Consider the following 255,569-nt stretch of genomic DNA (forward strand, 5'->3'; position numbering starts at 1 on the left):
ATGGATTTCCCTTGCAAGCTTCTACAGTCAGGCATATGGGATCCTGCCAACTCTTGATATTCCTATTCTAAATAAATCTAAATTTATTCTAAATTTTAAATCTGTCTGAATCTGTAGTTACTTCATAAGGAAAATTCTAAGAGGTGGAATTACATAATGAAAAGAACGTTTCCGTGGCTTTTAATAAATATACTTTTTGCTGTTAACCTGAGGTGATGAATAAACAAAGTTCATGTAGTGGTTTTATTGCCCTTTACCAAGTAAAAAAATACACATTACAGAAGTAGCAGCAATTTTAATTACAAGCAAAGGTCGACTTTACCCCTCAAAATGACTTCTTGTTTTGGTATCAGCAAATAATTTAAACTTCAAATAGTTATACTGAATACTTAAATTCACTGGTTAAAATTATGGCTTCAACAGTTGATATATGTGAACCAAACAAGGCAAAAATATAAATTAAGAAAAAGTAAAATATATAACAAATTACCAAAAAAAATTTTCTGTAAACCTGCTCATTTTTCTGTCTTGGGGCTGCCCATTTCTATTACCTGAAAAACAAGTGCAGAGCAAAGATTCATTCACGGTGTTAACCACAGGAGTTCGGTTACCTACTGGTGCCCTGCTTTTAAGAGTGCAAGATGAACCCAGCAGCACATTCGGAGATTTGAAAGGATCACAGCTGTTTACAATGGTAAATCATTTTATTGACCGTATATTCACACCAAACACAAAAAGAATGCTAGTTCTCCTCCTAATGGCCTAGGACAGGAGGAGTTTCCGGTTCGTTTCTTGCTGGGCTGCATGTACTCACAAGGGAAACATTTTCGTTCTTAAGATTCAAGGAAAGGCGGTTTAAAACAAAGGCTTAAATAAAGTAGCACCAGAAAGACTAGGTACCATCATCACATCCTTCACCCACTTGGGAGTTCTGCTGTGTGAAACTATTGCACTTGTTGTAAAAAGTAAATGATAGTAAATTACCAAATTCAATAATTTAAAACAGTCTGATGAATTCTGAACTAAGCAATTTCAAAATGCTTTTGAGTTTCTCTGCCAGGGAAACCCGGGCTAGGACAACTGTGTCTAGCCATTTATTTAAAAAGCAAGGGTAGAGGACCAAGTTTTATTTCTAAACTGTAATTGCACTATGAGAAGAGAGGCTTTTTTACATAGTGGTATGAATTTGGTCCACATCAGATACATTGTTATTACAAAAATAAACAAGTTTGTTTTTGTAAAAAATAACATTGCATTCATTTGTTCAAATTGCACAGTACAAACAAGCTATGTAAATTAATACTGATATAAGATAACTGGAAGTACATACAGTGGGTACATGTTTAGTCTGAAGCAATTAAGGAGTATGCAGATAGGTTTTCATAATGTATGAAAACTAAAATTTAAGTCATATCTAGAAATACATAAAATATTTTAAAAGTTACAATGAAGAATGCATTCTTCACATAGTAATTTTTAGTAGCCGTGATAATACAGGATTCAGCAGTCTATTTACATAAAGGTCCATTTTTATTCAATTTACAAAAGCAATAAATAAGAAACTACATTAATTTGCACAAAACCTGTGTCATTTCATGATCAGTGTGACCATTTCTGTTACTGTATGACCAAGCCAATAAACCTGCTTTTTTCTATGAAGACTGCTCCTATTTGGAAAGAAGAGCAAGCCCGGTTTCTATTCCAAGAGTGAGTATAGCCATGCAGAATCCAACATAAAACCTTACAAATTATAATATAAGCCCTAAAAATATGAACAGTGCCTTTGAGTATATTTACATAAGAGTATTCACAAAAAGATACAGTTCTCTGATAAAAAATAGTTTAGTGGTATCTAACAGCATAATTGGTAAGACTCCCAGACTTCTGCCCACACTGATCCAGCAGGCATCAAGCTTGCTAAATAACGCAGGCAGGCTGACTCACAGGTAAACAGCTTCCATCAAGTCAGGACTGGGATTTAATGGGCTAAAAAAGCCAAGGAGCATGTCTCCATCACAACAGCCACATGTTGTGCCAGGGCAGGCATCTGCTCAGGAGGCCCAATTAGGGAGTCCAGTGCTCTCGATCCAAAGGGCCATACCAGTAGCTCAAGTACCTGATGAGCTACAGCAAGCACCTTAGCATTTATTTTTAAAAAGCAATCTGGACACACGCTGAACCAGAAAACATGTAAGAAGCTAGAAGTAGTGAAAAAGTAGGCTCATCTAGGGCAAAACAATCCCTATGGTTTAGGAGCTACCATTCTTTAAGAATAAAACCAAAATATTCTCATGTACAACTGTACAATACTCTTTATTTCCACTGCAGCTTAAAAAAATTTTTTATGAAAAATGATTTGATCTCACATTTTTATGGAGTCGATTTCTTAGAGGGAAAGAGTTAAAATTTAATAATACCTTACCAGAGTCTCTGAGTTCTCTCCCTGGTTAAATCGTCCAACTAGGTCACAGTGTCCTCAGTTGTACGCTGCCGCTAATTAATACTGCCCGTGGTGATGGCATGCCACTGTTGTTAGGACACAGAACAGTCGTAAGTCCCATCCTGAAAAGATTCCTCCTCCTCTGCTAGGGCTGTGTCGTCCTCTTTCCGGCTGACCAGACTGCTCCCTCCAACCTCGCCCTGGGGGATGCTTCCATGGCCCGAGGAACCCCGGCTCTCCTCTGCCCGGGCACTGGTGTGTTCAGGAGTCTTACCCACAGTTATTGGCTGGAAGGCTTCAGGCTGGACCTGCTCCTCTGTTAGATCACTGAGCTTCTGTACTTGTGGCTTAATGATGTTTAAAAATGGCTTATATCCAGGACTAAATAGAGAGGAAAGGAAATTAGCTTTTTATTGCCCCATTCAAAATGTTCCACACTGTTCTGGATTAACTGCTACTAAACACGGACATAGTGAGGTCTCCATGCTAGATGATGTGGGGAGGAGAGGGGGCACAGAATCAGAAGGAAAGGCTTCCTAGGATCCTGGCCAGGACAGCGGTTCCACTCCTGGTGTGCAGTGTAGGTCTTACATTTCTGAGCTCTAGGAGCAAGGACTGACATTCTTTGTCCAATGGTATTAGAATTAAAAAACCTTCACAGAGTAAATCTTTCCTGAGTGAATTTGGCAACTGAGGAAAAAACTAGATCCAAGTAAGGGAAAACCCAAATCCACACATGATTGGTGACAAAGGGCTAGAACCCAAGGCTCTTCACTTCTATCTAAGTAACTCTTACTTTGGGCTTGCTGGTAACTGCTATGGACTGTTAAATTCACACATGCCTAAAGTCTTTAATCTTTTCAAGCAGATATTTTCAGGTTATTATTACCAGCAATTCCACAGAACTACAGACCTCAAGTTCCAGTCTAATTCTAAGATCATCTGTACTGTATTCATTTGCCTATATGGCCAGACATAGGATGAGGACTAAAGACAGAAGAAGGGAACATGCGAAAGCATTTTTATTTCTACCAACCTAAAAAATCTCCAGAAAAGTGAACCAGAACTAAACCTTCCTGAGAAAGGATAGGACTCGGCTGAGGATGGCCTAGGTACCAAGGTCACAAGCTGAAGGAGCTGTGCGCTTACCAATCTGTAGAGGCCCATCGGTCTACAGCATGCAGCCCCGTCCTTATGTTCCGTAACATCTCTCCATCTACCTCTGAAGACTGGGTGATCACTAAAATCTGGTTGATTATTGAGGATTCTCTAAGAATCAGGCCTATGACAATGCACCAGTCCAGACATCCCGCCTCCATGAAGATGTGTAGCAAGTATCTGTATGTAAGTAGAAACAGAACAAGCGACGCTAAGAAGGCGCTAGTGCTGCAGAGAAGGCCAGTCGTTATCAGGAAAGTAGTCCCGGTTCCCTATTTGCCAAAATATCCTGAGGAGGCATCCTGTACTTCCAGGATGCTGAGGAACTCACCGAAGCTGGACCTGGGACTTGTGAGGCCCCTTACTCGCCAACTCCATGGAGATGTGCTCCAGCTCTGACGGAGTCAGACTGAGCGTGGAGAAGTTTTCATCCACCATCGTCCAGTCTCCATCCACCACGGAGCTACTTTCTGTCAAGTCAGTGGCTGAGCCAATACTGCACTCGTCACCTGATGAAGATGTGCCACAAGTTACCTACTAGCTTCATGTAGAAAATATGCTTCATTTTAACTATTAGCCGCTTCTCACATGTTGATTTCAGCTCAGAATTTTGAAACCCTAACATTATATCAACTGATAAAATTCCCATGTTACATTCACAGTTGTAACTATTTAAAAAAAAATCATTAGAGAGAGAATCAGACATTATGTGCCTTTGGATGGAAAAACACACTACCTATGTAGTAGTTTTGCCTGCCTTCAAAAAAATCTAGCTAGAATTTGATGAGGTCTTTTTTTTTTTTTTTAAGATTTTATTTATTCAAGAGAGAGAGGCAGAGACACAGGCAGAGGGAGAAGCAGGCTCCCTGTAGGAAGCCTGATGCAGGACTCCATTCCAGGACCCCAGGGATCACGACCCAAGCCAAAGGCAGACGCCCAACCGCAGAGCCACCCAGGTGCCCCTGATCTGGTCTTTAAATTCAATTACTAATTTACAACAAATACAGAAGTGTTAAACCATGAAGATGCAATCACCAAAATCCACATTTTGAGAAAATCATGGAGGCAAGTCTCATCCATGACTAAACTGCAAGGGGGACAAAAAAAAAAAAAAGAAAAAGATGGGGTAGGGGACATCTGGGTTGGCCCAGCTGGTTAAGCATCTCACTCAGTTTTGGCTCATGTTGTGATCCTGAGGTCATGAGATCAAGCCCTGTGTTGGGCCCTACACTCAGCACAAAGTCTGCTTGAGACTTTCTTTTCTCTTCCTCTTGCTCCTTCCTCCCCTCCACGTGCTAAAATAAATAAATCTTAAAAAAAAAAAAAAAAGGGAGGGGACCAATCATTTTTTTGAAGATGACAATGTGTGAACTTTATCTGGATCTTGGTCCTAACCATAAAAAAATTTATGACACTATGAAACAATTGGAATTTGAATACTTACTGGATATTTGATAAGTCAAGGAATTACTGTTAAATTTTTAGAGTGATATAAATGGAGTTACAGAGTTTTTTTTTTTAAGAGCCCTTTTAAAGATACATACTGAAATGTTCACAGATAAAACATATCATGTCTTGGATTTGGTTTAATAATATAGGAAAGGATCACATAAATTTGGTCATGAGTTGGTAAATAAGTAGCTAAATGAGTAGATGAGTAGCTAAAGCTACTTACAAGTAAATGAGTAGCTAAAGCTAGGTAACAGATACATGGGGGGGTAGGAGCTAGGGTTCCATGCTTCTATTATCTCTAATTTTTAAGTATATTGGAAATGATTTCTTTAAATAGAGTTTTCTTTAAAAAAAAAAAAAGGCAGTGACATTACCTTGTATCTCTTAGGATGGCTACTATAAAAACAAAACAAAACAAAACAAAACAAAACAAAACAAAACAAAAAACCCAGCTTGTAAATGTTGGCAGTATGTCAAGAAACTGGAACCCTTTGTCAATGTTGGTAGATTGATAGTTCCTCAAAAAATTAAAGAATAACCCTATGATCTGGCATTTCCACTTTTGGGTATATACCCAAAAGAATTGAGAGCAGCATCCTGAAAAGCTATCTGAACTCCCATGTTTGCTGCAGCATTATTCACAGTAAACAAAGGTAGAAGCAACCAAATGTTCATCAATGGGGGACAGATGGATAAACAAAATGTGATATATATACACACACAATGGAATACCATTCGGCTTTAAACAGGAGGTAAATTCCCACACATGCTGCAACAGGCATGAACTCTGAGAACATGAGTTTTGTGAAATAAGCTTGAGTCACAGGAAGACAAATACTGTATGATTCCACTTATATGAGGTTCTCCAGTAGTCCAATTCACAGAGACAGGAAACAGAACAGTGGCTGCGAGGACTGGGGAGGTTGGGTGGGGGAGCTCTTATTTCATGGGTACAGAATTTTAGCTCAGCAAGACAGAGTTCTGGAGGTGGGCTGCACAGCAATGTGAATGTACTGGACCCTATTGAACTTGACACTTAAAAATGGTTAGAATGGTCCATATTATGTATATCTTCCACAATTTAAACAAAACTGATGGCAGCTGTAAGCTTCTCCATGTAGCAGCAGCTCCAGAAACAGCGATGAGAGACTGAAAATCCAACCCCGAGCAAGAGCTCAGCCAGGAAGGAAACTACAGACAAGTAGACTAACTGCTTCTTCCACTCCTGTAACTGCCGAAGCCTCAGCACCATGAACCACCATAAAGCTCTTCACCAGTGACTCCACTAATACTGTGAGAGCAGAGACTGGCTCTCAGTTTTTGGTAGAGGGCCAGAAAGTAATCTAGGCTTTGAAGACTAAGAGGCAAAAGGAAGAATATTATGTAGGAACTTACAAGAGGACAGGAAAATCCTATAAATTAATAAAACAAGAAACAGAAGAAATTAAGTACCATTTTTTTTATGATCCATGTGTACTTATGAGAAGAATGGTATTCTTTCCAGAGAGATAAGTTTGCTTACTTTAAGTTGTTAGTGTTTCTGTATCATCAAAATCAAGTGTGAAGTTTCATCTATCATCACTGGTCTGTAGTGAGATTTTACCTATTTCATTCATGTAAATACAGCGAAGTCTAGTTAAGGCCAGTGTGGCCTTGTTCTAGAAACTATCCACCTCTCTAGCAGATTCTAATGACTAATCCTCAAGGACATTATCTTGAAAGACTGAAGCTCTATTTCTGAAGTGCTAGAGCACAAGAACCTCCAAAGGAACTAAGGAAAAGCTAGGATTTAAAATGACATTTACCTTTATTAGATAAAGGTGACAGGAAGGCGTCTTGCATCTGTGGTCCATGCGATGAGGCCGTGTCAATCTCATGATGGGTGGGGCCGATGTTGCCAAGCCAGCTCTGACTTCGTTGTACATTAGAGACACCCGTGTCTATCTCAAGGCTTAAAAAAGGGTCTGCTGATTGGGACTTTAACAGCTGCTCTCCTACTGCAAAGGCAGGCCCCAAAACAAGAAAGTGGGAATTCAAAAGATGCACGCACCACTGTTCCCAACTCAGTCATTTCAGCTTCTTTCCCCACTACCCGTGGACACTGAAAGTTCAAAGCCAATGAAACCGCATCATCCCCCCACGAACCAGGCAATCGGGGCTGGAACCAAGGGGATGCCTGTGTAATACCATCTGACAGTCAACACACATCATCAGGTCTCTTATGAGCACTAAACAATTTATTCTGTTCATCTTTTAAGTGCTTTTCCTTGGTTCTTATGAGATGAAGTTTCCAAATGCTACAATAAATTAGGTGTTTGTTTGGATTTTCATAATAGTCATGAGAACAGTCTTCTTTCAAAGATCTGGACTAAAAATTAATTTTTCTTTCATCAAAATAGTTTCACTTTGTCTTCTCCTAGATTAGAAGATGGCCCAAACTCTCAAAGATGCATTCTTACCACTTCTCTGGAATGTCCTATCAGATAAATCACAACTTAGCTTACTCTGAATTCTATGACTAATCAATTTCAAAACTTCCCACAAGAGCAGTGTGGTAGCTCCTCTATTCAGCCAACTTTCACCTTGTTGATAATCTGAGATTGAATGAGACAAGCCCACATTACCTGTTCGGTATCTTCCATTCTTGAAAGGAGAGCTGAGAGAGGAGGCTGGGATGATGGGCAGAGGCCACAGGAAATCTTTGTGGAGTCTCTTCAGAGCCAGCACAAAGTTGTCCACCCGTGCGGCCCGCGTGCGCTCCTTGCACAGCCAACTAATTAGCTCAAAGCCCAGCTGGGCAGCAAAGCAGCCGAGGTCCTTCAGCCGGACTTCTTCCAGGAGACGCCGAGCATGTCTCCAGAGCATCATATCAATATACATGTTCTCAGCACAGTCACTGTCTTTGCTCCACCTGTAAGGAGGAGCACAAGAAAGCTACAGAAAGTGTTCCTGGATGACTTCACACAGTTGTACACAGCAGCCCTGATAATGCTGAGGAGGAGGTAAGAGGCCCAAGATGGAGTCTGGACTGAATGAAGACAGAGCACCTGGACTTTCCTCAAGATACCATGAGCTGCTGAACAATACCTAGAACACAGCAGGCTCTTAGAACATACTCATAGAACGGAAATATGGAAGAGGAAAAGAGAGGAGATGGACAAAGCCAAACCAGTAGAAGGGTGGTGACTGGCTGAAGGTAAAAAAGGGAGCAAATAATGCTGTTATCTGAAGAGCCCAGTGAAAAGAGGTGAGGAGATCAAATGAAAGAAACTCAAAAGAGAGACATAAAGTGAAATGAAGTCTGTCCATGGGAGTGGGAGATAAGGACACAGAAACATACAACTGATGCTTAAAAAGTTTTTAACTTGGCTGTACATAGTCTACCATCCCTTACCCATATGGGCTGCTGTGGCCTGACTGGTTTGGGAACTGGGTGATGTGGTGCCTTCAGTGAGTGCCGGATGACTGTCTGGATTCAAATCTTGGCTCTGCCACTCACTACTTGTGAGCTTACTTTCTGGGCTTCTATTTCTTCACCCACAGCACGTGGGTAACAACAGTGTCTACCCTTACAGGTTGGTAAGGATGAAAAGACATACACGTGTAAATGCTTAGAGACATGCCTGGCACATACTGAGCATTTAATATGTATCAGCCAGTAATTACATTCTTCGAGGGTAAGGCTGAGAAGCTGCTGCTTGCCTGGCAATCATAACATCTCGTGGTTGCATTTAACTTGTATACAGCCCATGACTGTGTGTGGAGATGTTGAGAGTAAGGGTGGTATAAACAGCTATGATAAGAAATAGTAGTCAAATATCACGATAGGAAATGTTCGGTAAGTTCTCACTATGTATCAAGCACTGTCCTAACAACGAACACAATATAAAAGAAAGGATTAGGGGAGAGAAAAGACAAGAGAGAACATGTAACAAAACAGAGAAAGGACCACAGGGACCTCACAAACCAGAGGAAATTCTATTTTATAATGTTTAGTATGGGCTCATAGTAACTGCCCAGGAGACAATAACCCATCTGTGGGTGATGTAGGCTTCTGTCTTCAAGACACACACTTCCTCTTGGCTCTCCCACTGTTTAAAGACTTCTCCAGTCAAGAGAGTCACAGGAGAGTCAAGTACATGGGGACTAAATTTTATGTTTTTGTCATGAGGTAGAGCTGGAAAGAAAGGTAAAACTATGGACTATAAGAAGGCTTTTGGATTATGTGCAGATTTAATTATCTTCCTTTTTATTCTGGTCCTCTACTATCAGGGTAACTTGAAATTAGCTACCTTCAGAATGGGTACACAAGACCTACTCTAGGACAAGGGACAGAAACTCTTCAAAGAGTAACAAAGCGAACTTTGGAGGACAGAAGAAGGGAAGCATTTTGTGTGATCTCCAAGCTTTTTGGAAATGGAAAAATGAATTGCCTTTGATCAAATGACTGTTCATAAGATCCAATTTAACAAACTGCCCTGAAATGCAAGTGTCACAGAATGCCCTAAAAGCAGGAATGGCTCATTATTCTTTTACCTTTTTCCAGAAGGACCAGATGGCATACTCAGTGTTTTCTGTAAGCTGAATTTACTAGCAGGAACATTTTCAGCTGACTGGGATAAACTGATGCTTCGATTCCTGAAGAACTCAAATCCACCACTTGAACTGGGTTCCTAAGATTACACATGATGTGTGGTACAGTTAGAGAAGATACCATGCAGGTGGATGGCCTAGAGAGGCTGTGCAATTCTGCAACCAACCTGAGCTGTAGGCGTGGATGGAGGGGTCTCTGATTCTCCAGAGCCAATGGCTTTAAGGAATCGAATCATGTGTCGACACAGGTCCCATTTGCCTTGTTCCAGGGCTGTGTTGAACAGAAGGGTGGCATGTTGCCTACTAACTGCTGGGACTTCCATATTCTACAGAAACAACCAAAGACAAGCATTCCTTTTATACGGTGATTTGGGAAGCATGAGCAATTCTTTATCTCTATGATTTCTATACCAGAGAAGGAATGCAGCTACACCTCTATAGGGGAATGTTTAATAGAAGAATAAAAGGATCAATAAAAAGTATTTACACACACAAAGTATCATGCAAGGAAAAGTAAGGAAAACACTCTGCTGGTGTACTATAAATTAGGATTTTCTGAACTCCTGCTACACTTCAGATACCTTGATTAAACCTGACCCATATTCTCTTTCCTGGTTCCCAGCAACTCTGCAAAGTGGTTATGCCATTCCTATTTTACAGATGAGGAAACAGAGTTCAGTCACTTGCGGAAGACCAGCAGAAAAGCAAGAACACAAATCTAGTTTTGCCGGGCTCCAAAAGGCTCAGGTCTGCCTCCTGTGTGTTTTTTGTGGCTGTGATGAAAGTATTCCTGGCTCTGGGCAACAGGAGGTAGAACTGCTACACAAAGAGTCCTAATTCTTTCACAGACTTAACCACATCGCTGGCCTTGGCCTTCAGGTGAAAGGCACCTGGTAGTATAAGTTAAACTGTAATTATGATCTGTTGATGCACAGCAATGCTGGAATTGATACAGAGACAGTGTCCAGTCTCACTGCTGGGCAGATCACTCAAAGTCTAAAGAGTGACCTAAAACAAAAAACAGCAGCATGTATTTTGTTTCTATTTTTATCATTCTGTGGCTTTTTTAGACTAGCCAAGGAATTACAGACTTTCAGGGCCACTCCACTCCGCCTTGGCTTGACTACTTCCTCTGGTTTCCATCAGCTGTCTTGAAGCTTATAAGCTGACAAGAAGTATGATTTGGCAGAGTTTAAACCCAGTCTATGGCTATCTTCTTATATCAATGAAAACAACTTTGCAGTCATTTGAAAGAACTGCCAAGTGCAGCCTATCACATCTGTATCAGACTGATAAGAACAACAACTATCAAGCCCTTTTGTCAAATACATAATGACACAAATTTTCAGGAGTCTCAAAGAACCGCGTGCAGTGAGAGAGATCACTGTGGCAGGCCTGAGTTTTGTCAGCTTGCAATGGGGACCCCACCATCAGGAGTTCTGCTAGTATGACCCAGGCTTTACCCAGAGCCCCTTGGCACTTGTGCATTAGGAGGAGACAAATCTATCACTGTGAGAGACTCGGACAGAGAGTTCAAATTAGCTATTAGCTCAAACCTACTAATATTCAAAATAATTCTGTATTACTGCATGTCCTATGCAATATGTTCATTTTATTGTATATATTATACTACACAGAATAGAAACCCAGACTGTACGGATCCTTTGAACACAATCACAGTGCCAACACAAGACAGAGTCCCCGCCTCTCAGTTTAAGCTCACTAATTCCTGCACCTTCCTAAGAAGAGAACTGTTACCTGTAAGATAATAAGGTAAGAGGCAGCTGTGTCCAAATCCTGAGCCATCAAGCATTCCTCAAACAAGTCCTTGGGGTTTCCAACAGCTGCAAAAAGGTAATTCCACAGGGCATATTCAGTCTTCCGTGCACAGTGAACAACCGTCTGCAGGAAGAGGGGGAACTCGGTGATAAATTTCGCCACAGTGGGAAGCAGAGGGTCGGGAATGGGTTCCCGTGAGGTAGCTTCTTCTTCCAGCACTTCGTGGAGCATGAGCTCCAGCACATGAGGGAAGTAAGGGAGAGTGGCACAGGACTGGGCTAAGAGCAAGGCCTGCTCCCCAAGGTTCCTGACCAGCAGCTGACGTAGAATGTGGTGGAGGTAGATCTGAGAGGTTCTCTCCACAACACAGTAAGGGAACAGCACCTCCAGCTGCTCCCGAGCACTGTTCCGAGCGTACAGAGAATCATAGAGTAAAGTGTCATTGACAGCACCAAGGACTAATGCGTCTTCAAACAGAACAGCCAGGGGGTAAATATTGATGTGGAAAGGCAGCATGATCCGCTGGGACAAGAAGGAGTGGGGTTTGCGGTGATCCCTTGGGAAGAGAGGCAGCCAGACTTTCATGCCTGCCCCTCCACAGCTCAGCCAGAGAGCCTCCAGAAGGTGACGCTTTTGTTTATTTGCTCGACACGTCGTCCAGACATTTTCAACAGACTGGGCCAGTACAACGGGAGGACAAAACGGCAGCTGGAAAAGCAAAGACAAGGAGTTGTTTTTCCTATTAAATCTGTATATTCTGAAGTTCCTCTGCATTAATCTCTTAAGTCTTTCAAAATGATAGCACAACTTCTTTTGAGAAAGTTAGGGGACTCTATAATTAGAGTTAAGAATAGTACTCTGCCTTTCAAAGTATGTGTATTTACATCTAAAAACAAGACAAAACAAAAAAAACCCACAAACTTCACCAACCTATCCTACTTTCCCATTAGAATTAGCAAATAATAATGCCCAAGCAATAACACCTGAAGTATGGAACACTGTGTGATTGTTTCAGGATGTTCTTACCCTTCACAGTCTTATACCTAGAGGCTTAAAGACTAATATATACTTTTCCAGTTTCCAAGTCACAAGATAATACTCTCCTCTTAAATTCTTTTATTCCTTTATCTTTAATGGTCTACACGACTTGAATTTTACTCACCAGTTTCCTTTGGTTAGGGTTACTGTCCTTCTCCCGGATCTGAGGGCCCGATCTGTCCCTCTGCATCATGATGAGCTGTCCTGCAAGGTTGAGCATTATGCTCTCTGCATCACGAGCCTGAAAGAAAAATTGGATTTAAGCAAATATATATGTTTTCAGCATTTCCTCCCAAATCCATATGGTTTACAGGTGAGACCACCAACAATGTTTACTGTGTACCACGTACAGCCATTCTGTCAGGTGATGTGGAGAACAAGCTGCTTTCTGGATAGGGTAGAACGTGCTTTACCACAATGCAATGAATGAGCAGTACAAGTGAACAAACAATTGAGGGCAGAGCTGAATTATCCTGATAAAACTAGGAGAACTTCAGAAGTCATAAAGATGAGAGATCCCTTCAGTGACCTGCTGGCATAGCTACAGAAGCTTAAAGGGTGAGGTAGGCCTCCAAGGATTAGGACATATAGGAGGAAGGAAAAGGGTGGCTTCTCCAGTTGAAGACCATCAGTGTAAATGATACTGAGAGGAACATTTCTTCTGGGAAAGTGTGAACAATCGGACTAGATTAAGACTATCATGAGAAAAATGCTGGATGGTAACAGACCTTCAAGGAGAGACTGGAAAGCCAGGTTTAAAAAAGGGGGGGGGGGCAGGAAATAAGCCACTACTTATGGTTCCTGAATAAGGAAGTCATTAAAAATTCTGAGTTATTCAGAATGGCTTACTCAGGAGAGGCAGACATCACAGGTGTTGACTTCAGGCATGAGTGAAATAATCTGTCTTCATTATGGAAAATTACACCCAAATCCTAAAGTAGAGAGCCTAACATGACTCCCCATTAAACCCTCTCAACCTGGCCCAACATGGCAGAGCACTGTTTTAAAGTGAATCTCAGATAGGAAGTCTTTTGTCACTTGTAAAGAAGAAGAGCATCTGGATTTACAAAAACAAAAACACAACTGACAGGTGCCTGAGTCGAGAGAGGCATGAAGAGAAGTGAACTGAAGGTGATTTTGGAGTACTGCCTGTACCCAGGCTGGGTGCTAGAGAAGGTGAGGTTACCACTGACAAGTTACAGGAGAAGTTAAGGAAAACTAAGCAGTTCTATTTCACTGCTCGCTGTATTTGAAAGTCTTAAGACTTTCACGTAAAAACATTGTGAGAGAGGACTAAAGACGAACATGCCAGAATCAAAGTGAGGTTGGGAAGCTGAAGAAAACAGACGTGCTTTCTGAAGCAACGTCTGCAGAGCCGAAGGCGAGCTTCTGAAGGCACAAAGGGCATCAGCAGAGCAGACTGTCATATAAACTGAGGAGGAAAGAATGATTACTCAGAAGCTGCGGGAAGGTGTTGCAGTGTGAGGCTTGCTGGCAGGCTGAATTTATTAAGCTGTCATCATTATTCAGGGTTCAGTCAGGAAAACAGCAGCCATCCTACACATTCTGTTTGCAAATCAGTTACACAAAATGCTCTTCTGGACTGCCCTGCAGAAACCATTAGAACTGTATATAAGAAATGGCAAGAGGGTCCCAAAGATTCATGGATCTTACCATTCATTTTTGTGTTAGACCATATCCAGGGAGGTAATAAGGGTAATAAAATTTAAAAAGAGAAAGAAAAAGATAAAAATCACAAAATCTCCAAGCAACTGTCATAAAGCCCAAGAACTTTACTTGGATAGAAGTCTTTGGCTCCCCAGTTAGCACATAAGGACATGAAAAGTAAAGATCTACCTCCCCACAGCACATGAGAAACAACATAGAACTTCGAGGTAAAGATGAAGAATGGGAATAATACACTGTGTGGTAACTAAGAACTGGATGGCACAGGACAGAGAAAACATGAACATGCAAACTGAGAGTCAGAACAGAGTGCCTGGGGTCTGGTGCAGAGACACTCCACAAACCCTTCCAGTGACTTTCAGAGCAGCTCAGTCAAGTCACTGCAGCAAGGACTTGGGGTACAATAACCACTGGCAGGTGTGAAAATGGGGAATTTCACTACATTTGATGCGATCTCTCATTACACAAACAAACCCACTTCTCTTTCCTTCAGTTGCATCCATGCATTCAACACTTTCCATCAGGACTACAGCATGGAGAACAGGGGAGTTCCACAGCACCTTCCAGCATTTTTTTTTTTTTAAGATTTTAATTATTTATTAGAGACAGGGGTGGGGGCAGAGAGAGAGAGAGAGAGAGAGAGGCAGAGACACAGGCAGAGGGAGAAGCAGGCTCCATGCAGGGAGCCTGACGTGGGACTCAATCCCAGGTCTCCAGGATCATGCCCTGGGCTGAAGGCAGCGCTAAACTGCTAAGCCACCGGGGCTGCCCCCCCCTTCCAGCATTTTTAATGAGCTTTTCAAAAACTTAAAAGCAGGGACTACCTATATCCCCAAAATGCTAAATTTGAAAGAATCAAACATACCTTCTCTAACAAAATCCCTAGTAGATGATTTTTTTTTTAGATGATTCTTATTACAAGTTGCAGAGACAAGGCACCCAGTCTCATAAGGGAGGCCATCTTACTGTTAAACAGTTTCCATTCTTAAGGTTTTTAAAAAAACCTTTATGAAATCAAGACTTGCCTTGCTGTAGCAATCATGGATGGTCTTCCCTCAGTGCAAGACGCCATCCATTTATTTATTACATAAATTATGGTTTGTTTCCCTCTCTGATTTCATCTTATTTTTCCCTCCCTTCCCCTATGTTCCTCTGTTTTGTTTCTTAAATTCCACATATGAGTGAAATCATATGGTATTTGTCTTTCTCTGACTTATTTCGCTCAACATAATATTCTCTAGTTCCATCCACATTGTTGCAAATGGTAAAATTTCGATGGTTGAGTAATACTCAATTGTTTATGTGTATGTATGCATATATGTACACATACATACACATATATGTGTATACACACACACACACACACACACACACACACACACACCTCTTCTCTATCCATTCATCAGTTGATGAGCATCTGAGCTCTTTCCCTATTTTACCTAGTGTGGATATTGCTGCTATGAACACTGGGGTGCACTTGCCCCTTCGAATCTGTATGTTTGTATCCTTTGGATAAATACCTAGTAATGCAATTGCTGGGTCACAGGGTAGGTCTATTTTTAACTTTTTGAGGAACCGCCATACTGTTTTCCAGAGTGGCTGCACCAGTTTGCATTCCCACCAACATCTGTTGTTTCCTGTGTTGTTAATTTTAGCCATTTTGACGGGTGGGTTGTATCTCATTGTGATATTGATCCATATTTCCCTGATGTCGAATGATGCACAGCATCTTTTCATGTGTCAGCCATATAGATGTCTTCTTTGGAGAAGTGTTTATTCATATCTTTTGCCCATTTCTTAACTGCATTATTTGTTTTTTGGGTATTGAAGTTCTTTAGAGATTTTAGATACTCTTTATCCAATATGTCATTTGCAAATACCTTTTTTGTTCCATTGGCTACCTTTTAGCTTTGTTGTTTCCTTTGCTGTGCGGAAGATTTATCATCTTGATGAAGTCCCAATAGTTCATTTTTGCTTTTGTTTCCTGTGCCTTTAGAGATGTGTCTAGCAAAAAGTTGCTACAGTCAAGGTCTAAGAGGTTGCTGCCTGCTTTCCCCTCTAGGATTTTGATGGATTCCTGTCTCACACTCAGGGCTTTCATTCATTTTGAATTCATTTTCATGTATGGTTTAAGAAAGTAGTCTAGTTTCATTATTCTATATGTGGCTGTACTATTTTCCCAACATCATTTGTTAAAGAGACTGTCTTTTCCACTTTTTAAAAATTTTTTTGAAAGATTTTATTTATTTATTCATGAGAGACACACAGAGAGAGAGCAGGAATACAGGCAGAGGGAGAAGCAGGCTCCCTCTGGGGAGCCTGATGCAGAACTCGATCCCAGACCCCGGGAGCTAAAGGCAGATGGTCAACCACTAAGCCACCCAGGTGTCCCGAGACTGTCTTTTTTCCATTGGATATTCTGTCCTGTTTTCTTGAAGATTAGTTGACCACACAGTTTTGGGTTCATTTCTGGGTTCTCTATTCTGTTCCACTGATCTCTGTGTCTTTGTGCCAGCACCGCATTGTCTTAATGATTACAGCTTTGTAATAGGGCTTGAGGTCCATAATTGTGATGCCTCCCACTTTGTTTTTCTTTTTCAACATTACTTTGGCTACTCGGAGTCTTTTCTGGTTCCATACAAATTTTAGGATTGTTTATTCCAGCTCTGTGAAAAATGCTGGTGTTATTTTGATAAGAATTGCAATGAATGTGTAGATTGTTTTAGGTAGTATAGGCATTTTAACAATATTTTTTCTTCCAATCCAAGAGAATTGAATGTTTTTCCATTTGTGTCCTCTTCAGTTTCTTTCATAAGCGTTCTATAGTTTTTAGCATACATATCTTTTACCTCTTCAATTAGGTTTATTCCTAGGTATCTTATGATTTTTGGTGCTATTGTAAATGGGATCGATTTCCTTGATTTCTCTTTCTGCTGCTTCACTATCGGTGTACAGAAATGCAACAGATTTCTCTACACTGATTTTTATATCCTGTGACTCTGCTGAATTCCTGTATAAATTCTAGCAATTTTTTGGTGGACTCTTAGGTTTCCTACATTGAGTGTTACAGAAGTCCTAGCCTCAGCAATTAGACAACAAAAAGAAATAAAAGGCATCCAAATCGGCAAGGAAGAAGTCAAACCACCACTCTTCACAGTCAACTTCTTAATCTGCTCTTTACCACATTTGCTCTCTCCTTTTTGTGAAAAGCTTTTACTTTTTAAATCCCAGTATAGTTAACATGTAGTATTATATTAGTTTCAGGTGGTGTACAATACAGTGATTCAACACTTCCATACAACACTTGGTACTCATCTTAAGTGCATTCCTTCATCCCCATCACATATTTCCCCCACCCCCACACCCACTCACCTCCCCACTGGTGACCATCAGTTTGTTCTCTACAGTTAGAGTCTGTTTCTTGATTTGTCTTTTTCCTTTACCCATTTGTTTGGTTTCTTAAATTCTACATATGAATGAAATCATATGGTATTTGTCTTTCTCTGGCTTATTTCACTTAGGATTATACTCTCTAGATCCATCCATGTCATTGCAAATGAAAGTATTTCATTCTTTTTATTTTTAAAGATTTTTTTGATCTGAGTGAGCGCAAATGAACATGACGTGGGGAGGGGCAGGCAGAGAAGGGAAAGCAGACACTCACTGAGCAGGGAGCCTGACATGGGACTCGATCCCAGAACCCTGGGATCAGGACCTAAGCCAAAGACAGATGCTTAACTGTCCGAGCCACCCAGGCGCCCCATTTGTAATATTCCACATGTATATATACCACATATTTATCCATTCATCTATCAATGGATACTTGGGCTGTTTCCCTAATTTGGCTATTGTAAACAATGCTGCAATAAATATAGGGGTGGGTGTAGGTGTCCCGCTGAATTAGTGTTTTCGTATTTTGGGGGGTAAGTACCCAGTACTGTGATTACTGATCAGTGGATGGTTCTATCTTTAACTTTTTGAAGAACCTCCATCCTGTCTTCCACAGTGGCATGCTCACCAACAGTACAAGAGGGTTCCTTTTTCTCCATATTTTGCCAAAACTTGCTGTTTGTGTTTTAGCCATTCAGGTGTGAGGTGGTATCTCACTGTAGTTTTGATATGCATTTCCCTGATGATGAGTGATGTTGAGCATTTTTCACATGTCTACTTGAAAGGACCTCTTAAAATGCGGTACCCAGTACTACTGGTGCCACTGACTGCCTACTGTATCTGGGATATACAGGAGACAATTTATTTTCCCTAATATGAACACTTCAAACATGAAAGAGAAAACTTCAAAGTAGAGAGAATAGTACAATAAGCCTTCATATCCCCATCAATCAAATTCACAATTATTCAAGGTTTTGCCACATTTGCTCCATCTTTCCCTTTTTTCATTTATTTTGCTGAAGTATTTTATTATTTTTTTTAAAGATTTATTTTTAAGAGTCACCTGCCCCACTGACTAAGCCAGCCAGGTGTCCCTACCAAAGTATTTTAAAGGAAGATACTGTGCCGTTTTACCTCTATACTATGCAACCCTAAAGTCCGTGGATATTTGGTTACATAATCACAATGCCAGTACCATATCTAATAAGATCTACAGTTATTCCTTAATGTTACCTCTCAGTGCGTATCCAGTATCTCTAATTGCTTTAAAAGTGTCTTTTTATAGCCAGTTTGAATCAGGATACAAATGAACTTAAACACTGCATTTAGTTGTTATGGCTCTAAAGAATTATTTATAAGTCTCCCCTTATTTTTCTTGCAAACCCCCACATTACTGACTTGTAGCTGTCCTACAGAATGTTGTATACTCTGCTTCCTTGTGGTGTTACACTAAACCTCTACCCCTGTATTTCCTATGAATGAAACTTGACTCTAGAAGCTTGATTTAATTCAGGTTCAGTATTTTTGGCGGTAATTCCTCATGTGAACTTTAGGATGGATCATCCCAGGAAGCATGCTCCACTTGGTTCTCCCACTTGCAGTGATGCTAAGGTTGATTAACTAGGCTTAGATAAGGCCACCTGATGCCCTCATTGTGACACTCCCCACCAACCTTTCATCTGATGACTTCATCCAATCATCACTGTCTGAATCAGTTACTGCCTTAGGTGGCTCCAAAAAGGTGACTCTGTTTGGGGTGACTGGGTGATGGTCACTGAGGGGGGCACTTGGCGGGATGAGCACTGGGTGTTATGCTATATGTTGGCAAATTGAACTCCAATTAAAAAAAAAAAAGTGACTGTAATTCTTACCTTCCTCCTCATCTTTTAGCTACAATTCTTTTCTGTAACACAACTTTCTCTTTTCATCTAGGATTCTCTGGCTACATGAAATATAGTTTGAGGGGAAATGGAATCTAGATTTTGAAGATGAATGAATGCCTTAATAGGAAGTAAATATTGGGAAGACAGAGTTAACAAATGTATATAGTTTTCCTTTGAAAATAGGTTGCACAATGAGACAAAATTTGGAAATCATTCATGAATAGGAGCAGCCTTGGAATAGGAAGTTACACAACTTCGTGGGTTTAACCAGAAACTACAGCATTATTTTCTCTTTCTTTATGGTAACTAATCATGGAATTCTCTATATTTTATATTCATTCCACTTCTTTCCTTCTTTTTCACTGCCAAGTTTGGTCACTAATACCCTTCCTTTAGATCATGATAGTGGCCTCTCAGCTACCCTCTCTACATCCCGTTTTGCCCTACTCTGGCTCATTTTCCTCCTTATAGTTAGACTAAACATTACAAAGCTTAGTTCTAGTAATACCCAGCTCAAAATGTAGACTTTAAAATTAAGTCCAGTCACTCTGAAGTTTTTTCGGTTCCCTGAGAGTGTCGTTTTTCTCTCTTACTGATGGGACTCTGCACTCCTGTTCCTGTTGACCTGATATTTCCACTTATTACTTAGGTAACCACCTCCCATCCGTCAGGCCTTCAGGCTGTAACTTAAATGGTACAAAAATCTCTGACTGTTTAGACTATTCCAGGCTTTCGTTCTACACTCTTACAGTGACCTTTACGACTTTCTGGTACACACATCAAAATTACAATTAACTATGCATGTAATTATTTCTTTAATGTCTAAAATCAAGTTTGTTTAGTCTGCCATCATACCCAGTATCTTCATGCAAAGCACATTTTAGACACTTGATATTTATTTGCTGAACAAATAGTTCCTGGTATCAACTTAAAATGCTAAGATGAAGTTGAAGATGATTAACTGAGATAAAGCTCTGAAGAGCTCTGGTAACAAAACAGTACCTGCTGTGGCATTTTCAGGGTGATTCCATTCTCTGTGCTCACTGAAGTCAGAGTGACAGACACGACCAGGAAAGGGTGAGGAATGTAGCGTGACATGGACACTTCTTGAAGAACCTGAATACCAGCAGTAGTATTTGGACTGAAAAAAAAAAAAAAAAAGAGAGAGAGAAGGATACCCACACATCTCAACATCAATGCTAACAAGTTTTTTGTTTTCCTATCTTTTCCACTATCAAGCTTCTAATGGTGTTGGATTTCATGCTTTTGGAGGATCCAAAAGCCTTCTACCTATCATTTCCTCCCCCTCAAGTATTCTTCACTTCAGGTAGTAGACTGCTAAGGTTGAGATATCTAAAGAATACATATAGAAATAAGGAAGAAAGAAAGGGAATACAATGTAGAAGGAAAGGGAAAAAAAAACTTGGAAAACTAGGAAAGGAAACTAGTAAGGAAAAAAATAGAAATAGTTCGGTTGCTTGAGGAAGGACATGGGTTCCATCAGAGGCTAGTAAAATTTCTTAATTTCTATCTTTACAGTATTCCTTAATCACTAAGCTATTTCAGCAAATACATACTTTATGGCTATCACAAGAGCAAAATAGAACTCAAGAGGTGTGGTCTAAACACTGTAAACCAACCAGATGCCAAGAAGAGTACAGGCAACAACACAGCAGTAACAAGAACTGCCACCCCTCCCACCAGACTGCAGCCATCTCTCACCCAGTGGGAATTACTGAGTCTGCTGAGGACATGCTGCCCAAGACCTTCAGCCAGTGAAACACCTTCAAAACTCCCCCAGTGTCCACATCAGCATAGTTAGTAACCGCTTATTTTCAAGATTGTGAAAAAAAAAACCTGGTTATCCCATCCCAAACCAGATTTTTTTTTCCAAACAAACCCAGTAAGAGCAGCTAAAGACATTATTGTAGGCTATTTATTTAGGTGGCTAAAAAATAACTACATGAACATCACTAAATATAAAATGTCTTATTTTTTCACTTCTAAAACAAAGGAAACTGAACACAAAACCAGAATGACTTTTAAGAAAATAAAAACAACAGAGGAAGGATATACACAGAAGCAAAGTGACTTGTTGCATGACACGCACTTACCCATCAGATTTTCTTTCAATACTGTAGAGGCATATCGAACAGTCTGCTCTAAATACGATTACCATGTCCCGGAAGACACTAAGCAGTAATGTTTCTGCTTGAGCTTTGGTGATGTGAGCAAATGCGTTGTCCAGATTTGATGTTCGCAAGTAGACTCTGAGCTGAAGAACACAGAAACAAAAGAAACTGTAAAAACAAGACGCCTATACCACAGACTAAATACTTTAGACAAGCTGCTTTTTATCTATTGGCTTCAAGTAAGAGAAGTTTAAAGACTATTCTGAGCATTAATAATAAATGAATACTGTTTGTAATTTCACAGGGTAGGCTTATTCTACAAATAACCAAAAGACAAAGTGATTAAAATTGGGAATGTACTATTATGAGGTTCTCCTTCTAAAGGCTTGCATATCTAGACCTGAGACAAGTAGACCAGCACTTTCTAAAAACATCAACCTGCAAATCAATAAATTAATAAATCTCTAAGGACAGCCCTCCTTAACAATCTTTATTACTTACAAACTTTACAGAGAATATCTAACAGCTAAAATTCTTAGAAAAAGTTGTCTCAGAAGTTCTGACTATCCCTTTAAAAACATTTTTTAAAGTAGTAACCTGCTACAAAGTGTCATTTAGATAAAAATGCCAAATTCTTAATTAAAAAATAAAATACTAAAAAAATAAAATGCTTTATTCATTTTCCAAAAATTGTATTAAACCAATGTTTAGTATCTTTAAAATATAAAAATCTGTTATTTCTGAGAGAAAAAATTCCTTACCTCTTCTTGACGGTCACTTATGTTATAACATGCCAGGACAATAAAATCATCCCACCAGGCTAAACCACCTGTCACAATCATATTTTGCTCCTTAAAAGAGAATTAAAAAAAAAAAAAAAAGGATTTACTTTTACTTATGCTGCCAGGAATTACAATAAGTAACATCCTTATAAAATATTCCTAAGCTGACAATGAGAGCTCAAAATTATTTCTGCTCTATTCTCTATTCCCTCAATTAAGTATTACTCTGGGGCCTTTATTAAAAATGACTCATATCCTATTTTGGAAAAACAAACATTTCTGTAATTAACTGGGTACCCTGTAGCACAATTAGTCCCCTATTCAGCAGACTTGGGTTTAAAATCTGGCTTTATCACTTATCAGCTTCTTGACCCTGAATCCTAATTTCTCTTCTATAAAATGGTAACAACAGTGCCCTCTCTCAGTTAGGAAGATCAGTGAGGTAGAAAATGGTAAAGGCCCCTTAAAGCACACAGCAGGCACCTACTACACGTTAACATCCTTGTCTTTTCCTATTTGATTCTTGCAAAATCCAATTGTATGTGTTGGATTTTGGAAATGATCTCAAATACAGAGGAAATTTATTCTGCTCACATCTGATGGACTCAACATGGAATAGAAGAATAAATCCTCAAGTTAAAAACCAACAAACCATCTCAATACAAAACCCTTTATCAAGTACTTCATCAGAACGGACCCTTAGATATCATCTAACATCATTTTTTAGTATTTGATATTTTTTAATAACCAAATAGTGGCTTCCATTAGAGTTATTTCATATGGTAGTTCTCTTATACTCGGAGAAATCAGTTTTTAATTTCAAAAAGACTAACCTGGGTAATGTTTCCAAAAAGTTTCCATTTTTTGGTGAGTAAAGAGTAATGTGCAAAACCAAACTTGCCAACCACAGCAATATTCTGTCCAAGCTTATCAATAGCTGAAAACTAATTTAAAAAAAAGATTAAGAACTCTTCCTTGCAAACCTATATCCTTATATTAAGTATAAAGAGCTTAGCATTGTTGTGTCAGGCAAACAGACTATAATAAATGCTTGCTAAGTGAATTAAATATAAATTGCTATATTTAAAAATATAAGTATTCATATACAAGTTACATTTCACCAAATTATAGATGTTAATATGCTAACGATATACAACAGATCAAGTATTAAAATTTTACTATTATTGATGCACCCACCGAAAAAGGCTCAATTCCCAGAATGCCTCTTGCAGCAAACGCTATCCAATAAAAGTTAACATCAACAAAATAACAAATAACTCACCCGTATAGGCCAATTGCTCTCTAGATAGGTGTTGGAAATCTACAGAAAATAATACATCAATTTGGTAAGACTTCTGAAAAGTATTTAAACTTAAAGCACTTAAAGCTTTAACGTTACGAGATTCATTTTCCTGTACAATGTTTGAAGTGTTCCCAAATACCGGGTATTACTAGCAGAGTACTTGGAATTTACCGTTTAAATACCAGGCCATATTTCACATCTCCTGTCTTCAGCATTTCATTATGAATTTCTAGACATCAGGCTTTTCCTACACTGCTTTTTCTCTACATTCGCTGTTTTTGTCTATTTTAAATACTAAACACGCAATAACTGCAGACTGACAAAAGATTTTTAGAGAACCAGCCATGAGGGCAACCAGGAATTGTGGACATGAAAAGTTTGAGTTTCCTGACTGGCACCATTACAAAACTACCCTAACTAAGAAAATTACAGGGACGCCTGGGGTGGCTCAGTGGTTGAGCATCTGCCTTAAGCCCAGGACGTGATCCTGGAGTCCTGGGATCGAGTCCCACATCTGGCTCCCTGCATGGAGCCCGCTTCTCCCTCTATTTATGTCTCTGCCTCTCCCTCTCTCTGTCTCTCATGAGTAAATAAAATCTTTAAAAAAAGAAAACTAGAGCCTCGCAAGAGTTTTGTTTTTGTTTTTTAATGGAGATATTTTTATTACTTTTATGTCTTCTGATTAAAATAGCAAAATACTATTATATATGTAAACAATATAAAAATGGACAAAGGACTAAATGAAATTCTGTTCTATCACTGCTCCAGGGATAACCACTGGTGAGTCTTAACTCTCTCTACACATCCATACGCATGTGTATCTAAGCTAAGCTATTTTACTGGGGTAGTCAACCTATTCATGTGTAAGGCCTCTGAAGATATGAACTCTTTAACTGCAATTTAAGTAGGAAATGTACCTTCCCATGATTTCTCTCTCAGAGCTCTGGACATGGGGACATGGGGTCTTTGTATTACTCTAACAAGAAGTTGAAGCCTGAAAGATTCTTCCATAAGATATCAAAGTAGATTATATAAATCCTAGCTTTGCTGACACTGACCTCTCCACTAGCCTACAGATTAAGCAGTTTTCATGAGCACGTGGGACTATGGTGTAAAACAGAACAACAGAGAGAAAAAGGGAAAGACCCTTCTGTTCCTGCAATAAAAGAACCTCAATTTATTCAGATTCATTTTCACTGCACTTCAAGTATGACTTTTTTTTTTTTTTAAAAAAGAAAGCCAAATTTAAAAGCCAGTATGATACAATTCAATCTAATAAGATTCTCTGTGTAATGTGAAAACAACAAAAATCAAGTAAAAATAATGTGCAGAAAACATCAGTATTAACCTTGATTAAATGTATTCACAAAAGTATCTGTTAGATTTACTTATTATCTAGTAAGTCAACCTGAAATCTAAATAAATAAACAGCTTTTAGTTCTGTTGTTAGAAGTTCTCAACCCCCAACCCCCCTCCAAAAAAAGAAGTTCTCAACCCCAGTGCTAGTTTGTGGAAGCCAACCTTGCAGAATTAAAGGTTATGGTGTCATGACATATGCTTGAAAAAGGATGAACACATATCTTAACAGACATGCTGCACTGCCCAGGCCAGGCAATAAAGTTCCCTATGGTGGCTGACGTCAGTTCAAGAAGCATGGTAATCTGAGGTAACCATTAGGCGCTGAGATAAGAGTTCAAAGTAGTTTTGTGCAAGCCTGGAAGTGAATTCTGTTCTTGGATGAAGAAAATCAAAATAGTCACTTGAAGAAGGATGTCCCTAGAGTATAAATGAGCCAGCCACCCAGAACACTAAAAAGAACTCCCACTTCCCCCAAACTCTGGTGTTTCCTAAGTATTTGTGGGTGAAGTGTGAGGTAGGATCTCACTGCCAACGTGGATTCCAACTTGAAGGGTTTCCAACCATGGGCATCAAGGTAAAATTTTATCTTATGATCTACACTCTAATGAATATCCGTACGAGAAAAGAATTTTATTCTTTTAACCTCTAAGAATGTAAGAGGTGCTACAAACTACAAATGGTTTATTTTCAAAGCTCATAGTTTAAATCTACAATGAAGCTTTACTTCTGATTCAGCTGTACGTCTGAAGATGCTGTGAAATGAAAAATGAAACTTTTCCCTAGTAGATTACATTTACAGATCCTTGTGTCACCTGAACTTTGTGCCCTACCCCTAATACTGAGAACAGGAAATGGCAGGAGTAAGGAAAGCACAAACTAATGAATCATGAAGAATTCATGCCAGGAATTCGTCCTCAGGGCACAAGAGTCATGCCATGCCACCACTGGGACACTAAGTGCTAAAGTATAAAATCTCTAATTCTTAACATCTTAGGATATCTCAGTCTCTCAAAAACAAAACAAAACCCTAAATCTACCTTTTTCCCCCCTTAAAGTCATTTTGCTAAAACCCTGTCTCCTGCCTAGACTGCTTTTGTCTGTACGTGGTGAGACTGTAAGAGCCATCCTCTTAGCACATCTGATCCGTGCCAAATACCACACCTGCTCCATTTGATACACCTCCTTGGAAGGAGAGCAAATCATTTATAAATGAAATAGCCTTTAAAATCCTCTCTGCTGATATCCCTAGCATATTTTGTGAAGCTTATTTTTTCCAAATAGCCAGGTTAACTATAAAACCAACATTTCAGGACAGTGGATGATAATGATTCATGTACCTTTCAGAAATAAATGTTTATATCATACAAAGTACTGGGTGTTAAAATAAATAGCAGTCCAAGAAGGAATATACCCTAAAACAATGAGGGCGGTGGTGTTTTAATTCACATTTGTGCTCCATCTGTGAACAAACTACTCTAAAAATTTTTTAGAGCTAGTAAAACTAAACATAAACACATACACACACGAGAAAAGCATCATCCCTACCAGCAGCTACCAACCCTGCTGCTGACAAGTATATATGTGTATTAAATTAAAGGGAAAAAAAAACATATTTAACATAGAATCTTCTGATCGGGAAACTAACAAGTGTAAGGTAGAAGGTCTAAACAAATGAAAAATCCAGTTGTCTAGATGAGGAACAGACAGAGAAAAATTAGTTGGAACTCATTTGATGAACTCTAAACTGTATAAGAATACAAAATCATGTAAACAAAGTCACTTGATGGGGTTGTGGGCATTTATCCCAGACAAGAGCCTATGTTGAAGGAGGAATTAAACAGGCACCCATGTTTCTTCAGGGAATCATTACTAATGGCTAAAAAGCCCAGAAGGTAAAGCATTAGCATTATATGGACACTGTAAACCACCAAACCAAAACACTCTCATGATGATGCCTTGATGCATTTGGCTGGAGTGCCAGCAAACAAAGTATAGGCAAATTGTAATTAAACGCTGCCTATTTAATAGACACATTCTATGTCTTAGCTCAAGGTCAATAGTACATTATATGATTTAACATTTAATACCTAGAGTTCTTGCAACAGGTTAGATTGTTACTTTACATTATGGTAAGGATAAGTCTGACACTACGTAAGCAGGACATTGCTCTGCCATGTGACCTTGGGCAAGTCACCTAACTGCTCTGAGCCTCAGTTTCCTCATGTAACAAATCCAGTTGGACTACATGATCTCTACAGTCCTTCCAGCTCTAAAAATTCTATGAGTCTATTATAACTTAATTGTTTTGGGAATACAACTCTGACATTATTTTTCTTAGTTTTAAGAAAAGTAAAAAAGGTAAAGCTAGAGTCAAACAAGTTCATCTTCCCGGATAGTTTCAATATCTAAAGAATAAAATCACAAAGGAATACTGCTAGTATCTCCTACTTTGCATAAAGTGGTAAAATCAGCGTGATACACTACTAATATGGGATACTTCAGAGATGGCTAAGAATCACAGAATCACTGAATTTTTGAGCTGGAAGGAAATTAGATTGTTATTGCCTGATGGATTTTTGAGTTCCAGACCTACCTTCTTTGATCCTCTGCTCTACTTGGCTCTCTGGCAACACAGACCTGGCTAGGCAGAACTGGCATTGATGCTAGGTCAGTGTAGAATGAATAGTTCAAAGTATGGGGAAATGAAAATAGCAGAGGAATGGCTATAGGAGAGAAGGGAGCAGTGGAAAATTTTAGTCAAGGAGGCAGCCGATGCAGATTTATTTCATAACTGTTAACTATTTATCAAATGGTATGCACACTGTTTGATTTTATGAATTTATTAATGTCAGTTAGATACATTTTCTTTGAGTGTATACCACATGTCAGTGCAGGAGACACTCCTCCTTCAACGTTTCACATACTGACCGTTCGTGTCTCATCTCCACTTAAAGTCAACTGAAAATAACATGGGAGCTGAACAAGCTAGTAAAGTAACAGCACAGAATGAAGAAGGGGGTCAAGAATTGTGGATACAGAACCTGACGAAAAGAAACAAACACAAGAATAGGCTCTGATGTACCTAAGACACTTCGGTATCAGCAGGGGAAGGAAGACACTCAGGACTTATACAATTGTGTATGAAAATTTCTTTCAAGAAGCCTCAATTTACTGATTTACCCAAATTAATTTTATTTGGTATAAAAATTCAGAATTGATTTCCATGTTAAATGTCAATTTATCAGAATTTTTAAAAGAAACTGGTAATTTAAAAGTTATACCAGAACGAGTAAGTAATTTGGAATAAGATTTATGTAATAATAAAATTATTAATAATAAGGTTCTAGAGTGTGTCTGCAAGTCTGCAATTTGAGTTTAAAATAGGCAGTTAACCTCAAAACGTACCCACTGGGACGACAAGGTCAGCTGCACAGGGTCCTCATCGGCACTGTCACTTTCCATGAATCACTACACTTTTGCCAATGCAAATCCACAGAGCTAAATTTATACCCAAAAGGTTGGGGGCTGGGGAGGGCTGGAAATAGTACAAAGTTGTGCTCATTCCAGAGGGTAAAGCATAAACTTTCATGTTTTGGACTAGTGGGCTTAAAGCAAGTAGGCACACGTGCTACATCAGTGGCAAGAAAGGAAGAAAACAAGACAGAAAAGCGAAGAGAGGTGACAGTCAAAAAGGTTAAAAAGTTTCTCTGTTTTCTAAAGCAACAGAAGAAATATTTAAAACTCTGCTCCAGATGCTATTTTACCAAGGACTAAAGTCAACAATCAATAGTCACTGAAGACTTACCTGTACCACATGCCAATGCCGATGTCCAAGCAAAGTGCTTAAACCCTGAGACTCTAAACCGCTGTCTGCGAAGGGGCTCTTGCCCCCACCAGCCTTATGCTCAGAGTGTGCTGATGAACTCCTGGCACTCTGGGTTTGCGAGGCCTCTCCACAGTTCAAGTACAATCGATCCTCCCCCTGAAGCAGCACTTGCTCCTGGTTACTCTAGATGAAGGAGAAAGGAAGCACAGGGCAAAGAAGGAAAGTAAATAAAAACAACTCAGTATCAGGTAACAGAAAATAAGTAATACCTTGATTTAGTTTTATTACAGGAAATGCACCATGCATCTCAACGTTGATTTTACTCACTACTTATCATCTACAGTTTACAAACGAGTTTCACTTAAAATACCTCATGAGTGGTGGCAAGAAGGAGGGGAGGATTAACAGTGGGGATAACAGATGCTGAAGGATCTTTTAAACCCTGAGGAGGAGGAGAAGGAAGAGAAGGAAGAGGAGCAGCCCAAGTCTGTGGTCCAGGTTCAGAACAATTCAACACTCACTTGGGTAAATGCTTGGCTACTGCCAAGGACTGTGCCAGGCTCTGAGAATATTTAGACAAATAAGACAATTTCTACTTTTAGTGCTTATGCCCTGGTTTTCAGTTAGAAGACCAGTTCTCTCACATATAGGTATATTATTCACTGAGTATTCCATCAGACAGAAAGCACCTCAGCCTCTTACCTTTCCATGTTAGTTCAAATGCTGTCAAATGCCATAAAAATCTGCCTTTAAATTATGATTTGGGATAGGGAAGGGGAAGAAGAATTACCCTCTTCTTATCTTTCAGGGGATTCTTATTCTTCAGCTACCGTCATGAAATCTTGATTCAGGGTACTGTCAAATTCCTTCTCAGTTTATTGTAATTACAAGTTTTAATTAGAAACTGGTTGTACCAAATACTTAAAAACCCACTGGTGGCAGATGTGAAGGCATACACTTCTAATATGTAACCCATACTATTTTTATACGTTAACAATATGTAATATTATTAATATGTTGTTTCAATTTCATAAAACATGAGGAGTTTATACTATAATTTGGGGCAGTGTTTCCCAAGGCATATTTTCTTCAAAGTGTTCCTTAAAAATTCATAGTTAAGTAAGCGTGGGAACATTGTTTTTCATATACCAACTCCTGGATTTTCACAACACACATGAGCATATGACAGACACTGCAGTCCTGCAATAAAGAAATTTCTACGGCCCTAACTTCCTTGTTTCACTAACAGGACAACAGAACTTGTCCTTATCCTGTGCAACTACTTACTACTGATTCTGCTAAGTATTGCCTTGTGGAGCACATTTTAGGAAATTCTATTCAAATAAAGACTAAATTAAGTTATTCAAGTAAATCTATAAACACTGCTTTCCCTCTAATGGCTTGTGATCCTATTTTAAAAAAAAAAAAAAGCTGCTCAGAAGTAAAATTTTGGTTTAAATTATTAAAAAGAAAAACAATCACAAAAAATATACAAAAGAAGATATTCCATCAATTTGAGAAGAATCTGATAGTCTACTACAAAAGCCACTAAAAATAAACAGCTGTAATTTAAAACACTTACCATACAAGGGTTTACAGTGAGTACACTCTTGATAAACTGAAACAGCAGAATGCCGGGCTGTTTAACTACATTCTTGAAGTCAGACTCAATTCCAGAGTTGTGAGCACCAAATCCACTGACTACCCAGAGGTGATAGCCTTCTGCTCCCCAGCTCTTGGAGAGAAGGGTAAGGGGAAGAAAAATCAGGGCAATCAAGTTTGTTAATCTTTCCTAGCTTCAAATATTCAAATCCTGAAACAACCAACAGCAGCATCACCAATGATTTCAAAAGGCTGGACCAATTCTGAGAAGCTGTACAGACAAGAATCCTAGCCATACCTGCTCACCTTAGCCCTCCCTCCAGTGGAAACCACCATTACCGCTCTCCACCTGGAAGAGTGGACTCATTACATACCAATGTTAACCCCAAATCCTAAGAAACCCTGTTCTCTGTAACTTCTCCGTTAATTTAATTGAACTGCCTCTCAAATACAAAGAAATTCCTTGCAGAGGAAGACCCATGTGACCTGGCTGAAACATGACAAAGCAGCACCCAGAACAGATGCAGTCTGAGCAAAGAACACTCGAATGCAAACTATGAGACTAAGGTTTTCGTTCCAGCCTAGCTGCCATTCTGCAGTAGAATCTTGGCTAAGTTATTTGGTTTTCTCCGGGTATAAGTTTCTTCCACTATAAAATGAGAAGGCTCAAATAAGCTCTCCAGGACCAATTTTAATATTGTATAACTACATTCCATGATAGTTTCGTTTTCTTGTGTTTGTCTCTACGATTAGTGATTCCTAATCTACAAAGTCAAGAAAATAGGAGAGGGAAAATAAATTGTTGCTAAATTTCTAAAGCTTCATAGAAGTTTTGCTCTCCTATCATAAAAGTTGAACAGTGAACTAAAATGCTTAGATTCTTATTTGTTATTAATATATCAACTTAGTGAGGCTAAAAACACTGGTTGTTGCATGCCACTCAAAAGCACTGATGGGCAGTTATATAAATCATCTGTTCAAAAAGTTATTTTAAAATATGAAGGTGGAAAGAGACAGCAAATGGGGTCCTTGGTAGTGAAAGATTGGGAACCATTCCTCAAGGCAACCACAGTGGTTTTCATTCTTCAAGAAACTCAAGATCAGAAAATGTCTTCCTCTATGAGGCAAGGGAGAAAGGCAGTGAACAAGTCTCACAGCCACTAATTTCATAGATGATACACAGAAGGGCTACAGTAAGAAAATGTCTTTATGTAAACACAGGGGTTACACCTCACTGCTTTCTACAGAAACTCTTAAAAATATGTAATCAGGGGATCCCTGGGTGGCGCAGCGGTTTGGCGCCTGCCTTTGGCCCAGGGCGCGATCCTGGAGACCCGGGATCTAATCCCACATCAGGCTCCCGGTGCATGGAGCCTGCTTCTCCCTCTGCCTGTGTCTCTGCCTCTCTCTCTCTTTCTCTCTGTATGACTATCATAAATTTAAAAAAAAAAAAAAATATGTAATCAATAAAAATATTGTTACTACAGTGACTTTAATTCTCTTGACAGGTATCTATGGGAAGTTTTATTTTTTTTTAATTTTTTTTTATTATTATTTATTTATGATAGTCACAGAGAGAGAGAGAGAGAGGCAGAGACACAGGCAGAGGGAGAAGCAGGCTCCATGCACCGGGAGCCCGATGTGGGATTCGATCCCGGGTCTCCAGGATCGCGCCCTGGGCCAAAGGCAGGCGCCGAACCGCTGCACCACCCAGGGATCCCTATGGGAAGTTTTAAAAATATGATCAAATAATGTCCAAATCCTCCAGGAAAAACACCCAAAGAGCATTTCACTTTATGTTAAAAGAAATGAGGCCATGAGAAATGGGTGCTAGTGAGTCACATAAGGAATTGAGGTATGCTTTGGAAGAACAAAGGCCTGATTTGAATAGTTCCTATGTTCCCAAAGATGGCAGGGACTTGCAATATACATAGAAGCAAAATCAAAAACAAGTACTGGAAATTGGGCAGCTTGATTTTAAAAAATACTTTCATCAAAGCAAGAACTGTGTAAGAAGAGTCTGCTGAGATTAAAATAGTTTTGTAATTTTATCAGAGCCAAGAAGAGGAAAAAAGGGAAGAAGAAAAATCCAAGTTCGTCACACTATAGAAATATACATGTTATAAATATATTTATGTAACTATAAATGATGTATCATATATGTACTACGTACACACACACACACCTTTTTTTTTTTTTTTTCCAGTAGGGTCCACGGCCAGCGTGGAGCCCAGTGCTGGGCTTGAACATAGGACCCTGAGATCAAGAGCCAAGCTGAGATCAAGAACTGGACCCGTAACTGACTGAGCCACCCAGGCACCCCACAATATACCAGTATTTTACAGAAAGTATTTACCATAGAGTTGATCTTAAGGGGATCCTTTTTGGTACCATCAGACCTATAACTGAAACAGAACAGAAACTTGGTTAAAAACAGTCTTCTATTATGCAGAATATTTGGCTTCAGTTTTTTAAAAACTCAAATTGATTTTGAAATACATAATAATGCATGAAATATGAGAATGTTGGTTGATGTACCTAGGCACATCACCTAGACAGTCTTTCAGGTGCTGAGTAACTTCTTGATAGGGTCATACAGTTTGGGAAGAGGTATTCATTTTGTCATGACTAAGGTTCAAAGTAGCAAATGGAGTGGGCAGAGATATAAATCCACTGAGTTAACCTACATCAACCCAATAAGATAATGCCATTTTCCACTTCCTACTAGCTACTTACGTACATGACTTCTGCTTTATTAGATCATAAGCTACCTGAAGGCAAAACCCCATGTGATTTAGCCTTGAATCTAACATGCTCTCATATATACAAGAGGGGTTCAACAAATAAATGCACTGTTGCCAAATAAACAATGCGTTTTAAAAGGATGCATGTTTAGAGAATCAGTATATCCTGAACAAATTAGTTCTGAACCTTACAAATTGTTTTAAGGTTAAGCATCAAGTAAAGCAGAAGGCTAGCTTTTGTACGACACAAAATTTCTGTGTATGTGTATTTTCTTAGAGATAATGGGAGTTATTTTTGTCTCCAAGTTGTCTTTATTCACTCACGCAAAATCTCCTCCAAGCGTACAAATCAGCTGGGCTCCAAACACACTCCATAAAGAAAGGCCTCCATTTTCCCAGGTCACTATTACAACACTATTGTCAGGAGACCACTTGACCAATTTAACAGCTCCTGTTTTATTCCAAATATCTGTTAAGAAATTGTGAGAAGAGTTAAAAATAAATGATTCCTTCAGAAACAGTATTTTTTAGTCTGTATTTTTTCAAGTTGAAATAAAATAGAAACACCTGTCTGCTTCAAATAATGAGATGAATCCTACTCATTTCAGGTCATGTACAATGATAAGGCCACTACCCTTGACTGAAGCAGAACAAACTCAGCTGCCAAGAAATTTTTAAAAAGTGAGAGCCATTTTGGGCCACTATCAGCCCGAATAACTACAACTGTGCAGTTTTAGAAGTCTTTGGCTCTGGGCAATTCAGTTTCTATAAAATAGGGATAATGAGTTGAATGATTCAACACTGAATGTCAAAGTAGTCTGCAAAGTATAAGGTGTTTTAGAATATAAAATACTATTGTACCACTATCTTCATGCTCCATTGGCAATATTAGAGGGATCCAAGTTAAAGTAAATTGAAGTTTAATCTTCTATTAAGATTATGTAGGTCAACTCCAGCTTGAGTACTCCAGGTGTTCATATCTTCTATTAACTAATAATTATTCTTTCAATACCATAGATAATTTCACCATGTAGTAAAACACAAGTTTCCCAACTACAGAGTTAAGTGAAATATGCTAGTGTTTCCTGTCAATAATTCAAAACCAGGTATAGTATCATTTTCTTTAAAATTCTTTTCATTTGTAGTATTAATACATTTTGCCATAAAATACAGAATATCTGCTACAAAGGGAAGTATTATATAAATTTTAGTCTACAGAAGACAGGCTTGGTTAACAGAGAGAACTCCTTTCTGCCTAGTTTGAATCCTCACATTAGTAATCCCCACCATTATGAATAACCATGTTATTCGTGCAGATGAAAAATAAATGGGAATATAACTGTGGGAAAATTTTAAAACAAACTAAGAAGAAACACACAAAACCAAACCGAAGTTTACAAAATGAAAGCAATTGCAGGTACAAGAGAAAAAATACAAGTATTCACTATAATAAAAGGATGTTAACTGAAAAGGAGAGGTTATAAACAGTGTACTTATTACTTCATATTACATACACACACACACACACACACATGCACATAATATGCATATTTACTTTCCAAGCATTATACATTTATTAAAATCTAGTTGCAGAGATCTGTAATAAAATACTGATGGTGGTAAACCTAATCTTCATATGGTAAGATTACTGGAAATTTACCTAGGTGATAACAGCCTACAATAAACACAGATTATGATAATCTGCATATTGAGAAAAATATTAACAAGTAACCCAAAGATATTTTGTTACAGAGCTGAACTTCCAAGAAAGAAAAAGCTCCAGAAGACAAGAGAATAGAGAGACTGGTTAATATTTGGGTTGAGGGTAAAGGGCTGGAAGCAGGGAGAGGAGACAGGTTGGAAATACAGGGATAGAAAGATGGGATGAGACTCAGCAATGATGAGGGAGATGGGGTTTTACATCCTTCCCAAAGACAAAGAAGGGGTCTGAGACCAGTGGAAGTCTGGGAGTCAGACAGGAAGCTATGGATCATGTAAGGACTCACGAGACACCGCGGGCCAGTGAAACTCAGCCAGTGCAGCCTGAGGGATACAAGGAAGCTCACCTCTGCTCCAGGTGTAGGAGGACAATACAAGCCTCCCCAGGGGTAAGCAGGTTTATAGCCTAAAGTGATGTAATTGAAGCTGGCAAAATTCTCTCACAACAAAGACCACAAGAGTGAGAGTCAGTAAGTAACCAAAGCAAGAAATGGCATTCCAAGAGCCTGAGAAAGGACAGAACAATCTGAAGAATTCCACACAGTGCTGTCCAACAGAAGCAGTAAGGACCACTTCCTGCACTGACGGAAACATTCCCATCTTCTGGGTCTAACAGGCAGCCCCGAGCTACCGAGCTACACATGGCTACTAAACATTTAAATGTGACCATGCAACTAAAGAAATACGGTGTTAATTCTTTTTAATTTCAATTAGTTTAATCAAAATAGCCACATGTGGTTGATAGCTACTAGGCAGGATAACGTAAGTATGGATAAAAAATAAACATTTAAAAGGGCCAGAGATCACAATCAAAATACATATCACTCTGTTCTTGCAGGCCACCAATCTGACTTTAGAGAAAAATATATGCAAGCCTTCAAAGGCTATGATCCAATAAGGGTTCATAAGAATGATAAAGACTTAAGGAGCTAATTTCTCTATCTGGCAGTACAGCAATTCAACATCTTAAATCACTCACTACACTGAAACAACTAAAATGTTGAATCCTAGGGCACTAGGGTGGCTCAGTTGGTTAAGCACTCAACTCTTGACTTTGGCTCAGGTCATGATCTAAGGGTCGTTAGACTGAGCCCCGCGTCTGGTTCCGTGCTGGCCATGGAGCCTGCTTGGAATTCTCTCTCTGTACCTCTGCCCTTCCCCGTTTGCATGCACGTGTGCACACTCTTTCTCTCTCTAAAAATAAAATGCTGAATAAATACCTTAAAACAACTAAAAATGCTGGGAGGTAAGTGAGTGTACAAAGTGCTTCTGCCCTGAATTTTTCTGCCAAACCCTAGGGACCCTGACTTCTACTTCTGATGACGCCAGGAGGGACAGGAGATTAAGCTCAGAACTTGGCCATGGCAGGGTATCTAAGAGAAGACATCCAGATAATGGTGAAGCTACAGATGGCTACCTTCATGGTATAAGAGTAAGAATTAAACTCTACCATGTGGAAGGTAAAGAAATAGCAAAGGATACTTTCATGTTTTGTCCATGAATGGAAAACAAAGAATCTCCCCTAAGAATCTGTAACCACAAGTTAGTCCTCACTGATCTTTAACTTGAGCAATTTGTATGATTCAAAGAAAATGCAAACTGAATATACTGCAAAGGGTTCCAGATTGATGTAGTACTCCCACATAACTTGCCATAAACACACAAATCCTCTCTGGAAGGACTCAAATTCAATTTGGATTACAAAGCATTCAAACAAATAAGTCTGAAGGAAATTAATCAGTTCTCAGTCAAAAATCCTAATATAGGGGCAGCCCCGGTGGCTCAGCGGTTTAGCGCCACCTTCAGCCCAGAGTGTGATCCTGGAGACCCCAGACTGAGTCCCATGTCCGGCTCTGTGCATGGAGCCTGCTTCTCCCTCTGCCTGTGTCTCTGCCTCTCTGTGTGTTTCTCATGAATAAATAAATAAAATCTTTTAAAAAATCCTAATATATATAAACAAGTTAATGAGAACCCAGAGAACTAAGACAGCAATAACAGTCTCAGAAAGGTTTCAGATACTGAGATTAACAAAGAATATAAATACCATTTTCTGAAGATTTATTTCATGAAGATTTATTCATGAGACACAGAGAGAGAGGCAGAGACACAGACAGAGGGAGAAGCATGCTCCCCACAGGGAGTCCGATGCAGGACTCAATCCTGGGACTCTGAGATCACAACCTGAGCCAAAGGCAGACACACTCAACCACTGAGCCACCCAAGCGTCCCCCAAAAAACATTTTTTACTACCTAAAGAAATAAAAGAATATTGAAACTAGGAGCAGGATGCATACAGATTAGAAGAGAGCTAAGTAAACCCTCTGGAAATAAAAAATACAGTAATTAAAATGGACAGATTAAGTAGATTATTAAACATAAATGAAGAGAGAATTAGTTTATCAGAAGATAGAGAAAAACTTTCTAGAATATAGTCCAGAGAAATTTTAAGAATGAAAAATGTTAAAAGGCAGGTTATGAAACATATAAAAAAGTGCTATGTAAGTCTGATTAGATTTCCAGAAAAAGAGGGACACCTGGGTGGCTCAATGGTTGAGCATCTGCATTTGGCTCAGGTCATGATCCCAGGGGTCCTGAGATCAAGTCCCACATCAGGTTCCCTGTGGTGAGCAAAGACTTGCTTCTCTCTGTGTTTCTCATGAATAAATACATAAATAAAATCTTTAAAAAAAATGATTTCCAGAAAAAGATTAAACAAGAGGCAATATTTGAGAGGTAACAGTTGAGTCCTTTGCACAACAGTTGTGTGACAATATGAATCCTCAGATGCAGCACACCTGAATCTCAATCAAGATTTAATAAAAAATCAAAATTCTTCACCTTTCAAATTACAGTGAAATCATCCCAAAGACAAAGAAAAAAATCTTAGAAGTAGCTAAAGAGAAAAAACCCCATTCTCTTGAAAAGGAAATACAACTCAATCAGAGATTCCCAAGAGTACCAGTGAAACTGAAAAGTACTTGAACAACTTCAAAGTACAAAGTAACTGCTCATCCAAAACCGTATAAAAAGCTAAATCAGAAATAAATTATAAGGGCCAAATAAATACATTTTCAGACCCCACCTTCCAAGAATTGAGTTTATCATAAAAAACTTCACTAAAGAAAATTCCGAAGGAGGTATGACAGACAGAAAATGGTCTCAAGTGGAAGGTGGAAGGTGCTAAAAGATATGATATGGGCAAAAACACTGGAATACACGTGTGGGTAACACGAAGTTAGTTACATATTGAAGGTTTCCTGAGATTCTGACATGGGATACCTTAGCTTCCTCCTTGAGACTAATGAGATTTTTATTTATTGGATTAGATTTAGACAAGTGCCTCATTTTTTTTCTGACCCAAACATCAGAGAAGTTTGTGTATTATACAGCAATTATTCTTGCTATGGGGACATATCTAAATTTGGGAGAGGCAGAGTGAACAAAGTTTGAAAAAGGCTCCCAATTACTAATACACACATAGAACACGGTACAGTATCAAATTTATGAGACCTGTAGTAATGAGATTACACTGCCTGTTCAATACAATCCTGCAAAGGTCACTGGCTTAAAAACATGTTGATTCATTTATCACATTTGTTAATAACTAGGTGCCTCTCACTAAACTGAACTAGCCTGGTGTAAAGAGATACATCCTACGCTCCTACCCTGAAAAAGCCACCTGTAAGCTAGTTAAGTTCAATAAAGCATTATCAGTGATAAGAAAGATGTTATATGCAGAATATAATAAGGCGCAGGAGGGAACTGTATTCTATTTCATAAAAAGAGATTTCATTTAAGCTGCATCTTGAAAGACCAATAGATACAGACCCTCCATATAGACATATGGGACATTTCAGGTAAAGAAAACAATAGGAGACAATGGCTGACTCTCAGGGATCTGCAGGTGGTTTGGTAAAGGGCAAGCCTGCAGTTCCTGTCTATGTGCAGCGTATCCCAGGGCACTGCAGAGAACTCACAGGGGGTTCCATGAGATCTTCAAGAGAAATACAACAGTATTCTCTTATATATTCACAGATATATAGTTATCTGTTGGACACAATGTAAACTGTTAGCTCTAGGTAGTTCACAGTTGCAGCATTATTAGGCTGTGCTACATTTATTTTGATGATGTTACATCTTTGCAAAGACCACTCTTTAGGAGTTGTTGCAGAAAAACTGTCATGTGAACATCAATGTGGAACAGGAAATGTGGGTGACTGTACCCAATCCAACTCCAAGGTTTGAAAAGTTGTACAGTGTCCAATAGGCACAGACATCCTAGTAGTAAAAAATACTCTTTAAGAATAAAATTAAAAGGATCCCTGGGTGGCGCAGCAGTTTAGTGCCTGCCTTTGGCCCAGGGCGCGATCCTGGAGACCCAGGATTGAATCCCACCATCACGCTCCCAGTGCATGGAGCCTGCTTCTCCCTCTGCCTATGTCTCTGCCTCTCTCTCTCTCTCTCTCTCTGTGTGACTATCATAAATAAATGAATGAATGAATGAATGAATGAATGAAAGAATAAAAAAAAAGAATAAAATTAAAATATTATTTTTCTTTCCATTTATGGGCATTACTTTTTGAAAATGCTACTAGGATTTAGACCTAACTACTTAATAAATGGAACTTTTGGTATTTCTTAACATAGGGTATTATGGTAAAATTATGGAGACATTACGGGCTGAGCAAACCAAGAAATAACGCCAGCAAGAGATCTTATGTGCCCCATATGTAGAAGACACAGTTGATTGGTTGATACATCTACTTCCATCCTTGTTCTCCCTTGCTCACTTCTACCATAAAGGTTTGGAAAATCCAAAGGTAGTGAATGGGACAGAATTATGGCCAATCAGATGTAAGCAGAAGACAGCTGGACCAGGTAGGCTGTGGGAATGCTTCTGAGAAACCTTTTGCTTTCCTGATCAAAAAACCAAATATGCTGTTTCTTCTTCCACATATGCTTTTCTTCTTGACTCACATGCAGAAGTAATATTTGCAACTCAGAGACTACCTGAGACCTTGAAGCAAAGGCCAAATGAAGGCCAGCAGTAACTCACCTTTGGATTTCTTGCTAGTAAAGAAAACAAGTCCTATTTAAGCCACTATAACATGGGTTTTCTGTTGGTTTCAGTCAAAAGCATTTCTTATAACAAGGACTTTCGACTTAATCCTATAGGGTCCACTCAAGATTCACTAAGGGGTTCAGAGAGACACTGTTTTGTTTACTGCTCTGTATTCCCCATTTAGAATAGAGTCTGTCCTATAGCAGGTATTTGATAAGTATTTGCTGAATGGATAAGCTGAATTGGAAGGCAAAATAACAAAGGCAATGAAGTCAGCTAAGAAACCAGAGCAAAGTCCAAAGACTATAAAAGCTAAAACTATGCAAAGACACAGAGGACTAAACCAAACAATAACAATAAAGGGAGCATCCTCAGGAGCCCCTCTAGGTACACAGAAATCCCTGGGCCACACAAAGTACCACTATATGTTTTAACAGTATTTGACTTATAGCATGCATCATTGAAAATCCACAGTTGCTACACATATCATTACCTGTACATTAAAAAATTACAAATAAGAAGGAAAAAAATAACTCACCAGGATATTGTTTTGCTGTTAGCTCTAGTTTATGAGACAGCAGCATAGCTCCAGTGGTGTTATCTATTGTATAAACCTGTACAGTACCACTGTGAAAAACACACAAGCTTTTAATGAAAAGAGACAAATACAAATACAGAAAGCATCATTATGGAATGGTTATGTTCTGCTGGTAAAAGCGTAAACTAAACCCAAACCATTTTGTAAGTAATTTGCAGTCTCATAAATCTGAACAAATACATATTTGTAATCCAGTAAAATTTTCCACTAAATATATCCCAGAGATATCCTTGTCTTTGTATCAAGACGCATGCACAATGTTCAGTATAGTATTGTGCATAAATTCAAAAAAATTGAAGCAACACGAATGTCCAGCAAGAGAAAGTAAGCATAAACTGTAGTATAATCACATAGTAGTCTAGCATATAGCACTAACTTGACTTTAGTCACATGCACTAAAATAGACAGCCAATATGCATATACATAGTATAATTCTGTTTCTATTCAGTCAAAACATAGTAGATACATTTGTAGTAAAAATGCAACAAAGAGCTAATGGGGACATCATCTCTGGTGGAGAATCGGGGATATTTAAGAAGTGGAAGCAGGGAGAGGCATCTGCCCTGGTAATGTGCTATCTCTCATGCCGGATAGTATTTTATACAGATTTTCATCTTACTATTTTTTATGTCCTATATAATTTTTATATCTACACACATGATACATGCTATTTTGTGTATACTGTATATATAATGATTTCACTTAAGAAATCTTTACAAAGACCAAATTTATGAATGGCCAGAAACCAAAACTAAAACTTTGTAATATTACTTCTAAGCTACATTTCAAAATTGACCTATAGTGATCATAAAAAAAAAAAAAAAGTTTTGCTTATGGAATTCTTTTCAGATTGAAAATTTAACACAAATGTTATTTTTAAACTACTGTTTAAACCTACGGCTGCTTTTGCACACATGAGGATGATACGGGTTCATCACCGCCAGAATGTTCTGGCAGTTATATGCACTCCTTTGTGGGGGGAAGCCAGACAGTTTTCCCACAGCAGTTCTGACCCACATGCAACCAGGTCCGCTCTTCTGAAGGATCAGGGCTTAGGCTCAATAAAACACCCAAACTAACAGGCCATGTGAAGTTATCGCACAGCTCACTAATGCTGCGTTTTTAAATATTTTTCTTCTCTTTCATTCTGGATAATTTATATCTCCCTATGTTTCCAAATCCTTATTCTTTTCTTCTGCAATGTTTGATTTGGATCTTTAATCTCCCTTATTTAATACAAAAGAGACCCTCTCCAGCTCTCTGGAACTCCCTATCCACCTGTCATCCTTCATGTCTCATCCTGAGACCCAGCTGCTTAGGTCTCCCCAGATTTTCACTTCCCTGTAACTCAACTCAGGCAATCTGCCAGGCTCTGTCTCCCCGGCCTTGTGCTACAGCCTGGAAACTCTCAAAGTAATTAAAGCTGAGGCATCTGCAAAGTTTTATTTCTCATCTTTCAAGGGACCAGTGTCCTCTGCTGCCTAATGTTCTAGGTCTTGAACTCATATTGTCATACTGTTTCATATTTTTGTCCATTTTCCTCCCACATGGGAGTGAGAACATTGATGTTAATTCCATCTCAGTCAGAAGTCAAATGCCTGAGAATAGGTATCTTTCCAGACTACCTGCCCAATTAGACACTTTGCTGAAAGACAGCCCTAAGTAGCTAAGTAGCTAGCAGGTATTTACTTGTTTTTGCTTTGCACCTGACAACTGTCAAGTGGTAACTCTGGGTTGCTGAGCTCTAAACAAGTCAGTGAGGAGAATCCAAATATTTTTAATACAAGAAACTGGTGTTAAGTCAATACTTAAAAAAGATTGACAACTAACCTTTCATGTATTCTCTACTGCCTAAATTGTTAAAATTATTTTTATTTCCATTTCTCATTAACCGATTACAGGAAAAAATGTTTCTTCATGCATAAGACACTACTCACTAACCTCAAAGCAAAAACATATCTCTGTAAGAGATACAGTTATAATCACAAGTGACCAAATTTAATATCACTCGTATCAGGACAACTTAACATTAGTGCTATATGGTGCCATTGCAAGTACATTACATATGATAAAAAATGTTTAACCAGCATTTGGTCAAACCTTTAAACATAAAGGTAAGAATTAGGTTGTAGAATTGATCCCCTTGCAAACTGGCATCCTAGAAGAAAGTTACCTTCCTACTCAAAGGATACCAGCTATAGTTTAGTGTTCAGAGCAATTAATTCTGTTAAGGGCTGGAAGATCAGAGCTAGAAGCCTTTAGTCTGTTAGGTCACATAGCTACAATCACAAAACTTCCACCCCAACTCATGGTCAAAAAAAAAAAAAAAAAAAAAGGCTGGCACCCTCCCAACTGATGAGAAGTAAGAAGACAGAGGCCGGAGGCCAAGATTCTACCTTCAATGTCCTGGGGAAGGGCCTCTCATGGGTTCTACTACTTGGCCTTGGTAGGCCTGCGGGTACTACCCTGACTGCAGGCAGCATGGTACTGTGCACCTGCCACTGCTCCTGTCCGATGTTCCTGTGTGAACTTCCTCATCATCTAACTGGACTAGCTCAACAAGAACACACTTCAAGGTTCCAATCATGACAGGTTTAGAGGAACTAACTAAAAGCCATTATGAAGGGCAGCCCAGGTGGCTCAGCGGTTTAACGCCGCCTTCAGCCCGAGGCGTGATCCTGGAGACCCAAGATCGAATCCCATGTCAGGCTCCCTGCATGGAGCCTGTTTCTCTCTCTGCCTGCCTCTCTCTCTTTCTCTTTCTCTTTCTCTCTCTCTCTCTCTCTCTCTCATAAAATCTTTAAAAGAAAAAAAAAAGGAGAAAAGAAAAACTTTAAAAAAAAAGCCATTATGAAGAAACAACAAGACATATTTAGAAAGCAGGACATTTTATAAATAACCAACCTGGACTCTTAAAAAGTTAATGTCATAGAAATAAGAAAAAGGTGTATGGGTTGTTACAGGCAAAAGAGGATGACAGGGAAACAATAACCGAATACAAATCATTGATTTTGACGGACTCTGGTTCAAACAAGCAAACAAGGAGCTATAAAAGAAATTTTGGTGACAACAGGGTTATTAATTTGAATATAGATTGAGAATTAGATCTTATTTGGGGGTCTATCATTAATTCTGTCGTATGACAAAGATATTGAATTATTATCTAAGAAAACATCCTCTTTTTGAAAACCAGTAAACAATGTAAATAGCCATTAATAGCAAAACAGATAAACTATGATACATTCATACACCAGAACACCATAAATCAATCAAAAAATAATTTTTGCTACTGGCAAACAGCATGGGTGAATTTCACAATGCTGACTGAAAGAAGCTAGACCCAAAACATATTTAGAATATGAAGTTCATAAACATGAACTTCTATAAAGTTCAAAATCAGGTAAAAGTAAATTATGCTCTTTAGGAGCACATGCATATGTGGTAAAACCATAAAGATAAGTAAATGATCATCACAAAGACAGAACAGTGGTTACCTGTAAGTGTGCTGAGGAGGTAAGAGTTGTGATTTAGGAAGTAGTGGGGCTGAAACTTTTATCAGCTCACAACATTCTAGTTCTTGACCCAGTTATGAACTGAGGTGTTTGTATTATATTTGTAAAACTGAGTATTTGGACCCATATACTTTCCTTTAAGTATGGAGGGGTTTTTTCATTTTTTAAAATTTAAATTCAATTAGTCAAACATAATACATCCTTATAGTTTCAGATGTAGTGTTCAACAATTTATCAGTTACATATAACACCCAGTGCTCATCATATCAAATGCCCTCCTTAATGCTATCACCCAGTTACCCTACCCTCCCCCCCATGCCCTCCAGTGACCCTCAGTTTGTTCCCTATAGTTAAGAATCTCTTATCAATCTCTTTCCTTTCCTCCATGTTCATCTGTTTTGTTTCTTAAATTCCACTAATGAGAGAGATCATATGGTATTTGTTGGGACACCTGGGTAACTGTCAGTTAAGTATCTGACTTCAGCTCAAGTCATGGTCCCAGGATCCTGGGATCCAGGCCCTGTTGGGCTCCCTGCTCAGCAGTGAGTCTGCTTCTCCCTCTCCCCTGGCCACCACTTGTGCTCTTTCTCAAATAAATGAATAAAATCTTAAAAAAAAAAAAAAAAAAGATATCACATGGTATTTGTCTTTCTGACTGACTTAATTTTGCTTAGCATAATACCATCTAGTTCCATCCACATCATTTCATTCTTTTCAAGATTTCATTCTTTTCAATGACTAGTATTCCATTCTACACACATACACACACACACTCCAATATATATAAATAGTCCATTACACACATCTTTATCTGTTTATCAGTGGATGGATATTTGGGTTCTTTCCATGTTTTGGCTATGAACATTAAGTGCAGGTCAAGTTAGCATTTTTGTATCCTTTGGATAAATATCTAGTAGTACAACTGCTGGGTCACAGGGTAGTTCTATTTTTAACTTTTTGAGGAACCTCCATACTATTTTCCAGAGTTGCTGCACCAGTTTGCATTCCCACCAACACTATAGAAGGGTTCCCCCTTTCTCCACATCTTAGCCAAAATCTATTGTTTCCTGAGTTGTTAATTTTAGACATTCTGACTGGTGTAAGGTGGTATCTCATTGTGGTTTCGATTTGTATTTCCCTGATGATGAGTTATGCTGAGCATTTTCATGTGACTGTTGTCATCTGTATGTCTTCTTTGGAGAAAAGCCTGCTCATGTGTTCTGCCCATTTCTTAACTGGATTTTTTTTTTTTTAAGATTTTATTTATTCATGAGAAAGAGAGAGAGGCAGAGACATAGGCAGGGGGAGAAACAAGCTCCCCAAAAGAGCCTGATGCAGGACTTGATCCCAGACCCCAGGATCACGCCCTGAGCCGAAAGCAGATGCTCAACCACTAAGCCACCCTAGTGCCCTACCTTAACCGGATTTTTTGTGTTCAGTTTGACTCAGTTCTTTATAGATTTTGGATACTAGCCAAAAGAAAGGATTATTTTTTAAAAAAAGAAAAATATCTTCCCTGATCCTCTTTTAAATAATAAAGAACCTAAATTTTGGCTGATTTAATCTTTTTAATTTATAACTTAAATTACAAGTTCCAATCACTAAAGAAAAGCTCACCTTTACAAATTAAAACACTTAATATCCTAAATCTGCCCTTTATATGTTTTGCTTCAACCCAATAAAATGCTTTCAGATTTTATTTTTAAAGATTGTATTTATTCCTGAGAGACACAAAGAGAGAGACAGAGACATAAGCAGAGGAAGAAGCAGGCTCCCTGATGGGAGCACAAAGCAGGACTCAATCTTGGGACTCCAGGACCATGCCCTGTGCCAAAGGCAGACGCTCAACCACTGAGCCACTCAGGTGTCCCGCTTTTAGATTTTATATTAAGGCTGACTCCTATATTGTGATAGGCATGACAAAGTTTACAAGTATGTTTAAGACCATTTATTGTTTAAAAAAATATATTGGGAAAAGAAAACACAAAAAAAAACCCATTATTTCTGACAATGACTCTTAAAGAAGTCTCTATCAATTACCTTGCACAACCAAATGCCATGAGTCGATACTTGTTATTTACTGCTACACAAGTTCCATCAACAACATCTTGTGGCCAAACTCCATGAAGCTGCTATAATAAAGAAAAATAATGAAGGTTTTAAAAGTGCTGTCTAAATACACTGTCTAAATACACTGTAATCAGTATAATTCTCCTTCAATAAACATACAGTTTTGTATGGCTTTCTTTGGTTTCATCTGGCTAAGAAAATATTCTATCGGGACTACCATCTGAATATCAATTTCATTAATTAGTTCAATAAATATTCTCAAATGAGCTCAGTCTAGAGCTAATTTATCTACTTGTAAAACACTAAAAAATGGACATTCAATCTGCAAACCTAACTAAATGAAGATGACTTTCCTATTAGGATATAAACATCTTGACAGCAGGAACTGAATCTAACTTGCTCACTAATATTATTCCCATCACCCCCCACATTGTGTTTGACTGCTCAATTGTAGAAAACAGCAAATTTTATTTCATCTATCCTTTAAAAGTGGTTTGTGATTGTCAAGTGCTTACTATTCTCTATTATTCCTTTATTTTACAGTAAGATATAACCTACTAAGATTCACAGGATAGTGCCTGGCAGCCTAACATCTCAGGTCTACTATTCACATGCTAAAATAATGATCTGACCTCTCCAAGCTTTAGTTTTGTTTTCATAAGTTCTTACCTCTTAAGAGTGTTTTGTAGAGTAAATGAGAACATACATACATGTAAACTACTTAATACAATGACTAACATTCAAAAAGTTAAGCATTCAATAAATGAATACATTATTATTAAGCTTCTATGCTATTCGGCTCCATTGTTTGTTTTTACCTTTCAAATCAAGGATGTCTTAGATTATAAATTCTAAGGCAAAGGTCATTATGATTATTAGTTTAATAAGCACAACACACAACACAGCACACTATACAATACAGCATTTTATTTTTGGATGATCCTAATAGTAAACACTCTAGAAGATCCAATATAAATAACAGCTCTGTTTAAGATATAATACTATAGATTTTATTTAATTCCCATTTAAATGAGCTATATAATCAATTATCTAAACATGGCATATCTGCTTCCCTTTTTTTGGTATTTTTCAATTATAATAAAAAATCACTATTTTAGATGACCAAAAAAGGTAAAGATAGCACTGAGCATTATTTCTTTGGACCACTGCTTAGACTGAAATTAATTAACTGATTTCTGTTACAAGTATTTTCCAGGTGCCCACTATTCACCCAGCACTGTTCTAGGTGTGGAGGATGTGGCAGGTGTTCAAAAACACCAAAATTCTAGCCTTATATTTGTTAGGAGGTTGTTAAAGTTAAAAAACAAAACAAAACTGTATAGTATATTGGAGATTGGTGAATACTGTAGAAAAAAAATAATAAAACAATTATAGAAAACAGATAGTATGGGAGGATAGAAAAGTCAGTAAGTTTTCCCCAAATGCAAATGCATTTTGAGGAACGAACACAAGGAGATATACCAAGTACAAAGGCCCCAATGGAGTAGCATTTTTGGCATGTTCAAGTACATCAAAGAAGCCTATGCAGATGGAGTGGACTGGAATGAGGAAAGAAGTAGTAGATGAGGTACAGATGTAAAAGGAGGTCAAATTTACAGGGCTTTGAAAGCCACTATAAAACCTTTTTGGCTTTTTCCCTAATTTATACATAGTCACTGGAGGATCTTTAATTTTTTAGAATTTTTCCATTATGAATTGTAACACATTAAAGAACAATACATAATTACAAGATTGTACATCTCAATAATATCACAAAGTAAACACTGGAATTAGCTAGCACGTAGGCCAAGAATTATCAGTATCTAACCGTGTCTCTCCTGACCAATATACCCTTACCTACCACAGAAGTAACCAACATCTACACTTAAATGGTAATCACTTCCTTCTTTTCCTTTAGACCAATACTACTTAAGAACATGCATCCATATAAATTCTAATTTAGAACAGCCTATGTTATTTTTAATTTTACATAAAATAAAATCATAGCACATATCCTTTTGTGTCTAGCTGCTTTCACTCAGCACATCTGTGAGACCAAGGCAAGTCACCACATATAGCCTTGCTGTGCATGCAAGCCTCTGCCTCCCTTGCCTGGGGATTCTTTGCAGTATTGTTAGCTCTCCAAAGCCTTCAGGTACATTAAAAAACGTTTTTCTCCAGCTTTTCTAGTTGTCTTCAGCAGGTTTTGTCCTAATTATCTAGTCCTACTGAAGGGCTTTGAGCAGGGGAGTGGTATAATCTGACATATTTTAATATATCTGTTAAATGCCTCAAAAATGCCAAAAAGAATTTTTACAAAGCACTTAAGTAGTGCCTAATATAAATATGTCATTAAGGGATCCCTGGGTGGCGCAGCAGTTTAGCGCCTGCCTTTGGCCCAGGGCGCGATCCTGGAGACCCGGGATCGAATCCCACTTCAGGCTCCCGGTGCATGGAGCCTGCTTCTCCCTCTGCCTGTGTCTCTGCCTCTCACTCTCTCACTGTGTGCCTATCATAAATAAATAAATAAAAATTAAAAAAAATATATGTCATTAAGTGTATCTCCCAATTGCCAGTAATATACATATGTATTCTTTACTTCTAATTTGTATTTTCTAACTTATTTAATAATGTCCATTTGCTTTTCATTTTTTTCTAAATTCTTAATTTACTGGAAAGTTTCTTTAACCAAAGCCTAATAAAAATGATAAAAGCTGATACTTAGAAATGAGTCACTTTTTCAGCTCTAGGATTTTTGTTTTCAACAAAAACATTTAAATCCCAAGCATAATTACAAATTACTATGTAAAAAAATTTTTATTTTATTTTTTTTTACTATGTAAAAAATTAAATTCTTCAAAAACTCATTTGTATTCTTATATATTGACATATTACCACAAATGCATTATTTAGTACTTTACTATGTGAATAATGGAAAACAGTTTTAGGAATACTAAAGCTGACTCTATACATAGAAAACAATATGCCCGGGCAGCCTGGGTGGCTCAGCGGTTTAGCGCCGCCTTCAGCCCAGGGCCTGATCCTGGCGACCCGGGATCGAGTCCCATGTCGGGCTCCCTGCATGGAGCCTGCTTCTCCCTCTGCCTGTGTCTCTGCCACCACCGCCCCCGCCCCGTGTCTCTCGTGAATAAATAAATAAAATCTTTAAAGAAAAAAAAAGAAAGAAAACAATATGCCCTTAAAAAATCTTGGGGTACCTAGGTGTCAGCCTTTGGCTCAGGTCATGATCTCGAGGTCCTGGGATTCAGCCCTGCATCAGGCTCCCTGTTCAGTGGGGAGTCTGCTTCTACCTCTCTCTCTGCTGCTCCCCCTGATTGTGCACACTCTCTCTCTCTCTAATAAATAAATTTTTAAAATTTTAAAATGTTTCCAGTTAAAGAGAATAGACTGAATATAAATACTTAGCTTCTCTCTTAAAATCCCAACTTTTATAACAGAAATAATTTCCTCAAAAGCATAAACTGACAAGGACAACAAAAGGGAGAAGATGTAGCGTCAGAATATCTTTTTTTTTTTTTTTTAGAATATTTTAAAAGGCAGGAAGTAAAAAAAAAAAAAAAAAAAAGGTAGGAAGTATATGGATAAGTAGCATCCTAAACTTGCATTAAAGAACACAAAGAGGGCAGTCTTGTGGCTCAGTGGTTTAGCGTCACCTTTCAGCCCAGGGTGTGATCCTGGAGACCTGGGATCGAGTCCCACTTCGGGCTTCCTGAATGGAGCCTGCTTCCCTTTGCCTGTGTCTCTGCCTCTCTCTCTCTCTCTCTCATGAATAAATAAATAAAATCTTTAAATAATAATAATAATAATAATAATAATAATAATAATAATAATAATAAAGAACACTAAGAAACAGCTAAATTTACACTGTAGGATACAAAAAGGCTTGGAGATTGAGATTTCTCAGAAAGGGTGAACTAAAAGCAGTAGGACTTTTAGTCTTTTAAAGCCTGTTTAAGCATCATCTGGGTGTTCCCATAGTACCGTCTCAATCTGAGCAGCTAAGAAATACCCACTTTCATTCCAACAGAACACTGGAGATTTTTCTTTGGAGAAAAACAAAATTAAAAACCCTGCTGTCTCTGGGTCACACTGAGAACATGGATAAGTGAATTTGGACCTTCTAATTTAATGTTTCCATAACTTAAAACCCAGAATACTGGGCCAGTCATGTTTATATTCTCTGGAAAGAACTGTAGGACTCTCTTCCAATGAACACTGGATACAGAGAGGGGAGGAAAGGAAACAATCCAGTGAGCTCACCCAATGCTGACAATTAGATTAGGGTCAACCAAACCCACCAAAATCCACAGAGCTTTCAGTGAATCCAAATTTTAACTTTGGATCTCTGTCACAGCAACCAAATTCACATATTAACTAATCATACATTAATTAACCATTAACTATGAAAAGATCTCATACAAATAAAGGAACAAAGGAAATTCTCGGGATGATAGAAGATAAAAATGCAGAAGTACATGGTGTTAAAGCAGTCCAGTTTGCAGCAAGCCAGAGGTTCCAAGAGAAATTTCAAGTAGATGAAACAAATAGAACGTCTAATGAACGTCTAAAAGAATTGAGAGGATATTTACACAAACAGCACACAGTATGGGGCTGAATTAGTGGTAAGTACGTAAAAAATAAACAAATATAAAGAACAATTATTAATTCTCAGTGAGAGGGGAAATGTTCAGGAAAGAAAAAATAAAACATATCACATGGCTCAGGTACTAATAGGGTTTGTACAGCAATAACAATATAAACAATGAATAGTAATTACTCAAAATCACAATAATTATACTATGAAGATGGGAAGAATATATGAATGTGGTAGGAACAGGGAAGCAAATGGTCTTTTCCCACAGTGGGAAGTAATAAATAGCCTAAAAATTTAAAATTAAAGAAAACACAAACACACAAGAGTAATGGAGATAAGTAGCAAAATAATAGTTTAAAAAAAAAAAAAAGTGGTTGCCTCCAAGAATGGAAACTGGGTGTGAAGAGAGCAGGAATAGGGAAGGATTATCATTTTTCTTCAACATATCTAATAGAATTGTCTACTTATATTATTTGTAAGTATTATACATGTTGATTTTAAAAAGTTGTTAATAATAACTCTAAAATCTTTTTTTTTAATAACTCTAAAATCTTAAATAAGGAAAGTGGGGGAGGAATTTAACAACAAAAACTAAAATTAATAAATGTAAAATAAAGAAAATAAGCATTCCAAAGTAAAAGTCATACCTCTGCTGTAAATCTACTCGACACTGGTGTAATAAATCCAATTTTACCATCATTGAACACAACAGCAAACCCATCGAGTGTAGCACAGTACTCCATGTCTCTGATGTGCACATCTGCAAAACCCAGGAATGAACCTGCTGATGGAAACAGAATACATGAAATATAAATATAAATACAGTAAATAATGACCTTATATTGATTGTTTGCAAACCCCTTAAGAACAGTAAAGGACAAAATTAATGACCTAATACCACCAAACAATTAAACCATTCCTTTCTATACACACACACACACACACACACACACACACACACATACATTCCCCTTACATAATGAATTCCAAAGTAGAAAAATCAATGTTCATCCATAGCAAATATCTAACCAGATTGTATCAAATATTAAACATCGGTTCTACCCTGTGCAGAAGGTGTAACTACCTCTAGATGACTGCAGATCTACTGAAAAAGGTACTGTGCAAAGATTAATAGCTTTCCTTCCATTTGTCATTCCTTCCCAGTGAATAAGATGAAGAAGTCCATCAGAAGTAGCAACGAGAAGATCTTCCAGCACGGACTGCAAACTGTAAAGAAATAACCAATTTAGAACCAATTACCTATTAATAGAGCAGACTGGGAAAGCAATGAGTATGAATACAATTGCTTTAGAGAATATTCATACAGAGAGGATCATGAACCAACTTACGAAATCGTCAGTCATCTACAACTTAGCTATATTAAGTTGGTTCACCTATGTATAATTTAATCTAGAATAAGAAATTCTGGAAAAAAATAAAAGACTTCAGGTAGCCATTGTCACAAACCTGATCAACCAGATTAAAAAACTAGAAATACTGAAACAGCAAATTCAACGATGGAAGGACAAATGAAAGCTGACAAAAAAGAAAAAAGGCAAAGAAACCATAAAAAGTACAACTTATGACAGGTTGACAGTCTGGAGCCGTATAAAGCACAGAGATAATAATCCTCTAGCCATGGCCAATATGAACCTCCCCCAGTGATGAAAATGCTCTGTATCTGTGCTATCAAACATGGAAACCAGCAGCCATATATGGGGACTGAACACCTGAAATGTGGCTAGTGGGACAAAAGAACTGAATTCTTAAATTTACTTTTAGTTAATTTAAATTCAAAGAACTTCATTTGACTAGAGACTATTTTACTGGTGTGCACGGTTATGGACCTCATTATTTCTACAGCATCATTGAGCCTCATGTTGTTCATTCCCACAACAAGCATTTATAAAGCCCATGCTCTATGACAGATGCTATGCTCTACGTTGGAGATTCTGAGGCGAAAAAATAGTTTCTCCCTTCAGAAGACAACTCAGTTGACACAAGAATTAATTATGGAATATGATCTCAGCATTTATTTACAAAGAGATTTAACATTTACTTAGCTAATGGCAAATAAATGCTCACTTTGCTTACTCTTAGACACCTAGCCCCTAAGGCACTAGTGCTAGGTTATATCTGGCACTAAATGTTGTGGGAGGTAGAAGGAGAAAGAAAAGAAAGAGGAAAGGAGAATCCATGAATGACAGTGCAAAGGTACTGGCACAGAGAAAGAAAAGGAGAACCATGGGAACCAGTGGAAACTACTCTATCAAGAAAGCCAAGGTTGTCAGATGGATTTAAGAAAGAAAGAAAAAATTTAAGAAAATTGTCAAATGCTAGGGGTGCCTGGGTGGCTCAATCATCTGCCTTCAGCTCAGGTCATGATCTCGAGGTCCTTGGAAGGTGTATCTGGGATGGCATGCCGCTCCCTGCTCAGAGGGGAGTCTGCTTCTCCCTCTGTACCTCCTCCCTCTGCTTGTGTTTCTCAACGGTCTCTCTCAAATAAATAAAATCTTTAAAATATAAAAAAAAAAGAGTATCAAGTGCAAGAGAGAATGAAAAGTGTGATGTGTCTATAATATATACTATTACATTAAGTATATTATGTACTCAAGTTTTATTTCATACTTAAGACTGTATTTCAGAAATATTTTCATCTATAATGGCAGTGGAAACGTTTTTAATGTTTTACTTCTTAAAGTAAACCTTCAATCCTTTAAAAGCTGTGTTCAATGACTCATTCTCCAAGGACTGTGTTTTCTTCCCTACCATAAAGATTAGAAAGAATAGAATAATACATTCCCTTACCCAGCTCCATCTCTTGATTGTAATCAATTGAGTTTATAGAAAGTTCACCTTTGACATATTATATATTCTTCCCCTCCAAACTTATATTTTTAGTGTAAAATTTCTGTGTGGCGTGTAGTGAACAGAATATAAAACTTTATGTTTCAGATCTGCTGCTAAATGTCAAGAGAAACAATTCAGTGGAACAGCTGCTGGTTTATCAGTGATTTTCAGTCAGCAGGACTCGGCCTAGGTTTTTTCCAACCATATTCTCCCCCTCCTCTGTTCCTATTTCCCTACAAGAATCACTGCATATGACAGGAACAATATAAAGGTCATCCTGGAGTAATTTAACTGCCTACTACGCAAAACTCAGTTCTCTTCTGATAAAGTTAAAAGAATTCAGAATCTCCACACTGTCACCCACAGGGCTAGCACAAAAAATGACCGGACATGTGAGGAAACAGGAAAAGGTGATCCAGAGTCAAGAGAAAAGTCTAACCATACAAATAGACTCCATCAATTCTGATGTTGGAATTAAAAGGCAATGACTTTAAAGTAACGACCATAAACATGATAAAGAATCCACAGGAAAAAATTAGATCCTCGTCATTTAACTGAAAGTAAACAAACTCATTAAAACAAAGATAATGTGAGTTCGTTTAAATACTGAGAATTTCCATAAATTAGTCAATAGGCCTCAGCCCATACCATGCAAGTGTGGGCCCACTGACTGCCAGTGTCACAAAGATCTGAAAACTAAAGGATTCACTCTTGGCATAAGAGGGTATCAGGATTCTCTGGAATCTTTTCATGCTGCATTGGTTTCTAAGTATTTTGAAAATCACCCCCTGGGAATAAATACACACAAAATGTACATAAATATACTCTAAGTTATATCCTCAGAGAGCCTTTGCAATCACTGACTTCATGGACTTTTTAACAGATAACCAATATCCCAGAGGTGTGTCTTCCCCCCACCCTTAATTTAGGATCTTAGAAGCATAATAGTAGGATCTTGAAAGATTAGTATTTCTGATTAATCAAATGCTCTTAATGGGAAATAAAGAATTCATAATTACTAATTCTCAAATATGTAGATATATTTAATGTCTAATAAGTATTAAATACTATATACTACACTGGGCTTTCCTTAAGTGCCTGAAGGAAGATATGGAATAAATTGTGGTATTTATTAGTATTGATTATGCAGTATTAGGCAGAAACAGACTAAGAGTTTTAATTATATTAGTACTTCTCACCTTCTAAGGATTCTCAATCCTCAAGTAATAACAAACATCAGATGCTCACCATTAATCCTATTCTTTCTTCAAGCAAAAACTAAAAGATGGCAAAAGTCTTGCCATATTATGCCTACAACCAAGTTTAACCATTATCTCTAACTTCATACAACTTCTATTTTTGGTGGTAAGCAGGAAATTAGTCAGTTATAAAAAGTCCAAATATCACATCTTCTCCCTCAATGCAAGAACACACAGCTCATCTCCAATCACATTTCCAACAAGTATGCATTATGTGTTAGGAATACTGCTCCAAAATGCAATTATTTTTCTCAACTTTTGAGAAAAACCTTAGAGATTTCCAGTCATCCAAACTTGTATATTAAAAACTAGCACCTGACTAAAACAAATAAAACCACTTAGTACCTGACAAGTTAAACTTGTACAAGATGTCAGGATTTCTTTCTTTAAAGCCTCTTTTTCTATCTCATCCCAATGATCCATAAACTTTGCCAGGGGGTAACGGTAGAAAGCCATGCTTGCAAAGTGCTGCCCACAGACATTCCACATTCCTTTTGGACCAAGTTACACTCTGGAGAAGAATCTCTGTGTTGAAATAGCATCTGAGGTAAAGTGTAACCTTCTGACCAAGGGAATCATAATTCAAACTCAATCCTCTCTAACCCTGATCCCACTGAAGCAAATAACAACAGAACAACCTTCCTTTTCTTTGAAAAGAATACATAAAAAGATGGACTACACAAGGTAAGACAACAGCCGGCCACTTGCATACAGTTTTATTTGATATGCACCAGTAGCTGCACAGTATTCTAACAAAAAAATGGTGAAAAAAATCTTTTATTTTTATTTCAGAACTGTGAATCAGAAGACTTTAAAACACGGGCATTACATATTCATACAGTTCAATATATTCATATACTACATCCATATAATTCAATATTTAGTAAGACCACAAATTCTTTTTCCCCAAATCTGTGGCCTAGCCACTCCGTTCTCATGCCGCCTCACACATTTTTCCAGAACAATACATATTCTAACGCTAACAGCTTCCTTTTAAAAAGGACTACTAGCATTATTATACAGAGTACACCTTGCTTTTTTCACCCAACAACATATTTGGGAAGTTTTTCCCAAGTAGTACTCCAAAGTAAAGAGTGCCTGAGAGACTCAGTTGGTTCAGCATCTAACTCCTGATTTCGGCGCAGGTCATGATCTCAAGGTCGTGAGATCAAGCCCCATATGGGGCTCTGCACTGGGTATACAGCCTGCTTAAGATTCTCTCTCTCCTTCTCTCTTAGCCCCTCCAAAAAGAAAGAAAGAGAAAGAAAGAAAAGAAAGAAAAGAAAAAAGAAAAGAAAAGAAAGAAAAGAAAAGAAAAGAAAAGAAAAGAAAAGAAGGAAGGAAGGAAGGAAGGAAGGAAGGAAGGAAGGAAGGAAGGAAGGAAGAAAGAAAGAAAGAAAGAAAGAAAGAAAGAAAGAAAGAAAGAAAGAAAGAGAAGGGAGGGCGGGCAGAAAGCAAAAAAGAGTGCCCTCATTATTTCTACAGCTGTATACTGTTCCCATTGTGTAGAAGAAAAAAAAACTTTTTAAAGATTTTATTTATTCATGAGAGACACAGAGAGACAAAGACTTAGGCAGAGGGAGAAGCAGGCTCCTCACAGGGAACCCAATGTGGGATTCGATCCCAGGATACCAGGCCCTGAGCCAAAGAGACGCTCAACCACTGAACCACCAGGTGCCTCTAAGTAAGAAAATTTATTTCAACAGCTCCCCACTGATGGACATTTAGGCAGTTTTTGATCTTTTGTTATTATAAACAATGAAAAACTCTGTAAGCCTGTCATTTGAATTATTTGTAGGATTAATTCCTAGAAGGAGAAATACTGGACAAAGACCATGAGCATATATAACTCTGAAAGACACTACTTATTAATCAATTTCCAAAGACACTGTATGAATTTACACTCCTACCACCAATGTGTAAAGTTCTCCTCATCCTGAGTTCCTCCCCAATAGTATGTTACCTAACTGTTCACACATATAAGTCATTTATTTAATCTTCTAATAGAGATCTATTATGTACTGTATTAAATTGGAATACAGAAGATGAAAACTGTTTATATTCTGTTTATATTATATTTGTTCTATTGTCTTTTTCTCGCTAAAATCTTTACGTGTTGCGAAAACTGGCCTTTCATGATATTCCCTGGAAGCGTATTTCCCTGTTTTCACAGCTTGTGTTATCTTCTGATCATACCTATAGCCATTTTTTCCCTTTCTTTTTCTACTTTTATTTAACCTAATTTGTTAATGTGTCCTTTTGTAAGAATTTATTTGCAGGTTTTCTGACAGGAAAATTTTAATGACTCCTAACGATGAATTCTGAATTAGGAATACCTCTTTTGCTACTACTTCTAATTTTTTTAAAAGCAAATGTTATCATAAGAGATAAGAAATACTAGCCATTTCTATTCACAAAAGGCTGGAAATATCACATAATTTATGATTGTATATAACTGGGTACAGGAAAAGGTTCTTGGAGGTCCAATTTTAATTCTGGATTCATAAAAAAAAATGTTAAAAAAGAAACAAAAAACATTGTAGTAAAAAACTTTAAGTTTAAAAAATATACTTTTAACAAGACCCACACATCATAGACACCTAAAATGTCAAAAGCAAAGCAATTACGGAAATAAAGCCAAATTACACATACACTTATTTTTTCCACCAATAAATACAATTTTTTTGTATTTTGGTATTTCTGGCCCTCTTATCACAAAATCTTTATTCACAATGAGATCAGAAAGTTTAACTTTCTTCCAAGTATTCAAATATTTCCCAAAACTTATGAAGGTTTTGGAAATAAAGGCACTTTCTCTTTTCCTCAACCTGGATGACTTTTATCAGTGTCATTTCAAGTAACATGCACTATGTTGTATCATTCAAACAATTCTAGATCTTACCAAAAAATATAAATTTCTGGATAAGATTATGGTTAGTATACTCAATTTATAGGCTTTATTAAATAAACAACTGAAGTATAACAATGTACTAAGGGTTAATCAAGCATTTACAGCTAAAGAAAAAATTACCCTGAGCGAAAAATAAAATCGGTTTTCCTACTGGTCATGCGATTAACCAACTATATTATACAGTGTCATCAAAAAATGCTAAATTTAACCAGAGTACTATACCTCATGATGGGTGCTTGCAAATCCAGTATTTTCCTCATTTCTAAGTTTAATGCTGGAGCACAATGTTCTTCCTTAAAATGGGGTGTCCCCTTCATTTGTGGACTTCCTCTAAAAAAAAAAGAAGAAGAAGCAAATATACAGGATTAAAGAGAAAGATATGAATTCTCCTCCACTTTGTGATTCATATATACCCAATCAGATAAAGTAAACATAATCAAACTTACAAATCAGGTATTAATCCTTTAGCTTCTCAAATGGAAATTTTAACTCCATTATAGCAGAGATACGAATTAGACAAACAAGTTTAACTAATGTAACTTCTGTTGGAGAAGTAGGAGTAGAGGGAGAAGACCAAAGAATCTTAGGGAAAGAAAAACACAGTAAAAGCAAATTCTCAAGAGAACCAATAGATATTTTTAAATGACTGATGGCCCTTTCTAAGGTGGGCAACTCCAGGAGGTATATACCTCTCCACATAGCGCATGTCTGATATGATCCAAAACCTCACCTCCTCTTACCTTACATCACACCTCATCCTTGATTCCTCTATCCTCTGGGTATGTATCAGAATTAAGGTCAATTCAGGGATGCAATAAGAAATACTTCATATAAACCTCGGTAATAAACAGCAATGGCTAAATCTGGTAGCTCCCTGATTTTAAATGGCTAGCCAAGAGTGGTTATTAGATCAGTGGCAACATCACTGAGCCGCCCCACACAATCCCTCCAAAGGACTATTCAACAGTTTTGGCATCTTTATCTCCACATGGCATGGGATTGTTCTTTCCCAATACACAGGTACTGATAGCTGGGGTTTAGCTATCTGTCTCTTTCCTTGTTATCACCTATCACTTACTTTTGGCAACAATGAGCCTAACATTTCTCCCTCTTCAGTCACCTGTATTATTAAAATTAAGTGTAAACAGTCTAACACGTTCAACAGCTTTTAAGGTCCCTGGCTTTGATACTTGTCTGCTTACTTTCTGGTTTTAGATTATTTTCCATATAGAAGCTTGATGGTGCTTTATCCTGTTCTGCTACTGCCATGACCTGGAATATTTGATCCCTTCCGTATGCCTGGATGGCTAAACTGGTTCCAGTTAAATCACACAGGTTCATGTTCAGTTAACATGCTTGCTGTGATACCCACTAAGAAGGACATCATGAGATACTAGTTTGCAGAACTCCTATCTGGACTGCTAATCACACAGACATACCACGATGAATTTCCCGAGACATTTTCCACGTACATCTAAAGTTATTTTTCAAATACATATACATAATTTAAACAAATGGTGCTTGAAAGCTGACGACAAAGGGAAAAAACAAGTGGTCTATTAGGACACAAGCAGCTTTGGTTCTCTTACTTCTTGACTTCTTCTATTTACCCTCATGTTTTCCTGCAGTACGTTCACACTGCTTCAGCATCATTATTTAGATATGACTAACTCACTCCTCATTCTCCCTTTTTTCCCCATCCTCCTAACATAATTATACTAAAATGTTTTCACTGGAATGTTAAATAAATAATTTCTACTTCAAGAAATATTAAGTGATTAGGGTGTCTGGGTGGCTCAGTTAAGCATGTGACTCTGGGTTTTGACTCAGGTCATGATCCCAAGGTCGTAAGATGGAGCCCCAATCCAGCTTCTGTGCTGGGCATAGAGCCTGCTTGAGATTCTCTTTCTCTCTGCCCCTCCACCCCACTCATGCTCTGTCTCTCTCTCCCCCCAAAACAACAAAACAAAAAAAGTATTCGGTAATTACATTGGTTTTCTTATATAACTTGTTAATTTTCCTGAAGTTAACTTTACTGCATGCTTTCATTTGCTGAGTTTTCTTTAAACTTATATCAAAGTTTTCTCAGACTTAACAGCTTTGACAAAAACAACTCTCAGTATAATCTTCTATGTGGTCAAACCTGTCACATAACCTATTATTTCCTTTTACCTCAGGCATTCCTCCTGGTGCCCACTGCCCTACTAAGTCTAATGCACAGCTATCATCCTGATATTTTCCTTTGTTATTTCTTTGCTTCTTTCCTATGACCCTTTTTTTTTTTTTAATTCCTCTTATTTGGGTCACATATTCTGGCTTCCTGGAAAGGTATATGTGGTGTAAAATTTTAACTCTCAAGTGTGATATGTCTTTATTTTGACATGTGAATGAGTACTTGGGTATAAAATTTGAGGCTGCATGTCCCAACACAAAATGATGTTCATGCAAAGCAATTTATTACATCAAAAGATTATTATAATTAAAATATGCATCACAAGAAATAAAATATCATGCAGCCAAAAAAAAAAATGAAAGGTGGAAGAACTCTTTCAACTCCTTGGAATCGCCTCCAGGAACTCTCATTTAGTGAGAAAAATTAAGGTGCACAATACTGTATGTGATATACTACATTTGTGTGACAAGCAAGGAAATACAAATGTTTAAATGCATGTGCTCATGTTTTAAAAATGAAAAGGATAGCCAAACCTAAAATAAAAATTGTTATCCTCAGTGGAAGAGAGAATACAGGATAAAAAATGCTAGCTACAATTTTTTTAAACTTTGGGACATGAAAATATTTCATATAATAAGCCAAGTTAAAATTAAAATCCACAACAAAAATCAATCTCTAAAAACAGAAAAGAAACTTAATTGTACATCAAGCTAGCAGCACAAATAAGATTTCAAGGAACTCTGAAACACAGTATTTTGTGCATTCTTAGTGGGAAATCTCCTACTAAGGATAAAAATCCTGAAAGAATCAAACTGTATTAGTAACAATACTGTTATAATAATAGTGATATTGTTTTGGAGCTACTATGTATACAATAAAGCAAATAAGTGATTATGTTCATGTTATTAGGAACCAAGATTATCAATAAAAGAAAATACACAAATATAAAACTAGAGAAGAAAAATTTTTAACTTTTAAAATTTTTTTAAATTTTAAAGCTTTTAAAATCTTTAACTTAATCTTTTGAGTTAAAGCTACCAGTATTAATTCACAATGTATTTTTCCTTTCTAAAATCTACTTTTTATCTCTATGCACTAAAAAGTCCTAAAAGCAAATACAACCAAATAACAATTAGCATCAAGTCCTGGGTCTTCAAAATTCCATTTTGCACAGAAGATATCAAAGGTCTTTGGAGAGCTGACTTACTCCAAGACAGGGGCAAGAAATGTTAAGATGAGCCATAGGTCTAACAAGGATGTCATCTAAATAACACCATTTTTATGGGCTCCCCCACAGGCTAAAGATATGGCAATATGATCAGAAAGATTGACTGCAAATGATAAGAACTCAAAAATGTAAAAACCGCTGCCTTTACAGCAAGACTAAAAAACACTCGTTAGTTGGTTATCTCTGAAAGTTCTTAGGACACAATTTCATTCATCACTGTAAGAAAAGGTAAAGAAATGAGCATCTCTTTTGTTTTTCCTGCGTGGACTATATTTCAGGGTAAACATTAAATAGATAATGAAAGAAAGTTCTTCTTTATATAATTATGGCTACAGAATGTGGAAGGAGTTAATTTTTTAAAAAAGCACAATTCTGTTATCTTTATCAAAATAACAAACCCAGGGAATCAATAACCAAAACCAGATACTGGTTTGAACAGATCAATTTCTAAAAAGACAGCTTTGCGTTAAAATGGTGAAAACAACACAAAGTATTTGATATTAGTAAATTATTAGGTTTGTTAGACATAATATTATAGCTTTCTTTAAAATGTCTTCTTTAAACTGTTTCTTTAAAATGTCTACTTGTTACTGATAAAACTATTTAAGACTGAAGTGATATACTATCTGAAACTTGCTTCAAAATACCAAAAGCATATATGCATAGTGAGAGACAGCTACTGGTAACTTCTGAATGCAAGAGACGGGCTCAGGGTTAATCACTATGCTGTTCCCTCTAGTGTATGCTTGACAAAACCCTTAATAAAAGCTCAACTCAATGTATTTCTTTCAGCATTTTAAAGGCTTTCCACCAATGTCACTTAGACTCTAATGTGTAGCTGTGGAATTCAAAGATATTCTTATTCACAGACTTTATTCTTGATCTGTTTTTCCTACCTGGAAGTTCTTAGAATTGATCTTCCTTTGGTTTCTAGTGAGTTCTAAAATATCAGGACATACTTTACAAGTACGTAAACTTATCACTGTTTGCATGGAGCACCTACAAGCTGGAAAATTTACATGTTACCTTAATCTACTAACTCTCCACTTCTGTTATCTCTTTCTGGAATTCCCACTAGGTTAGATGCTGGACTTCATATTAACTTCTAATTCTCCCCTTTTTTCTCTCTTACTGGGAGAGTTCCTCAACTGTTTCTTCCAATGCTTCACTGAATTTGAAATTTCTGCTTTTGTCCTTTCCTTCCAGGAACTTTCTCACCTGCTCCGCGTTTCTTCTTTTAATTGTTGTGAATAATCATTTCCTCAAAGTGGCTTTGTTCTCTGCACTATTTCCTTTGAGCTTCCATTTTTCTGTTGTGTGTCTCTCTTTTACACTAGAAGCTTTCCTAAAATGATTAACAATCAATCCCTGGCTATTCAGTCATGTTGAACACGTTAACAAGAAAAAGTCGATTATAAGCTGTGTGTGTTCATACTGTGCTTGTCAACTGGTAACGGCCAGCTGGCATTTTTGTTGAGTTCTTCAAATATTAGGGCCTACTGGGTCATTTTTCTGGAGTGATTTAACTTCCCCAGGAAGGATCCCTCAATCCTGCCTAGGATATCTAGGCATGGAAGTTGGAAGTCTAGAGTCAAGCAGGGGAAGAAGGCTTGACATCCTACTGTTCAGTACGACAACTTTCATCTAATCCCCACCTGGTTTAGCATCTCATCTTTGCCCTACTTTGTCTGGAATCCCTCTGGCTTAACTAGACAATGTATTTCCTGTCACCTGTGAAGCAGAATCACAAAATTCCTTATTCAGTTTTTTAAACCAATACCCCTGTTGATAGCCCCTGGCTTACTCCTATGTTCTATAATACTACTGCATCTAATTCCTGGGTCTTTCCATGGTTTTGCAGATCAAACGAGGTACATTTCTTTTTCTTCTTTTTGTATTGCTCAAACTGAAATATGGTTGATACACATTGTAACATCAGCTTCAAGTGTACAAAGCAGTGAATAGGTATATACATTATGCCATGCCTTCCCCATCTGTCACCATACAGTGCTACTCCAATACCAATGAACTATATTCCCTATGCTGTGCCTTTTATCCCTATGACTTATTTACACTGTAACTGGAAACCTGTATCTCCCACTCCCCTTGACCTATTTTGCCCATCTCCCCCCAACCAACTCCCTCCATGCCTTGATAACCATTAGTTTATTCTCTGTATTTATGGGACTCAAACAAGTTGCTTTTTATCTGTATCATGTAAGTAACCTTAGGCTCTTTGGTTTCAAATTCTTCCCTATCCAATTTTTATCCCAAGGGTTAAAGATGCCTCTAACTTTCATGAAAGACAGAAGTAGCATTTTAACTTTTTATTCCATTGGTTATTTTTAAAAGGAAAGATGGAAAAAAAGCTTATCACCAACTTCAAATTGGAAGTCCTCTATTTTCCTTTATATAAATACTTTCATTTATTAGAGAGCTGAAGTATTAATAGAATTTTAAACGAATTTAAGAAAATTCTGACTTCACAATGACTCACAAAATAAAATTAAAGATAAATTTCACGTGGAAGTCTCTATCTCTTCTTCCAAATATAACAAAATTTAGTAAAATGTTAAGAATTACATTAATAAAAAAAACCTAAATTTCTGATAGAAAATATTATAGTTCCATAATATTTGGGAGTATAGTATAGACTTCTGGAAGAGATGAGACTGGAACAATAAAATCAGATTATAAAAAGCAATGAATGTCAGGAAAAACAGCAATAAATTGAGGATTTATGAAGCATGAGTGTACAAAATATTCTGCATGCATTGTCTCAACTAAATGTTTATAATCCTTTGGGACAGGCATTAGCTTCCCCCCCCCCTTTTCCAGAAAAGAAATTAAAGCTTAGAAATATTAAGAATTATGCTCATGGTCACAGAGCTAGTAGGTGAAGGAAGGGATGTGTGAGCCTGTGGCTTCAAATCCAGATTCTAGGCCACAGAAAACTACCAGAGAGTTAGGAAACAGCAGATGGAGTGCTGTGTTTTTGGTTCAGAAATCCATCTTTTTACAGATGCAATGAAACGCCGGGACACCTGCACCCCGATGTTTCTAGCAGCAATGTCCACAATAGCCAAACTGTGGAAGGAGCCTCGGTGTCCATCGAAAGATGAATGGATAAAGAAGATGTGGTTTATGTATACAATGGAATATTACTCAGCCATTAGAAATGACAAATACCCACCATTTGCTTCAACGTGGATGGAACTGGAGGGTATTATGCTGAGTGAAATAAGTCAATCGGAGAAGGACAAACATTATATGGTCTCATTCATTTGGGGAATATAAGTAATAGTGAAAGGGAATAGAGGGGAAGGCAGAAGAAATGGGTAGGAAATATCAGAAAGGGAGACAAGAACATGGAAGACTCCTAACTCTGGGAAACGAACTAGGGGTGGTGAAAGGAGAGGAGGTCGGGGGTGACTGGGTAAGGGGCACTGAGGGGGGCACTTGACGGGATGAGCCCTGGATGTTATTCTGTATGTTAGCAAATTGAACACCAATAAAAAACAAATTTATTATTAAAAAAAAAGAAATCCATCTTTTTACCTATATAATTTAAAAGACTAATGCATAAAATAATAATTATAAATCCATGTAATTGGGCACACAATGCATGAAGATGTAATGTGTGACCATAAGAACATAAAAGGGGAGGGATGGATATGTATAGAAGCATACTTTTTTAAATTTTTTTTAACTTATTTATGATAGTCACAGAGAGAGAGAGAGGGAGAGGGAGGCAGAGACACAGGCAGAGGGAGAAGCAGGCTCCACGCACCGGGAGCCCGATGTGGGTGGGATTCGATCCCGGGTCTCCAGGATCGCGCCCTGGGCCAAAGGCAGGCGCCAAACCGCTGCGCCACCCAGGGATCCCTAGAAGCATACTTTTTATATAGTATTGAAGCTAAATTGTTAATGCAATTCAGGTTGTTGTGAGTTTAAGATGTTAATTGTATGCCCCAAGGTATCCACTAAGAAAATAACTAAAACACATTCAGAAAATGAAATGAGAAAGGAACCAAAATGGTACACCACAAAAAATCAAACACAAAATAAGGCATTAATGAGTAACAAAAAACTGAGTAACAAAAAACATATGATACACAGGAAACAAACAGCAAAATGGCATAAGTCTTTATCAGTATTTTAAATATCATTGTATTAAACACTCCAATTAAAAGGCAAACACTGTCAGAATGTTTAAAACAAACAAACCTATGACACCATTTCTAAGTTTTCTCTCAGAGACCTTACTTTAGATGGAAAGACACATATAGTTTGAAAGTGAAAGGACAGAAAAAGATGTTTCACACAAATTGCAACTAAACAGAGAAGAATGTTTATAGTTAAGACCTGACAAAATACTTTCAATCAAAAATTGTTACAAGAAACAAAGAAGGACATTACAGATGATTCTCAACTTCAAATGACTTGACTTGGGGATCCCTGAGTGGCTCAGCAGTTTAGCACCTGCCTTAGGCCCAGGGCTCCCTGCATGGAGCCTGCTTCTCCCTCTGCCTGTGTCTCTCGTGAATAAATAAATAAAATCTTTAAACAAACAAACAAATGACTTGACTTACATTTTCCCACCTTACAGCAACATGAAAGTGATACACATTCATAGACCATATTTCAAATTTTGATCTTTTCTGGGCTAGGGATATGCAATTGGATAATAATCTTGTGATGCTGGGTAGTAACAGCAAGCCATAGCTCCCAATCAGCCAAGCCATCACAAGGTTAAACAATTGACACACAAAAATTTTACACTCATGTAATCACTGTTTTTCAATAAATTACATGAGTTACTCAATTTTTTTATAAAATATTTTATTATAAAATAAGCTGTGTTAGATGATTTTGCCCAACTAATGTAAGGCTAATAGAAGTGTTCTGAGCACATTAGGGTAGGATAGGCTAGGCTATGTTTGTAAAATTAGGTATACTAATGCATTTTCAACTTACAATATTTTCAATTTGTAGTGGATTTACTGAGATAAAATCCCATTGTAAATCAACTATGATCTATGTTAATAAAAGGGTCGATCCAGCATGAAGATACCACAAACAGCTACACATATAGTAACACAGCCCAAAACATATAAAGCAAATACCGACAGAACCAAAGAACAGTTCTACAACAGCAGCTGGGAATTTCAATATCCCACTTTCAATAATGGATAGAATCTGACAGAAGATCAGAAGAGAAACAATCTAAACACTATAAATCACTTAGACCTCAGACTCATATGAATACTCCACCCAGCAGCAGCACAATACATGTTCTCAAATGCACATGAACACTTTCCAAGACAGAACATATATTCAGCCACAAAAATGTCTCAATAAGTTTAAAAGGCCTGAAATCATACATAGATCTTCTTTGACCACAACTTAGTGAAAGTAGATGTCAGTCACAAAAGGCAAACTAAAAAATTCACAAACTTGGAAATTAAACAATTCTTAAATAAGCAATAAGTCAAAGAAAAAAAACAAAAAGGAGATTAGAAAATACTCTGAGCCTAATGAAAAATGAAAACACAACACTATGGGATGCAGTAAATGCAGTGCTTAGAGAAATATTTATAGCTTAAATGCTTAAAGAAGATCTCAAATCTATAACCTAATTTTACAACTTAAGGAACTAGAAAAAGAAGAGCAAACTACACTCAAAACCAGCAGAAGAAAGAGTATAATAAAGACTGGGGGAAAAAAAAGAGACTGGAGTGGATATAAACAAAACAGAGAATAGAAAAACAAAAGAAAAAATCAATGAAAGCAAATTAGTTTTTCTGAAAATATTAATAAAGTTGAAAAAACTAAGGAAAAAACAAAGTTCAACCCACTAAAATCAGAAATTAAAGTGGGGACATTACTAGTGAATTTGGAGAAATGAAACAGATTATAAGAGATCCACATAGGGCAGCCCTGGTGGCACAGCAGTTTAGCGCCGCCTGCAGCCCAGGGCGTGATCCTGGAGACCCTGGATCGAGTCCCACATCAGGCTCCCTGAATGGAGCCTGCTTCTCCCTCTGCCTGTGTCTCTGCCTCTCATTCTCTCTCTGTGTCTCTATGAATAAATAAAATCTTAAAAAAAAAGAGAGAGAGAGAGATCCACATAATTAGTGAACTTAAATCCCCAACTTGTCTGGACATAAACTGTCCTAAATACCTAGTAAAGGCAAATTATGTTTAATAATTCAGAAGGCAGCCTAGACAATAATAAGAATCACAACTTATTAAGAACATGAGAACTCCTTTTTCTTACTCTATAAATACACAAAAGATATAAAGTGACTCAAAAAACAGCTTTTACAAAGTTACTATCAGTGAAAAGTAGAATTGGATCAGAACCTAAGTATCTCGGGCAGCCCGGGTGGCTCAGCAGTTTAGCACCGCCTTCAGCCCAGGGTGTGATCCTGGAGACCCAGGATCGAGTCCCACATCGGGCTCCCTGCATGGAGCCTGCTTCTCCCTCTGCCTGTGTCTCTGCCTCTCTCTCTCTGTCTCTCATGAATAAATAAATAAAATCTTAAAAAAAAAAAAAAAAAGAACCTAAGTATCTCTAATTTCAAATGAAATTTCTTCTCCACATCTCTAACCTGCTCTATGTTTATCTGAGGTGGTTAACATCCAGTCCAACATCATTTTAAAAAGTAGGAAAAATGAAATCAAGCCAGTTCTAGAGTTTTGTTTTACTAATGAATTTTTCATGAATTAAGAGTTTCCCAGCTTTCACTTTAATGAATGCAAGGCATTCATGTCAACAGGTGGCCTCAAAGGGCAATAAAAAATGAAATGCTTCCATTGGGTAGGTCAACTATTAAACTTCCCACAGCCTCGAGGAGGAAGCAATTACCCATCAAAATGACAAAAATAAAAACCCAAACTACACTAACTCAGAAATTTCTCACAAAAATTACAGAGAAGTTTTAAAAGAAAAAAAATTGTCTTTAAAATTTATGTCAAGTATGCTTTGAAGGGCTGAATAAGGTGATACTGAAAACAGTCACTACACAATCAAATTCAAAACATTTATTTCAACAAATTCTATTATGCAGGAGATCTCAAATACTTTCAGTGCCAGCCAAAGAAAATAACAATGTGGTACACAACTTGATAGATTTGGGAGACAGACAGAATAGACAGGAACTTTAAAAATATACCTAGTTATACACTATTTCTCCTATTAATGTCTGATCCTTCCTTCCAAGAATAGCTAAAATACAAAACTTCCCCTGACTACTCTAGCACTTTCCCCTAATACTATTACCACTTTTGGGGACATTCATTCACTTGGCGTTTGCTGCTTTATATCACCATGATCTCTAAATAGTTCTCTCTTCATTTGCATCTTATACCTCTTTAGCACATTGTATAAATACAACACTTGTTGTATGCCTCTTGTTAGTTATGGCAATGAAGAGTACTCTCATTTCTGATTTTCAAGTTTTATCGCTTCTCGGCCTTTTGGCTAAGATCAAGTGTAGTATCTGATTTTCAAGTCTTTTTTTCCCTCATTTTACTGAGGTATAATTGACATAGAACCAGTGTGAAGGTTAATATAAAACATACTAATTTGATCTAATGTGTATATTAAATTAATAAATAAATTAAATAAATTAAATAACAACACTAATAACATCCATCACTTTGTGATGAAAACTTGTAAGATCTCCTTCCTTAGCAACTCAGCTTTTTGAATCTTAAAAGGATTTTAGAATGTGCTACACTTAATCTAGGAAGTTCTGGCAATCCTAGATGAATTCTGGGACTTTGGTTGTCCAATCATAGTCCTAGAAAGTCTCAGAAAGGTTTCTTTCCTCACACTCCATACCTCATATGCCATCATTTGTAGTCAACACAATTGTTTACTAGAATATCAATAATGAAAGTATACACTATTTCTGGCCGAAATAAAATAATGGTATCTGGATGTGGTAAAACACATTCCAATGAAAAAGATGCAAAACTGTACAAGTTGATTGATGGGCAGGTGGCCACTTTATTATTATACTAACAGGGGAACTAGTATCAAAGTAGCCACCTAGAAACAACATAAAAACTGGATAAAATAGAGGCAACAACTATAGATACTGGATAACAGGAAGCACAAGACTGTGAGGAAAAACAAAGTTCTCTGATAAAAGTCATTTTTCAGACTACCATGTAGGCCAATATAGTATGACAGTCTTGTTACATTCAAGGAAATAGAAGGAGCTATCTGTGGAAAAGAGCACCAGAGACAGAAAATCAGAGACAGAGCTCTAGAAACCCCAAGGGCTCCCCTTGAGTCTTTGTGAATACTAACCTGTGTAAATATCTGGTGAGACCTCACAATGCCTGCCAAAGAGTAACTGCCAGGGTTTAGGGCTGCAAAACTCATACAAGGCTGGGAGACATTCTAGTTCTGACTAGCCAGAGATGAGAGACCTTGCTAAGGACTAGGGAATTCTGTGGACAGCTCAGGAGGGCTCAGCTCACCTATGGTGAAGGCTTAATCCACCTTTAAAACATACAAACAAGCTCCAAAAGGATCAAGGAGATCTACAACTTAATTGCCACTCAAAATAATATAGACATTCCCTAAAGGAAAAGAAGAAAAAGACACTTGATAATGTCACACAATTTCCATCATCCTATCTAAAATCACCAGACATGTGATATGACCTAGTAATGCTACTCCAAGGTATTTATTTACCCAAGAGATATAAAGCTAACTGCAGAGCAAACTGGGATTGGAATCTAAAAAAAAAAGCAGACAAGGGGCACCTGAGTGGCTCTGTGGTTGAGCGTCTGCCTTCAGCTCAGGTTGTGATCTGGCGTCCTGGGACTGAGTCCCAGATCAGGCTCCCTGCAGAGAGCCTGCTTCTCCCTCTGCTTATGTCTCTGCCTCTCTGTCTCTCTCATGAATCAATAAAATCTTTAAAAAATAAAAAAAAAATTTTAAATTTAAAAGGCAGACAGGGTTCACAATTTCACTTTTGTTTTTTTAAAGAACATAGTCATGGATTACTAGTGTAACTTTTTTTTAAGTGTTAAGGGATTACACATGAGGGATCAGTTATTTCTTGGGTACAAAGGGGGTAAGAAAGTTGAGAGAAAAGCTTTATATGATGAGATATTTGGACTTCAGCTTCTCAACTACCTCATACAGCTCTGTTATGTAAAACACAGTTGGGGAGGTGCGCAAGCAAATAACAAATGAACAGAGACATTACACAGGAATTGTGGTTTCAATGTGCTAAATGGTAAGGGAAAGGTTTTAAATGCCAGGACGGAACTTGGCCTTCATTATCTGGTGACTGGAGAGCAACAAAAGTTTATAAGGGATTAATATCCCAAATACATAGAGTATTCCTAAAACAACAACAACAAAAAAAAACAAACAATATGATTCAATAAAGGACTCCAATAGAGAGAACATACTCAACATCAGTAATCATTAGTGAAACACAAATCAAAACTAAAACTGACAAAAACAGAAAATAAGTGTTGGCAAAGATGTGTAGGAATTAGAATTTTAGTCCTCTGTAGAGACTGTGAAAAGATACAAACGCTGAGAAAAATGTTATACAGTCCCTCAAATAATTAAAAAGAGAATTACCATAGGATATAAAAATTCTATTCTGGTGTATAAACCCAAATGAACTGAAATCTGGGTCTCAAAGAGATGTATGAACACACACACATAGCAGCATTACTCACAATAGATAAAATATGGAAGCAACCCAAATGTCCATCAACAGAGGAATAATAAGCAAAATGTGGTACAGACATACTTCAGATATTGTGCAGCTTCAGTTCCAGACCACCACAATAACCAAATTTTGGAAAAAGCAAGCCAGATGAATTTTTTGGTCTTCCAGCACATATAAAAGTTATTTTTACACTATACTGTAGTTTTTTAGGTGTGTGAGAGCATTATATTTTTAAATACAATGTGCACACCTTAGTTAAAAAAATACTTGATTCCTAACCAATGCTATCATCTGAGCTTTCTGCAACTCAAAATCTTTTTGCAGGTGAGGGCTGCTGACTGAACAGGGTGGTGGTTACTGAAGGTTTCAGTGGCTATGGCCACTTCTTAAAACAACAATGAAGTTCCTTGCCTCAAATGACTCTTCCTTTCATGAAATTTTCTCTGCAGCAATGCCGTTTGATAGCTTTCATCCACAAAACTTCTTTCAAAATTGGGAGTCAGGGCAGCCCGGGTGGCTCAGCGGTTTGGCCACCTTCGGCCCAGGTCATGATTCTGGAGACCTGGGATCGAGTCCCACATCAGGCTCCCTGCATGGAGCCTGCTTCTCCCTCTGCCTGTGTCTCTGCCTCTCTCTCCCTTTCTCCCTCTCTCTCTCTCTCTCTCTCTGTGTGTGTGTGTCTCTCATGAATGAATGAATAAAATCTTAAAAAAAAAAATTGGGAGTCAATCCTCTCAAAGCCAGTCACTGCTCTATCAACCGAACTGATGCACTATTCTAAATCCTCTGTTGTTATTTCAACAGTCTTCACAGCAGCTTCACCACGAGTAGATCCCACCTCAAGAAACCACTATCTTTGCTCATTCAGCAGCAGCAACTCTTCTTCTGTTCAAGTTGTATCCTGAGATCGCAGGTGTTCTGTCCCATCTTCAGGCTCTATTTCTAATTCTGGTTCTCTTGCTGTTTCCACCACCCCTGCAATCCTGAATCCCTCTAAGTCATCTAGGGAGACTGGAATCAACTTCTTCCAAACTCCTAATAATGTTGATATTCTGATCTCTCCCCATGAATCATGAATGTTCTTCATGGCATCTAAGATGGTGAATCCTTCCCAGAAGGTTTTCAAGTAACTTTTCCCAGATCTATTAGAGGCATCACTATGTATGGCAGGTACAGTCCTATGAAATGTACTTCTTAAATAAGAAGACTTGAATAAGAAATTTTTTAAAAGAGAGAAAGACTCTTAAATATAGAGAACCAACTGGTGGTTGCCAAAGGGGAGGTGAGTGGGAACAATGGGTGAAACAGATAAAGGAGATGAAGAGCACACTTATCATAATGAGCACTGAGTAATGTACAGAATTGCTGAATCATTACACTGTACACCTGTATACATGAAACAAATATAACACTGTATGTTATACTCCAACAAAAAATAAATATAATTAATTTTTAAAATAAAAAAATACTTGAAAGTTGAAATGATTCTTTGATCCTCCATAGGCTGCAGAATGGATGTGTTAACAGGCATGAAAACAATATAAATCTCGTTGTCCAACTCCATCAGAACTGTTGTAAAATTGGGTACATATTCATTAAGTGATGGATGATGTGAAAGGGATTTTTTTTTTCCTAAGCAGGTCTCAAAAGTGGGCTTAAAACATTTAGTAAACTGGGACGTCTGGGTGATTTAGTCAGTAAAGTGGCCGACTCTTGATTTTGGCTCAGGTTATGATCTCAGGGTGGTGAGACTGACTGAGCTCCACATTGGGCTCCATGCTCAGCGTGGAGCCTGCCTGAGATCCTCTCTTGCCTCTCCCTCTGCCCCTCGCCTATTCACAGTCTGTCTAAACTAAATACAATCTTAAAAAAGTTTTTCAGTAAATCATGGTGTAAACAGATGTGCTATCCTCTGGGCTCTGCTGTTCCATTTATAGAGCACATGCAGAGTAGATTTACCAGAATTCCAAGGGCCCTAGGATTTGAGAAATGATCAATAAGCACCTGCTACAACTTAAAAGTGCCCAACTGCATTAGCCCCCACAACACAATCAGCCAGTCCTCGGAAGCTCTGAAGCCAGGCACTGACTTCTCCTCTCTAACCACACAAGTCCTAGATGACAGCTCCTTCCCATGGCAGGCTCTTTCACCCACACTGACAATCAGTTGGTCAGTGTAGCCACCTTCGTTAATGATCTCAGCTAGATCTTCTGGATCACCTGCTGTATTGCCTGGCACCTTCATGCCATGGACACAGCTTCCTTCCTTAGACCTCGTGAACCAGTCTCTACTGGCTTCAGACCTTTCTTCTGCAGCTTCCTCTCCTCTCTCAGCCTTCACGGGACTGAGGAGAGTGAATCAGGGCCTTGCTCTGGGTGAGGCTTTGGCTGAAGGGAATGTTGTGGTTGGTTTGACCTTTTATCCACCGAACGTTCCCCAGTATCAGCAATAAAGCTAATTCATTTCCCTATCATTCATTGTTCACTGTGGTAGGAACAGGAGCTTTTCCTTCACATTTATAGCTTGGCTGTCTGACACAAGCCATCCACCTGTTGGCCTATCTCGGCTTTAGACATGCCTTCCTCACTAATCTTCTGGTTGTAAGTAAGAGACATGCAAGTGTTACTTTGGGTTGAGCACTTACTGGCCATGGTAGGGTTACTGCCCTGATTTCAATACTGTTGTCCTAGGGCATAAAGAGGTCAGGGAGAAAGACAGGGAAAGGGCCGTTGAGTTGAGCAGACAGAACACATGGCGCATGTCACCTAAGCTCACCACCTTCTGCGAGTGCAGCCCCAGCAGAATTACATAGTAACATCAGAGATCACTGTCACAGACCACCAGAACAAATAAAGATGAAGAAGCTTGAAATGTTGCTAAGAATTACCAAAATGTCACACCAAGACATGAAATGAACAAATGCTACTGAAAAAAGGACACCAACAGATGTGTTAACATAAGATTGCACGAACCATGAATCTGTAAAAACACATTTTCTGTGAAGTGCAACAAGGTTTGCCAAAGGAGGACATTCTGAAATATGCTACAATGTGGATGAACCTTAAGGACATTATGCTGATATAAGCCAGTCACAAGATAAACACTGTATGATTCCCCTTATATGAAGTGTGACAGTGTACTTGGAAAATGGTTAGGATAAATGCTGCATCTTACCATAATATTAAAAAAGGAAATAAAAAAGTTTACTGATGGGATCTTTCTAAAGTATCATTCCAAGGGCACCTGGGTAGCTCAGTGGTTGAGCGGCTGCCTTTGGCTCAGGTTGTGATCCCAGGGTCCTGGGATCAAGTCCTACATCTGGCTCCCCGTAGGGAGCCTTCTTCTCTCTGCTGTGTCTCTGCTTCTCTCTGTGTCTCTCATGAATAAAGAAAATCTTTAAGAAGTATACATATATATGTGTGTGTGTGTGTGTGTGTGTGTGTGTGTGTGTGTGTGTGTATGTGTATGACATACATTCCAGAAAGTAATGACGTACATTGTTAGTGTTTTTGTATCTTTCTTTAGAGTCAGGTGTTAAATGATGTAGAATAAAGTTAATACAGACCTTTAAAAAGAGTTTCCACATTATCAAATCTGTTTTGAAAAATAAATCTGCTATCAATCAAAAGATGGATTTCTGTAGGAAGGAGAAAGAGACTAGAGGAAGAGAATGAGTTAGTAAATAAGCTTTTCCAACAGGCCCTTAAAGAAAGGCCATAATGGCCCCTTACTAAGACAAGGAGAGTGAAACAGGGAGAGGCAAATTCTAGGGACACTCAAGAGCTGTCATCAGTCAATACAACTGATTACCAAATATGAGAAGTAAGGAAATAAAGATTCCAAGGTTTCAACCTCTTACAACTGTACAAAAGATCACGGTAACTGCAAGAAATGTTCGAAAAGCAACAGCATGGGGATCCCTGGGTGGCGCAGCGGTTTAGCGCCTGCCTTTGGCCCAGGGCGCGATCCTGGAGACCCGGGATCGAATCCCACATCAGGCTCCCGGTGCATGGAGCCTGCTTATCTCTCTGCCTATGTCTCTGCCTCTCTCTCTCTCTCTCTCTCTCTCTCTCTCTGTGTGTGACTATCATAAATAAATAAAAAATTTTTTAAAAAAATATTTAAAAAAAAAAAAAGAAGAAAAAGAAAAGCAACAGCATGTTTGGCTTCCCTGGAAGGGAGACGATGAGTGAGGCTGAGACAGGAAGAATCTGAGGCTGCCGGCAGGGCCATCTAAATGGATCTGTCCTGAAAAGGTGAGCTTGAAGCTCAAGGAATTACTACTAAATTAAAGAGACAGATCTGGGTCTCATCCATACATACTGAATAATTAAAACCAGGTAGAATATGTAGCAAGGAGCTCAGAACAAAGCCCTGGGGAATACTAAAGTATTACTGTAGGTAATGCACAGTAATTTAAGGTGCTGATTTAATCCTAATGATATCTTTATGAAGTAGAGAGCATTAACTCTGTTTTTCAGATGACTAAAATAAAACTCAAGAAAGCAACATGATTAATCTTGAAAGCTAAGGCAGGCTACAGAAAATTTTTATGAAGGGAAGTGGCAATTAAATTTTATATTAAAAAATTCATTTAGGGGAAAACGGTAAACTATGTTTTAGGACAATATTGTAACAATCCAGGAAAAAAAGACAAAACCTAAAGTAAAGTAGTGTTGCTGGGAAGTGTTGTTGGGAAGAAGACATAAGCGATCCACACAAGGTTGAATAAGTAGAACATATAGACCGTAGAATACACTGGACATGATACAGACTGGCTACTGAAGTTATTGAGCAGGAAGAGTGAATAAAGTCAAGTAAATGGTGGTCCATTTACCAAAAAAGGGAATTGGCCATAGCTTTCCCAGGATTGTTACTTAAAAATCAGATCATAGTTTTTCATGTTTTAAATTTAATTTAAAAATTTCTCACTTCTTTTATTTTTATTTATTTTATTTTGGGAGGGGTGTGAGGAGGGGCATAGAGGAGGGGCAGGGAGAGAGAATCTTAAGTTTCATACCCAGCAAGAGCCTGACATGAGGCTCAATATCACAACCTTGAGATCATGACCTTGAGTCAAAATCAAGAGTTGGACACTTGGGGCGCCTTGGTGGCTCAGTGGTTGAGCATCTGCCTTCGGCTCAGGCCATGATCCTGGGGTCCTGGGATTGAGTCCCACATCAGGCTCCCCAGAGGGAACCTGCTTTTCCCTTTGCCTATGCCTCTGTCTCTCTCATGAATAAATAAAATCTTAAAAAAGAAAAAAAAAAAAGAGTTGGACACTTAACCAATTGAGCCACCCAGATGCCCCCCAACTTCTAACATTTAAACTAGAAGTTATTTGGTAGAACCTAAAATGTATTCACAATAATCTAACTTTCTTACCTGGTAAATCCCATCAATCCATAAAGCTCTTCCCCTGGTATGTTTTGTTTCCTAGCCTGAGATCTTTTCAAATGTCATCTTTTCAGTGAAGACTCTGACCACACTATTTCAAGCTGTGTCCCCACTCCCTAATCCCTTTCCCTACTTTTTCTTCATAGAAACATTATCATCTGATTTGTAATGTATTTTCTTTATTTATTACCGTCTACTACAAGAGCACAAGCTCTCTAAGATTTTTCATCTGGCTTTTCTTCCTTTATCCACTACTATTCCTAGTACCTACAACAGTTCTAGACCATCAAAAAATTCAAAATTTAAATGAACAGATGTATGGATGAAAACTCTCTTTCAGAAGAGTTTTCTTGAAAGATGCAGTATCCTTATCACCAGACCTTTTATATTTAAAAAAAAAATTGTTACATTATCACACATTCAGAAAGCCTTCAGTCTGATAAGAACAATGGGACTTTCTGATTTAAGTAGATATTTTAACACTTCTATAATTTTCTGCATTCAAGTGCTAGTGTTAGAAGTATGGCCAACAGGGGAGTAGTTTTCAGTGCCCAGAATTTATACAATAACATCACTCTCAATCTCATTATTTTTAAGTCCTCATATAATTATGATATAAACCGATGGATACATTCAATATGTAAAGTTCAATACATAAGTACATTTACAGAATGTATACATACTGAAATCAAACGACACAATGTAATATTCTGAAGATCAAAGGGAATAAAAAATGTCAGGATAACTAACACACTTGTCAAGTTTATAAACTGAATTTACAACAAGGTACATTGTTAGAAATAACACTAAATCTATAGAGCCTTAAGAGGGAGTAAAAAAACAGTTAAAGTTTATTTTCCAGAAAATACTAAAAATTTATTGGCAAAAAGGAAGTAACAAATGTTGTGGGAAACTTTTCACATCTCTATTTCAGACCTTTCCTCCTCTGAATGTGATGTAATTTCAGTAAATGTTTCTGTCCCTTAAACATTTTGGGATTTTTCAAAGGGTAAACTGTGTTGAGATCAGAAACTGCTAACCTCAGGGAGCTGTTCTCTACCTGTTACCACCTGACACTATTTCATTAACAGCTTCTAAGAAGTCTCAAAATCTAATAACCTGTGTTGGGGGTAAGGAAAAGGAAACAAGACATTTGAGTTGTTGTTGCTAAGATTTTATTAATTTATTTGACAGAGAGAGAGAGAGAGAATACACACAAACAGGGGGAATGGCAAGCAGAGGGAGATGGAGAAAGAAGCAGGCTCTCCTCACTGAGCGAAGTCTGATGTGGGGCTTGATCCCAGGACCCTGAGATCATGACCTGAGCCGAAGGCAGATGCTTAACCAACTGAACCACCCAGGTCCCCAAGAGGTTTGAGTTTTGATTGTTGTTTTGGAGTCTTTTTATTTTTTCCCCCAGTGAAGATAATCCCTATAATTTTAACATTTTACATTTTATTTATTTATTCATGAGAGACACACAGAGAGAGAGAGTGAGGCAGAGACACAGGCAAGGGAGAAGCAGGCTCCCTGTGGGGAGCTCAATGAAGGACTCATTCCGGGACCCCAGGATCACGACCTAAGATGAATGCAGACACTCAACTACTGAGCCACCCAGACATCCCATGTGTACTGAATTTTAGTACATTAAGTTTTTTTTTTTTGTTTTTTGTTTTTTTTTTTTTTTAGAATTCTGTCCTCTTAGTAAGGCTAGTGTCTGACAAAAGGTTGACAGCAAGACTGAGAAAACAGAATAAAAGAAAAAAGTCTCTATTCTCAACAAAGTATACATTAGAATGACCTATTTGTTGAAATTATTTTCATTATGATAAAATTAAATATGATTTGCAGTTTCAAGATCTACTAAACTCTTATTTAAAAATAAACAAGTGAATACATTCTAAAGCTATACATAAGTTATTTCCAATTTATCCCTGGCAAAGTTTCCTCCAGTAAGTTCAATGCAAGTTCTAAGACATGAAAGAAAAAGCCAAGACAGACTTGAGACAACTCTGTCCACTGGTCTGTATAGCTAATACATTTTAATATAGAATGAAATGTATAAAAAGATCAAAGAAAACATTAATCAAAGAGTAAATGACCCTTGAGGCATAAAAAGTCATCTAATAAGACTGTCACCATTGTTGAAGCCTGGCTCCCAACATGAAGAAGGATGCTGGAAACATCACTATGTGGAAACTATGATAGATCACAGGGACAACCGACCTTTCTCAGGTAGAGCATAATGGAAAATGATATGCAGTCTAAGGTTAAGATGCTGTCACATAATACGTGGAAGTTGAGATACTCCAGAAACACCCATGTGATGAACTCATAAAATTTAGAGAAGAGTAACAAAAGGCAATAGTGTTTCTATAACTGAGAAGAGTACAACTAACCACTGGCCTCAATTACATGGCCTCCATTCTTCACAACTATTTTGTCCAAACCACTCCAGATCATTTCTCCTGTTTTTGATTCACTACTCCCAAAAAAACTCCAAAGTAGCAGGTTACTAGATGGGAATAAACAAGGCTGAGGCAATAACGTACTGATGATAAAGAGTATATATTTGGAAGCTACAGCACTTATGTCTGAACCATGGCCATGCCACTTACTAAAGTGTGTGACAGCTGCTAAGTTACTTGGCCTCTCTCTGTTCTAGTAATTGCACCTAACTACCTCGCGAGGTTATTACCAGGATCAAATGAGTTTGAAAAAGTGCTTAGAACAGTGTCTTCAACTGCCTAAATGCTTACAATGGCACAGATGACAATGATGACACACTGCCAAAACAAACATTTTTTTACTCTCCTCGAACCTGTGTATGACCCACTTTCCCAATTGTAAAAACATAAACTCCTACAATCCTACAAACAATTGAAGAAAAAGGTATTTTTTATTCCCATTTTAGGAACAGGTTCTACAGATAAACTAAGAAACTAAGGAGGCTAAGTAATCTGACTAAACAGCAATCCAGCACTAAAATACACAACAGGCTGATTCTAATTTTCTCTGCTCTACAAAACTGTTTCCTTTTAAGATATTTTGATTTTATACAGCAGTTACAAGAAGCTAAACTTAGGAAAGAGGTATATTATCAAGTCAAATATTAAAAACTAAAAATCACTTAACATATACTATACATATAAAATGATTTATTTATTAAATCTTTTCTTACATTGTAATATATACAAAATCAATGAAAGTATTAGAAATGAAGTTTAAAATGTAGTGATGGAAAAAGTATATTAATAACAGCATTAAGAACAGCAGCTGTCCTTTATTAATTTTCCTATGTACAAGGCAGTTATCTCAACATTTAAGATGCATGATCTCATTTAATACTATGAGATAATTACTACTGCTAACTTTTGCTACAGATGAGGAAGTTGCCCAGCTGGAAGATAAAGAACAGACATTCATTCCCAGGTCTACATGACACCAAAGCCCAGCCCTTTAGCTAAGGCAAACCTATTTTTACTGAGCCACACACTGAAAACCTGTGATCATCAATATACTAGAAGAAAGCCCAAATTTTAAAACAACATAATGTATTTTCTTTAGTTCCCTAGTCTGACACCGTCAAACACAGCAAAGTTTATGTACCATCAGAACTACTACCACTCAGTTACAAGACCTCCTCTGGAGTCTTAAAATCAGAAGGTAGAAAGTCTTGTTAAGTTCTTAGCAACACAGAAAGTGAGCTTCAAAATACTATCCCAAATCACTGTAAACACATGAAATCAGGTTAGTGACTTGAAATAATGGAAATGTTATTTTTCAATGTGTCAAGGGATGTTAGCTCCCTATTCTGCCCACCTATACTTGTATAAATTATTTTCAGGAGCATGTTTAAATAGAGCAATAAAATGCTAGTTCAAAATGTACAAGGTAAAAACACTAATTACAACAGTTCTTCAAAAGGCTCACAAAAGTATCGCTTAGAATGAAAAAAGTTTTATACACAATATTGAATTTACAATTTCTAAATACATATTATCAAAATGTGCATAACATTTAAACAGTACAATTTATAGGGGATCCCTGGGTGGCTCAGTGGTTTGGTGCCTGCCTTTGGCCCAGGGCGCAATCCTGGAGTCCCGGGATCGAGTCCTGCATCGGGCTCCCGGCATGGAGCCTGCTTCTCCCTCCTCCTGTGTCTCTGTCTCTGCCTCTCTCTCTCTCTCTCTCTCTCTCTCTATCATAAATAAATAAATAAATAAATCTTTAAAAAAAAATAAAAAATAAAAAAATTAAATTAAATTTAAAAAACAGTACAACTTATATACTGCAAGTGTTTTTGCATTAAAGATTTTTATTGAAAAAATCAAATTAAATTCCATCATTTAAATAATTTCTATACTTTACAAAATATTTCTAAATTTCAACTTACACTTCAACTAATACAGTATTACAAAAAAAAAAAAAAGGCTTATGGCATCAAGAAAACCTAGATAGTCCCTTAAAATCTGTGATAAAAGGATCTGAGTTTCATCCTACATCTCCTACATCTGCCTCTCCCACAGTGTTTTCTCAAGAATTTCAACAAATATTAAACAACTTGCATAACACGATTAAAAAAAACATTTTGGCTTTTTGTTATACATTTTTCAAATACACTGATTTTTTTTAAACCACATTGAATACAGTGTATGCAAATCAAAGGCTCTGGAAAATTCAAGAGCTGAAAGATGAAAAATCACTACAGTTCTACCATTCAGGAGCCATTACTATAAATATACATTACTCTTTTTTTTTTTTTCAGATAATTTTTGTTACTTGTTTTGCAAAGTTGTTGTGGTCATATTCTATATGCAATTTTGTGTGACTCGTTTCTTCAACTTGATCAAGTTCTCAAGTTTTTGGGGTTTTTTTTAAGATTTGAGAGAGAGACAGAGATAGCAAGAGAGAACACAAGCAGGGAGGAGATGGAGAAGCAGGCTCTTAGCTGAGCAAGGAGCCCAACGTGGGGCTCGATACCAGGACCCCAGGACCATGACCTGAGCCAAAGGCAGATGGTTAATGGACTGAGCCACCCAGGTGCCCAAGTTCTCAAGTTTATAAATTTTTTGAAATATATTTAATGACTACTATTTTTTGAGAATATACCAATTAACTTTCTTTCCAAAGTTCTCTAATATCACATTTTTGTCTATATCTACTATCAGAAGTATATAAGAACACATTTTACTATTCTTCCACCAGCAGAGCAATAATTTTTTTTTAAAAAAGACTATTTTTACATATTGAGGTGCCTGGGTGGCTCAGTTGGTTAAGCAGCCAGCCCTTGATTTTGGCACAGATCATGATCCCAGGATCCTGGGATGGAACTCTGAGTAAGGATCCACGCTCAGTGGAGAGTCTGCTTGAGGATTTTCTCTGACTTCCTCTCCCTATGTATGTGTGTACTCCTCTCTCCCAATCTCTCTAAAATAAAGAAAAAAAAATATTTTAAAAAAAATTTTTTAATTATAAAAACAAAACAAAACAAGATTACTTTTTTTTTTTTTTAAAGATTTTACTTATTTGAGAAACAGAGAAAGGCAGAGACATAGGCAGAGAGAGAAGCAGGCTCCATGCAGGGAGCCTGACGCGGGACTCAATCCCTGGTCCCCAGGATCACACCCTGGGCTGAAGGCGGCGCTAAACCACTGAGCCACCTGGGCTGCCCACAAGATTACTTTTATATATTAAAATATGTAGGTTTCTAGAAAAATTTGCATTTAATGTTTTGAGTTACTAGTGTTTAGTTTGAGTTACTAACAAGTTTGTCTTGTATTTGTTATATTTCCTCTTATGAGATCATTTTTACCTATTTACCTTTTGAAATCTTTGTGTTTCTTAGTAATTTATGTCACCTTAAAATATATGTTTTATAAATAAAGTTATACAAAATATAACACTTTATAAAATCTAAAAACAGTAAATCTTGGTCTTATTTACTGACAAAATTTTCCCCAGTCTGTTAAGTGCCCTTTTAATGTTGTTTTCTTCCTGTTAATTTTCAGAAATGTAAGCTTTCATATATGGAAATCTACTTTCCCTCTAACTTCTTATATACATAATAAACTCCGGCTATCTCCTACCATCTAGAAATGTGGTAAATATTCATTTATATGGTCATCCAGCTTTAATGGTTTGATCTTTTCTTAAAAAAAAAAAAAAAAGAGGATATGCTTTAAAAATTAGTATGTTCTTTTTTTCAAAAGTTCCTTCAATAAAACATTCTTTTATTTCAAAAGTGAGGCAAAAAAATTTAAGGAAAAAAATGCAAAATATATAGAACAACATAGTTTGAAAATCAAAGTCTATGTTCCTTCAAGTTCTATCCAAGAGGTTAGTAACCACTGTTTGGAGTACACATTTTTTCTATGCACATACAAAAATATAGAGGAAAAAGTGCCTGTAACTTTCCTGACATTTCTTCTTTTCCCCTCATGATGTTTTAGCTCCTCCATCATAACGCTAGAGTATAGTAGTAGTGATCCTGAATGTCCAAAAAGGAATACTGTACATTCACCCAAGATTCCCACACTTTTTTAGTCAGAGAATTCTTTACTCTTTATTCAAGTAATGACAGTTCAAAGACTTGGTAATTTTTGAAGTACCATTTTTAAAATATTGGCTTGGCTTTTACTCACTTCAGACAATGCGAAACTGGAATGTTTTTATGAATACAAAGTATGCAAACCAGTTATTAAAAGAATGAAAGACAACAAACTTACTTGGGATACACTGGTTCATAAAGGTACTTGTCCCCTCTTGTAGATGTAATATGAAAAAACAAGATGTAGCCATATGCAGTCTGAAAGATAAATTTTATTTGCCATGAGAATTAGAGGGTAAGGCTAAGACTAAAATCTTAAATTTTATTTTTATGTATTCTAACTTTGAAAACATTTCACAAAAAAAAAAAAGAAAACATTTCACTTGTGGGAACCCTCTTTTAATTATGCAAAAGTTTAATTATGCAATTAAAAAATGACTAATAAAACTCATCCTGTTTAATATAGAGAGCTTTTATATTGATAATATTTCATAGGTGTCATTGAAATCAATAGTTCATAACATATTATACACATTAATACTCTAAAATAGTTACAGTATTCAATAGCACACAATTATTTTACAAAATATACAGAACTTTTAGAACTCTGCAATATGGCAAATAATTTTACAGAACTTTTAGAACTCTGCAATATGGCAAATAATTTTTTCTAAGTCTTTAAAGCAACAATGTCACCAAATAGTAATACTATGACAAAATTCTTAGCTCTACTCAAAGTTTACACAATATAACTTCAGAATAACATGTTTATATATTTCAAAATTAATCAACTGGCCTCTGTTTTACTATAAAATATAACGAGACACAAGAAAAACAGAGCAAACTTTCAATTTCCAAATTTGAACATCAGTTAATTTTTCTAAGTTAACAAAACACTTTTAAAATACAAATTGTATTGAAACATTACATGATCAAGGCACATTATCTGCCAAATGTGAAGCTCAACCACTTTACATTTATAGAGATATACAAAATACTATATTTAGCTGTTTCTGACCATTTTCAAGCCTGAGTGAAGTGGCAACTGTTTGGCCCAAACTACTAAATACTAATGCTGAACTCTTATCATTTTAGAAGCATGCGAGCTTTTATCCAAAGCAGAACAAAGAAAACAAAAAAAAATTATTCAAGGTTTCAAATTTCTTTCTAGTACTTGCTTCTGTTTCTTACTTAAAGGAACATTAAAGGAAAATTTCTTCAAAAAAAAATTTCTGGGATCCCTGGGTGGCGCAGCGGTTTGGTGCCTGCCTTTGGCCCAGGGCGCGATCCTGGAGACCCAGGATCGAATCCCACGTCGGGCTCCCGGTGCATGGAGCCTGCTTCTCCCTCTGCCTGTGTCTCTGCCTCTCTCTCTCTCTCTCTCTCTCTGTGACTATCATAAATAAATTAATTAATTAATTAAAAAAAAATTTCTTCAGCAGTCAGATGTTTTAAGCTATAAACTTTACTATTTCATAATGTATTCCAAAACTCTAGTTCAATATATTGGGTCACAAAAGAAAAGAGGCTAAGATCATCATTCTAATTCCTCATGTGCAATTTTACATTCTTCAAATGTGGAGAATCTGGGATAAAGCAAAACAGATTTGAATCAAACCATATAAGATATCATAAACCACCCCCCCAGAGTAGTGACTTAAAAATCTGTAAACTGTACTATTACCTTATATGAGCTAGACAAGTAAAATATAAGGTCTAGCACTTACATGAATAACATACAAATGAGGTCTGGAATATTAGTCACTCAAGGTCAAAAGTTCAACATTTCAGAATATCAAATGATACTAATATACTCGTAATTTTAACAAGTGCTTGGAAGACTATAATGCCAGGGAAAATACAGCAGCATTTTGCACCAGCATTTAGAAATTTTATATCCATGCTATACTAGACAAAATTACAAATAATGGCTTGATTTACTATTCTAGTATTTTGTAGCAATCTTTACTAAGTATCTATAGCTTCTCATGTATATTAAATGCTATATACTTCCAGATTTCACTGATCTTTTCCTAAACAATCCTGCCTTTGAATAAGCCCTGCCTTTGAACAATTTTAAAAGTTTTGGAAATAAATGATCATCCTTAAAAAGTAGAATTTCTGTTGTTAACTACACCAAAACCTTTCTTATGCAGTGTTCTTATGCAGTGTTAGGCTTATCTCTTTCCACCCCCCAAATATTGCAGACAAGCATACAAGCACTGCTTAATCTATAGGCAACAGTCCCAATAATACCTGCTTCTAATATGCATTCACATCGTCTGTCTCTTGCTCTCTCTCATACAAATACACGCACACAGACATACACACACACAAAACTAACTTTTCAAAAAAAAAAAATGAAAAGACAATATAAAGAACCTTGGAGTTCTCTTTCCTGGTATTATCCCATAGCTCAACTTTTTTCTTTCTCCAAGGCTTATTTTACTGGATTCTGTGATTTTAATTACAAGAAGCATAGCAATTTTTGTAAGCAACTTGGATGACAAGTCCTCATGTCTCTTTCTTTTGTATATCCATAAATAAGGGTCACAGACACATAAAAATAAAGGCTATCAAGAGGATAAAAGAAAGAATCACTACTTAAGTGGAGAATGTAATAGACTTGTTTCTAGTAATACCACTTAGAAGAAAAAAATTTTTTCGAGGAATATTTTCAAGGATATTAATAATGCATCAACAATTTAGTCAGAGAGGTATGAATATTCAGAGAGGTATCATTTTTTTCAACTGAAAATTGCAAACAGGGATTTGAAAAACCATGCAAACTACCTCAGAAAATTCCACAGTTTAAAAGGAAGAATTTGAAATCTGGAGGAGGTTGGGATTGTTGATGGCATTAATATTATTAACTACTTTTTATATCTTGCTTTATTGGGCATTTGGGAAATTTCCCCTTCCTACTCAAAATTAAATATAGTTTAAAAATTATTTTATGATTGATGCATGACATACATAATATAAAAGCAATTTTCTGTACCTAAGAAGAATTCAAATCCAATTGAGTCATGATACAAATCAACTTACATAAAACAAATGCTTTGACTATAGGAAGCAATCCCATAATCTTCCTCTACCATTACCCAATGCTCCCAATGGACATGAATTCATCATGTCATTAGAATTCGAATCATTGTGCACTTCTTCCTTAGGAGATGCCATTTTTATCATGAAGAAGAGATTCATGCATCTGGCGCCAATGACCTGAATGATGCATTACTAAGATTTCTATAATAATTAAGAGATAAGGATTTGAGGATTTAGAGATGCATCTTCTATCCCAACATACTGTCATGTTAGGTAGGCTTCAAATAAAGTTGAAATAACAGAATATTTAATTCTTTACACTGGTTTGTAAATGGCACTTCCTGTTTTTAGATTATACATGTTCAAATGCATAAAATTAATCACCCAAATCCTACGAAGATAATTACCTACCATTTCTGTATAATCTTTTAGACTCTGTATATTCTGATACATGAATATCTTTAAATAAGAAATGATAAAAACAGCTATAAATCACACACTCAAAAATAGGTGATGAATCTCTTAACATGAATACTCACTCAAAATTATCATTCCTAATACTTACTACCACACTTTTATTATACCAGATCACTAGTTTAAAAGGGGGCGGGGCAGGGGGGGTCTGCTTCCAACCAAGATGGATTAAAGTGAAACCAATTTATGTTCCCATCTAAAAACAAAACTAAACCCTGGATAAAAATCTGGAAACAATGGTTTTCAAAACACCAACATGAAACAACGAGGCCAGTGATCCCTGACAGATGAGATACTGATAGGAGTCGAGTCCTATAAATGCCCCAGCTTATATCGCCTGAGAAAGCTTCCAGTCACAGCACTGAAAAGGGGAACTAAGGCAAAGCCTGACAGACTTCCCAACCTGAAGAGGTGAAGCTGAGAGCCAAGAGGAATAAGGCAACTATAAGTCAGACAAAAAAGAACCAGAGAGGAGAGACCTGCACACAGAAAAAATCCAAGAGTACCATGCACAAACATGTGAGGAAACCATTCAAGGCAGGAGAGAAACCAAACCAGAAGAATTAATAAAGAGAACAGTGCCTGTTCCATAGCCAGACTGAAGAACTCATAATTCACTGGGAATTAGTATGAATGCTCAGAAAAGTGGTCTTCGGGTATTCCTATGGTAATCCTGGGAAAGGTAAGGCCTCTGTAGAGGGGAATAATTAGCTTTACTGAGCGTGGCTCAAAACCCACATTATAAAGCATAAAATAAGACTTGAATATATCACAGTGTCTCCAGATAATCATCACTTCATCCCAGAACAAAACTCAAGATTTACAGGACCATAAAAATATCCAGCAGACAACAAAGTAAAATAACAATGTCTGGCATCCAATCAAAGATTACCACATATGCAGCAGATAAGCAGGAAAGCATGAGACACAATGATAAATGAGAAAACTCAACCAATCAAAAGTGATCACATTCAATTAAATGTTAGAACTAACACAAATGGACATCAAAACAGAATTGTATTCCACATATTCAGAAGGTTAAGGGATATAGAAAACTCAAACCATTTTTGAGAGATAAAAACTAAAATGAGATTAAAAATATAGTGGATGTGACTAATGGCAGATTAAATATTGCAAAAGAAAAATTCACTGGTCATAAAAGCATAGCAGATTATCCAAATGAAACACACCAAAAACAACAACAACAAAAACCCACTAAAACAAAACTGAAAGAGCACTGGTGAGTTGTGGGACAACTTCAAGTGATCTAAAATACATATAAAACAGAGTCCCCGGGGGTAGTGGTAGAAGTCAGAAAAAGCAGTTGCATTAAATTTAATCCAAATTTCATTTGTTTCAGTTAAACTTCTTTAAAAGTTAGTTGACTTTTCAAACAAGAGTAAGAACAATATATGTTTTTACCATATGTAAAAATAAAATGTGTACAATATATATTCCTTGACCCCAGTAGAATTAAATTAGAAATCAGTAACAGGTATCTGGAAAATTCTCAAAATAGTTTGAAACTAAATAATATGCTTCTAAATAATTCATGGATCAAAGAGGATATCAAAAGGAAATTGAAAAAATACAGTATACTAAGATTTGTGGGATGTTGCTATGGCAGTACTTAAGGGGAAATTTTAGAGCTTTAAAAAGCTGTATTAGAAAAAAAGGAAAAGAAAAACCTCAAATCAATGACAGTAGCTTTTAACTTAAACTAGAAATAGAGGAGCGAATAAAACCCAAAGTAAGCAAACTAAAAAGAGGAAATACCAGAGATCAGAGTGGAAATCAATGAAATACAAAACAAAAATAAAATCAATGAAACCAAATTCTGGGTTTCTAAAAAATAAGATCATTAAAATTGATACACCTCTAGTCATATTGTCAGGAGGAGGGGGGGATAACCACTATCAGAAATAAGAGAAGGAACATCACTACAGATTCTACAAATATTAAAAGAATAATGAGGGATTATAATGAATACCCATGCAAAAAGTTGACAACTGGATGAAAAGAACAAATTCCTTGAAAGACAAACTGTCAACGCAAGTAAGTACCTTGCATAGGCCTACTACAATTCAAGAAACTTAAATTTCAACCAAAATCCTTTCCACAAGAAAACTCTATGCTTAGATGGTATCATTGGTGAATTCTAGCAAATATTTAAGAAAGAAATAATACCAATTCGACACAAATTCTTCTAGAAACCAGAGGAGGAGACAATTCCCATCTCACCTTATGAGAACAGCATTACCCTCATACAAAAACCAAAGATATTACAAGAAAATACACTACAGACTAGCATCTCTTAGCAACATTGATGTAAAACTTGTAAACAAAAATTTACCACATAAAATCTAACAATATATTATCAGGAAAACATATCATAAGTAAAGAGGGTTTATTCAAAAATGGTTGGTTTAAAAAAAATAAAATAAAATAAAAAATGGTTGGTTTAACATTTTTTTAAATCAATATATGTATTTCACCATGTTAATAAACCAAAAAAGAAAAACAATGTGATAGTCTCAATAGATGCAGAAAAAGCATTAAACATCCTACAAGGCATTCTTGATTAAAAACTGTCAGCAAATTAGCATGAGAGGAAATAGTTCCATAACCTGATAAAGGAGATCTGCAAAACACCTAGTACAACACCTAGTACAACATCATTCTTAATAGAGAAAGACCAAATGCTTTTCTTCTGCTCAACATTATAATAGACAATCTAACCCATAAAATCAGGCATGAAAACAAAATAAAAAGTATCTAACTTAGGAAAAATGAAAACTGTCCTTTGACTTAATTGTCTACATAGAAAATCTGATGAACTCTATCAAAAATGTACCAGTGAGTTAAGCATGACTACAATACACAAGATCAATATAGAAATATCAACTGCATTTCTATATACATAAAGAACCAGAAAATTAACATGCTGTTTTCACTAGGATCAAAAATAGGAACTACGTAATAATTCGAGCAAAAGATACAAAATAGCTGTACAGTGATAATAAAACACTGAAATTAAAAATATCTAAGTAAATGAAGAGATTTATTTTATTAATAGGCCAAAAGGTTCAATAATGCGAAAATGATAACTCTCCCCAAATGGATCCACAAATTCAATGCAATCTCAATCAAAATCTCAGCAGGCACTTTCATCAAAACTGACAAGGTTAGTTAGGGCATCTGGCTGTCCCAATCGGTTAAGTGTCCAACTCTTCGTGTCACTCAGGTCATGATATCTGGGTCCTGGGATGGAGTCCTGCATCAGGCTCCACTCTCAGCACATAGTCTGCTTGTCCCTCTCCCTCTGCTCCTCCCCCTGCTCTGTCCCTGGAATGAGTAAAATCTTAAAAAAAGGGGCGGGGGGTGGAAATCCCTGCGTGACTCAACAGTTTAGGGCCTGCCTTTGGCCAGGGAGTGATCATGGAGTCTGGGATCCAGTCTCACATCAGGCTCCCTGCATGGAGCCTGCTTCTCCCTCTGCCGGTCTCTGCCACCCTCCCACCCCCCTGTCTCTCATGAATAAAATTTTTTTAAAATTTTAATTTAATTTAAAAAAAAACTGACAAGGTTATTCTAAAATTCACATGGAAATAAAAATCTCCTACAACAGTGAAAGCAACTTTGAAAACAAAGTTGGAAAACTAACACTGTAATTTCAAAATTATTACAAAGCTAATCAAAATAATGCTGTATTAACAAAGATACACATAATCACATCATAGAAGCAAATATAGACAAAAACACAGATGTGGACAACTGATTTTTGACAAAGATGTAAAGAAATATAATGCAGAAGCAATAACAAACTGCAAAAATTGAACTTGGACCTATACCTTGCACCATATATAAAAAATTAACTGAAAATATATCACAGACCTAAATATACAACCTAAATAATAAAACCTCTACAAGATGAGGTGACTGGGTGGCTTAGCTGGTTAAGCATCTGACTCGATTTCAGCTCAGGTCATGATCTCATGCATCGGGCTTTGTGCTCAGCACAAGTTGGCTTGGGATTTTCTCTCTCTGTCTCTGTCTCTCTCTCTCTCTCCCTCTCCCTCTGTCCCCCACTGCCACTCACTCTCTTTAAAAATAAATAAAACCTCTAGAAGAAGATATAAAATATATGAAGCATAAAATTAAAAAAATCAATGAATTGGACTTCATCAAATTAAGTATTTCATTCAAAAACCAATGGTAGGAGAATGAAAAGTCACCTATTAGGAGAAATTCTTTATAAAGTATATATGTAATACAGGACTTATATCCAAAATATATTAAGAGCTCTAGGATTCTGACAATAAGCAAAGAACCTAATCAATAAAATAAGCAAATGATCTGAACACACACTTTACCACAAAAGACAAAATAAACAAAAAACAAAGATGTTCAACATCATGTGTCACTAGAGAAATATAAATTAAAACTATAATGAGATACAAATATACACCCATTGGAATGGCTAAAATTAAAAAATCATACCATACCGTATATGGTGGCAAAGGGCATCAGAACTCCCACATACTGCTGGTAGGAACATAAAATGATACAACTGTCTCAGAAAAAAGCTTGGCATTTCCTTAGAAAGTTGAACATTCATCTACCTCATGATTTAGCTGTTCCACTCTTGAGTACTGACCCAACATAAAAGGAAATATATGTCCATATAAATATTCGTACATACATGAATACTCATAAGAGTTTTGCCTAGAATAGCCAAAAACTGAAAACAACTCAAAAGCCCATCAAGAGATGAACGGTCACACCAGCTGTGGTGCATCAGTAAGACAGAATACTACTCTGTAGTGAAAGCAAATCAATCAGTGGCTAAAGGGAGGAGAATCACAGCCGGAGAGGGAATTACAAAAGGGTACAAGGAAATTTGTAGGAATGATGGAGAGTTCACCATCTTGACTGTGGTCGTGGTTTCAAATGCTATCAAACATGTATTTACTGTATAAATTTTACCTCAATGAAGCTAATTTGGAAAAAGAAATGAAAGTGACTAGGTTGGACCTATAGCAGCACCTTTTGCTCTCTGGAAAAGCCGCTATCATCATATAAAAGGCCTCATCTAGCCTATTGGAGAATAAGAGGTCACAAAGAAAATCAAAGTGGGCATCCCCAGCAGACTACCAGACAGGGCTGACAGCACCTGGGTCATTAAGCAGCAGGCGAGTTGTCAGATAACTAACTGTAGCCATAATAGTGACTACAAGTGAGACCAGGAGAATTTCCTGACCAAACCGAGAGCAAACTACAGAATAAGAGTAAACAAATGGTTGTTTTAAACCACTGAGATTTGAAATAATGGTTCAATAAATATTACACATAAACAATAATCCTAACATAAACAGTGTAACTTAAAGAAAGGCTAAGAACATCCAATTATGGAAATGAAAGCAAAATTCATAGAGATTCAGGATAAGTGCAAAATAATCACTTCCAAAACAGAGTATGGTCAAACCAAAATGAAAGGGGGAAAAAATGAGATGAACAGGTACTGTGTAAAGGATTGTGCTCCTCTGCAACTTGCTATATCCCACTCTGTTAGAATACTGTTCTTTCAGCTGTTATTTGGTGACTCAATACATCCACATGCTGGAAAGAAAAAAGAAAATCACAATAAAACAACAAGAATTCTAAATTAAGCTATCTTTCCCTTATTCATAAGTAAGTTACTTTCTAATTCATGTTACACTAACTTTCAGGTTGTGGTACAGCAAGCTATATATACTTCCATTTAGCTCTGTGTGAAGGGAATGCTGAAAGTAGCAAGAGAAAACAGACTTGGAATGGCAGGTTGGGGCCAGATCGCAGGAGGTCCTGAGCACTGGGCTAAGCAGTTTGGAAGACACGTTGAATGCAATGGGAAGCCACTGAAAGGTTTGAAAATAAGAATAAGAGCTCTGATTTAGAAACAGCCATACATGATTAAGATGCACTTCAAGTGGAGAAAAAAAGAATAGCTAAAAGTTTTGAGCTCTATGCAATCTAGACAAGATACAAGAAGACCTGTCTGAGGATATGGCAGTAAGAATAACAGAAAAGCATGGCAGTAAACTAGAGACAGGACTTGGCACCATACTGGTGACTGGATGGGAATGCAGAATCAAAGGACTCCAGTGTTACTTCCTATTATAAGTAAAATTACAATAAAAATACTTGCCATATGCCTAAAGACACTGGGCTCCTATCTGTGAGATTCCTAAAAAGGAGACAATACTTAAAATTCATTTTAATGCTCCTTGTGCTGGGCTATTGTCTAAAGTTGAGGAAAATTTTAGGGAAAATTATGCCCTGAAATCATGTCTACAAAAATGATATTCTACTCTGAAATTCAGAGAAAATACCGTCCCAAAAAACACTACACACCAATTCTTAAAATGGGAAAGGATTTTCTCTCCCACATAAAAAACAGTAAGATTTCTTTTTAAGGTACCAGTTGATAAGGAGGGGACTATGGTTGTGTTGGTGATACAGAAATAGAATTTTGTATTAACTGACAAGTGAAAGCACAGAGTGATGATACTCGAGTGTGGAAGGTCAGGCAGTTAGAGAAGTACACAGAGTGTACTGTGTACAAACACAGCCTGTACACAAGCAACTTTGGCCCTGACTCAATTTGCAGGTAGTTATGTGGTTATTGCTCTACAGATCCTACAACTGTATATCCTTCCCTATACATTCCATCAGTGACATTTTGTAACAGCAAGTTTTAAAGTATCTCCTAAATTCAGCTCCATTTCACAAGAGCTAATAGGATTAAACAATCACACTAATAGTGAAAGGCAGTAATAAGACTTTCTAGAACCAGGCTGTATGGCTTAGAATTCCATTATCAGATATATGATCTTAGATACACAGTATCTCTGTAATCTTGAGAAGGTACTTAACCTTTCTCAGCTCAACTGTATGATGGGGAACAAATTACCTTTAGAGCACCAGTTAGCAAGAATTGTAATATACATAAAGCATTTACAATGTCTAGCACATACTAGACACACCCAAAATTTGCTACCATAATAACTCTGAATTTTCAATAGTTACTTTATAATCAATACATTTCATGTAAGAGGCTAAATGTGTAATGCATTTGAAGAAAAGGACCATCAAAATCAGTAAAGGTTCAGAATTCAAAGTTTGGTTACCTAGAAAGTTCACTTACCCAATACCCATTCCATAATAGTATACAATTCTTTAACTTTTTTTTTTTTTTTTAAGATTTGAGAGGGAGAGACAGCACACAGCTCGACTGGGGGGAAGAGCAGACAGAGACAATCTCAAGCAGACTCTCTGTTGGGTGTGGAATCCCACACAGGGGCTCGATCCCACAACCCTAAGATCACGATCTAAGCCAAAACAAAAAGTCGGTTGCTTACCCATCTGAACCAACCAGGTGCCCCTAACATAATTTTCAAATGCACCTTGATAGATACCTTTTAGTACAAATGGTTATTTGCAAAAAATGGTTGACTGCCTTACTGAACAGATTACAAAAATATCATTGGCCTTTCTAAACCTGTACCATGTAACTGATGGTCCCCCATCTGTTTTAGTCTATATTACAATGTAAGAAATGAAAATTAAGAGGCACCTGGATGGACCAGTATAGAGCCTGAGATGTGCTCTCTCTCTCTCTCCTTCTACCTAGCCTTTTCCTTCCAGCTCACTGTCCTCTGTCTAAAATAAATAAACAAAATAAGATAAAATAATCTCTTTTGCAGGCAGAGGCAAATAAAAACCTGGACAATAGATAGCAATAGTTTACTTTAAGTTAGCTTCTGGATTCTGTAAAGACAGAATGAGTCCATTCTTAATCTCTCCTCCTCCTCTCAGAGTACAATTGCCAAAACATGTGCTAGCTGAGTCTGCAGATGTCCAGGTCATCAAGATCTCTTGAGTTCTTGTGGGAAAGAGTAAGTGCTAAGGGACCAGGCATAGAGAAAGCTTAGTTTTGCTTTACTCATTGAGGCACTGGGCAAAGACCTGGGGTTTCAAAGTCTTCTAACTTAAAAGGCAGAACCCCAAGGAAAAGGCCGAGTGTGACCAATCCTAGAAGTGGACACAGGGTTGTCCACGCAACCCTGATGACTTCACGAGGTGCAAGGCAGATGCTGCAACAGTGAACTCAACTGTCCCTGCACCTCCTGGTCTGGAAAAGCCTTCAGCTTTTACCCAAAGAGAGACCACCTGAGAGTAGGGGAGACTCATCCTAAGCCTCAACTGAGGACAAGACTTTATGAGCTTGTCTGTGTCTGCAAACTGCCACTTTTGCCAACAGCTGGAGTCTGCATTGTCCAAGAGGCCCACATGAAAGCCAGACCTCTGTGGTAGCTGATGGAACACAAGAAAGTACCGTTTATACTGGAAGCTCAGTAACAAATGAAACAGCTAAAATATATGGATCCTACTAATGAGCCACACAGATGAGAGAGAAGAATGCAAGCAAATTATGGGGAAAAAATTAAGGGCTTTCAGGAGGTACTATGAGAATATAAATAAGACTTTTCAGAGCTAAACATTTCCTACTAGGAAAATCAGACAAATATAAAGAATAAACGATAAAGAATAATCCTTTATGGGAACTGAACCTTTTACTCCAGAAGATCAAAGGGAAACAACTTCATGATACAAATCACAAAGAGATAAAATCACCACTGAGAAATGAGGCGTGAAGAACAAACTCAAATTGAAATTTATTAAGATAATAATATAAGAAAATTTTCCTAGTTGCAGAAACACTACAGCTGAGATTCAGGCTTGATATGAAGGTGGAGGGGAGGGGACAGAGGGAGACTGTTTAATGAAAAAGGACATATCTACAGATAACAAGCAGAAACTACTGAATTTTACTCATAAAGAGAAAAATCACAAAGAGAAAAAGATGATGAGGTTGCCTACAAAGGAGGGAGAAGAGATTAGCCCTAGACTTCTCACCGCTAACACCAAAAACTATAAGGCATTGGAACAATAGTTCATAGCTAGAAAAAAAAGAATCCCAAATCCAAGAATCCCACAGCTAGACAGGATATCCTTTACTGTGGTTAAAAAATGGAATGTTCAGATATTATTTATTTAATGTATGAATGCCTACCATGTGCAGAAAATGCTCTTGGGACCTGGAGCTATGGTGAAGAGAACAGGCAAATGAACATGGAATATTCTAGGTTTAAAAAATGGACAAACACAGGCAACCTGCAGAAATAGAATGGCAAAGGGTCAATTCAGACATGAAGAGATGCTGAATCTCACTAATGAAACAAATGGAAATTAAAATTAAAAGACCATTTTTTACCAATCTAATTTAGATGTAAATTCAGGAAAACAGAAATCAGTCTTATGAACACTTAAGAGTACCTCTGGAAGGAAAACAATTTTGCTGAAAAATAGCTTAGCAACATTTATTAAAAAGAATAAAGATATAACCTTTGACTCAGCAATACTGCTACACAGAAGAAACTTCCCTAAAGAAATAAATGTACCAATACAAAAACAGATGTATGTACAATAACGTTTACTGTAGCACTGCTTGTAGTTGCCAAAAGTCCATCAAAAAAGAATAGTAGGGACACCTGAGTGGCTCAGTGGTTTGGCACCTGCCTTCAGCCCAGGGCATGATCCTAGAGTCCCGGGATCGAATGCTGCATCGGACTCCCTCTGTGGAGCCTGCTTCTCCTCTGCCTGTGTCTCTGCCTCTCTCTCTCACTCTCTGTGTCTCTCATGAATAAATAAATAAAATCTTAAACAAAAATAGTAAATATGAAACTTCCACACTGTGATATATTATACAGACACTAAAATCAACAAGTTAGAAGTATTTATATTAATATGGAAGAACAGTCATAACATACTAAGTGAAAAAAAAATCAAATTGCACAGGAATGTGTAATTAAGATTTCAATTTTGGGTGTAAATTATGAAAGTCTTACACCTATTTAAGAACTTAAAAATCCACTCATCTGTAAGTTACAATCCTATACAGGCATTCAAAATCAAGTTACAGAAAAATGTTGAAGTGAGACAATGTTCATATGTCAAAAAAGCAAGTTACAAAGTTGTATAATAGCTTTGTATAAAGAATGTTTTAGATAATCCTCTGAAACTCACAGATTTATCAAATATGCTCCCCAACAACTAGTGACATTTGCAGTCACCTGTAGTAGTATTACTTTGTTTTTAAAGATAAATAGACCAATAGCTTTCAAATTTTAAATGGTATTAAGTATGAGTATCTGAAAATATCCATAAAAAGATATATGGATATAAATAAAAATTAATGATTATCTGTGAATGGTAGTATTATTGGGATTCTTTTCTTGTGTTTCTTAGGTTTTCTTCATCAAACGTGTATCACCCTTAAAGCTTAAAAATTAACACTTTTTAAAAATCCAAAAACTTTAAAACTCCTAGAAGATAACAGAAAATCTAAATGACCTTGAGTTAGGCAGTAACGTTTAGATACAATACGAAAGGCATAATACAAAAGAAAAAAGAGATAAGCTGGACTTCATTAAAGTTAAAAATGTGTGCTCTACCAAAGACCAATCAGAAGAATAGAAAGACAAGCCACGAACTGGAAGAAAGTACTAACAAAAGATGTGAGAAATGACTGGTATCCAAAATAAGGAACTCAAAAAGTTCAACAATAAGAAAATCACTCAAAAACTGGGCCCAACACCCTAACACCTCATCAAAATACACAGATGGTAAATAAACATATGAAAAGGTACCCCATATCAACATAATCAGGAAAAAGCAAATTAAAACAATGAAATACCACCATACACCTATTAGAAAAGCCAAAATCCAAAACATTAGTAACACCTAAAGTTGATAAGGACACAGAGAATAGGGACTCTCACTCACTGCAAACAGAAGTACAAAATGGCACAGCCACCACGTAAGACAATTTGGCAGGATCCTGCAAAACTAAACATAGTCTTACCATACAATCACACTTGGTATTTATCCAAAGGAGCTAAAGACATATACACACAAAAGCCAGCAAACATGTTTACAAGCAGCTTTATTCATAACTGACAAAACTTGGATGCAACCAAGATTTCTTCAGCAGGTTAATGGATAAAAAAAAACTGTGGTCCATCCAAACAAGAACATATTATTCAGTGCTAAAAAGAAATGAGGTATCACGCCATGAAGACATGGAAGAACCTAAATGAAAGAAGCCATGTGAAAAGGCTACAATACTGTATGATTCCAACTATAGGACATTCTGGAAAAGGGAAAATTAGGAAGACCATAAAAAAGATTAGTACTGGGCAGCCTGGGTGGCTCAGCGCCGCCTTCGGCCCAGGGCCTGATCCTAGAAACCTGGGTTGAGTCCCACGTTGGGCTCCCTGCATGGAGCCTGCTTCTCCCTCTGTGTCTCTATTTCTCTCTGTGTGTGTCTCTCATCAATCAATAAAATAAAATCTTAAAAAAAAAAAAAAAAAATATATATATATATATATATATATATATATAATTCTCTCTCTCTCTCTCTCTCTCTCTCTCTATATATATATATATATATATATATGGTGGATACCTTTCATTATACATTTGTCCAAACCCACAGAATGTACAACACCAAGAGTGCACCATAATGAACACTATGGACTCCAGGGGATCATGATGTGTGAATGAACATTCATCAGTTTAACAAATGTACCAGTCTGGTGGGGGATGTTGATAATGAGGAGAGTTATTGCATGTGCTGGGAGAGGAGTTATAAAAATCTCTGTGCCTTCCCCTCAGGTTTGCTATGAACCTAAAAATACTCTAAAGTTTATTTTTCAAAAACTCCACATATAATCCTTTATGTATTTTAAGATTCATAAGCTAAAACATTAATTCATGTTTTAAATTGTACAAATAAACATGATAAATCACTTGTATCACATCAGCATTTACTCAGTATATTTAACACAAGCCACACTATAACAACTAAAATTACATCTCCACAAAGTTGCAGATAAAGACTGTAAGTAGGGATACCTACTTGGCTCAGTCAGTAGAGCATGCAACTCTTGATCTTAAGATTGGGGGTTCAAGTCCCATGTTGGGTGTAGAGCTTACTTAAAAATAAAATCTTTTTTTTTTTTTTTAAGATTTTATTTATTGGGATCCCTGGGTGGCGCAGCGGTTTAGCGCCTGCCTTTGGCCCAGGGCGCGATCCTGGAGACCCGGAATCGAATCCCACATCAGGCTCCTGGTGCATGGAGCCTGCTTCCCCCTCTGCCTGTGTCTCTGCCTCTCTCTCTCTCTCTCTCTCTCTGTGTGTGTGTGTGTGACTATCATAAATAAATAAAAATTTAAAAAAAAAGATTTTATTTATTTATTCATGAGACACACAGAGAGAGGCAGAGACACAAGCAGAGGGAGGAGAAGCAGGCTTCCATGCAGGAGCCCAATGCGGGACTCGATCCCAGAACTGCAGAGGCAAAGGCAAACGCTCAACCACTGAGCCACCCAGGTGTCCCAAAATAAAATCTTAAAAGAAAAAAAAAAAAGACTGTAAGCAATACCTAACGTGAAATAATAACGGGATTCTCAATAGCCAAAAAATAGATGGTTTTATCTTCTCTTCCATATATGCATTTTCTCTCTCCAAATTGAAGACAGTAATAATTTTTTCTTTTTTCTTAATACTTAGTACAGTACAAAGGGTTAATATATTAATGTGAAATTATTTCTGCTCTATAAATAAAGCTAACAGGCTATTTCCTCTTTACTAGGGTATAGGGGCTATCTCTAGTTATGTGTTCCTGGCCTGGGGGTAATGAGGGCAGGGGAATAGTGGCCCAGAGTGTAAGAGCTCCATAAAATGATGTTTGGGGGTACAAGCCATGTACTGTTTGGTCTGCATATGAAAAGTACATTAATAGGAAGTCCTTTACTATCTCTAGAAATTGCCTGGCCTTGGGAGGGACAGTTTCTTCAGAGTCTCTAGAAATTGCCTGGCCTTGGGAGGGACAGTTTCTTCAGAGTCCACAAGTCCTCAAGATTTCGAAGCATCGTATATACAGAAAAACAAAAGAGAAAATTAATACAGAGAGAAAACAAATTCTCATAAATTTTACTGTTAAAAATTCTAACCATAATGATAATGAAAGCTGAGCACAAATTTCAATAAAATTTTATGGGGATAACATTTTTGTTTAACAGATGCTTAAAGTTAGTGTTCCCTCTCATCGAAACAGATTGTAAAGTTTCTTCTATTAATGCTGGCCTGTAATGAGATCTTACATATTCTATTTGAAATCTCTTTTCACATAAGCAGTGCCAAATACTGATTATCAATCCATAAACAAATGATTTTAACAGAATATAGTCATTACTGGTAGGGAAGACTACAACTCTACTAGATTCTTCTGATGTTTGCCTTTTAACATGATAGATTAATCATCTCCAATTGAAGGCTGGATTAAAGTACTCCTCGTGCACAATTAAACGGATTGTGAAATATGGACATTTCCTTTGCAATTGCATCAGGTTCTGAAACATGCTATTGGAACTGGGTATGAGCTCAGAAAATAAATCTACTGCTAATTTTTGTTGGAAATACAGATCTTACTTTTTTAGTTTTTAACAGCAGGGGAAATAGAAAAAGCAGCTTGACATTACTTGTGATTCAAACGACAGCAGTGATCACCAAAATGACCTGACCACATATAAAGCTCGCATTTAAGCACTGCTGTGTAGTTTTGACTGAGTTCATGTGTAAACATAACCAAATCTGAAAAAGTCATTTGCCAGATCATTCAGTGTCTGGTAAGTGGTTGAGGTAGTTCAAGTTCAAAAAATTTCTGTTATCAGCCCCAACGTAAAAAAATCCACAATAAACCTTTACCAATGACTGCTAAGATATCAAACACCCATGGAATTGGGCAAGGGTCTCTAGCTCCTATTTCTAACTACTTAAAATGGCCATAAGCATTCAAAACTTCCATGTGTCCGAGAGCTTTGTAAACTGTCAACTAAGCCTTTTCTGCTCCACATGTCTGTGTCTCGGTAACTGATCTCGGTCACTATCAGTTAAAACACAAAAACACACCCTAGTGGACTTTACTTCAGCTTGTACTGATTAGCATTTTCTCTAATTAGTTTTAACTTTTTAAAAATCTTCTCACCTGATGTTCTCCCATACAAGTTATTCACAGGGAGTAATTCTCAGTCATCTCACAATCTATACTGCCTATTCAAATAAACTGAGCAGTAAAAATAAATAAATAAATAAATAATAAAAATAAAAAACTGAGCAGTACTGTAGCATTCCTCAATTCATCAAAAAACAGCTACACTTACTTTGGTTGTAGCTTCATTTCCATTTTTTATTTTTCAATTATTATTCTGTTTTAAATATTCTAATTTTTCTATTAATTTCAGCAGTTGGGAATACTGTGATAAATACTAAGCTGGATAATATCAACTTTTATTATATTCTTTTGGCTTTGTTATAGGGTCACTGCATAATTAAGACAATAATTTCCCATCCAATAATAAATTAATCCACATTCCAATGTATTTTAGAAGCATGATATTCAAAACCTAATTTTCTCTTCTTTTGTTCTTTTGACATGATAGGTATGCACTAGTAATAAAAACTATACAGAATGTCACAATATAGCAGTATGTGTGTCATTTGAAACATCTGATCTATAAATTGTGTTACTATAATTTACAATGCACCAAGCAGAAAAAGGAAGATATAGAGCACCACATATGGACACTGTAAGAACTACTTGACTCAGCTAATGCAGCTTGAAAGCAGCCATAGAAATTATGTAAATAAATTAGCATTTTCATACTCCAACATTATTTATGAACAATGAAATTTAAAATTCACATAATGGAAGATACACCTAGATAACAGCCACATCAGTGCAATTAACTCAGAAAACGACCTGAGGGCAACCTGAGTGGCTCAGTCCATTAAGGGCCCAACTCTTGGTTTCCGCTCAGGTCATGATCTCAGGGTCTTAGGATCCAGCCCCCATCAGGCTCTGCATTTAGGATTCTCTCTCTCATTCTTCCTCTGCTCATTACTACTCCCCTCCCTCAGGCTCGTTCTCTCTCTCTCTAAAAAGAGGAAGAGGAAGAATCTCAGAAAAAAGGATGAAGAAAAAGAGAGAGAGAAGGAAACAAAGAAAGAGAAAAGAAAACAACCTGCATATTGGCAGAACAGACTTTCCACAGTTAATCAAAGGACACATCAAAAAGGGAAGGAGGGGCAGAGACTCCACTGAGAACCAAACTCCTAGGGAGACTCACCACAAATGGGAGGGACACCACAAGCATGGAGAAGGGAGAGAATCAGACCCCACACCATGAACCTCAGGCAGAGAAGAGCTGCTCAAGGAAGATGAGTCTCCAAAACATTTGGTTTGGAAACCAGCAAGCTTAACTCCAGGTACTTTAAAAATCACAGACTTAGCCTGGAAAAGGTGGAGGGCAACAGGAAACTGAGTCCCCTTAAAGAGCCAACATAACAAGCTGAAGGAGAAACAGAACAGAAGCAGCAATTTGAAAAGAGCCTGGGGTATACATGAAGTGTATTTATTTATTAATCTCATATTTATTTATTTACTAATCTCAGAACATGCACTGAAGGAACAGGGATGTTCAGGAGACCTATCTAAGAATAAAAGAGCTGGTGGGTACCATTTCTCTATCCCCCACCCCGGTTTAGATAACCTGACACTAGCAATAATCAAGCGTGAATCCTCATCACCTACCTTGCTAACAGTACACATCCAGCCCCATCCAACCCACCACAGCACCTGCCAAGATATGCCCTGCAAACAATGCAGCAGGGACCAGCACCACTCTAAAGTGATGAGTGCCATGGAGAGAACGGAATATAACCACATACACCAGTGGGATTATAACCCCAATAGATGGACTAGGGGCAGACACCTAGTTTGACTGCAGGCCTTGCCCACAAAAGAAAGTCTCTCAGAGACAATACAGGGAGAGCACTCTGTAGACTGGGGTGACTGCAGACCCTGCAGATGGCCTGATGACAAGTATCTTGCCTGCGCTACAACCCAACTACAAGCCCACGGCAGCCCCAGGATAGCCCTTTAACAGCACAGGGACCAAACCTTGCCCAGTGTACCCACAAAGGAAACATCTGTGAAATGCCTGGTGGTTCTGAAAAACAGGACATTGTGTTACCAGGCACCAAAAGGTCTCTTCTAAGGCCACTACTTTCAAGATGAGGAGACCTAGATGACTTCCCTAATACATAGAAACAAACACAGACAATATGAGGAGAAAACAGAGTACATCCCAAATGAAAGAATAGGAAAAACCACGCCAAAAGAGCTACATGAAATCGAAATAAGCAATATGCCTGATAAAGAATTCAAAGTGATGATCATAAACATACTCACTGTACTTAACAATGGAAGTTCTCTGTGAGACCTTCAACAAAGGGACAGAAAATATACCATCATCAGAGATGACAATAACTGAAATTAAAAATACCCTAGAGGGCTTACCAAAAAGAAAAGAAAAGAAAAGAAAAGAAAAGAAAAGAAAAGAAAAGAAAAGAAAAGAAAAGAAAAAAGAAAAGAAAAGAAAAGAAAAAAGAAAAGAAAAGAAAAGAAAAAAGAAAAGAAGAAAAGACAAGACAAGACAAGACAAGACCTTAGAGGGAACGAATAGATTAGAGGAAGCAAAAGAACCCATCAGTGACCTGGAGTCCTGAATAATGGAAAGCAGATGAACAGCAAAAAGTAAATAATAATAATAATAATAATAATAATAATAATAATAATAACGAAAGTGTGTAAAGGGAAATCAGTGACATCATCCAGCATATTAGCATGTAAATTTATAAGGATCCCAGAAGGAATAGAGATAGAAAAAGGAGCAGAAAATTATCTAAAGAAATAACAGCTGAGGATGCCTGAATGGCTCAGTGGTTGAGCGTCTGCCTTCGACTCAGGACACGGTCCTGGAGTTCCAGGATCGGAGTCCCACATCAGGCTCCTGATGGAGTCTGCTTCTCCTCCCTCTGCCTGTGTCTCTGCCTCTCTCTGTGGGAGGGAGGGAGGAGGGAGGGAGGAAAAGGAAAAAGAAAGGGAAAGGGAAAGGGAAAGGAAGAAAGAAAGAGCTGAAAATGTCCCTGGTTTTTCAGTAGAAACTTTGCAGACCAGAAGACAGTGGCATGATACATTAAAAGTACTGAAAAGAAAAATAAATGTGGAACTGAGAATAATCTACTCAGAAAGGTTATCATTCAGAATAGAAGGAGAAAGTTTCCCAAACCAACAAAAGTTACAGGACTTTATCACCAGTAAGCCAGCTTTATAAGAAATGTTAAAGGGAATTCTCTGAGTGAAAAGGCAATAATCAACAGTAAGAAAATTATGAAAGGAAAAACTTCCACAGGTAAATACAAACATAATTAAAGTAGATTAATCACAGAGATTAAAGCACAAAAGCAATTATACCTATATAACTCAGTCAAGGAATACACAAAATGATATGAAGTATGATATCGTATACATAAAACATGCATGGAAGTAAAAATTTAGTGCTTTTAGAATGAGTTCAATTTAACTGAACATCAACTTAATATAGACTGTCATCAGCATAAGATGCTACAAATGAACCTAATTGTAACCACAAATCAAAAACCTGTAACAGACACACAAAAAAATAAAGAGAAAGGAATCAAAGCATATGACTAGTGAAGTACACCAAACTACAAGATAAAAGAGCAAGAGAAGAACTACAAAAACAATCATTAAAACAAGTAACAGATGGCAATAAGTACCTATCTATGGATAATTACTTTAAGTGAAAATGGATTAGTATTTTAATCAGAAGATACTGATGGATTGAATGGATTAAAAAAAAGCAAGACCCATCTTTATGTTGCCTAAAGACAACTTATTTCAGACCTAAAGATACATGCATATTCAGAGACAAGGGATGGAAAAACAATTACATACAAACAGAAGCAAAAAGAAGGCTGTGGTACCAATACTTATATCTGAAAAAATAGACTTAAAACCAAGAATATAACAAAACAAAGGACACTACAAAATGATAAAGGAACAATCCAACAGGAGCATGCAACAATTTTAAATATTTATGCACCTAATGTGGGAGCACCTGAATACATAAATCAACTAGTAGCAGACATAAAGGAAAAAATTGATGGTAATATGTTAATAGCAGAAGACTTTAACACCCCACTTATGTCAAAAATAGATCACCCAAGGCAGAAAAATCAACAAGGAAACAATGGCTTTGAATAACACATTGGGCCATGTGGACCTAAAAAACATACTCAGAATGTTTAATCCAAAACAAAAGACTAAACATTCTTTTCATGCACGCGATCTATTCACCAAATCTCGATAAATTTAAAAAAAGACTGAAATAATATCAGGCATCTTTTCTGACCATAAGGGAATAAAACTAAAAGTCAATCACAAGAAAAAAAATCTAAAAAGAACACAAATACGTGGAGGCTAAATAACATGCTACTTTAATATCAAATGGGTCCAAGAGGAAATCAAAACCTACATGGAAACAAACAAAACTGAAGATAAAGAGTCCAAAAATCCATGGGATGCAGTAAAAGCTGTTCTAAAAGGGAAGATTATAGCAATACAAGCCTACCACAAGAAATATGAAAAACTTAAAACTAACCCCACAGGCATAGGAGATAGGAAAAGAAAACCCAAAACCAGTAGAAGGAAACAAACACTAAAGATTAGAGCAGAAATACATAAAAGAGACTAAACATAGGCATACACACACACACACACACACACATACACACACAGTAGGGCAGGTCAATGAAACCAGGAGCTGGTTCTCTGAAGAGATGAACAAACCTGAGAAACCTTCAACCAGACATCAAAATAAGAGAGAATTCAGATAACTAAAATCAGACAAAGGAGGAAAATTAACAACTGACACCACAGAAATACAAAGGATTACAAGAGAATATGATAAAAAATTACATGCCAGCAAATTAGAAAACCTAGAAGAAAGGGATATGTCCCTATAAACATATAACCCTTCAAAGTGAAATCAGGACAAAATAGAAAATTTGAAAAGATAAATTACTAGCAAAGAAACTGAACTAGCAATCAAAAAACTCCCAACAAACAAAAATCCAGATAGCTTCTCTGATAAGCTCTGCCTAAACAGTTAAAGAAGAGTTAATACCTATTCTCAGACTATTTCAAAAAAAAAAAAAGGAAAGGAAAGCTTCCAGACTTACTCTATGAGGCCAGCATTACCCTAATATAAAAAACAGATAAAAACATTACAAGGAAAGGAAATTACAAGCCACTATTTCTGATGAACATAAATGCAAAAATCTTCAGCAAAATACTGGCAAACTGCATACAACAATACATTAAAAAATAATTCACCACAATCAAGTGAGATTTATTCCAGGGGGAAAAAAATAGTTTAATATGCCCAAATAAATCAACATGATATATCACATTAACAAAAGAAAGGACAAAAATCATATGATCATCTCAAGAGATGCAGAAAAAAGGCCTCTAACAAAGTACCACATCCATTCAAGACAAAAACTCTCAACAAAGAAATTTTAGGGTAAACATACCTCAACATAATAAACCAAAGACAAAAATGTCCACACACATCACTTTTATTCAATATAGTAATCAAAGACCTAGCCACACCAATTAAACCAAAAAAAATCCAAATTAATAAAGTAAAACTTTTACTATTTGCAGATGAAATGAAATGATACTATATATAAAAAATCCTCAAGATTTCACCAAAATACTACTAGAACTGATAAATGAATTCAGTAAAGTTATGATACTAAATATACAGAAATTTGTTTCATTTCTACACATTAATAATGATATAAGAGAAAAAGACATTTGGAAGACAATCCCATTTACAATTGCACTAAAAAGAATAAAATATCTAACAAACCAAGTAGGTGAAAGACCTGGACTCAGAAAACTACAAAACACTAATGAAAGAAACTGAAGGTGACATAAACAAACAGGAAGATACTCCATGCTCATGGATTAGAAAAACCAATACTGTTAAAATGTCCATGCTACCCAAAGTAATCTATAGATTTAATGCAATCCTTACCAAAGTATCAGCTATTTTTTTTCCCAGATCTAGAAAAAATTATCCCAGAATTTGTATAGAACTGCAAAAGAACCCAAATAGCTAAAGTCATCTTGAAAAAGAGGAACAAAGCTAGAAGTATCACAATCCCAGAATTCAAGATATACAATGAAGCTTGAGTAATCAAAATGGTATGGTACAGGCACATAAACACACTGGACAACAGAAGAAAGAGCCCAGAAATAAACCAATAATTATATGGTCAATTTATAAAAAAGGAAGAACATACAATGGAGAAAAGATAATCTCTTCAGCAAATAATGCTGGGAAAACTGGACAGCAAGATACAGAAGAATGAAACTGAACCACTTTCTTACACTAAACACAAACCTAAACCCAGAATGGATTAAAGACCTAAATGTGAGACCTGAAATCATAAAATTCATAGAGAAAAACAGAGATAGTAATTTCTTTTGAGTTTGGCCAAAGAATAATTTCTCTAGATTGTCTTCTCTGACAAAGGAAATAAAAGCAAAATTAAACTATAGAACCTAAACAACAACAACATAAAAGGCTTTTTGCACAGGGAAGGAAACTAGCAAACAAAAAGGCCACCCATTGAATCAGAGAAGACATTTCCAAATAATATATATGAGGGATTAGTATTCAAAATACATAAAGAACTTATACAACTCAACAACAAAAATAAACAAATAATCCAATTAAAAATGGGCAGAGGACCTTCACAGTCATTTTGTCCAAAGACATACAGATGGCCAACAGACATATGAAAAGATGCTCAACATCACTCATCATCAGGGAAATGCAAATCAAAACCATAATGAGGCATCACTTTACACCTGTCAGAATAGCTAGAATCAAAAACACAAAAGCTCCTATCTCTTTTTTTTTAAGACTTTATTTATTTATTCATTAGAGACATGGGGGGGGGGGGGACCAGGCTCCCTGCAAGGAGTCCAATGCAGGTTTCTATCCCAGACTCTGGGATCATGACCTGAGCCAAAGGCAGACGCTCAACTGCTGAGCCACCCAGGCATCCCGACTGAGGCCATTTCATGAAATATCATGTGTCACCTGAGCCTTTGGTAAAAACAAAAACACAAGAAATAACTGTTAGTGAGGATATGGATAAAAAGGAACTGTCATTCACTGTCAATTCACTGTCACAATTGAATGCAAATTGTTGCAGGTACTGTGGAAAGTAGAATGGTGGTACTTTAAAAAATTAAAAATAGAAATCCCATCTGTTCCAGTAATTCTACTTCTGGGTATTTATCCAAAGAATACGAAAACACTTATTTGAAAAGATATATGCACCCTATGTTTACTAAACCATTATTTACAAGAGCCAAACTCACGTATCCATCCCTAGATGAAAGGATAAAGAAGTAGTGGTGTACATATATATGCAATGGAATATTAATCAGCCATAAAAATGACTGAAATCTTGCCATACATAAAATGGATGGAGCTAGAGAGTATAATGACAACTGAAACAAGTTAGTCAGAAAAGGACACCTACCTTATAATTTCACTCACATGTAAATTTAAGAAACAAAACAATGTACAAAGAAAAAAAAGACAAAGAACCAGACTCCAAAATACAAAGAACTGGTGATTGCCACAGAGGAGGTGGGTGGGGAGGATGAGCGAAATAGATAAAGGGAATAAGAGTACCCTTTGAGAGTACTCTTCTCTTGATGAACACTGAGAAAGGTATAGAACTGTTGAATAATTCTTTTACACCTGAAAATAATATAACACTGTATGATAATTACACTTCAGAGTTAAAAAAGTGAAATTCATATAATCTTCAGAATTCAAAAGTACTTCTCTTTGACTATTTTTTAATAATTTAAATACACTGAACTATACTTAAATCATTGTCCTTATAAAAACAGGCAGGAAGGTAGATTTAGTATGTAGTTGGTAGTCTGCAGAAGTGAGGAACTACCCAATATTTTGATCATGTGAACCATTTTCTGATGATTAACTTGGTCAGCATTACATAGTACAGATTAAAAAAGGACAGAGAGCAGAGAGGTAAGTTAATGTGAACGTAAAGCATACAGGCACACTTGTGAGAGGAGATACTGAAGCTTCTGTTCTAGAATATCTCACTAAAGCAAATTTCACAATAAACAAAACCAGATGAATTTTTTGGTTTTCCAGCACATATAAAAGTTATTTTTACACTATACTGTAGTTTTTTAGGTGTGTGAGAGCATTTTTAAATGCAACGTACACACCTTAGTTAAAAAAAAATACGTGATTCCTAACGAATGCTATCATCTGAGCTTACTGCAACTCAAAATCTTTTTGCAGGTGAGGGCTGCTGACTGAACAGGGTGGTGCTGAAGGTTTCAGTGGCTGTGGCCACTTCTTAAAACAACAATGAAGTTCGTTGCATCAAATGACTCTTCCTTTATTGAAATTTTCTCTGCAGCAATGCTGTTTGATAGCTTTCATCCACAAAACTTCTTTCAGAATTGGGAGTCAATCCTCTCAAAGCCAGTCACTGCTCTATCAACCGAACTGATGCACTATTCTAAATCCTCTGTTGTTATTTCAACAGTCTTCACAGCAGCTTCACCACGAGTAGATCCCACCTCAAGAAACCACTATCTTTGCTCATTCAGCAGCAGCAACTCTTCTTCTGTTCAAGTTGTATCCTGAGATCGCAGGTGTTCTGTCCCATCTTCAGGCTCTATTTCTAATTCTGGTTCTCTTGCTGTTTCCACCACCCCTGCAATCCTGAATCCCTCTAAGTCATCTAGGGAGACTGGAATCAACTTCTTCCAAACTCCTAATAATGTTGATATTCTGATCTCTCCCCATGAATCATGAATGTTCTTCATGGCATCTAAGATGGTGAATCCTTCCCAGAAGGTTTTCAAGTAACTTTTCCCAGATCTATTAGAGGCATCACTATGTATGGCAGGTACAGTCCTATGAAATGTACTTCTTAAATAAGAAGACTTGAATAAGAAATTTTTTAAAAGAGAGAAAGACTCTTAAATATAGAGAACCAACTGGTGGTTGCCAAAGGGGAGGTGAGTGGGAACAATGGGTGAAACAGATAAAGGAGATGAAGAGCACACTTATCATAATGAGCACTGAGTAATGTACAGAATTGCTGAATCATTACACTGTACACCTGTATACATGAAACAAATATAACACTGTATGTTATACTCCAACAAAAAATAAATATAATTAATTTTTAAAATAAAAAAATACTTGAAAGTTGAAATGATTCTTTGATCCTCCATGGGCTGCAGAATGGATGTGTTAACAGGCATGAAAACAATATAAATCTCGTTGTCCAACTCCATCAGAACTGTTGTAAAATTGGGTACATATTCATTAAGTGATGGATGATGTGAAAGGGATTTTTTTTTTCCTAAGCAGGTCTCAAAAGTGGGCTTAAAACATTTAGTAAACTGGGACGTCTGGGTGATTTAGTCAGTAAAGTGGCCGACTCTTGATTTTGGCTCAGGTTATGATCTCAGGGTGGTGAGACTGACTGAGCTCCACATTGGGCTCCATGCTCAGCGTGGAGCCTGCCTGAGATCCTCTCTTGCCTCTCCCTCTGCCCCTCGCCTATTCACAGTCTGTCTAAACTAAATACAATCTTAAAAAAGTTTTTCAGTAAATCATGGTGTAAACAGATGTGCTATCCTCTGGGCTCTGCTGTTCCATTTATAGAGCACATGCAGAGTAGATTTACCAGAATTCCAAGGGCCCTAGGATTTGAGAAATGATCAATAAGCACCTGCTACAACTTAAAAGTGCCCAACTGCATTAGCCCCCACAACACAATCAGCCAGTCCTCGGAAGCTCTGAAGCCAGGCACTGACTTCTCCTCTCTAACCACACAAGTCCTAGATGACAGCTCCTTCCCATGGCAGGCTCTTTCACCCACACTGACAATCGGCTGGTCAGTGTAGCCACCTTCGTTAATGATCTCAGCTAGATCTTCTGGATCACCTGCTGCATTGCCTGGCACCTTCATGCCATGGACACAGCTTCCTTCCTTAGACCTCATGAACCAGTCTCTACTGGCTTCAGACCTTTCTTCTGCAGCTTCCTCTCCTCTCTCAGCCTTCACGGGACTGAGGAGAGTGAATCAGGGCCTTGCTCTGGGTGAGGCTTTGGCTGAAGGGAATGTTGTGGTTGGTTTGACCTTTTATCCACCGAACGTTCCCCATTATCAGCAATAAAGCTAATTCACTTCCCTAACATTTGTTGTTCACTGCAGTAGCACTGTTAATCTCCTTCAGGAGCTTTTCCTTCACATTTACAACTTGGCTACTTACCAGCAAAATAGGCCTCCGCTTTCAACACGGCTTCCTCAATAAACTTTAATCATTTCTAGCTTTTGATTGAAAGTGAGAGGCATGCAGCTTATCCTTTCTGTTGAAGAGACTACTGCAGGGTTATAAATTGTCCTAATTCCAATATAGTTGTTACTCAGGACATTGGGAGGCCCAAAGAGAAGGAGAAAGGGAAAGAGCGAGGCAGTGGAGCAGTCAGAACACACCCAACATTTTTTTAGTTTGCTATCTCATATGGGCACTGTTTGTGGCACCCTAAAACAATATCAATAGTAACATCAAAAATCACTGATCATAAATCACCAAAATAAATATAATAATGAAAAAGTGTGAAAAACTGAAAATTACCAAATTACCAAATCTTCAATTTGCAAAATATGCAGTAACTGCAAAGGGCAATAAAGCAAAGCACTTTACAAGTTATGTCTTTACATTACATGGAATCTAAATACCTAATTTAATCCCTTCTCTCCAAAATACACCATCTATATAACTTGGATAAAACATGCTTCCTCAGGGACACCTGGGTGGCTCAGTGGTTGACCATCTACCTTCACCCCAGGACATGATCCTGGGATCCTGGCATGGAGTTCCACACTGAGCTCCCCACAGGGAGCCTACCTCTCCCTCTCCCTATGTCTCTGCCCCCTCTGTGTCTCTCATGAACAAATAAATAAAATATTAAAAAAAAGAAAAAAAGAAAAGAAAAGAAAAAAGAAAAAACTTACTTCCTCAGCTCTTCAATATAACACCATCCATTATGAAGAATAACAGTATGGAATTCAAAGTGTCAGTTTAAAAATTAAATAAGACAATCCATGTGTAGTGGTTATAACAGTACTTACTTAAGAGATAATAAATGTTAACTATATTATGACTGCTATTTCAAAATAGGTGATAATGACAGTCTAAAAAATGACAATGACAAAACGTAGATTGAAAAGATAAAATTGACCAGATCTCAGCACATTAATTGAATAGAGGAGAAATGCAGAAATAGATCCAAATGGATATGAGAATTTAGTGACATAAAAACATAAATGTTATCATTTATGGATGAGACATCCACCCCAAGGAAGGCAGCGGGCAGCCTGGGTGGCTCAGCGGTTTAGTGCCACCTTTGGCCCAGGACCTGATCCTGGAGATCTGGGATCGAGTCCCACATCGGGTTCCCTGCATGGAACTTGCTTCTCCCTCTGCCTATGTCTCTACCTCTCTCTCTCTGTCTCTCTCATGAATAAATTAAAAAAAAAAAAAAAAAAAAAAAAGAAGGCAGGCCTTAAAATGTAAATTTGGGAGTACCCCTATGTAAATAAAGATGAAAGCCTTAAAACCATGGATTAGACTTCAAGGACAAAACAGGAAAGTGAGAAAAATAAAAAGAAAAGTATATAAGCACTATATTAAAGAAAAGGAAGAAAGAGAAGAATCACCAAAGAATATAGTAAGAGTACCCTGAATAGAAGAATCAGTATAGCAATTCCTATCACAGAAGATAAATACTCATGGGTGGGAAAAGACTGAAATGAAGTCATCTAAAAGAATCAACCTTAAATGCAATATAATGATTTCATAAGAAAACACTATTAAAATTGAAAACTCTACTTACTGACACAGCTATCATGGTACTATCTGGCCTCCACTCAGCTTGTTTGTAGGATCCAAACTGAGAAGATGATTTTTCAGGTTCCTTGTAGGTTACGATTAACACACTAGGCTGAAAGGAAAGAGGTTTATTTTATTAGTATCTCACAAAAATATATACAAATTTAAGATAGCTTATCTTAGAGTACTCTGAAAATCTTTTAATACTTCACGGTCAGGATTATGGTGATGGTTTGATGATGTATACAAGTCATATCTAATCAAATTTACACTATAAACATGCAATTTATATCATGTCAATTATAACTCAGAAAGTTATTTAAAAAGTTTCAAACAAGGTATTTTGCTGGTCTTTCTAAAAATTAACCAAAGGGAAAAAAACACACTTAGGGAAACCTAGTCAGAATCTTTTGCAAAAACCTAGAAGAGAAGCCTGAACTATGCAGAAGGTAGGAGGGACAGAAAGAACACAGAAACAAAAACTGGTTGTAGTTTGCTTAGCATCTAACGTACATGAACATGAACATACAAGTTAGAATAAACTGTTTACTAATATTTGTTTTTGAAGATTTTGACATCCTTGACCTGTTTACGTGAATGATCAATTTTTTGACTGTGACAAAGACATTAACCAACTCAATCAGAAAAGGAGATTTTTAAAAAGATTGTTAGGGGATCCCTGGGTGGCGCAGCGGTTTGGCGCCTGCCTTTGGCCCAGGGCGCGATCCTGGAGACCCGGGATCGAATCCCACATCAGGCTCCCGGTGCATGGAGCCTGCTTCTCCCTCTGCCTGTGTCTCTGCCTCTCTCTCTCTCTCTCTGTGACTATCATAAATAAATAAAAATTTAAAAAAAATAATAAAAGGACAGGATATTTAAAAAAAAAAAAAAAAAAAGATTGTTATAACCAGCAATGATAATCTACCTATTGAATTAATAAATGTAAAAAGATTGAATAGTGGTATTTAATCACTAACTTAAAACCACAGTATATTTTAGCATTTATTAACTTTTTATTTCTTAATGTTTTAATATTTACGTATTTTATAAACGTTTTATTTCTAAAAAAGTAATTTATCTAATTTGGGAGTTAGAAAGCATACTAAGACTGGTTTTTATTCTGCTTGCACTTATATCAAAACAATATACAATAATGTGGGCTTATGAAACATTTTTATATGAAGCAGACAAGTCTCATCTCTCCTCTGATAACTTGTGCACAAATATTAGTAAGTACTACTCTGACTCTCTAAAGAGCTGAAACCGACATAGCTAAAGGCCTCCAAATTACTGACTTGACCAAAAAAAAAAAAAAAAAAAGAATCTAGGCAGCAATTTAGCCCTTATAGATGTATTTAAAAACAGAAGCAGCCCTATATCTAAAGAAGTCTATTATGTATTTCTTTATAACCCATGACAACATAGAAAATATGGTCCCAAGATTATGTATGAATCTTTTTGTATAAAATTTCACACTATTAAAACAGATCCTGGGCAGCCCAGGTGGCTCCGCGGCTTAGCGCCGCCTTCAGCCCGGGGCCTGGTCCAGGAGACCTGGGATCGAGTCCCACATCGGGCTCCCTGCATGGAGCCTGCTTCTCCCTCTGCCTGTGTCTCTGCCTCTCTCTCTCTCTCTCTCTCTCTCTCTCTCTCTGTCTCTCATGAATAAATAAAATCTTAAAAAAAAAAAAAAAAAACAGATCCTTACTAATTTTGTTAGTGACTAATATCTTAAGTTTTATATTCCTTAAATATCCAGGAAGAATAACCACATGTATATATTCTTTTTTAAAAAATATTTTATTTATTCATTGGGGGGGGGGGCAATTCTTAGTAATCCACCACTTCAAATAGTTGTTTCCACAGACTAATTTTAAGTTAATTTTAATGTCTAAATAAAGTATAAAGAATAAAATGAACACTGGCAAACCCATCATCCAGCTACAGAAATGATTCACTATCATAATCTGAAGGCCCTGAGTGCCCTCACCTAATTACATGCACTCTCCAAGATATAATCACTATCTTCAATTTTGTGATTATATCCCTGCTCTTCTGTATAATTCATTCACTTCTTGTACTGAATTAATATACCACAACTCATCTATTCTCCTGTTGATAAAAACATTTGAGTTTAGAAAAAGAATTTATGATTTTTTTCTGATTAAAAAAATGGTTAATTCCAAAATGAGAAATGTCGGGGGACGGGTGTCTCTGACCATACAAAGTCCAATTCAATGCAGTGTAAATTTTAAAACTTGATAAATATAACTGGCACTACTGTTATTAAACTAAGATAACTATGATACATTTATGTTCTTAATAGAATTGCAAATCTGTGATGCTTACATGCTTCCTACTATTTTTTAGTTGATTTTTAAAAATTAATGGTGACAGCTATACTTGGTAAATATCTGTAAAAGACTCCAGACTCATCTTTTAAATTTTATATGACACTCTGTTTTCAGAATTCTATCATTCGAGATTATATAACTATTTAGGATATTCCCTATTAGTATCCTAAGGCTGCTGTTACAAATACCAAAAACTGACTGGCTTAAAACAACAGAAATTTAAATTAAGGAGTCAGCAGGGCCATGACAGCTCTAGAGGAAACTCCCTCCTCTCCTCTTCCAGTTCCTTTCAGCTCTTGTAATAAGTGTTTGCCTACAGTCTTTGGCATTCCTTGGCTTAGAGATGCATCACTCCAGTTACATGGCCATCTTCTCCCTCTCATATTGTCTTCCCTCTGTGCATCTCTATTTGTGCTTAAATTTTCTCTTTCTATAAGGATGGTGTCATATCAGATTATGGCCTACTCTAACAACCTCATTTTAACTTGATTACTCTTTAAAGACCCAATTTCTAAATAAAGACACTCCAGTATTAGGGATGAGAATTCCAACCTATCTTTTTTAGGTGGACATGACTCAACCTACTACGTTCTATCTTTGTAAATGTTCTGTAACAACTAAGAAGTGGGGTGCTAAAAGTGAATAAACACAACCTATGACTGGTCATACCATATGACTGGACAGCCTTAGTATAGACCAACTTTCTGCAGTGAGAGAAATGTTTATCTGTACTATCCTGTACAGTACACACTACTCACACATAACCACAGAGTACTTGAAATATGGCTAGTGTAACAAACTCATTTTATTTTACATAATTCTTAATAAGTTAAAAATTGTAGTAACCTGTGGCTACTGGTTTCCACACTGGATATACCGAACTAGGTTCTGCAGAACCAGTGATTATTTACTTAAAGAGCTGAAGACCAATTCCGTTTCAAAAATGCTGTATTAAAATTCAACAATTTTCTTCACTACAGAGTTTTAGCAAATTTTCAGTGGTCAATGTACACTGTAAATCTTCAACAGAATACAGTATGTGATACTTCCCAAGCTTATCTGATTTAACAATTCATCCTTGCCTAAGATTATCACATAGTACCAAAAGTTCCTTATACCAGCCTTTAGGTAATTCTAGTCCATACTTTGAGTAGTTTTAGATACAGGTAATGTCCGATAAATGTCATTACAAACACGTCTATTTTTCATACTGTATACTTTATTGGTTTTTAGTATACATACAGAATTGTGCAATCATTACCGCTATATAATTCCAGAGCATTTAAAAAAATCATTCCAATAAGAAATTCTGCCTATTAGCTCTCATTCTCTGTTTCTTCCTCCTCCTCTCAGCTCCTAGCAACCAATAATCTACTTTCTAACTCCACATACTTGCCTGTTCTGGAGATTTCATATAAGCAGAATCAACAATAATAATATAAGCAGGCCAATAGAAAAGTGGCCTTTTATGTCTGGCTTCTTTCACTTTGCATGATGTGCTATGGTTCACCCACACTGTAGCATGTTACCAGTAGTGCATCCCTTTTATGACTGAGTAATGTTCCCATGTATGGACACAGCTCATTGTGTTTATCCACACATCTGCTGATAGGACATTTGGGTTGTTTCCACCTTTCAGCTCTTGTAATAAGTGTTGCTATGCAGTTCATTTCTGTTTGAACAACCTTCTCTTTGAACACCTGTTATCAATTGTTTTGGGGCATATACTTGGAAATGCCTAGCCATATGAGAACTCTATGCTTAACTTTTTGAGGAAATATCAAAACTCTTCCCCAGTATCTTCACAATTTTGTATCGTCACCAGCAGTTTGTGAAGGTTCTAATTTCCCCACATCCTTGTCAACACTTGTTACTATCTTTTTGACTGTAGCCATTCTAGTGAGCATAAAGTGGTACCCTGTGGTTTTGATTTGTATTTCCCTGATGACTAAACCAGGTTGAGTATCCTTGTATGTATTTATTGGCCATCCACATACTGTCTTTAAAGAAATAACTATTCAAATCCATTGCCAATTTTTTTTTTAACTGGAGTCACCACCTTATAAAGGTTCTGTTTCTACAAAGGTTCTGAAATTTTAAGTTGCTTACTGGAATTATTGTGTTTCTATAAGAAACTCAATATAAATGGTGATTAGGTTCCCTGGCCAGCTTTAAAAAGTCTATTCAGCCCACATATACTAATAAGGAATACAACATAGTGACTGAAAATACAGGCTCTCAAGTCTGAATGCAAGATTCAAGTCCTGGCTCTGCCACTTACCAGTTTTATAAGCTTGGACAAACTATTTAATTTCTCCTGTGCTTCAGTTTCTGCATCTTTAAAATAAACCTAATAGTACCTATTTCCTTGGATCTCACCACTGCAAAGATTAATAATACAGCACTTGGCAGAGTGCCTGGCACTCAATAAGCACTATAAATATTATCTATCGCTATTCATTACTTTCATGTCTTATAATCACATCAAAAATACTATTGAACAAAACTCTCAACCACTTTCTTGAGATGTATGCAAAATTCCTACTTAAGACACCAGTATATTCCTGCTAGAGCTTAGGCAATGACAAGATCTGTCCAACTCTATAGCCATATACAGCTTAGACCAAGGCAAACCACCAAATGCCTGGGGCGGGGTGGGGGGTCGGGGGGCAGAGGACAGAAGGGCAGCAGATATACTGTTAAGTTGGCACAAGGGGACTTTTCTGGAGTGATGAAAATGTTCTCAATCTTGATTGGAATAGTGGTTATATAAGTAAATACACTGCTCAGTTTCACTGTACAAAATTTTACCTAAAAAAAGGCCCAAAAGTAAATAAATAAGTCATCATTTAAGTATAGTGACAGCTGTTTACAAAGGCAGGGAAGGAGGGGTGCCTGGGTAGCTCAGTGGTTTAGCATGTGCCTTCAGCTGAGGGCATGATCCCGGGGTGCTGGGATCAGTCCCAAATCGAGCTCCCCACAGGGAGCCTGCTTCTCCCTCTGCCTGTGTCTCTGCCTCTGTGTCTCTCATGAATAAACTTTTCTTAAAAAAGGGGGGGGGGCAGGGAAATTTACTAATATATTTTAGATAATTTTCAAAGATTTTCTGTTTAGTTGACAGTCCATTAGGTACTGTTTTCAAAACAGTTTTCAAAACAGACACTTCTAACAACACAGTTTCTTCTACTGATACTGTGTCAGTTAACCATGAGCAATTAATTCCATGCTTCCAAATTCCTCCATTTCCAACATGCTATTTTCCTTCAGGGTAACAACTAATAACTGCAGCTGGTGTCTCAAATTTAACACCAATACTCCTCTCACTAAACTGAGATGACCAACTTCATGTACACAAGATAACAATAAACCTCAGCTACTTCTTTCTCTCCTATATGAAATGAGTAATACTTGAGAAATGTAGGATTCTCATTTTCAAGCTCCTGATGTCAGGCTGTTTTTTTCTCCTGCCCTGTTACTATTCTACATCCTATGGAAAATTACCTGAATTAACAAATGTTCTTGAATGGAAACACTTTTAAAACTAATTTCATGCATACATCATCCATAAAGTATTCACACTAGATATGTTTAATCTTAAGCCTTTTTAAACATAACTTCCAATTTACAAGAAATATGGAGAATTCAGGAAAATATTAACAATTAGACAAATCCAGAGTGTGAGGTGGTCTACAAGGAAAGCGGCCTCATCTACTAAAAATAACTCTGTGTTACTGAAAATGAGAGAAAGAGGGAAGACTGTTCTAGGATAAGAGACTAAAGAGAGGGCAGCCCCGGTGGCCAAGCGGTTTAGCGCCGCCTTCAGCCCAGGGCATGACCCTGGAGACCTGGGATCAAGTTCCACGTCAGGCTCCCTGCATAGAACCTACTTCTCCCTCTGACTGTGTCTCTGCCTCTCTCTCTCTTTGCCTCTCACGAATAAATAAAAAATCTTTAAAAAATAAAATAAAATACTATTAAAAAAAAAGACTAAAGAGATAGAACAACCCAATGGAATGCATGAACCTTGAGTACAGACGACCCCTGAACACCAGCAGGGTTAAGGGTGCCAATAATCACAGCTGAAGATCCACGTATAACTTTAGACTCTCCAAAAACTTAATTAATAATAGACTATTGTTGATTGAAGTCTTATTGATAATGTAAATAGTTAACAAGCATTTTATATGTCATATGTATTATATACTATATTTTTACAAATAGAGTAAGCTAAAGAAAAGATTATCAGTAAAATTATAAGGAATACATACTTATGGTACTACAGTGTATTTACGGAAAAAAAACTGCAAATAAGTGGACCCACAGAGCTCAAATACATATTGTTCCAGGGTCAACTGTAGTTCTTTGTTTTAAAATAAGAAAAGAGGTATACAAGTAATTTGGGGAATACTGGAGAAAATTCAAATCAAACTCCATATTAGAAAATATTAGCCAATTAATTTTCATAGCATGGCTATGTATATCAATGTCATTTTTTAGAAAAAGCAGAATTTAGTATTTAAGTACCAGTGATGTGTCTAAGACTGATATACTGAAACTTTCAAATAGTTCCCACAAATATACAGACATGCATATATATACACACACAAGGAAATAAATAAGGCAAAATATTGACAATTGTTGACTCAATGTGGCGAGTACCCAGGTATTCAGTATGTTTTAAGATTCCTATAAAACTTTATAAAGAAAAGTGTTTGATTTTTTTTTTTAAGTAAGTCAACAATATTTAAATCTCATGAATTAAGGAAACCAGTATTGGTCCCTCTATAGAAGCTTTTCACTTAAGTACAACATATGTACACAATTGGACATAATTACAAGTGGAAATTTCTTACACAAATTCAATACAAAGCTGAAAGTAAGCAATCTCTAGAATTTATCTCTATTTCCTAGCATGCAGTTAAGTGTGAACTATAGGTCAGAAGATCAACAAACCTCAATGACATATCATGGTATCAACAATGAAGGTTCTAATAAGCCTTATATACCATATTGCCTAGAATCTTCTCTTTTACTAAGAAAATACATAATTAGAAACTAAGAAAATATATAATAGGCTTCAGGAAACTTTTTTGTAAAAACTGGCTATATTTTGGGACGCCTGTGTGGCTCAGCGGTTGGGCGGCTGCCTTCGGCTCAGGCAGTGATCCCGGGATCCAGGATCAAGTCCCATATCAGGCTCCTGGGAGGAGCCTGCTTCTCCCTCTGCCTATGTCTCTGCCTCTCTCTCTCTCTCTCTCTCTCTCTCTCCGTCTCTTATGAATAAATAAATATTTTTTAAAAACTGGCTAAATTTTCTTTCAAGTTCAACTTAAAAACACAAGAGTCCACTCGGGAAAGTAAACTTAGGGAGACTACCTAACTCTCCTATTCAAGAAAAATAATAAACATTTAAAAATACACAGTAATCTAATTTGAAATGTACATCCATGCAGTAAAGCCTTTCTTCTTGCTGCCTCAGATCTTCCGAATTCAGTTTCCCCAGTTTCCCTGTGGTTCAACGGAAGAATGGGAGTGCCCAGGCTTACCAACCATCTGTCTCAGTTTCCTCCTTTCATTTCAAATGAAAAGGAAAGGACCATAATGGAAAGCAAACCATTCTACTTCACAGTATTGCTTCATTTAAACAGCATACTATACACTGAAAAGTTCTAGGCACTGTGCTCAGAATTTAGTGAGCCTTACTAAACAATCTTTAAATCTTAAAAGAACTGTTTAAATTCTTAAAGTCAGCTATTACTGAGATATCTTTCCAACAGTGTGTTTCAAGTTCACTGCTCCTATTTTATATGAAAAGCAGTAAGAAACAACCTCCACACGATAAGCTTTGGCATTAAGTGTGCGTTTGGAACCTCAGTTCTGCCGCTTATTATATAACTTCCCTTAGGTCACCAAATTACTTTACTTGGGCCTCACTTTTTCTATTTGGAAAACAGAATTAAGACCAATCTCCCAAAATTACTGTAAGAACTACAAGACATAAGACATATAAAAAAGACTGACATACAATATATATACTCAATACTTGCTAGTCTATTCTTTTAGTTTAAGGTCAATGGGATTTATATTTCATATGACTGAGACTGAAATAGAATAACCAAAAATTTTTATCACCTTTGTGCTTCAAAAACACTGATGATGGCAGCAGAGGTGATGGTAATGGATCTAGATCTTAAATGAAATACTGACAATCATAGCAATGGCAGATAAAAAAGACCTGAATACGGTACTGTAAATAACCAGACCTGAATATATTCTCTCCTTACCACCTTCCCTGTGTGGGTGCATGTATGTACATTCACAAGTGCGGGCACGCGTGCACACACATACACACACACACACACACCCCGAAACCAAACAGCTCAGTCTCCCAAACAACAAGACAACACAATTACATCAATTATATCTGCTTGCGGGGAAAAAAAGCCTAAGGAATTACTTTTTCTAAGTATATGACTGAAAATTATGACACTGGCTATTTGATCAGTTTTACCCCATTAAGACAAGAAAACAAAATTGCCTAGCAAAAGTTTAAACACAAGGACTTCCAACAATGGCAGAGTGAAGATGATGGCAAAGCACCCCAAAATACAACTGTCAAATGAACCACTTCAAATATGTGGGAAAGGCAAATAAAAAATTAAGAAACATTTATTCATGAAAACTGAACTTCAGGTAAGAACAATGGGAATGGATGATGTTCTTTCCAGGACTGTTCCATTCTCTCCCCCAAAGCTTTACTGGTAGGCAGGAGTGGCACCAGAATGGGGCTGTCAGCGAAAAAGCAACTCTGCTGCTAGAGGTGGGCTGCCATTACATGGAGTACAGGGCCAACACCCAGTAGAAACAGCAAATTCCTTGGAAAGCTGACAGTGCTGCTAGCCAGAGGTTGCAAACTTGCTTTGGGCAAGCAGCACATCCTTTGGCCTGCTAGAAACTTAACAGGGAAATCCTGGAAATGAGAAAACCAGAGAGGGAACAGAAAAGCCCACCACATACCCTTGGCTCATTGTAAGACAGTTTTCCTTATTTATGAAGAGGAAAAACTCTGAAGGACTCAAGCTCTACACTCATCCCTAACAGAGAGGCTGTGTAAATGCACAGAGAAGAGCAAAGAAAGGCCAAGCTTCCTGCACATCATGGCTCACTAAGAGGCTGTTCCCAAGGAAGTCACAGAAGGGCACAGCAGGTAGTAAAAGCTGGAACAGACACAAAAAATGTCCTGAACCTTGCAAGCACTTCCCAATGTGCATAGAGATCAATCGACAAAGAACATATGCCTTCCTAGCTCAAAATGTTTTATGCAAACATAAAGCCGATCCCTAGAAAGCCAGAATAAAAATAAAAATAAGAAAAAATAAAGCAGAGAAGTCAGTCAGTGGTTGCACAGTGCAGAGGGGATAAATTTTACAGAATAAGTCAGACAAATTACTAAAAAACAATACTAAACCACAAAATCAGCAATAACGACTCTCAGGAAACATAAATTATCTAAGATGTCCAATAGGAAGCAAAAAATTACAAAACCTAAGAAGAAACTGGAAAAGTGTGACCCAGACTGGTGGAAAAACAAACTATCTCCGAGTGGACCTAGAATAGCAGACAAAATATTCACAAAACTCATGATAAATGTACTAAAGAAATAAAGAAAAATATAATACCTCATCAAGTGGGGAATCTCAATAAAAAGCAATAAAAACCAATTCTAGAAGTTCTAGAATTTAGAAGTATAATAATTGAAAACTTCATTAAATATCTTCAACCGCAGATATGACAGAAAAATTTTTTTTAAACATGAAAATAGTTCAATAAAATTATCCAATCTAGAAAACAGAAAAAATTTTGAAGTGAAGGAAGTATCAGAGGCCTGTGAGACATCAAGTGAAGCAAGACAGTATAATGGGAAGTTCCAGGAAACCTAACAAAGAACTATTAAGAAAAAAAAAAAAAAAACTGAAGAAATAATGGCTGTGAATGCCCCAGTTTGATAAAAGATATTATGCCCCAGATTCATAATGCTTGACCAAACCTAAGTGGGATAAATACATATGAACATACCTATGTACATACACCACACACAAACTGCTTAAAGCAAACAAGAAAGTGTAGGAAGAGCAAAAATAAAATGACTGATCACATACTAAAGGACAAAACTATGATTAACAGCTGACTTCTCACCAGAAACAATGGATATCAGAAAGCAATGAAATGAAATATTTGAATGCTGAAACAAACATAAGACCCTGTTATCCAGCAAAATTATCCTTCAAAACTGCAGGCAAAGCAAAGTTATTTCCAGACAGATTGAAAATTTGTTGCGAGCAAACCTACCTTACAAAAACAAAAACAACAACAAAATTTTCTATATAAAAATAAAAGACATCAAAATGCATGCAGAAAAAGTAACAAGCCTGAGACCGCTATACTAAAAAAGGCTTGCCTGTAAGGTTGATCCTTGGCTGGCATCCGGGATTTGGGGAGGAGTCTCACCACTGCTTAACTGATACAAATACCTAAATGTGCCTAAACTATACAAAACACATGGCTTATACTGAAACATTGGTTTTTCCTTCAGGTTTCAGGCTAGGTAGAAAGCCCCCAACAAAAACCTTGGGGAATGAGTCTATAATGAGCTTTCCTGGTAGTCACTGTACATATGCTATCACAGAAATTGAATGCTGGAAGAAATAAACACATCTTGTAAGACTGCACTGGAAAAACACTATTGAAAGCTTGCACCTGGTTCCAAGAGATTACCCCCAATGGGATTTACCTTTGGCAAATTTGCTTTGGTATCCTTTTGTTGTAACAAATTACAGACACAAGTAGGATTATCCACTGAGTACTATGAGTAAATCATTGAACTAGGTGGTGGTTCTGGGGAAACTACTGACTGACACAAATGGTAATTCAAATCAAATGGAAGAAACACATAGCAAAAAAAATGCTACATAAACAGGTAAAAATATATACATGTTATTATCTTTTCTCCCTTTCTCTAAAAAATATCAGGGTTTATAAAGCAGTATTCTTCAAAAATATAACTCAACCTAAAATAACACAGGTTTGAATTGTGAAAGTCCACTTATATGCAGACTTTTTTCAATAACATTGCACCTTTTGTTCCTTATAATTTTCTCAATGTTTTCGTTTCTCTAGCTTATTTTAAGACTACAATATAAAATAAAACCTACAAAATAGTGTTAACCAACCAATATCAGTAAGGTTTCCAGTCAATAGTAAGCTATTAGTGAAGTTTTGGGGGAATCAAAAGTTATATATGGATTTGTGACTGCGCAGGGGGTCAGCATCCCTTACCTCTGTTGTTCAAGGACAATTATATAGCACGCCATATTTATGTATGCTGTAAACATACAAAGATGTAACATATTACATGACAATGCCTCAAGGAAGGTGACAGAGAACAAAACAATCAAAAAATAAGGAGAGAAAGAGCCTGAACAACACTACAAACTAACTGGATCTAACAGAAATACAAATCAGAAAAAAAAAAAAAAAAAGAAAGAAAGAAAGAAATACAAATCAGTCCACACAACAACAGGAAAATATACATTTTTGTCAAATGCACATGGAATATTCTCCAAGACAGACCATAAATTAGGCCACAAAACAAGTCTCAATAAACTTATAAAGACCGAAGCAATCAAAGTATTTTTCCTGCTCACAACAGAATCAAACTAAAGACCAGCAGCAAAAAGAAGACTGGAAAATCACAAATTCTATGGAAATTAAGCAATACATTCTTAAACAACCAATGGGAGGGAAAGGAAAAAAAATCACAAGGAAAATCAGAAAATACCTTATGATAAATGAAAACACAACATAACCAAAATGTATGAGATGCAACAAAAGTAGTCAGTGCAAATGGGAAATGTACTATTGTAAATGGTTATATTAAGAAAGAAAAAGGTCTCAAATCAATCTTACTTCACACATCTTATGTGAATACAAAGAGAACATTTATCCCAAAGCTAGAGAAAGAAATAATAAAGATTAAAGGAGAGAAATAAAATGAAAAATGGAAAAAACAGAGAAAAATCAAGGAAACCAAGAGTTGGTTCTTCAAAAAGATCAACAAAATTATGAAACCTGAGCTAGACTAAGGGGAAAAAAAAAACACACTTAAATAACTAAACTCAGAAATGAGAAAGAAGACACTACTATGAACTGTATGCTAACAAATTAGATAACCTAGGTGAAATGGACAAATTCTTAAAAATACACAACCAAGACTTAATCATAAAGAAAACCAAATCTGAATAAACTTGTAATTAGTAAGAAGCCTGAATCAGTATCAAAAACTTCCTAAAAAAGAAGAGCCCAGGACCATATGGCTAGTGGATTTTATCAACATTTAAAGGAAAATTAGCACCAATTCTTCTCTCAAACTCTTCCAAAAAATTGAGGTGAGAAAACTTAATAACCTATGAGGCAACATTACTCTGACACTAAAGAAAGACAAAGACACTACAAGAAAAGAAATAAAAGGCATCCAAATTGAAGAATAATAAAAATCTCTGTTCTTCAATTACATGATCTTATATGTAGAAAATTCTACAGATTCTACATATGACTGTTAGAAGTGATAAACTTAGCACAATTTCAGGATACAGTATCAATACACAAAGTCATCTGCATTTCTATGTAATAATGAACATCCAAAAATGAAATTAAGAAAACAATTCCACTTAGAATAGCATCAAAAAGAATATGGCAAACTTAGGATGAAGTGAAGTGAAACACTCGTACATTGAAAAACCACAAAAATGTTGCTGAAATAAATTAAAGATGCAGATATATGAAAAAGACCTGTGTTCATAGTGATATTGAGATGTCAATACTACCCAGGACAATCTACAGATCCAATGTAATACCTATCAAAATCTCAACAGCATTTTGGGGGAACCAGATGAAAATTCATCTTAAAAGTTAATGTGAAATCTCAAGGGATCTCAAATAGTCAAAACAATCTTGGGGAAAAAAAGTTGGAAGTCTCACATTTGATTCAAAACTTACTACAAAACTATGGTAATGAAAACACAGTACCATACAAGAATAAAGACTGACATATAGAGCAACAAAATACAAGAGAGCTCACGAATAAAGCCTTGTATGTATTGTTAAAAGATTTTTCATAAGAATACCAAGAACATTTAGTGGGGGAAAAGAATAGCCCAGCCCTTTCAATAAAAAGCATAGGGAAAAATGGATACCCACATGAAAAAATAAAATTTGACACAAAAATCAACTCAAAATATAGAGCACGGACCTAAAAATAAGAGGTAAAGCTGTAAAATTCTTAGAAAGAAACATAGGACAAAAACTTTAAGACATTTAATTTGGCAATGATAACATCACTTGCTATTACGTATATGGAAATCAAAAACACAATGAAGATACCACTTTGCATCCATCAGGATGGCTATCAACAACAACAACAACAACAAAAACAGAAAAGAACAAGTGCTGGTGAAAATGTGGAGAAACTGGAACCCTTTTGCTTTGCTAGTGGGAATGTAAAATGGTGTAGCCACTGTGAAAAATGGTACAGCAATTTCTCAAAAAAATGTAGAATTACCATATAAACAAAGGACATGAGATATATAGAAAACAAAATATCAAAACAGCTAATATAAATCCAACCATATCAGTAATTACATGTGAATGGACTAAACACTCCATCAAATGGCAAAGATTATCAGACTGGATTGGGGGGGGGGGGGGGGAGCAAGATCTCAATATATGTTGTCCATACAAGACATACTTCAGATTCAAAGACATAATTTGTCTGTGAAGGTAAAAGGGTAAAAAAAAAAAAAAAAGAAAAGAAAAGAAAAGAAAGAAAAGAAAAGAAAAGAAAAGAAAAGAAAAGAAAAGAAAAGAAAAGAAAAGAAAAGAAAAGAAAAGAAAAAAAAGGTATGTTACACAAGTGGCAACCATAAGAGAACTGTAGTGGCAATATTATTCACAACAAAATACACTGTTTGAAAAGAAACATTAGTGGAGAGAGAATAATGATAAAAAGGTCAATACAGAAGGCAAATATAACCATTATAAATGTATACAAACCTAACTACGTGGCCCAAAAATATATGAAGCAAAAGCCAACAGAACTGAAAGAGAAAACAATTCAACAATAGTGTTGGAGATTTCAATCTCCACTCTCAATAACTGACAGCTAGACTGAACATCAACAAGGATACAGAAGATCTGAATGACCATGTCAACAACTTTAACCTATCATTTAGAGAACACTGGGCCGACAACAATATTCCTTACACGTGTAAATCACATCAAACATTTTCTGACACAAAGTATGTGCTAATCCATAAAACAGGTCTTAATCTTAAAAGAATAAAATCATTCAAAGTACAGTCCCCAACCACAATGGAATTAACTCAGGAATCAATAACAAAGAATTTGAGAAATCCTCAAATATTTGGAAATTAAACCACATATTTGTAAATAACCCATGCAATGATTCAAATAAATGGTTAAATTTTAGACACGATTAAATTTTAAAAGCTGAGCTGAAAATAAAATTGGTGCATATCAAATGCTGGGAGGAGATGAACAGGCTGACCATAAGAGATTTCTAGGGCAAGGAAAACATTCTACATGATATTACAATGACCAATACATGTCATTATACATTTGTCCAAACCCACTGAACATACACAACACCAAACCCAAAGAAAATAATTTAAGGGGATCCCTGGGTGGCGCAGCGGTTTAGCGCCTGCCTTTGGCCCAGGGCACGATCCTGGAGACCCGGGATCGAATCCCACGTCGGGCTCCCGGTGCATGGAGCCTGCTTCTCCCTCTGCCTATGTCTCTGCTTCTCTCTCTCTGTGACTGTCATAAATCAATAAAAATTAAAAAAAAAAAAAGAAAATAATTTAAAAATCAACACAGAAATAAAAAATAGAAAACACAAATGAACAGCTTAGTAAAACCAAAAGTTGATTCACTGAAAAGATCTATAAAATTGCTAAAATTTTACCTAAACGGATGAGAGGAATCACTTGAGATTCCATATTAATTTTAGAATGGATTTTTATATTTCTACAAAAAAAAAAAAAGCCATTGGAAACCATATTGAATCTGTTAATTGCTCTGGGTAGTAATGTCATCTTAATAATCTGTGAATATAAAAAAAATAATAAAATTTGTGAATATGAGATATCTTTCCATTTATTTATATCCCTAATTCCTTTCAGCAACAGTTTTATAGTTTTCAGCATATGTCTTTCATCTCCTTATTTAATCCTAAATTTTTAATTATTTTTGATGCTATTGTAAATAAAATCTTAACTTCATTTTTGGATGGGCACTGTTACTGCATAAGATATGCAACTGATTTCTGCATGTTGATTTTGTGCCTTGCAATTCTGCTAAATTTATTAGTTCTAACTATAAAAAACTATGAGGGACATCCGGGTGGCTCAGTTGAGCATTCAACTCTTGGTTTTGGCTCAGACCATGATCTCAGGGTTGTGTAATCAGCCCCATATAGGGCTCCGTGCTCAGCACAGAGTCTGAGATTCTCTTTCCCTCCCCCTCTGCCCTTTTCTCCAGTTGCAAGTTCAAACTCTCATTCTCTGTCTAAAATAAATCTTAAGGGCAGCCCGGGTGGCTCAGTGGTTTAGCACCGCCTTCAACCCAGGGTGTGAGACCTGGAATCGAGTCCCACATCAGGCTCCCTGCATGGAGCCTGCTTCTCCCTTGGCCTGCGTCTCTGCCTCTCTCCCTCTCTCTCTCTCTCTCCTTGGCCTGTGTCTCTGCCTCTCTCTCTCTCTCTCTCTCTCTGTCACTCATGAATAAACAAAATCTTTTTTAAAAAATAGCTTTTTAAAATAAATCTTTAAAAAAGCCTATGAAAATAAATGTTTTGACAAGGTTGCAAAACATCAATATACAAATATCAATTTTGCATCTATATACTTATAACAATCTGAAAATGAAATTAATAATTATATCCATGAGAGCATCATAAAAGATAAATAAAATTACTTAGAAATTATGCTGAAAACTACAAAATACTAAGAGAAAAATTTTTAAATCTAAATAAATGGAAAGATACTGCATAGCATGTTCATGAACTAGAATAGTCTATACCATTAAGATACCAATTCTCTCTATTCATCTATAGATTTGGTGCAAGCCCCTGAACATCCTTGATTTTTTATTTTGGGGTTTGTGGATTTTTTGGTAGAAATCGACAAGATAATCCTAAAATTTATACAGAAATGCAAAGGATCTAGAATAGTCAAAATAATTTTGAAAACAAAGTAGGACTTTTACCATCCAATTTCTAAACTTGCTACAGTGTGATGCTTGCATAACATACTGTTGAATAAAACAGAATAGAAAATTCAGAAATAACCCCTTAATATTAGTCAACTGATGTCTGACAAAGATGTCAATGCAAATCAATACTGAAGAGTCTTTCCAACTAATTGTGCTAAGACAACAGGATCTATGTTAAAAAAAAAAAAAAAAACTGAACTTAGATCTTTACAAACAAAATATCAACTCACAATGGATGACAGACCTATGTATAAAAGCTTGGATTAAAAAAAAAAAAAAAGCTTGGATTTTAAAACTTTTAAAAAGAAAACAGAAGATGCTATGACTTTGGACTGGCCAAAAGTTTTTTAGCATACAAAAAGCATAATCCATAAAAGAAAAAAAAAACTAGACTTAATGAAAGTTAAGCTTTTACTCTCCAAAAGACACCAAGAACCTGAAAATCCAGAACCCTTACAACTCACTAAGGCAAAAACATTCCAATTAAAAAAGGGGGCAAGGGAAGTACCTAAACAGATATTTCATCAAATAAGGTATACAAATAGCTAAAAAGCTTATGAAAAGATGCCAAACATTCTCAGTCATTAGGAAAGTACAAATTAAAGTCACGATGAGGTACCACTACAAACCCACTAAAACGATTCTAATACAAAAGACAATAGCAAGTGTTGAGAAGGATGTGGAGAAACAGAAACCTTCATACTTTGCTAGTAGGGCTATAAAATGCTTATCACTACCATACAATAGTTTGGCAGTTTCCGAAAAGCTAAAACATCAACTCACTATATGATCCAAAAGTTCCGTTCCTCGGTATCTCCCCACAAGAAATAACACACATCCTTGCAAAGACATATATACAGTTGTGTAGTGTATAACAGCCTTACCCATAATGAGCCCAAAAAAGAAACAATCAAATATCCACCAACTGGTAAATGGATTTTCAAAATGTGGTGGAGCCACACACAATGAAATATTTGGCTATGAAAAGTAGTACCACAAAAACATTTATGCTAAATAAAAGCCAGACACAAGAGACTACATGATATATGATTACCTTTATAGGACATTTCCAGAAAAGCCAAATCTAAAAGAACAAAAACACCAATGGTTTCCTGGGGCTGGAGGGGGAGCAGAAGTTAAATGCAAATAGGCATGACACTTTCTGGGTTGCTATAAATGTCCTAATACTAGAGTGTGATGATGGTTGCACAACTCCATAAATTTACTAAATATCAGAGTACATTTACAATATATTTATACAACACAATAAAGCTGTTAGAAAATTACACCACAGCAAATTCTACTATTCAAAATCTCATATGTAAATTTATGTATGATTATGGACCTAAGGCAAATCACTTGGGAAGACAGGTTTACGATAAGAACTCAAAGCAATTATAATGAACTTAAAGGCAAGATACCTTGATTCTAACCAACTGATGGTTGATAGTCAATAAAATACTTTTAATTAAGTTAACTCTCAGTTTGTGGCAAGTTTGAGTTCTAGACTATTTTTAAATACTTTTAAATTGTAAATGTATTCTAACTTGATAAATTGCATATTTAGCCATAAGTACATTTTAACACAGTATTTCCTTTACCACCCTTTTAAGTGACAATCACTGTACTATTTCATCATACAGTAAGAAAATAATTTTTCCAATTCTTCAAATTTGATTTAGGTAAAGGGTAAATCTCTGAGAGGTGCTAGTTTACCTCTTAATACCGCTCGTCTATCTGCTAACAGATACTTTTAAGAAAAGGGTAAGAGCCTCTGGTAGGAATCTAGACTTTCATAACATTGTTTTCATTGTATTCCCTCATACAGTAACCCTGTTATCATCCAAGTGGTGCTAGCGTTCCATTTACTGTAAAGATATAAAGTATTTTGAAAGATAATTTCAAGTTTGAAAATTAGATTGGAAAAGTACTATAAGGATAGGGCAAAATTCATGAATGAGGCATGTGAAGGACCAAAATTCAAGAAACACTGCTTCGATGATGTAAAGCACCTAGTCGACAATAACCTCAGAATGAATGTGTAATATTGATCTCATCAATGATTCACAAGCACCTAAAGATGGGTAAAATGGGATCCCTGGGTGGCGCAGCGGTTTAGCGCCTGCCTTTGGCCCAGGGCGCGATCCTGGAGACCCGGGATCGAGTCCCACGTCAGGCTCCCGGTGCATGGAGCCTGCTTCTCCCTCTGCCTGTGTCTCTGCCTCTCTCTCTCTCTCTCTCTGTGTGTGACTATCATAAATAAATAAAAATTTTAAAAAAAATGAAAAAAAAAAAGATGGGTGAAATGTCTTTATTTAAATATTTATATGCTGCTTTTTTGTGTGACCACCCTTTTCACAGATCACTTCAATATAAACTCAGACTGGGAACCAGGAGTTTAACTGGTGGTTATAACTGCACAATAGTTTAAGTTTTGGTAAACTACAGAGGACCCTCAGCCACATACCACTTCTTTTTTTCCCCTAGCTTTATTGAATTATAACTGACATACAACACTGCATGTTTAAGATGTACAACGCACTGTTTGATGTACTTATATCTTGCAAAATGACTGCCCACCAGTGCTAGCTATCACCTGCATCACATATTCATCATTACCATAGTGAGAACATTGAATATCTACTATTTTGGCAACTTTCGGGTATATAAAACAGTATTATGAACTATTCTCATTATGCTGTACATTAAATCCCCAGAACTGATTCACTGTACACCTGAAGTTTGTACTCATTGAACAACTCTTTTTTTTTTTTTTTGCCACACTCCTAGCCTCCCTCTGGTAAGCACTATTCAAGTCTGTCTCTGCGCTTGGTTTTTTTAGATTCCACAAATAAGTGCCATGATACAGTGCTTGTCTTTGTCTAACTTATTTTACTCAGCATAATGCCCTCAAGTTCCATCCACGATGCTGCAAATGGAAAGCTATCCTTTTTTCTCATGGCTGAATAATATTCCATTGTCCATATATACACCATGTTTATCCATTCATCCACTGACACTTATGTTGTTTCCGTATCTTGGCTACTGTGAATAACACATACTACTCTTTTCTAATATAATTGGACTGTGTGTAATTTTAAAAAGTATTTCATTCACTTTCACTTAAATAATTCTCTCTAAAATAATTTTTCTGAATTTAACTTGTAATTTAGTACTACCATTTTTTTTATTACATCTCAACATTTGAAAACCTCCCATTTATTTAACCTTTAAAAATTTCTGTGCATAGGATACCCTAAATTCATTATTTTAAAAATACTTACTAAGCATATGCTTTTTTGTACAAGGCATTATGGATAGTATAAAAGAAGATCATTTCTGACCTCAGGAAATTTATAATCTAATTAGAGAAATAAATCATCTGTGTAAAACTTATTCATACAAACATTAGTTCATCAAAAAAAATTAACTTTTCTGGTAATAGTAAATAAAGAATGACTCATAGAGAAAGTAGGATTTCAACAGAAACTAAAGGATGGATAATATTCTGATAAGCAGAGATGAGGCAAATGATCATTCCAAGAGGGCAGACTCTCTGATATCAAACTAAGGAGTTTGAACTTCATTCTTTAACGAACAGTGAACTCTAAAAGAGTTCTAAGCAGTGAGTTTACAAGGATGGCTCTCTGGCGGCAGCCAGCAATAGAACAGAGTCAAGAAGGTATGAAATGGGAGAGTGGGAAAATGTAGGTACAAACTGAATGTCCTTTCTGAGGTCCACAGTTAACTATAGACCTAATCCCACAATGTGGCTTCTTTGAACATCTATCTCATTGTTCTCTATTATTAGCATATACCAACACAAACATAAGTTTCTAGTCAGGGTTACTCAAAGACACATAATTCGGGGATCCCTGGGTGGCTCAGGGGTTTAGCACTCGCCTTTGGCCCAGGGCGTGATCCTGGAGTCCCGGGATCAAGTCCCACATCGGCCTCCCTGCATGGAGCCTGCTTCTCCCTCTGCCTGTGTGTCTCTGCCTCTCTCTCTCTCTCTCTCTCTCTCTCTCTCTCTCTGTGTGTGTGTGTGTGTGTGTGTTTCTCATGAATAAATAAATAAATAAAATCTTTAAAAAAAAAAAAAAAGACACATAATTCCTAAGTCCAGTAATTATTTGCTTATTTCAGCTTTTTATTAGCAACCTTCACAGTGGTTAACTCACAAAATTTTCATTTATTATATTAATACACTAACATCTTTGGATAGAGTGTTTTGTTACATATAACATGCCCCTACATCTCTTTTATATATTGCCTATTTATGCTACCTTTGACAGAAGGTGTTCAAAAATACTTCCGCCGGGGGGGGGGGGGGGGGGGGGGGGAGGGGGGGGGGGGAGTACCTGAGTGGCTTAGTTGGTTAAGCATCTGCCTTTGGCTCAGGTCATGATCCTGGGATGGGGTCCCCTGCTCAGCAGAGAGTCTGTTTCTCCCTCTCCCGCTCAAGGTCACTCTCAAATAAATCAATAAAATCTTTAAAAAAATACTTCTAAAGGTAATTTACATATATTAAATAATGACCTGGAAATTAAAATTAAAATAAGACTAATTTAGAATTACAGCATTCAGGTATCACTTTGTGGTTCACATTTGTGGACTTTTGTATTCATAGTCCAGCAATATATTAGAAAAATAATTCTAGGTTCTCTAGTACAGTACAAAACACAGCCTCCACAACACCCAAAAATGGGCCAGTCATAAAGCATAACATGATTTTAAAAGCAACTTCAATCCCAAAGCTGAAGCCAGTTCTTTTACAATACCCTTAACAGAAATACATTGTCAGCTGCTCCACTGATTAAGTCATACCGCTACCAACCCAACCTAACATATATGTGCTAAACCATTTTTTGAGCACCCTTTTTTGGGTTCTAAAATACATGGATGATCCCTGTTGTAAGCCTGTGAGCAGACTTAGAACTTCTAAGTAGAATCACAAAGTAGAGAAAACAAATTAACATCAACACTGAAAGCAAGTTATACCTTCACACTAAAATTGAAATAAAAAAGCAAAGTGAGTATCTGTAGAAAATTTTTTGTTTGTAAACATATCTAGGGGGCACGTGGATGGCGCAGCCAGTTAAGGATCAGACTTTTGATTTCAGCTCAGGTCATGGTCTCGGGATCCTGGAACTGAGCCCCATGCTGTTTTCATGCACCAGAGCAGGGAGTCTGCTTGGGATTCTCTCTCCCTATCCTTCTGCCCCTCCCCACACTTTTACCTGTGCATGTATGCTCTCAAAAAACTCCTCTCTAGGGCAGCCCAAGTAGCTCAGCAGTTTAGCACTGCCTTCAGCCCAGGGCATGATCCTGGAGTCCCAGGATGGAATCCCACGTCGGGCTCCCTGCATGGAGTCTGCTTCTCCCTCTGCCTGTGTCTCTGCCTCTCTCTCTGTGGTTCTACTGAATAAATAAAATCTTTAAAAAAAAAAAAAAAAACTCATCTCTAAATAGCACTACATTTCTCAATTTAGGAATTAGGAAAGAATTTTAAAGAAGTATGAATCTAGAACACTAGTAGCAACTTGTAAGAGATACAAGAAAGTTCACTAGAAGACCCATAAAATGTACACAAGCTGTTATTAGAGATTTTAATGTTTGCATAGTCTCATGACTAACCAACATTTTAAACATAGCAATTCTTTTGGACATTAAAAACAAAAACAAAACAAAACAACAACAACAAAAAACCAGCTTAGGCTATAAAATGCACATCTCTTCCACAAGGTAGTTTTCTTTTTAAAAAATTCATCCCTCCTAAGTGACTACCTTACTACAAGAGACCCAACAGAATTTCAAAGAAGCAAAACATGCTATATCCTCACCTCTTTGTGCCCAGTCTCTCCTTACCTTCAAATGCCCTCAAGCAGCTTTTAAGACCTCAACTCCATAAAACCCTTTAGATCTTCAATGTTCACTTTATTCTATAAAATTACTTGTATGTACAATATTTCTTCAATAGCAAGGCATTCGTGTTCTCATGTGAACGTATTAAACCAATTCACTTTAAACTGGGCAGTAGTAACTGATAGCGCCTCAATTTTGCTACAGGTGTTTTCACTTTTAAAAGAAGTTTGTTAAAAAATAAATAAATAAATAAAAGAAGTTTGTTGGGACAACCCAGGTGGCTCAGCGGTTTGGCATCGCCTTCAGCCCAGGGCCTGATCCTGGGGTCCCAGGATCGGGTCCCACATCGGGCTCTCTGCATGGAGCCTGCTTCTCCCTCTGCCTGTGTCTCTCCCTCTCGCTCTCTTTCTCTCTCACGAATAAATAAATAAAATCTTTAAAATAAAATAAAAGAAGTTTGTTGGGTATCCCTGGTGGCTCAGCGGTTGAGCACCTGCCTTTGGCCCAGGGTGTGATCCTGGAGACCCGGGATCGAATCCCACGTCGGGCTCCCGGCATGGAGGCTGCTTCTCCCTCTGCCTGTGTCTCTGCCTCTCTCTCTCTCTCTGTGTCTCTCATGAATAAATAAATTTTAAAAATCTTTTTAAAAAAAATAAAAATAAAAATAAATAAATAAAAGAAGTTTGTTGGGACACCTGGCTGGCTCAGTGGTTGAGCATCTGCCTTTGGTTCAGGGCGTGATCCCAGGGTCCTGGCATGGAGTCCAGAATCAGGATCCCTTCGAGAAGTCTGCTTCTCCCCTGTCTCTGCCTCTCTCTGTTTCTCATGAATAAATAAATAAAATCTTTAAAAAAAAAAAAAAAAGTTGTTAACCTAGACTGATTTTAACTTACATAGTTTCGGTAAGTTTAGAAATTTAAAAAAAAAATTTTTTTCAGACAATGAAAAAAGACATATTCCAAGAAGAGGAGATGGAGCTGGAGTATGGCACCTGTTCCCCAGTATCCCAGCTATATAATCACAGACCTTAAAATCATCTGATCCAATATGTGATTTTTAAAGTGATGACGGTGATGCCAGAGATCAAGGTTAACCATCAATAAAGCCCACGGTAACTCGGTAACTCGCAACCTCCTCTAAGGTATTCCTGCATTCCATTTCACCTCACACCTCTGATTCCTGCGTCCTCAGACCTAACTGTGCATATTGGATCTCAACCATAGGGACCCCAGGACTTCTATAGAAAGCAGGTATCTATCTACGTGTTCGATGGAAATTTAAAGGAAGGAGTATTGGGCAGACTGGGTGGCTCATTGGTTTAGCATCGCCTTTGGCCCAGGGCGTGATCCTGGAGACCTGGGATCGAATCCCACATTGGGCTCCCAGCATGGAGCCTGCTTCTCCCTCTGTCTGTGTCTCTGCCTCTCTCTCTCTCTCTGTCTCTGTCTCTCATGAATAAATAAAATCTTAAAAAAAAACAAATAAAGGAAGGAGTAGGAGTTGTTTTAAATTCCATGACTAATTTACATCGTATCTAACTTTTAAAGCAAAAAACAGGTATCATTAATAGAATATTCCCAAAGTTGAGGCATATTTTTCTTTCTTTTATACAGCAATAAAGTAATCTACAGGCTGCTGGTCTAGTCGTCCCTCATATTAAGTTTAGCTCTGCCAAAACTTAAATTAGGTCTACCTTTTTAGGGATAAACTGTAGGCTGTTAGAGTGAAATTCATACTAAACTCAGAAGACAATTTAACATTCAAGGTCTAATTATTTTTTCTGCATGTACTTTAAAGATAATCGTTATATACACGCAAGCAAATAATTATTCTAGGGGCTCCACATTGTAAATGAATTAGTATCTCATTTAAAGACTAAACGATGTACAATGTACATTTTTCAAAAATGATATCAAGCACGAGACTGAACAGTCACACTGCTGGTTACATAACGACCTTTTGCTCTGATAATGGGTCTAAAAATTAAATTCGGCCCAAGTTTAATGGCAAACACTCTTAATTTACAGCCTAGCTAGGACAGTCACATAAAAAAGATGCCACAAATACCTAAATTCCATCACCACTTCTACCAGGGCTATGAGAACAGTCAAGAACTTCATATAAACGATCACTGGTCAGCTACAGACAATGAAGGGTTTTCACTAATTTAACTCTAGCGAGTAAAGCCGGTGTGCCACAGGGATGCGACGAAGCCAAGGTCACAACCTATTTCCACGCGGACAAGGCAGCTATAATAAGAGGAAAACTTCACTCTGACGTCGATTGGTACTGCCTTCCTTGGGGGTAGGAAAAATTAAGAAAAAAAAAATGTTCTATTTTTTTTCTTAATCCTGTCGCTTTTATAGACTGACCTAGAGCGGCGTTCGCGGAAAATGGGGAGAATCCTACCCACCTCTTATTTTTGAAGTTTTTTCCCCCCCTCTTATGTACTCAGTAATTAGATAAACGAATAAAAAAAAAAAAAAAAAAAAAACACCAGGACTCGGCAGAAAGCAAACACAGAACTCAAGTTTCAGGCTTTTCCCCAAACCTTATTATTTCCAGGTGTTAAATAGCCGGGAGCGGCGCGGGCAGATGTGAGCCCCACGTCCGCCGCCGCGAAGCCCCCGCCCCCCCCACGACCCAAGCCCGCAGGACGGGGGCGAGCCCGGGTGTGGGCAGGGGGTGCCGGGGGTGCGGCGGGCAGCAGGGCCAGCGGCCCTCCCGCGGGAACTGGCGAGCCCTCGTGGGCTGCAGCGGCCGCAACGAAGTTCTCGCGGGCCTGTGAGGTCCGGCCCGGCTGCAGAACCCGGGCCTCGAAAGCCCGCCGGGGCCGCCTGGGAATGCACGGCGGCCAGATTTCTATTTGTGGAAAGTTTAAACAGATTTGCCCCCGGGGCGGGGGGGGGGGGGGGGCGGACGGGGAGATGGGGGAAGGGAGAGGAGGGCCAGGCCGGGCTCGGCCGAGGGCGCGCGGGGTCCGCGGTGCGCGGCCGCCGCTCGGACGCGGGGAGGCGCACGGAGGGTGGAGGGTGGAGGGTGGAGGGTCGGCCGCGCGCCGCCGCGGGACTCCCGGTGGAAGTTGAGGGCGGGACCGTGCCCAGGCGCCGGGGAGGGAGCGGCGGGCGGCGGCGGGCGGCTCTACTCACTCGGCTGTACCAGATGCTGAGGCGGACCGGGGCCAGCACGGCGAAGAAAGTCCTCTGGGGGTCGGACTGGACGTGGACGGGCGCCTCGGCCGGGCTCCCCAGAGGGCACAGCAGCCTCTTGGGCCAGCCGCTCAGGAAATACATGGTCCGCGCCGAGCCGCCGCCGCCGCCGCGCCGCCCGGCGGCCCCCGGCCCGGTCCGTCACACTCCGCCGCCCGGGGCCGGACGCCCGCCTCCTTCACCGCCACCGGCCGAGTCGGCGGCGTCGGCAGCGGCAGCTCGGGGCATCTGCCCGCGGGCCGGGCCGGGCCGGGCCGCCGCGGAGCCGAGCGACGAAGGAACCCTCGGGCTGACGGGGCCCAGTGTGGGGGAGGCAGGGGGAGGGCGAGACGGGATGGAGAGGGGGCGGAGGAGCGCGGAGGCCCGCCCCGGCCCGGCCCCACCCCTTCCTCGGGCCGCACGGGCGTCACCACGCCGCGCCGCGTGGGTCGGGCCGGGGAGGCTACCGCGCGCACGCGCGGCGGCGCCTTCTCGCCTCCACCTCGCTCCGCGGCCTGAAGCCCCGCCCCAATCTCCGCGAGCGGCCGCCGCGCTGCGTCGGTGCGCATGCGCCCTTGCCCCCTCCGTGCCCGTCTGCGCCTCCCCCCGCGCAATCTGGACCATTTTGTCTCGGCCGGGTGGGCGGGGCGGGCGCCTGAGGCTTGCAGGGAAATGGGCCGGGTTGGGCGAGACGCTGCCGCCGCGGAGCACGCCTCTCGCCCGGGCTAGCCAAAATTTGGCTTCCTTCGCGGATTGGTGAGGCCCGTGGGCCGGGCCTGGCGCTGCAGCGCCGGGCTGGTTGGGGCGGTTTTGCAGGGGACCTCGAGTCACGTGACTCTTCCTGCTGCACCCCGTCACCTCCACCCGGTCCTGGGACGAGCGGTCCTTGGCCCCATGAGCTCCTGTTGTGGGCCAAGGTCTGCGGTGAAAGCCCGCGTTGGAGCTCCTGCCCTCATGGACTTTACAACCCAGAGGGGGCCTATATTTAATCCGTCAGTACACGACTCACCATGGAAGTGCCTGGACCCTGTCCTCTTTCCTTCCTGTTTCTAAATCTAGCGTGTAATTTTGAAATCCATGTGTATCCTCCTGTCCCTTTACCAACCACAATGTTAGGGCAAGGCTGTCTCTTTTTGGCACCCCCACTTAGAGTATATGCAGCAAAAGACCTGGACATAATTTTAGAGTTGGAACGGACTTCAACTTACAGTCTCTGGAGTTGGTTAACTTCTGGACCCCAGAGATCACCTTAACAACTGTCCCTTATTAAATACTGACCCAGCGATTACCTCTGAACAGGACGGTGTGCAGAGAGGGGGAAGCGGGGGCGTCTAGAATAAAAGACCTGCTTCTCATATCTGCTCTTGTTATTCAGTGTGCGTTTTTCCACGTTTTTTTAATTAAAAAAAAAAATAGTTGTGTTTGCCCAAATTCAAAACAAATGTTAAATTAAAAAGTAGCACAAACGGCAAAGGAGGAAACACAGTAACTTAATAAATATCAGATGGACTGTTGTAACTGGTATTCGTAACAAAATATGTAACTTTTCCATAATTTTTTTAAAACATTCTCTGCATTCCCCAGGAGGTGAGCAAAGAAGCCAGGATGCCTCAAATCAAAGCTGAAACTGCTTCACCACTCACTAGCCTCTTGTGGTCAGACTGTGTCTCCTTCCGGGTCTTTGGTGTTTTTTCTTTTTCTTTTTTCTTTTTTTTTTTTTTTTTTTTTTTTTCCAGACTTCCAACACAGCAGCCTGGCACGCAGGGAGAAGAGTAAACTCTGAAAATATGTGTCTAATGAAAATTGGATGAAACCCTGATCCAGCTGAAGTACAGCATTAGACAAAGAGAGCCAGGGAGGGTTCTTGACTTACAGAAATAAAACTGTAGAAGAATAACAGTGTTGCATCATACTTTCATCTGACTTATTCAGATTCAATTATGCACTTGCCAGAAAGAGAAAATGAAAACCAGTTACAGTGCAGCAATTCCTGGGACAATTTTACTGAGAATGTATTCCTTGCAGCTCCCCTTCAGAGGGACTTTGTTCTCATGTGCCTTCTAAGTGAGAGCAACCTACTGCACACATGCCTAATTTAAAGAACTTCTAAGTAATTTTTTTTGCATTCAGTTTTAACCTTACTTGCTGAGTTTATTAATTTATGTAATTTTTTAGAGAGGAGGGAGGGGCAGAGGGAGAGAGAGAGAATCTTAAGCAGGCCAGCATAGAGCCAGATCCGGGCCTTGATCCCACAAACCTGAGATCATGACCTGAGCAGAAATCAAGAGTTGGGCACTTAAGCGACTGAGCCACCCAGGTGCCCCTACTTGCTGACTTTAGAATCTAATTTCCTTGCTATTTTTTTTTTTTGTGGCGTTTAAGATTTACAAAAAAATATTTTCAAATGCCTGACTTGATTTAGTTCCAAGGTAAACCTTCAATGTAGGTAATATTGGTATGATGTTTATTCTCACTTTCTCTGTGAAAAAGCAGGACTAGAGTGGTGGAGAAGCCTTTTCATATGGCCTGAAAAGAAATGTTTCTTCTGCAGACCCACTCATCTTGAGACTGGTTGAATTGAATTGTGCTATGGCTGGAGGGAGTGAGGGGCTGCAGGGTGCGATGAGTAATATCTGACTTCCTACAACCCTTTACTTAAGGGTTTCACATTGTGGTAGAAACCTTATGGACTGGATTTTCCAACTTTCAGATATCCTATTCTAACCTTACTTTGTAAAATACACTAGCAATTCCATGGCCTGGATCTTCCTTCTCCTTCTCCTATCCCACTACCTTCACTCTCTAGCCAAACCTGTTGAACTGTTCTGGCCTAAGACTAAGCTGGTAAGTGAAAACTAACAGGTATGCGTTTTCAACCTAACAGACTTTTCTTTATTACAAGAAATAATGTTGGTAAGGGTGCACAGAAACAAGTCCATTTATAAACTGTTGGTGGGAGTATAATTTGGTACAATTTTTCTAAAGTATAGTTGGAATTACATCAAAAAATGAATAGATCTTTATGCACACCCTTGGCCCCAACTATTTCCGATTATTATTTTCTAAGGAAACAAACACTGGTATGTACATAGTTCAACTTTAAGAATGTACCCCACAGGGCTGCCTGGGTGACTCAGTTAAGCCTCTAACTCTTGATTTCGGCTTAGGTCATAATCTCAGGGTCATGAGATTGAGCCCCACATCCAACTCCATACTGGGTGTTGAGCCTGTTTAAGATTCTCTCTCTCTCTCTCTCTCTCTCTCTCAGCCTTCCTCTGTTCTCCTCCCCCATTCCCCTCAGCCTCATGTGCGCATTCTCTCTCTCTCTCTAATAAGTGAATGTACCCCACAAAAGTGTCACGAAGAGAAAATAATCTAAATGTCCCCCCAAAAGACAGTAATATAGTCCTTTCTTAGAATGGATTTTTTTTTAATTAAAAATTATGTTGTCTCTCATGAACTCATATTACTTTTGTAATGAGAAAAAAAGTTATGTGAAACAGTAAAATTGCTAATGATTGATAAAGTCCCACTTGTCCTGCTTTCAGCGGAGCCCACAATACTGGCAGATCAAAGGGAGTAATGCAGTAACATGGGGTCTCAGGCCCAGTCCTGAGACTCATCAGAGGAGGCTTAGGAGGAAAGGCACTGTGGGTGACCAGACCATGAGTAAGCCCTGTGCAATGATAGCACAGAATCAGAACCAGATTTGGATTGTGAACGTACCACTCCCTTCCCTGTGTTTGGGGACCTCCATAAGAAACTATGAAAATATCCACTGTAGACAATAATTGCTTTAGTTTATGATTCTCTGACACTTTTAACTTAACATCTTAATAACACTCTCATTAGGTGTAATTGATATATTTGCTTCGGGGCTGGACTTTTATCACTTATCCCACTTGGAAGATTGGTAATGAATATCTGAGCACAAATGATCTGATGTGTGAGTTTTGCTTCAGAGTAACCTGAGGGGGAGTGAAGAAGGTGGAATTATATATGTAATGAGGTTGGCCATGAGTTGATCGTCTTGGAAGCTGAGTGATGGGTACTGGGGAATTCATTGTTTTATTTGCTCTCCTTTTCCGTATGATTGAAATTTTCAGTAATAAAAAGTATAACCATTTAAATTAAAAAGATCATCTCAGTAACTTTGGTCACATGTAACTAACCAGTCTATCTTGTCCCAAATCCTCCCAACAGCGTTAAATATGACTTGGAATCACTTAATTAACTATAAAGGCAGGATGGCTTATGATTAATGGGGCTTCGTGATTGTAAACAAGACTGCAGGCTGCAGCGTGAATGGAAACTAGAAAATACAGTGAGTAGTCTATTGTTCCTAATCAACCAAAATTGTCTTTTTAGAAATTAAAAAAAATTGTTGGAAACAGACCTACTTTCACTCAAATTCGCCAATGATAGCAATTGTTCTCAACCAGTCTTCCCATTAAAAAAAAAAATCCATATCCCATAACTGAATTTTCTGTGTGCATTCTTTATCAAAATAGCAAGAAGAGTTGGAAAGAGAAATTGTTTAACTCCATAGTGTGAGATAATTGACAGTTCACCATAATTCTAATTAGACCTCTCTCTCTCCCTCCCTTTCTCCCTCTCTCCCTCTCTCCTCCTCCTCCCTCCCTCCCTATTCAGACAAACATGAATTAGTTTGGACAAAAATTCATAGTCATTGTGTTATTCCTTTATCTCTCATCTTTACCAGTGAGGTTGAAGTCAAATTTCATGCCCACTTATAACAAAACATCCTGGTATGTAATAATTTTTACTTCTGTCCTATTCTCATTCATTATTTTTTCAAGATTTTGTTTATTTACCCATGAGACACAGAGAGAGAGAGGCAGAGACATAGGCAGAGGGAGAAGCAAGCTCCCTGCAGGGAACCTGATGTGGGACTTGATCCCCAGGACTCCAGGATCACACCCTGGGCCAAAGGCAGATGCTCAACCACGGAGCCACCCACATGCTCTTCATCCATTATTGTTATGTTTTTCACTAGCTTTAATCTGACAACTTCAAGAATTATAAATCCGAAGTGAGTACAGTTCTAGAAATCAGCAGTTTCCATGAAACTGTTTTATCAAACCAAATCTTAACACTAACTGTGTGACTTCACTGTTTTGTGGCAATCTAAAAGGTTATAAAAGGGCAACACTGTTCTTTTCATTATCTTTTAGTATGGTTGATATTCTTTTATTGTGGTAAACACATAACATAAAATCTACCCCTTAACTATTTTTAAGTGTAGAGTTGACTAGCTTGAACACATTCATAATTGTGAAACAGATCACCAGAACTTTTTCATCTTGCAAAACTGAAACTGTATTCATTAAACAATAACTTCTCTTTTCTCCCTTCCCCCTTTCAAAAACAATTCTACTTTCTGCGATTTTTTTTTTTTTTTTGACTACTTCAAATTCCTCACATAGGTGGAATCGTATGGTATTCATCTTTTCCTCACTGGCTTATTTTACTGAGCGACGTCTTCAAGGTCCATCCGTGTTGTGCCTGTAACAGGATTTCCTTCCTTTTTAAAGCTGAATAATATCTGTGTGTGTGTGTGTGTGTGTGTGTACATACCACATTTTGTTTATCCACTTATCCATTGATGGACACTTGGGTCGCTTCTACATGTTGGCTCTTGTGCAAAAGCTGCTATGAACTTCGGCGTGCAAATATCTGTTCAAGTACCTGTTTTCAATATATACCCAGAAGTGGAATTGCTGGATCATATGTAGTTTTATTTTTAATTTTTTGGGAACCTCCATGCAGTTTTCCATAGTGGCTGCACCATTTTATGATCCCATGAACAGTGCACAAAGTTTCCAATTTCCCCACATCCTCACCATCTCTTGTTTTCATTTTTTTAAAAGGTATCTGCCTTCATGGTTGTGAGATGACATCTCATTGTGGTTTTGATTTGCATTTCTCTGATGGTGAGGGATATTGAACATCCTTTCATATACTTGTTGGCCATCTGTATGTCATCTTTGAAGAAATATTATTGCCTTTGATACTATGTCATGTCAGCAGGTCTGCACTTCAACTCAAAGATTTGCTCTTGAGCTTTGAAGTTTCAGAGGATGTAATTTTAGCCTGAACATGGTTAATCCTTACGCTCAAAGAATGGCAAAACTCTTACAAGTATGACATCATAGTCAGAATGGCCTTTAAATAGTATCTAGTGCAGTTTCCAGACCCAAGAGAGATATAAATGGATTTCTCTCTCTCTCTCTTTTTTTTTAAAGACTTTTTATTTATTCATTTGGGAAAGAGAGGGTAGCTCAGGAGTGAGAGCATGAGGGGGGGGCGGCGGGCAGAGGGAGAGGGAAAGGCAGACTCCCTGCTGAGCAGGGCCTTAGGAACAGAGCAGATGAGAGCTACCAGTGGCTCCACCCCAAGACCAGGGGATCATGACCTGAGCCAAAAGCACACGCTTAACCGACTGAGCCACCCAGATGCCCCTAGGTTGCATATTTTTAAAAAAGGACTAGAGGGACAGCCATCAAGATATTGGTAATCATCATCTATAGAAAGTGTAATGACAAATGATTTCTTTTTTTTTTTAAGATTTTATTTATTTATTCATGAGAGACACAGAGAGAGAGAGAGAGGCAGAGACACAGGCAGAGGGAGAAGCAGGCTCCATGCAGGGAGCCCGACGTGGGACTTGATTCTGGGTCTCCAGGATCACACCCCAGGCTGCAGGCAGCACTAAACCGCTGCACCACGAGGGCTGCCCACAAATGATTTCTTTTTTTTTTTTTTCCACAAATGATTTCTATATTCTTTTTTATTGTTAGCATTCTCTAAAACTTTTATTTTATAACCAGGAGAATAATAATTTTTTTTGAAAAAAGTATATTCATTTGTTATTGAGGAAATTAGTTTTCACAAAGTGTGGTCTGCTCATCAACTGCACCAGAATTACCCAAGACACATTTAAAATGCCGACTCCTTGGCCATGTCCTAAGTCAAGAGTTAGCATTTTTAACAAATGATTCTCATGCATTAATAAGGTTGATAAAGAGTTGATTAGTAGTAAAATTGCAAAAGGCCCCCTGTTTATACTCTCTACACAGGTGCTAGAATTTCTTCTGATCCACATCCTTAGTTACCTATCAGCACATACACAAGACAGAAAGTGCAATGGGTTCCTGGTTGAGGTGAGCATGACCCTCCTCCAGCAAACCTGAATTTTCTTGATCTCCCAGTGAAAGAGCTATCTGAAGGATGTAACAACCCCACTACAGAGAGCAGATGAGACTAAGTAGTTGGCATGACCTGAGGTCATTCAAGAGCAACCATCACCAGTGAATTGAGCCCATCATGCTACTGGACTGGCTGGCTCATCCCCATCACTTTCATGCTGCCATGCTGACTCTCTAAGCTCCCCTTAACTATTCACCATCTGTAGAATGAAGATGATAATATCTATCTAATCAGATTTTCACTTTTTTTAGGATTTTATTTTTTTAAGTAATCTCTACACCCAATGTGGGGCTCAAACCTACAACAAACCTACGACCCCAAGATCAAAAGTCACAGGCTCTACCTACTGACCCAGACAAATGCTCCAGATTTTTCACTTTCTTTTAATGCTAGAAATGCTAGAAACCAAGAGCTCAGACTACTCCATGCCTTACAGAAGACCTTCCTAATGGTTAGTGCTGTTTCACAAATCATAGTAACTAGTATTTATCCAGCCCTTAACTGAGTGCTAAAGACTGCTCGAAACACTCTGCATGAATTAATTTTTATCCTCTTAATAATCACATGAGGTAGATATTATCCCTGTTTTCCAGATGAAGAAACGGTTTATAGAGAGGCTCCAGGTTCACAAACTCAGGAAGTAGTGAAGTCCAAACTTGAGCCCAGAACCCCAACACTTAACAACTTCACTTATTGTCTCTTTCCACAAACTTATCTTCTCACTAACTAAGTACACATAATAATTTATGTCAGACTGACTTAATAATTAATTTTTAATTCCTAAGAATATTTTTTCCTACTCAACCCTTCATGCAGAAAAATTACTCTAAGAAAATGAATGAGATCAGCATTTTCACCTTTACCTGAAGGTAAACATCCTTTGTAGCTTAAGCAAAAATGAAGATAATAATTTATCCAAAAGGCCATGGGAATTCTTGGAAATAAGCAGTGCAAGGAAGAGAGAAGAAGGAATCATATTAGCCAGGTATGATGTCAGAGGCTATAAATGAATCAGGGATTAACCTTTTAAAAATTGGATGGTATTTTGACATTAACCCACCCACCTCATTCAACATATGATTCACCAAAGGAAGACTCTCTCCCTACTGAAGTGACTTCCTAAAAATACTCGAGGTAACACTGCAGGGTCTTACTTTCCTCCAAAGGTCCCTAGGGTTTGATTGTATTCTTGCCTTATGCTATACCTTCTGTTGCTTCCCAGCATAGAAGGATCTTGGTCTGTAGGACTCAGAGAAAGCAGCATAAGGCCCCAATATCTCCCCTCAACCTATATTTTCCCAGTCCCACGCAAGCTCATTATTCTCAAAGGTTGTCTCAGGGTTCCTCTATAGCAAAGGAGAAATAGCAAAGAGCTCCTTCCATGTTTTTGCCTTGACCAGGTAAGGGGAAGCACCTGGGTGTAGATCAGCCTAGTGTGTGGATCAGAAAAGGAAGTTGGCCATTGTCTGTACATACGTTGCTTTAAGGCCATGTCTTTTCATGACATGGCAGATAAAAAATCAGTTTATTTGTTAATGTCTGTTAAAAAGCAGTAAGGGGTTATTTAGCTCTGTAGCCAAGACTTCTGCTGAAAATACCATTTTGCTAAAATGTGGCAAACATACTGGGATGCTTCAAGGTGCCAGGGATGGGGAATGGGTGCTGAGATCCTCTAAAGGTTACCTCAAAATACCCTATTTTTGCTTATACAGTTCCCTCTTGTGGCTAAAGTATTCACTAGAAGAAATATTTACTAAAGGTTTTATCATCCTCTATTTTTTAAAAATTCTACTATTGAAGTATAGTTGACACACAATGTTATACTAGCTTCAGATGCACAGTAGAGTGATTCAACATTTCTGTACATTACACTATGCTCCCCACGATAAGTGTAATCACTGTCTGTTACCATACACTGTTATTACAATATTAGCTATCATCCTCACCCTCTTAATCTACAGATTTTATAAAAATAATGGGCATTTCTAAGTTTCTTCATCATGAAAGCATGAATAACTACTCCCAAGCAAAAGTTTCAAGACAAACTTATTCAGATCATACAAACAGCATATAACCAATTTTGAAGATGTCCAGTTGCAGGCAAAACTCACTTAATGCACACATGAAGTTGAGTATATGAAACCAAAACAACCAAAGAATTAAAATGTGTGAACACAATAGTTGACACTTGATAATACCATTAACCTAACAAAGCAAGTTTCCCATGCTCGTGGTAGTCCCTGAAAATGTATTTTGGTACCACTGGAAGTCTAGTTAATCAATGAAGGGCTTGGAATCACAAGTGGAGAAACAATCCTTTATTGCAGTAAAGTTGGTAAAAGAGGCTAATGTAATATGAAACAGTAGATAGCATTACTATATTCAGGTTATATGTTACATGTAAATTATATATCCTCCAAAATTATATACGTAATTTTTCATTTACTTACAATTATATCCTCCATGTTCTATGGAGAACATGTTGACATTTCTATCTCATTTTATTATTCCAGGTATTAATAATTGCATTTCTTGGGTTCTCTCACTTTCAATGAAACTCTGGACAAATATAAGTTTAAAAAGAATGGAGCAAGAGAACTTCTGAAAGAATTCCACCCAACCAAGCAGTCAAGTAACCACCCAGTGTGTCAAGATTCAATAATCCTCCAAAACCTTTCTCTGCTGTCTCACACAGCCACTGCCCCCTTCAAGAACAAGGAACCATCTATGAGCTGCTTCTCCATGCTCCCCTTCCAGCAATGCAGCACCTCTTCTACCTGGGCTCTCTTCCTTCATAGGCTTACCCTTCCTTTACTCTTGCACAGGGGCCATGTTAATCTTCTCTGTATCGTTCCAATTTTAGTATATGTGCTGCCAAAGTGAGCACCTTTTCTTTACTCTTGATCTTCATTTTGGCTCCCCCAGAAGCCGACTCACACATACAAATAGTTTATTTGGGTGGTGATGTGAGGAAGTGCCCACAAGGGCAGTAAGACAAGGGAAGGAAGGCAGCCAACAAAGGGAGTGTTTTCAAGCATGTTAGCATGGTGGGTAACAGGCACTTAGTCCCCCTGAGGAATTCTGGGAAGCAGTGCAGAACCCATGCCTCTGAGTTACTCTACCTGAGAAGTGAGGGAACTAGAAATTTATACACCAACTCTTATCAGTCATTAGTGAAGAGCTGCTCCTGGGAGGTGTTAAATCTTCACATACTCAGTGTCCATGCTCACAGTTGGACCTCCGGCCACTAGAAGAAGCCATTGCAAGCTGATGCACCTGCTCCTGCTGGCAGTTGATAAAGCCCCATGAAGACATGGCCAGCACACACCAACAGCATCTGTTACACTGGTGTCTGAGGTTCTACACATTTTTTTTTTTTAAGATTTGATTTATTTTTTTGAGAAAGAGAGAGCATAAACAGGGGGATGGACAGAGGGAGAAGCAAATTCCCCACTGAGCAGGGAGCCTGGTGTGGGGCTCAATCTCAGGACCCTGGGATCATGACCTGAGTTGAAGGCAGATGCTTCATTGACTGAGCCACCCAGGCACCCCTGGTGTCTGAGATTCTAATCTAGTAGTGAAACCCATTACCAAAAGGCAGGGCTTGCAGCACAAGAAAGATCAGAGGCTCTGGAGAGAGACAGATTGGTTTCAGAATCAGGATCTTTAACCTCTCTAAGCTTCAAAACTCCACAGAGGATTGTTGTGGGGATTGAATCATGTCATTCCTGTAAAAGCCCCCAATATTGTGATTGGCACACAGTACATAGTCCCCAAAATCCTAGTTATGAACATTTTTATTAACACCTGATCTCCTCCCAGAGACCTAAAGTCAGACACAACCTGAAAATATTCTGCTTGCCCGGGCTGTCCAGCGGGGACCCAGAAGTTTCCATCTTGCTCCTGGCACAGCATTTACTTTGGCAGAAGTGAGCAGAACTGACAAAACTTCTGGATTTCAGTCCAGCTACTGTAGCCTTGAGGACGAGGCTGGATGGAGCCCTGAATTATCATCAGAGCGGGGTGAGGATTGTCTCCAGCTGAGTGGGACTCGAAAGGTCACAAAAGAGTGGACAGATCCCCCAAGCAATAGGTTCTAGGGCAAGTCCACTTTGGAATCCATCTTACCCTCCCCACACTATTTTTCTACCCAGCCACTTGGACAGTCTTTAATTTTTTTTTCTTTATGTTTGTGAGGAAAAATAGAAGAGGAAAAAACTAGTACTTCTTACTCTCCATAACAAGTTCCAACACAAAAACATAACTGCCCTTTCAATAAGCAAGTATTTTTGGAATTCCTTAGTTGAAATGAAATTACATGGTTCACATACTCAAAGCAATTTTTTTTCCAACTGTTTTTACCTCCCCAGTCAGTGGAGACCAGACTTTTGGAAAAGCTCAGACTTTCATTAAAGTTCAGCCAGGCAGGATAGAAGAGCTGGGTGGGTCCTGCTCAGATTTTTCTTTGTTGCTAAACATCTCTACCGAACTGACAGCAAGTACAGATTTTGGGAAAGCCATGGAGAGCCCTATGAGGCCACATAAAGACAACAACAAAGGCAAGTTTTTAGGAAAAAAATGTCTCTTTTCTAAATTACAGAAAACACGAATTTTCCAATTCTTAAGGTAATGTCTGAAATAAACATATAGTAGATTTATTTCAGCATGGTGCTGTATTTTTCTAAATTGCTCATTGATAGTGAAGATTATAATTGAAATGACAAATTTCAAAAAATGTTTAGCAATGGGTATTTACAGATTTTGATGAAAAAGTATTGCAAGCCTTAATGAAGATAACCATATCCTCCAAGATTGGCACTGGAAGAAGAATCTTCACGTAGAGAGGAATAGCAAGATTGTATACCCCTCTTAGGCTCATCCTCCCGTTGGCCTGTGGGGAGAAAGCGCTGTTTTCTGCTTTAATATTGACATAAGCCAGGGCAGTAGATTGGCGGGATTCCGAGAGTATCTCCCAATAAACTTCCTGTACCCTAATCTCTGTCTCAAGCAGAGTCTGCTTCCCCGAAAACATACTTTGTGGCAGGTACCCACAGCCCAGGGGTGCATATCCAGACACATGAACTCTTTAAATCTAGACTCAAAATAGTAAAGAAGGAGAAGGCCAAAGCAGCCTATTATTGTCTGTAGGTGGACCTGTCTACGCTCAGTGATTGGTGGCCTCTTCCTCTTTGCAGAAGGAAGTTTGACTATCTGTCTGTTGAGGTCTCTGAAAAATAACCACATCAGAATATAACCCAAGAAGTATAATATTTATAAATCTCTGTGGGTTGTGGGGACATTTTGTTATAAACTATCTTACAAATAGTCAAAATAAATTAGCAAAAAAGAATAGAGTGACTTAAAAGAAGTGAAAGAGGTATTGACATACCTCACTTTGTAAAAAACACAGTCCTAGAAAGGGGGACCATGAATCACATTTTGGTGAATTAAATTATATTTTAATGTCAGTAGTGGAAGTTACCATTTCTTGAAGATTTCTGTGACAACTAGTTTGGCAGAGAAAAAATTGCAAATTGAAATCATCACCTTCCAATTTGTTACTTTATGAAACTAGATTTTCATTTACTGAAATGATTTATTTTTTTTAAGATTTTATTTATTTATTCATGAGAGACACAGAGAGAGAGAAAGAGAGAGGCAGAGACACAGGCAGAGGGAGAAGCAGGCTCCATGCAAGGAACCCACCGAAGGACTCAATCCGGGATCTCCAGGATCAGGCCCTGGGCTAAAGGTGGCGCTAAACCGCTGAGCCATCTGGGCTGCCCAACTGAAAGTATTTAAACTAAAGTATTTGTTATTTGCATCTTCTTTCATTGAAATGAAAGTGTTTGTAAACATATATGTAGAAGCATTTGGGAATAGCCCTGTGCTTAACTCATTAAAACTACATTAATTATAAAATAAAATAAAGTTGGGATGCCTGGGTGGCTCAGCCGTTGAACATCTGCCTTTAGCTCAGGTCGTGCGTGATCCCGCAGTCCCTGGGATGGAGTCCACATCAGGCTCCCCACAGGGAGCCTGCTTCTCCCTCTGCCTATGTCTCTGCCTCTCTCTCTGTCTCTCATGAATAAATAAATAAAATCTTTAATAAAATAAAATAAAGTGATATTCAAAATATAAAACCATAGCAAAATATCTACTATAGAATTGCATTCAACCCTAATTAATTACTCTTGGCCCAATGACTTTAGATACAGAGGGAGAAAAAGTCGCTTCAAGTTATATATTGCTGTAATATTCTTGAGGAGATTAGCCAAACTCTTTCCCAGTACTGGAACTTCGTTGTACTATTATTGCTCAAAATAAATGCATTGACAAAGACGTATAATTCTCTCCCTTAAATAATTTTAATTCTTTTGTTTTCAGTAGGCCCCACATCCAATGTGGGGCTTGAACTCATGACCCCAAAATCAAGTCACATGTTCTTCCAACTGAGCCAGCCAAGTGCCTCAAATAACTTGAATTCTAATGCTGTGTTTTGACAGTGAATTTAAACTGCATCTAGATGAGTAGTCAAAAAGAGAGAAATGAAGGTTAAGAATGTATTCTCCTATTCTGCCAAACAGTGTTCTTGCTCCCTTAGATTAGCAGTCACAGAGCAACCATGGATAATTTGGCATCAGATTTGGACAGGGGATTGAGAATTTGGCCTTAGCTCACAGCCAGTAATTCACATTTAAATAAAATGAACATTTGGATGCTGTGCTCAAATTTGGTTAAGGTTATATTATACAGATCCAGGAGGAAATCAGTCCTGAGATCACATCTATTTGCAGTGGAATGAGTAACTTCCTTTGGAGAATAATAATAAAGGTACATTTGTTATTGCAAAGCTATCTAGGCCAGCATGTATGATATCATCGAGGCAACAGGCACAAGTACATGGGTCGAGAATGTCCCTCAGAGAAGAGGAATAGCATATATCCAGATCCAAAATACTGACATGTACTCTTTTGAGTAGAGTTTCAGATGCATAAGGATATTTGTTAAAAATAGGCTTCTAGAAAACTGCTAGAACTGATGAATGAATTCAGTAATTAATTGCGGGATACAAAATCAATGTACAGAAATCTCTTGCATTTCTATACACTAATAATGAAGTAGCAGAAAAGGAAGTTAAGAAAACAATCCCATTTATAATTGCACCAAAAAGAACAAAATATCTAGGAATATACTTAACCAAGGTGAGAGACCTGCACTCTGAGAACCATAAAACACTGATGAAAGAAACTGAAGGTGACAAAAACAAATGGAAAGACACATTCCATGCTCATGGATTAGGAGAAAAAATATTGTTAAGATGTCTATATCGCTCAACGCAATCTACAGACTTAACGCAATGCCTACCAAAATATCAACAGCATTTTTCACAGAACCAGAACACATAATTCTTAAATTTGTACAGAAATACAAAAGACCCCAAATAACCAAAGCAATCTTGAAAAAGAAGAACAAAACCGGAGATATCACAGTCCCAGATTTCAAGATATACTACAAAGCTGTAGCAATCAAAACAGCAGGATACCAGCATGAAAATAGATGCACAGGGCCACCTGGATGGTTCAGTCAGCTAAGTTCTGCCTTTGGCTCAGGTCATGATCCCAGGATCCCATAAAGTCCCATATCAAGCTATATCGAGCTCCCTGCTCAGTGGGGAATCTGCTTCTCCCTCACCCTCTCCCTCTGCTACTCCACCTGCTTGTGCTCTCTCTCTCTGTCCAATAAATACATAAAATCATTTTTTAAAAAAAGAAAATAGATGCATAGATCAATGGAAAAGAATAGGAAGCCCAGAAATATGCCCATGACTATATGGTTAATTAATGTATAACAAAGGAGGCAAGAATACACAATGGGAAAAAGTCTCTTCAACAAATGGTGTTGGGGGATCCCTGGGTTGCTCAGTGGTTTGGCGCCTGCCTTTGGCCCAGGGTGCCATCCTGGGGTCCTGGGATCGAGTCCCGTGTCGGGCTCCCGGCATGGAGCCTGCTTCCTCCCTCTGCCTGTGTCTCTGCCTCTCTCTCTCTATGTCTATCATGAATAAATAAAAAATAAAAAATAAATCTTAAAAACAATGGTGTTGGGAAAATTGGACAGCTACATGCAAAAGAATGAAACTGGACCATTTTCTTATACCATACACAAAACTAAACCCAGAATGGATTAAAGACCTAAATATGGGACCTAAGACCATAAAACTGCTAGAAGGAAGCACAGGCAGTAATGTCTCTGACATTGACTGTAACAACATTTTCCAGATAAGTCTCCTTAGGCAAGGGAAAGAAAAACAAAAATAAACTATTGAGGGTACATCAAAATAAAAAGCTTCTGGGGAACCCTGGGTGGCTCAGCAGTCTAGCACCGCCTTTGGTCCAGGGCGTGATCCTGGAGCCCCGAGATCGAGCCCCACATCAGGCTCCCTGCATGGAACCTGCTTCTCCGTCTGCCTGTGTCTCTGCACCCCCCCGCTCCCTGTGTCTCTCATGAATAAATAAATAAAATCTTTTAGGAATAAAAAATAAATAAAAAACTTCTGCACAGCAAAGGAAACCATCAAGAAAATTAAAAGGCAACCTACTTGAATGGGAGAAGATATTTGCAAATGACGTATCTGATGAGGTATTATCCAAAATATATAAAGAATATATATATTATATATATAAAGAATTTATACAACTCTACACACACACAAATAATCCAATTTGAAAATGGACAGAAGACATGAACAGACATTTCTCCAAAGAAGACATACAAATGCCTCACACAGTGAGGCAGACCTCACACCTGTCAGAATGGCTAAAATCAACAACACAAGAAACAAGTATAAGGATGTGGAGAAAAAGGAACTCTTGTGCACTGCTGGTGAGAATGTGAACTGGTGCAGCCCCTATGGAAAACAGTATGGAGGCTTCTCAAAAAATTACAAATAGAAATACCACATGACCCAGTAATTTCACTTCTGGATATTTACCCAAAGAATATGAAAACACCGATTCAAAAAGATACATGCACTTCTATGTTTATTGCAGATTTATTTACAATAGCCAAATTATGGAAGCAGCCCAAGTGTCCATTGATAGATAAATGGATAAGAAAATGTGGTATATATACACAATGGAATATTACTCAGCCATCAGAAAGAATGAAATCTTGCCATTTGCAATGACAGAGGGCATTACGCTAGGTGAAGTAAGTCAGCCAGAGAAAGACAATTACCATATGATTTCACTCATATGTGGAATTTAAGAAACAAAACAGATGAAGATAGGGGAAGGGAGGGAAAAATAAAATAAGATGAAAACAGAGAGGGAGGCAACACCATAGGGAACACACTGAGGGTTGCTGGAGGGGAGGTGGCGGGGGATGGGGTAACTGGGTGACAGGCATTAAGGAGGGTACGTGATGTCATGAGCACTGGGTGTTATATATACTGATGAATCACTAAACTCTAACCTCTGAAACTAATTTAAAGAAAAAAAGTCTGGTGTAAGTCATCTGTGAAAACATAGGAACTTAATATTTCCTTTGTAGGAAGACTTTAAATGTTTATGTTTCTTAAATAGCTATTCAGGTTCTCTATTTTTAAGTAAGTTTTGATAAGTTATATCAAAATTTTCTAGGAATTTGTCCATTTCACTTAAATTTCCAAATATTTAACCTAAATTCACAAATTTAAAAACATCTTTGTCTTATCTTTGATTATGTGCCTTCCACTCCTAGTATTGCTGTTCTTTCCCTCTTTTCTCTTTCTTGCTCAGTCTCAGCAGAGATTGCTCTATAAAACAGAACCTCTGGGATGACTGGGTGGCTCAGCGGTTGAGCGTCTGCCTTTGGCTCAGAGCATGATCCCAGGGCCCTGGGATCGAGTCCCACATCTGGCTCCCTGCATGGACCCTCCTTCTCCCTCTGCCTGTGTCTCTGCCTCTCTGTGTGTTTCTCATGAATAAATAAATAAAATCTTTAAAAATAAATAAATAAATAAAACAGAACTTCTAATTTCATGAACTCTCTCTTTTGCATCTTTGTTTACTTTTGCATGAACTTCTGTTTTTACCTTTACTATCAATTTCCTTCTACTTGGTTTTCTTTTCTTCTATTGGTCTTTTCCTAATTTCTCAAGTTGAACACACAGCTCACTAACTTTCAGCTTTCCTCTTTTCTAAAATAAGCATTTAAATGAACTTCCCTTAAAGAACCACTTTAGCTGTATCTTACAGGACATGGTAGGTGGTAGTTTTGCTATCATTCAGTTTTCAGTATTTCCAAATTTCTGTGATCCTTTCTTCCTTGACATATGTGTTATTTACAAGTGTGATTCAATATTTTCAAATATAAGGGGAATTTTACAGATTTATCTTTTGTTTTTTGGCCACCCAGGAGCCATCGCTTGTAGTTTGCTTTCCTAGAGTCAATTGGTCACTATTAACAGGTGCCTGTGCATCCTTGCAATGCTGCTCAGTGCATTTGCAAGCATAGACTAATACATATTTATTAATTTGTAAAAAACACAATGGGGCATTCTAGAACATTGTATTGGATCTCGTAAACAGTATATCGTAGAATTGTTCTCTCTGTGCATCTAGGGATATACCTCATTTTCCCCCCACTGCTCAGGATACCACTGCATAGATGAACTATAACTTACTTGACCAGTCTTGTCTTCAGGAGACACTTCAGTTCTTTCCCATCTTTTGTTTTATGAGCAATGCTGCGAGGACTCCTTAGCATTTTTGTCTGTGTGTATGATTATGGCTGTGGGCTAACTCCCCAGCAGCTGAATCGCTGGCTCAAACAGAATGCATTTTGACACATATTGCCAGATTGCTTTTAAAGTTGGTACATCGACTTACACTCTCATCACACGGGGAGTGCTCAATTTTCTCGCAGAAATACCAGCCTTTTTGCTTTTTGGCAATTCGATAAGCAAAGAGCAGACTCTGTCATCGCATTAATTTTCTATTAAGGAAAAAAAAGGACCATAAAAGTGGTTTCAAAAAAAACATCTACAGGAGTTCGGAGGAGGAAGGACTGCCTGTTTGGGAATGAGGGCCAGATAAATTATAGGAGGAGGAGAAGCCCTTCAGCAGGTCTGGAATAACAGGCAGGACAATGGCAGAGGAGAGAGGGAGGCAGCAGGCAAAACATTCAAGGCGCTAGCATGTACAGAGTGTGGCCTGGGTCTGGCACAGAGAGTGGAAAAGTGGCTCACAGGTAGCCTCTCTTGTCTAAAGTGGCAAGATCCCATCCTAAGTAGTGAGGCAATTACACCTCGCAGGCAGCAAGGAACCACAGAGGCAGGGTTTCCTGGCCCCGGCTGCCCATTACAAACACTGGGGAATCCTAAAAACAAAACCAAAGATCAATGTCCCGAGTCCCATCTCCAACCAATTAAGTTAGAATCTCCAGGAGAGGGGCTTGCGGAGACTCCCGGGGGTACTATTTGGTAGCCAGGGTTGAGATTCGCTGCATTGAGGACATAGGAACAGGGGAGTGACAAGCTCAAAAGTGGGCTTATGGAAGATTCAGTCTTAGATTGCATGCTGCTTACCTCTAAGTTTATTTAATAATTTGAAATATGGGAAAAACAGCATAGCTAGTTAGGTAAAAATTGAATTTAAGTTAATTTCTGCCATCTCTTTTAAGAAAAAAACAGCAAATCTTGTGTGTCTCAAAATAAGTATTCTCTAATATTAGGGGATAAGATCATTCATCAAGTGTGTATAATTCACAGTGAAAACTGCTTACACAAGCCAGTGACTCAGGCAGAGAGGGTGACTCATCCTAGAATTTCGCCTAAAGGGACTCTGCGCTCTGAACAGTGAGGCATCGTTTGGACACTAGATGGAGCCATGGGGCGTGATTTCAAAGAAAGAGGTAGAGTTTGAAGGGAGGGAGAGTCTCAGAAACTGGCTACTCCAACCCTGCGTTTCATGTTTTATTTTTCAACTTCTTTCTTTGTGTGTGCAATATTGAGTAAGCTACACACTCATATAGTTGTAAATGTACAAGGGGAGAAGGCTGTATGGTCTCTGTCTGCTGTCCTGATCCACCTTCCACCCACCTTGAGCCTTGCAAGGTGCCCTGACAGTGTCCTCTGCCCTTGGGCGTCTTGTAGGGTTTCCCCCAGGGGAAGGTACTGAAAAGAAAGTTGAGGGCAGGGAGGGAATGAGGTCAGAATATCCATTTCCCCAGCTGTTTCTTTGCTGGGCTGTGGGTACATCTGGGGGGGAGGGGTCTAGCATCAGTCCAGGGGCTCCTTCTGTATCTACAGCTCTCTCTCTCTGGGTTCAGATGGCCACTTGCTCCCTTGTCCCTTGGGGCCTAGTCATGGTAGTGATTCCCCCATGAGCTGACCCAAGGTTGATCACGTCACCATCCTCTGTTGGGTACTCCAGCCCTGTCCACACCTCTGTGAACCATTCATTCATGAAAATCCATTCAATGACATCTTTTGAGTGTGCCATGTATTTCCCACTGGTTTCTCAACTGTTACAGGGCTCCCTCCTCCTGTCTCTCTGCTCCCCATCAACCCTGTTCTCTTGAAGCAGCCAATTCTATAGATTTCTTACATTAGCATTACGAATATAAAGGAATATATATATTCCTCTCACCCTTATTTATTTAAATTGTAGCATATGATATAGCCAGTTCTGCACCGTGTGTGTGTGTGTGTGTGTGTAAAACAATATATTCTAGAAATCACTCAATGGCCGTATATAGAGATCACCCTTACTCCTTTTTTTTTTTTTTTTTTTGTTCCCTTACTCCTTTTTAATGGCTGCATTACGTTCCATTTTATGGGTTTACAATCATTGTTTAGCCAGTTGCCTATCAAGAGACATTTAGGTTATTTCCAGCTATTTGCTATTACAAACGTGGCTATAAGGAATAACCTTGTGTGGGGGTTGTTCCTCCTTCTTTTATATATAAGGAAAATGAAACAGAAAGAGATTAAGTCAATTGTCTGAGGTTAGTTCCAGGCATAGTCCCTGAAATCATAGTCACCAGTTAGCAAGATGAGAGTACAGTCACCCCCACCACGGGACCTGCATTCTGCTGTCTCCCCCCCCCCCCCCCCCCACAGTTTACTATACATTCCAATTCTCCTTACATTTCTACACTTACGCTTTCATTCCCAAGATAGTGGTTACAACAATGCCAGGGCATGTTTCCTGCTTCATTATGAATTGGCCATGTGACGTTGGACAAGTCATGCAGCCTCCCAGGGTTTCAGTGTTCCCACCAATGAAATGTTTCTTACTTCATGATGTCAGGGAAGGCATTCATCTTGGAGTAGCACCTGGCCCATAGAAAGAGCTGTAATAAGCACTGGCTCTGATTAGTGGTGTTATTATCATTCCTTTGAGTAGAGGCTATGCTTCCACAAGAGAGTTCAACATGAGAGAGCTAGCTCATTGTGTTTCATCAATAGTTAACCTTTTAAACTGAGATTACGTGAGATGATCAGATGGCTTTTTTAAAAACATGTGATTCCACGCCCAGCATGGAATCCAATTCAGGGCTTGAACTTTCGAACCCAGGATCAAGACCAGAGCTAAAACCAAGGGTTGGTTGCTTAGCTGACTGAGCCACCAAGGTGCCCCAGATTGCTTCTTAAGAGCAGGTGTGGATGAGGATAAGCAAAATATTAGGGAACTGGGGTTGTAAAAGAGGAAAGAGATTCTAAAGATAACTTCGCCCACTTTGCAATTTCATTTTGATTTTCTGTGTGCTTGGAACAGTGAGCCCCACAAATCTATCTGCTGTAGGACAACCTTCCCGAGTGTCTTACAGATTCTAAACTAGACTCACTGCTCACAAGCCCTCCACCATCTGCCATCTCAGACAAACAAACCAAACCTAATCCTCCTGTCACCATCCCATAGCACATCTGGGTGAGTCAATTTAAAAAAAAAATTTTTTTAAATCGTCCTTGACTGCTGTTTTTCACATCTTTCATGGCAAATTTGTTCTCAAGCCCTGTAAATGTACTCCTCCTAATAGTTTTTAATGTCACTCACACCCCTTTCTCTCTCCTCTGAGACACTTGTTATTTCTACAGACCACTCACCCTAACCTTAACCTAGTCCTATTCCTTCATTCATGAAATTTATAATTGGGAGAGAGAGAGTCAGAGGTTGAACATACAATTACACAGATAATTGGTTCAGGAAAACAGGGATGTGGCTTTCTAGCCTCCCCATGAAAGGAAGAGTATAAACCCAGGCTTTGGGTCTTGGAGCTCAGGGTTTTCTAGCCTCAGGGATGTGTTGTCACCCTTGCTTTAGAAAGTCTCTGGGATGATAAGAACTGGAGTTGGCAGGCAAAGAGGAAAAGAGGTGGCCTGATGTTCAGGAGAAGGGAGAAGGTATGAGATTGGCAGGGATAGGGAATTGGAGAGAGGGAACTTGTGGCAGGTTCTGTGAGAGTGGGGGATCTGCTTGCACTTTTGCACAGTGATCCAATAGGATGAGACTTCTGGTGGGGGAGCAAGGAGGGATGCCTGTGATGACCTGCCCTGAGCACCTGGACCCCAAGAGCAATGGCAAGAATCCCTGGTGGCAGACATGTGAGCAAAAGACGACTTTTGCGGGAGCATATCTGCAGCCTGCAAGGGTAGTAGAGACCAACAGATGCTCAAGGGCTGGTCAGCAATGGGTCACAGTAGCTAAGAGACCAAAGTCTAGGCACTGTCCTTTTTCATGGCCCCGGGTAAACCCGAAGGTCCAAGATGACCTATTTTGGGGTTGGGGTAGTAACTGCAGCTTCCTCCATATAAGACTATGGAGTGTTAACTTCATGTCATGAGCCTGATTCCATGAGCCATTTCTAGAAGGCCAGAGAGGCTGAATAGTTTCTATTCTTTTCTTTTTTTAAAAGGAAATAAGCCAAAAAGGAAGTACATATTTTTAAAGTCACAAATGAGTTGTGTTACCATGAACATGCCCTGAGTCCCCTATAGGTCTCAGTTTCCTTATTTGTAAAATGTAGGGGATGATGGTGAACTTCCACTCTACTTCTGCCATCCCAGGGTTTTATGCGGCCTCATGCAAGAACAGCATTGTTAATATGACAACTTGACGGCTTCTGGTTTTGCTTGAGTCATGTTGGTTATGCTCCCAGCTGAGAAAATGAAAGCTGATGGGGCCTATGCACATCATGCAACAAAGTTTTTATCATCCACACTCCTTTCTTGAAACTCTTTCTGGAGATGAATTGCACTTAGCAGTAAAGCCGAGGCAAGAGGTTGCACTGTCAGGAACACATGACCTGTCTCTGTTTGAGGCTGATCATGTGAAGCTGACACCCAGGTGACTTTTCTCATGAAGTTGGTAGCTGGGGAGGGACAGGACAGGAGACTCCCTCAACCTAAGAGAATCTTTGTGCTAAATGAACGAGAAAACCGACCCTCCTGCCCCTAGTAGCCTGCATAGAGTGTTAGTGCCCATTATGCTCCTCTGGACAGGGAGCAAACGAAGCTTCATGGGCAAACAGGTGGCTTCTCCTATGGACCTCAAGGAAAGGAGTAGTTCAAGGATGCAGCTTTCTGGAACTTCATATTCAGTCATGCAAGTGGACACATTGAGGGACAGAGGTAGATAGAAGGAATCAATGTAATTTTGCAGTAGGGGAAATGCATTGAGATGAGACGCTTGAGTATTGTGGTTGCTCACTGACTGGTCCTGTCAAGGCTGTGTCACTTACCAACTCTGAGACTTTGGGCCAATCACTCTCTGTTCCCCATATGTGAAATAGGGAAATGATGGTGTCCAGCTCGTGGGAAAGTTATGAGGGTTTAATTATGAATCTTAAATGAGTTAGTACTTGTAAAGCACAAAGAACAGGGTCTGACATGGGGAAGGGAAGGACTTGGTGACTGTCATGGCTGCGATGCCAAGCCACACATACTGACTCAAACATTTTTGGTGCTTCAATCAAAGTTGGAAGTTTGAAACTTCAGGACTCGGCCTCAAGGCAATGCCAGTATTATAGAATAAGAAATGTAGCCGTCTACTGCGAGGTATCCAAAGGAGTTAGATCACTTCCAATTTCTTCTGAGAACCAGGTAAAGGAGCCAAGACAGAAGAGCTAAGGAAGAAGAAATGTTGTGGACACTGAGAAGAAATGTTTTAGAAGTAATAAAATAGCCGGAGTCAATCTTCTTTGAAAAAGATACATGTGAATTGCCTGATAAATCATGTGTGGGGTTTCTCTAACTTTCCTAAATGGATTTTTCTTTTTGTGTGTGGGCCAACCATAAGAGATATCTCAGTATCTGAGAAAGTGCTTTCAGCTTTCCCCCAAAATGTAGACAGCAAACCAGCGTGTCCAAACCTTTCCAATCTGTTTTATTTTTTTTTTTTTAAGGATTTTATTTATTTATTCAGGAGAATACACAGAGAGGAGAGAGAGAGAGGCAGAGACACAGGCAGAGGGAGAAGCAGGCTCCATGCAGGGAGCCTAACATGGGACTCGGTCCCCAGTCTCCAGGATCATGCCCTGGGCTGAAGGCGGCGCTAAACTGCTGAGCCACCGGGCTGCCCTCCAATCTGTTTTAAAACAGAAAGTCATGGGGATGCCTGGGTGACTCAGCAGTTGGGTGTCTGCCTTCAGCTCAGGGTATGATCCTGGGGTCCTGGGATCGAGTCCCACATCAGGCTCCTTGTGTCTCTGCCTCTCTGTCTGTCTGTCATGAATAAATAAATAAAATCTTAAAAAAAAAAAAAACAGAAAGTCATTTTACAGATCAGAAAAACTGCATTCTCATCCAGGGAAAGTCATGATCAAGAGTCACATACTGTCTTAATTTTTGAATTTAACATTTAACATTTCCAGAGTATTTTACTTCCATGGTTGCACTGCTCCTCAGAGTTCAAAACATAGCCTGCATCTGATTCACTTAGTGAATATGTGAACATAGCTTTTCATATGCTGATTTTCTCTATGGCTTTTGAAAAGCTAAAGTAAGATATCAGTAAGGTGGTGTTGGTTGGTAGTATCTGGAGGGACCTTTCTTCTTTGAATTCTTCGATGATTTCCAAATTTTTCTAAAATGACCTGCCTTCAGCTCAGGTCATGATCTCCGGGTCCTGGGATACAGCCCCACGTTGGGCTCCCTGCTCAGCGGGGAGACTGCTTCTCTCTCACTCTCTCTTAAATAAATAAATAAATAAATAAAATCTTTTTAAAAATAACTGAAAGCCTTTTTTAAAAAAATTAACATTTGCAACGTGGCTTCTTTTCTTATGGAAAAAAAAAATTAGCCTGCCTGCCTTCCTTCTAGAAATAACACAGGAAATAAATGTCTGAAGTCAGCATTTTGTATTGCCTTAAAAAGAGGAACTTTGTATTTACTCAATTCTTGCCTCAAGAATAGCCCATAGGTTCTTGGTCAGATCTTAGTGCTAACGTTATGATGGTGACATATCAAAAGAGCTTATCTCTATTCTTTTTGATGATGACTACACATCATCTGATCACAAAGTTCATCCTAGTCAGATAACAAGAACAGAAAGTCCCTTAGATGAAAAGATGTGGCCCAGAGAGCTGTCACGCTCTTTCTGATTGTTTGCCACACTGGCTGGAGGCAAGGAAATGTGGGATTAAATTCTGGTTAGAGATAAATGGGGATTTAGAGAATTTACCCTTCTTTCCTTTCTCTGTGCGTGCGTGTGTGTGTGTGTGTGTGTGTTGAATTTAGGTTATGTTTTGAGTAACATTTTATCCTGAAGTCACAAGATAATACACAGTATTCCAGATTCTCAGTTCCCCTTACTACAGAACCATGCTTGTATCTTCAGAAACTGGCCTTAATGAGAAGTAGACAATGTAGGAAGGCAAAGTCCAGGATGGGTTTCTGCAAGGTGTCAGCATGTTTCTTAGAGGAACCTCTTTCACAATTCCAAAATGAAGTTCTGGTCGTGTTGGCTGAGAATTATTAGAACTTTGCACTTTCTTATTTTATCATCAATGGCAGCTGTAAACTCCCTGCAAGTCCAGCACCTACTCATTTCGGGAAGCATCACATGATCCCAGGAAGATAAGAGGTGTCTATGTCTGAGTCCCCACTTCGGGAAGCTCACAGCCTTATCAGAACAACACTCAGGTGGAAACGACTGAGGAGCTCTCGCAAAGCAGATCAAAAGACCCCCGATGAAAAGCCTGCATGAAGGTGCTCCTTTATCTGGGCTGTGTCTTTCTCAACAAAGCCCAGGCCCCTAATAGTCAGAGGAGATTCACTTTCACAAGGGGGTACATTCTATTCTGTTTCTGACTTCAGCCCTTCTAGGTGAATTCATGGCTTTGTCATCACCTCTTTTTGTTCTCAGGATGTTTTTGCTGTAGAAACAGTTGCTTTCAATGGCCTCTAAAGCTTATGAGCAAATAAGATCTTTGGAGTCTCCCTCATCTTCCCCTAGATCTGAAAAGACATCACAAGTCAGGATTGGCTGTGGGCAGCCTCTTTCTTTGCTCATTCTGATGACTTTTTCTAAAGGTGCTGACTGCAGCCTTTACATCTCTTCTCACTAATACCTGTTATAATCCTTTTAGTAAAAATGGGGCTTTGAGGACCTTGCCTCCTTAGCATCACATTAGCAAATCTCATATCTCTTGCTCACAGTTCAGCTGATTTACCATCAGAACTGAATGAAATTATTGTCTGTAGCTCTTCATTTCTTTCTCTCATCATTCATTCATTCAACAGATATTTTACTGAATGCTGAACCATGACAGGCCCTGTGCTACGAGGCAGAAGCCAAAAGATGAATGAGACCTCATGTCTGGTGGAAAAGACCATCAGCCCCTGCGGCACCTTTGTATGATCTGGAAAAAGTCAGCCCTTCCTCCTGGTGGAGGCAGCTCTGTGCCAGGGCTCAGGATAACAAGTGGAGGACAGAATGGATTTTAGCCCCTTCTTGCCTTCTTGGCCAAGGACCCCTGTGTAGGGCATAACCTGAGCAACCCTCTGCTATGGACCAGGAAATGTAAACAGCATATTATGGTACAGAATGGTGAACACAGAGAAGAGAGGTCCTGACTGCCTGGTAGGTTGGGGAGTTGGGGGAGGTTCCATGGGAGTGGTTCCATGGGAGCTGAGCCATGAAGAAGCTCATCCAGTGAAGGGGGTAAAGGGCAGAGGGAAGATGTACAAAGCCACACAGGTTTGAAGAGTCTGGAATATCTGGGGCTCTGAAGTCATTGATGATGTTCAGAGTGGCCAGCAAGTGCATGAGAGTCAGGGAGTCTTCACAACAATTGAGGCTGGAAGATACTTTTAGCAGTGATCTAAGCTAGGACCTAAACTTTAGGTCCTTGCTACTCAATGTCTGGATCTCCTCAGAGTAGCTTTGGCATCACCAGACAAATTATTAGACGTGTAGAATCCTGGGTCCCACCCAACCTGCTGGATCAGGACCCACATTTAATAAGTTCTTTGGGGGGGGGGGACACCTGGGCAGCTCAGTGGTTGAGCATCTGTCTTTGGCTCAGGTTGTGATCCCAGGGTCCTGGGACTGAGTCCTGCACTGGGCTCCCTGCAGGGAGCTTGCTTCTCCCTCTGCCTGTGCCTCTGCCTCTCTCACTGCATCTTTCATGAATAAATAAAAATTAAAAATCTTTACAAGAAATAATAATAAGTTCTTTGGGGAGGAGGGTTTCAAGACAGCTGATCCTGAGCTCATCTCCTTTCTCTCCCAAAATGATCTGAAAATTAGATGAACTGCTCCCCACAACAAAGGATAAAAGGACAATGTCAAAATGGATGGATAGACTAGGATATGGTCTTGACAATAAAACACCAGCTCCAGTGTGGGGACATGCAATAGGGAGGAATCTCACCCATCTGGTGCTTCTCCTGGAGGAACAAGGGTTGGTGCCTTACATGAGGCTCTCTAACTCTTGGGATCTGCACCAGAGACATGAGCTCCCCCAAGACATCTGGCTTAGAAAATCAATGGGACCCAAAGTTCTATAGAAAATTGAGAGTCTCCTTTTAAATAGCTTGTGTGGGGTCTCACTCACCCCAGGATCCCGTGCAAAAGCACCAACTTGAAAATCACCTATGCTGCACTTAAAGGATATTCATTTGCTGGTCTGGGGGGCACCTGCTGGAGGGGCAGCAAGAGTTGAGTCTCTCTCCTTCAAAGAGAGGTGCCAGTGGCCATCACTGTGCCCTCTCCAGCTGCCCTGCTGAACACAGGCAAAGGTGCACAGCTTCCTCCTGCTGTTTCACAGAGGTCCCAGCAATCCCCTGCTCCCTGGCTAGGGCCAGCAGAGGTCAAGGGTCATGACATTCTCTCACTCCCGACCTGGGGCCAACATGAGCCTGCCAGCAGGACGCTCTCTCAGAGCATCCTCGAAGCCCACAGTGCATGCAGACGAGGCATTTGCCCACTGCTCTTCTGAAGCTGGCCTCACCTCATACACTCTCCAGTGGCCCTGCTAAAGCCAGCAGGCTCATGTGAGCCACCCAGCGGCCACCCCTGGTTCACCTGGCGCTGGTGGCCAAGGGGAGCAGTGATCCTGAGCTAAAACCATCAGAAAGACAGTTCTAGGCTGGCCGACACCCTCAGGGCACTGCACAGACTGCATACTGAAAGGCACCCACAGGCTTCATGTGAAAAAGGCTTATTTTCTTATTCTGGAGTTTCAGCCCGAGAGATAGGCTTCATGTTCTCCGTATATCTAGAGGCTGTGAAGGTGCTCCCAGAAAATGTATTAGGGGACACCATCCTTACACACGCTCTTGGACTTGCTGCAGCTCAGTACAACCTCACAGAAAGGAACTTATACATTCAACTGGTGCCCTGATTTTTGAAAGTGTTGCCCAGGGACACATCCAGATATCCCAGTCTGGAGACGAACAGGGTTTAATGATGGTGGCCCCACAGGACTGTATAATCTGCATACTTCAAAAGTTTCTGTATGAGGGTCTGACTTCCAAACAGCCTGAAACTGGGTGTTAACTGAGATTCCTCTCCTTGGAACACTGATAGGTCTTGGAACACCCTTAACAATAGGGACTTGTTAAGAATAAATCAGGCCCTTCAGATAATCACAAAGGTTCAAGAGACAACTGAGAATTAGGGCAAGGGTGAATAAGAAGTTCCATCACCTCTGCCAGGCTCTTCCTTCAATATTTCTTAAAAGAGTTCTCTGTTTCACCTAATCCATAGAAACATAGAGCACTATGCAAAATGAAGAAACAGAGGAGTCTGTTCTAAATGAGGGAGTGAGACAAAACCTCAGAAAAACCTTAATGAAATGGACCTGAGTAGTCTATCTAATAAAGATTCCCAGTCATAGGGACACCTGGGTGGTTCTGTGGTTGAGCACCTACCTTCAGCTCAGGTCCTGATCCCGAGGTCCTGGGATTGAGTCCTGCATCGGGCTCCCTATGGGGAGCCTGCTTCTCCCTCTGCCTATGTCTCTGCCTCTCTCTCTCTCTCTCTCTATCATAAATAAATAAAAATTTTAAAAAAATTTAAAAAAAAAGAAAATTAATAAGGAAATGTCAGCCTTAACATTGCATTAGACCAGATGGACTTAAGATATATATATATATATAACATTCCATCCCAAAGCAGCAAAATTCACATTCTCAAATATGTATGGAATGATCCCCGGGATGGATCACCTGTTTGGCAAAACAGAACAAGTCTCAACGAATTCAAGAGGACTGAAATCTTATCGAGCGTCTTTTCTAGCCACAATGGCATGAAACCAGAAATCAGTTACAGAAGGGGACACTGGGAAACCCACAAATGCATGGAACAACCAGTGAGTCATCAAAGAAATTAGGAGGAGAGATTCAAAAATACCCAGAGATAAATGAAGACAGAAAAATGACACAGTAAAATCAACAAGATGACAGCCAAAGAGTTTCTAGGAGGGAAGTTCATGACAATACCTGCCTGCGTCAAGAAACAAGAAAAATCTCAAAGAAACAATCTAACTTCACCCTTACAGGAATTAGAGAAAGAACAAATGAAACCCAAAGTTAGCAGAAGAAGGGGAAATAATGACGATCAGAGTGGAGAGCAATGAAACAGAGAATGAAAATACAGTAGAAATGATCAGCGAAACCAGGAGCTGGTTCTTGAGAAAGAAAAGCAAAATGGACCAAAGCCTTTAAGCCAGAGTCGCTGGGAACAGGAGAGAGGGCTCCCGTGAAGTCTAGAATTAGGACACAGGGGAAGCTCTGGGAAGGGATCTCCTGAGAGACCTGAAAGAGTGGAGAGAGCTCTGCAGTTACGGGAATGTGAAGACACCTGTGCCTGACAGCCAGTGGCTGCTCAACATCTGCTTCTGATGGTTGAACGGTGGCATGAATGAATGAGCAAAGGGAAAAAAGCAGAAGAGGTGAGGGGGATGGGGTATAGATAACACTCACCTTACTTTCCTATGCTAGACTCTTCTACGTGGCTCATGGGAACCTAACGAACATGAAGCTGGAAGGCTCTGGGGTTTCTGGTCTACGCTCTGTCCTCTGTGGGCTGCCCTGATTTTTTTTTCTTCAAGACGAATCCTGTAGGAGGAAAAAAAAAATTCAAGTTCAAGTGGGATTTCAGCACCTGTAGGAGGTTATTATTGCAAATGGCCGAGGGGCCAGCTCTGGTTTTTTGAGTGTTTTGGCCACTGGGGTGGGAGTGGGGTGTATGGGGAGACCAGAGACCAATTTCCCTCAAAAGAAGAATGAGTGAAGAATAAGCTGGAGGTACAAAGAAGGGACCTTTGGGGAGAGGAAGCAAAAGAGAAGTAACACTCTTCCCCCAAACTGTTTCTGGGAATCCAGCATAGAAATCCCTCAAGGTCATCACAATATCATTACTCAGTGATGGAAAAATCACATTACTGTAAAGCAGTCAAGAAAAAGGTAGAGTGGGTGGCAGGTGGTGGTATTTGGTTTGGCTTTTAAATTTAATTGTATGATACGACTGCAGAGAAGAGGATTCGATGGCTTACCATGAGCTGGTAGCTCCGCTTGTGTGATGTCTCTCCCTCCTTCCCACAGGTAGCTGGTTCCTCTAAAGCATGGGTGAAGATGGCTAAGGGGAAGGCAGGGGAAGAAACATGCAAATATCAAGGCCCTGCCCTAGAGCCTCCAGAGGCAGCTCTAATTTTCAAGATATAAAGTAACAGTTGTCCTTAGTTATGCAGCAACCATGGGGAAGAAAACATGATCTCCATCTCTTCATCTCTCTAGCTTCCTTGAAGTTTCCTTCAGGATGTCTGCGGTAATGGAAGATTCCTCGCAGCAGGCCTGTGGGTCACTTGAATTAAAACTGGACAAAAAAAAGACAAAAAGAGTAAGAAAGTAATCTGCAAGGAACTGACAGGTGGAGATCATCTGGAGGGTCAAGCAGTTGGATTTACCCTAGAAGTAATGGCTATTGTAATTCTGAGGTGGTGTCTGTGTTTCTCCAAGTCTGGTCTGTGCCTTTGTGTTGAGCTGCAGAGGGTCACGGGTCTGCACAGGCTATGTGGCCTGTTCTTCCTGAGAGGGATGGCCGGGAATGATCAAACCATAGAACATAGATATGCCTTTATACATAAGGATGATTTTGCTCAGGAGGCAGGATGGGGTTTTTAAGCTTCAACTGACATGTAAAACTTTACATGTAAAACCTGTATTTGAAACCTTCCAGGCAACTGCTTGATTTCCTGGGATGGACAGATAATGGTCCCTTCACGCCTCTCCTCCAGGGAAGGTGGGTGGGTTTTGACTTTGCCCATGATCTGCCTGAAACTGCCCCCTCGCACTTCTTTTTCCCTTGTGGCCATTGGCAGACTGGAGAGGAAGTGTCTGAACCTGAGCCCCTGCAGCTCGGTTCAGTTACAACTGGATCTGAGTCCACCTGCAAGACAAGCACTTCTGTGTGCCTGGAAATCCTGAGCCTTTCTGCCAACACATTTCACTTTTTTTTTTTTTTCAGTATTTCTTAAAGGTTTTATTTATTTATTCATGAGAGACACAGAGAGAGGCAGAGACATAGGCAGAGGGAGAAGCAGGCTCCCTCCAGGACTTGATCCCGGAGCCCTGGGATCACATCTTGAGCTGAAGGCAGATGCTCAACTGCTGAGTCACCCAGGTGTCCCTCACTTCTTAATTAGGTCTTGCCCAGACTAGCCCTAAAATACATTTTCCTTTGTGGTTTGTGTAAAAAATGTGGAATTGGAGAAAATGTATTTGGGCCCCAGGACTCTTCCCTACTTACCAGTTATGTTTCTTTGGACCTGGGACTCTCAGCTTCCATTTCTCGTCAGAAGAAGATAATTTCATCTATCTTGCCGAATTGTTCTAAGGGGTTAAATGAAATAATTGAGACAGAGCAGCCCACACAGTGTTTAGCACAGCACACTTCCTCCTGTAGGCACAAGACAATATAGGTGGAAGGAGTTTGGATGGGAGAGAGGGAAGGAAAGAGAGGGCTAACAGGAAGTAGCTTTGGAATGACAGTTCCCAGTCTATTCAAGGCAGCTGACTCAGGACATTTGCATCCCAGCATGTGAAATGACTTGAATTTTTGATATTTTTTGAGTTAATGGAGAGTCAGTTGCTCTGGCTTGAGATCTGGGAATGTGTCCAGTGGCCTGGTGTCATGGGAGTGTGCCCAGTTACTTGGTGGGGCTCATTCAAGCCACCCACAAGGACGAATGTGTCACAGAGATATTCAGCCTTCAAAGGGTCCCATTTGTACCTGTTGCCCAAATAACTCTGAGCTTTATCCCGTCACGTGATTGCATGAAGTCTCTGGCTTCTCCTCCCCAAGGATTTCTGGGAATTCCCACAGAATGCTTACTTCAGCCAACCATCTGGGGACCCAAGAGTGGTGGCATGTCTTGTAATTACCCCATAACAGAGAACAGACTGTGCCATTTAACACAATTTTACTGAAGGAGATGTGAGAATAATAGGAAGAAATAATAAGGTAGCAAAGAGAAATACCCAACTGGGCCCTCCCAAACTTCTACCCTTACCGCATAGGAAACATATTTCCCACTTAGTCCCCATCGTGCCACCAGGTGGAAATGATCAATCTTCACACAGACAAGCATCCATTGATCATGCCTCCCTTCCCACACCCGGAGGAAATCCAGTCTCAGGGTCACAGTTGTACCCAGTAAATACAACCTTTTCACATAGTCAGGGCCTTGTGTGGATGCAGTGGGTGACCAGTCAATATTTGTTGAATGAATGAATGAATGACCGAACGAATGGTCTCAACCTTCCCTTTCTAGTTAGGATCTTGATTTTACATTTATGTGATTAAACTAATTATTAAATTGTGTTTTTGTCCCCCCTCCCCCGAAACAATCAGTCTCAAAGGTAAATTTAAAATGTTTTTTTCTGGGGGAAAAGAAAAATCTGGCAACTTGGAAATAGCAACTTCTCACCACCTCCACACCCCAATTTCCTATTTCCAGCAATTAAGATTTCATGAAATACTTGGCCCCAGTTTCAGCTGATACACCTCATTACATAGGATGATTTTCTGTTACGAGCATATTTCCTGAAAATCCCAGGATTTGAACTCCTGCAAGAATGGGCTGGCTGAGCAGACTCTGTTGTCCCACGGTATCGGGTTTGAGATAAATGATTGAACCAGCGGTAAACCGTTCACTAAACTTTGGCTCATTGGCTACATACTAACTGGGGTGGGTACGTGAGTATGTTATCCTTACTCCTCTCAATAATGCTTCCAGGTAAGATTGATTGTTTTTACCTTTTGAGGAAACAGACTCAGAGAGGGACCTGCCCGTGGATATGTAGCTGATCAGTGGCAGAGTCAACTCAGGCCTGTATCTAGAGGTCCCAAGTCAGGTTGGAAAAGGTCATGTAAACCCAACTAGGAAACTTTACGAAGTCACTCCCCATTTTCCTCTCTCCCCATAATATTCTGCTACGCAACCCCCACAGTTGTGTATCTCTCCAGAAGTTAGCTGTTGTTACTGATGGAGAGAGTTTAATCATCCTCCAGTGTTTTGGGGTAAAAAGTCTGCATTGATAGCATGTGATGCCTCTCATCTGCCTTCCTCTGTCTGAGGCTCCAAAAGAAAGTCCTGAGGGATTCTATTCTTCAGCCTGACCAGTATCACCCAGGGCTCCTTACTTAATTCTCTAAAGGACTTCCTGAAAACATGAAACCCAACAGGAAAATTCATGGCCCCAGCCCTGGACTGAGAAGTTCTGTTGGACATCCCTCCAGTCCTTATGGGACCACTGTTCCCTCCCTGGGCATCATGCCCTCCATTGACCAAACCAGTGATTTCTAGTGTCCGCCCCCCCCGCCCCATCTCTTCAATCAAGCAGTGATTGAAGGGCTGGTGTCATCACCAGGGTAAAGGCCCAACATAGATTATCCAACCACACATACCCTAGCTACTTTCCCCATTTTAGTCATCTTGTGACATCTTTTCTTTTTTATATGGGATATAACTATGTAAAAGGATAGGGAGATGGCGTCTATTAACTGTGAGTCCCTTGAGGATGAGAATGATAGTTTACTATCTCCGTATCCCTCGAGGCTCATATAGTTCTTAGGCACTAGATGGGTGGTAAATAAATGAAAAAGGGTAACAGTGTGGTTTCCCCATGACTGTATCTTCCAAGGATAGCCCTGGATCCTACCTCCCTAAAAATGGCCCTTCCTCCTAAGCCTTGGTATGTTGCCCTGGTTGAGTTCATTAATAGCTGCTAAGGAGTTTCTTAAAGCCTAAAAAGGTTTTGAGACCTAAAGGCAATGATCTCTAAAGGTGAGAGGCAGGAAGATGGAGAAATGCAAGTGGTGTTTGTGTAGGGGGAAGGGTAGGGACTTCCCAGCATCCTCTTAACACACCCAGATGCAACCACTTACTTTGCCTACGGTGACTGATCCTATCTGGATGTAGTTCTCTGAGGCAGCATGACTGCTAGTTATTGCTTTAAAACCAAGCCCAGAATTTCACATTAGTTCTCCTTCAATCCTGACATTATCTTCCAGGTAAAAGACAGATATTTACAACCCTTTACAAAGTTCCTCATTTGTGTCATTAACCTCACTCTGTTTTTAGATAGAAGGAATGTCAAAACGGATGTTTGAGTTTAAAAACAAAGTCTAGAGGGAAAAGCAATAATATTGAGAAAGGAATATGGCAAGTTGACATAGTTCTCAAGGAACCATACCACTGAGGTGCAGAAACTGGGCTCATTTGGTGATATATTGATTAGAATATCTTGGTAGAAGAAAGTTCATTTGAAGATAAGATCATGAGAGTCAAGCTGCTGATGAAAGATCCTTGTCTGCGGTATCACTGTGAAACCTAAGTGAAGCTTCACTTTAGAGCCAATGGTCAGAGAAGGGAAGAGCTGGAATTGAGTGACTAGTTTGAATCGTTGCAGTATCTCAGGATAAAAATGAGACCTCATAAGTTTACCTTCTAAGGGAAGAATACCTTCAGAGCACCCTGGAAAGTGGCCAGGATGAGTGACTATTTCCAAGAACCAGGAGATGAATCTTTGGGGCAAGGCTCTAGTTGTTGGTGAGTTCTTGCCAGTTCTGGGTTACCCTCTACTTCAACGTAACTTGCACCCAGTGAACTTGGCTTTCACGTCTTCCCTTAATAATTCTTCTCCAGGAGAAATACACTCAACTCCTTTAAGGATTTGTAATCTATGGTAGCTTCCGGCCCCATCATCATTTTGGGTGCCTCACCATAGGCCTATTCCCATTTATCAATGTCCCAGTGAAGTAGGGCCTAGAATAGAACAAAATACCCTAGGTGAAGGCTGCTCTAGACATAGATGTTACAGCAAAACTATTTGTTCCCAGTTCTAGACAATATCCTGCTATCAGATGTGCTGAAGTTCTCAGCTGTTTAGCAGCTGGATTTCAATTCAACCTGCATTTGTGGTTATGGCACATTTGTCATTCATGAGTATGATGTCCCTCGTTATTTTAAGTCTCCAGAACTTTTGCATATTCATTGCTAACAAACCAAGCTTCCTCCGTCTTTGGTGCCCACACACCTAAAAGCAAAGACTATATACTCTATCTCCTTGGTCTCAACTTAGTCAATCTGGATTTTATTTTTTTATTTTTTATTTTTTTTAAAAGATTTTATTTATTTATTAGAGACAGAGTGAGAGAGAGAGGCAGAGACACAGGCAGAGGGAGAAGCAGGCTCCATGCAGGGACCCCGATGTGGGACTTGATCCCGGGTCTCCAGGATTCTGCCCTGGGCCAAAGGCAGTGCTAAACCACTGAGCCACCCAGGCTGCCCATCAATCTGGATTTTAAATTAGAAAACTCTCACTTACCTGACTATTGTCTCTGCTTTATTAGTCTTCAGATAGTACAGGCTCATCTTCTATGTCCTTATGCAGGTCACTGAGAGGACAGAGGTAAACAGAAAAAAAACCCAATTTTTTTTAATAGCTGGTTGGTTAGTCTGACCTCTTCTTTCAACCATATTAGCCTAGGTACATGCATAAAGTGCAACTCTTTGTATGTGCTGTGATAAAAATGAAGATATTCTTTGTTTATGGCATTTCCTTGAATTACCCAACTGATAACTCTACTTAAAAAGAATTGGGTACGTTGGGCATGTTACTTGACTTCTCTAAACCTGACTGGCCTTATTGGTAAGATGAGAATATTTGCACTGTTTGCTTTACCGATGGGCAGCAAGGCTCAACTAGATATTTGAAAATGCTTTGCAGGGCAGCCTGGGTGGCTCTGCGGTTTAGGGCTGCCTTCAGCCCAGTGGGTGATCCTGGAGACCCGGGATCAAGTCCCACGTCAAGCTCCCTGCATGGAGCCTGCTTCTCCCTCTGCCTTGTGTCTCTGTCTCTCTTTCTCTCTGTGTGTGTGTGTCTCTCATGAATAAATACATAAAATCTTAAAGAAAGAAAGAAAATGCTTTGCAGATTTTAACGTGTCCCAGAAATCAAAATGGTGATGATGTTACTACTCTGGAGTGCCATTGGTTCAGGCTCTGTTTACTTCTCAAAACTGTTTGCAATACCAGAGAGCCATCCATTCCCGACAAAACACTAGGACTGGATTTCTGATTTGTCCTTGCCTCCCTGTCAGACCAGCCTCCTCTGACGCCTGACTCGGATCCATACTCAGATTATGATTCACTTGTTTGCTTCCTTTGCCATTTGTAGTTTCCGACCTGTCTGCACATCAGGGCTTGTTGCATGAGGCCCAATTCCCACGTGACGATCTCAGCTCTGGACAGACTCCTCAACTGAGAGCCTAGGTGCTAACACCTAGGGGCACTGTGTTTGTGACAGGAATGACCCAATGACTGAACGAAAGATAAAAGGAATCTGCCTTCAGACCCACGTCTGCACCTTTGCCTATCTTGTTGGTCTCTTGTGGACAGACAGACAGATAAATACACAGACAAGGGAATAGACAGACAGATGACTAGTCAGACAGACAGGCAGATGGGCCAACGGATAGGCAGATTAAATGAAATGCCATATACAAAAGCAAGTTCTACATGTTCTCATACTTTTTGCCCTCGTTCAGGGCTGGTTTTCAGCAGATACTAGTATGGTTTGTAGTGGATAGAACTTTCTAGGTAGAAAATAGTCACTGTCACAAGCACCCTGAGTGACCTCCTCCCCACCATCCTGGCCATCTTCTGAGACTTGCTGCTTCTCTAGGATCTGCAGATATCCCCCTGGCCACCACTTAACAACCAGCTTCCAGGATGCTTCTCCAGCCTTTGGAGCAGCACCACTGCTGGGCAGGCTGGCGAAGTTTCTGAGTATCAGCCCTGCCACGTTACTGCTCTACTCCCTACCCATCACTGAAAATCTTCCAGGCCCAGCACATTTCTCCCTTTTCTGGGGTGCCTCTCCCTCCCACGGGGAGCCCTCACCCACCCAAATTCCTTTGAATCTTATGGTCTGTTTCCTCTCATCAGACAATTCTTTGTGGCCTTGCTTTAAAAAAAAAAAAAGATTTTATTTATTTATTCATAGAAACAGAGAGAGAGACAGAGACACAGGCAGAGGGAGAAGCAGGCTCCCCACATGGGACTTGATCCTGGGTCTCCAGGATCACACCCCAGGCTACAGGCGGCACCAAACCACTGCGCCACCGGGGCTGCCCTGTGGCCTTGCTTTTTATACAGCTTTTTTTTTTTTTTTTAAGATTTATTTATTTATTTGTTCTTAGAGACACAAAGAGAGAGAGAGAGAGGCAAAAACACAGGCAGAGGGAGAAGCAGGCTCCATGCAGGGAGCCTGATGTGGGTGGGACTAGATCCCGGGCCTCCAGGATTACACCCTGGGCTGCAGGCGGCGCTAAACCGCTGCGCCACCAGGGCTGCCCCTATACAGCTTCTGCTGTGTTGATGTCTCCAGCTCCCTGACAATCCCTTCAGGTGCAGGATATCCAATAGGACTTTGTGCCCCTCCCATCTCACACGGTGCTGGCTGGGGGTCCCAAGACCCAGCACAGAATCTGATGGGTTCCTGAGACTGGACCAGCTGCCCTTCCCCCAGATGGTCCTGAGAGGAGAGGGTGTTTTGGGGGAGTCCAATGAGCACCCCATCTCATCTATGAATGCTCAGAAAAGCAGAGTCTTGGCCAAACCCAGTCTTGAACTTTTCATTTTGCCCTTCAGGGGGATCCGGCTGGAGACTCTGTCAGATTGGCATTTCCCCGAACAGCTTCCAAATGTCACATTCCAGCACCTAGCACTCACTGTTCTTTCCTTCTCTTCATTTTCAGACAAGAACTAAAAAAATGTGCGTATTCTGGAAAGGCCCCTCTCATTCCCCACACATGAATGGCCTGCCCTTGGGAGGGTGGTTTCTGAGGCCAACTCCCCAGGGCACCTCATGGAGCAGACGGGAGCAGCTTATCTATCACATGTGTGTCACACGCACTGTCACAGCTGGGTCATGCACTGTGTGCAAAGGCTGATGCTGCACCTGATTAAGCAGGCAAGATGCCAGCAACCCTAGCGCCTCTTCACACTTTCACGTAGTAAACTTTGCTTTTATTTTCTTTTTAGAGTCTCTTAAAAACATGGGGGAAAGTTTGCCCCCATGAGGGAAAAAACATGGGCTGTGCGTCTAGCATTTTTTGCCCAATATACTGTTATATTTGGCACTTGTGTGACCTTTTGACTTTTAAGACAGACACTGAAACTCTAAACTTTCAAAATATTTTTTAAAAATCTTTTTAATTTAAATTAAATCACTTCATTTTAAACATTGAGTGTATTTTTTTTTTTCAGATTAAAAATGTAAAATGTGTGGGACCTCCCTGGGTGGCTCAGTGGCTGAGCGTCTGCCTTCGGCTCAGAGAGCAATCCTGGGGTCCTGGGCTCGAGTCTTGCATTGGGCTCCTCTCAGGGAGTCTGTTTCTCCCTCTGTCTATGTCTCTTCCTCTCTCTCTGTGTCTCTCATGAATAAATAAAATCTGTTAAAAAAATGTCAAATGTGTTTTTAAAAACCTTTCGAACACAGGAATAATATAAAGAAAATAAAAATTGACCAGAATCTTACCACATTGACAGAGATGGATACTGTTATTACCATTCTAATTTCATAGTTGAGACAACAAAGGAGAGGAGGAAAATAAAAAGGAAGGAATATGTGCTTTTAGATTTTCTTTCCCAAACATGCTAACCATAGGACTTTGTGGAAGTAATCCCCCCAGTTATTTCAACTTAAGTATAGCTGGTATAGAGTATTTATCAGTTTCAGGTGTACAACATACTGATTGGACATATACATACATACATTATGAAATGATCCCCACAATAAGCCTAGTTACCATCGGCCACCATATAGAATTATTACAACATTATTGACAATATTCCCTATGGTATGAGTTATTTATTTTATAACAGGAAGTTTATACCTCCTCCTCCCCTTCACCTATTTTGCCCATCTCCCCAGCCCTTCCCTCTGGCAACCACAAGTTCTCTGTATCTATGAGCCTCTTTCTCTTTTGTTCTGTTTATTCACTTGTTTTGTTCAGATTCCACCTATAAGTGAAATCACAGTATCCTCAAAATTTCTGAAAGAAATGACAGATATTCATATTCCTAATAACACACTGCCAGAAATACCATTGCTGTTTCTGAGTATCACAGTGTTTCAATGATCAATAAGCTTAAAGAGCTCTGGTTTCCATATCATATCATATCATTTTTGGTATACATATATAGTACTCACTGTTATATATATTTATATATATATATATATATATAGCATAAATATATATGAAATGCTTACAGAATTGTGTGTCATCCAGGGCCATACTAATATTCTATCTTCCCATTTTAGTGCATGTGCTACCAATGTAAACACTTAAAATAATACTTTACAAAAGAGCTGTACATTACCAGAAAATTTTGTAAAATAGAGAAAAGGGAGGAGGTTACACACAACTCCACCACTTTAACAAATCTATTAATATTTTAGTTGCTTCTTCCTAGCTTTTTGTTCCATTCTCACTTTTTTCTTATTTATTTATTTATTTGGATTTGACATTGTAACAGAAAGAAAACTGTTATTATAAGTTGACCACATCGTTGTTCCGGGCTAATTCTCTCTCTCTCTCTCTCTCTCTCTATTTTTTGCCACTTATACTTAAGTGTCTAGGGCTTTTACAGCATATTTGATGAGGAGAAATGGCTTTTGTGTTAGTGAGCTTAGGATTGAATCCTCACTCTACTAACTGTGTAAACTGGGAAAATTACTAAGGAACTTTACCTGAACTTTCTCATCTGAACAATGAGGGTAGCACCCTTCCTACCCATCAGATTGTGTGAGCATGAAAAGAGATCACGTACATAAATTGAGTGACAGTGATGGGCTCAGGGTAATTATTTTTTTCACTTAAAATTATATCGTAACAATGATTTCATGTATATAGAGATTTTATATCTCTATATAATCTTTTTAACTGTCATTTTATGACTAGATAACAGTCAGCAATACAAATACAAATTACTATGACTAACTCACTTCCATTTTGTTTGACAGGTTATTTCCAGTTTGGAGCCATCCTGATAAGACTGTAATTAGTACATTTTTTTTCAAATCAGGCACATTTTGCTTCAGTCTTTGGATTTCCTTTAGAAAATCCTTGAAATGTTATTTTTGAGTATGAGTATAAACCTTGACATGGTTCTTGCTACATATCCAAGCATATTTTTTTAGTTCATTTTTTTTAACTTGAATAACTGAGTTTAGAGTTTTTACCATGCTTTTTCATTCAGTGTTACGGCAAAGCTTTTTTTTTTTTTTTCTTTTTTAAGATTTTATTTATTTATTCAGGAGAGGCACAGAGAGTGAGGCAGAGACAAAGGCAGAAGGAGAAGCAGGTTCCCTGCAGGGAGCCTGAAGCAGGACTTGATCCCAGGACCCTGGGATCATGACCCGAGCCAAAGGCAGACGTTCAACTGCTGAGCCACCCAGGTGTCCCATGGCAAGGCCTTTTTGAGAAAATCACATATTTATATTTGCAACGAATGTCTCCATGTCTTTAGCTTTCTAGATCTTTTTGGATTATTTCAGATTTCCAGATGAGTACAAAGACTTAAACAAATGGTAGAGAGCCTGGATTCTGAGGTCATTGCTTAGACCCCCATATCCACCCACAGCTTTCACTGTTCAGTTACATAAGCCATTGCATTTTGTTTGTTTGTTTTTTAATATAAAGCCTATTTGCATCAGGTTTTTTTTTTTCAATTGCAACCAAATGATGCAAGTGATACCATTTCTTCTAAAAATAATGCATATAAAATTTATTTTGTCCTATGCTCCTGGTCAAAGCAGTTCCAAATTGCTGTCTTCTTGCCCAATTAATCAATAAATATATATTAGATATATATTAGGCCCTTGTAATATGGTCAAATGCCACAAAGTTTAAGAAAGTTCCTTGTGCTACAATCTAACTGGAATCCATGGTCTCTGTACTTTCCTCTCCCACAGAATAGATCTCCATTTACCCAGATGAGTTTTGATGCAGGAATTGGTTGGTCACTTGCCTCCTGTTCTCAGTTCCAAGCCTATTTTCTTCTTCTATTCTGTTCTGTTGGTCTAGGGCTGGAATTCTGTGGACTGCATTTACCAGCTTTCCTTGCTGGCTGGCTTCCTGTAAAGTTCAATAGATGGGAAGCCTGGAGAGACAGGAATGTGGGAGGCAGATCATTCCTTCCTGTTTTGTTTCTGCATTTCTCACATCAGCAATCAATCCACAGCAGGAAGCTAGCTGCAGTCTGCAGTTCTAAGAACTCTAAGGTATCTCTTTGGTATCTACTTTTTGCTCTTTCTGCTTTCTAATATCTTTATAACCAACTCCTAATATTAAATCCACTCCACTTTCCTCACTGGACACTGGGAGGAGTCCTAGGGCACAGACTCTTCAAAATAGAATTCTGGGGCTGATTTTCTTCGAACTCAGAGCCGAACTCTTTGCCAGTGGAAATGGGAACTGGTAATCTATAGCATGCAATGGCATTGTGATGCATTGCATTAGGATCTATTCCTCCTAGGTCTGAGTGGCAGCAGGATGCAGAGGTGTGGAGGTTCCCGAACTGCAAAAGATGGTCACAAGGAATGTAGGCTGAGGTGGCTGCTTCTGACTTGTGCCAGGGTGCTGGTGGGAGGGAAATAACAAGCACAGAGCATGCGGCTCAAATTGTCTTCAGAGCATCAGAGGACTCCTAAGCCTTCCCTGAAAGTATTTCTTATTCCTTCTAAGTTACAGGACAGACATATTTTACAAATTAAACTCCAGTCAAACATTCACAGACTGGCCAAGTCTCACGTGTGACAGTTGGGGCAGGAATTTGGAAGGAATAGGACTCCAACACTGGGAACAGGAACATTTGGGCAGACTTGGATGAAGCTGAAAATCTTGACCTCCCCTGACCCCTCAAAATCCTTGAACTTCCCTTGGAAGAAGCCTCTCATTTCCTATTTGATGATATCAGCCTTCTTTTGCTTAAAGACCTGTGCTGAGCACAGATGAGGCAGGTGCCTTGCATGGGGATCCCTATTCTTTTTAAGCCCCACTGCTCTCAGCTCTCATGGCCCTTGGGCTTTTATCTAGAGTCAGATCCCAGCATATTCCTGTGGGGGAGAAGGGCATAGTCTTGCTCTGGAGGAAAAGGATTTACCCCCCCAAATCACAAGATTTTGTTAAATTGATCCTAGAAGAAACCTAACTAATAAATATCAAGATGGATTCTAAGGGTATCAGGCCAAAACAGAAGACAACATTGTGTTGGGGCCAAATTTAGGTAACCCTGATATAATACACTTTCCGTAGGTTTTTGGACTTAATGCTACAGTAGATGGCTACAGCAACAGCCCCCAGGGAATAATGCCATTCTGTAGAGCAGGCCCTTGTGTAAGTCCCTCCCACATTGACTTTGGCCTAGCTACCTGACTTGCTTTGGCCAACAAATAATTAGCAAATGTGATGCAAACAGAAACCCCAAAACCACTTGTACCTCGGGGTTTGCCCTCTTTTGCTGTTTTTGGACCAGCTTCCAGACCAAAAAAAGCAGATAGACCTGCTGAAGATACATGGTGCAGCTAACAGCACCAACTCCAAGAATGTTGACTGAGGCCACCTAAGACCAGCAATCTCCAAACAATCTGTCAACTGCCTGCAAATGCATGAGTGAGCCCAGCTGGTGCCATATAAAACAGAAATGAGTTGCTCCAGCTAAACCCAGCCTAAATTGCTGACATACAAAATCATAAAAGCATACATGATAAACCTAAGCTGTGAAAGCTTTAAGTGTTGTTATACAGCAAAAGCAAGCTGAAACAAATGTATCAGCTTGAGCAGCTGGGAGTGGTCTGTTTACTTAGTTGTTTGGCTGAAACCTATGCTCAACGGTGAGGTTGAGTTGATAGGATTTCTTTTTTTTTTAAGATTTTATTTATTTATTCATGAGACACACACACACACACACACACACACACACACACACACACACACACACAGGCAGAGGGAGAAGCAGGCTCCATGCAGGGAGCCCAATGTGGGACTCGATCCTGGGTCTCCAGGATCAGGCCCTGGGCTGAAGGCGGCGCTAAACCGCTGAGCCACCAGGGCTGCCCGAGTTGATAGGATTTCTATGGAATAATAAACAGGAAGGCTCCTGAAGGCTTTAGGGGTTAGAAATAATGAAGTAATTCATCATGTATGAACTGTGCATATTTCTTCACCTTGAAAGACCCAAGGAACATTCCCTTCATGAGAGCATTGAGAAATGCATTAGTGAGGGAGCCCCAGCCACCTTGAACACTTCCAGGTAGCTGCTTTCTACAGGCCAAGGATGATAGGAGGAAAGTCTGTCCCCGAGATGGGCTTCGTGAATTCAGTAGAGAGGGTAAGATCCAGAATAGGTATCAGAATTCTTTACTTTTAGGAAATCTTTAGTAGTGGTTGGCCCTAAGAATGAAATAGACAGCCAGCCTACCAAAGCATTACTTGATCTATAGAATAGAAATCTGACTTGACTTTTTCACACCTGAGCATCATAGCTTCTTCCCTAATTCTCAGAGAGGACCCTGCAACAATGCCACAAATATGGCAGATCTTCCTCAAAGCCATCCCCAAAGGGACTTGAAGTCATCTATGAAGGTATCTGTGCATTGGGGGAAATGGAAATACCCAGGCTTTTCAGGGATTCCTAAACACTACTCTGAAATGATACTACTCTTTAAACCCTAAAGGTCACTGTAGTCCACTAGTCAAAAAATGGGCGTTCAGGGGATGAAGAGAGCTTGGGCCCAAACCCCTCTCGTTATGATCTATGACTCATGCGTCCATTAAAAAATGATAATTAGGAGGACCAGTCAGCCACACAGCTGGGAGCCCCTGGTATGATGACAAATTTAAAAAAGGACAGAAAATCACAACTATGGCTAAAATCGTGTCTATGTCAGGACAAGGACCAAATGCCAATAGCAAAAATGAAAATATTTGTGTCAAGATGATGAAATCATAGGTAATTTTTGTTTGTTTGGCTTTTCTCAATTCCTCAAACTCTCCCAAATGCTATTTTTGCTTCCTTTGTAAAAGGTACTTTTTTTTTTTAAAGACACAGAACTCATCCAGCTTTTGTGTTTTTAAGGAGTGCCATTATATACCTTTTAGCCAATCATATAAAGGTCGTAAAAAGTAAGAATATTACATGTAGCTATTCTCCTCCATATTTTGATGAGTCTCGGAGCCAACCATGCATGAAGCATCTACCCACCCAACACACTGTAGCACTGACAAAACCCTGCTCCCTTCTTGCCCTCCGGAGTTCTCACAGACTAAAGGGAAGATATAACCTGCTCCAATCCTCATGGTTCAAAACTGAGAAAGATAACCCACTAACCTAGGACTCTACTGGGCTTGACAAGGTATACATTTGGGAGTTTATAGGTTATGGTTGCAGCACAGAACAAACTTAACATGACTAACCGGTTGTTGCTGCAAGCAGTAAAATTGACCTTCCCCCTTGACACACACATAAGGGGATTCCACAGCATTTCTACATCACCAAACATCAAAGGCCTTGCCTAGTGAGTGTCACTGTGTCCAGACTTGGAACCGAACTACTGAAAGGTGAAGTTTAAAGCTATAGAGAAGGCCAGGAAAGAAGCTTTGACCATTATGGGTACCCATCTGAAATCTTGGCAGGTACAGCATATTAGTGTGCCAGATTTTTTTAAATGGATGCCATTGGTTTCTGAGGTTAAAAAAAAAAAAAATCAAAACAACAGCATTTTTTAAAAAAGGAAGATATAGTTTTTTAAAAAATCATTCAATATGGTGTCATTACAGGTTAAAACAAATGCTTTGTGATTTAGATCTCACAAAAATACTCAACGGCCTTTCTCTACAATTTGTAGTCGTGCACTACGTAATTAAATGCTTTCTGTTAATTCAAACAACTCAGAGGCTTTCAAGATTCCACTAAGCCATATGACATGTCAATTATGCCTTGACTTTGTTTAAAGCTCTGCGAGTTCATGGCCTCAATAAGCTTTTCTGGTATCCAGACAAAACTGTAGATAAAAATAATCTACTGGAAATTGGTCCATTTCTGTAACTGGAAATCATCTTTGCTTCTGGAAATCACTTTGGAAGTGTGAGGGGCAAAATTCCCTTTGTGCTCAGTCTGGCAGCAAGAAGGAGCCTCAGAACACTCATTGGCATCTAGCATCCAGCGTGATCATTTTCTAAAGTGCCGTAGTGCTTGCTTAGCGTCACAGTCTGCAGAGGGGAGAGCCTGGATCTGTGAGCGGCAGGCTGCCTGGCTTCCTCTGAGCACAGGAGGCCAGGAGCTGCCTCATCTTTTTGCAGTCTCCAGGTGAACACTGGATCTACACATTGGAAAAGTACAAACAAGCAGCTCTGCAGGCCACAGATTCTTGTTCAGAGTCCAGAAGCTTCTTGAGGATGTCCCATCAGGTCTCACCCCAGCTCCTGAAACCACAGGTTCAAATCTGGGGAGAGAAGTCCACAAATAGGGAAAATCAGTTTTCTGATCAGAAAGGATATGAGCTCTCAAAAATGAGACTGGAGTGACAAACCGCTGAAGGGGGTGGAGGGTTGGGGGCGGGAAAGCTCATGTATCCGATGCAGCATAGTTCAGAAGCTTTGTCTGTGCTTCTCTACCACAGCCCTGGGTCCAGGTCTCCAGACTCATTGCAAGAGGTTTTTTCTCTCCATCCTCTGGCCTGTAGTCAGCTCAGTTCATGGGGCTATTCAAAACCTTTGATAGATCCCCATTGCACTAGATATTTCTGTTCTTTCCTGCAGACTTGTTCTCCTCCCTGCTCTACTCTGCACAGGTCACAGGAGGATGACATTGGACTACTCACCAGGCTGTCTTCCCCCTGGCTCCCACTGCATGCTTTCCTCCCAGGCCAAAGGATAAAGAAAATTGTCATGGGCAGCATAGTGAGGGTGGGGTGTGCATGCTTCAGCAACTCCCCAGGCAGGTTGCCAACTGATTTTATCCTTGTGGAGGAGCCCTCTCCTACTGCTGTTACTTACCAGTGTTCTGGTAACTTCTTCCCCCGTCCCCTTCAGGCCTAGGGATGGTCAACTCTTCCCTGCTCTTGCCAGCTCCAGGGTGCTCAACTTCCCCCATTGGTCTCCTCCATTCTTTGCTCTTGTCTTTGTAACTAATAAAATCTGTAAGTGTGCCCTCCACTTCCTGCTGAGACCTGACCAAGGCACCCATGCCTGATGAGTGAAATCTCACTTCCTTTGTCTGGAACTCCTGGTTCCCAGGATGGCCCCTGACAGTCTTTCCTCTTATCTCACACTTGGCTTTTTCCAGGCTAGGGGCCCATGGCTTTTTCCACGGATGTTCATGTCTCCCTACCTCTGCCTTTCCCCCTGGCCCCCCCATCTAGAATAGTCTGTAGCTTCCATTCTTGCTTGGTCACCTCCAGGCACCTCTTCCATGAAAATTTCCCTCTTCTCTGACTATCTCCACCCTAAAATGATATTTTTCCCCATCTCTGAACTCTTATGTAGTATTTGTGCTTCTTATAAAGCCATAGAAAACTATAAAAAATACACTGACTTCTCACACATTTAAAAACCATGACCCTAGGTGAATGAGGCTGTCAGTGTCTCCTCCTCCAACACCCCCTCTCTCCCTGGAATAGCTGTTCTCTGCATGGAAGGAAGTGGGACATGGGGCTGGTGTTTCTGGGGATTCTGAGGATACGTAAATAAGGTGGGTTTTGGAATAAAGTGATAGTTTGAGAGCTACATGATTTTCTGAATATGTTCCAAGAAGTACACATGTACTTTAGAGGCTTTTGCAGGGATCTATGGTAGGGTTTATAGCCCCCCTTCCAGTTTCACCACCATTTTAATCTGCTTTTGTGAGATAATAGAAAATCTATGTACTGGTCTCTGGCCTGGGTTCCTGGCACAGAATTCCTACAATCTTTGTAATTTCCTAAGAGATAAGAGCTCTAGGAGCCTCTTTTGTTCTAACCTTTGGCTTTTGACTTCACTTCCTGACAGAGTTCCCAAATCCCTTGAAATTTCCTGGATGATAGCACTGTCTTTTGTTGTGAAGAGGTTACTCTTGGTGAGCTCCTGGATGGGGAAGGAGGTGGGAGAGTGGAATGGGACTGGTCACCAGAAAGACCAAGCTATGATTAGAAGCTTGGAATTTTCAGCTCCATCTCCTACTCCCAAACCCCATTCTCCAGAGAGGGGAGAAGGGCTAAAGATGGAGTTAATGATTGGTTATACTTATGGAATAAAGCCTCCATAAAAATCCCTAAGGTAGGGCTTCCAAGAGCTTTTGCGTTGGTGAGCACATATTGGTGCTAGGAGAGTGGCAAACGCATAGAGCATGGAAACCCCCACATATCTTGCCCTATGCATTTCTTCCATCTGGATGTTCATCTGTATCATAACCTTTTATAATGAATTGGTAAAAAGTAAGTAAACTGTTTTCCTGAGCTCTATGAACCACTCTTGCAAATTCGTTGAACCTAAGGAGGGGACGTTGGGAACCTCAGATTTACAGCTAATTGGTCAAAAGCACAGGTGACAACTGGAACTTGCCCCTGGCATCTGCAGTAGGGTGTGAAGGGTGGGGAGGGCAGTCTTGTGGGATCAAGCTCTTAACGGGTGGGATCTCATGCTATCTCCAGGTAGGTACTGTCAGAATTGAGTTAAATCATAGAACACCAAGCCGGTGTCACAGAGAATTTCCTGGTGGAGAAAAAGAACTCATGCATTCATGTCAGAGGTGTGGATGTAGTAGTGAGAGTAAAGGAGACACACTGGAAGACTGAAGATCACCCCCTTATGATATACAGGTATTCTAATATTTCCTTTATGAAAATGTTATCATGGGAAAAGGAAGAGAAGATCGGAAACCACTGAGGGGAAAAGGGGAACGGAGGCACCTGTGCCATGCTGGCCTGTGGAAGTTGTGGTCAGTTCTCAGGTGGAAGTTCTTAGGGGGAAGACAAGAGATTTATGCAAGAAAACAAAACAAAACCACAGACATTTGATCAATAGAGGGTATACAGAAATCTGGCTTTTAATTTTAGCCCAACTTATGCCAATGAGAATAGTTTTTTGAATACCTTGTCTCCAGTACTTGATTGTAAGAATCTTGGAGTACTAATGCTGTGCTTTGTTCATCCTTACAATTCCCACACAGCTGACCTGACACAAAGTTATGCAAATAGCAGACAGTATGTAATGCAGAGTGAATGAGAGAATGAGTAGTACTATACTGGGAATCATAAGACCTTTATTTCTCTGTTGTTATTTCATTCAAGAAAGTCACTTAACATCCCCTACGCCAAATCTTGCCATCTGTAAAATGAGGAAGTCAGGTTACATGGTTTGTAACTGCTAACAAACCATGTCATGATGACTAGGATAACTCTTTTTTAAAGGAATCATGATCTATATATACGGTATCAAAAATCTACTCTTGAAATCTACTGGTTGACAGTTTGGCTACATGAGAGCAAAAAGCCATGGGCCCAGACCTGATCTCTTACATCCTTGCAGGAAGGATGTATGTAGCCACTCCTTCTAGGTTCACTGGGTTAGGAACTCCTTTTTTTTTTTTCAAAGATTTTATTTATTTATTCATGACAGACACAGAGAGAGAGGCAGAGACACAGGCAGAGGGAGAAGCAGGCTCCATGCAGGGAGGCCGACGCAGGACTCAATCCTGGGTCTCCAGGATCACACCACCGGCTGAAGGCGGCACTAAACCTCTCGGCCACCGGGGCTGCCCGGGTTCGGAACTCCTAAAAGACAACCAAGACATTGGCATGTGTCCTTGAAAGAGGGCTCTCTATAGTTGATGAGGATCTAATGGAGAGTTCCCTATTATGCATTTGATATACTGGGATATGAAAGAGGGGATATGTAGAATGAGAGATAAGGATAGAGAGATCATTCTTCATCTAACAAGAACCCCTGGGTACTTAAAAAAATGATACACTGAGACATTTAAAAATGTATTCACGTACAAAGAAAATTCAGAAAGCATACATGCTTTCTGTATGTACATGCTTCCAGCATGTAAAGATGATGATTATAGGCATTCCAATATTTTTACTTCACTTCTTTGTGAGAAAGTGGTTGGTGATCTATTTAAAATATTTTTTAAAATAGAGCATTAATGATAATGGTAAGTATATTTTTACATCCTACCTTTCTTTTCTTTTTGTTCTATAGAAAGCATTTCCCCATATTATCATGCCTCAGAAACAGAATTGTAAATGGTGGTATATGCTGTATGAGTAGAGGTTCCAGTTTTTCTCTGTTGTATCAGTCAGGATGAGACTTGGTTATGCTGCAGTAACAAACAACCCCCAAACCCCCAAGGTTTATTCTTGCTCATATTCCATATCCACTGAGGATCAGCAAGGGGCTCTATTACTTGTAGTTCCTCAGAGACCCAAGCTGAGGTAGCATTCACTACCTCAGATGTTGCTGGTTACCATGCCAGATGGAAAAAGAAAATACAGCAAAGCCCAAGTTAGCCCTTATATCTTCTACCCAGAAGTAACACACATCACTCATGCTTATATTTAGTTGGCCAAATCGCGTGACCACACCCAACCACAAGTTAATTATAGAGATGTGCGATCCTATCACATATGCAAAAGCAGAACCAGGAACTATGTGAACTTGGAGAAGGATGGCAATGAGGTGTTTCTTTGGCTGCATTTAGTTTGACCTGAGTCTGTTGATTTTAGATATTAAAGTAAAGGCCTTGAAGGTCCACCTGGGGAGATCGAGAAGTCTGGATTTCTGCAAGAATAAGAACAGGCAACACTTCTCCCAGAGTGGCCTAGAAAGTTTGAGGCAGAGCCATGGGGTGGAAAACCCAGCCCTGCACAGCAGTCACCACACTTCTGAGTCCGGCAGGGCCCTCCCACATTAGCTGGGTCTCGCTTCAGATCTCTGGTCAATGAAGCAAAACCAAAGCTCTTCCCTTCCTCAGTGGGAAGGGAGACTATTTATCTGAGTAGAAGTCTTGGCAGATGGACATGCTCAGGGCAAGTCCCAAGACTGTCTATTAAGGTAAATGTGTGACTAAGAACAGGAGGGTCAGGATGATGCTTGCACAGCCTGGGACTTGACACTGTCCCCATGTAGGTGGTTTGGGGGTGAGGCAGAGCTGGGATGGCAGAGCACGGGTGTGGGAGAGTGAGTGCCCTGAGCGCCCTGAGCTGCCTGGACCCCTATGAGGCTCTGTCTTCAGTCTTTCTGGAGCTGAGATGGGAGCTGGGAGTAGCATCAGAGCACTGAGAAAAAGACCAAGTACAATCAGTGTGAGAAGGCACACAGACACAGACAACTTCTGGGTTGGGGGCCAGTGCACATTTTCTGGAGGGCCAGACTATAAAATCTTTAGACTTGATGGGCTATGTGGTCTCTACCATAGTCACTCAGCTCTGCCATCAGAGGCAGAGGGGGGCCATATGAAAGTTTGGGGGACAATAAGGAAACTATAAGCATGACTATATGTCAATAAAAGTTTGTTTACAAAAACAGGAGGTGATTTGCACCCTCCCTTCTCTTGAGCTGACACTTACCAATGGACAGTAAGTAGAATGTTAACTTTGGTCAACCACCATTTCATAGGTACCTACTGAAAGTATAACTCATCCTAGGATGTCGTGGGCTTTGAAAGGAAGAAGATACTGCACTTGCTTTCTAGAAATGTATAACTCAGTCCTCTAGAAACAGCAGATCCTACTTGCTGTGATCTATTACCTAGCATAAATGTTACAATTAATATACTCTGCTTTTTTTAACAAGATTTTATTCATTTATTTGAGAGAGAGAGAGAGAAAGAATGAGTAGGGGAGATGGACAGAGGCAGAAGCAGACTCCCAGCTGAGCACAGAGCCAAAGGTGGGGCTCCATCCCAGGACCCTGAGATCATGACCAGAGCTGAAGGCAGATGCTTAACTGACTTATTTTCTTTTAATAAATATATGCCATTTAGGACATATAACCTGGTCCTGTGAACCCAATTTTACTATATCCAGTACCTGCTTTCTAAGGATAAGAAAAAAAAAAGCTTAATAGTAAGTGACAAATCAGGGAAATTTATAGACTATATAGCAGGTAATGGGTTACTATTAACTCTAAGTGAAGGCATAAGTAAAAAGATGGAAAAGATGCATAGACAGTTCCCAAAGAAGATAAAAACCTATAAATTTATGAAATGTTTTAGCTCACTAGTTACTTTAAAGTGCAAATTAAAATAATAATGATGGGATTGCCGGGGTGGCTCAGTTGGTTGAGTGTTCGACTCTTGATTTTGGCTCAGGCAGTGGTCGCAGGATCGTGAGATCAAGCCCCATGTCAGGCTCTATGCTGGGTGTGGAGCTGCTTAAGATTCTCTCCTGGGGCACCTGGGTGGCTCAGTGGTTAAGCATCTACCTTTGGCTCAGGTCATGATCCCAGGATCCTGGGATCGAGTCCTGCAACAGGCTCCCCAGGAGACTGCTTCTCCCTCTGCCTATGACTCTGTCTCTCTATGTCTCTCATTAATAAATAAATAAAAATCTTTAAAAAAAAAAAAAAAGACTCTCTCCCTTTTCCTCCACCCTTCCCCCCTACCTTATGCTCACATGCTCTCTCTCTCTTTTAAAGCAGGAGAGAGGGATCCCTGGGTGGCGCAGTGGTTTGGCGCCTGCCTTTGGCCCGGGGCGCGATCCTGGAGACCCGGGATCGAATCCCACATCGGGCTCCCGGTGCATGGAGCCTGCTTCTCCCTCTGCCTGTCTCTGCCCCTCTCTCTCTCTCTCTCTATCTGTGTGACTATCATGAATAAATAAATAAAATCTTAAAAAAAAAAAATAAAGCAGGAGAGAAAGCGAGATATACAATTTTCAATTTCTGAATTAGTAAAATTTGAAAACAATAATACCTAGCACTGGGATAGGTGTAATAATAAAACTAGGTCTTTCATATATTGCTAGTACAAATTGGTACAACCTGTTAGAGGGCAATTCAGCAATACATTTTGAGAGTCTCAAAAACGCCTACAGATTTACCCCAGTAACTTGCATCTTAGATTTTACATACAGTAATAATCAGAGCTGAATATAAAGATTTATGTATAAGGCTATAATTGTGATAATACCTAAATAACAAAAACATGAAATGATTCTATAAGGTACACATGAAATGTCCAGCAACAGGGAATTAGGAAGCTAAGTCCCAGTCCATGTATACAATAAAATATGAAAGCCATTAATCACATAAGTAATCCTAATAACACAAAATTAAGTTTAAAAAAACTATATCAAGCTATGTGTATACCTTGTAATTTGATTTTGTAAAATTTAAATACAAAAAAATATTAGAAATTGAAGCAATATTAAGTATTAGCCATGGTAATCTGTGTGCAATGGATTCTAAATTACTTTAATTTCCTTTATACTTTCTTGGGCTTCATTTTTGCTCAGGAAAAAAATATGTAATTTTAAAAATGTTCTAAAAGGTGTATAAATTATTTATTTTTGAGCTGGCCAACAACTAAAATTAAACAAGATTTAGCTTGTAGTAGTGAGAAAAAATTCAGTCAAAATCAGTTAACTTTTACATTTACCGCAGAATAAACTACAAGAGCCACAGACTAATGGACGGTAAGATAGATGAATCATTTCCAAACCCTTCAGCTTAATTTTATCAGGGTATTTTGGTGACAGCCTTGTTCTTCCCCTCCTAGTTTACTCACCTATTCGTTATTTCAAAACACATAAAGTGCAGGACGCTGATAGGTCACACATCCTTTTGTTGCTGAAAGAGGCAATGAGCTGAGCAGAAACCCTAAAAGTGAGTCTGTGTGCACATCTAGGGCAGCAGGATCATGGCTGAATGGGTTTTAGACAGAACCCGGGCCTCTTGGACAACTCTGTGACCAGATAATAGATAGTCACATACTTCTACTTTTTTTCAGGCTCAGAAGAGTCCGGGAAATTCACTTACTCCAGCCAAGGCTGCCCCCCTCACATCTCAATGCCTGTGACGGTTAATGTTCTGTGTCAGTTTGGCTAAATGACTGTTGTACCCAGGCATTTGGTTAAGTGTTGGTCTAGATGTTGCTGTGAAGCAGGTATTTTGTAGATGTGATAAACACTCCCCATCAGGGGACTTTAAATAAAGCAGATGACCTTCTAGGATGTGGGTGGGTCTCATTCAATTGGTTGAAAAGTGACAACAGAGGTTTCCCAGAGAAGGACTTCTGCCTCAGATTGTGGTGCACGGGTCCCACCTGAGTTCCCAGCCTGCTGTCCTACTCTACAGATTTAGGTTTCCGAATTTTAAGTCTTACCTGAACTTCCAGCCTGCAAGCCCGCCTACAGATTTCACATTTGCCAGTCTCCTAGTGGTTCTGTGGTTCTGTTTCCCTGAAAGAGCCTGAAGTATCTCTTGCCCTCAACAACAGGCACCAAGTTCTTTGGCCCTCCAAACAGTGGGCCCCAGACCTATTCTCTTCCCATTCCCCAAATCACTATTTCCATGTCCTGCTCCCTCTTCTTCCTAGGGGATCATCTCCAAAATGCGAAATGAGTTCTCCATAAAGTGTTAACAACTGGTGAGCAACTTTATAGGGATGCTTCTTCTCCTCCCCACTCGCTATCTCTGTTGCCATCTCTGTCTCTCTCTCTCTCTCTCGAATAAATAAGCACAATCTTTAAAAAAAAAAACACTGAAATCTAACACATTGATATTTGTCTAGACAAAGTCATAAAACATTATGCTAAGTAAAAATGAGCCATTTTTTAAATATTCCACCACCATTGACCATTGTCAATTTCTACATTTGAGTCAATCCACAAATAACTTTGAATGCGACTGGACCAGGAAGAAAACAACATAATGTGTTGGCATTATGTAAGGGTTAAAATATGCATGTATGTGACAAAAGATAAACAGAAACACAGATACACACATAAATATTTTTTAAAAAGAGCATCTATTCCATGTTTGGCAAATATATGGCCAAGATCTATGACTTCTCCGCATCCCCACCCGAAGCAGACATCATTTATCAAACACCACACTCCTCGCCTAGAATTGGTCTCCCAAACCATCCCCTTCTCTCTGCCCTAAGCACCTCCTGAAGCTGACAGGAGGCCTGTTTGCCCTTCTGCACTTGGTCCAACCCTCTCGGTTTACAGGTGACAAAACTGAAGCCCAGAAAGGGAGTGGATCTTACCTGAGATTCTATAGTTAGCTCACAGAAAAACTTGAATCTAAATCCCTTGAATTTTAATCATGATCTCTTTTTTATAAAAAGAAATATTTTGGGCACACAATAAAGTATAATATTGTCAACATCTATGTGCCTACCCCTCAGAAAAATATCATTGACATCTGCATACCCAACCACCCAGTTTAAGAGGTTAAATTTGGTGTATATAATTTCCATGCTGTTTTGTACTTTTACTTCATAGGACTGTTTCCATAAATACGTAGAGGTTCTTTGCATGTTTTTAAACCCTGTAATTGCCAATATATTGTCTATATCTTTCTGAAATCTATCTTTCCTCTCAAAATTATGTTTTTCAGTTATCCATCTCAAAAATACATCCAGTTTTGGTGCTTTCATTTTAGTTGCTATGTATACTTCCTAGTCACCTATTCTTCCATTGATTCATATTTGATTATTTCTAATTTGCTGCTCTTGTAAATACTAGTACCAGGAACATTCCTATGTGAGTCCTCTGTGATGTGTATCTAAGTGGTTCTGACCTCTTCACAGCATAGCACATATTCTCAGGTAAGTTCCAGGGAGGAGTGAGGAAGGGAGAGGAGGAGCATCATTCCCTCACCTCATTGCCTCTCCCTGCCCCAGGTCGGAAGGTACAAAGGGTGATTATATTATCATTGGTTGGAGGAAAGAGAATTAGTCTTATTTCTTTAATTTGTCTTTTGACCAAGTATTTACTTCATTTTGAATTTCAGATACCATTTTAAAAGGATATGAGATTTTTCTGTTTTAAGGAGAGGTATTTGAAAATGGTTGATACCCTGTTAATCCAAAGAAGTCACTCTATTAACAGGGCAATATTCAGACGTATGGAGGCCGCAGGATGAGACATTTAGAATGGTTGCAAGCTTTTGAGCATCTCTCAATTCCTCAGATGGATGGTTCTGCCTTTCTTACTCAGATTCTAAGCTCTTTTCTGATAATACTTTCTTTCTAGGACAGAGGTTGCCACTGGCCACTGGTGGGCTCAGTTAGCCTATGGACATATTTTATTTGGTTTGTTTGGTACTTGAAATACTTTCAGGCAGCATTTAATCACCAGGATATTTTATATAAAAATCTGGATTTCCATCTTCTCTGACAATATTAGGCTAGTCCATTTGTCACCATTCCCTACCTGGTTATAGAATGTTCCTCTTACTCATTTCAACACCTGTCTGGCAATATGGGCATCTGAGTTTACCCCTCTGCTCTCAAGACTTTCACTATTTCTTCCTCCTGCTGAGTAGTTGAAGGAGACAGATGCAAAGGCTCGAGCTCATGGAACTCAGACAAATGCTTGAGGCCACTCCCATGGAAACTCACCTGTTGATCAAGTGGATGGATCTATAGGAACACAGGAGTTTTGTTTCTCAAGAAACAGATGTTTCAATTAGGACCGCCAGTATTAATCTGAAACTTTTCTGAGTCCAGAAAATCTCACTGTGGATTCAGAGAAACTCAGCATAACTGGACCTCAAGTATAGCTCAGGTCTAAGCTGCAGTTTGCTCCTTGGTTCTGCACCCAGGGATGAGTATTACGGCAACAGGCTGTACGTTCACGAATGGCTTTCAGGGATATGGTGGCAGGTGGGAGGCTGCAGGGCCTAATTTTATTCCTTCTGGTCCTATTTTATGCTTATAAGTTGCTGTGTGTTCTGTATCAGCCAGACACAGAACCTGGTATGGAAGGTTTTCTAGAGTTGCTTTTACAGTTGGTGCCTCTGGAATTCTACAGATATATTCAGCAGAATTCTAAAAAGACCAGTTCTGAATATTTTGAGTGGCTGATAACAAAGCTATTTAGAAATTTCTGTGAATTGCCTCTCATTTTGGTGAACTCATGAATTCATGTGTCACACCACGTGATTCCTAGATTACAAAACGAAAGGTGGCTTTCCAAGAGAGCTAGAAATACCCTTTGTGCAATATGACCCAGGCCTGTTGTCCTCAAAACACCACTTCCCCAGGGTCTATGCTTTTCATCCAACTAGCCCAAATGATTTTAGCAACCCCAATTCCCCTGACCTCCACATCCCATCTTCCACAAATTCCAACTCCAAGCCTGTCAGCTTCATGAAGAGACTTTCTTTCTACTCCCTGAGCATTACAAACTTGACCCATAGCCAAGACAACGTACTTAGTAATTGTTGCAAAAACAGGAGCTGTTGGTTGCTTTACAGTTGAATATCTTCCCTTGGTGTTAAGTATTAACCACATTTCTAAATATGTGAGCCCAGATGTCCTGTGCTGGAGAGCTTAGAAATATAGACAGACCAAAGGCTGTACAACTGTTCTGTGGTTGTACAGCAGACACGTTTTTTTTTCCTCCCAAGAAAGTATAGAACAACATACGGTTACAACAGCAACTAGCTGAAATGTCATTGAACAGAAAGATTCTGCAGAGACTGAAACCGTCCAGTTGCCCTTTGTGCATTCATAGAACAGTGGTCATTTCTTAAATCAAGCTGGGACAGAAAAAGACAAGACAAATCATGGACTACTCACAGCTCCGTCCACTTCCCTCCTTGGGGTGGTGATAGAGTTTTTTGTTGTGTCTGAAAAAGAGAAATTCCAGTGATGGAAAAAGATTAATGAGAAAAGTATTCTGTTTATAGGCTAAAAGATGGCAGAACAAAAAGTTAATCCAAATAAAAGACATGTAAAAATCTAAATGTGCCTTTTGGCTGGAGACCTCAGGCTGAATGACAGGGTATGTAAAACCATACTCTTAGGTGAAAACTGCAAACAAAGCAGTCCTCTGCTTTCCTTTCTCAAACCCTGGTCCCAGGCACTCAAAAACTGAGGGCCTGCTAATTTGGGTATTCAGCCCAGGAAACTGGGCTGGCTTCAGGATTCTCTCTCCCTTTTCTGCTTTTTTCTTGACTGCCGCTTCCTTCCTGTCTGCCCTACATAGCGCAAAAGGTCCGATCAATTATTTTATACTAAGTGTACATGACAGATACTGTTTCAAAGTAACTCAGGGGGAAGAAGCACAAGTTCATAAAAGGAAACCACTGTTCCCCTGGTTTCATTTCTTTTTCAACCCCTGATGTCACATTCTCTCCCCTACATTGATTTTCTTCCAGAGCTTCACGTCCATGTCCTGCAGTTGCCTGGGTACCTGAACTCAGTGAATCCCTAATTCTGCTTCTGCTCTGTATACCAGATTTTTAGTAATTCCCTCATGACAATACTGACATTGGCCTGGACTTGGAGGGCCTCCATCCAGCATTGCAGTCTTCTTTACAAGGATTTATATTTGATTTACACTGAGCCTAAGAGTTAACCCACAGAAATTGTCCTTGAATGGTAGAGTCCTCTCTTTTTTAAAATTTTATTAATTTATTGATAGACACAGAGAGAGAGCACAAGTAAGGGGAGCAGCAGACAGAAAATGAGAAGCAGACTATCTGCTGAGCAGGGAGCCCGATGTGGGGCTCAATCCTAGGATCCTGGGATCATGGCCTGAGCCAAAGGCAGATTCTTCACCAACTCAGCCACCTAGTCACCCCTAGGGCAGTCCTCTCTAATGTTTGGGATTAGTGCAGCCATTCTATGGTTCTTAAGTAACCATCAGCCAACATATTCTGTCTTTGGTTTAAATCCCTGTAAAGTCCTGGCTCAATCTCTTAGGACAGTGTCATTTAGACTGTAGAGTCCATGGGCTAATGGTGGTAGGTGAACTATTGGTTAGCAGCCCTCAATGAGACAATTATAGAGATCTAGTATAAACATTTAGAAACTTTAATAGTAATTTGTCTATGTTTTTTTTTCCTGACATTTATTGAAATGTCATATATTTATTGAATCCAGTAAAAACTGGGCTTGTATGTCTTTTTCTTTTTCTTTCGCTTTTTAGTAATTCAATTTTTAGCTTATTTTGCAAAAGCAGTGACCCTAACATGTTAAAAATATAATAAAAATAAATAGTTCCTTACCACAGAGCTTTTGAGAAATACTGTTCTTAAGTCCAGTTATGCTGAGTTTCTCTGAATCCACAGTGAGATTTTCTGGACTCAGAAAAGTTTCAGATTAATACTGGCAGTCCTAATTGAAACATCTGTTTCTTGAGAAACAAAACTCCTGTGTTCCTATAGATCCATCCACTTGATCAACAGGTGAGTTTCCATGGGAGTGGCCTCAAGCATTTGTCTGAGTTCCATGAGCTCGAGCCTTTGCATCTGTCTCCTTCAACTACTCAGCAGGAGGAAGAAATAGTGAAAGTCTTGAGAGCAGAGGGGTAAACTCAGATGCCCATATTGCCAGACAGGTGTTGAAATGAGTAAGAGGAACATTCTATAACCAGGTAGGGAATGGTGACAAATGGACTAGCCTAATATTGTCAGAGAAGATGGAAATCCAGATTTTTATATAAAATATCCTGGTGATTAAATGCTGCCTGAAAGTATTTCAAGTACCAAACAAACCAAATAAAATATGTCCATAGGCTAACTGAGCCCACCAGTGGCCAGTGGCAACCTCTGTCCTAGAAAGAAAGTATTATCAGAAAAGAGCTTAGAATCTGAGTAAGAAAGGCAGAACCATCCATCTGAGGATCCCTGGGTGGCTTAGCAGTTTGGCGCCTGCCTTGGGCCCAGGCAGTGATCCTGGAGTCCAGGAATCAAGTCCCATGTCAGGCTCCTTGCATGGAGCCTGCTTCTCCCTCTGCTTATGTCTCTGCTTCTCTCTCTCTCTCTCTCTCTCTCATGAATAAGTAAATAAAATCTAAATAAATAAATAAATAAATAAATAAATAAATAAATAAATAAGACCTGTAGGCCTATTCTAGAGATCTGGTCTCTATAGCAACCTGATGACTCTTCCTGGATTCTGTGCTTGGCTTTTCCATTGGCCCAGCCAATGGTCAAGTCACTCAATTCTTTTGGAATGAAACTCTCTCCTTCCATTGCTCAAAATAATGCTAGTCAGATTGAGTCAATTGTTTTTAAGCACTTTGGTAACAAAAAAGGCCACACATTTTAGTGTTAGACAGACCTGTGTTCAAACCCCAGCTATATGACTTTAGGAATACTTTCTGAGCTTCGGTTTCTTCATCTGCCATGCCAACACTATCCCTTGCCTCAAGCAGTTTTTGTAAAATTAATTGAAAAGAAGTTTGTAAGGGGTCTAGCCCAGTGCTGTCCAACAGAACTTTCTGCAAAGATGGAAATATTGTATATCTGCTGTGTCCAATGCAGTAGCCTCTAGCCCCATGTCACTGTTGAGCATTAATAAGGTATAAACACTTAAAATGTGACCAAGGAATTGAATTTTTATTTAATTTAAATGTAAATAACACATATGGCTATTATATCATATGGAGCAGATTAGCATTGGTACCTGCAGATAGTAAGTTCAATGTGTAAAATTTTATTGAATATCTACATATGCCAGGTAACGTTTCAGACAGTAGGCATATATTGGTGAATAAGAGAAACACAGCCCCTGCACTCATGAACTTACAGACTAGCAGATGTAGCAGACCTTGACATTGTTTTTACAATAGAAGTTGCTAGATTCTTCTCTAGAATCTAGTGAGTCACCTGGAGCCCTGAATTGTTAAAACGCTCCTCTTAGGTTGAGTGCTCCTCTTAGGTACAAAACCTTTTATGGACTGACCACGGCTGCCCCTCCCAGTACATCACGCTGTGCAGAGTTGGTCGTTGAAACATAGGTGGATAAATCTGTTTAGGAACCAAGGAGCCTTCTGGCTAGAAAGGGGATGAGAGGGATCCCTGGGTGGCACAGCGGTTTGGCGCCTGCCTTCAGCCCAGGGCGTGATCCTGGAGACCCGGGATCGAGTCCCACGTCGGGCTCCCGGTGCATGGAGCCTGCTTCTCCCTCTGACTGTGTCTCTGCCCCCTCCCTCCCTCCCTCTCTCTCTCTCTCTCTCTCTGTGTGTGTGTGACTATCATAAATAAAAAAAAAAAAAAAAGAAAGGGGATGAGATTGTTACCCCTTTACTTGACTCTCTCAGATGGATTGAGAAGTTCAGGGTAGCCTGGCTCTAAGAGGAACTCAAGAAAGTTATGGGGCACGTGGGTGGGTCAATGGTTGAGTGTCTGCCTTTGGCTCAGGCCATGATCCCAGAGTCCTGGGATCGCATCTTGCATCAGGCTCCTCGCGGGGAGCCTGTTTCTCCCTCTACCTGTGTCTCTACCGCTCTCTGTGTGTGTCTCTCATGAATAAATAAATAAAATCTTAAAAAAAAAAAAAGAAGAAGGAATTTAGGACTGCCATCCCAGGCTTGAGCAGAAGAAGCTGGCTGGGTGCAGCTGTAGTTAAAGCAGGAAGCCCCTTTGGTCTCATCAGCTCTTGAGGGTCTTGCTTTGGAAACAATGGTAAAACATGTGAAGGGAGCCAGAAAGTTGTCATTTTGGGTCATTCTGGTCTGTGTGAGAACCCGGACCAGCAAGACTGTCTTGCATGTTGGATGGAGACCCTCATCCACCCACCCCAGAGGGAACAGAGCTGTGTATGGCAGGAGTAGAAACAGTAGCAGCTCAAAACCAGGGCCCTCTGAGGAACTGACCTGGCACCCTGGGAGCCTCCCTGCCTGTTTGGAAGCAGCAGCCCTGTGGGCTAAGTTAGCCTCCTGACAAGTCTGTGGGAGGTGAAGAAGTACAAGCTGCAAGAAGGAGAGACTAGACTTCTGGCTAAGATGGGCAGGTGGGTGCTTGAGGAAATTAATTGGAAAATTAAAAGGGATGCAATTACATTTATAGCCCAAAGTATTAAAATAGGTCCTAGACATATAAATGTGTGCTCAGTGTATTGAAAAGAGAAGTAGGTGCTATGGCGATTTGCTGTAATGGGTATGATGAGGGCATAGAATCAGAGCAGGCTTGATGAAATGGCAGCTTGGCTGAGATTCAAAGGATGACAGGCATCAAGGAGGGCATGTGATATGAATAGCTCTGGGTGTTATACACAACTGATAAATTATTGAAAACTACATCTGAAACTAATGATGTTACTGTACGTTGGCAAACTGAATTAAAAAATAAAATTAAAATGCATAGTAAAAAAATAAATAAAGGATGACCAACTCAGGCGAACTAGGAGAAGGAAGTACTTTAAGAAGAGCGAATGCTAAATGAGAAAACTCAGGATTAAGGGAGTTGGGGGTCTCTGAGAACTACAAACTCCTCTACAGCTAGAGCTTGGAGGACACTGGCCATGGTAAGGAAGTGTAAAGCTGTTGTGAGTCACACCACTCAGGGCTTGTTGGGGCTTCATCTGGTGAGCAGGGGAAGCCCTGGAGGAGGGCCAGTCATGGAGATGTAGTAGGCTGGTGGAATTTGAAGCCTGTTCCAGCTAAAAGTGAAATAGACCGTATCACAAGTGGCAAGAATGCATGCAGGGAGACAAGTTGGAAGATCTTGTTCTAGTCCAGGTGAACCCCAGTAATGGCAGTGAGGTTGGGTCAATAAGCTGTGAAATGCTCATCCTCATGTCATTTCCCATTTTACAGATAGAAAAACCATCTCAAAGAAGTTAGGTGATTCGTTCACGATCATAGAGCCTATACATGGCAGCATCAGGTCCAGACCTAGCCTTCGGACCCTGGTTTAAAGCTCTATTCACAGTGTCAGCCATTCTCAACCTTCTTCCATGACACATGAATCTGTGTCCATGGCAGATGCATTTTTGCATGTGCACCTGTGTGCCTCCCATGAGAGAAAGCAGATCCCAGTGCATGTGAGTTGCGGGGTGGGAGTGGAGGGCATGTCTTATATAGACTGCTGTGATTTCACTCTGGTTCAGTATAAACAAAAAAGGAATCATTTGCAAATGTATTCACTTAACTCTTATTAACAACAAGTGTCTCCCACCGCAGCTGGTACCTGAGCCTTGCACCCAGTTTGGAGCTGCTGAAATCCTTACTCACCTGTGAGACTGGGGTAAAGGATAATGGGAAGAATTTCTTCTGCTCTACCTTTGAGTGCTCTGCCCCATTTCATTCTCCCAAAGAGAGTGGGGACAGAAGACTGTGTTGCTCATTTCCGAGGTGACTAAGAGGTTCTCAGAACCCAGGCCTGGAACTTAGGCATAGATCTGTGTTTCTGAGGGGTGTGTATGGAGGAGGTAAGAGAAGATGGCAGAAGATAAGATTCTGGTGAGGGATACCTGCCGTGGCTCTCTGAGGTCACAGACTTGCAGAAGTGATCCTCTTTGGTTAAAGTTCTATTGGATAAGACACTAAAAATCCTCCCTTATGGCGAGATGCTCTCCTTCTCCATTTCTATCATTTCTCTCTCTTTTTCTTTTTTCCCTTCTTCCTCAATCCTCACTGCCCCCCTTTCTGTTGACAATAGTTCCTGGGATTCTATAGTAGAGGGTTTTGTGGTTAGTACCCATGTTGATGTATGTATAGGGCAATGGACAAATAGAGCATGACAATATCTTATGGCAGAAGAGAATACAGAAGTTAGACTATAAATGCAGCATGACAACCACCTAAAAGTACCCCAGTTCTCAAATAGTGTCCACCCCAAATTCCTATTATTTCCACATGCCATTTCCTTTTCTATAGACAAGGCCATGTGTAGACCTTGGGAGGAACACACTGGGTGCTGACAAAGAAACAGTTTAGGAAAGCACCAGTCTGCAGATATTGTGGCCAGGGTTCAAAGTTGCTCAATAGGAGTGGGTGGGGGAGAACAGGACAAGCTGAGGAAGGACTCCTGGGTTGCTGCTGAAAGACTTCAGGACACCATCAAAACAGGTGCTTTTCATGCCCCCAAATGGCCTCACACACTTTTCTCTTTTCCTTACCAACCAGGGGATTAAGATTCCTGGGGCTGGAGGAAGGGCTCAGCCTGCTGACACCCAGACTGGGGAAAGGAGGGATGAGAACCGAAGGATCTTCTGAAGTGATCTTGGCATCCTCCCCCCAGCGAACTCTGACCACACAGCGGTCTGCATTGCCAAAATAACACTGATCTCACAAAGCTAATGACACTTCTTGGCTCAAAGAACAAAGCAAACTCTTTCAGCACAGGAACAAAACATTCCTTTTAAAATACTTAGTATGAGGACTTCAGCTCACTGAAGACTAGAGCCATTTTCTTCTGGGGGAAAATCATCAGAAGGAGCTCCTAAGCTCAAAGTGATGCACAAGCCCTGAGGAGAATAGTATGAGACTGGGAAGCTGTAGGCCACTGGGGCAAAGCAGAGTCTCACACTGTAGACATTCAGTCCATCTGGTTACCATGAATAAAACTCACTTACTTTTTTTAAAACAAAGCTTTTGGAAGAGCTGTTTTCTTAGGGCTATCATTGTAGTTATGAATATCAAAACAATGATGATGGAAGGGATGACAACATGAAGCAGCCAGTTTGAAGAGGTATCAGGTTCATTGCCACCTGGATCAAAGAAAAACACCAGAATCCCATTACATGGTAGCTTGCAGGTAAACCAACAAGTTGGCCATCTGAGTAGGTTACAACCAATACAGCCAATATGCTGAGCATTTATTCCATGCCAGGTACTATTTCTCACATGCTGCATCTACTAGTTTGTTTACTTCTCACAGCCACCCTAAGTGCAGGATTTGCAATGACTCTCATTTTACTGGTGAAAAAAGTGAGGTATAGAGAGCTTAGAAAACTTTCCCAAAGTTATACAGTAAGAGATAGAGCTGAGATATAACCCAGGCTGTCTGGTTCCATATTCCATGTTTTTCATCATTCTGATACATCTGTCATCTATCTATCTATCTATCTATCTATCTACTATCTATCTATCTATCTATCTATCTATCTATCTATCTATCATCTACTTATCATCTTTCTTTCCAGGATAGCCCTTCAACTCAAACATGTCTTCTCCCTCCACTGTCAAGCACTCTCAGTGCTCAGATTCCATACTATCAGTTATTCAATTTCAAGGATTAACAGGATCTTTTTGGAAAAATACAATATTGTAGTGTTAACATACCTTAGTATGAATTACTACAACTAGACCTGTCCTTGGCTTAGCTAATCAGTGTTCTGGCACTGAGGAAAAGGTGAGTTTAGTAGAGAGGCAGATGAGAAGAGCAATTTTGGAAACTGGGGAGGGCCTTGTAAAGGAGAGTTCTGGATATCTATAGGTTAGAATAAGGGCTCTAGACTGACAATGGGGAAGGCTGGAGGGGGGGCCTTCCCGGTAGGAGGTAGAAGAGTACTCCAAGTAAGCTATGCCCTTTCCAAAAGCCTGAATTTTGCCCCACGTAGTAACTTATATAGGATAAGCACAAGAGCTTGGTCCAGGAAAAACCTGGCAAAACTGCTCAGGAGTAAGGGCTCAGTCCCACTAACTGCCTTCCCTCTTCTCCATCTCAATGCCATCTGATAATCCTAGATTATTTTAGCTGAGAAGGATTAGACACCATTTCATCTGAGCCCTTCATTGTAGAGTTCCAGAAGTAAGGCTCAGAGATTCTAAATAATCTATCTAAGGTTATCACTGCTAAATAAGTAGCAAAGTCGGGATTGCAAGCCTGGATCTGTTTGATCCAAAGCTCATACCCCAGAGATATTTGTCTCTATTGAAAACAATGTGGTGAAAGGATTCAGAAACCTGGCTCATCTACACATTGGGTAACCCACACTGATTACAACTGCTCCTTTACTTTTAGGAAGTGCTTAATAAGCGCCACTACAGTAACACCCGTGAGTCCTTCAGTGTCTTCACAACAGGAGAAGCTCCCTCAGCTCCTCTATGCAAACTTATGTTCTCTGCAGGTTCCTTCACAGCCCCTTGCACGTACAGAAGCTCTACAGATTCCTGAAGACTTTCTAATGATGAACATTGGTCTGCTTAGACTCCAAGTATTTGGAGTGCAAACACTTCACCTAAGTCACCCCTGAATCCCCTATAGAGCCAAGTACTATCTACATGAAAGATGTCAATAAGGAATTTTGGGGCTGAATTAATCATTTGTCTATGTAGCATACCTGGCCTGATCCTCCTTGTCCTTAGTTACCTGTAGCAGATGGATGGTTATCCCTTAAATTGATTCTCCCTTACTTCCCTAGTATTAAGGCATTAGCAGATACATGGCTTCTCAAGACTACATTTTGGAGGCTCCCCTGCAGTTAGGAATGACCAACCATGTAAACTAAGTTCAAGTCATGGGTCTTCTGAGTCTTGGCCGGCCTTAAAACAGTGGATATGTCTTCCACCATCCTTTTCTCTTTCTGAAACATGGATTGGCAGTGACCCTGCTTTGACAATTCAACAGAAACAGCATTCTACAGAATGGGAGAACAACAAGATGGAAAGAACCCAGAAAGAACAGAATAAAGATACCTCCCCACTCGAATCACCTTCTATCTCTCAATATCACATTAGAGAGAAATATACTTCTGTCTTGTTAGAGTCATATTTTGAGGTCTCTCTGCTATGGCAGCTTAGCTTTATCCTAATACATATTCTTATAGATTGTTTTATAATAATTGCATGTTACTTGACAGTGATATGATGACGCAATGGGGAAAGTATGTATTATCCTTGCCACAGTCCCATGCACTCTTGCTAGAAGCTTTATATGTTCCCCCATGTTTCCATACTTTCTGAGTGTTGAGGACTTTGCAATCATGCTCCATTCAATCCCCACAATCACACTCTAAGGTATCTATCATTATTTGCCCTTATTCTACAAATGTGAGACCAAGTTCTAGGATGTCTCAATTATATGTTCATGTTCTCAAAGCTAGTAGTAACAGAGAGAGGATTTTTTTTTAATTTTTTTTTTTTTTTATGATAGTCACACAGAGAGAGAGAGAGAAGCAGAGACACAGGCAGAGGGAGAAGCAGGCTCCATGCACCTGGAGCCCGATGTGGGATTCGATCCCGGGTCTCCAGGATCGCGCCCTGGGCCAAAGGCAGGCGCCAAACCGCTGCGCCACCCAGGGATCCCCAGAGAGAGGATTTAAAGATCAAGTCCGTTTGACTTCAGAAGCTATGCTCTTGACCACTGCCAAAGTGTCCCCTCCAGGTCTCTTGGGAGGGCTTCACTTCCAGCCCCACAAAAATATTGTTAGAGTTGTTTCCTGTCTCCAATTTCATTACATTTCCTCATGAAAATGCAGCAACTAGCCAAGCAGAATAACCCTTGTTTCAAAAAGAAAATGGTCTCATTGACCTTTCATTTCTGGTTAAAAGTTAGGATGTTCAGTCACATCCTAGAGCCACTGGAGCACTTCCCACCACCAGGCTGTCATTGCCGTATTTGCTTTATTCATTAACTTCTGCAGAAGTTTGTGGTGGGTCACAGAAGTCAGCAATGAGCAGCTCAACTAATGAGAATGAGTATAAAGAGGACAGTCATAAAGCAACTTAAAAATTGCTTTGAGAAATAGAAGTGAGGAACTGTGAGAGGATGTGTGACTTTGGTCATTTGTTGCTGGTATTTGGACCACCAACTAGCGGATCATTTGATTGCTGTGACCCGGCAGCCCACACAGTCTGGCGGCTGGGATAATGGGACTGGGATTACAAAACTAATCTTCCAACCCATTAATCTGATATTTATTGAGGACTTACTATGGGCAGACTGTTCTGTTTTCACTTTGGTCTGGGTATAAATAAGACCCATATGAGCACATGGAAAATAAAATAGCAATGAAAGACAAAAGACACATACAGTCACAGGCAAGCAACATCATGGTACATGTAATCAGTCTTAGGAGGAGAGATAAGGGAAAGACCCCTTGTGCCGTGAAGTTATCAAAGTTGCTTTGGAGAGAAGGTGGGCTTGAAGTTGGTAAATAAGGTGAATAATTATATTTTATGCAGAAGAAACTGCCTGAACAAAGAAATCATGGAGGGGAAATGTGCAAGCAAGTTCAAAGAGCACATGGTGTGGAAGGATTGCAGACTGGAGCCCAAGAATGATATTAGGGTGTAGTAGCATGGATATAACTCTGGGAAGGATGGGTAAAACTACGCTGAAAATCTCTAAGTGCACAAAGATCTCTTTACCTCTTTGCCAATTGCATCTATGAATGATATCCTAGAAGATCCTGAGCTGATGCAGGGCCCACAGGCCCCTCCTATGACTGTTGACTATGCATTCAGCTACATTGGCTTCCACGGAAATAGGGGCCACCTTACTTCATTTGTAACTTCTCACTGGTTCAAAGTTTCCAGAGGAATGGTCAGTGTGCGCTCCCACTTCTCTACCACAAAGAAAAAGAAATACTGATATAATCAGTGGTGCAAAGGCTAGATTCTAGTTATTTCTAAATTCACATAACCCAGGCCCCTATTTCCCTGACCCTTCTGGAAAACCACATTTCATCCAAACTATTGCCTTGCACTTAACCAGGCAGGAGATTCCACACAGCAAAGGACAGTTAAGTAAGCAATTCCAAGAAAAATAAATTCCCCTGTGATTGTTAGCATTTAAATGCCTCTAAAGTTTTAGTATGAATTAGCTATAGCTCAATTTTCATAAGATGACAAGTCCGGGGATCTTCACTGTGATAAAATGAGAGGTAGGGGCACCTGGGCAGCTCAGTGGTTGAGCATCTGCCTTCAGCTCCGGTTGTGATCCTGGAGTCCTGGGATGGAGTCCTGCATCAGGCTCCCTGCAGGGAGCCTGCTTCTGCCTCTGCCTATGTCTCTGAGTCTCTGTGTGTCTCATGCGTAATTAAATAAAATCTTTTTTAAAAGAGAAAGAGAGAAGTAGAGAATGTTGAAAGAGGAGCTTGCCAAATCACTATTTTTACCCAAAGTTGACCCTAAAAATGAGGCATTTCTAATGGCTTCATCTCTACCAAGATTGTTAGCACACTCCTCTCTTTACCTCCTTACTTCATCACAACCATTGGGAAGAAGATGGGCTAACTCCAGTGTTGGAATTGGGTAGTAAAGTGTGGATCAGAGGGAAAGTAAAGAGTTGGCAATGACAATGATGCAGCTGGATGCCCTGAAGCCTACGTCAGGGAGGATATTTTTTCCCCTGGAAGAAGATCCTGGGAAATTAATGACAAGCTGGGCATTGAGTCACTTTAAAGTTCTCAGTCTTGTCTGTAGATTGGTGCCAGTCCATGATGGAAATGTCCTTGAATCTGAGATGGATCAGGTATCTCTGAAGCCCTAGCTCCTAACTTGTCCTTTCCACCACTGATTTCAGTGAGGGCTGAATGTGGCTGAATGATGGATGGTTCTCGTCAGGTTCTGATTCACTTCTCTTTGACAATCTCACTTCAAGCACAAGCTGCTTCTGTGCCAGGGCTTCCTCAATGCTGAAGGTTGGTCCTTCTCACCATATCCAATGACCCACTTGTGAAATGTTTGCTTCTTATCCCCATAAATTTAGGCACTACTTGATTAAAGGTCCAGCTTCCTGGCGGCAAGGATATAGCTACCCTTCTACCAAGGGATTGTCCTTACCGCATCTAAAGTTATAGCTATTGGTCAGTCAGCCTGAGTTCTACCTGCTGTGGACTGGCAGGTAGAGAAAAGAATGTCTGTACTGGCGGAGTGATCGTTCTTGATTACCAAAAAGAACTTGAATGCTGCTACCTAATGCAGACAAGGAAGACCATGTCTGGAACTCAGGGATTCATAGATTCTGATTTGTGTGACTTCCACAGTCAGTAATAACAATGAAAAGACAATTAAGACAATTTGGTCTGTTCAGGGCAAGGCAACTAAAGGCTCAGGTTGAAAGTTGGAGTCACCAGCCTCCTCTCCACCCCCAGGGAAGCAAGCTGTTCCACCTGAAGGGCTGAGTGAGGGAAATCTAGAATGTGTGGTGGATGAGAGAGATATCAAAGATCAATTATGGCTTGGGATCAACTGCAGCTGCAGGAGCTGGAGCTTATTCTATGAACTCTTGCATCTGAAGTCTTTTGAAAAGATCATGGCTGCCTCCCAGCCTAAAGGCTCAGTCACGTGGACTTAGGTTATAGGTAGCCTTGAGCAATGCAAGGGACAGACTACTGAAGTCCTGCCTCATTGCTTCCCAGCTTCACCTCCAACTTCCACTGTGGCTCAGTGAAAGTCTAGGTGGGCTTTGACTCACTTCGTTCACTTCAAATGGATATTTTGCTTTCTGCCCTGGAATGCCTCTGATACTGCAGATGCTGGGGGGACCTCACTCAGCCCACATACCTGCAAAGCTCACAGGGAGGAGAGGTGGGGTGCAAACAGTAGGGGTGAAAGCAGATGACCTCCACCTGATGTGCTTTGAGTGGGCATCTTAGGAAGCTGTCTGGACACTTCCCAGGAGGTCCTTGGGTATTTGAGCTCCTGTTTTACCAACAGCAACAACTCTAATAATTTACCTTAGACTAACTTTTCCTTCTTCCCTGTCTGAATCTCCTAAACCTCTCCCTTCTTCCCGAGGTCACCACCTAAATACTCATATGCTACACAAGCTCCTGTCCTAGGCTCTGTTCCGTGTGACTAAGACAAAAGGCAAAAAGGGAAATACAATGACAACACAGTACATGTTCTATAAAGTTGAATTTAAGCAGTACTAGGGACTATTCTTTATTTGGAGATTATATCCTTTGCTGGGATGGTAGCGGAATATTGAGTCCCTTCAAAGATGTCCATGTCTGAATCCCTGTGAATGTGTTACCCCACAGGGGAGAGGGGATTTTGTAGAGGTGATTATATTCAGGACCTCAAAATGGCAAAGTTAACCTGAATTATTGGATTGGGTGAAGGCACCAAATGTAATTACAAGGGTCCTTACAAGAAGAAGGCAGGAGAAATCAAGAAAGATGTGATGACAAGAAGCAGAGGTCTGAGTGATGCAGTTGTGGGCTCTGCCGGTGGAGGAAGGGACCATGGGCCAAGAAATGCAGGTGGTCTCTAGAAGCTGCAAAAAATGAGAAAGTGAACTCTCCCTTAGAGCCTCTACCATCCTGTCAACACCTTGGTTTAAATCCAGCAAAGCCCTTTTTGGATTTCTGATTTTCAGAGGCGTAAGCTAATAAATTCATGTTGTCTTAAGCCCACAAAGTTTGCAGAAATTAATTATAGGAGCATTAGGAAACTTCTGATGTGCTTGGTGATAAAATGACCTATCTCTTACGAAAGGACGTTGATACTAGATGTTAGTCACTCTTACGTGGCAAATAAATGTTCTTACTCGGCAAATAAAAAACAGACTCCCAAAATTTGTTTGAAACTGTCCTGGTGTATGAAGTTCTAAAGTATGGGACTTACCATAGCCAGCAAGGGCTCCGAAAGATTTTTACAAAAGCTAGTTTTCCTTGAAAACCCCATTACCACTTGACCGTCAGCAATGCCAGAAAAGTAATCTTCCTCCTGCTCACTCCCCGCACTGAGCTTGAGTCACAGTGATGAGTTTTATGCTGGATACTTTCTGTTTCCTCTTCAGATCCGTTCTCTACACTTCCACACTGCGCTCTGAACTCTGAGAGATTGACCATAATGGAACACATCCGTGGATGCCCTTGTTCTCTGGCTTCCAGCCAGGTTCAGCCAGTGGGAGGCACCAGCAGGTGCCTGGAGGGTGGGAAGAGAATGAGGCTGCGAGTTCACTCACGGGGCTTCCACCGTCCAGAGTTGCTACAGGCCGCAGCGTCCCTCTCCTGGAGGCCACCGCTGCTGTCAGGGGCACTTTCCCTACCATCCCCTTTCCCAGGATCCAGTAACCACTCCAACAGTGGCGACTGCTCCTCTGACTGTTGAAGCCACAGGGTCCTGCAATATCCTTAGTAGCTTCTCTAAATTCCGACCACACCTTCATAAATAGACCTTTTACCGCACTATCCTCCAAGTACGCAGTATGCATGTGCCCTCTGTTTCCTGGCTAAATCCTTACTGATGGAGTTAGGAAGCGTGGGCCGCTCTTACCATGAGGGTCAATGACGGCTGAAGTACGTTCCTTCACGTTAGCATTCCAGAACACACAGCTGACGTTCCCACGCAGGTGCGCCTTGAGGCGCAGGACGCTAGTGACCTGGTAGAGGCCTTGGGAGGTCTTGGTGTGGCTGGTGTTGGCAGGGGCGCTGACGTTTGGCCAGAACACCTCTGCCAGGGGATAGCCTTCGGCCTGGCACGTGAGCTCTACCTCGTCCAGACCTGGGATCCTGAGGAAATGAGTGTTTATTTTCTTGTAGGAAGCTGGATAACACAAGAAGAAAAAGAAATAAGTCTTTCTTTTCTGATTCCTCGACAGCTTTGTACTCAATGCCATGTGGTAGGAACAAAATTACCATCATCAATGTGAACCAATAACAGTGTTAATTTTGTATACATGTCTTTTGTCTCTGATATCACGCTGTTTACACTAATTTAATTCTTACAGTATAACAAAACTGGCATTGTTGATATTCCCAGTTTTTGTTGGAGGTAGCTGAAGTGAGATTGAGTATTTTGCCTAGACTCGTAGGGCTAATACCTAGTGAAGCCAATGTCTCTGCACATTGGACGCTTGATTCCAAATCTCAACAGGGCTTCATCCCACCACACTCTGTGGCTTCCTTCCAATTTACAAGATTATTGTAAATTATCTCACAGCTGAGGACTGGAGAAAAGAGAGGATGAAAAATAAAATCACTAGATAATGCTCACATTCTTATTTGCTGCTTTTTCTACAGGAGAAAATTCTCTTCCCATTTCCCCCTTTCCTTAGAAGTGAGATTAGGAGGAGAAAAATTAAAGACCTAGATTCTGTCTATAAGTAGTCAAGAATTGGCTATATTTATGACTTCTTCTCCTGTCTAACACACACACACACACACATTGCTGTGTAGTGTATGCTGAGTGAATTCATCAAACGTGGCTCCCTGCCCTCTAGAAAACTGAGATCTAAAATGCATACAAGTAAAAAAAATAAAAAAATAAAAAAATAAAATGCATACAAGTAACAATGAAAACAACAGGAAGACGCCAGGACAAATTGCAGAGTTATCTTAGATTATAGCCGAAAAATAAATATTAACAACATATGCAGATATAACGGAGTATGGAAAATAACCTGTTGATTTTTAGTGAAGGGAAGAGGAAAAGAGTACTTGCTTTCATTAGGTAGGAAATATTTAAGAAACAGAATTTTGATTGCATATATGGCACAAGTGTGATGAAACAATTTTTTTCTAAAATTATTGGAAAGAGTATACACAGGTACACCCTTTGTGAGAAGCAATTTTACATGAAAATCATGATAACAGCCATGTGGAAGGCTGTTAGGCACCAAATGTGCATAGAGTACTAAGGGTTTGCTAGGGGCTAAGCTTTGTGCCTTGTAATTTTACACACCGTGGAGGGAAAGGAATGTGCAAGCCCCTCTCACAATTTTTGCCCCTTGAGCACCTCCCTTTGTATCTCAGTGTCATGAGTTGCTAACTTGATTTATTATAGCCGAAGATGCTCACTGGGTCACGGTTCGTTGGACTGGGTGACTGCATCTTGCATGCAGTTCACAGTCTGTGGCCCTCTCTTGAAGTTCTTGCCTCCATGTGATAAAGCATACTTGACTGGCTTGCCTGCCTCAAAAAACTCTGACATCTTTCCTGCTCACAGTTTTCCAGCTTCCAGGAACTGGGTGGGTAGGGTGGACTCTCTTATCAGTGAGACTGGATAGATGCATAACTTTAGGCTCTTTTCTCCCTAAACACTAAGTTAAGATGAGTGTGCAAGAAAAAAGAGAAGCCCTGAAGTTGGGAGAGGGAAAAGAAGAAAATCATGTGCTTGTCTAGTTATTAATTTAAAAAATGGAGTTCATTTCCCATTTGGCTATTGATTCTTGTGTGTAGAGCTCACCTGGTCCAGGACTTGGAGAGGAACAGGGGTGAGTGGCTCTAAAACCTGATTCTATCTCTTTAACATATATTACCTCATTTAAACTCTTCAAGTACCCTGGGAGATAGGTAAAATCCATATCTCTATTTTGTAAATAAGGAAATAGCTGGAATCTGGGGTGAGGAGGGGGACTCCAGCTCATGCCCTTCATGGCTACGTTATTCTGAATTCTGTATTGGAATCATCATAAGAGGATGATTGTCGATGTAACTGCAAAAAGCTTGGGGATGGAGCAAAAGATACAGGAAGGGGGATATGTTTTCCCGGGGACTTAGGGGTACACTGAACTAGTGGAAGATAAAGAGAATCAGATTTTGAAGCAACCTAGCGAAGATTTGAACTGGTTAGACTTACCAGTCTCCTTGAAGCCAATTTTGATCAACCTCTAGCAATTCAACAGTATCTGAAGCATGCATTTTGAGGACTTGCCTATTTCTCATTTAATGTTATTTATCTACACTTATTTTCCCTTAGTTTGGTGTCTTCTTAAAATCCTTTATCCATAGAGTAGATTGTTCCTGTAAGCTCTAGGGTCTTGGGGTGGGGGGGGGATGGAGGAGAATAAATGGCTGCCTAGGAACAATGTGTTGCATATGAAGGTTTGGCCCATTCCTACAGGGTAGTTCACAATAAAAGGCTGATCTCGGGAGACAAGTTGGAGGTGATTTCAGAGGTAGGAGGGCCAGGAATCAGGAGGGAGGCCGAAGCTGTAATTTGGGATATATAAATGAGGAATGAGAGAGATGTTCAACGAAAAGAACCATTAAGACTTGGGGAAGGGATGGGAACTCATAGCCTGCATGTTTCCAATATTAAAGATACCTCCATAGCCTTATGCAATTTGGGAAGTGGGTGATAATACATCATTATTAGCCACACACAATGGGGAAGCTGGACACCAAGGGGGATATTCTTAGGAATAGATGAGTAAGTTTTAGAATTTCAGATGTAAAAGGGATCTTATAATTCAAACTAGTCCAACTTCCTATTCTGCAGTTGTTGGGTTTATGTTTAATATATGTTATGTTTAATATATGTCAATTAGACCAAGATGGTGGTGTTTACACAATTCTTCTATTTTTTTGCTTACTTTATCCATTATAATAGAGATGAGCTGAAATCTCCAGATATGATTGTGGATCTATTTCTCCTTTAGGTGTGTCAATTTTTGTTTATATGTTTTGAAGTTATGTTGTTAGATGTACGCACATTTAGGATCATTATGTTTCCCTGCCATATTGACTTCTTTATCATTATGAAATGTCCCTTTTTATCTTTATAATACTTCTTTTCTGATATTGGTAAGCTGCTAGATAACTAGATTTTGGCTAAATACATTGATAAATGGAAGCTCCTACTTCCAGGAGCAGCCATTACCATAATTAGACAATAAGAAAGTTAAACTTTACTGGAAAGATCATCTTTCTGCCAAGTCAAACTTTGCTTCTTGGAAGCTCCAACCCATTAGTAATTGTCTGATTTAGTATGACAACATTAGAGCAGTATAGTAGTTATGAACGTGGTTTGACTAAAACTTGAGCCAAGAGCTGATTGCATGATATGTCAAGTCCTCAGGTTTTTCATTTATAAAACAAGTATGGGGACACCTGGGTGGCTCAGAGGTTGAGCGTCCGCCTTCGGTTCAGGTTGTGATCCCAGGGTCCTGAGATTGAGTCCCACACCGACTCTCTTCGAGGAGCCTGCTTCTCCCTCTGCCTATGTCTCTGCCTCTCTGTGTCTCTCATGAATAAATAAATAATATCTTAAAAAAAAAAAAAACAAGTATCATACTTGGCCTTAACAGAGATGTTAGGATGATTGAATGAGTAAGATGCCTAGAATATAGTAAAAACTCAATTAACATTAGCAATCATTATTAGCTGTTGCATATGATCCTTTGGGTATTTGAAGATAATTGGCAAGCTCCATATAGTCTTTTCCTTCTGCATAAAATATGTCTACTTCCTTCAACCGTATCTCACAGGACAATTTTTAGACCCAATTCCATATACCAGTCTTTTTTTTTTTTTAAAGATATTATTTATTTATTCATGGGAGACACAGAGAGAGAGGCAGAGACATAGGCAGAGGGAGAAGAAGGCTCCCCATAGGGAGCCTGATGCGGGACTTGATCCCAGGGTCCCAGGATCATGACCTGAAGTGAAGGCAGACACTCAACCGCTGAGCCACCCAGGAGTCCTGCATATATCAGTCTTTGGATTCACTTTGTTTGTTAATAGAACATGACCTGTATTCCAGATTTTACCTAAGCGGAAGGAAGTAGAGTGTGGCTGAGTACTTCCTATGAGCACATTTTAGGCCGACGCAGGGTTTGAATGTAGTCTAAAGTCATGAGATTACTTTTATTAAATGAATGATGGAGGCCCAGCTAGGTTGGCTATAACAGCCCTGTTGGCACCTGGAGACTGTGTCTCCTGGTTGACCCAAGACCATCAATCATCCTTTGTTAGCCCTGATTCAATGACTACTAGTCGTCTAGTCTGTTACAGTTCTAGTCAGCTACACTACCATTCAGCTTGCGTTTTAGCAGGTTGTACACAGGATGTACGTTGTGTGGGTCCTGGGTTTGTCTACCCTCAGATCCAGCCTTTGAGTTTTCTTCTCTGCTCTGTCTTGCATGCAGGCTGACTCCTGTAGACCTTATCTCCCAGGATCCTGACAGCCAACAGGAGGCACGGTAGGAAGTCTGGAGGGCCAACAGAAGGGAGAATTTAGGGTATGTTCCCCCATGCTTGTGCTGAGACAGGCTTTCCAGCAGCACCCACAGCTCCTCCTTGCTCCTGCTACCCCTGGATGGGCCCGTTGTGCGGCTAGTATCTGTCATAGGCCCTGAGCTCCATTCCCCCGCCTTCCCCCACTCCCTCCAGTCCAGTGCGGGCAGCAGCTTCTCCTTATTGCTAATTGCTGATTTGCCTCCCTTTTCCCCAGCCAACTACTCAGCTGTTCTATTAAAAGACACGCCAGTTTTGGATTTAAATTTCTGCTGGTTGGAACCCTTTCGGTTTTCCTGGTCTTCTCTGACTGTGGGATCCCTAGGCCATTGGCAACTCTAGCATCTCTGAAATAGATATAAGCTGCTGGTAGTACCATCTGCTTTATCATCAGAATGATGGCAATGAAGGTGAAAAAATGTAGCTTTACATGCCTTGGTCTTCCAGAATGTAGGTGGGTTTCTAGTCATCGCTGGAGAAAGTCTTTTAGACTTGCTCCCAATTCATCCATTAGATGGGAGGAACCTCGGGTTAGACAGGTCAGATATTCAGGAGCTCCTTCCATCCAGGAGCTTGCAGAATTCAGAACATAATTGTCTTAACTCCAGCTTTCCTTATGACCTTCTGTTTCCCCAAAGGAGGGAAGGGAGAGATTTAGCCCCAGAAGTGCGTTAGGCCAATGTTTTCTCTAGGTCCAGAGCCCAGCTGTTCTGTGTCCTCCCAAGGCTGCAGTGCTTCCCTTGGGCTGTTTCTTCTCCATGTCCTTTGTCTTCTCTTCCTCAGGGTGAAGGCCATTGTGAGAGAAAATGGAAACCTTTTGCCTCCTAACTCTGTTCTAAGTCCTGCTTCGGACTCCCATATAGCCGGGGCCTCTTCTTTGCTTTGAAATGCTTCTGTGAGCCTCAGTCCAATCAGGGGGAGGAGTGGATTGGCGCTCTCCCATCTCCCTCCTCATGTCCAGCCAGTGCCTTCAGGTGGGTTTGGCCCTTCTGTTCTCAGGACCCGTTCTGTGTCTGTCTGGGATCCTTTACAGGGGCCAGAGGTCAGCCTGTGGGCTTAGGTGCTGGGCTTCCTGGCCTCTCCAGGGCCCCGGGACTCTTCTCTTCAGCCACGCTCCCTACCCTCCCTCTGACAGGTCACTCAGAGTTGGGTATTTGCAAGCTGCCTGTCAGAAACCTGAGTCTTAGGGCGCCTGGGTGGCTCAGTGGTTGAGCACCTGCCTTCAGTTCAGGATCCCATGATCCCTCGATCCTGGGATCGAGTCCCGCGTGGGGCTCCCCACAGGGAGCCTGCTTCTCCCGCTGCCTGTGTCTCTTCCTCTCCCTCTGTCTCTCTCATGAATAAATAGATAAAATCTTAAAAAAAAAAAACCCAAGTCTTCTAGACTCTCTAGCCATTCTACCTAGTATTGCTTTTCCTGTGCTTTTGAAAAATTAGTCCTCTTTCCCCTGTATTTAATATGAACTGCCACCCAGATATCAAAGACGGTGCTATAAACCTACTTTCAAGTTCATGTCATCAAGCAGGCATTTTAAGGAAAAAGTACATCCTTTCTCCAGTCCTGTTTCACTGAGGCAAATCCTAACTGAGGAGCCAGATGCCCTACGCTTCCTCCTGAGACCCCCTGATCAGGGTAAAATTCTCTCAGGTGATGGTCTTGAACTTTTCCTGGTTTTGCTTGCATTCCTCCTAAAAGGTTGTGACACAGTATACATTCTCTCACACATTTATTAGGTTGGTTCTTAAAATTTTTCCTAAGTGTCTATATTGGAAAAATATATAATGTTTAGTGCTTTATAAACATTTATATTTTAAGTAAAACAATGATTTCGCTCTTACATATGTACCTAATGCTGTCTGGGTATCAAAGGAGGTATCTTTTATACACACCACCATCCATGGAAAAATACATATAAAAATTGTCCTGTAATGGTCGGAGCTTTACGCTCTGTTTCATACCGTACCATTCCATGAGCCTCAGTTCCCATTCCACTTTTTCTATAGGATTTTATCCTAACTCAATATGTTAGAAAGCTCTTTTATTGCTTATCCTTATGTTTCTTTGCAACAACAAAATACATTTAGCTTATTGGGATTGTTTCACTCATGATCACAAGGCTTCAAGTGTTCAAAGTTTCTTTCTGCACTGAAATCTAATCTCTATTATTAGCACATGTAAAATCAAAATGTAAAATATTATGAATATTGATAATGATTAAACATAAAAGATAAAATTTTCTGGAACTGTATCCCTTAAGAGGATGGATGGGACTCTCTTTTTTGATTTGTTCATAATCTGAGGATGTATGTGGCTGTGGTTGGAATGATACAAGATCAGCTTCGATTCTGTTTCAGTTTTTCTACTTTTACAGCAAGAAGGGCTAAGGAAACTTACTCGTATAAACTAGTGCCAGTGGAAGCAGTCTTGTTATAATGATGTCATTGCATTCTTAAAAGCCTTGTAATTTATACAGCAAAAAAAGAAACCTACTTTATATTTTACCATCAGCTCTTAAATGTATTAGGGCCTCCTTCAACTTTGTTGAAAACAGAATTTGGCATCACCTATCTTGCAGGATGATTTGTTAGTGATTACAGTTTGATAAGGTATCAATATTTCTAATCGCTCTTCTAATTGCTTAGCACTATGGAAGTTTTCTACACTCCAAGCAATGTGCCACATTCATGATGGGTGAGAGGCACCCTTTTTTATGAAGTGGAAGAAGGCAATGATAAAAGAGGAAGTGTGTTAGGGGAACCCCTAGAGCCTTGCCTGGAAGGCTTATTCTCAGGCACACTCATTTTGGGAAAAGAATACATGGGGAAGATGAAGAATCAGAAACTCATTTCCTAAAACTGCCTGTGCCCCTGCAACCTCTCAGAAAGTCTTGTGATCCTCATATGCTGTAGTTGGAAAGCCATCGAGGATTTAAAGAATAAGTAAGTATGATTTAAAGAATAAACCGATTCCACACTTGAGCCATCTCTGCTCCAGTTGATGAAGCTGGCAGAGTGGCTTCCTAGGAATGAAGGACAGCCCTCTGCTGGAGAAAGAGTGGCAGGATGGGCCCCTGAGTTGCACAGAGACCCTAGATGCATACAGCTAGATGCAAACAGAGGTTAACAAACATGGAGGCGGTAAATTAGGGGTGCAGATACTGAATACATTAAGGGATCATGAGAATGGAGAGCCCACTTTCCTCCCATTAATTGAAATCAGACTAACTTCAAATTCTGGAGTTCATCCCAGTTCTGGATGGAGGAAATGCAATTAAGACAGAAGGCAATTACATCCAGACTAATGACTCTCTTGATGATTCATTGAGTCTTGGGGTGAGAGGAAGTCTTTGAACCAGCTCTCTGGACACTCACCACCTGCCAAGAATCATGCTCAGTTCTTTATGTTCATTATCTCTTCTAACTTTTACAATAATCCTCTGTGGTAGGTGCTACTGTGGCTAGCCTTTTACAAATAAGAAAAATGTCAGGTTGTAAAGGTGACATAACCTGCCCAAGGTCATAGGTGAAAACACCATTCACCCTCATGTCTCACCCTCTTGATTTATCCTTCTTTTGTGTCAGATCACAAAGTCACAACATTGCTGCCAAGGTCAACCAATGGTCTTTGGGGACCAAAGTCTATGGACTTTCCAGAAGACAGAACAGATCCTCTGAGGCTTCACGAGTGGGACTGGGAGGAGACAGAGAAAACCCAGAACAGTCAGAGCAGGCTGAAAAACACAAGCTGGCAAAGTCTTATAAACTTGCAGGTCTTTCCCAAAATGGTCTTTTTCCAAAACAAACACAAATTTGAAGATTCTCTTCAGATTTAGGTTCTTGGCTTGTGTTGTGGTGAGGAAAGCCCTTAACCCAGAGGAATGAGGACAGCTATTGACTTACCTGGGCTCCCCCAGCTCCCGCCTTCCCTTTTCTGGGCTCCGGCTGCTTCATTTGCAATATGGAAAGCTTGGACTAGAGCAGTGTTTTCCAAACTTTTTAGACTATGACCCAGAGTGAGAAAAATAATATTTTACATCACAACCCAACACACACACACACAAACACGCGCTCCTCTGAAACAGGAGTTTCACAAAATGACACTCACCCCTACTATGTGACACCTTCTGATCATGTCTATTCATTTGGAAAAAGACACTCACCCAGTTGCTACTCACTAAATTGATACTTTAATCGATTAATGGTCGGCAAACCATGGTTTAAAGAGGAGCTGAGTGATTGAGTCAGTGTTGATCCTTGGGAGAACCTTGAGCAAGGCAAAGCTTCTCTTTGGCACCCTCTTGTCTTTCAGGGACCCATTTCCTGCCTTCCCTCTAGATCCATACATTCCTGCAACTCCTTGACCCTATTTTCCTTTCACGTCAGCTGCTTTATATTCAGATGCTAAAAAAATCTCTCTGGGAAGGTGCTTCTGTTTTTCTCTAAGATAGCCCTGTTTCCCTGTAACCATCCTCCCGGGTTTTTTTTTTTTTTTTTTTTTTTTTTTAGGTTCTTATTTATTTATTCATGAGAGACACACAGAGAGAGAGGCAGACACAGGCAGAGGGAGAAGCAGGACTCAATCCTAGGTCTCCAGGATCACACCCCAGGCTGCAGGCGGCACTAAACCGCTGCGCCACCAGGCCTGCCCCATCCTCTGGGTTTTTGCTTGCACTAATGCCTCCACAGATTCCAGTCCTTGAAACAACTCACCTTTGACTTTCAGAGTCAGATATTTGTAGTCCCAGGCGACTCCATAGAGGATGAGGCAGCGATACTGCCCTGCATCCGCCACTTGGACTTGAGGGATATGGAATAAGGCCTTCCCCAGGGGCAGCTGCTCCCCCAGCAAGGTGGCTCTCTCACTGTGCAAGGATGTATTGTTTTCCATCTTCTGCAAACTGGCCTTTAAGTCTCTGAGTTCCACGGGATCTCCAGTGTCAAAGTGACATTCCAGGGTCACATTGCTGCCAGAGTCTACTGTGTACAGTTCCTTAGGGACCGTCACTGTGAATAGAGCTGAACAAAACACAAGAAATTCTCCCACTGTCTGCCTTTACATCTCAGTTCTGTACAGAGTGGGAGCTGAGGAGGCCCATCCCATCCCTGTGGCCCAGGGGACACTTGCCATCAGCTGGGCACTCCTTCAGGCTTCTTTCCCTCCTGCACCCTGGTCTGTCCGGGCAACCGTGGAACTCCTGATCTGCTGTTTTGAGATACTTCTCTCCTCTCAACACACCCCGCCAGTGCAGCCCATTGCCATCCTGCCTCCTATTATCCAGGCTCATTTTCTCCATATGGATCAAATTATATCATCCCTGTCAAATACTACCTCCTCTCATGAGTGGTAGTAATAAGAATTACCATTTGTTGAGCTCTTACAATGTGTTAGTCTTCTGCCAACACACTGTCTCATTCAGTCTTCCCAGAAAGTCATCAAAGCAGAGCCATCTTCTTTTTAGAAAAGGAAACTGAGGCACAGAAAAGTAGCCAGGATCAGACCTAGGTATTGCTAAGCTCCAAGTGCCTTTAACCACTGCATAATACAAACCCACTGAACAAGCTTCTTCTTTTCTGTCAATTAGGAGAAGGGAAGAATAGAACTAAGATTTAGTGCATACCTATTATACACCAGGTACTGTGCTAGGCTCTTTTTTTTTTAAGTGTTTATCCTCTTTTTTTTTTTTCATTTTTTTAAAATTTAAATTCAATTTGCCAACATATAACACCCAGTGCTCACCCCATCAAGTGTCCTCCTCATTGCCCGCCACCCTGTGTTAGGCCTAGTCTTTATAACTACATCACTTAATCCTGAAAATACAACCATGAAATATGTATTATTATTATGACTGTTTTGCAGTTGAGGAAATTGGCTCAAAGAGGTTCATGCCAGGACATACGGTTAGTAAAGTTAAAATTCAGAGTCAGTTAAATGTTTGATTTAAAAATCTATAGTTTCCACTGCAACAGTATTTCCCAAAACATGAGGCACATATGAAACATGCAAAATAATTTTATAGAGGGTAGAATTAAGGCCTGAGGGAACTGAATTATTCAGAGAGGAATTTATTTCCTCTTCAATTCTGTTTCAATCCTCCAAGTAACATATAACTTGCAATTAGGCTCTCACACCTCCAAACAATGGCTGTTTCTCCTTATAATAAAACAGAAAGCTCTCGGACAGATACTATAGATATCTGGGTAGAATTTAATAATACTGCTTTCATCACATTTATTTTTGCTATATCTTCTATTTACTAGTAACAGTGATACGGGTTTTCCCGTATCATAGGGGTATACCATTTTGTTCAAAGAATAAAAGTTGAGTTGATTTTAAAGAATTTATAAAAACAATGGCATGAAGAGTGGTAGAGCAAAGCAAAACTAATAAAGATGCATAAACACACTGTGAGAAACTGTACAAAATTAGGCCACCTCTATCATTAAGGAATGGATATTCATTATGACCAAGGTGCAGCAAGATCTTAAGCTAATTTCTGAATCATGACAAAAGATTAGATCAAATTATATTCAGGAGAGCTTACTTCATTCATTCATTCATTTAATTGGTCAAAACATCCATTCAACAAATATTTGTGGATGGCTTCTAAGCATATACTATTCAAGGAGTTTTTACCATCATAAAAAGTGATATGGTAAGAGCACGGGGTTTAGTGATAGATCAACTGAATCATGATTATGAGCCCTTTGATCTTGAATGTATCATTTAGCTCTGTGAGTCTCTGCTTCTTTATGTATAAAGGTACAAGGTTAATATCTGCCTCTAAGTATTGTGATGAAACTTAGACGAAATGGTATGTGTGAAGTGCCTTATTCTGGCAGGTGGTAGGTGCTCAGCAAACATTGGTTCCTTTCTTTTGTACCCTGTTATAATTCTGGGGAAAGTGGTCTGTATATGCAACACCTGGCCATTCTTTATTAACCATGATATTTTATTAACCAAGACAGCCCATTCCATGATCGTCCTGAGCAATAGATTTTTTAAAAAGAATTTATTTGAGAGAGGGAACTTGAGAGAGAACACATTTTGGGGGGTTAGCGGGTGGAGGCAACAGAGGGAAAGGAGAAGCAGACTCCCTGCTGAGCAGAGAGCTCATGCAGTGCAGGACTCAATCCGAGGACCTGGGATCCTGACCTGAGCCAAAGGCAGATGCTTAACTGACTGAGCCACCCAGGTGCCCTCTGGGCAATAGATTTTACAGTATAAGTAAATTTTGGGTTTCCTGTTGCTTGAATGATTCACATCGCAATTTTCTTCTGACTTGAGTTTCTCCTCCTACAATCCTGTGAGACTTTGAAGGCAGTGACCAGGTTGACTTTTAGTATCTTTAGTGCCTAGTACATATAAGTTCTAGTTAAGGGTTTGGCAAACGGCAGAGAGAGAGAGAAGAAAGCATGAACCTAACATACTTCCCTCTCATCAAACTGCAACTTGCCCATGTTGCACAAACTGGCATTCTTAATCATCACACAGTACACTTGATAGTTATGCCCAACTTGAGATTTATCAAGAACAACCAGCAAGTTTTTGGGTTTTGCCTGTAATCCCTGATTTGTTGTTTTTTTTTTTTTTAAGATTTTATTTATTTATTCATAGAGATGCAGAGAGAGAGAGAGAGGCAGAGACACAGGCAGAGGGAGAAGCAGGCTCCATGCAGAGAGCCTGACGTCGGACTCGATCCAGGGTCTCCAGATCACGCCCTGGGCTGAAGGCGGCGCTAAACCGCTGCGCCACTGGGGCTGCCCTGTAATCCCTGTTTTAACCATCACTAGAACATTAGTGTGTCTTTCTTTTTTTTTTTTTTTTTTTTTTTCAATATTTTTTTTTTATTTATTTATGATAGGCACACAGTGAGAGAGAGAGAGGCAGAGACATAGGCAGAGGGAGAAGCAGGCTCCATGCACCGGGAGCCCGACGTGGGATTCGATCCCGAGTCTCCAGGATCGCGCCCTGGGCCAAAGGCAGGCGCCAAACCGCTGCGCCACCCAGGGATCCCTAGTGTGTCTTTCTAACAAATCTCTAGTACAGAAAAGAGTTCACATCTGTCCAGAATTCCTTTGTGCAGGATGGGGTGGGGACAGGTCTATACTATGAGTGCTTCTTTGTAAAACACTGCTGATCACACTTGCATTTGCTTAGACAGGTTGAGAAGATTGTGGGATGATGCATGTGAAAAGAGATTTGTGCTTCCAAATTTCCTGCATGATTCCATTTCATGACATCCACTTGTAATAACTCTCACTCTGGGTCTCCGGGATAGGACCTTCTTGAGGGTAGATCCCCTTCTGATAGGGATCATCTACAAAGTTTGAGTTATTAAATCCCCCTTTTAACCAAGACAGAGCTACCTGCTACCAAATCCACTCTGGCCTAAAAGGGAATATTTACTTACTCATTCATCAAATACATAGTAATCGTCATCTATGTGTCTGGTTCAGGAATTCACTTTTGCTCTTCTTTTATTTTTTTTATTATTAGTATACATGATACAGCAGGAAACAGGGAAGAGAAATGGGACTTGCAAGGAACTTCAGTTGCTGAGGCTGAGATATAACAAATGTCAGAGGACTTTGGGTGTTGCCTCTATTGAATTTTTCTAGCAAATTTATTTACCACACTTAGGCTTTCTTCTCATGAGAGAGAGAAAGTCTGTAACTTCCTCTGGAACTCCCCCTAGCAGATAGCAGAACTTCCCTCTTTATGCTCTGGGCCTTTGACAAAAATCCATTTTCTGCTTGCTTTTCTCCTTTGTGATAATATGTGTACAGGGGTTGTAGGCTTTAAGTGTGTTACCTCTTAGGCAGGTGATATTTTTTATCTAATGTTCATAAGAGGAAAGAGCAATTAGCAAACATGAATCAAATATCTGAGTAGCTCAGAGTAACTAGAGGATTGTTATTTGGTGTAATTTTGCCTCAATTAAAGCTTCTAAGACATGCCAAGCTGTGAGCTTGATTACTCCAGAAAAACGAGTTCAGGGAATGCAATATACTTTTAAGATCCTAAATTATTCTTATTTACTGCAAATTACAGAGGAAATAAAAACACTCTTGCAAACAACTGCGTGAAAGTATTTTTCTCAAGCTTGGATGCACATCAGAATCATTAATCAGAACACCTCAACTTTGGCCATCTTTGGAATCACTTGGGAGGCTTTAAAAAAAAAAATACCAGGCCCCACCTTGGATCCTTTAAATATAAATTCTAATTCTTTTTTGAGGCCAGCATTAAATTTTTTTTTTAATCTCCTTGGAGGCTTCTAACGTGCAGAGTATTGAGAACTATTGATTAGATAAAACACCTGCATACACAAACATCTTTTATTATCCTGCCTTTCAAAGCATCCTCAGCTTCACCTGAGAGCAAAATAGGGCTTTAGAATGTCAGGCCCTGCCTTAGACCTAGAGAAGCAGACCTAGAGAAGTTGAGATAGTTCATGTGCACATTAATGTCTGAGAATCAGAGTTATGACACTAGTCTGCATTTGGGCTGTTACTGGGAAGTAGAGTAATAGTTAACATTTATTAAACACAATGAGCAAGACATTGGGGTCATCTTTATATCATCATCTTATTTAATGTTCCCCAGCTTTGCAAGGTAGAGTTACTATGCCTATCTTAACGGGTAGTGAAACTCAGGCTTATAGAAGTGATACAACTTGCCCAAGGTCAAAGAGTGATAGCTCATGAGGTTGGGATTCCAGTTCATATCTCTGTGTCTTGAAAGCCTGTATGAACAACTCTACAGATATGACCATATATCCACTGACATGTATATAGTACATCCAAAATGAGATAGATAGACTTTTCAGCTTTATGCTAAGGAAAATATGTGTGGGGTGTGTGTATGTGTGTGTGTGTATTTATTCCTGAGCTCTTTATTCTGTTTGATTGAGCTATGTGAGCTATGTGTCTGTTTTTCTGCCAATACCATACTGTTTTGATGACTATACCTTTGTAATATAGCTTGAAATCAGGGGTTACTAATTAAGCTTTAACCTAGCACTAAACTCCTTAAGTTATAAGACAAAGGAGAAAATTGAAAAGTTTCCACAACTATATAATTAGGCAGACAAATCCAAAACAAAGCAGGTTTTCCCATTCATTTGGGCCCCCTGACTAAATTAAAGGGTAACAAATTTGGCCAGGTCACACAAAATTCATAAATGCAGTTTCTTTAAACAGATTAAAGCAGCTGGTTTGAGTAATGATGGAGCCTTCTTGAAAGTTCTTAGGGAAATTGTGTATTTTATTTGCAATCAAGCATCAATAAGAGTCAGTACCTGGCACATCTCCAGAAACACAAAACAAATCATTTGCATTACCTCCCAAGATAGCTTCCCCTTTAAGTTAATTTTATACTTTTTTTTCCATTTAATAACAGAAGCTGAAGTTTTTTTCAGACTCCATATTTAATGAAGTTGAAAGGTGGGGGCTGTTTTACACAACCATAGTCTTGAGAAAACTTTAGTTCCTAGTTTAGGGTAGAAGCCTGCTCTGGACACCTGACCCATCTGCTCCTCTTTGTAGGAATACTGCAGGGCATGTCTCATTTCTTAGAAATCTGAACCTGATTCTGTTTTGTATACCTCAGGGACCTGAAGAAGTAGTTTTACAGCTGAAGGTGGGTTAAGAGGAGGGATTCAGGGTGTGCTCCCCACCCCAGAGTGACCTCAAGCATCACCATATTCTTATGAGCCTCTGGTTTTTAACTTCTTTGGAGGATGAAGAAAGAAGTAAAAAAATCAATAAATGGAATGATGATTGGGGTTACTTTTCCTGCAAGACATGACAAAGTACAGAAATGACTATTTCCTCTTAAAAGTATCTGGGTTACAAGATGTCCTTAGGTTTTGAAATAAAAATATAGAAAAAAAAGAATTATAATTTTATAGAAATCAGAAGAGTGTGCTATGAGTGAAAATATATACACAAAGAACAGATTGAAGAATGGAGTTTAGAAATAGACCCACACAAATATGGCCAATTGATGTTTGACAAACATCCAAAGGCAATTCAATGAGGAAAGGATAGTCTTTTCAACAAGCGAGGCTGAAGAACCTGGACATCACACACACACACACACACACACACACAAAGTGACCTTTGACATATACTTTATATCTTCTATGATAATTAGCTCAAGATGGATTATAAACCTAAATATAAAATGTACAACTACAAAGTGTTTCAAAGAAAACATAGGAAAATCTTTGAGAGCCTGGGCTACATAGAGTTCTTAGACATGACACCGAAAGCACAATCCACACAAGAAAAAAGAAGATAAACTGGATTCTACCAAATTTAAAATCTTTGCTGTCCAGAAGACACTGTCAAGAGAATGAAAAGATGAGCCATGGACTGAGAGAAAATATTTGCATATCACAATCTGATAAAAGACTCTAAAGACTTAATAAGAAAATGAACAGACCAATTAAAAATGGTCAAATAGTTGAACACAAACTTTACCAGAGAAGACATATGGATGTCCAATTGCCATGTGAAAATATGCTTATCATCCCTAGATATTAGGGGAATGCAAATTAAACTAGAGATACTTCTACACACCTATTAGGATGACTTTAAAAAACACAACAGTGTCAATACCAAGTGTTGCCAAGAATGTGGAATAATTAGAGCTCTCATACTTTGCTGGGAATGCAAAAATAGTCTAGCCACTATCGAAAGGTTTGGTGATTTCTTATAAAGTTAAATATATACTTGCCAACATGACCCAGCAGTGCTACTGCTAGGTATTTACTCAAGTGAAATGAAAACCCATATTCTTCACAAAAATCTATACATAAACACTTATAGCAACTTGATTTCTCTCAATAAAGGACTGGCTAAATAAGTCACAGCATGTCCGGTGAAATATAGAGAGCCTTTAAAATGAGTGATAACTGTATTCGTTGATTCTGAAACTATGAAGAACCTATCTTGCTGAGTGCTTACTAAGATTTCTCTTAGTAATATTTAAGAAATTTTTTTAATGGAGTCGGGATCCCTGGGGGGCGCAGCGGTTTGGCGCCTGCCTTTGGCCCAGGGCGCGATCCTGGAGACCCGGGATCGAATCCCATATCGGGCTCCCGGTGCATGGAGCCTGCTTCTTCCTCCGCCTGTGTCTCTGCCTCTCTCTCTCTCTCTGTGACTATCATAAATAAATAAAAATTTAAAAAAAATTTTTTTTTTTAATGGAGAAAAGGGTAGATTAGATAGTACAGTGTTATGAGAATGAGGCTATGTAGGACAGGGCAGATAAAGGGTTTCAGAGAAGTCTGATACAATCCTACTACTTGACATGGGTGACGGTTACAAGTGTTCACCTTACGATAACATGACGCTTTATACTTGTTTCATGTGATTTCCTGTACCTGTGGTATCTTTTACAACATAAAAGTTTAAATACAGAAAAATTTTAACAGATGGTCAAATCAAATAAAATGAAGACATCTGTGAATCTACCACCTACCCCAAGAACCAGAACATAACTAATGACACAGGTCTACTTCCTTCACCAAAGGTAATCAACATCCTGTATATTGTGTTTCTTAATATCTGGCTTATTTCTAAGCTTTATCATAGATACCTAAGCAATACATTGTTTATAAAAAGGACATTGTACTATATGTTGCCTTCTGTGCTTGATTTTTTGTGTTCTTTTTAACTCAATATTATGCTGCTAAGACTCTTAAGTGTAGGGGATCCCTGGGTGGTGGTTTGGCGCCTGCCTTTGGCCCAGGGCACGATCCTGGAGACCCGGGATCGGATCCCACATCGGGCTCCTGGTGCATGGAGCCTGCTTCTCCCTCTGCCTCTCTCTCTCTCTCTTTCTCTCTCTCTCTCTCTCTCTCTCTCTCTCTGTGACTATCATAAATAAATAAAAATTTAAAAAAAAGACTCTTAAATGTAGGTGCATTATTTTTGTAATTAATTTATTTGCGTGCTGTATATTTTTCCATTTGGTTAATATACCACAATTTATGCATTATCCTGTTGATGGGCATTTGGTTGTTTAGGGCTTTTTTGGAAGGACTAACAATGCTGTTTCAAGCATTCTTTTTAAAATTTAGAAATTTACATAGAGAGGGTAATAAGGAATTAAATCCCTTCAATTCATACTATCTTTTTTTTCCTTCTCAAAGAGAGGTGCAAATTTAGGGGTGAATAAGCAGAGTAAGGGAATGACCAGGGAATGAAAGGCCATCTGCGTGGCCACCCTGACAGCCATGGCTCTCCTCGGGCACTGGATCCCATAGCCTGATTGCTTTCATATGCCTTTTAAAGCATTCTTTTAAAAAGAATTCTTATATTTTAAATTTTATATTTTTCTTATACAAGTAAAACTGTATTTCTTTTAATAGCTAGGCAAGGGTATAATACTTCTTTTAATGTATATTTCTTGTCAAAAAAGAAAAAGACCTGGGAAACATAATGGTTAAGATTGTAGTTTTTAGGGCAGCCCTGGTGGCTTAGGGGTTTAGTGCTGCCTTCGGCCCAGGGTGTGATCCTGGAGACCCGGGATTGAGTCCCATGTTGGGCTCCCTGCATGGAGCCTGCTTCTCCCTCTGCCTGTGCCTCTGACTCTCTCTGTCTCTGTGTCTCTTGTGAATAAATAAATAAATAATCTTTAAAAAAATTTTTTGTAGTTTTTATCCTCATCCCAGATCTCTTCCCTTCCCCAGGAGTAAGCATTCTTATCAGTCCTCAGATCCTTTTGTTACTTTTCTTCCCTCAGGTTGCTTCTGTAAGAAATCTTTGAAGTTAAAACTCCTTACTTAGGAAGACATGAAATGATAAGACTTACCAAAAAAAAAAAAAAATACCCTTGAAGAGATTAATATTTGAACTAATATTATCTGGATACTGTATAGTGGGAAGAAACGAAGAATTCTAAATTTGAGGAGAAAGCAAGATACAATATGTTTATAGTTTCCCTTTGGTTAGTTCTTAAACATAATTCATCACAACGTACTTTTTGGTTTTGTGAATGCCCAGTATCAACATTCAATACATGTCTGTCATCAAATTTAACTCCAAAAACCCACTCCAAAGTGGGAAGATGAGGGCTTCTCTGCCATGCTTGATTATCATCATCACCGTAGCTTGATGATGGTTCTAAGGTTCTAAGGACATTAGTTGTGTAGGAATCTTGCTGTGCCACCTATCGGCTCTCGTCATCTTGGGTAAATTAAATACCTTTTCTGAATTCCAGTTTCCTCATCTGCCATATGATTCTTGTTTCTGTAAGACAAGGATACAGGCAAGCACAAGCCACCCTGGGCACCACTCTTTTTATTGTGCATGTAACAGACAGTAATTGCACTTTCTTTCAAAGAAATCCTTCAGCCTGAGGACCTCATTCTCATCATCGGCTTCAGCTAGGGGCAACTACCTACTCCTCTTCCTCAGGTCCCTCCTTTGGCTCTTTCTTACCTGATGTCTGGTGAAGCTGCATTCCCAGGCTCAAAATTAGCAGGAGGAGGAACATGTTCTGTACCCGATCTGAAATAAACAATTGAAAGTCTCAGGGTCTGTTGCAGTTTTGCTGGGTCTCATGATTTCTTGATTCACTCCTTCCTGAAAACAGGGAAATGACTCGTCAACAAGCCCCTGGAAGATAAGTTATAACTTCCCTACCAGGAGCTCCACTGTACCCTAGTCTCCTGCCTCTTGGTCGTCTTCGCAGTGGTAGATTGGGGTACAGCAGAGCCCCTGGAAGTCAAGTTAAAAGCCGGTTGCCTAGAGATGGGAGATGAGGTAAGAGGAAGCAGGTTGTTCTTTATCAATCTAAATTAGAAGCTCTTCTTCCTTTTCTGACTATGAACTGAACCAGTTCTCATGAATAACCCATACTGGCGATTATCCGAAACTCTGTCTCTTTCACAAAGCCTCCCATAGTTTTTTCAGTAGTGGTGGATGCTTGAAAAGCAAATGACTACCAAATGAATAATGCACACCAACTTCATCAGGTGGACTTGAGCTCTGGGAGTCAGATATTCAAGGATAGTGCTCAGTAGAACAGAGCTCGATTCTCAATGAACACTTGGTATTTGCCTGAGCAGGAAAGTGTCCAGCTCTTTTGAGTGTTGTGTTAGAGTTTGCCCATTATGTGAACTATCTGTTACTTACAAGTTTAGATGGGGAGAGCACAAAACTGGCTACATTGAGTGGGTGTTCGACCTTGGTCCCACTACACCTCCTACTACGCTTCCACCCTCGCTCTCATGCTTTTTCCCATCCCAGGACTTCTTGTGGTTGAGGCAAAAGGGACAGGATACACCACTGTCAGCTATTCTGTTCTCAAAGAGGCTTTCAAAATTTTATTAGCCATGAAATCATTTCTCCAAGGGAAATTGGCTGGAGCCATATATCTAAATCTGGTAAAAGCAGAGCATCTCTGAGTGTGATGGAAAGCCAACAGAAGTCCTGGATCAGGTGAATGACATGATCTCATTACATTTTTAAAATAGGACTCAGCTTTGGTGTGAACAATAGACTCTTGAGAAGGACATTGGGTTAGATAAGACTAGAAGCAGGATGATAGGTGAGGAATGTTTTTACAGAGATAATAGTTTGGATTGAGTGGTGGCACTAGCAGAGGTGAGAAGTGGTCTGTAGAAAGGTATAGATTACATACAAATATATATTTGTTTTTTTTATTTATTTTTTAAGATTTTTATTTATTCATGAGAGACACAGAGAGAGAGAGAGAGGCAGAGACACAGGCAGAGGGAGAAGCAGGCTCCCTGCAGGAAGCCCAACATGGGACTCGATCCCGGGTGTCCAGGATCACAACCTGGGCTAAAGGAGGCACCAAACCACTGAGCCACCCGGGCTGCCTTATTTGTTCTTTAAATTTATTTTTTCCAACAGCCTTATCAAAGTATAATTGACATACAATAAAGGATGTATGTGTGTACAAATGTATATATGAAAATATATAAATAATAAATATGTATAAAAATACATATATACATTTAAAATACGGACAATTCAGTGGTTTTCAGTATATTCACAGAATTGTGAAACCCATACCATTATCTAATTTTGTATCATTCTCATTGCCGCAAAAAGGAACCTCCTATCCATCGACAGAAATTTCCCAATTCTCCTTCCTTCTTCCAACTTCTGGCAAACACCAACGTACTTTCTGTCTCTATGGTTTTGCCTATTCTGGATATTTCATAAAAATGGATTTTCATTTTCTTTTCTTTTTTTTTTTTAAGATTTTATATATTTATTCATGAGACACAGAGAGAGAGGCAGAGAGAGAAGCAGGCTCCATGCGGCAAGCCCCATGTGGGACTCGATCCGGGGCCGCCAGGATCGGATCCTGGGCTGAAGGCAGCACTAAACCGCTGAGCCACCTGGGCTGCCCAGAATTTTCATTTTCTTCAGATAAATACCCAGAAGTGGAATTGCTGGATCATATGGTAGCTTAATTTTAAAAAAATTTTTAGGAACCTCCATACTGTTTTCCATAGTGGCTATACCAACTTAGAATCTCACCAATGTCCACAGGGGTTTCCTTTTCTCCACATCCTCACCAGCACTTGTTATTTCTTGTCTTTTCAATACTAGCCATTCTAACAAGTGTGAGGTGATATCTCATCGTGGTTTTGATTTGCATTTCCTTGATGATTACTGACTGATGTTGAACATCTTTCCATGTACCTGTTAGTTATTTGTATGTCTTTTTTTTTTTAATGTCTACTCAGATCCTCTACCCATTTTTATTTTGACTCTGTTGTATGTGTGTTACTACTGAGTTGTAGGAGTTATTTTTTTTTTCTTTAGAAAGATTTTATTTATTATTCATGAGAGACACAGAGAAAGAGGCAGAGGCATAGGTAGAGAGAGAAGCAGGATCCCCACTGGGAGCTCAATGTAGGACTCAGTCTCAGGACCCCAGGATCATGACCTGAGCCGAAGGCAGACACTCAATCACTGAGCCACCCAGGTGTCCCAAGTTGTATGAGTGCTTTAGATATTTTGGATATTAATCCTTTATCAGATAAATGATTTGCAAATATTTTCTCCCATGTAGTAGGTTAACTTAATTTTATTGATGATTTCCTTTGCTGTGCAGAAGCTTTTTATTTTGACACAATCCTAACTTTTAATTTTTGCTTTTGTTGTTTTTGTTTTTGGTGCCAGATTCAAAAATCATCACCAAGTCCAACGTCAAGGAGCTCATCACCTGGGTTTTCTTCTAGGACTTTTTTGGTTTCAGGTCTTACATTCAAATCTTTAATCCATTTTGAATTAATTTCTGTGTATGGTATAAGAGAGTGGTCCAGTTTCATTCTTTTGAGTGTGGCTATCCAATATTTCTAACACTCTTTATTGAAGACTTTGGAATATATTCCTCAGTTTCTTCATTTTGCCTGATTCTCTGTGTTTCTACACAGTAGATGAAACAACTACTTCTCCCAGTCTTGAAGAATTGGTCTCATATACAAGATGAAACTTGCTGTTCAACCCTGCTTCAGCCCTTGGTTGTCTTGCAAACCTTTGTGCTTGTCCAAGCAGCCGATTCTATTTTTAATAGCTCCCAGTAGTGGAAGATGTGCCAAGACCTGTCAGTAGCCCAAAGAGCAGGATCTTACACCTAGATTCAGGTTGGTTGAAAGATCCTTAGGCAACAGCTAATGAAAGTATGCAAATAGTACAGTCATGTGGGCTGGAAGTGTAAGTCCTATTGGCCAGCAGGGCCAAGCAATCTAGAGTATTCTCTGGGTAGCAGTCACAAAAATCTGGGACCCTGATGACTAATACAAGCCTTCTGCTGGATCATGCTGGTGAGCAGAAGCAAGGCAGAGGGAGAGCACCAAGATGGCATCTATAGCCTGTGGTCCTTGAGAGCATCTCTGCAGGCCACTAAAGATGTACAAGACCTTAAACCTGAAGACTTTAAACCCGCCCCTCAGGTTGAAGCTCTAGGAGAAGCAAAGAGGCTTCTCTCACAGAGAGAACTGGGGTATGTACATCAGTCTGCTATTTATTCAGTGTTCTGGGGGCAGCAGCCTGCCCAAAGACATCTCTGATTCTCAAAGTCCCCTGGAAAGGAGTAATTCAAGCTTTTGGTCAATGGAGTCAGATGATGTAGGTGTGGGAAATCCCCTAGGCAGCTGCTTAAAAAAACCAGTACACAAAACACCTAGAAGGCTTCCTGCCCGTATGTACTGGTGCTCTGGAGTGACTCAGAGGATGAATGTGCAAAGAGCACCAGCCTTCCAAGGTCTCTGGAAAGGATTACACCATGCCCTAGAGGTGGGTTCCTTAGAAGTTTGCCCCTCAGGGTGCAGCCATGTAGATTAGTTAACAGGCTTCCTTCACAGAAAGTCTGGCCCCCTTACATTTCCATATGAATTTTAGGATCAGCTTGTCCACAAACACACACACAAAAAAGCAGCTAGAATCTTGATAGGAATTCCACTGAATCTGTAGATCCACTGGAGGTAAAGAGCTATCTTAATGATGTTAAGTCTTCCAGATATGAACATAGCATGTCCTCCTATTTACTTATGTATCTTATCTTTTCAAATAAGACATTATGGGGTTTACTGTCAGGTTGAATATGAAGTCTGATGAAAATAGACAAATCCAGGAAAATTTCCAGATTTGAGGCTTGAGGCATTAAGGCAATGGAAGTACTCATTTTAAACTGGAGAAGACCGAAACAGATCAAGAATCAGAAATCAGTATATGTTTGGCATGTATGTGGTTTGAGAAGCCAACTAGACATCCCCATGAAGATGTTTAGTAAGCAGTTGGATAACAGGTAGTGCAGAGTTTGGGGTGGAGATAAAATTGGGAGTCTTCAATGTCTACATGTTACTTAATGCCATGGGGCTGCATGACATTACCACCAGGAAACACAGGAGAAAAACTGTCCAAGGATTGAGATGTGGGGCATTCCAACCTGTATGGATCTCTGGGAGGGAGAGCACTAGCAAAATAAATTTAGGGGAAGGGCAAAAATGCAACCTAATCCTGTCTTTTATTTTCTGTTTTCTGATGTTTTGAAAATGTGATGCATATTGGTCATGCAGGGACTGCCCCTCCAGGATTAGCCAGTTCTTCAGACAGTAAACAATTCACTCAAGGGGCGTCTTTCAAATGCAAACAAAGTAATCCAGAACCCCTAACTCCAACCACCTCCTTTACTGTCCTAACTACCCCAGGGCCAGGTACCACACAACAAGGGACAGCCCCTAGTTCCAAATCTTGATGAACTATTTCAAACTAGAAAATGTAAGCCTGCTTATCCTGCCTTGCCCATTCCTTCTTGTGGAAACCACAATAAAGGCTTCTGGCTACATTTCCCCTTCTGCTCTACCTCCTTTCTGACCCTGGTGCTTCTCTGTGTGGCCACTGCAGTGTGGCATGCCTCCTCTCAGGTTCTGAGAACACAACAAACTATTTTTTTTCAATGGCCATTATCTCCTGATCTGTTAGCCTCGCCACATCTTAATTATAATGAAATCTGGAGCTTAAGACACAGTGCTACAAGGAGGGAGTACTCAGTTGAGCCAGTGCTCCTGGGAGTTAGCATTAGCAGCGTGGAGGTCATGAGTGAGCCTGCTAAGCATGACATTGGTAGATTTGGTGTAGATGAGAACCTGTGGAAAGTGGAGAGAAAATGAGAGGTAAGGGTGCAGAGAAAACAGAGTATAGGCAGAGCTTCAGAGAAGAGTGCTATAAAGGGAGAGTGCAACGAGGCAGTAGCTAGAAGGGACTGTGAGATCCACAGTGGGCTGTAGTCCTGTTCTCACTTTAGGGAGGGACGTATTAGTCGGTAACAACTGGGAGCTCCGTTAAGCGCTTTCCATAGGGAAATGCTGGGCCTTAGCTGGACTTGAAGACTCTCTTCCTTATTGAAAATACAAATGTACTCAGACAAGATATCATCTTAATATTGCACTTGCCCAGCATTCTTATTTCTAGAGCTCAAAACATTAGCAGGTAACATGTTCTAACAACAGAAAGGATGCCTGGCTCATCCACCCCTGGTTATAACTTCCCCTTCTTCCTTGCCCATCCTAGGGGACTTTCCTTGTACACTGCTGCCTTTGGCCAACAGAGAGATAGACAAAACATTACTATGAAGGTACTTTCCAACCAGTCACCTTCTTCTTTCTAGGGATAGCATCTTCTGTGCCTTGGTTAAAATCTCACACACTAAAGTCAGACACATCTGAGTTCCAATCCTGGGTCTAGGAATTATGAGCCTCTAAGGCCCTGGGTACTTCATAAAAACTCTTTGTGCCCCATTTTCCTATGATGCCAATAATTATAACACCCACCTCAAGCCAGAATCTTGGGTGTGTCATCTTAAACCTACACATCTCTCATCTTACAAATCAGCCCATCCCCCAGCCCTGTTAATTCTGTGCCAGAATATTTCTGGATGATGGTTCTTCTTTCTAATACCTCACTGCTGTCACTTTAATTCAGTATCTTGTCATCCCTCCTTATATTGTAGCAGAGCATCCTGCTCAAAATCCTTTGATGGCACAACATTTCACTGAGAATAAAATTCTAAATCTGTCTAGTAGGCCAGGCAAGAGGGACATCTACCTTGAGCCCCGTGCTATAGAGAACCCAATAATGGCCATGTGGCTTCCTGCAGTGTGAGGTGTTTGTTAAGAGTGTCCTCTGGAATTTTGACCCACCACCCATCACGATTTGGGTTCTTGGGACTCTGGAATTCTCTAAATGTCCCTAAACCTACTTCTAGGCCTGTGGAACTTCTTCCCCAGATCCATTGCCCCAAGGGCTGACCTTGCTGCCAGTGTGCATCTCCCTACATCCAGAGCCATTCCTTGCTCTTTCTGGTGAGACAGTGTCATGCAAAATCACAATAGTACCACCTCTCCAACATTCCTAACTCTCCTTAGTCTCTCACTTTTCCAAAGCATTCATTACCAGCTAACATACCATATAATGTACTCATTTGTTATGTTAGATTATCAGCTGCCATCATCCCTAAGAATATAATCACTAAGGATGGAGATCTTTGTCTGTTTTGCTTACTAATATCCTTCAGTCCCTAGAGCTGTGTCTGGCAGGAAGCTGGCACTCTACTAATATTGGTTGAATGAACTAGTCCTTTACCTGGCAGGCAGAATTTCTTAAATACGAAATTATCAAATGCAATCATGGCACTCCCGCTTAAAAACACTTCAATAGCTCCCATGGTTTATTAGGTAAAATTCTCCTTAGCATGGGCTACAGAACCCTTTCAAATATGGTCCCTCCTGCCTCAGCCACAGAAATAATAATGTGTGCTTTCCATGACTGGGTCCTCACAGGTGTTCTGAGTTTCTAATCTCTCATATCTGATCTCAGTTTATTTTGTCTAATATTATTTTTACTCTATCTCAGTTTCTACTTGAGCTCAAAGAAACTATCTTGGATCATAAATATTTCCTTAAGTGGCCTTACCTTCTTCTGCCTTCAACACAAGGACATAAGCCTTTCCTAACTGCTCTAAGCTGTTCCTTCTGCCTTGTTTTCTGCTATTAACTAGTGTTAGCATTTACCTCCTTGCTGGTATATTAATTGGTTACACATCTGTGTTCTGTGCTAGAACGAGAGATCTTTGAACTGTGTGAGGTCCTTAAAACAATTTTGTTTTTCTTTGGGTGTGTTTGCGTGTATGCATGCATGTTTTGTGAGTGTTTATAACTGTTTATAATGGATTATGACTGTTTGCTGAATGGACAAATGAATGAGTACATGCATGGTAATTTAGCATCATACTCTGAGACTACTGGCCCCTAGTTGATTTCTTCCTCTAATGGAGAAACAGAAAACTTAATTTGGGAGGCACCTGGGTGGCACCTGAGGGTCTCACCTGAGGGTCTGCCTTAGGCTCAGGTCATGATCCTGGGGTCCTGTGATGGAGTCCCACATCAGGCTCCCCACAAGGAGCCTGCTTCTCCCTCTGCCTGTGTCTCTGCCTCTCTCTGTCTCTCATGAATAAATAAATAAAATCTTTTATTTAAAAAAATTTTATTTGGTTAATAATTTTGGCTCCAAATAAGAAAGAAATTTTCATCAGTTTAAGTCACTGACTGTGGAATGGGTTGCTAATGGGGTGAGGACGTCATCACCCCTGGAATTGCTTAAGCAAAGGTGCATGTTGAAGGAAGCATTTCCACAAGTGATGGGAGGTTAAAAGAATATCTCTTTAGTAAGATTATTTATCAGGTTGTCCCCCACAAAGAACGTTCCCATGGGTATCTCAAGCCCCTCACCAACCTCTCTCAAAATGCCAGGACATCTCAATTAGATATTTGCCTTCTGGGTGCCTTAGGAAAATGGCATTTTCTGAAAGAGTAGGTTCTGGAAACCTTCAATATTAGGGAATTATGAGCTCTTTTATATGCAGACTAGCAAAGCCTGAAAGAGTATTTGGAGAACTTATAGAGTGCATTGCCAAAATTGATTAACTCAAGGAACATTTACAGAGCATCCATATGTAGGGTACTCCTTTGGTCACCAGAGCATAGAGATGACTCTTTTCCATGAGATGAAATGAATGCGTTCAAACAACTATGCTCCCTCTTCAGTCTCCCTTTTTAAAATTAACCTTTGTTTGGATATAAGTATATTACTGTCCAGGCCTGCATGATTTTTCATTTTTATCTTAATTGTAGATTCCTTAAGTATGCATTTGTTTGTGTTGGAGCTTCCATCAGGCAGTGGATACTCATTGTAACTCTCTGTTGTTAGGCAAGGTATTCTCTAAGGAATATATTGGAACATGAGCAGAAACAAAACAAAACAAAACAAAAACAACAGTTTTCAATCAAGTGATCAGCTTAGCTGAATTTCTTAATTTCTAGGTCATTCTTAATGAATTTCTGGGTAATTCTTAACAATTCTGCCTATGAACACACCCTAGTGGTTGAGGTGTCATCATGGTATGAAATAGAACAGAGCAGCACAGGATATAAGATTTGAGAACATTTTCTGGTGGCTCTGCAAAGAGTCATGAAGTCCCAAGTTCTCAGGCTTGAGAAAGAAAAGAAGCAAAGGCCACTTTTTTTAGGTTGGTGAAAAGTCTTGCTCAGATTGGTGTCCTGCCCTTGTTGTCTCCCAGGCTACTAGGGAACCTACTTCTCTTGATGGCATGGTCTCTGAGGTAGGCATCAGGAGACATTAGTCAATGTAACTTCAGTTCAAGTTTAACTTACATTCAAATTGAATGTCAACTTTTTAACCAATAAATAACTATGCTCCCACTTTTTCAAGTCTTTGAATTGGGAATCAATTCAAATCAAGGTGGGGAATCAAGATAAGGATTCCTGTAAGAGAGGGTTTCTGCCCTTGAAGACATGATCACGTAGTCAGAAAGCTAAAAATCTGTACATGTGAAAAATGACAAGAAGTGATGTGAAAGGTTTTACTAAAAATACCCAAACCACTGAAGTTGACTGGTAGGATACTTCTAAGATGAGTGGGATTTGGGGAGTTGGAGCCACTCTTGAGGCTCTTACAGAAATGTTAGAAGTAATCTCAGAGATTCACACATGCAGAGCTTGTTGAGTGGCATATCTAGGCTGGAAATATAGGTTGAGACAAAAATGTCAAGGGCTTAATGTCAGGTAGACCTGCCAGGAAGAGATAGTGATAGTTACTCAACAACTGAGTGAAAATACCAAAGGAGGGATCCCTGGGTGGTGCAGTGGTTTGGTGCCTGCCTTTGGCACAGGGCGCGATCCTGGAGACCCGGGATCGAATCCCACGTCGGGCTCCCGGTGCATGGAGCCTGCTTCTCCCTCTGCCTATGTCTCTGCCTCTCTCTCTGTGTGTGTGACTATCATAAATAAATAAAAATTAAAAAAAAAAAGAAAAAGAAAATACCAAAGGAGTATTTGAAATAGATCAAAGCTGGTGGGTTTTTTTTTGGTTTGTTTTTTGTTTTGTTTTGTTTTGTTTCGTTTTGGTTTTGTTTTTTGTTTGTTTGTTTTTGTTTGTTTGTTTTTTGTTTTGTTTTTTGGTTTGGTTTGGTTTTGTCTGTATAGAATTGAGGGAGTGAAATGGAATGCCAGTCACTCAATTAGGGGGTCATGGTATTAATCCAAATGTTTGAAAACCCCTGATTCAAGGTCAGAAAACAGAAGAAAGGCAGAGGAAGAAGAAACTTATTATAAGACAATTGTCAAAACAATTAACAAGTGATCAGCCATTCAGGAAAGAAGGAGAAGCAACAAGTGGACTGTGGTTTTGAGGCCTGACAATCAAGACAATCCTGATACCACTGCAGAAGGGTGGGACAAAGGAAATACTGGATCAGGAGCCAAGTTTTAGAGCTGGATTCTATGAAATGAATTGGGTTTGAGTCAAAGTAATTGAAACAATTCAAGAAAAATGAAAGTCTAATATTTGAATAGAATTCAGGGATGAAAGATAGAAAAAGTTATTTCCAATATGCAAATGTTAATTGACATTGGGGAATGAATTAACTCTCTGAGAAGGAGAGTATAAAAATGTAGCTTAGAGAAAAAAAGGTCTGAACTCTGATGAATACCTCCAAATTAGGAGAGCAGGTGTAGGAGACCAGGGAAAAAGATAAAGCAGAAATGGCCCTAAGAATATAAGAAGCTCCCCCACCTTAGTATCTCAGAGCCAAGGGAAGAAAGCTCCAAGAAGCAGAGGGGGTTGATATTAAAGGTCTGGAAAATAAGAACTGGGAACCAGCCCCTAAGGTGTTAGAGAGGGTGGGAAGGCAATTTGCTGATTAGGGCAAGGTAAACTTTCAGATTCGCTCATCCATCCTGGAATTCTGTAGGTCGATTAAAGACTGAGAGGCTCCTGTGGGAGCCAGGTTGTGACAGAAGGAGGTCAGGCGGCAGGTGCTTCATTATATGGTAACTTGAGCATGCCCCAGTGAAGGCACATCCTGTACTTGGACATTTCTATGTGGAATAAAAAATGTCACACAACAACCTGTGGAATCTGTCCCATGCATCTTAAACCAAGTGAACTCAGAACATGACCTGAAATACTGTCTCTGAGTTCATTTGCACTGTCTCCTTCTCAAATCAACCCCAAGTTGCCCCCTGTATCTTCCACAAACTTCCCACATCTGGGGATTCGGCTGCAGATTCATCAAATCAAATCACTTACAACTCAACAAACACCTAGTGAGTGCCTGTACATGTCTTGAAGCACTCTGCCAGGTACATGGGATTGAGAGAACCTAAAAGGTGTGGTCCTTGCCCAGGAAGAGCTCCAGTTGAATGGAAAGGCTCACACAGAAAAGAAATATGGAGAGAAGACATCTGGAAGGCACAGATAAGGAAAGGCGGCTGGAGTGACAGTCCAGGTGATGAATGTGCATAGACCACTCCTGAGAGACAAGAGCAATATGATTCATCCATTCATTGACTCTTAGGCTTGGAAGGGAGCTTGAAGAATAGCCAGTCAATTGGCATTTGACTCCTGAGACTACATCTGATTACTGCTGACACTTGAGTATCTCACTGTGCATTTTGTCAGTGGATGTCTGTGATTCCCTTCCACGGAACCACAGAAGGGCAGCGTTAGAAGGCCTTACTTGTAGGCAATTTCACCCAAGCTGTTCACTTCAACGCTCTCCCACGTGAACCTGTAGTCATCTCTTTCCTACCATGTGCACCTAGGCAGTGAGCAATAGAGAAAAATGGCTGCAGGTTTCTCTCAGTTAGCTAATCTTGCTCTAATTGAATCATATATTTTTTAAAAATAATGCTTGCCTGTATTATAAGTTATTTTAATTGTGGTTGGGGTTTTTTGTTGTTGTTCTTTGTTTTAAACAGCTTATACTTAGAGCATAGCTGGTAAACACAGGCTGGCCTGTGTGTGGAACAGTGATTGCCTGCCAAAGGTATAACCACAAACAGATGTCTAATGTAAAAACAAAACAAAACAAAACACGCAAAATTTTAGGTTTGATTGACTCTTCCCAAATTCTAAGCTGAGAGACAATCGCAAGATAGTTCTCTTTTTTTTCACTGCACATTTACTTTGTGCAGAAAAAAAAAACCCCTCATCTCCTAAAACTTCCTACCACATATAATAAGTAGACAAGCAAGCAGAAGAAATCCCACTATTTTGGAGACAGCCAGAAATTAGCTTGTTGGTGCGCCTGAGCGTAATTGCCAAGGCAAAGTTCCTCCTGCCTCCAGTGATGTGGAGTGAAATTTTGCTCACACTTACCCAACTGTGGCGGCTTCACCATCGTCTGCCACACCAGCTCAAGGCAGGAGAAAATCTCCACCAATTGACACATCAGAACTTGGCACCACTCCTCAGGAAAAGATGTAAAGAAAGCACAACAACAAATAATTGCTCTTGCATCAGCTCCCCTCATAGAAGCCAATAAATAGCCAAAACAAAATGTTGTCACTTAAGGTACTTGAAGCAAGGGAAGAAAACATGTCATCTCCATCCAGCTCAGGCTTCCTTGTAACATGAGGGAAATTCAAATCAAAACTGGCTCTGAGGAACTGACTGAAGCCCAGCCTACTGAGAAATTTTGGTTTTGCTTTTAAGCGTGGCTTCTGTGCCCTCAAAGACCCCTTGAACTCTGTCCCTGTGTCCCTGAAGCTGGTGCAAGCTCAGTGGAAGGAGAAGGGGAGGGAAAGAACACCAGCACATTCTAGCTCTGCACCAGAAACTTTGCACAGCTACCTTTGTGAGCTTCCCAGTGCTCTCCTAAGAAGTTATCACAAACTGGGTGGCTTAAACAAACAGACTGTGCTCACACTTTGCTCCCATTTCTGGAGATGAGACATGTGAAATGAGGTGTCACAGGCCACACTCCCTCTGAAGGCTCTAGGACACAATGCTCTCTTGCCCCTTCCTAGCTTCTGGCAGATTCTGGCAAGCCTTGGCAGTCTCCTGGGCTTGTAGCAGGAGGATGTACTCCAATCTCTATCTCCAACCTCAAATGACCTTCTTCCCTATGTGTATCTTTGAATGCCCTTTCCTCTTCGTAGAAGGACACCAGCCACATCCTAAGGACACAGTGCCCACCCTAATCCAGGATGACTCCTCTTAACTAATTATATCTGCAAATACACTACTTCAAATAAGATACAGATTCTGAGGCTGCAGGTGGACATACATACTTGAGGAACATTATTTAACCCACTACACTACTCTGTTTCATTCTTGGAGCAACGCGTGGTCTAGACACCATTAGGCTCATTTTACATATAAAGAGAGAGTTGAGGTCTAGCACCCCTTCCTCAGTTGCATGGATGAATTTGAACTCAGGCCTCTGTGGTCTTACTACATTGTGAGGCTTTTCAGTAGTAACACTCAAAGCAGGTGCAGGAAAGGCCAATTTGAATGCAAGTCTGGATGACCCATCCTGTTGCTATTGCCACATCCCCTTGGGCTCAAAGGGGTGGGATGCGCAGGGACGGGGCTCTGAAGCTCAGATAAGGCATGCTTTCTTAACCATATCTCCCTAATGCTTTCTTGTCCTCTCTCCATGCTTTGCCTTTAATTGAGCTTCTTCTGAAAAAGCAGTGCTCTCCTTTCCTCCTTGTTCTTTTAACTGAATCCCTCAAACAAGAAGGAATGAAACTTGTATTGGCTACAAATGGGACTGGCTGCCTAGACCCCAAAGGTGGGGAGGGGGTGTCTGTGGGAAGTCAGCCTTCCCCTGGGGCCCTGCTTCTCCATGTAGAGTCAGGGCAGATGGCTGCTCTTACCTCACCTTTTTCAGCTACTGTGATAGTCTGAGGAATCGGCATATGTCCCCTGTCTGGCCCTCAGAAGTTAGTATCTTCAGGACCCCCACATCCTCCACCAGAGTCTTGAGGAGGGAGCCACACTCCTCACTGTATCCCTTCCTTTGTCTGGTCTAAGCTCCTCCTTCTCTGCCCACTTCACTCCTTGCTCTGGGCTCCTCTCTGTACAACTGAGATTTAGGAACAGACTCAGCTTAGACCAAGGGAAGGCCTGGGTGTTTTGACAACAGTGCCCAAATAAAATTCACACTGATTTCTCTGCACATTTGCTTGGCTCATAAATCCACATGCGTCAACAAAATACCAGAGGGGTAGATACCAAAATGTTAACAGTTTCTGGGTGGAGGACTTGCAGGTGATATTATTTAGTGTCGTCTTTTTACTTATATTTTATTTCCTAAATAATTTATCAGAGACACAAATGACTTTTGTAAAGACATAGAAAAAAATCTTTAAAAATCAGAAATTGGACAGTACAGTTCAATTGCTAAGCAACAGCAACAAGAAAACATTTGAAGAACTTGACCAAGGGGTTATGTGTGTTTCCAATTTATTTAATTTAGCATTGTACCCTTTATAATAGAAGATCCTGGAAAGACCTAGCTGAATTGTGTGTGTGTGTGCGTGCGCGCACACGTGTACACATGTGCAGGTGTGATTAGGCTACAGATCACTCCGTGTTGTACATATTTGGTAATGGAAAATTAGAATATAGGTCATAAATATTGCAATATGATAAGCATAGTAATAACCTCACCAATGTACACCACCAGTCCGTGTTAATTATTTCCGATCCAAAAAACAAGTCTAATCTTTCCCATCCTGCTTGGCCTTATAGAGAAAAAATAAGAGAAGGCAGCTTAAGAGTGAGAAAGAAGGGCAGCCAGGGTTTTGGGGAAATGAGCAAAGATCAAGAGCCCAGGAAGGAGTGAGAACCGCAAGGAGCCAGCAGGTTATCTGGAACCAGCCTTAGCAACCTCCCCAGAGTCAGCGACCAAGGTCTTGATGTGGGTTTATCTGGAATGTGATGATAGCAGATGATGGCTAGTCCCCTCTTGAAAATGGAGAAACTCATAGGCAGCTGGAGACAGAGAGGGAAGAGGAAACCGGCCTTCCCTGGTGCATGACTGGCCCAGGGACTAAAGATCAGCCTGGTGATCCTATAGGAGTCAGACATATGGCTTGGATCCCATCTGATCCCTGCCTGCGAAAAGAGGGCCTAGCCTTAATGTGAGGGAAGGGAAGGTGAGATGGGGGTGTTCTGGCCAGAGCAATAATGGGTGTTGGTTTTAGAAGGAAAGAGGTCAAGCTTTGGCTAATTCTCTGAAAGCAACTCAAATAAAAAAGAGGTTTGTTTTCAGTTGAATGGGTTGATGGGAGTTATGGATAAAGTACTTTCCTGTCCCATTTCCACCCAGCTGATGCATAGGGACAAAAGCACCTGGGAGACAGCTCCTTGTGGAGAACAAAGTTACTGAAGTCACAAAGGTCAGATTCAAGAAGGGAAGTCTCTGGGGTACAGAGCTGGGAAATGAGGGTGGAGGATGGAGGAGTGGCAGAGGCTGAACTGTCCACTAGCCTTTCTAATGTAGAATACAGAGAGGGGTTCCAGAGACAAGGAGGAGGAACTTCCAAGGACCTGAAGAGAATGTCTTCTGTTCTCTTCCCCTCTTATCTATGGGGGAAAGAAAAGGATGCTGGATATCTTGAGGCTTGAGGGTGCTCTTAATAAAATGTGACACCTGATTCTTGCCTGGAGTTTCTGAAGGTGGGAAGGAGGTTTCCTGAAGGACCCCATGCCTGGGTGTGGGGAGAGCTGTTGGGTTGTTTTCAGGGCCTCATCCCAGGCCCTGGAGCCCTCAGTGACATCAAAGACTCCAGGGTTCCTGTGTCCTCAGGGGACACAGAATGGAGATAAGCCATAGGCACAGGGGTCCTAGGCTCTTATCAAAGGCCACTTACTGGCCTGAACCAGACCCAACCTGGGGGTATTTACCTCTCCCACTGCAAGATAACTAAACTACAGGTTTACCCTATTCTGGGAGTAGGGGGACAATAAAAAAGGATATGAGATTGGAATTTCAAGTGGGACTGGACCGTGGCAGTTCCCCTAAATGTTAACCTAGAGTTATTGTATGACCAAGCACTCTTCTCCTAGAGAGGAAAATAACCAAGAGAAAATGAAATACGTACCCATACAAACACGTGTGCCCCAACGTTCCTAGCAGCGTCATTCATAGCCACAAGGGGAACGAATCAATGTGCAGCAGCTGATGAATGGATAAATACACTTTGGTGTACCCATCCAGTGGAACAGCATTCAGCCTCAGAAGTGAGCAAAGTACTAATTCCATCTGCAGTGTGGATGAACCTCTAGTGAAAGAAGCCTGTCTCAAAAGATCACATGTTGTATAATTCCATGGATATGAAATGTCTATGATAGCTCCTAGAGCCAGAATGTAGTTAGTGGTGGCCTAAGACTAGGACTAGGAGGGGATGTGTTGGCATGACTGATAAGGGTATATATAGGGTTTCATATGGGGATGATGAAAATGCTGTAAATTTGATTGTAGTGGGGCACTGGGGTGACTCAGTGGTTGTGCATCTGCCTTTGGCTCAGGTCATGATCGCAGGGTCCTGAAATTGAATTCCACATCAGGTTCCCCTCAGGAAGTCTGCTTCTCCCTCTGCCTGTGTCTCTTATTCTTTCTTTATGACTCTCATGAATAAATAAATAAAATCTTTTTAAAAAAATTGTTGTAGTGATTGTTGCACAATTCTCTCTATATACAAAAAACTATTGAATGGTACACTTTAAATTGGTGAGTTGTATGGTATGTGAATTTTACCTCAAAAAGTTGTTAAGTGACCTGGCTCTGAACTGAGTTATAAGTGACCTGCAAATTATGAAATTGGACTGAAAAATGATGAAGCTCACTCTCTACCCAACAGGTAGGGGATGGAAGGATGGATGGGGAGGCAGAGGGCCTCTTCAGCCATGTAGCCCACAGAAGCTCTTCAGAGATAAACCAAAGAAAGCAGCAGAGAAGAAGGAGACAGCCGTGACAAATTCTGGTCCTCATTCCGGTCCTTTTTGCAGTCTGGCCTGTGGTTTCACCATCAGGTTTGCCTAGATAGCCAATGGAATTAACCGTTTTTGCTCAGGTGTCACATCAGACTGTTCTAATAACACAAAGGAGCAGAAGAGCCTGAGGTTACCTTACTGCTGTCTGCTGACACAGGCCGGGTCTCATTTGTAGCGTGGTTGAGGGGAGGACAAGGTGGAGCTAAGGAACTAAATAAGCTACACGCATCCCAATGTTGCTACTGTTTTCTGGTCCTGGCTCATCTCTGGGAGGACAGAGGGAGGCAAGACTGACTGTTGGCTCACTCTAAGATGCACCTGCAATGCTCCCAATAACTCAGGACTGAAGGATCTCCAGAGCCAGCCAGAAATGCTGCACCCAGTTTGTGTGTGTGTTGGGGTTTTCCTCACACCAACCAGGCAGTTCTTGGACACCAGTTAGATGTCCTACCATTCAACCCAATTGAAGATGACATAACAGAAACACCTTTTTAGGTCTTATCACTTAGGAAATTCCAAGGGATTGTGGAGCTCTGTGACAGAAACAGAGACCAAAGACCAAATGTTTATTTCTTTTAGAAATCACAGTATCATCTAGCCCTTTCATCCAGGGACTTCCTAACCATTGCTCATAGGACTACGACATGATGCCAGGACTGAATGGAGGAGAGATTCTTCTCCTAAGTCCTGGACTGATGTCCTTTGCCCATAAGAACTTTAGAAGATGCAGTGCTTGGACCAAGTGGAGCAGACACCTGAACTCAATCTCAGATAAAGGAAATAAGAAGTTCTCACATTGACTCTTGGTTTCAACTCAGTTAAAAAAAAAAAAGAAGAAGAAGAAAGTGAAATGATGATTCATCTTTTTCAAATGTAATCAGAGATAGGAGGAGATAGCTGACTCAATGTTTTGAGGAGACTCTGACCCAGATCAGTTTTCCCCAAACCCAGCTGCACATCAGAATCCCCTGGGGAACTTTAAAAACCTAGAGGTGCCTGGGCACTACCCCAGACCTCCTGATTGAAAATCTCCGTGGTTGGGGTGCAGAAATAAGCATTTTAAAAAACCTTACATCAAGTGATTTTGATGATCCAGTGTACCCTAACTGATGGCTCAGCATTAGAGAATCCCACGGTTTGATTACTTTGGTCACTGCCTTCATTGTGAAGAAAAGTACTTAAAAGGGAGGAAAGAAGGTGAGAACCCAAAACAAACAGTGGCTCTTGCAATATGTGCCTCATATCTGGCTGTGCTTCTTTGATTTTCTCTAGTCAGAAAAGCTGGTGTCATGATCTTCAGTTTATACACGAGGTGGGGGGAATATGCAAGCACTCTGACATTAGGTAGTCTCCTAAGATGCCGGAGCTAGTGGCATGTGGGGATTTAGAGACCATAGTAGTTGGTCAGAGGGGTGGCAGTATGTGCAAAGTAGAGAGAGCACGGGGCATAGAGGGCAGAGAAGCTAGATTGGGCTCCACTCCTCACCAGCTGTGGAATTTGACTGCTCTGAGTGGTGGTGGTAAAACCCCTGAGCTAATAGAAAGAGTTTTGCAAATAAGATTTTCAAATTTATATAGAATGCCTTGCATTTCTTGAATTAGGTAATTAATATATAAAAGAGGACCTTCTGGCCCCTCTCGCATAAGGGGCACGTTAAAATTTGTGACTTCTTTACTGAATGATCATTTCTACTCTGAATGTGGTGCCAGATGAGGTAGAAAACAGAAAATTAAAAGAAATTAATATGCAAGCATTGCTTTCTCTGACTGTAACTCTGAAGCCATATGGTCACATGGCTATAACTTCCAGTTTTTCACTCCACAAAGGGTCTTTATTAATTAAACAATGTTATGTTCCTGGTATTGGGGATGCAGAAGTACACAAGACATTGTTTCTGCTGTGAGGAGCTCACGTCCAGTGGGAATAATGACAAATGAACAGAATTATTGTAGAGGGTGGTGAATGTAGGCACATAAATGTCCAACTATCTCTTAACCTGTCTTGACAACTTGCCCATTGAAGGATAGTGAAGCCTGTCTCTCAGCCTGAGATAGGATGTCGGTGGTGACAGTGAGGAGCAGCATAAGTGCCACACTACAAGTAGCTACTACGTCTATATATGGTATAGAGGGGACTTACTCATTTTAAGTTGGGAGGTCTAAGAAGTCTTCCTTGTTTTCCAAAAGAGGAAATTGAAGCCAAGAGGAGTTAAGTGAACAGGTAGGTGGGGGGAGGTGGGGGAGGCTGAAGAGCCTTCAGAACAAGAGGACAGAGTCCTACTCCTAGCACTGCTCGCTCCTTCTCAGACCTCACACCTGCTCCTCTCTGCAGATAAAGAGCAGGTGAACTGTACGTAGAGCAGCACAAGGGCCATGATCACAGACCTCTGTCCCCTCTCTGTTTCATCTCATATCAGCCGTGGGAATTAGAACAAATGACTTTCTCTCTTGGTACCTGTTTCATTATCTGTAAAATAGGCGTAAATACAAAATGTAGAATGTTGTATAGATTAAGTGGTTTGAGACACGGAAAGTGCTTAGAAGGGGGTCTCTTAGCACATAGTAAGTACTAAGTAAGTGTTATTTATTCTTATGCTATTACATGATCGATGTGCTCAACCCATGATCATATTCGTAAAAATATGATTAAAACCTAGCTCATTTCCCCCCTCAGAATTGCAATATAAAAAACTTCAATTCTTAATTGCAAAATGACACAGTATATCATTGTAAAATATATTTTAAATTTAAAAAAACAGAAAAGAGGGGCACATGGGTGGCTCCGTCAGTTAAGCATCTGCCTTCGGCTCAGGTCACAATCCTTAAGTCCTGGAATCAAGCCCCACATCAGGCTCTGCTCACAGGAAGCCTGCTTCTCCCTCTCCCTCTGCACCCTCCTTCCCAGCTTGTGCTCTCTCTCTCTCTCTCCCAAATAAATAAATAAACCTTAAGAAAAATAAAATAATAAATAAAATAAAAATAATGAACCTTAAGAAAAATAAAAATTAAATAAAAATTAAAAAGAGAAAAGAGTATCCAAATGCCCATGCCTGAGATAATACTTGCTAATACTTTGGTGAACATAATTTTCTATAGCTCTCTGGACACACATATATAAACGTAATTTTGAGACATCATTATATTAAGATGCTGCCCACTGAACTGCTTTTATCGCTCATCAAAGATATTGTGAGCATCTTTCCATGTCAGTAATTATAGATCCCATGATTTCTTGTTAAACTGATGAGTATGTCATTGTATGGCTACATCACAATTTATTTAAGCCATCACTATTGATGGCCATTTATGTTATTCCCAATATTGTTGATAATACAAAACGGTAGCACTGTAAATGACCCCACCGAGTCAGCTCTGGGCCCTTGTCTGATTGTTTCCTTGGGAAAACTTGCTGTAAGTGGTGTCTCTGGATCAAAGGGTATATACCTGAAGACATATGTCCCGGTAGAGTAATACATATTGTGGAAAAACAGATTAGCTAGTCACCTGGCTTGATGGCATTTACAAAGCCACTAACTTGTGGTTTTTATAGCAACTCAGGACCTAGATGTGGGAGGGCAAGTGGGCCAGGGGTCATTTTGTAGGAGAGCAAATATTTGGAGGCAGTCTCTGCCCACAAGTTTCAAACATGTTCCTGTACCACCAGCAGGTAGTTTTTCAGATCTGAGAAGGAACTCAATGGGAGAATTTACTAATCTCATTAGGCTACCAGTGCCATACAATTTCTTTGAATATCTGGCTATTCTAGGAAGTCAGAGTAAGGAAGTTCATTTGACTGCAAACGTCACTTGACTTGAGAAACCTTCTGAGGGTATAATGTCCAAGGGTATTTTGCTCCAGTCATGTCAGAAACAGATTTTTCCTAGCCTCAAGCTTTCCTCATCACTTGGCCAATAATCCTGAGCATTTCCCTTAGCAAATAAAGCTGGAATGTACAGCAAGAAACACAAGTGGTGGCCAAGAGACTCTGTACCTTCTACTGCCCAGAAAGTAATAGAAGATGAATTGAGTATGGAAAGGAAATGGACACAGGCTGGACCATATCTGGACTTGGCCAGTTCAGACGAGCTCTTCCTACAGGTGGATAAAAGTGAAGAAACACCTGGCCCTTCACTCTAAACCAGAAGTCAGCCACTCCACTTATTTCATTCCAGCCTCCTTTCCTGACCACATGGGACCCTGTTCTAGGGTGGGACATTCCATCACACAGGCTCGGTGTGGGAGAGGACTGCTCTGGAGGAATTAATGGAGCAACCAGTCCTACTAGTAGTAATTCCTAGCTGGAGAGGAAAACAGTAATACAGCCTAACATCCACGAAGTCTAAATACTGCCAGGGCAATCCCCAGTGCTTTATGTGTATTAACTCAATTAACTCTCACAACAACCCTAGAAGGTAGGTATGCTCATTGGTCTCATTTTATAAATAGGGAAACTGAGGCATTTAGAGGGTAGACCATTTGCTGTAGGTCATATATTGAGTAAATGGGAAAACTGAGATTCAACTCCCATAGTCTAGCTCCAAATTCTTTTATTGATGAGTGTTTATAATAATGGCCATCTGTCTTCAACCAGACACTCCCAAAATAATCAGAAAAAAATATATATGAGGGATAATTTTAGAGAAGCCAATGGGAGTTCTTCAGCCTGTTGGTCAAAGAGAGACCTCTTAAGAGTATCAAATCTGACAAATAGGGGCAACTGGGTGGCTCAGTCATTGAGTGTCTGTCTTTGGCTCAGGTCCTGATCTTGGGATCCTGGGATTGAGTTCCACATCGGACTCCTTGCAGGGAACCTGCTTCTTTCTCTGCCTGTGTCTCTGCCTCTCTCTCTCTGTCTCTCATGAATAAATAAAATCTTAAAAAAAAAAACCTGACAAATGAAAGAGAATTGAATGAAGCCCCTCCTTGGCCTGTTATAAAAGAGAACAGCATCTTTAGGGGCAGAATTATGGGGATTTGTGACATTATCTGAGGCTGACGTATTTTGCATTAAAAGTAGGAGATACATGGGTATCTTTGCTTCAGCTCTAGTCCCTTTACCCTCCCTTCCTGTTCCCTCTGTCCTTTCCTCATAGGCTGCAGCTACTTGGTATCCAACAGGCATATATGCATTATCGATCTCTGTCACATGCAAACACTGATATGTGTGTATATCTATATGTCCATATCATCTATCTAAATATATATACATAGATACTTCTTTTTTTTACATAGATACTTCATACGTATAAATACATCTCTACAAATTGTTAATTTTCTGAAAATGTTATTTATTCAGTGGCCAAATTTAACAACCATTTTATTCCATATATGGCATGTCTAAAGTCATTAAGTTATGACCTCACTGTCCAATAAAACAGGAAGATAGTTGAGTTAAATGTGGTGCCTAAGGCTGTTGAAGGCCTACCCAGAGGCCTGAGCCATGACATGATACTATGAATGAAGAGACAGAGTAAGTTACTTACTGGAGTAAGTGACCCAAAAGAGTGGACAGAGTTAGTAAGCTGCAATGCATTGGCTGGAAAGGAAGGAAATTGGACTGGCTGGGAGGGCTGGCCTGAAGAGGGAGAGCAGTACATTTCCATTATGGACACAACAGCCAGGATACTCACTCCTTGTCCAGACCCACACTGGGCAGTCAATGACTCTTTTCCCCCTAGCAGATTTAAGGATAATCGCGGTACTTTAATTTGCCACAAGCTCACTTGCAGAAGACATTTGCTGTGTCTTTTCAGTAGATGTCTGTGTGCACATGTGCGTGTATGACATCATTCATTTCCAGTAACTTCTTGAAGTTCAAACCAGAGCACTCTCATAACTATCCTGATTTTGAGGAAGTTAGTCTTCTGTCATACTTTCCTCTCTCCACGTTACCCCTTGGTTCGCCAATTGTAACTCCTCTCTTTATAAAGGCACCACACTTGAGGCTTCCCTCACTGTCCACAGAATTCCCCAGGGTCTCTCTTTCATTTAATCCAGGAGAAATATCAAAGAGAAACTTCTTTCTGAGCTCCATGACCTACATTTATAAATTTATAATTGTAGCAGTTTGGGTTTTTCTGGGTCCACTTTTTCTAAAAGTCCCAACTGTGTTCCTAACTTAATTATCTTATTTACCCAGAAACGCCAAACCTCTTGAAGAACAATATTTATTCTTTCTAGGCAATATGATGAATCAGTTTTGGGACAAAGAAGGATCTATATCTTAGGATTCTAGGACTTATATAGAATATCCAGAAAGGATTTACGGCTGTTCACAAGGATCTCTAACATACAACAGAAGACCACAAATGGAAAGTGGGTCAAGAAAAGGGAGGGATATAAGCATAAAGCCAAACCACTGAGTCTCCTCTTCTTCCCGGGCACAAGCCAGGAGTCCATGCTCCCTGTCAGAATATACAGGCTTGTTGTGACTGAGGTACCATCTGCTTTTTCCCAGACTTATGATGCCTATCACCTGACTGTTCTCCCTGCTTCTATGCCACTTCTACATTGCGCCAAAAGTGATCTCATAACACAAGCAAGATCAATCATTTTCCTACTTAAAACACATTTAGAATGGAAACCAAACCCTTACCATATACCCAAAGTCCTACTTGGCTCCCTTTTCAATTTCATGCCTTTCTCTCTACCTCCCTTGCTACTCTCCTGTCACTCTGGCCTCCTTTCTATTCCCCTGATCAAGTCAAGCTCAGTCTCACTTCAAAGCTTCTGCTGGATGTACACCAACTTTGTACAGCTCAGGTTAAATGTTACCTTTTCAGAGAAGTTCCTGCTCTACCCACTGTGTTTATTTTTTATTTATCTTTTTTAATATTTTTGTTATTTATTCATGAGAGACACACTGAGAGAGGCAGAGACACAGGCAGAGGGAGAAGCAGGCTCCATGCAGGGAGCCTGATGTGAGACTCGATCCCGGGACTCCAGGATCACACCTTGGGCCAAAGGCAGGCTTTGAACTGCTGAGCCACCCAGGGATCCCCACTCACTGTGTTTAAAATCAGTTCCTGACCTTTTAACTTTACCTTGGTCTCAAATTTATTGGTATTATTGTACTTATGTGGTCATGTATTTGTTTATTATAGATTTCCACCTCCACCCTCAGACCCTCATCTAGAGTGTGAGTTCCACGAGGCAGGAGCCATGCCATGTTTGATTTGTTCTCTCTTAAATCTTCAGGATTTACCTCGAAGCTTGACATGTAGTAAATACTCAGTAAATATCAGTTGGATGGAAAAATAAAATTGGTTCTAAGCTTGCCAAGCCACAATTGGACAGTTAATTAATATTTCCGAGATTGGGCAGTAAAACAAAACAACTTCTCCCTTGAGGAAACATAACTATTTTGGCATTAAGACCAGAGGGACAAAAAGAAAAAAAAAGATCAGAGGGACATTTTTTTCCTAGTGTTCCTTAGAAAGCACACTGTGTACTGAAGTGAAGAAAGTCTTCATCCACATTTTTAGACTATACCCAATGACCAGTTTCAAAAAGCTGTTTTTGTTAAAAACAACCTGAGTAGAAGCCAATGACATTATAGCTATTTCCATTCAATGTATTCTTTGCTGGGATATACCAATACCAATATGGTTTTGTCCAGATGCTCATCTATAGCCAACACTGATAGCTCTCCTTCCAAATTTATATACTTCTCTTTTCCCAGCTAGACTATATGTTCCAGCCTCCCTTGCAAGTGGGTATGATCATGTGACTGAATTCTAACCAATGGAGAGGAAATTATGTGCCCTGTTTCCAAACCTGGCTCATAAAAACCTTCCACTGAGCTCCCCTACCTTTTATAGTTTAATAAGCTGTAAGGAGACCCCCAAGGAAATTTTGGAAACAACATACTAAATATTACAGAGCCATTATCCATCTGAGTCCTTGAATGACTACACAGAGCAGACTGCCTACTTAGGTGGATACGGATCCTGTTTTGTTTTGTTTTGTTTTTTTAAAGATTTTATTTATTTATCCATGAGAGACAGACAGAGAGAGAGACGCAGCGACATAGGCAGAGGGAGAAGCAGGATCCCTGCAAGGAGGATCTGATCCTGTTTTGTTTATAGAAATTTTACATGCCTAGGGACAGAACAAATTTATTCTTCCACGAACTCATGTTCAGCATTTACGGTATGCTTGAGGTTTTTTAATTCATGTAATTAACTCATGTAATCATCCTAACAGCTCTCTTAAGTGACTATTATCATTGGCTCCATTATACACATGAAGAAACAAAGAAGTTAAATAACTTATCCAAGGTCAAATAAACAGGAAGCAGCAAAACTGTAATTCAATCCCAAACAGCCTAACTCTAGAGTCTCTGTTCTCAATCACTCTACTATCCTATTTTCTTTTTGTTTTTTGTTTTGTTTTTTATTTTTTATTGGGGGGAGAGAAGTTAAGGTGGCATAAAATCAAATTTGTGTTATAACTTTAGAATGTTAAATGTAATCCCATGGTAATCACAAAGAAAAGAGCTATAGAATATATACCAAAAAAGAGAGAGAGAGAGAAAGGGAATTAAATGTTTTCTACAAAAAAAAATAAAATAAAATAAAAATAAAAATAAAAAATTTAAAGCAACTCTTAAACATTTAAAATAAAACTAATACCAGTCTTTCTCAGACTTTTTGAAAAGACTAAATAAGAGAGAATACTTCCTAACTTATTCTCTGAGGCTAGTATTACCCTGATACTAAAGCCTGACAAAGACACTGCAAGAAAACTACAGACCAATATCTCTTATGAACACTGATGCAAAAACTTCATTATACCAGCAAACTGAAGTCAGCAATATCTCAAGTAGATTATACATCATGACCAAGTGAAATTTATTCCTGTAATGCAAGAATGGTTCAACATATGAAAATCAATAAATAATACTCCACATTAACAAACTGAAGAAAAACCCCACATGAGTCTCTGTTGATGCAGGAAAAAGCATTTGGCAATATTCAATACCATTTCATGATGAAAAAAAATTAAAAAAACTAGGAACATAAGGAAACGATCTCAGCATAATAAAAGCCATATATTAAAAAGTCCATAGCAAATATACTCAATGGTGAAAGACTGAAAGCTTTACATCCAAGATCAGGAGCCCGGCAAGGATGTCTGCTTTCACCACTTCTATTCAACATAATATTGAAAGTTCTAGCCAGAGCAATTAGGCAAGAAAAAGAAAATGCTCAGATTGGAAAGGGAGAAATAAAAATATCTCTGTTCAGAGATGATATGATCTTACATGTAGAAAACTCTAAAGCTACCACAAAAAAAAAAAAACAACTGTTAGAATGAATAAATGAGCTCAGCAAAATAGCAGGATACAGTCAATACACAAAAATCAGTTACATTTGTATATACTAACAATGTACAACCTTAAAAGGAAATTATTTTTTAAAATCCCATTAACAATGGCATCAAAAAGAATAAAATACTTAGGAGTTAACTTAACCAAGGAGGTGAAAGAATTTAAAAATGACAACTAAAAATCATTGCTGGAAAAAATTAAAGAAGAAACAAATGGAAACTCATCCCATGGATTAGAAAGCTTAATATTGTGAAGATATTAGTGCTACCCAAAGTGATCTACAGATTCAGTGCAATCTCTATTAAAATGCCAATGGTATTCTTTGCAGAAATTAAAAAAAAAAACCATCCTAAAATTTATATGGAATCTCAAGGGACCCCAAATAGCCAAAGCAATCTTGAAAAAGACCAAAGCTGAAGGATTCACACTTCCTGACTGCAAAGCTTACTACAAAGCTAGAGTAATCAAAACACTACAGTACTGATATAAAGACAGACATATGGGCCAGCGGGATAGCATAGAGAACCCAGACATAAACCCTCACATATATGGTCAAATGATTTTTGACAAGCTTGCCAAGACCATTCAATAAGTAAAGAACAGTTTTTTCAATAAATGGTGCCAGGGAAACTGCATATCCACATGCAAAAAGTGAATTTGGAGTGTTATCTAACACGATACACAAAAATTAACTCAAAATGGATCAAAGACCTAAATGTAAGAGCTAAAATTATAAAACTTCTAGAAAAAAAACATATGGCAAAAATTTTTAGGAAATTGGATTTGGTAATGAGTTCCTGAATATGGCACCAAACACACAGGCTTCAAAAGAAAATATAAACTGGACTTCATATGCCATTGGATGGCATATGCCTGAGCGGTGGTATGCAGATCTTCATGAAGACCCTGGCCTGCAAGACCATCACCCTGGAGGTTGAGCCCAGTGACACCAATGAAAATTTGAAGGCCAAGATGCAAGATAAAGGAGGCATCCCTCCTGACCAGCAGAGGCTCATCTTTGCAGGCAAGAAGCTGGAAGATGGCCACACCCTTTCTGATTACAACATCCAGAAAGAGTTAACTCTCCGTCTGAAGGGTGGCTGTTAATTCTTCAGTCTTGAATTCTTATTGTCCAATGATGGCATTGTTCTGCGCTCTG

The 255,569-nt window shown here is 39.4% G+C and overlaps 2 protein-coding genes, 1 long non-coding RNA gene and 2 pseudogenes across 9 annotated transcripts; 1 reads left to right on the plus strand and 4 right to left on the minus strand.

The window, feature by feature from the left end:
- Positions 1 to 229: 229 nt before the first annotated feature.
- On the minus strand, positions 230 to 138,490 carry RIC1 (RIC1 homolog, RAB6A GEF complex partner 1). 4 transcript variants are annotated; one of them, XM_072761416.1, is made up of 26 exons: positions 138,142 to 138,490; positions 112,429 to 112,536; positions 83,003 to 83,082; positions 57,986 to 58,093; positions 51,828 to 51,970; positions 51,391 to 51,524; positions 46,099 to 46,190; positions 40,487 to 40,575; positions 33,492 to 33,636; positions 32,780 to 32,828; positions 30,404 to 30,556; positions 28,801 to 29,004; positions 23,616 to 23,654; positions 23,167 to 23,277; positions 22,313 to 22,402; positions 21,534 to 21,694; positions 20,422 to 20,560; positions 12,585 to 12,701; positions 11,402 to 12,130; positions 9,811 to 9,969; positions 9,587 to 9,723; positions 7,675 to 7,961; positions 6,856 to 7,047; positions 3,930 to 4,107; positions 3,590 to 3,778; positions 230 to 2,821 (listed from the first exon to the last, which is right to left on the minus strand). In XM_072761416.1, exons 1-26 carry the CDS (start codon positions 138,283 to 138,285, stop codon positions 2,533 to 2,535), a joined length of 4,266 nt encoding a protein of 1,421 aa, XP_072617517.1. In that variant the 5' UTR covers positions 138,286 to 138,490; the 3' UTR covers positions 230 to 2,532. The 4 variants fall into 4 exon arrangements, with proteins under 4 accessions (XP_072617517.1, XP_072617521.1, XP_072617513.1 ...); XM_072761420.1 differs by having other exon boundaries at positions 6,856 to 7,044; positions 51,391 to 51,527; XM_072761412.1 differs by having other exon boundaries at positions 51,391 to 51,527.
- On the plus strand, positions 68,631 to 68,728 carry LOC112922165 (U2 spliceosomal RNA; annotated as a pseudogene).
- A 9,736-nt stretch (positions 138,491 to 148,226) lies between the features above and the next one.
- On the minus strand, positions 148,227 to 148,297 carry LOC112922160 (U6 spliceosomal RNA; annotated as a pseudogene).
- Positions 148,298 to 168,682: 20,385 nt separating this feature from the next.
- Positions 168,683 to 173,789, minus strand: LOC140599357 (uncharacterized). Its single transcript, XR_012002142.1, has 3 exons — positions 173,732 to 173,789; positions 169,650 to 169,732; positions 168,683 to 168,716 (listed from the first exon to the last, which is right to left on the minus strand). It is a non-coding gene; the product is annotated as an uncharacterized lncRNA (long non-coding RNA).
- Positions 173,790 to 181,326: 7,537 nt separating this feature from the next.
- On the minus strand, positions 181,327 to 240,672 carry PDCD1LG2 (programmed cell death 1 ligand 2). 4 transcript variants are annotated; one of them, XM_026001627.2, is made up of 7 exons: positions 240,451 to 240,672; positions 228,670 to 228,738; positions 218,926 to 219,231; positions 209,534 to 209,803; positions 201,937 to 202,071; positions 195,208 to 195,257; positions 181,327 to 183,916 (listed from the first exon to the last, which is right to left on the minus strand). In XM_026001627.2, the coding sequence occupies exons 1-7, from the start codon at positions 240,602 to 240,604 to the stop codon at positions 183,911 to 183,913; spliced, it is 990 nt and encodes a 329-aa protein (XP_025857412.2). In that variant the 5' UTR covers positions 240,605 to 240,672; the 3' UTR covers positions 181,327 to 183,910. The 4 variants fall into 4 exon arrangements, with proteins under 4 accessions (XP_025857412.2, XP_072617570.1, XP_072617566.1 ...); XM_072761469.1 differs by lacking the exon at positions 240,451 to 240,672 and adding an exon at positions 228,874 to 228,920; XM_072761465.1 differs by lacking the exon at positions 201,937 to 202,071 and having other exon boundaries at positions 183,777 to 183,916.
- Positions 240,673 to 255,569: the final 14,897 nt, after the last annotated feature.

This window comes from Vulpes vulpes, chromosome 1 (genome assembly GCF_048418805.1).
Source record: "Vulpes vulpes isolate BD-2025 chromosome 1, VulVul3, whole genome shotgun sequence".
NCBI classification, from domain to species: domain Eukaryota; kingdom Metazoa; phylum Chordata; class Mammalia; order Carnivora; family Canidae; genus Vulpes; species Vulpes vulpes.

Coding starts and splice junctions, on each gene's coding strand:
- RIC1 (XM_072761412.1), bottom strand. CDS start 138,285: ATGTATTTCCTGAGCGGCTGGCCCAAGAGGCTGCTGTGCCCTCTGGGG. Junction 58,094..83,002: donor TATGAACCAGTGTATCCCAA/GTAAGTTTGTTG, acceptor TTTTTTTTTTAG/AGGAAGTCCACAAATGAAGG. Junction 9,724..9,810: donor CATCCACGCCTACAGCTCAG/GTTGGTTGCAGA, acceptor GTGTAATCTTAG/GAACCCAGTTCAAGTGGTGG.
- PDCD1LG2 (XM_026001627.2), bottom strand. CDS start 240,604: ATGAGGGGAGCTGATGCAAGAGCAATTATTTGTTGTTGTGCTTTCTTT. Junction 228,739..240,450: donor GGTGAAGCCGCCACAGTTGG/GTAAGTGTGAGC, acceptor TGTTTATTTCAG/ATCGGGTACAGAACATGTTC. Junction 202,072..209,533: donor AGCCGTCATTGACCCTCATG/GTAAGAGCGGCC, acceptor TCTTTGATCCAG/GTGGCAATGAACCTGATACC.